This window comes from Orbicella faveolata, unplaced genomic scaffold (assembly GCF_042242905.1).
Source record: "Orbicella faveolata isolate gen_17 unplaced genomic scaffold, um_ofav_v1 contig_46, whole genome shotgun sequence".
Taxonomy (NCBI): Eukaryota; Metazoa; Cnidaria; class Anthozoa; order Scleractinia; family Merulinidae; genus Orbicella; species Orbicella faveolata.
Window position 1 is genome coordinate 7447 of NW_028301576.1, and position 243793 is coordinate 251239.

Consider the following 243793-nt stretch of genomic DNA (forward strand, 5'->3'; position numbering starts at 1 on the left):
ATTCACACGCAGACTTGGACACCAACATGGAGAAAAAATGCCTCGGGGAGGATATAGGCTGGATGTCAGACCGCAGTAAGGACAAATATGGACCATCCTAGAGCCCAGAGAGAAAGAGAGAGACAGAGAATAAGAATTTATTGATTAAATATCCTAGCTCATTAAAAAATACACACAGTCATTCCACCCAAGTAAAACAATGTTTCAACCAGGCTGACTCTATGTACCTGTCGACATTGGCGTCCGTTTCGTATAAAATGCATCCTCAAATTCTCCTCAAACCAAAGCTCAACAAAAAAACTATTTCTCCAAGCCCACTACCAGTTTTCTATCAACATTCAAATCAAGTAATATTCACTTTTTCAGTGATTTGAAAATTAAAGCTTCAAACCCGGATGGCATGTACAATAAAAGGCATGTCTGGAGGTTTGATCATGCACCCCGGGCCCTATTAATTTTAAGAGGCATCCCAGATTCACTTCTCAACTTTCTATGAAGAGTTCAAATGAGAATAAATTCACTGAGAATAAACTAAGATCCTATTAAGAGGGATCCAAGAGTCACTTCTCAACTTTCTTAAGAGTTCAAATGAGAATAAATTCACTCCTTAATAAGCTGTCTGACTGCATTTGGCATGAAATAAGCTCTGATTAACTAAGAAATTCTCAAGACATCTATCACACGCGCTGACTTGAAAATTAAGGCTTCAAACCCGGATGGCATGTACAATAAAAGGCATGTCTGGAGGTTTGATCATGCACCCCGGGCCCTATTAATTTTAAGAGGCATCCCAGATTCACTTCTCAACTTTCTATGAAGAGTTCAAATGAGAATAAATTCACTGAGAATAAACTAAGATCCTATTAAGAGGGATCCAAGAGTCACTTCTCAACTTTCTTAAGAGTTCAAATGAGAATAAATTCACTCCTTAATAAGCTGTCTGACTGCATTTGGCATGAAATAAGCTCTGATTAACTAAGAAATTCTCAAGACATCTAGTCTGATTAATAATAATAATAATTAAAATAATAAAAAGGTTCTCATTGCACATTGATAATGCTCAATGCTCTTGGAATTGCATATGATTAAAAAGAATAAAAAACCTAGTTTAAAGATGGAAATATGAAAATCTATGAGTAGGTTAAAAACTATTACTACTACTATTGTTGATTAACTAAGAAATTCTCTGGACATACATTGCACGTGCCTTCTCATGGTTAGAATTGATGGACATGACTTTTTCAGTGACTTGGAAATTAATGGTTCAGTCTCTGAGCTGCTTGTTAGAGTGGAATTCGTTTTCCGAGATTAAGTTTTATTTTGATCAATACTACAAGCTCATGTAGTTTAGTCAATCTGTGGAAGAGCCACGAGTGGAACCTAGAGTTGTGACTTGGAGTGTGTATAGTGTTGTAACTAAGTTAACAACTGCAGATTTATAGACAATTAATCAGTCAATCAGCCTTTATTATAAAACAATAGTTTTTAAAGGTACAAAGCTAGTGGGTCATTTACGAAAGTAAGGAAGGAACTTTATTTTACCAGGGTAGCCCATTCAGCAATGAGGCTGGCATCCATAAGGACCCTGGGGAATAAAGATACGTACAGTGATCAGCTCTCATTATGGATGAAAGGATGAAAGGATCTGTTAGGATTTTGTTTGAAACCTAAAATATATACAATAAGTATATTAATTATTTGATAAGAATTACCAGCTTGAAAAGTTCATGCTTAGTATAATTTTTAACACCCACAAATCAGTATGAAAGTGACAAAGGTATGTGGGTATGAAAGACAAGTGACAAAGTTACCTTTCGGTCGGTAAGAATCTTTAGTTTGCTATGAAATAATACTGAATAAAAACTGGTATAAACTGCACATCAGAGTAATTTCGAAGATTTCAGTTGACCAAGAATGTTTTGATGTGCTACACTACACCATCACTCAGTGTTCACAGAAAAAAAAGCAATAGACCAAAATTATACTTAAAATTCGGGAAATAATAATATGGGGGCATAATGAATAATTCGAAACATCGCTATGCTAAAAGATATGTTTCTATACTTAATAAATGTTACGATCTCACCCGCAAATGTCAATATCGCTAAGATAAAAACTCGCTCTTTATATAAACGAAGATCTAGCTCGAATTTGACAATTGTATTAAAGCACAATGCCTAGAAATCGAGGTCCAGTACCACTCAACTTCCTTGGAGACGCCTGGACATGCCCTATGCATAACTAATGAGCAAATGAATCGCGTACGCGATTCATTTGGGATTAATGTTTCTCAATAATTTTCATTGAAGTGTTGTGGTGTAATCTATAAATCTGTCTTTGGTGAGAAACACCAAAATAAAGTCCATCCATTGACCTAACAGCTTTGTTTGTTTTACGGTCAATTCTTACTGATGTGACGATAGCATTACCAAGTCAAAAAGTCGGATGAAAATTAAAAAACGTAACTGAAATAGCAATTATTACAAGGCTATTAAGAATACCTTTCTCATTGCGTGATTCAACGTAGATCGACCGTCCACTTCTCTGCGACTCAAGTCATTTCTCTTTGATAGCAAAAAGGGAAACTTAGCGTACTTAGGACACTCAAATATACTAGCCAGCTTCCGTACCGCACTTCAAAGAGCGAAAAACTTTTCGCAAATCTTCGTTACGTTCCGCCATGTTGCACGACTGTTGACCCCATGTGGTTTGATCACGTGATATGAAAGGACCATACGAATACATGCGAGTAACATACGAGAACATACGAGAACATACGAGTACATACGAGTAACGTACGAATACATACGAGTAACATATAGGTACATACGAGTAACATTCAAGAAATAGAAAACATGTACCGTGTTTCTGTCGAGTTATAGAAACACCAGAGGAAGTTTGGGAGAACGAGAAATGCTGTGGGAAGGCGAGCCGCAAGCGAGTGTTTCCACAGCTTTTTTGTCCCCTGGGTGTTGTGCTAGAATCATGAGTGGACAACTTCCGGAACTGAAACGGGGGTACTGGAACAAAGGTGTTCAAGACCGCGTTACCCCATTTCACAGGTTAAATGTAATTACTGTCCTGAAAAGTTTACAAAAATTGCTAATACAAATTGTCCTTTCAACACAATTTAATTCCTTGAACTCAGTAACCTTTACATTGCAGACAACAAAGATAAGATAACAATGCTAAAGCTATCTAATACTACGTCTTCTCTAAGTAAAAAACGTAGTGACCCTATGATCAACAGATGAATTCTTGTCGCTATCTAAAACCCATTTGCTTTAATAACAACGATAACAGATTTCCTGTGGCGCGTAGTTCAGAACGCGACAATTGTTAACAAAAGATAAGCGTTAAAATGACAACAAAAACCGAAATGGACCGTCTTAAAAAGACAGTCTCAGCCGACTCAATAATGAAAACCTTTTTGATTAATCTCCAGGCCGTGTTGAAAAACAAAATGTTGATCATTGGGCACATTTCTATAATTATGATGAGAACAAGAAAAGTTTAAAGAGCGATTTCTGTATGGCCTGGAAAAACACTGGCGGTTTTCCCGAGTTTTCGCAATCTGTTTCATTATAGACGGAGAGAACTATATTTGATTAACCAATAAGAAAGACCTCGCGCCGTTAACTCCGTTCACGAAACAAATCAAATTGCTTCGTTTTAGTTTATCTAGATCATACAGAAATCGTTCGAGCATCTCCGTCATCAGACTATAAGCACATATCAAACTCAAACGCACTTGATTATAATAGCTATATAATGGATATACATGCCAGAAAATCTATTAATAACAAAACTACGAAACGTTTAAAAGGACTCAGTACTAAAGTATTTAAACTTATATAAAGAAGCTAAGTTGCTTGATAATATATTGGAAAATATTCTAAAAAGTGTAAAAAAGAGTTGACAATTTAAAGCTTTTCATAATGAGCTCCTTATCTTCTCCACATTCTTCGATAGTCTGACCAACCAGGTGGAGGTACTAGGTTAGGCAAGAAATCCCATAATTCATCTGCTATTTGAGCAGGTGACTTAGCAACGAACGTTTCAAATTCTAACCGAAATAAGAAAACTCCCTCCGGAATGCACGAAGGTTCGAGTTCGCCCTTATTAATGGGATAAATTTCCTGTCTACAATGGGGGCATTTTCTTTTACTGGTACTCGCATGCTGAAAACATTTTAGCAAACAGCTCTCGTGCATAAAAACCTTGCAACAAGGAAGTCTACGAGAAGCCAGTGGCCCCGGAGTGTAACAAATCAAACACTTTGTTTGCAGAAAAGTTTGCAAACGTTGTTGATCTCTTTGGACATTTTTGCGCTTTTTACCCATTGCGGGTCTGAATTTTGTAGATTCACCTAAAAAACTCTAACTCAATATTTCTCTGCTCAGTGGCAGTAATGGCTTCTCAAAGAAACCAAAAGGTGTCAGAATTAATATTCCGACAGGGTACCCTCTATAAATTGCCTATTGCAATGTACGTCCTCGGGTCTCTATCAGAAATTACCAATTATTAATTGCCTCTGAATCACAAACAAAACAAAGAAAATTTTGGACAGCAGAACTGTTTTCTGTATACATTCAGACGAGAATCAACAGAGTTTTCTAATTAAACGCCAACTGAGTTTAATTCCCTATTTCCTTAATTAGGTGCCCTAATAACAACCGCCTCTAAAATGTTAGTCGACTTAACGTTCAATGCCTTGGGCGATGTCAAGATCCAGTCGAAAAGGCGAAATTTGAAATTAATGTTCAGGACGCTAGTTTAAGGAAACGCAGTATTATAACTTAGAAAATCTCTTGGTTTCTCCCGACGATCCCAGGCAACCCTCGATTTGACACGACATTTCGTGGGTAAATGGAACATGCATGTTTTGACTTGGATTTTCAGAACAGCGAGAAATCCGTACACGGCTTATTTGACGCGAATGGCGTTCAATTCAGCGCCATATGCCAGTTTTTGACTTAAGTTTTTAGTGCAGCGAGCAATCCGTAAAGCTCATTTGACACGAATGGAGTTCCATTCAGTGCAAATGCAAGTTATTTCTGTTTTCATTAACGAGGTTTGAAAAAAAATTTAGGCAGCTAAATTTGAAAAAAAAGCATCACACAAATATAGCTATTGCTCGTTTTTATAACTTCAGATGTAACGGATAGAGTCAACGGAATCATGCTGTTATGTGTCAACATTGCTATAACGACTCTAAAAATGATTTGAAAACGTTTTTTTTAAATCATTTTTCTCTGAAAATGACTAGAAAATGATTTTCGATGCGATGTTAGACAGAAACAGCTGACTTCAGTTGTTGATAAATCTCTTTCTTGGCACTCCGAAGCTCATAACTGCCTTCGTCTCGCTTATAAGTGACATCCAGTGGGTAGATGAGACTCGAAACCTTCTCCTCCCAGACCGAATGGCCAACCTGAAACTTGTAGTGGTTTGGCTTGCCTTCTATTTGCTTTAGCCACGCCAAGCGCACGCTCTGACCATCTGCGCTGTACTTTAAAACCTTAGCCAAGAATATCTCGGGCGATTTAGCTCGTGCATCAGCCGGTATAAGAGCGCATATTTCTCCAGGAGCGGGTAGATCACGTTCTTCCCCTGATGAATCATCCTCGACTTCGTCGTCAACATTGCAAGATGTACCTGGAACGTCGTCCACTATGGCGTTAACTGCTGATTGATTAAGGTAGTGCAATGCGCGTTTCGTTCTTTCCTGTTGACTTCTTTTGTCGTAGACCTGCATTTGAGTGCGCAAACTGTGCTTACAGACACGAGCTAAGCTTTCTGCCAGCTGTACATCGGAACTTTCTTTGCTAGACCTAAAGTTTTCCACCAATGCGTGTCGCATTTCGTTCATTGTGCAGTGAAAGCCGAGATTCTCCCGAAAGATTTTCGCCAAGTAACTGGAGAAAGATCCCGGTGATTTAAAAAATGAGCCTCGGTTGTTGACAAAAAAAAAGTCATGACTACAGCCCCGGGGTATGAGCTTTAGTCGCGACCGTTCGACGTAACGCTTAACATGAAAATCCACGAAATGAAATTCGCTCATTTCTATGACATTCGGTCCGTATCTTTTCACCGTTTTGTAACCTTTCTCGACGAGACGGGTGACTCCGTTTTTCGCAAACACCATAAAGTTCTCTCCGTTCGGTAGCTTCCCGACGATTTCATCAACTTCGTTCTCTGGGATATCTGTAACGATGCGAAGGGTTCTGAACTCTTTAGCACGGCCTGGATTTATCGCAAAAAGTAGCAATAGTGTGAAATTCATGTGCAGACGTGCTTTCTGTCGCACATCGAGTTCGTCTTCGAATTGTTGATGAAGGGAACGGGTTAATTCTTGAAATTGCGGCCAAAACAGCCTTCTCTTCTCAGGTTCTTTGGTGGATTCCAAAACAGCATGCTCTCTGAGGAGTTGGTTCTGAAGGGCGCGAAGATCACTAATGCTATCCACTGCGTCATAATTTCCGCGACTCTCGTTTGCATGCAGGAATTTCGCAACCTTTATGAAGGACATTACATAAAGGGCAGCAGTGTTGTTCTTAACTCGCCGGCTATGCTTTATGTGCTTGATAAAGGATTCCACGATATTCATATTTTCCACCAATTCCAATCGAATGTCTAGCTTCAACGTGCGCGAACAATAAGCCAAAAAGATCACTAACCGTTCCAAAGTTTTCGCCCACGTGACATCCGACAGTTTGGACTGTCTGCGCTTAAAATTCAAGTCTGATTGAAAGAATTCCTTCATTTCACTCACACGTTTAACGACGTCGGGGAAGCAATCTATATCTATATCTTTTTTATGAAACAGCTCGACAATGCCATAATCTTGTTCGCCAGCGCTTTCTTCGTCCGGTGAGGACTCGAAATTGGTATCGCTGTCCGAGGAATAACTTGACTCGGGTTCCGAGTCTGTCGAAATCTGCTCATCGACTATTTGTTCCTGTGATTCTGAAAACCCAGTCATTGGCTTTTCTACGGCTAAACTTCCCGGAGAAGAATTCAAGAGATTTTCTACTAAGAAATTGGTACTTAACCCATGTTTTTTGGGAGGCATAGTGGACTCTACATTATCCCTTAAAAAAATGTCCCCTACGTTCTGATTTTGTCCTCCCCCGTGTGTGTAGTTAGTATCGCTACTATCACTAAGATTACTTAAGAAAGGTCCATACAGTTTTTTAGAGTTTTCCTTTCTTTCTTCGCGTGAATCGTGATAAGCTTCAAGAATGACAACGTCTCGTTTGGAAATCAGCGAGAGGAATTTGTAACAGGCCAAGTAAGGTCTAGCAGTTCTCAACTTGTTCTGAATTTCTTGAGGCGCCTTCAACAGCTTAAGACCAAGATTTCTCATGCGACTTTTAATCGTACTTTTAGGAATGTTAGGAAATAGTTTATCGCAGACCTCAACGAAGACGAAGTGAAGACTTCCATAGCATGATACTGGTTCGATTTTCCGCTGTTGGATTGGGATTATTTCTTCGGAAACAGAGTACTGACTTTGGAAAGTTACCTGTGGGGGGAAAGAGAGGTCTGTTAGTTTTTGGAAACCAAAATCCTACTTCATTCATCTGTGCGCCACAGAGTTGTGTACGCTATGCTCCACTCGCGCAAATGTGATATATTTCGGAGTTTTCACTAGCCCACAAGAAGGAAACTCAATGGTACATTTTATCCTGTCCACTTTTGAGAAAATTTATCGTCTCATTTGCAGGAAAAATTGATGCTGAGGACGGTTTCAAAGGCTGAAAGCACTGTCAGATATTAGGAATAGCTAGGAAAAAGCATTTTCATTTTTTTGCGCTTTCTGTTTTTCAACTTTTGGTGACATGTGTTTATCTTAGGATGAGAATTACTTATCCTCAAGAACGAGTTAAAGAGGTAAGTCACCAAACAAAATATAGCTACACATTGAAAAGTATCTGGTATGAAATGCAAATTACATAGAAACTTCAATTTAGTACGTCTTCTTTGATTTTTAGGAACAGTGAGTCTATAAACTGTATACGGCTGAATAAAAATAATGTAAACAGAATTTGCGTCACCACTATTTGCATATGCACTGTTGTTATTTGAAACGAACAGCACTGGATGTTTAGCAGCATTATCGCTCCCTCACTCCATATACTCTATAAGCTTGGAGCCTCCTTTACTGACAAACTTAAAAAATGGGTTAGAATATTTTTTGGCAATGTGCTACTTTTAAGAAGTTACTCCGTTTGATAACTGACAGCCGTGAAGAAATGAATTCAAGTAGAGAGCTAGTTATTTACGCTTAACCCACGAAACAAAACATAATTACACACTGAGAATGGCTTGTAAACAATTTTAAAGAAAACAGAAAATTATTGTTAAACTTAATATTTGTCACCAGTCTGCCAAATTTTAAGGAATTTCACAGCAGGAAACGCAAAAAATTCACTGTCAGTCTTTAATTCTGATGTAGTGCTCAAATTTCATCATACTTACCCCCGCAGGTTGGCGGCAGATGAAAATTTGACAATACCCTCAAGATCAAGCTACCGACCTTCATCAAAAATAAAAATATCTCTAGACATTAACTAGTATCTGGCACGAAATAAAATTTGAATAGAACTTCCATTTGGTAAATCTTTAAATTTTAACAACAGCGAGTCTATCAACTAAATACGGCTGACTTTAAATAATGTAAACAGAATTCGCGTCTCGCCTATCTGTAGATGCATTGTCGTTATTCGACACGAGCAGCACTGGATGTTTATCAGCATTATACTCCCTCCTTTGCTCCATATACTATATAAGCTAGGAGCATAGTTTAGTAAAGAACTAAAAAGTGGGTTAAAATATTTTCTGACAATGTGCTATTTTCATTAGCGACGTTGGCTAGTTCGATTTCTGACAGCCGCGAAAAAATTAATTCAAGTAACGAGCAAGTTATTTCCGCTTAACCCACGAAACAAACCATAATTATGCGTTGGGTAATGGCTTGTAAACAATTTTAACAACAAAAAATTTATATATAAGGATTTGTCTTCGTTTTCAACAAACAGATGGTCTGCAAACAAAAGCCAAAAGATTTTGCTTTGTAAACATTAAAGTTTGGGTAGCAGTTGTTGGGTGTCAAATAACGCAAGCAGAAGGTTTTTGATGTTATCAACTCGTTACATTACATGAAAGGCAAATAACACAAGCAGAGTTCTCCATTCGAGAATCGCATGTCATAACATCGACTTAAAAATATTTCATGACATTGCGTACCCCAATAGAAGTTTCTCGAAACGACCAATTCGAAACTTTCGTCCCATCGAGAATTTCATGCAAGATATGACAAGCGAAATTATCCATTCCACAATTGCATATAATTACTACGACTCAGATATTTCACAACATCATGTTACCATTATCTAAGTTTGTCGATACGACAGATTCCTTTCATTCGTGGAAAGGAAAATTTTCTGCACGAACCTACAAGCACACTCCTCCATTAGACAATTTGATGTAAATACAAGCCCTTGTAGGGCTTACTTTATTTTACACAACGATACAAAACGAAAGAAACAAATCTATACCGAAATAAACGTATCAAGTATCAAAACAGTAAAATTCCTCTGTACGAAAACCTAAAAAGGAATAAAACAGCGGAACTCCGAAATTTGTAAATTCGAAGATCTGTATTTCGAGAACCGAGTCCTTCCAAGACTGTACTATATAACACTTATTGCTTCAGATTATTTAACACTTCGTACATACAACTGGATGCAGTGATATTTTTTAACAGCGAGTTATAGCCGAAAGATCACAAGTGCTCCATTTCGCAAATTACAAATACGTATTTTAAGAAACGGGTGCTTCAGTACCTTACTTCCTTCGTTACCATAGTGATAAAGCGAACATTAACTCGTGAAAGGTGAGTCAAGTAGTAGGCACTCCTTTCACCGAGCACAAATCTGTAAGCTCGAAACCGAGCGTGCAATAATTTTTCCCCTGACGATTTCCCTGCAAACCAAGGCCATCACGTGCCAGTTTAGAGTCCCGGGTACTGGGAAATATGATCCAAGTTCTGGATATCAACCCATAGTTGCTCAACCGAGCGTTCAATTGTTTTTCCTTGTCCATTTCACTGCAACCCAAGGCCATCAGAAGTTAGTATAGAGTCCCTGGGACTGGACAATATCCCCCAAGTTCCGGGAAATCGAGCCAAAGTTGGTCAAAATCACGATGCGTGTAAGTCGGTCTTCGCTACCTTTTTCACTCTTAAAATTAAGTGGGGCTATTTTGGCGCTAGAAATTAGCTCCAAAGCGAGCGTGCGATAGTTTTACCTCCATCCATGTCACTGAAAACCAAAGCTATCACGATGAAGTTTAGAGTCCCCGGGACTGGAAAATATCATCAAAGTTCCGGCATATCGAGCCAAAATTGGTCAAAATCACGATGCGCGTAAGGCGGTCTCGGCTATTCTTTCAGTCTTAAAATGAAGTGGGGCTATAATTCGGCCTAGAAGCTCAAAACCAAACGTTCAAATATTTTTCCTCTGTCCATTTCACTGAAAATCAAGGCCATCACAAGTTAGTTTGAAGTCCCTGGGACTGGAAAATAATCGAGCCAAAGGTGATCAAAATCACAATGCACGTAAGGCGGTCTCGGCTACTCTATCAGTCTTAAAATAAAGTGTGGCTATATTTTGGCCTAGAAGCTCGAAACCGAGCGTTCAAATATTTTTCTCTGTCCATTTCACTAAAAACCCAGGCCATCACGAATTAGTTTAGAGTCCCTGGGACTGGAAAATATCCGCAAAGCTCCAGGAAATCGAGCCAAAATTGGTCAAAATCACGATGCTCATAAGGCGGTCTCGGCTACTCAATCAGTCCTTAAATGAAGTGACGTGGAGCTATCTTGCGGCCTAGAACCTCGAAACCGAGCGTTCAAATATTTTTCCTCTGTCCATTTCACTAAAACCCAGGCCATCACAAGTTAAGTTTAGAGTCCATGTGACTAGAAAATATCCCCCAAGTTCCGGTAAATCGATTCAAAGTTGGTCAACATCCCTATGCCCGTAAGGCGGTCTCGGCTACTCAATCAGGATTAAAATAAAGTGACCTGGGGCTAAATTTCAACCTAGAAGCTCGAGATCGAGCGTTCAAATATTTTTCCTCTGTCCATTCTACTGAAAACCAAGGCCATCACCAGCTACTTTAGAGTCCCTGGGACTGGAAAATATCCCCGAAGTTCCGCAAAATCGAGTCAAAGTTGGTCAAAATCAAGATGCGCGCAAGGCAGTCTCGGCTACTCTATCAGTCTTAAAATGAAGTGAGGCTATATCTCGCCCTAGAAGCTCGAAACAGAGCGTTCAAATATTTTTTCTCTGGCCATTTCACTGAAAACCAAGGCCATCACCAGCTCGTTTACAGTCCCTGGGACGGGAAAATATCCCTGACGTTCCGACAAATTTAGCCAAAGTTGGTCAAAATTACCGTCGATGCGCGTAAGGCGGTCTCGGCTACTTTTTTAGTCTTAAAATGAAGTGGGGCTATATTTCGGCGTAGAAGCTGGAAACCGAGCGTTCAAATATTTCTCCTCTGTCCATTTCACTTAAAACCAAGGCCATCACGAATTAGTTTAGAGTCCCTCCCACTGGAAAATATCCCCTAAGTTCTGGCAAATCGAGCCAAAGTTAGCCAAAATTACGATGCGCGTAGGGCGAGCTATATTTCGGCCTAGAAGCTAGAAACCGAGCGTTCAAACATTTTTCCTCTGCCAATTTAACCTAAAACCAAGGTTATCACGAGTTAGTTTAGAGTCCCCGAGACTGGAAAATATCCCCCAAGTTCCTGGAAATCTACACAAAGTTGTTCAAAATTACGCTGCGCGTAAGGCGGTTTCGGCTATATTTCGGGGCTATATTTCGGCCTAGAAGCTCGAAAAAGAGCGTTCAAATATTTTCCTCCGCTTATTTCACACAAAACCAAGGCCATTATGAGTTAGTTTAGAGTCCCCGGGACTGGAAAATCTCCTCCAAGCTCCTGGAAATCGACCCGCAGTTGTTCAAAATTACGCTGCGCATAACGCGGTCTCGGCTACCCTTTTAGTCTTAAAATAAGTGAAGCTATATTTCGGCCTAAAAGCTCGAAATCGAGCGCTCAAATATTTTTCCTCTGCCCATTTCACTGAAAACCAAGGCCATCAGTATTTAGTTCAGTCCCCGAAACTGGAAAATATCCTCCAAATTCCTGGAAATCGGCCCAAAGTTGGTCAAAAGTACGCTGCGAGTAAGGCGGTCTCGGTTACCTTTTTGCTCATGGATGTTAGACATCCATGAGCTTATAAGGCAGTCGGATGGCGTTCACTCACTCACTCAGTCCATTGTGATTAATTTATTCATTAAAACTGGATTAAATAGTTTTCACCTATCCCTCCCCTGCTAAGTATAATTTTTGTCCCAGACACTTCGTACTGTTTGTTTGGCTTGTTTTAGGGGGGACAAGAAAGGCGAAATTTTGTCCTATAACACGGAGTTTATACAGGGCAGTTTATACATGGCGGTTAAGACGGCACGAAGATGGGTTTTGGTTCAATCCGTGGAGTTTTAAAATGGAAAGTTCTTAAGCTAATCAGCAGTAGCTGCGACAAATACACATGGAAAGACTAGAAGGACATACTATACCATTTTTGTGCGGCATTTTGAGGAGACCTTCGTGGAGTGGTAAAATGGAAAATTATCAAGCTAAGGAACACTAGCTTCGGCAACGGACATTGAAATCCTGAAAGCTACGATGCTCGTTTCGAAATCTTTAAAGTTACGATGTTAAAAAGCGACGATGTCATGTCACGACCGAGGACAAAAAGTCTTTTAAAATGTCACCCGGAGGAGGAAACAATCCAATGGGCCATGAATTCTGTATCATCTGGAACCTAAGGTGAGCCGCCTTGTTGTGTCGGAATTTTTTTACTACGCCTTTTATACGAGGGGGATTATTTCGTTCGGAAAGTAGCTCTGGTGCAGGGTCGACCGCTCTTTGAATGAAAAACAAAGACAGTTTTTTATCATGTCTTATCAGATTTCTAAATAGTATCACTGGAGAAAATCCAGATGATGTGAAAAATGTCAAGACTGCCCCAACTAGTAAAGCAGCATTCAGCATTAAAGGCAATACACTACATGCTGCTTTTAAGATACCTGCCAATAGAGGTTTTGAGCATTTTGCACTGGAAAGTGATAGACTGAATACCATTAGAGCAAAACTAAACAAACAGGGTGATTTTCATTGATAAGATTTCTATGGTTGAAAGTGGCATGTTCAACTTTTTGACTTAAAGATTACAACAAATTATTGGAACTAGTGAACCATTTGGTGGAATAAGCTTGGTAACTGCTGGAGATCTTTTCCAGCTTAAGCAAGTTTTTGATAAGTGGATCTTTGAAAATTCCCAATCTGGCTGTAATGAATTTGCAACAAAAATTTGGACAGAGTACTTCACCCTCGTTGAATTGACAGAGATAATGAGACAAAGAGATGACAAAGAATTTGCTCAGCTACTCGATCGTTTGAGAGAGTGAAAGCACTCTGAAGATGATATAACCATTTTGAAACAAAGACTTCTGAATGTAAGGCCTGGACAAGATAATTACAATATGAACATGGCACATTTATTTACTAAAAATGCATCCGTACATGCTCACAACAATGCATTGTATGCCCTCTCTAAAGCTGATAAAGCTCAGACTAAGGCTTTGGACATTGTAATCGGGGACATCTCTGATGATCTCAAGAAACAAATGAAAAACAAAATCCCAGATGATCCAACAAAGACAATGGGTTTATATTTGCTCATGTCAGTAGTAACTGCAACAAAATATGACTGACAACTACATTGATGTGACTGACGGACTCACCAATGGTGCAGAGTGTGTCACAGAACACAGAGACTACAGAGTTGAAATTATACCAGACCAATTATTATTTGGGTGTCATTTCCACATCCTGACATAGGCAGAAACCAGCTTAGAGAAAATGCACATTTATACAAGGCAACTATAAATAGAAATTGGACACCAGTATTGGAAGTAACAAGACAATTTTGAGCCAACAAAAAAGTGAGGTCAAATTCTCCGGCGCCAATTTCCACTTAGACCTGCTGCTTCCAAGACTATTCACCGTTGTCAAGGCGACACATTAAATGAGGTAGTTGTTGATTTTCCAGTATCCAGAAGAGGGCACATACATTATGTTGGCTTGAGCCATGTACGAAACAGCTCTGCAATGCATATTTTTAATTTGAATGAAAACAAACTAAAGGTTAGTGAGAAAGTTAAAAGTGACATGAGCAGACTAAGAACACAAGTAAGCCTTGTGCCTTAAGCAGTGTTACGGACTGACGATTCACCCCAAACAAAAACAGTCTTGTTTCAGAATGTTAGATCTCTCCACCTCCACCTAGATGATGTACAAAGTGATTACAACATTCAAGAAGCTGATGACAACATTTTTGTTGGATCAAAACTTTGCTTGTTAGATAGAGATGATACATATCAGCTTAGTAAATTAACTCTTTACAGAAATGACTTTAATCAGTTTAACATAAGAACTTGCTATGGAACTGCTTTGTACATTAAGAATGATTTGAATTGTACTAAAATTCCATACAGATATAACTTTTAATTAATAATTTGGAAATCACTGTAATGGTGTTGAGCCAACCAATTCCAAATATTAATGTCATTGGTATCTATCGATCGAAAACTAGTTACAATTTCACAGTTGATTGATCCTCTTACTCATCTTCATGACTTAGCATTCACAGAATCTAACACTCCGAATGTACTGCTTGGGGATTTCAATACTGATCTAATGCAGGCAAATTCAGAACAAATGGCTCTGAAAAATATCTTATAACAGACAAAGGATACACTCAGTTGATTAACCAGTTTACTACTGACTACAGTACACAGATAGATCATGTATATACCAATGTATTACAATGTGTACAATTAGCAGGTACCCTGGAGTCTTACTACAGTGATCATAAACCTATTTACATTTTCATGAAAGCTGTTTGAATATTTCCCTGTATTTATCATATGAGATCATTATTAATATATAATTTAGCTGAATTTGGAAACTTTACATACCAAAGAAATACATGTGTCTAAATGTATCAAGCAACTATTTAAATCACACAGCAAAACAGTCAGAAAATTTATTTGCAGAAACAAAGAATGGTTTGAATTTACTGTGCTAATAATGTCCCTAAATTCCTAGTCTTCATAGAGATTCAAAATTACATGTAACTCTACCAAAATTTACAGATGCTGTACACGACAATACCTTTTTTCTAGGTTAAAAGAATTATTTTAACTCCAGTGTTTCTTTAGAGAGAGCACGGCATTATAGCTAGCATTTTCTTTCTTAGCCCTTTCCAGAAAAGAAAGAAATATCACTTGGACACCTTAGTTAGGTAGGTAGCTTATTTTTATTGGGGCAGCAGGGGGGGAGAGAATAGAACGGAGAGCAAATTAAAGAAATATAATATTTTTTCTGCATATAATCATTTATACCCTTTTAAAATGTGTCACTATTACATTCATTGTGTATTGCAGGTTAGGCAAGTTGTACTATTGTACATGTGCATATAACCCAGATGAACACTGCAATAACAACTACAGTATGATATGCAAGTGACAGTAAGCAGAGTTACTATTAACACAACATTACTGATGCTATACAGATTTATTCAAAAATAATATCAAAAGACTTAGTAGAAACTCGCCTTAACAACACAAATCACCATTTAAACTTCATGGAATTAATCTGAGAATTACAGATGGATGTGGAATTCTCCTGCTTACAAAAAGAATAAGATGTTTTCAAGACTTAAGTCAGCTGACACTTGAACTTTTGAAACTCACTCTTTGCAAAATACATTGGGTGCAAGCATATAAAATGGCTCTCCAGGCTGCATGTATAATTACAGAGTTGGAAACACTTTAGAAATTTATCCATATATGTTTCTTAAAGTCAAGAATGTTGACAATTGAAATCCATCTGAACTTGCTATGCGTGTCAAAACTTAACTCGAGAAATGAACTTATAGCTTTACACTGAAATACAGAAATTATATAACAGAAGCTTAAAATTAGCAGTTCTATACCATGTTCATATACATGAACATATACGTGTAGAGTATCGCAATCAGTCTTAATATTAGGACTACAATTAAATGAAACTCCTAGAACCCATCATTAAGGAACACAAAAGTTGAATGTTTTAATCTGTCTCTATTCATAAAATACAAATCTTGCAATGTTTATTCGAAGTATAAGCTGTCCTAACTGTTCCAGCTTATACCTTTTGAATTTCCATTCAGTTCTTAAAATGGTGGTTATCATGCTGTACTTCTACTACGTGTATGTCCTGCTGCTTTAAAGATTGTTATTTATAACTCAGCAAAAATTGTAAAATCTGTATAAGTAGGAGACTGCTGGCTAGAATGTCTCCTCTTACCTTTTATGTGCTACATTATGGTAGTCAGTATTTCAGTGGACTTAATAAGAAAGAAAATGCTCCTAATAAAAGCAGTGTTCCTCTTGATTTTTGTTGTTGCACTCTGTTGAAAACTATTTTCAATTATGTAATAAATAATTATTTATAATTTATAAAGTAATTTTAACGGAGAGCAAATTCAGCCACCTAAAGGGTGGGAGGCGTGGTAGCCTCATGGTTAGTGCACTCGTCTCTGGATCAAGTGGTCCAGGTTCAGGCCCTGACCGTGGACATTGCGTTGTGTTCTTGGGCAAGACACTTTATTCTCACAGTGCCTCTCTCTACTCCGTGTATAAAAGGGTACCGGCGAACCTAATGCTGGGGAAAACCCTGCAATGGACTGCATCCCATCCAGGGGGGAGTAGAAATACCCCTAGTTGCTTCAAACTACAAAAACCAGGATAAGCTCCAGCCTGGTGGGCCACTTGGCCTGTATGCAGACTTTATTTATTACAATTTAGTGGCAGATTTACATAACAATGAAAAAAAATCTATCTAAAAAATCTATCCATTAAGTGGCTTGACCCTTACCTATCGATCGCCTTGGTTTCCATTGAAATGGACAGAGCAAAACATTTTAAACGCTCACCTTCAAGCTTCTGAGCCGAATATAGCCCCACTTCACTTTAAGCCTGAAAGAGTAGCCGAGACCGTCTCACGCGCATCGTGATTTTCAGCAACTTTGGCTTGATTTTCCGGAACTTGGGGGATATTTTCCAGTCCCGGGACTCTAAACTAACTCCTGATGGCCTTGCTTTGCAGTGAAATGGACACAGCAAAACCTTTTGAACGCTCACTTTGGACCATCTGGGCCGAAATATAACCCCAGTTCACTTTAAGACTTAAAGAGTTGCCGAGACCGCTTAACGCGCATCGTGATTTTGACCATCTTCGGTTTGATTTCCCGGGACTTGGGGAATATTTTCTAGTGCCGGGGACTTTAAACTAAGTCCTGATGACCTTGTTTTGCAGTGAAATTGAAACAGCAAAAGTTTTTGAAAGCAGAGTTTCGAGCTTCTGGGCCGAAATATAGCCCCACTTCACTTGAGGAGTGAAAGATGAGCCGAGTCCGCCTTACGCGCATCGTGATTTTGACCAACTTCGGCTCGATTGGCCGGAACTTAGAGAATATTTTCCAGTTCTGTGGACTCTAAACTAATTCCTGATGGCCTTGGTTTGCAATGAAATGGACACAGCAAAACTTTTTGAACGCTCATCTTCGAGCTTCTGCGCCAAAATATAGCCCCACTTCACTTGAAGACTGAAAGAATAGCCGAGACCGCCTTACAGACATCGTGATTTTGACCAAGTTCAGCTCGATTTCCCGGAACTTGGGGGATATTTCCCAGTCCGGGGGCCTTTCGAATAACTCCTGATGGCCTTTTTTTGCAGTTAAATGCACGAAGCGTAACTTTGTAAACGGTCACTTTCGAGCTTCTGGGCTGAAATATAGCCCCACCTCACTTTAAGACTGAAACAATAGCCGACCCGCGTTTCGCGAATCGTGATTTTGACCAACTTCGGATCGATATCCCGGAACTTGGGGGATATTTTCCAGTCCTGGGGACCCTAAACTAACTCCTGATCACCTTGGTTTGAAGTGAACTTGACAAGGGAAAACTTTTTGAACGCTCACTTTCGAGCTTCTGGGGCGAAATATAGCCCCACTTCACTTTAAGACTGAAAGATTAGCCGAGACCGCCTTACGCCCATGGTGATTTTGACAAACTTAGGCTAAATTTCCCGGAATTTGGGGGATATTTTCCACTCCCTGGGTCTCTATACTAACTGCTGATGGCCTTGGTTTGCAGTGAAATTGACACAGCAAAACTTTTTAAACACTCAGTTTCGAGCTTCTGGAGCGAAATATCGCCCCACTTCACTTTAAGAGTGAAAGAGTAGCCGAGACCGCGTACGCGCGTCGTGATTTTGACGAACTTCGGCATAATTTCCCGGAACTTGGGGGATATTTTCCATTCCCGGGGACTCTAAACTGATCCCCGACGCCCTTGGTCTCCAGTAAACCGGACACAGCAAGGGTTTTGGAACGCTCACTTTCGAGCTTCTGGGACGAGATATAGCCCCACTTTACTTTAAGGCTAAAAGAATAGCCGAGCCCGCCTTACGCGCATCGTAATTTTGACCAACTTCGGCTCCGTTTCCCGGAACTTGAGGAATATTTTTTAGTCCCGGGGACTCTAAACTTACTCCTGATGGCCTTGGTTTGCAATGAAAGGGACATAGTAAAACATTTTGAACGCTCACCTTCGAGCTTCTGGGCCCAAATATAGCCCCACTTCACTTAAAGACTGAAAGAGTAGCCGAGACCGCCTTACGCGCATCGTGATTTTGACCAGCTTAGGCTCGATTTCCCGGAACTTGGGGGATATTTTCAAATACCGCGGGCTCTGAACTAACACCTAATTACCTTGCTTTGCAGTGAATTGCACACAGCATAACTTTTTCAACGCTCACTTTCCACCTTCTTTGCCGAAATATAGCCACACTTCACTTTAAGACTTAGCCGCGACCGCCTTACGCGCATCGTTATTTTGACCAACTTCGGCTCGATTTCTAGGAACTTGGGGGGTATTTTCCAGACCCGAAGACTCTAAACTAACCCCTGATGGCCTCGGTTTGTATTGAAATGGACAGAGGAAAACATTTTGAACGCTCACCTTCGAATTTGTGGCCCGAAATATAGCCCCACTCTACTTTAAGATTGAAAGAGTAGCCGAGTCCGTCTTACGCGTATCGTGAGTTTGACAAACTTTGGCTCGATTTCCCGGAACTTAGGGGATATATTCAAGTCTCGGGGACTCTAAACTATCTCCTGATTGCCTTGGTTTGCAATGAAATGGACACAGCAATTTTTTTTGAACGCTCACTGTGGACCTTCTGGGCCGAAGTAGAGCCTCACTTCACTTTAAGACTGAAGGAATAGCCGACACCGCCTTACGCGTATCTTCATTTTGCCAACCTTTGTCTCCATTTTCCCGCACTTACAGGATATTTTCCAGTCCCTGGGACTCTAACCTAACTTCTTCTCGCCTTTGTTTGCAGTGAAATTGACACAGGAAGACCTTTTGAACGGTCACTTTCGAGCTTCTGGGCAGAAATATAGCCCCACTTCACTTTAAGACTAAAAGATTAGCCGAGACCGCCTTACGCACATGGTGATTTTGACCAACTTCGGCTACATTTCCCGGAATTTGGGGGATATTTTCCACTCCCTGGGTCTCTAAACTAATTCCTGATGGCTTTGGTTTGCAGTGAAATTGACACAGCAAAACCTTTTTAAACACTCACTTTAGAGCTTCTGGGCCGAAATATTGCCCCACTTCACTTTAAGACTGAAAGGGTAGGCGAGACCGCCTCACGGGCATGTTGATTTTAACCAACCTCGGCTCGATTGCCAGGAAGTTGGGGGATATTTTCTACTCCCGGAAACTCTAAATTAACTCCTGATGGCCTTCGTTTGCAGTGAAATAGACAGAGCAAAACTTTTTAAACGCTCACTTTCAAGCTCTTGGCCAGCAATGTAGCCCCACTTCACTTCAAGACTGAAAGAGTAGCCGAGACCGCCTTACGCGCATCGTGATTTTGATCAACTTCGGCTCGATTTTCCGGAAATTGGGGGATATTTTCCAGTGCCGGAATCTCTAAACTAAACCCTGATGTCTTTATTTTTTGCTGAAATGGACACAGGTTAAAGAAGCGCAAGCTAGGTGTCGAGCTTCTAGGCCGAAATATAGCCCCACTTCATTTTAAGACTAAAAGAGTAGCCGAGACCGCCTTACGCGAATGGTGATTTTTGAGCATCTTTGGCTGGATTTGCGGGGACTAGGGGGATATTTTTCAGTCCCGGGGACTCTAAGCTAACTCCTGATTGCCGTATTATTAAGTGAAAAGGACAGAGGTAAACGAAGCAGACGCTAGGTGTGGAGCTTCTAGGCCGAAATATAGCCCCACTTTAATTTAAAACGGTAAGAGTACCATAAACTCTTAGGCACATCGTGATTTTCAGCAACTTTGCTTGATTCGCCGGATTTTGGTTGATATTTTACAGTCCTGGGGACTCTAAACTAACTTCTGATGGCCTTAATTTTTACTAAAATGGACACAGATAAAAGGAGCGCTCGCTCGGTGTCGAGCTTCTAAGCCGAAGTATAGCCCCACTTCACTTTAAGACGGAAAGAGTAGCAAAGAGCGCCTTCCGCGCATCGTGATTTTCACCAACTTCGGCTCGATTTCTCGCAACTTCGAGGATATTTTCCAGTCCCGGGATTTCTAAACTAACTCCTCATTGTCGTGGTTTGCTGTGAAGTGGACTTAGCAGAACTTTTTAAACGCTCACTTGTAAGTTTCTGGAACAAAATATAGCCCAACTTTACTTTAAGACTGATAGAGTAGCGGAGACCGGCATACGCGCATGGTGATTTTGACCAAATTTGGCTCCATTTCCCGTAACTTGGGGGATATATTCCAGTCCCGGGGACTCTAAACTAACTCCTGATTGCCTGGGTTTGCAGTGAAATGGACACAGGAAAACTTTTTGCACGCTTCCTTTCGAGCTTCTGGGCCGAAACATAGCCCCACTTCACTTTAAGACTTAAAGAGTAGCCGACACCGCCTTACGCGCATCGTGATTTTGACCATCTTCGGCTTGATTTCGCGGGACTTGGGGGATATTTTCTATTCCCGGGCATTTGAAAATATTCCCCAAGTTCCTAGAAATCGATCCGAAGTTGGTCAAAATCACGATGCGCGTAAGGCGGTCTCGGCTACTCTTAAAGTCTTAAAGTGAAGTGGGGCTATATTTGGGCCCAGAAGCTCGAAGGTGAGCGTTCAAAATGTTTTCCTACGTCCATTTCAATGCAAACCAAGGCCATCAGGAGTTAGTTTAGAGTCCCAGGGACTAAAAGAATATGCCTCAAGTTGCGGGAAATCGAGCCGAAGTTGGTCAAAATCACGATGCGCGTAAGGCGCTCTCGCTTACTCTTTCAGTCTTTAAGTGAAGTGGGGCTATATTTGGGCCAAGAAGCTCGAAAGTGAACGTTCAAAAAGTTTTGCTGTGTCCATTTCAATGCGAACCAAGGCCATCAGGAGTTACTTTAGAGTCTCCGAGACTGGAAAATATCCCCCAAGTTCCGGGAAATCAACCCGAAGTTTGTCAAAATCACCATGCGCGTAAGGCGGTCTCGGCTACCCTTTTAGTGTTAAAGTAAAGTCTGGCTATATTTTGTCCCAGAAGTTCGAAATTGAGCGTTCAAAAAGTTTTGCTGTGTGCATTTTACTGCAAACCAAGGCATTCAGGAATTAGTTTAGAGTCCTCAGAACTGGAATATATCCCCTAAGTTCCGCCAAATCGAGCCGAAGTTGCTCAAAATCAGGATCCGCGTAAGTCGGTCTCGGCTACTCTTTCAGTCTTCAAGTGAAGTGGGGCTCTATTTCGGTCCAAAAACTCGAAAGTGTGCGTTCAAAAACTTGTGCTGTGTAAATTTCACCGCAAACCATGGCCATCAGGAGTTAGTTTAGAGTCCCCGGGACTGGAAAATATTCCCCAAGTTCCGGGAAATCGAGCAGAAGTTAATAAAAATCACGGTGCGCGTAACGCGGTCTCGCCTACTGTTTCAGTCTTAAAGTGAAGTGTGGCTGTATTTCGGCCGAGAAGCTCGACACCGAGCGTGCCCTCCTTTTGCCTTTGTACATATCACTGAAAACTAAGTTCATCATGAGTTAGCACAGAGTCCTCGGGACTGGAAAATATTCCCCGAATTCCGGCAAATCGAGCCAAAGATGCTCAAAATCAAGATGCGAGTAAGGCGGTCTCGGCTACTCTTTCACTCTGAAAATGAAGTGGGGCCATATTTCGGTTCTACAAGCTTGACACCGAGCGTGCGCTCCTTTTGCTTGTGTCCTTTTCACTAAGAACTAAGTCCATCAGGAGATAGTTTAGAGTCCTCGAGACTGGAAACTATCCTCCAAGTTTCGGCAAATTGAGCCATAGTTTCTTAAAATTACGATAAGCGTACGGCAGTTTCGTTTACTCTTTCAGTCTTAAAATGAAGTGGGGCTTTATTTCGACCTAGAAGCTCGACAGGGAGCGTGCGCTCCTGTTACCTGTGACCATTTTACTGAAAACTAAGGTTATCAGGAGTTAGCTTAGAGTCCCCGGGACTGGAAAATATCCCCCAAGTTTTGGCAGATCGAGCCATAGTGGCTAAAAATTTCGATGCGCTTAAGGCGGTTTCGTCTACCCTTTCAGTCTTAAAATAAAGTGGGGCTAGATTTCGGCCTACAACCTGGAAACCTAGCGTGCGCTCCTTTTACCTGTGTCCATTTCAATGAAAACCAAGGCAATCAGGAGTTAGTTTAGAGATTCCGGGACTGGAAAATATCCCCCAAACCCCGAGAAATCAAGCCGAAGTTGGACAAATTTACCATGCGCGTAGGGCGGTCTCGGCTACTCTTTCAGTCTTAAAGTGACGTGGGGCTATATCTCGGCCCAGAAGCTCGAAAGTGAAGGTTCAAAAAGTTTGGCTGTGTCCATTTCACTGAATACCAAGGCCATCAGGAATTAGTTTAGAGTGCCCGGGACTGGGAATTATTTCCGAAGTTCCGGGAAATCGAGCCGAAGTAACCCAAAATCACGATGCGCGTAAGGCAATCTCAGCTACTCTTTCAGTCTTAAAGTGAAGTAGGGCTATGCTTCGGCCCAGAAGCTCGAAAGTGAGCGTTCAAAAAGTTATCCTGTGTCCATTTCACTGCAAACCAAGGCCATCGTGAGTTAGTTTAGAGTCCCCGGGACTTAAAAATATCCCTTAAGTTCCGGAAACTCGAGCCGAAGTTGGTCAAAGTCACGATGCGCCTAAGGCGGTCTCGGCTACTCTCTCAGTTTTAAAGTGAAGTGGGGCTATATTTCTCCCCAGAATTTCGACAGTATGCGTTCAAAAAAATTGGCTGTGTCCATTGCACTGCAAACCAAGGCCATCAGGAATTACTTTAGAGTCCTTGGGACTGGAATATATCCCCGAAGTTTCGGGAAATCTAGCCGAAGTTGGTCGAAACCACAACGCGCGTAAGACGGTCTCGGCTACTCTTTCCATCTTAAAGTGAAGTGGGGCTATATTTCGGCTCAGAAGCTCGAAGGGGAGCGTTCAAAAAGTTTTGCTCTCTCGATTTCAATGCAAACCAAGGCAATCAGGAGTTACTTTAGAGTCCTCGGTACCGGAAAATATCCCCCATTTCTCGGGAAATCGAGCCAAAGTTGGTCACAATCACGATAAGCGTAAGGCGGTCTCGGCTACTCTTTCATTCTTAAAGTGAACTGGGGCAATATTTTCGCCCAGAAGCTTGAAAGTGAGCGTTCAGAAAGTTTTGCTGTGTCCATTTCACTCCAACGCAAGGCCATCAGGAGTTACTTTAGAGTCCGCGGGACTCTAAAATATCCCAAAAGTTCCGGGAAACCGAGCCGAAGTTGTTCCAAATCACGATGCGCGTAAGGCGGGCTCGGCTACTCTTTTAGTCTTAAAGTAAAGTGGGGCTATATCTCGTCCCAGAAGCTCGAAAGTGAGCCTTCAAAAAGCCTTGCTGTGTCCAGTTTACTGCAGACCAAGGACGTCGGGGGTCAGTTTAGAGTCCCCGGGAATGGAAAATATCCCCCAAGTTCCGGGAAATTTAGCCGAAGTTCGTCAAAATCACGACGCGCGTACAGCGGTCTCCGCTACTCTTTCAGTCTTAAAGTGAAGTGGGGCAATATTTCGGTCCAGAAGCTCGAAACTGAGCGTTTAAAAAGTTTTGCTGTGTCAATTTCACTGCAAACCAAGGCCATCAGGAGTAAGTATAGAGACGCAGGGAGTGGAAAATCTTCCCCTAAATTCCGGGAAATTTAGCCTAAGTTTGTCAAAAACCATGGGCGTAAGACCGTCTTGGCTAATCTTTCAGTTTTAAAGTGAAGTGGGGCTATATTTCGCCCCAGAAGCTCGAAAGTGAGCGTTCAAAAAGTTTTCCCTTGTCATGTTCAGTTCGAACCAAAGCCATCAAGAGTTAGTTTAGAGTCCCAGGGACTGGAATATATCCCCCAGGTTCCGGGAAATCGAGCCGAAGTTAGTCAAAATCACGATTTGCGTAAGACAGACTCGGCTACTCTTACTCTTAAAAAGAAGTGGGGCTATATTTCGGCCCAGAAGCTCGAAGGTGAGTCTTCACAACGTTTTGCTCTGCCAGTTTCAATGCAAAGCAAGGCGATCAGGAGTTAGTTTAGAGTCCCCGGGACTGGAAAATATCCGCCAAGTTCCGGGATATCGATCCGAAGTTGGTCAAAATCACGATGCGCGAAACGCAATCTCGGATATTGTTTCAGTCTTAAAGTGATGTGGGGCTATATTTCGGCCCAGAAGCTCGAAAGTGATCGTTAAAAAACTTACGCTTCGTGCATTTAACTGCAAACAAAGGCCATCAGGAGTTAGTTTAAAGTCCCCCGGACTGCAAAATATCCGCCAAGTTCCGGGAAATCGAGCTGAAGTTTGTCAAAATCACGATGCCTGTAAGGCGGTCTCCGCTACTCTTTCAGTCTTAAAGTGAAGTGGGGCTATATTTCGGCCCAGAAGCTGCAAAGTGATCGTTAAAAAAGTTATGCTCTGTGCATTTCACTGCAAACCAAGGCCATCAGGTGTTAGTTTAGAGTCCCCCGCACTGGAAAATATTCCCCAAGTTCCGGGAAATCCAGCTGAACTTGGTCAAAATCACGATGCGCGTAAGGCGGTCTCGGCTACTATTTCAGGGTTAAAGTGAAGTGGGCTTCTATTTAAGCCCACAAGCTAGAAGGTGAGTGTTAAAAAGGTTCCGCTCTGTCCATTTCTCCGAAAACCAAGGCCATAAGGAGTTAATTTAGAGCTCGCGGGACTCGAATATATCCGCCCAGCTCCGGGAAATCGACCCGAAGTTGGTCAAAATCACGATTCGCGCAAGACGGTTTCGGCTACTCTTTCAGTCTTAAAGTAAAGTGGACTATATTTCGGGCCAGAAGCTCGAAAGTGAGCGTTCAAAAAGTTTCGCTGTGTCTATTTCAATGCAAACGAAGACGATCAGGAGTTAGTTTAGAGTCTCCGGGACTGGAAAATATCCCCCAAATTCCGGGAAATCGAGCCGAAGTTGGTCAAAATCACGATGCGCGCAAGGCGGTCTCAGCTATTCTTTCAGCCTTAAAGTGAAGTTGGGCTATATTTTAGGCCAGAAGCTCGAAGATAAGCGTTCAAAAAGTTTTGCTGTGTCCATTTCACTGCAAACCAAGGCAATCAGGAATAAGTTTAGAGTCCACAGAACTGGAAAATATTCCCTAATTTCCGGCAAATCGAGCCGAAGTTGGTCAAAATCACGATGCGCGGAAGGCGGACTCGGCTCATCTTTCACTCTTCAAGTGAAGTAGGGCTATTTTTCGGCCTAAAAGCTCGACACCGAGCGAGCGCTCCTTTTATCTGTGTCCATTTTAGTAAAAATTAAGGCCATCAGAAGTTAGTTTAGAGTCCCCAGGACTGTAAAATATCAACCAAAATCCGGCAAATCAACCAAAGTTGCTGAAAATCACGATGTGCGTAAGAGTTTATGCTACTCTTACCGTTTTAAATTAAAGTGGGGCTATATTTCGGTCTAGAAGCTCCACACCTAGCGTCCGCTTCGTTTACCTCTGTCCTTTTCACTTAATAATACGGCATTCAGGAGTTAGTATAGAGTCCCCGGGACTGAAAAATATCCCCCTAGTCCCCGCAAATCCAGCCAAAGATGCTCAAAAATCACCATTCGCGTAAGGCGGTCTCGGCTACTCTTTTAGTCTTAAAATGAAGTGGGGCTATATTTCGGCCTAGAAGCTCGACACCTAGCTTGCGCTTCTTTAACCTGTGTCCATTTCAGCAAAAAATAAAGACATCAGGGTTTAGTTTAGAGATTCCGGCACTGGAAAATATCCCCCAATTTCCGGAAAATCGAGCCGAAGTTGATCAAAATCACGATGCGCGTAAGGCGGTCTCGGCTACTCTTTCAGTCTTGAAGTGAAGTGGGGCTACATTGCTGGCCAAGAGCTTGAAAGTGAGCGTTTAAAAAGTTTTGCTCTGTCTATTTCACTGCAAACGAAGGCCATCAGGAGTTAATTTAGAGTTTCCGGGAGTAGAAAATATCCCCCAACTTCCTGGCAATCGAGCCGAGGTTGGTTAAAATCAACATGCCCGTAAGGCGGTGTCGGCTACTCTTTCAGTCTTAAAGTGAAGTGGGGCAATATTTCGGCCCAGAAGCTCTAAAGTGAGTGTTTAAAAAGGTTTTGCTGTGTCAATTTCACTGCAAACCAAAGCCATCAGGAATTAGTTTAGAGACCCAGGGAGTGGAAAATATCCCGCAAAATTCCGGGAAATGTAGCCGAAGTTGGTCAAAATCACCATGTGCGTATGGCGGTCTCGGCTAATCTTTCAGTCTTAAAGTGAAGTGGGGCTATATTTCTGCCCAGAAGCTCGAAAGTGACCGTTCAAAAGGTCTTCCTGTATCAATTTCACTGCAATCAAAGGCGAGAAGAAGTTAGGTTAGAGTCCCAGGGACTGGAAAATATCCTGTAAGTGCGGGAAAATGGGGACAAAGGTTGTCAAAATGAAGATACGCGTAAGGCCGTCTCGGCTATTCGTTCAGTCTTAAAGTGAAGTGAGGCTCTACTTCGGCCCAGAAGGTCCAAAGTGAGCGTTCAAAAAAAATTGCTGTGTCCATTTCATTGCAAACCAAGGCAATCAGGAGATAGTTTAGAATCCCCGAGACTTGAATATATCCCTTAAGTTCCGGGAAATCGAGCCAAAGTTTGTCAAACTCACGATGCGCGTAAGACGGACTCGGCTACTCTTTCAATCTTAAAGTAGAGTGGGGCTATATTTCGGCCCAGAAGCTCGAAGGTGAGCGTTCAAAATCCTTTACTCAGTCCATTTCAATACAAACCAAGACGATCAGGGGTTAGTTTAGAGTCTTCGGGACTGGAAAATACCCCCCAAGTTCCTAGAAATCGATCTGAAGTTGGTCAAAATCACGATGCGCGTAAGGCGGTCTCGGCTACTCTTTCAGTCTTAAAGTGAAGTGTGGCTATATTTCGGCAAAGAAGGTGGAAAGTGAGCGTTGAAAAAGTTTTGCTGTGCCCAATTCACTGAAAAGCAAGGATATCAGGTGTTAGTTTAGAGTCCGCGGGATTTGAAAATATCCCCCAAGTTTCGGGAAATCGAGCCTAAGCTGGTCAAAATCACGATGCGCGTAAGGCGGTCTCGGCTACTCTTAAAGTCTCAAAGTGAAGTGGGGCTATATTTGGGCCCAGAAGCTCGAAGGTGAGCGTTCAAAATGTTTTCCTATGTCCATTTCAATGCAAACCAAGGCCATCAGGAGTTAGTTTAGAGTCCCCGGGACTAAAAAAATATCCCCCAAGTTGCGGGAAATCGAGCCGAAGTTGGTCAAAATCACGATGCGCGTAAGGCGCTCTCGCTTACTCTTTCAGTCTTTAAGTGAAGTTGGGCTATATTAGGGCCAAGAAGCTCAAAAGTGAACGTTCAAAAAGTTTTGCTGTGTCCATTTCAATGCGAACCAAGGCCATCAGGAGTTACTTTAGAGTCCGCCGGACTGAAAAATATTCCCCAAGTTCCGGGAAACCGAGCCGAAGTTTGTCAAAATCACGATGCGCGTAAGGCGGGCTCGGCTACCCTTTTAGTCTTAAAGTAAGGTGGGGCTATATCTCGTCCCAGAAGCTCGAAAATGAGCGTTCAAAAAGCCTTGCTGTGTCCAGTTTACTGTAGACCAAGGACGTCGGAGGTCAGTTTAGAGTCCCCGGGAATGGAAAATATCCCCCAAGTTCCGGGAAATTTAGCCGAAGTTGGTCAAAATCACGACGCGCGTACGCGGTCTCGGCTACTCTTTCACTCTTAAAGTGAAGTGGGGCAATATTTCCCTCCAGAAGCTCGAAACTGAGTGTTTAAAAAGTTTTGCTGTGTTAATTTCACTGCAAACCAAGGCCATCAGGAGTTAGTATAGAGACCCAGGGAGTGGAAAATATCCCCCAAATTCCGGGAAATTTAGCCTAAGTTTGTCAAAATCACCATGGGCGTAAGACGGTCTTGGCTAATCTTTCAGTCTTAAAGTGAAGTGGGGCTATATTTCGCCCCAGAAGCTCGAAAGTGAGCGTTCAAAAAGTTTTCCCTTGTCAAGTTCACTTCAAACCAAGGTGATCAGGAGTTAGTTTAGGGACCCCAGGACTGAAAAATATCCCCCAAGTTCCGGGATATCGATCCGAAGTTGGTCAAAATCACGATTCGCGAAACGCGGGTCGGCTATTGTTGCAGTCTTAAAGTGAAGTGGGGCTATATTTCAGCCCAGAAGCTCGAAAGTGACCGTTTAAAAAGTTAGGCTTCGTGCATTTAACTGCAAAAAAAGGCCATCAGGAGTTATTTTAAAGTCCCCCGGGCTGGAAAATATCCCCCAAGTTCCGGGAAATCGAGCTGAACTTGGTCAAAATCACGATGTCTGTAAGGCGGTCTCCACTATTCTTTCAGTCTTCAAGTTAAGTGGGGCTATATTTTGTTGCAGAAGCTCGAAGATGAGCGTTCAAAAAGTTTTGCTGTGTCCATTTCATTGCAAACCAAGGCCATTAGGAACTAGTTTAGAGTCCACAGAACTGGAAAATATTCCCTAAGTTTTAGCCAATCGAGCCGAAGTTGGTCAAAATCACGATGCGCGTGTGGCGGACTCGGCTCATCTTTCACTCCTCAAGTGAAGTGGGGCTATATTTCGGCCCAGAAGCTCGAAACTCTGCTTTCAAAAACTTTTGCTGTTTCAATTTCACTGCAAAACAAGGTCATCAGGACTTAGTTTATAGTCCCCGGGACTAGAAAATATCCCCCAAGTCTCGGGAAATCAAGCCGAAGATCGTCCAAATCACGATGCGCGTAAAGCGGTCTCGGCAACTCTTTAAGTCTTAAAGTGAAGTGGGGTTATATTTCGGCCCAGAACGTCCAAAGTGAGCGCTCAAAAAGTTTTGCTGTGTCCATTTCACTGCAAAGCAAGGCCATCAGGAGTTAGTTTAGAGTCCCCGGGACTGGAAAATGTCCCCCAAGTTCCGGAAAATCAAGCCAAAGTTGCTCAAAATCACGATGCGCGTAAGACGGTCTCGGCTACTCTTTCAGGCTTAAAGTGAAGTGGGGCTATATTCGGCTCAAAAGCTTGAAGGTGAGCGTTTAAAATGTTTTGCTCTGTCCATTTCAATGCAAACCAAGGCGATGGGGAGTTAGTTTACAGTCCCTGGGACTGAAAAATATCTCACAAGTTCCGGCAAATTAAGGCAAAGTTGCTCAAAATCACGATGCGCGTAAGGCCGTTTCGTCTATTTTTTAAGTCTTAAAATGAAGTGGGGCTATATTTCGACCTAGAAGCTCGGCACTAAGCGTGCGCTAATTTAATCTGTGTCGATTTCACTGAAAACTAAGGCAATCAGGAGTTAGTTTAGAGCTCCCAAAGCTGGAAAATACCCCCCAAGTTCCGGGAAATCGAGCCATAGAGGCTCAAAATCACGATGCGCGTAAGGCGGTCTCGTCTACTCTTTCAGCCTTAAAATGAAATGGGCTATATTTCGGCCCAAAGGCTCGAAAGTGAGCGTTCAAAAAGTTTTCCTGTGTCCATTTCACTGCAAACCAAGGCTAAGAGGCAATACGTTAGAGTCCTCGGAACTGTAAAATATCCCCCAAGTTCCGGGAAATCAAGCGGAAGTTGGTCAAAATCACGTTGCGCGCAAGGCGGTCTCGGCTACTCTTTCAGTTTTAAAGTGAAGTGGGGCTATGTGTTGGCCCAGAAGCTTTAAAGTGAACGTTGAAAAAGTTTTGCCGTTTCCATTTTACTGCAAACCAAGGCAATCAGGCGTTACTTTAAATTTGCCGGGTCTGGAAAATATCCCCCAAGTTCCGGGAAATCGAGGCGTAGTTTGTCAAAATCACGATTCGCAAAAGGCGGTCTCGGCTACACTTTCAGTCTTAAAGTGAAGTGGGGTTATATTTCGGCCCAGAGGGTCCAAAGTGAGCGTGCAAAAAGTTTTGCTGTTTCCATTTCACTCCAAACCAAGACAAGCAGGAGTTAGTTTGGAGTCCCCGGGACTGGAAAATATCCCCCAAGTTCCGGGAGATGGAGCCGAAGTTTGTCAAAATCACGATGCGCGTAAGCCGGTCTCGGCTACTCTTTCAATCTTAAAGTAAAGTGGAGCTATATTTCGGCCCAAAGGCTCGAAAGTGAGCGTTCAAAAAGTTTTGCTGTGTCCATTTCACTGCAAACCAAGGCAGAGAGGAAATACGTTAGAGTCCCCGGAACTCTAAAATATCCCCCAAGTTCCGGGAAATCAAGTGGAAGTTGGTCAAAATCACGTTGCGCGCAAGGCGGTCTCCGCTACTCTTTCAGTTTTAAAGTGAAGTGGGGCTATATTTCGACCCAGCAGCTCGAAAGTGAGCGTTCAAAAAGCTTTCCTGTGTCCATTGCTCGGCCAACCAAGGCAATCAGGAGTTAGTTTAGAGTCCCCGGCACTGGAAAATATCGCCCCAGTTCCGGGAAATGGAGGCGAACTTGGTCAAAATCACGATACGCTTAAGACGGTCTCGGCTACTCTTTAAGTCTTAAAGTGAAGTGGGGCTATGTGTTGGCCCAGAAGCTTTAAAGTGAGCGTTGAAAAAGTTTTGCCGTTTCCATTTTACTGCAAACCAAGGCAATCAGGGGTTAGTTTAAAGTTACCGAGTCTGGAAAATATCCCCCAAGTTCCGGGAAATCGAGGCGTAGTTTGTCAAAATCACGATTCGCATAAGGCGGTCTCGGCTACTTTTTCAGTCTTAAAGGGAAGTGGGGCTAAACTTTTGGGCCCAGAAGCTGTAAAGTCAGCGTTCAAAAAGTTTTGCTGTTTCCATTTCACTCCAAACCAAGACAAGCAGGAGTTAGTTTGCAGTCCCCGGGCCTGGAAAATATCCCCCAAGTTTCGGAAAATCGAGCTTAAGTTAGTCAAAATTACGATGCGCGTAAGGCGACCTCGGCTACTCTTTCAATCTTAAAATGAAGTGGGGCTAAACTTTTGGGCCCAGAAGCTGGGAAGTCAGCGTTCAAAAAGTTTTGCTGTGTCCATTTCACTCCAAGCCAAGACAAGCAGGAGTTAGTTTAGAGTCCCCGGGACTGGAAAATATCCCCCAAGTTCCGGGAAATGGAGCCGAAGTTTGTCAAAATCACGATGCGCGTAAGCCGGTCTCGGCTACTCTTTCAATCTTAAAGTGGAGCTATATTTCGGCCCAGAAGCTCGAAAGTGAGCGTTCAAAAAGTTTTGCTGTGTCCATTTTACTGCAGACCAAGGACGTCGGGGGCCAGTTTAGAGTCCCCGGGACTGGAAAATATCCCCCAAGTTCCGAAAAATCAAGCCAAAGTTGCTCAAAATCACGATGCGCGTAAGACGGTCTCGGCTACTCTTTCAGGCTTAAAGTGAAGTTGGGCTATATTCAGCTCAGAAGCTTGAAGGTGAGCGTTTAAAATGTTTTGCTCTGTCCATTTCAATGCAAACCAAGGCGATGGGGAGTTAGTTTACAGTCCCTGGGACTGAAAAATATCCCACAAGTTCCGGCAAATTGAGCCAAAGTTGCTCAAAATCACGATGAGCGTAAGGCCGTTTCGTCTATTTTTTCAGTCTTAAAATGAAGTGGGGCTATATTTCGACCTAGAAGCTCGGTACTGAGCGTGCACTAATTTAATCTGTGTCGATTTCACTGAAACCTAAGGCAATCAGGAGTTAGTTGAGAGCTCCCAAAGCTGGAAACTATCCCCCAAGTTCCGGGAAATCGAGCCATAGAGGCTCAAAATCACGATGCGCGTAAGGCGGTCTCGTCTACTCTTTCAGCCTTAAAATGAAATGGGCTATATTTCGGCCCAAAGGCTCGAAAGTGAGCGTTCAAAAAGTTTTCCTGTGTCCATTTCACTGCAAACCAAGGCCAAGAGGAAATACGTTAGAGTCCCCGGAACTGTAAAATATCCCCCAAGTTCCGGGAAATCAAGCGGAAGTTGGTCAAAATCACGTTGCGCGCAAGGCGGTCTCGGCTACTCTTTCAGTTTTAAAGTGAAGTGGGGCTATATTTCGACCCAGCAGCTCGAAAGTGAGCGTTGAAAAAGTTTTCCTGTGTCCATTGCTCGGCCAACCAAGGCAATCAGGAGTTAGTTTAGAGTCCCCGGCACTGGAAAATATCGCCCCAGTTCCGGGAAATGGAGGCGAACTTGGTCAAAATCACGATACGCTTAAGACGGTCTCGGCTACTCTTTAAGTCTTAAAGTGAAGTGGGGCTATGTGTTGGCCCAGAAGCTTTAAAGTGAGCGTGAAAAAGTTTTGCCGTTTCCATTTTACTGCAAACCAAGGCATTCAGGAGTTAGTTTAAAGTTACCGAGTCTGGAAAATATCCCCCAAGTTCCGGGAAATCGAGGCGTAGTTTGTCAAAATCACGATTCGCATAAGGCGGTCTCGGCTACTCTTTCAGTCTTAAAGGGAAGTGGGGCTAAACTTTTGGGCCCAGAAGCTGGAAAGTCAGCGTTCAAAAAGTTTTGCTGTTTCCATTTCACTCCAAACCAAGACAAGCAGGAGTTAGTTTGCAGTCCCCGGGCCTGGAAAATATCCCCCAAGTTTCGGAAAATCGAGCTTAAGTTAGTCAAAATTACGATGCGCGTAAGGCGGCCTCGGCTACTCTTTCAATCTTAAAATGAAGTGGGGCTAAACTTTTGGAACCAGAAGCTCGGAAGTCAGCGTTCAAAAAGTTTTGCTGTGTCCATTTCACTCCAAACCAAGACAAGCAGGAGTTAGTTTAGAGTCCCCGGGACTGGAAAATATCCCCCAAATTCCGGAAAATCAAGCCAAAGTTGCTCAAAATCACGATGCGCGTAAGACGGTCTCGGCTACTCTTTCAGGCTTAAAGTGAAGTGGGGCTATATTCGGCTCAAAAGCTTGAAGGTGAGCGTTTAAAATGTTTTGCTCTGTCCATTTCAATGCAAACCAAGGCAATCGGGAGTTAGTTTACAGTCCCTGGGACTGAAATATATGCCACAAGTTCCGGCAAATTGAGCCAAAGTTGCTCAAAATCACGATGCGCGTAAGGCCGTTTCGTCTATTTTTTCAGTCTTAAAATGAAGTGGGGCTATATTTCGACCTAGAAGCTCGGCACCGAGCGTGCGCTAATTTAATCTGTGTCGATTTCAGTGGAAACTAAGGCAATCAGGAGTTAGTTTAGAGCTCCCAAAGCTGGAAACTATCCCCCAAGTTCTGGGAAATCGAGATATAGAGGCTCAAAATCACGATGCGCGTAAGGCGGTCTCGTCTACTCTTTCAGCCTTAAAATGAAATGGGCTATATTTCGGCCCAAAGGCTCGAAAGTGAGCGTTCAAAAAGTTTTCCTGTGTCCATTTCACTGCAAACCAAGGCCAAGAGGAAATACGTTAGAGTCCCCGGGACTGTAAAATATCCCCCAAGTTCCGGGAAATCAAGCGGAAGTTGGTCAAAATCACGTTGCGCGCAAGGCGGTCTCGGCTACTCTTTCAGTTTTAAAGTGAAGTGGGGCTATATTTCGACCCAGCAGCTCGAAAGTGAGCGTTGAAAAAGTTTTCCTGTGTCCATTGCTCGGCCAACCAAGGCAATCAGGAGTTAGTTTAGAGTCCCCGGCACTGGAAAATATCCACCCAGTTCCGGGAAATGGAGGCGAACTTTGTCAAAATCACGATACGCTTAAGACGGTCTCGGCTACTCTTTAAGTCTTAAAGTGAAGTGGGGCTATGTGTTGGCCCAGAAGCTTTAAAGTGAGCGTTGAAAAAGTTTTGCCGTTTCCATTTTACTGCAAACCAAGGCATTCAGGAGTTAGTTTAAAGTTCCCAGGTCTGGAAAATATCCCCCAAGTTCGGAGAAATCGAGGCGTAGTTTGTCAAAATCACGATTCGAATAAGGCGGTCTCGGCTACTTTTTCAGTCTTAAAGTGAAGAGGGGCTATATTTTGGCCCAGAAGCTCGAAATTGAGCGTTCAAAAAGTTTTGCTGTGTCCATTTTACTGCAAACCAAGGCCATCAGGAATTAGTTTAGAGTCCTCAGAACTGGAATATATCCCCTAAGTTTCGCCAAATCGAGCCGAAGTTGCTCAAAATCAGGATGCGCGTAAGTCGGTCTCGGCTATTCTTTCAGTCTTCAAGTGAAGTGGGGCTCTATTTCGGTCAAGAACCTCGAAAGTGTGCGTTCAAAAACTTGTGCTGTGTAAATTTCACTGCAAACCATGGCCATCAGGAGTTAGTTTAGAGTCCCCGGGACTGGAAAATATTCCCCAAGTTCCGGGAAATCGAGCAGAAGTTCATCAAAATCACGATGCGCGTAACGCGGTCTCGGCTACTGTTTCAGTCTTAAAGTGAAGTTGCGCTACATTTCGACCCAGAGGCTCGAAAGTGCGCATTCGGAACGTTTTCCTGTGTCCATTTCACTGCAAAGCAAGGCCATCAGGAGTTAGTTTAGAGCCCTTGGGACTAGAAAATATTTCCCAAGTTCCGCCAGCTCGAGCCGAAGTTGGTCAAAGTCACGATGCGCGTAAGGCGCTCTCGGTTAGTCTTTCAGTCTTAAAGTGAAGTTGGGCTATAGTTCGGCCAAGAAGCTCGAAAGTGCGCGTTCAAAAAGTTTTGCTCTGTCCCTTTCACTGGAAACCAAGGCCGTCAGGAGTTAGTTTAGAGTTCCCGGGAGTGGAAAATATTCTCCAAGTTCCAGGAAATCGCGCCCAAGTTGATCAAAATCACCATGCGCGTAACGGGCTCTCGGCTGTTCTTTCAGTCTTAAATTTAAGTAGGGCTATATTTCGGCCCTGAAGCTCGAAGGTGAGCGTTCAGAATGTTTTGCTTTGTTCATTAAATTGGAAACCAAGGTCATCGGGAGTTAGTTTAGCGTCCCCGGGACTTTAAATTATTCGCCAACTTGCGGGAAACCGAGCAAAAGTGGCCCAAAATCACGATGCGGGTAAGGCGGTCTCGGCTACTCTTTCAGTCTTAAAATTAAGGGGGGCTATATTTCGACCTAGAAGCTCGAGACCGGGCGTGCGCTAATTTTACCTGTGTCCATTTCACTGACATCTTAGGCGATCAGGTCTTAGTTTAGAGTCCTTGGGACTGGAAACTATTCCCCAAATTCTGGCAGATCGAGCCAAAGTTGCTCAAAATCACGATGCGCGTGAGGCGGTCTCGGCTACTCTTTCAGTCTTAAAATGAAGTGGGGCTATATTTCGGCCGAGAAGCTCGAGACCGAGCGTGCGCTCCTTTTGCCTGTGTACATATCACTGAAAACTAAGTTCATCATGAGTTAGCATAGAGTCCTCGGGACTGGAAAATATTCCCCGAAGTCCGGCAAATCGAGCCAAGGATGCTCAAAATCAAGATGCGAGTAAGGCGGTCTCGGCTACTCTTTCACTCTGAAAATGAAGTGGGGCCATATTTCGGTTCTACAAGCTTGACACCGAGCGTGCGCTCCTTTTGCCTGTGTCCTTTTCACTAAGAACTAAGTCCATCAGGAGATAGTTTAGAGTCCTGGAGACTGGAAACTATGCTCCAAGTTTCGGCAAATTGAGCCATAGCTTCTTAAAATTACGATAAGCGTACGGCAGTTTCGTTTACTCCTTCAGTCTTAAAATGAAGTGGGGCTTTATTTCGACCTAGAAGCTCGACAGGGAGCGTGCGCTCCTGTTACCTGTGACCATTTTACTGAAAACTAAGGTTATCAGGAGTTAGCTTAGAGTCCCCGGGACTGGAAAATATCCCCCAAGTTTTGGCAGATCGAGCCATAGTGGCTAAAAATTTCGATGCGCTTAAGGCGGTTTCGTCTACCCTTTCAGTCTTAAAATAATGTGGGGCTAGATTTCGGCCTACAACCTGGAAACCTAGCGTGCGCTCCTTTTACCTGTGTCCATTTCACTGAAAACCAAGGCAATCAGGAGTTAGTTTAGAGCTTGCGGGACTGGAAAATATCCCCCAAACCCCGAGAAATCAAGCCCAAGTTGGACAAATTTACCATGCGCGTAAGGCGGTCTCGGCTACTCTTTCAGTCTTAAAGTGAAGTGGGGCTATATTTCGGCCCAGAAGCTCGAAAGTGAAGGTTCAAAAAGTTTGGCTGTGTCCATTTCACTGAAAACCAAGGCCATCAGGAATTAGTTTAGAGTGCCCGGGACTGGGAATTATTTCCCAAGTTCCGGGAAATGGAGCCGAAGTAACCCAAAATCACGATGCGCGTAAGGCAATCTCAGCTACTCTTTCAGTCTTAAAGTGAAGTAGGGCTATGCTTCGGCCCAGAAGCTCGAAAGTGAGCGTTAAAAAAGTTATCCTATGTCCATTTCACTGCAAACCAAAGCCATCAGGAGTTAGTTTAGAGTCCCCGGAACTGGAAAATATCCCCCAAGTTCCGCGAAATTCAGACGAAGTTGGTCAAAATCACGATGCGCGTAAGGCGGTCTCGGCTACTCTTTCAGTCTTAAAGTGAAGTAGGGCTATATTTTGGTCCAGAAGCTCGAAAGTGAGCGTTCAAAAAGTTTTGCTCTCTCAATTTAACTGAAAACCAAGGCCATCGTGAGTTAGTTTAGAGTCCCCGGGACTTAAAAATATCCCTTAAGTTCCGGAAACTCGAGCCGAAGTTAGTCAAAATCACGATGCGCCTAAGGCGGTCTCGGCTACTCTCTCAGCTTTAAAGTGAAGTGGGGCTATATTTCTCCCCAGAATTTCGAAAGTATGCGTTCAAAAAAATTGGCTGTGTCCATTTTACTGCAAACCAAGGCTCTCAGGAATTACTTTAGAGTCCTTGGGACTGGAATATATCTCCGAAGTTTCGGGAAATCTAGCCGAAGTTGGTCAAAACCACGATGCGCGTAAGACGGTCTCGGCTACTCTTTCAGTCTTAAAGTGAAGTAGGGCTATATTTCGGCTCAGAAGCTCGAAGGGGAGCGTTCAAAAAGTTTTGCTCTCTCCTTTTCAATGCGAACCAAGGTAATCAGGAGTTACTTTAGAGTCCCCGGTACCGGAAAATATCCCCCATTTCGCGGGAAATCGAGCCAAAGTTGGTCACGATCACGATAAGCGTAAGGCGGTCTCGGCTACTCTTTCATTCTTAAAGTTAACTGGGGCAATATTTCCGCCCAGAAGCTTGCAAGTGAGCGTTGAGAAAGTTTTGCTGTGTGCATTTCACTCCAAAGCAAGGCCATCAGGAGTTACTTTAGAATCCGCGGGACTGTAAAATATCCCCCAAGTTCCGGGAAATCGAGCCGAAGTTGGTCAAAATTACGATGCGCGTAAGCCGGTCTCGGCTACTCTTTCAATCTTAAAGTAAAGTGGAGCTATATTTCGGCCCAGAAGCTCGAAAGTGAGCGTTCAAAAAGTTTTGCTGTGTCCATTTTACTGCAGACCAAGGACGTCGGGGGTCAGTTTAGAGTCCCCGCGAATGGAAAATATCCCCCATGTTCCGGGAAATTTAGCCAAAGTTGGTCAAAATCACGACGCGTGTACGGCGGTCTCGGCTACTCTTTCAGTCTTAAAGTGAAGTGGGGCAATATTTCGGCCCAGAAGCTCGAAACTGAGGGTTTAAAAAGTTTTGCTGTGTTAATTTCACTGCAAACCAAAGCCATCAGGAGTTAGTTTAAAGACCCAGGGAGTGGAAAATATCCCCCAAAATTCCGGGAAATTTAGCAGAAGCTGGTCAAAATCACCATGTGCGTGAGGCGGTCTCGGCTAATCTTTCAGTCTTAAAGTGAAGTGGGGCTATATTTCTGCCCAGAAGCTCGAAAGTGACCGTTCAAAAAGTCTTCCTGTGTCAATTTCACTGCAAACAAAGGCGAGCAGGAGTTAGGTTAGAGTCGCAGGGACTGGAAAATATCCTGTAAGTGCGGGAAAATGGGGACAAAGGTTGTCAAAATGAAGATACGCGTAAGGCCGTCTCGGCTATTCCTTCAGTCTTAAAGTGAAGTGAGGCTCTACTTCGGCCCAGAAGGTCCAAAGTGAGCGTTCAAAAAAAATTGCTGTGTCCATTTCACTGCAAACCAAGGCAATCAGGAGATAGTTTAGAGTCCCCGACACTTGAATATATCCCCTAAGTTCCGGGAAATCGAGCCAAAGTTTGTCAAACTCACGATGCGCGTAAGACGGACTCGGCTACTCTTTCAATCTTAAAGTAGAGTGGGGCTATATTTCGGCCCAGAAGCTCGAAGGTGAGCGTTCAAAATGTTTTCCTCTGTCCATTTCAATACAAACCAAGACGATCAGGGGTTAGTTTAGAGTCTTCGGGACTGGAAAATACCCCCAAGTTCCTAGAAATCGATCCGAAGTTGGTCAAAATCACGATGCGCGTAAGGCGGTCTCGGCTACTCTTTCAGTCTTAAAGTGAAGTGTGGCTATATTTTGGCAAAGAAGGTGGAAAGTGAGCGTTGAAAAAGTTATGCTGTGCCCAATTCACTGCAAAGCAAGGATATCAGGTGTTAATTTAGAGTCCGCCGGATTTGAAAATATCCCCCAAGTTTCGGGAAATCGAGCCTAAGCTGGTCAAAATCACGATACGCGTAAGGCGGTCTCGGCTACTCTGAAAGTCTCAAAGTGAAGTGGGGCTATATTTGGGCCCAGAAGCTCGAAGGTGAGCGTTCATAATGTTTTCCTATGTCCATTTCAATACAAACCAAGGAAATAAGGAGTTAGTTTAGAGTCCCCGGGACTAAAAATATTTCCCACAAGTTGCGGGAAATCGAGGCGAAGTTGGTCAAAATCACGATGCGCGTCAGGCACTCTCGCTTACTCTTTCAGTCTGTAAGTGAAGTGGGGCTATATTTGGGCCAAGAAGCTCAAAAGTGAACGTTCAAAAAGTTTTGCTGTGTCCATTTCAATGCGAACCAAGGCCATCAGGAGTTACTTTAGAGTCCGCCGGACTGAAAAATATTCCCCAAGTTCCGGGAAACCGAGGCGAAGTTGGTCAAAATCACGATGCGCGTAAGGCGGGCTCGGCTACTCTTTTAGTCTTAAAGTAAAGTGGGGCTATATCTCGTCGCAGAAGCTCGAAAATGAGCGTTCAAAAAGCCTCGCTGTGTCCAGTTTACTGTAGACCAAGGACGTCGGGGGTCAGTTTAGAGTCCCCGGGAATGGAAAATATCCCCCAAGTTCCGGGAAATTTAGCCGAAGTTGGTCAAAATCACGACGCGCGTACGCGGTCTCGGCTACTCTTTCACTCTTAAAGTGAAGTGAGGCAATATTTCGCTCCAGAAGCTCGAAACTGAGTGTTTAAAAAGTTTTGCTGTGTCAATTTCACTGCAAACCAAGGCCATCAGGAGTTAGTATAGAGACCCAGGGAGTGAAAAATATCCCTCAAATTCCGGGAAATTTAGCCTAGGTTTGTCAAAATCACCATGGGCGTAAGACGGTCTTGGCTAATCTTTCAGTCTTAAAGTAAAGTGGGGCTATATTTCGCCCCAGAAGCTCGAAAGTGAGCGTTCAAAAAGTTTTCCCTTGTGAAGTTCACTTCAAACCAAGGTGATCAGGAGTTAGTTTAGGGTCCCCAGGACTGAAAAATATCCCCCAAGTTCCGGGATATCGATCCGAAGTTGGTCAAAATCACGATTCGCGAAACGCGGGTCGGCTACTGTTGCAGTTTTAAAGTAAAGTGGGGCTATATTTAAGCCCAGAAGCTTAGAAAGTGACCGTTTAAAAAGTTAGGCTTCGTGCATTTAACTGCAAAAAAAGGCCATCAGGAGTTATTTTAAAGTCCCCCGGGCTGGAAAATATCCCCCAAGTTCCGGGAAATCGAGCTGAACTTGGTCAAAATCACGATGTCTGTAAGGCGGTCTCGGCTATTCTTTCAGTCTTCAAGTGAAGTGGGGCTATATTTTGGCGCAGAAGCTCGAAGATGAGCGTTCAAAAAGTTTTGCTGTGTCCATTTCATTGCAAACCAAGGCCATCAGGAACTAGTTTAGAGTCCACAGAACTGGAAAATATTCCCTAAGTTCCAGCCAATCGAGCCGAAGTTGGTCAAAATCACGATGCGCGTAAGGCGGACTCGGCTCATCTTTCACTCCTCAAGTGAAGTGGGGCTATATTTCGGCCCAGAAGCTCGAAACTCTGCTTTCAAAAACTTTTGCTGTTTCAATTTCACTGCAAAACAAGGTCATCAGGACTTAGTTTAAAGTCCCCGGGACTAGAAAATATCCCCCAAGTCTCGGGAAATCAAGCCGAAGATCGTCCAAATCACGATGCGCGTAAAGCGGTCTCGGCAACTCTTTAAGTCTTAAAGTGAAGTGGGGTTATATTTCGGCCCAGATGGTCCAAAGTGAGCGCTCAAAAAGTTTTGCTGTGTCCATTTCACTGCAAAGCAAGGTAATCAGGAGTTAGTTTAGAGTCCCCGAGACTGGAAAATATCCCCCAAGTTCCGTAGAATCGAGCCAAAGTTGCTCAAAATCACGATGCGCGTAAGACGGTCTCGGCTATTCTTTCAGGCTTAAAGTGAAGTGGGGCTATATTCGGCTCAAAAGCTTGAAGGTGAGCGTTTAAAATGTTTTGCTCTGTCCCTTTCAATGCAAACCAAGGCAATCGGGAGTTAGTTTACAGTCCCTGGGACTGAAAAATATCCCACAAGTTCCGGCAAATTGAGCCAAAGTTGCTCAAAATCACGATGCGCGTAAGGCCGTTTCGTCTATTTTTTAAGTCTTAAAATGAAGTGGGGCTATATTTCGACCTAGAAGCTCGGCACCGAGCGTGCGCTAATTTAATCTGTGTCGATTTCACTGAAAACTAAGGCAATCAGGAGTTAGTTTAGAGCTCCCAAAGCTGGAAAATACCCCCGAAGTTCAGGGAAATCGAGCCATAGAGGCTCAAAATCACGATGCGCGTAAGGCGGTCTCGTCTACTCTTTCAGCCTTAAAATGAAATGGGCTATATTTCGGCCCAAAGGCTCGAAAGTGAGCGTTCAAAAAGTTTTCCTGTGTCCATTTCACTGCAAACCAAGGCCAAAAGGAAATACGTTAGAGTCCCCGGAACTGTAAATTATCCCCCAAGTTCCGGGAAATCAAGCGGAAGTTGGTCAAAATCACGTTGCGCGCAAGGCGGTCTCGGCTACTCTTTCAGTTTTAAAGTGAAGTGGGGCTATGTGTTGGCCCAGAAGCTTTAAAGTGAGCGTTGAAAAAGTTTTGCCGTTCCCATTTTACTGCAAACCAAGGCAATCAGGCGTTACTTTAAAGTTGCCGGGTCTGGAAAATATCCCCCAAGTTCCGGGAAATCGAGGCGTAGTTTGTCAAAATCACGATTCGCATAAGGCGGTCTCGGCTACACTTTCAGTCTTAAAGTGAAGTGGGGCTATATTTTGGCCGAGAAGCTCGCACAAGAGCGTTAAAAAAGTTTTCCTGTGTCCATTTCACTGCAAAGCTAGGCCATCAGGAGTTAGTTTAGTGTCCCCGGGAGTGGAAAATATCCCCCAAGTTTCCGAAAATCGAGCTTAAGTCAGTCAAAATTACGATGCGCGTAAGGCGGCCTCGGCTACTCTTTCAATCTTAAAATGAAGTGGGGCTAAACTTTTGGGCCCAGAAGCTGGAAAGTCAGCGTTCAAAAAGTTTTGCTGTTTCCATTTCACTCCAAACCAAGACAAGCAGGAGTTAGTTTAGAGTCCCCGGGACTGGAAAATATCCCCCAAGTCCCTGGAAATCAACCCGAAGTTTGTCAAAATCACCATGCGCGTAAGGCGGTCTCGGCTACCCTTTTAGTGTTAAAGTAAAGTGGGGCTATATTTTGGCCCAGAAGCTCGAAAGTGAGCGTTCAAAAAGTTTTGCTGTGTCCATTTTACTGCAAACCAAGGCCATCAGGAATTAGTTTAGAGTCGTCAGAACTGGGATATATCCCGTAAGTTCCGGCAAATCGAGCCGAAGTTGCTCAAAATCAGGATGCGCGTAAGTCGGTCTCGGCTACTCTTTCAGTCTTCAAGTGAAGTGGGGCTCTATTTCGGTCAAGAACCTCGAAAGTGTGCGTTCAAAAACTTGTGCTGTGTAAATTTCACTGCAAACCATGGCCATCAGGAGTTAGTTTAGAGTCCCCGGGACTGGAAAATATTCCCCAAGTTCCGGGAAATCGACCAGAGGTTCATCAAAATCACGATGCCCGTAACGCGGTCTCGGCTACTGTTTCAGTCTTAAGGTGAAGTGTGGCTGTATTTCGGCCCACAAGCTCGAAAGTGAGCGTTCAAAAAGTTTTGCAGTGTCCATTTCACTGCAAACCAAGGCCATGAAGCTTTAGAGTACGCGGAAGTAGACAATATCCCCCCAGTTCCGGGAAATCGAGCCCAAGTTGGTCAAAATCACGATGCGCGCAAGGCGGTCCCGGCTACTCTTTCAGTCTTAAAGTGAAGTTGCGCTATATTTCGGCCCAGAGGCTCGAAAGTGCGCATTCGAAAAGTTTTGCTGTGTCCATTTCACTGCAAAGCGGGGCCATCAGGAGTTAGTTTAGAGCCCTTGGGACTAGAAAATATTTCCCAAGTTCCGCCAGATCGAGGCGAAGTTGGTCAAAGTCACGATGCGCGTAAGGCGCTCTCCACTGGAAAAGTTGAAAATTTACATGGACATGTCAATTTTAATTTACAGTATGTAAATCTTGATTTACATTCTTTGTAAATTATAATTTACATGTTAGGGTTTTGTAAAATAAAATTACAGGAAATTTACAGCTTTTAGTACAGCATGTAAATGTTCTGTAAATAGTGATTTACAATGTCTTTGTCGACAATGATCATTTGAAGAACATGTAAAAACCTGTAAAATATTTTACGCACTTTTACAGTATCTGCCTTTGTAAAAAACATGTAAATTGCTTTGCTAAACCATGTGAGGAACGTGTAAATAATTCAAGCGAATGCTGTAAAAAGTCTGGAAATGTTATGTTTGTAACCCTGTAAAAACCATGTAAATGAAAAAAGGGGGCCTGTAAGAAACATGTAAAAACCATGTAAATGAAAAAAGGGGGGCTGTAAGAAACATGTAAAAACCATGTAAATGAAAAAAGGGGGGCTGTAAGAAACATGTAAAAACCATGTAAATGAAAAAAGGGGGCCTGTAAGAAACATGTAAAAAGCATGTAAATGAAAAAGGGGGCCCTGTAAGAAACATGTGAAAAGCATGTAACTGAAAAAAGGGGGCCTGTAAGAAACATGTAAAAAGCATGTAAATGAAAAAAGGGGGCCTGTAAGAAACATATAAAAACCATGTAAATGAAAAAAGGGGGCCTGTAAGAAACATGTAAAAACAATGTAAATGAAAGAAAGGGAGCCTGTAAGAAACATGTAAAAACCATGTAAATGGAAAACCTAGAAGTTGCACGGGTGCGACACCGCACTAATTAAGCTGTCTTCTTGTGAACTTTCCGCGCATCCAAAACGACAAAATAAAACTAGAATTGTTACTGCACATGCAGGCGTCCCAAGCTTACGTCTCTAGAAAAGAGAAAAATTAATTCTCGGACACGTACGTATTTATTCATGAAGGACCATGAAAGCGTCACGTGTTGTGTGAGTTCAAGACGGAAAGAGCCCTGGTGACCGAGTTTGAACTGACGCGGAGTTAGGTTAGGCAGGGAACCATAAGGGACACCCAACGACCGTTTCTTCTCGAATACTTTTAAACGCTGTTTTAGGCTATCTGGTGTCCTTTCAAAGCTCTGTAGGTTAATTTTAGGTTGCGCAAAAAAAAATTTATCTGTTCGGTTATTCTAGAGGAGCTTGAGTATTCTCGAACTTATTAGGGCTTTTTTGTCCATTTCCCGAAAACGTTAGGGCTTGTCGCCTTTCCGAAAATGATAGCCGACTTTTTTTCGGTACTGAAAATGACATTTTTAACAATCCGAAAACAACAAACATTAAATTTCTCATATCGCGAAAGTTCGAGGTCACAGTTGTGCCCCTGAACCGCTGAGAATGAACGAAATATCATGATCTAGAGCGTTAAATATTCCGAAACATGAACATTCTACAAGTAAGATTAATACAACTAAGTCTGCCCTTGCATGTTCACTGTTTGTTTGTTTGTTTGTTTGTTTTTTGGTTTTTGGTGATTTCTACCGTTTTGTGCTTTCATTGCCATCACTGTTATCCCAGTCCCTTTATAAGAGCATACCAGCCTTGTGAGTGCCCGATCTCCAACAAGCAGGAATCAGCGGTCGTCATGTTAGGTACCAGGTTCTCTCGGTTCTCTCGCCATGTTTGGCAGTTCGTTGGAACTTGCATCGAACTCGAGCTCTGTTTTAGCGGGCCAAAATCCACTCTACCTTCGCTTCGTCACCGTGCACGGTTTCAAGGCAAAGTTTACCGTTACCCACAAGCTGAAGATAGCGATTACAGGCAACAACAACAACAGGTAAGCAAGTTTTGCATAAATTGAACGAGTAGAGTAAAGTAACGTCAAGATACGTATGCATTTCGTTTCGCCTTTGGTTGTGAATGTGTCATTATCAAGGAGAAGTTACATTGCTTGTGGAATCGACTTTGGTGATGTTTACGTGCCGTGCATGAAGAGCTTTATTATCTGTTATTATCTGTTCTCGATAACTGAGTAAGAACATGCGACATTTGTTATTGGCTTATATGCACCTCATGATTCTTTCTGATGCATGCTCTTGTAAGGTTATGTTGCCCTCTGATGTGAATGCTGGTAAGCTAAAATGTAATGTGCCATCTTCAGCAGAGAAATTTCTCTTATGCTAGAGTAACTATTCTGAAGTTACTCATGTGTCTACAGTTGTACCTACATGCAAGTTACAATATGCTGTTATACACAACTGTACATGGACATTGCACCCACTGGTGCTGATACTGTAGTAAGTTAAATGTTGTGATATTTTCTTTCACAAAAAAAACACTACAATACTTTATATAGAGTTATACATGTACCTCAAACTGTCGTGAAAACTACAGAGGACTTGAAAAAAGGGAAGAGTAATTTGCCCAGGCAGGAAAATGTACTTGTCTTGGATGACACAGTATAGTCAATCGATTATTTCACAACAATCAATAGAAATTAGTCAATGATATCAGAAATCAATAAAAGGATTCGTCATGAGTAATCGATTGTGATCAAATTTTCAATAAGCATTATCAATTTTTGCTGATACTAGCTTATCTTTTAAGCAACATTTAATAAGAAAGAAATGAACAAAAGGTTTAAAGTGAAATATGAGATCATGAATACAATTGCATAAAAACATAGCATTGTATCTCGTAAACAGAATATTTTGCTGGCATACATGTATCAGGGACTATGTTTTGGGGGTTTTTGGTAGTGCCTTTGAAATCTACATAAAAAAAGTTACAATCAAACATTGTGTTGAGGGACATAATTTTTCTACAATTTAGGTGAACTAACAAAGAGAGACCAACTTTCAATTGATTCTGTAATGACTGATAAATTTGGTAAAATCAAATTGATAACTTGAAACTTTTTAGCATGTGAGTATGAATTTCTTTCAATTGATCGATAGCACTGATAACACTTACATTAATTTCAATTTATTGATTTATATCAATTTATGGATCGATTTCAATCGGTTGCCTTACCCTGGGATGACCAGACAGCACTTTAGAGCCCTGTCACAGGCATGTGTCACTGATGTTTTTACCACATTTTAATGTCTTCTGTGATCTATTACTGAACAGATGCATGACAACATAGAATCTATCTGCTTCGTAATACATAACAAAGAAACAAAAACAAACTTTTATGACATCATCTGTACCTTTGTCCACCAATAGAGCATAAGTGCGCATAAGAAACAATCAAATTGTGCCTGCAAATAACTTGACTTATTATTAAAACATTGTTTGATAGGAGTTTGATTTATTGTGCATGAATATTACAATGTAGGAGATAGTGAACATTGAATACTTACTGCCACAGATTTTGAGTTTAGTTCTTCTACATCCTCTGACATTCAGTGCCTTCCAATCAGAGAGGTAAATTTTTTGTCACACAGTAGCTACAGATGTAGATGTAAGATCTGTTTGATTGATGAATATTCAGGGCTCAAAATAATGGCCAGTCAACAGGCAATGTCTGGCCAGAATGGTGACTTGACCGGCCCAAAAACTTCACTCCCCAGTCATGTTGACCAGTCATGTCATGTTGAGACGGTCACATTGTTCATTCTTGAATAAACAATCAAATCCCCAACTATAAATCTGAGAGTTTTTATCTCTTTTTTATTATGACCTCTAACAAAAACATACACCAATGCATACATGTATCTGTTCGAACGGCTAAAGACCATTCGCTTACTGTTTGTCATGCGTTCAAGATCGATAGGAATGCCATTCGAGTGACTGGGGTTAAATCTGTTCAGAAAAATATGAAGCCAATCTTTAAATGGTCTAGCAGTGACTGGAACAAACAAACTATATTTGTGGGTTAATTTGGCTCACATTACGTGTACTTGATTTTTTTGTAAATATCTTGACCAGTCAGAAATGAGACGTGACCGAGCTAAAATTACTTTGGCCGGTCAACATGAACGGCTACAGTCTGATTTCAAATGTCACAGTATAAATTGGAATGATAAGAAACAAAATAATGACTCCAGTGTAAAATTCACTGGTTGATATCATACACAGAATTTGTTGATTCATACTCAGACATAACTTATCTTATTTAACGAAATGTTTTATGTTACTTGTAGGATGAAGTAAAATTGAGAGTGGTCAATACATGCATACTCCTTGGCATTGATGCTTGATCAGGAAAAAATCAGCCACTGAGAAGTCTACAGTACCTATGACTCTATAAGGGGTCCAAGGTCCATTTCTTGAAGGCCCTGGAAACTTTTCGGGCCCACAAAGCCATCTTTAATTGAGCTGTGTCTAAAAACTAAGAGCTGTGTATGCCTGAAACTTCTTGTGTGAAGGAAACCTCTGTTCATATTGAGAATAAGCGAATAAAACAGCTCTGTAAGCATAAGATTTCAGATTTTGGTATGGCTTTCTGGGTGCGAAAACTTTTTGGGACCTTCGAGAAATGGGCCCCTGGTGCATTACAGTCTAACATGGTGACCTTCAACACTTTCTGGCATAAATTCAACCACTTTAAACATTATTTTTAATGCTTTGAAGTATCACCTACACTGTACCTGTGTTAGTGAATTAGCATTAAATTTGAATATCTTAGATTGCTAGGTTGATACTTATTGTTCAATACAGCAGCTATAAGATTTCATCATAAAAAGCAAAGGCTATGTTTACATACATGTAGTACCAGAACAATAATTTATTAACTTATGATGTGTTATGGGAACTATGGTACTAGATAGGCCTTTCAATTTCAACAGGTCCCTATGAATTTTTTTTTTCTTACAGTACAGTTTTTTTATCACAAAAAGAAAAAGTAAAATTTTGAATATTGTTTACAGTGAATGTTTTGTCAGGGGTCCAAAATGTTTGTCCTGTTTGGATTCCGTACAGTTTTGGAAAAAGAAGGAAACTGTGACTTTGTAAACATAGCCTAAAATATGTCAGAAGCCTTGTTTTATGTTATGCAATGTAGTATTCCTTTGGCATGAATGTTTTTATGATGAATTTAAAATGTCAATCTTTATCTTGTGGTACATGTTTTTTCTCCCTATTTTCTGTTATTTCAAAAGAACAATTCACTCTATGAAAAAAGTTGATCAATATTTCACACTTACATTGCAGTAATTTTCATAATAAGGTAAAGGTAAAGTCTGCATATGAGCCACGTGGCCCAACAGACTGGAGCTTATCCCGCTTTCTGAAGCAGGAAGCGACTAGGACTATTTCTACTCCCCCTGGATGAGATGCCAGTCCATTGCAGGGTTACCCCACCATTAAATTCGCTGGTACCCACTTATACACCTGGGTGGAGAGGCACTGAGAGTAAAGCGTGTTGCCCAACAACACAACAGAATGTACCCGCCTAGGGCTTGAACCGGGACCGCTCGATCAGGAGTTGAGCACACTACATGTAACTATGAGGCCATCGTGCCTCCCACATTTTTCATAATAATTATTAAGGCTAATTTAATCCTACATTAATTACTTAGTAAGAAAAAAACAGTTAATTCATTCATTTTATGACAAAGGGATTATCATTATGTTACATTTGACTTTGTGAATTTAGTATATATTTAAGACAGGTATCCATTTGCAAAGAATTTTAATTTAGTAATATGCCTAAATTGCAAAATTTTCACTAGTCAAATCAGACTTTGTGTTTAATTTTTGGACAATGGCACACCGTTTATGGGCATTTTTTATTGTTTGCAGCTTGAAAGGCGCTATTGTTTCTAGAACAAAGAACCGACTCTCAGCCAATTTCCGAGCGCGGGATTCAAAATCTTCGCTGACGACCAGATGCTGACAATATCACCCTTCTCGTGGTGGGGTAGGGGAAATGTCGCTCAGTACAGCGACATTTTTCCGGGGTACGGAAGGGAAAATTTGTTACATGAAGCGCGGGCTGTAGAAGTTATTTCTTTCTTGTTGCAAACCGGCGAACGCCAACGTTCAGAAACGCACGCTTAAATTGCCAGGGTGTGTATTTTAAAATACAAATGAAAAAGCGAAAAATAAACTGCAAGTAAAACCCAGTCATCGGCAAAGAAAAGTGAAGCGAAGAAATAAGCCTTTTTTTCTGGTCTGTTTAATGCTCTGCAATAGGCCAGCCGCTAGTAAGCCAAACACGCTGCGTGGAAAGTAGCCTACTTGCAGCGACGAACTGCCGTAGTTTCCGCCACTATCAATTATGTTCGAAATATCAGTAAACTCTTGGGAGGGTTAAATTGTCATGATAAAATTATTGAATGTCTTTAAGTATAAGAAAACAAAAGCGCCTTTCGTGTTATTTAAAAACACAATTGCGCTATTAGTGCTGTTACTCCCCCAATTCAAACTAATCGATTTTTACTCTTTCCAAACATATTAAAGTTTATAATTAGTCAATCTAAGAAATGGTGACAGGATTCTTGGGGAATTTAGTTACCAAACACTTTCATTGCATTAGTTCCACTAAAGTATTCATAACTTGAACGCTTTCGTGGCTAGTTGTGTATTGTTTTATCGTCTTTGTCTCTTAATCGTCAACAAACCATTAATTGACAAAAACTTTACTTTCCATGTAGAAGCGCGTGCCGCTAACCATTGTCAGGTCTTGTGCACAACATGAATAAAGTTCTAATGAAGACCTCTATTCAGCTTGTTCTCCGAATTGGTTATTTAAAAAAGTTACCGGCGTATAACATGTTTTGAGTGCAGCTGAGCGTCTTTGAAATTCGCGCTTAGTTGACACCATTGTTTTCTTGTTGTCATGAATGGTCATTGAGTTCTAGTTATTCTAATGAGGTAAATGGTTATAGAGACGCGTGCTTGACAACAATCATTTCGCTATTGTCACTTGACAACAACCATTTCGCTCGTGTTTAGATCGTCGAAAAAAAAGTTTTCTAGGCAATGTTTTCCAAGTTTAAGATAGAGAAGGCGCCAAACGTCCTCTACAAACGCGGACCGAGGCATTTTGAGGTAGAGCAGTCTGCTATCTCTTTGCCACTCCTTGAGGCGTACGACCAGCATATTCGCCAACTGCAGGCTGAGGTTCAGCAGCTACGAGCCGAAAATAATGGCCAGGCGGTGGAATTGGCAGGGAGAAGAGCGGAGAATTTCCAGCTTCGCCAGGAACTTCAGCTTCTAAGACAGGAAGTTGACCAAAGTCGCCTTGCAGTTGACCCTGTAAAGAACACAGTAAAATTTAACGTCAGCCGCAAAAGCTATTGGGACGTGGACAGGGCTGCGCGGTCTTTGAAGAGAAAAAAAATCGGAGCCTTCCTCCGAAATGCTGTAGAGATTTTACCAGCAGAATTTAAACCAATCGAGGTACGTATCATTTCGAAAATTTATTGGTAATTACTCAGTGTTACATTCACCTGTCGCTGTTTATTCCTTTCACGCTATAACCAAAGATTCTTAGTGAGCGCGTCTGAAATAAAACTTTTTATGCAGGCGATACCACGTGAAGACAAAACAGCTTGGTTACTATTTTTTGCCAGAGTTTACTGCAATTATTTACCTCTGATTTAAAACTCAAATATATTTTCTTTGCTTTTAATTCGCTTTGCGGCAAATTGTTCTTATGAAGAAGCTACGTAGCCATATGATGAGATATGATGCCATCGCTGTACAAGCTGAAAGGGTGACGTATGTAGTGTGCCCACGGTATATCGATAACTTTCAGCGGGCTTTGAGCTGAAACCGCTGAAAAAAAGATGGCTGACAACATGGCGGCTAATTACACGCAGTTGCTGTTTCGTTGCTGTTGTTTACACGTTTATATTCCTAACATTTAATCCTCATTGCCGCATCTGTTTCCTTCTTGCCGACCTCAGAGTCATTTATTTTGCGATTTTTTGTTGATTAACGTAGTTTACCTGATTTTACTCGTGCAGACGAACGTAAGCGTAGTTATTAAGATGCTCTGTTTATTTTTTCACACAGGTTAAATTTTATGTTAGCGGCCGTGAACTTGTAATCCCACTATCTGACAACCAACATGACGGCGATGACGACGAGGGCTACGCTCACGAAGTCGTACAAAGGATCTTGGCGGCGAAGGATGAAGGACTTGTAAGTGACAAAGCCTTCCACGAACTCAGGATGGCGCTCCCTGAAAAAGTTAGAAGTCACGTCCCGCCACTGTCCGCAGTCAAACAGGAAAGGAAGTCCCAAAACAAGGAGATCCAAGTAATTCAAATCCCGGAGGTAAATTAATTATTAGAGAACACGACCATTCATATCCCATTTATATTTGGCATTTGCTGATGAGCAACCTTATCATCAAAAGTCTTTAATAATCATCTTTGATAATCATAATTATTATGACCATCCATGGCTCTTGTTGGCCTTTCTATGTTTGTTTTTAGTGTTTTTACCGTTTTAAGCTGTCAATTTGATATTTCTGTTTATTTAATGACAATTTGGTCAGTGCTGAAATTGCCTTAAATTGTGTGATCTGGTCCCTTGAACTAATATATTAGAGTAAGTTTATTTTGATTTGTAGTGTTCAATACGTGTGCGACTGTGGCAAGCATAATAATTTGCAATTTATTTTTTTTTGGTCATAAATAATTGCAGGCCAAACAAGCTGATGGTGCCCGGAGGAGTATTCGTGATGTTTTGCAGTATTTAGTCGCAATACCGGAAGTTAAGGATGCCATCAAAAAAGATGGTTCCAAAATTAAACTCCGATTCGCAGCTGATGGGAGGAGGACAAGCAAAAGGATTGGCACAGTTATGGCTGTGTTCAACATTCTGTGTGAAAATAAAGCTACTTACGAATACCAGTATACTCTGGCACTCTACAATGGTAAGTGCAGAGATTTTAATATCTTAACATTTTAATTCCTGTCACATAGATGCCAAGCTTCAATACCAGGTTTCTCTTTAAGGGGTGGTAAATGGTCTCTGAAACAAATATGTCTCACAAGAGTTTAGTCAAATCTTAGTCTCCCATAGAAAAACACCTTGTCTTGCTCTCTAGTTAAGTCTGCATTTACCATTTGCAAACCCTTTGCCTTCATATGCAAAGCCTTCAAACACATTTAACCAAGAGTCATTATATTAATTAAAAAAAAACAGTTCCCAATCTTTCTTGTTAATTTTGCTTTGGTGCTCAAAATATGTCACAGTCAGTGAATCATGCCTATTACCATTCCATAGGTAAAGAAGACTATGAAGAATTGAAAGCTTGCCTTGGGCAGACCTTTCAAGAAATCGATGATTTGAAAGCAGAAGGAATATCAATTGATGGCGAACACTTTGATGTTGAGTGGTGAGTGTTGTTTATGGACTAAATGGAGCTAGCTCCAAATACTTTTGTATTTGGTGTTATTGCTGCAAGGATCAAATCAACAACCTTGATAGTAAGTAGGGAGAATTTCTTTTTGACATTTTGTATTTTAATTTCATATGCATCATCACAGAGCCAACAACAAGCAAGGCGATAATAGAAATATAGAAGTACTAGTAGACTGACTAAATATTCTCTAACAACATACAAAAAATGCACATCTACATTCAGACAGTCTATATCAGAATCTAATTATATTATGTGAATCTTTTTCCAGTTGATGAGTGGCCAATTGAGAGAAAGCTGTCAGAGTGCACTGGGTTGTGCCAGCGCTCCACCACTGCTGCAAGGAAAGGATGCAAAATGCCTCCTCTTCTTAACATCCCTTTTGAGTTTGTTGTGGTGGACACATTACATTTATTTTTAAGAATAATGGGACTGCTATTCCATCAGGTGAGCCTACAAGTATCATATAGTATATAGAGAAATGCCATTTTCTTATGCGCATTTTGAATTTTGGAGTTACGGCGGTGCGTGACATGAAGCCAAGATCGCTTTAGCCATTTTAGGAGTTAAAGTATTAGGAAAAGTGTTTTTGTAAATATTTTTTGGTTCGGTTCTGATAATCAGTCGTCCGAGAGCCAAAGTAAGTTCCAGATGTTAACACTATTTTCCGGCCGCCATATTGGAGGAGTAAGGAGGTCCTCCAACATGGCGGCTCCATACTAGGCTCTATAATTTTGCGCAGAACATTTCGACGAATAGCTCAACTTTGGGACAGCGCACACCCCTTAAACTTGGTGAACTGCCTTCTTTATTTATCGTCTATAATATTACAATTTCTTGACTTTATCCACTGAATGGTTTTCGATTTTATTTTTTATTACACGACAATGCACACACTCCATTACCTCTACATAAAACATATATCAAATGAATGAGAAAACAGACACTTATTAATTTTGTGTTGTTTATTGTCTCAATATAGGTTGTTGAGGTTGTTATCAACAACGATTGCCCAGACATTCTTACACAAGAAATGGAGAGAATTCAAGTGGAATTCAAATTTTTTGAAGAATATAACCAACTCGCAGAAAAAGTAGAAACAAAGTGGACAAGTCTAAATGGTAATAAGTTAACAATATATCTACATGATGTAATGTATATGAAATGATATATCTACATTTGTTAATAACATAGTTGGCATGGCTACACAATCAAATTCAGTATGCATTTATAACCTATGATTTCCTGAGCAAGTCTTATGCGCTCCAAACTTATCACTAGCCACAAGACTAAGAAGTTAAAAATTTAAACCCTGTTTTTTATTCATAATTCTAAATATTTATATTTTCTTTGAACATCAGGAAAAGAATTGCAAAACGTTTTGGAGAAACTGAACATTAAGAATGTTATGGAAGCTGTGGGTACCGAAGATGCAGAGGGCATAGATGATTTGTGGAATGTAAGTTGCTTGCAAGCACAAGCTCTATCCACCTTTTGCTATTGACTTCTTTGGAATTAAGCTGCAAATATCAGGCATCAGTTTTATTGAACAATTCCCCAACTATCCAAACACACTTTGGAGAAAAGGCAGAAAATTTTTATTTTTCTGTCAAGTGGCAGCCCTTTTTTAGTACAGACAATTAATAATGATGTTTAATTGTTATCTGCATTTGCTTTTTGTTGTAGGGTTTTAAGACTTTGATGCGGGCACTGCAGGTTCAAGAAAATGATCCTGACTACCTTCAGCCTCAGAGCTTTAAGAAACATGTGCGGGAGTGGGGAAAGCTCTTTCTTGAAATTTACTATGATGACGACATCACCCCCTACATTCACAGTACGTCAACAAAAATTATTCCCTTAACAAATGTCTTTCTGGATGGAAGTAATGATGATGAAATTAAATAATAATTTCACAATGCATCTAGTTTTTATTATTAGCAGATAGATAGGCCTGAAAGTGATTGTACTTATATAAGTAGGTAGCTTCTAAGTGAAACTTTGTGGTATAAAAATAAATTTAGTTTTTTTTTTTTCAGCATTTGTATATCATGTACCACAGTTTCTGGAGATGCATGGTACTTTGATGCAGTTTAATTGCCAGCCTGTGGAAAAAAAGAACCATTGGCAATCCCAGGCATTCCATCGTGGATCACAAAAAGGAGGAAAAAACTCAAAATACACAGTTCAGGTAGGCAAAGCATTTAACGTTATCTACCTGTAACAAAATTCTTGGTTTGTAAATATAAATTTCGACATTTTTTCCATAAAAGAGTCTCTTGATGTCCTCCTACTCTAAAAAAATTGCTATCTATTGATACTATAAATGTTTGCGATAGGATTAATCGTTGTAGAATTCATCTTGTAATTTCAAAATACTTGCATGATTACTCCCTGAATTTTACTTGACTCAGTATTATAACCATCACAAATTACAAGGGATAAATAACTTATAAGCTGCTACATTTTTAAATCAAAACAATAAGTGTTGTCTTTTCTTAAAGGTCATGGAACAAGAAAACAGGATGATGTTTGCCCGATGCCACAACCTCAAAAGAAAACGGAGAAGTTACGTGAAGTCGAAAGTGCCTGCCAGTCCAGACAGCTCAGATGAAGAAGAAGCCCCTGACAGCCAGATAGGGAGCATGCATGTTTACAACCACCACGAAGAACAAGAGGGCTGAAGTTCACATTACAGAACTTGTCCAAAAAACAAAAACGGCTCCTTTAGGAGCCACCAAATTTGCAAAAGCAATGACCACACAAAGTTTATTTAATCCCTGTTATATTATTTTCTTAGTAATAAAAAATAAATAATATTTACAAAGAAAAATTATAGTAATAACATATACTAATTACATTAAAATTAACTGTCACTAAAAAAAATTTTTAACCACAAGTTTGATTTTTTTCCGGCACACAGGGCATCTTTTTCTTTCATTTTTTAATTTTGTTGCACATTCAAAGCAACAAACTTGATGCCCTGTGTCGCCATGAATAAAACTTGCATTCCGTGGTCTGGTTACACAGACCACGCAAAGGTCGGTCAGGACACCTCCTCCCAGTTCCTCCTCGTCTTCTTCCTCCTCCTCTTCCTCCTCCTCCTCATCGTCAGCGTCTTCGTCTTCTTCCTCCTCATTATCGTCATCATCCTCCTCATCTTCCTCATTCTCTTCATTTTCTTCCCACTGCTCCCACTGCTCCCACTCCTCTTCGCTCCAAACGGCCTCTCCCTCTTCCTCCTCATCCACCTCCTCTGCTCTCTCGTCATTTTCTCAGGGCAACACTTCTGAAAATGTAAAAATATGTTTGTCACCTATCAACAGTATAAAAATTTTGTTGGTTAATTGCCTTGACCCTGAACTTTGTTATTAAATATGATTTAGATACAATGACAAGTGGTTGCTAACTCACCATCTAAAAAGAAGAGGTCATCTTCGGAATCCGAGATGACCTCGGTAACAGCTGAATGGTAATTGCGGTCAGGGTCTTCAGAGTCAGGGTCTTCCGAGTCAGGGTTTTCCTCTGTGGTGATGGGGCCACCAATGAACCCACAGCCCCATTTTAATTGTTCTAAATAAAATAATTAAAAAAAGTAGTATGTTAAATGGAATACTCAAATTTCTTCTTTTTTTAAACTGTTCAAACTCCACCTTGAAAAGTAATATTTACCATGTGAATCCCTTTTTCTCTTAACTCCTGTGAATTTAGAAATAATTTGATAAATTATAAAATCTTATCAATTACCATGTCAAATTTTCAACATTATTATATGCCATTTACTTAGGGCATAGAGTAGTAGTTTACCTTGACCCACTCCACCTAGTCCAGAGCTTCCTGGAACTGGAAATATCTCACTAATAAAATAAGATAAAAAGAAATGTCAGTGATGAGTTTGGACAATTCCAGAAACTAAATTGGAGAGGAATGGAAGGGCTTGACTTGACTTTTTTTTCTTTTTCTTCTGACAATGTGAGAATCATTTCACCAGGTCTGAGAGCAAGAAGCAGTCCATTTAATAAATTGTTGTCAGCGCGAGTGTAACACGAGTAGAGTATTTTGATATCCTGAATTTGGTCATATATATTTTTGGCATTAGATTTCCATAGCATGCTAAACCGATGAGATTTATAGTGCAGCATTCTTATCCATCAGTGTGATATCTATTTGAGGTGTATTTTGTGGTCCGTCGCTCAACAGGCACTTCAAAATCTACACTAATACTTTCTGTTGTTGTGTGTAATCCGTCAAGTTGGAAACGGCAGCTATTTCATCGAGAATAAATTTAGCTCATTTCACTGAACCACCGGCGGATTTACGAGCTTTTACTGTGAGCTTTGATGTGCTGTTTGACTAAGAAATACTTTCGCGTTTGCAAACGGAGATAGGTCGCAGGCAGAAGTACTTAATACGGATGCATTAACTTCTCACTTACCAAGCCTCGTGCCCTGCTTCCTCCATGATTGATGAATAGACCACGCTTTTGACAGTGCCAACTGGCATCGGTGTCAAATTACCAGGCTAGTTCAAAAGGGCGACTGGGTTAAAGGGCACTGAATAAAGCCCATTTTAGTATGATTATTTCAGTGATACCAACCCCGGGGATGCACGCGACTAGCGCGATCTAAAAAGTGAGACGTATGGAGCTTTCCGTTCAAATCGAGGTGGATTGAATGCTGAGCTTTTTTTTAAGGCAAATAATTTAATGAATACAAAAAAGGACCAGAAAAGAGAAATAGAAAAGTATCACACACTCGAGTTGGTCAATGCTTTCTTATATTTGGTGGCTCCTAAAGGAGCCGTTTGTTTAAGTGACTACCCAGCGGTAGGTCACTGTTGTTCACTTGGCGACTGATCTTGGCTTCGCCCAGGTTAGTCTCGTGCGCTCCTTGGGCTTCCGCTCGGCTTGCTTGTTCCGCTCACGGTAGAATGAGACCTTTAAAAGAGTTGAACCGAACACTACTTTCCGTACCACGTCTTTGCAAGCGACGGGGGCTCCATTCCCGCCTTGACAGCGCAAACACCCCGAATGATCAAAAAACACTTTTTTACGCTCTAAGAGAGCAATCTCGACAGGCTTGCCGGGCTGCAACCGACAAGTCGTAGAGGTTTTAAAAGTGTTTAGTGACCATCCGGCAGGCATTATGGCGTCAAGCTCGTGAATGGGCACAGAAAACTTCGTCGCTCGCAAGAGATTTGGCGCGGAAGGAAGTCCACCGAACAACTCTTTAAAGGTCTCGGCATCCATCGGCATGGTAACGGACGCACGTCTCACGATGCTGGTTGTTGGTGGTTTCTTCATGTTCAGCTTCTCTGCAACTAACACAGCCAAGGTCTGCAGCAAGCCTGGAGTTCCTTGGTGGCGTGTCCTAAAGACTTGTTTTAGGCGCTCGTTTGTATCGGCTTCATCCACCCAGCTATCGTTCTTCTTTCCATAGCCACGCCAGCGAACAAGATACTGAACACGACCGTGAGCGTCCGTGCGCTTATCGAGCACTTTCGACACTTCATAAAACTTACTCATTTTCCTTAGCTCTTCTCTCAATCAGGGATTGTCTAAAGTGATTATGGCTTGCGTTTACGAGGCTATTTATGCAAGTATCATTGATAAAATTTATGAGCTTTTCAACTGCAGAACAATACCCCAAATTAGTGAATGGCCCGCCTTCGTTTATATTTGAGCGGCGTCGCGTGGGCAGAAACAAATCGGCGACAAACATGAGCGCGCGCGAGGTAGGGAGTCGTCACGAAAAAAGGAATAAGGAATAAAAAAACAACGGTTTGCCCAAGCAATTCCAAACAAGTCACACTATTTTTTTTTCGCTCACCTAATGCGACAATAAAGATTTTTGTTTGAGAATTTTTGGCTAACCGGAGAATAAAATTACTGAAACGGAAAAAGGTGCGAAAATCGCACCTTTTGTCTTGTCTTCAACAACGATATTTACTTGCTTCAATAGGCCAAAAAACAAAAATCGAGCGTTGTGTCTTCACTGTATTTTTTTTCTTTTCTCTTCTGAGTTTTGAGTTTCTGAGTTTTCTGAGACCAAAAAAGAAAAATCGAGCGGTGATGATAAAGATTTTTGTTTCAGAATTTTTGGCCAACCGGAGAAAAAAATCACTGAAACGGAAAAAGGTGCGAAATCGCACGTTTTGTTTTGCCTTCAACAACGATGTTTACTTGCTTCAATAGACCAGAAAACAAAAATCAAGCGGTGTGTCTTCACTGTATTGTTTTTTTCTTTTCTGAGTTTTTTTTAGCAGTCGAGCAATCAATGAGCGAACAGCGAAATCATTTAAACGTGGAAAGGTGCAAAAGGTAAACTTTTCTTCTTGCCGATCGACAACAGTTCTGTTTTCGTTTATGGTTTTCGTAGATCCATGCGCAATTGGTTAAATAACTATTAAGCCATGCACGAAGTAAATTTAAAGAGAAACCGTTCTCATCGCTTCCAGCTACTGACCGCCGCTTGCTTGCTAAAACACGGATAATACAAGCTATATTCTAAGTATCAATTAATTTAATTAACGACTTAAATAAAAGTAAAGTTCAGTTAGGCTGAGCTAGTAAGGCCGAAACATGTGCGCGCGGTATTACAAAAGTTTAGTCAAAGCTGTTGACGTGCTCTTGAAATTTACTGACCCACCCCCGAATGGTTTGTCTTTGTTTTCCCAAGTAGGTTACCCTTAGGGAAAATATGTCATCAGTGACAATTTGCCGACTAAATCCGATATGACCCGAGTATAATTTCGTGAAACCGGACGAAAAATCCCTAAGGAACAGACAACAAAAGGCTCATTGTCTTAAAAAAATTAAACATAAACAATAGGCAAAGCTTGATATGTGTAGCTGACAACAGTATAGTTCTTAATCATTTTATTATTTATGAATTAAATAGAGCTGAATATGACATGGTTTTGCACAATCTTGAAAAGGTCTTGAATTTTAGTAGTCTTCTTGAAAAGTGCTTGAATTCGGTTAAAGGAGCTCAGTCATGGTATTTTAAAATATTTTGGCCATGCACAAAATTACATTTAAGTCGTCTTGTTATGGATAGAAAGAAAAGAAAACATGTTTTATTTGTTGCAATGTGTACATTGTAAACCTTATTCATGGCATATAAAAACTATTTGAATTTTACTGAGTTTGTTCTGATTGCAATAAATTTCTGATTCTGTATAAATTTGCATGTTTTCTACTATTATAATTAAGGTCAACAGATTTGATTACAATAAAACAGTACATTCCGTGCATTTTTCTTCAAGTTATTATTTACAAGTTATTTATCGTACAGGGTTTCTGCCTCCCTTTTTCGATTTACATGTTATTTACAGGCTCTCTTTTTCCATTTACATGCTATTTCCAGGCTCCCTTTTTCGATTTGCAAGTTATGTACAGGCTCCCTTTTTCGATTTACATGTTATTTACAGGCTCCCTTTTTCGATTTCCATGTTATTTACAGGCTCTCTTTTTCCATTTACATGCTATTTACAGGCCCCCTTTTTCGATTTGCAAGTTATGTACAGACTCCCTTTTTCGATTTACATGTTATTTACAGGCTCCCTTTTTCGATTTCCATGTTATTTACAGGCTCTCTTTTTTCCATTTACATGTTATTTACAGGCTCCCTTTTTCGATTTACATGTTATTTACAGGCTCCCTTTTTCGAGTAACATGTTATTTACAGGCTCCCTTTTTCGATTTACATGTTCTTTATGGGCTCCTTTTTTGATTTCCATGTTATTTACAGACTCCCTTTTTCGATTTACACGTTATTTACAGGCTCCCTTTTTCGATTTACATGTTATTTACAGGCTCCCTTTTTTGATTTACACGTTATTTACAGGCTCCTGTTTTCATTTTCCATGTTATTTACAGCCTCCCTTTTTTTTTACATGGCGTTTACAGCCTCCCCTTTTTATTTACATGTTATTTGCAGTATTATGGCAGCCTCCCTGTATTAAATTTACATGTTATTTACGGGTTTCCAGGTTGAATCACAAGAAATTTACAGGCTATTTACAGTATTTGCAGGAACAGTTTACATGTTAGTTACATGATCTTAGCCCTTTGCTTTGAAACATTTACAGTGTTTTCTTCATCATTTACATGTTTCACTTGAAATATTTACATGTTTTTTTACATGAAACCTTCAAAACATGTAAAAGGGGAAAAATCATGTAAATTAATCTTTACAGTCTCTTTTTGATTATTTACATGTTAAGAGCAGCTTCGCCTAAATATCAACTAGACTTGGAAATAGCGAAAAAATCGAATTTCTTCAAACTCGCCCAGAATGAAGCCCTACGGGCACTAGTTACAAAAATATCGTTTTAAGTTCGATAAATCAAAAATTATTTTTTTCCGCAATTTTTCCGTTTCGATGCCCCAAATCGGCCAAAATCCATCAAAAATGAGCGGCATATTCAGAGGCTCGTAAACTCAAAAGCAAAAATCTTCATTACAAACTGATTGCACGTCGTATTTGTACTTCCTTTCTTGTCTATTTAAACCTAAATAGATCGTGATTTGATTTGCACTTAAATATTTGACGAATTTTTTAAGTTAACGACCCAAGACAGCTTTACAAGAGGTCTACATTTAGCCTATTTTCAAATGCTAAAAAGGCGTTCTGGTACACGGCTTTTCCCAAAACGACTAGTTTGGTCTGAAAGAGCATTGTTTCTTCTTCAAATTAGTGAAATAAAATTTTTGGGTAAATAAAATCGCGAGCGCTGAGATAGCGAACTAAATGCAGCACCTCGTCCTGAAAACGTGACCTTTGACCCGAGGGTAACGAAACCGATTACTGCAAGAAAACCCGGAAGAAAAGCAAACGCTTCGTTATTTTGAAACCATTTCTAGCGATATCCCTCCGAAACCATGATTGCAAGAAACTATTTCCAGATATGAAATCTTGCAGGGTCAAAGACGGGGCTAAAGGGCGCATTTTGACACAATAACTTTGTTTGCTGATAATTGAATTGCAGTCAATTCCAGTGAAATTTGCAAACTTGACGCATGTTAGCCGATACTTACCTGAATATTTATATTTATATTTATAGAAGAGTCGTCTTCTTGGATTAACCTTCAAAAGAAGCTGGACCCCGATTGGGAAACCTCTAAGAGAAGAAATGTGTAATATTCCGTGACGTAGCCGATGCTATAGATTCCATGCACATGCCAACCGCATGTTTGTCGTAAAATCAACTGAACTCCACTGACAGTTTCCATGGGCAATCCCAAAATAAACAATCCCCAAAAATGTAAAGTGAAATTGGCTGTCTTGATGAACAGTTAGAAGCTAGAGTCAAGTTCCATTACCTTTAAAAAGTGCTTGATTTTATTTGTTTGCGTCGACTTTGTTCACTACTCTCACGTTCGAATGCCGCGAATCGGTCACGCCAAAACGGTGCAGACCGTGCAGACTGCAGACACTTGTTTGGGCTTTTCATTGTGACTCCTTTTTTTGGGTCTAGTTACAAAATAGTGTTAAATATATCTGAAAGTTTGTCATTTACCCACAGGCTGCACAAGCGCAGTATTTGACTTTTGATTCAATAGACAAACGCGTACAAGACTTTGTATCGGAAACTTACTCAGTCTGTACGGTCTGCAGTGTTTTGGCATGACCGATACTAAGCGGTATTCGAACGTGACAGTAACTACTGAGTGAACAAAGTAGAATCAAGCACTTTTAAAGGGTAATGGAACTTGACTCTAGCTTTCAACTGTTCATGAAGACAGCCAATTTCACTTTACATTTTTGGGGATTGTTTATTTTGGGGTTACCCATGGAAACTGTCAGTGGAGTTAAGTGAGTTTTACGACAAACATGCGGTCGGCATGTGCATGGAATTTAAGCTAATTTATAGCAGCGGGCAGGTCACGGAACATTAAACATTTCTTCTTTTAGATGTTTCCAAATCTGGATCCAGCTTCTTTTGAAGGTTAATCCAAGAAGACGACTCTTCTATTAATATAAATATTCAGGTAAGTATCGGCTAACATGCGTCAAGTTTGCAAATTTCACTGGAATTGACTGCAATTCAATTCTCAGCAAACAAAGTTATTGTGTCAAAATGCGCCCTGTAGCCCCGTCTTTGACCCTGCAAGATTTCATATCTGGAAATAGTTTCTTGCAATCATGGTTTCGGAGGGATATCGCTAGAAATGGTTTCAAAATAACGAAGCGTTTGCTTTTCTTCCGGGTTTTCTTGCAGTAATCGGTTTCGTTACCCTCGGGTCAAAGGTCACGTTTTCAGGACGAGGTGCTGCATTTAGTTCGCTATCTCAGCGCTCGCGATTTTATTTACCCAAAAATTTTATTTCACTAATTTGAAGAAGAAACAATGCTCTTTCAGACCAAACTAGTCGTTTTGGGAAAAGCCGTGTACCAGAACGCCTTTTTAGCATTTGAAAATAGGCTAAATGTAGACCTCTTGTAAAGCTGTCTTGGGTCGTTAACTTAAAAAATTCGTCAAATATTTAAGTGCAAATCAAATCACGATCTATTTAGGTTTAAATAGACAAGAAAGGAAGTACAAATACGACGTGCAATCAGTTTGTAATGAAGATTTTTGCTTTTGAGTTTACGAGCCTCTGAATATGCCGCTCATTTTTGATGGATTTTGGCCGATTTGGGGCATCGAAACGGAAAAATTGCGGAAAAAAATAATTTTTGATTTATCGAACTTAAAACGATATTTTTGTAACTAGTGCCCGTAGGGCTTCATTCTGGGCGAGTTTGAAGAAATTCGATTTTTTCGCTATTTCCAAGTCTAGTTGATATTTAGGCGAAGCTGCTCTTAATTACATGTTATTTACATACTCTGTAAATTTTCAACTTTTCCAGCGCTCGGTTAGTCTTTCAGTCTTAAAGTGAAGTTGGGCTATAGTTCGGCCAAGAAGCTCGAAAGTGCGCGTTCAAAAAGTTTTGCTCTGTCCCTTTCACTGGAAACCAAGGCCGTCAGGAGGTAGTTAAGAGTCCCCGGGAGTGGAAAATATTCTCCAAGTTCCAGGAAATCGCGCCGAAGTTGATCAAAATCACCATGCGCGTAACGGGCTCTCGGCTATTCTTTCAGTCTTAAATTTAAGTAGGGCTATATTTCGGCCCTGAAGCTCGAAGGTGAGCGTTTAGAATGTTTTGCTGTGTTCATTAAATTGGAAACCAAGGCCATCGGGAGTTAGTTTAGCGTCCCCGGGACTTTAAATTATTCGCCAACTTGCGGGAAATCGAGCAAAAGTGGCCCAAAATCACGATGCGCGTAAGGCGGTCTCGGCTATTCTTTCAGTCTTAAAATTAAGGGGGGCTATATTTCCACCTAGAAGCTCGAGACCGGGCGTGCGCTAATTTTACCTGTGTCCATTTCACTGACATCTTAGGCGATCAGGTCTTAGTTTAGAGTCCTTGGGACTGGAAACTATTCCCCAAACTCTGGCAGATCGAGCCAAAGTTGCTCAAAATCACGATGCGCGTAAGGCGGTCTCGGCTACTCTTTCAGTCTTAAAATGAAGTGGGGCTATATTTCGGCCGAGAAGCTCGACACCGAGCGTGCGCTCCTTTTGCCTGTGTACATATCACTGAAAACTAAGTTCATCATGAGTTAGCATAGAGTCCTCGGGACTGGAAAATATTCCCCGAAGTCCGGCAAATCGAGCCAAAGATGCTCAAAATCAAGATGCGAGTAAGGCGGTCTCGGCTACTCTTTCACTCTGAAAATGAAGTGGGGCCATATTTCGGTTCTACAAGCTTGACACCGAGCGTGCGCTCCTTTTGCCTGTGTCCTTTTCACTAAGAACTAAGTCCATCAGGAGATAGTTTAGAGTCCTCGAGACTGGAAACTATCCTCCAAGTTTCGGCAAATTGAGCCATAGTTTCTTAAAATTACGATAAGCGTAAGGCAGTTTCGTTTACTCTTTCAGTCTTAAAATGAAGTGGGGCTTTATTTCGACCTAGAAGCTCGACAGGGAGCGTGCGCTCCTGTTACCTGTGACCATTTTACTGAAAACTAAGGTTATTGTGTCAGGAACTTTTATGTTTATCTTGCTGTATTTCCGGACGGTAATTAATTCGCTGCGATTCAAAGTTGTTGAACCTTCAGTACTGTTTTGAGCCAGCGGTTTTCGCTATTCACACCCATCGTCCCTTGCGCGGATGAAAGGACCATGTGCTTTTGTAAGATGGCGTCGTGTTTTGGCGCCTGTGTTTTCGTCCGAGATTTTCGTTCAGGTTTATCTTAGTTTACAAAGGACGGTGTCGATGTTCAGAACGGCAGAGAACGAACAACAACGTATGAACAATGTAAAGTTTAATTTCTCTTGCTACCTGTATTTTCAATGTTGTTCACTTCGTATCATTACAAGACACATTTTGTAATTTTGTCACCCAGGTTTTACCTACTAGTTCTCTACGAATAAAATGGAGTTGAAACGTCTGTTGTGTGTGGATCGATGCCGTTACAGTAAAACGTTGTTGTAGTAAGTCTTCGAGTTGCCAGCCAACCAGGAGATTGAAAGTGTGTTTTCAAATTGTCTTCGAATTTTGTTCGCTCCGAGTTGCCAGCCAACCAGGGGATTGAAAGTGTGTTTTCAAGTTGTCTTCGAATCTTGTTCGCTTCAAGTTGCCAGCCAACCGGGAGATTGAACGTGTGTTTTCAAGTTGTCTTCGAACTCAGTAACCTCGAATTTTGTTCGCGCCAAGTTGTCAGCCATCGGTGAGTGTGGACTTCTTTGTTTTAAGTTATCAGCTAAGATTGAATGTAATTTTCAATCATGAGTGTTGTAGAGGAGAAGAAACAAGAAAGAACTAAAGCCAAAGTACAAGTGACCAAAGCTTCGCGAAGATTAACTGGTGCAATTGAAAGAAAGGCAGATGTTGATGTTTTGGCTGCCTTAATGGTTGAACTAGAGAAAGTATATGATGATTTTTGCGTGATAGATGAGGAATATGAAACCCTGGTTTCAGAAGAAGAACATGCTGATCATCGAGTTGTTAATGGGTTAGACATTATTGCGTACCGGGCAAATGTCAAAGAAGCATACACGGTGGCCAGAAATGCTTTTATGCAGGCAAAGGCCACCAAGACGTCAAATGTGGTTCAGCCGGGTTCAGTTCCCACACCTGCTGACCCCCCTACGCATCCATCAGAACAAAGTGTTACATTACCAGTACAAGGAACTTCTCAGTCAGGAAACAATGTTAACCCAGATCAATCAGTCACTAGTGTGGTCACTGCATCCTCACAGACACAGAATGTAACATTATCAGCAAGTAGTGCCCAAGCCAACAATTTTCATTTTGGCACTGGATCTATTACCCCTGCAGGTTACAGTGTGACACCAACACCTCAGCACCCATTACCAGTGTTGTCTACTCAACAGCCCACAGTGACACATGTATACACTGGACATTTGTCAAGTGTTTTATCACAACAGTCAGTCAGTTATGCTATGCCAGCTCAGAGCTATGGTAGCCAAGCAAATGATTTGATGGGGTTTGATCCCATTAGTTCCGCTAGTTTCAGTATTCCCCCGGCCCAGCAGTATTGGTTGCCACACTCATTTGTTCAACAGTCAGCAGGAGGACATGGTTATCCTGGACAGTTAATGAATGTGTCTCCGTATCAGCTTAGTAGTCATGGTATGCCAGCTCAAAGCAGTGGAAACAGCTCTGCAGACACACCAGGTGTTCACCTCAAGAAAATGTCACTTCCCACCTTTTCTGGCCAGAGAAAAGCTTGGCCAGAGTTTAAAACAGTCTGGAAGCAGTTGGCAGAAGGTGCAATCAAAAACAAAACAGCCTTAGCTCACGAACTCAAGAGGTCAGTGAAAGGTGAAGCTAGTCAAAGGATCAAGTCAGTGTATGTCACCAAACCAGAGGCTTATGATATAATGTGGAAGAAGTTGGAAGATTACTATGATGATACCAGTGCCACTGTTCAAGCAGCACTAGAGGATTTACATAAGCTCAAGCCAGTCTCAGAAACCGATTACAGAGGTCTTGTTGAATTTGTTGACGTTGTGGAGTCATCCTACAGCCAGCTTGAAGAGTTGAATCAGTTGAACTCACTCACTATGAAGGACGTTGATTTTGTCAATGGACTTTTGCCTAACCATCTGAGATTGGAGTGGATTCGCAAATATCATGATATGAGCCAAACAGAGAGAATTCAGCCTTTCAAATCCTTTATGAAGTTCTTGGAAAGGGAAAGAGAAGCAGTAGCTCGGTTAGCTGAATACCAACCAAGGCGGAGAAGAACACTTGAAGTACCGAAGAATGGTGATCGTGGTAAAGGGCTGACACATCATGGAACAGGAACTGGTCAGGGCCAAAAACAGTTTTACCAGTGCGTTTTCCACAAGAGAAATACGGTTAAGCACAAAACAAGTGATTGTAAAGAATTTCAGAAGTTCCCCATCAGTGGAGAGGGTGGCAAGTTTGAACTCCTCAAACAAGTGAATGCCTGTTTTGTCTGCTTTGGAGATCACCCACAGCAGAAGTGTCCCAGCAAAAAACCATGTTCATTGTGTGGAAGTGAGAAGCACCACTTTCTCCTGTGCAAGTCAGGAAAAAAGAAAGAAGGTTCAAACACTACTGGTCAAGATCAGACTCTATCAGCACCTCGAAAGGAAGAAGATCGACAAACTGACCATTGTGCTCACGCTGAATCAGCAAGTCATGCTACAAGAGGAGCTGGCCTTGCTCTCTATCCCATCCAGCAGGCAAAGGTGTGTGAGAGTGGGAAGAATGTTACCATATTCTGTGATGGTGGCTCAAACACAACCTACATAACCCACCAAGCAGCAGATAGAATCAAGGCCAAAAAACTGAACAGATTCACGCTTGACGTAACCACGATGGGAAATGTTGAGAAGACTTACAACACCCGACAGTATCAGTTCACTTTGCGAACGGACACTGGCAAGAAAGTCAGTATCACTGCATTTGGTATGGATAGAATTACTGGTCCTGTCAGCAAGTTGGAACTAAAGTCTTAGCCAATTTGTTCCCTGGCTATGATGTTGACTCTCTACAGAGGAAGACTGACAAAGTAGACATTCTCCTGGGCTGCGACTACTTTGGGTTGTTCCCCAAGTGTGAGGAGGCGAAGTGTGGAGATAATTTAAGCATCATGAAAGGAGACTTTGGAGTCTGTCTTCAAGGTACCCATCCTGATCTAAGAGAAGGAACTGAGCACGATTCAAATCTTGTGAAAACGATTCACAACTCGGTGATCAAGCATGAGGCTTACCATGTATGCCATGTCACTCACCCCGAGTTTCAGCCAAATTGTTCCAACCCTGGAGAGCTGGTCAAAGTCAGCAAAAAGTACGCTAGTCTCAGACAGACGAATGTTGCAGAATCCCTCGCGGGTAAAAATCAGGGACGCCTTATAGAAAACTTCATTTGTGGTGAAGAAATTGGAACTGAAATAACTCCACGCTGTGGTAGTTGTCGTTGTGGCAAGTGCCCAACTGTTGGCCACACCTATTCGTTCAAAGAGGAACAGGAGTTAAAATTGATTCAAGAGAACCTTGAGTATGACGGTGTTAAACAGTGTTGGGTAACTAGCTATCCTTGGCTTGTGGATCCAGGAACTTTACCCAATAACTACAGTAGCGCCTTGGCTACTCTCAAGAGTACCGAGCGAACACTCAGCAAGGACGAGCGGTGGGCTGAAACTTACCAGAAGCAGATGGAGGACATGGTGGAACGAGGTGTTGCACGAAAGTTGTCTCAGAAAGAACTGCAAGAATGGAGTGGCCCTAAGTTTTACATCTCCCACCTGGCAGTGGTCAACACACGGTCACACTCCACACCTGTGCGAATCGTATTTAATTCCAGTCAAGTGTGCCAAGGAATGTCTCTTAATTCCTGTTTAGCTAAGGGACCGGACTGTTACATGAACAATCTAATTGGCATATTGTTGCGCTGGAGGGAGGAGCAGGTTGCTCTTGTGGGAGACATTCGTAAAATGTTCCACTCTATCCACTTGAAGCCCTTGGAGCAACATTGTCATCGGTTCCTGTGGCGTGATTTGAAAATTGACCAAGAACCCGATGTGTATATGATGACACGAGTCAATATGGGCGACACTCCAGCCCCGGCTATTAGCACTGAAGCTGTGTACAAGACTGCAGATATGTTTGAAACTGACAGTCCAAAGGCTGCCAACCTCCTGAAGAGATCCAGCTATGTAGATGATTTAATTGACTCTCAACCAAGTACACCTGAAGCATTGAAAATTGCTCGTGAAACAGAAGACATGCTTGCGAAGGGAGGCTTTGCAGTCAAGTGTTGGCAGTTTACTAGAGAATCAAGTCCTCGCACCGGCGAAATGTTGTCTGACAACGTTGACACACTTGTTGCACCTGATGGTACTGTACGCACGCACCCAAACATGTTGAAAGGAACTGATAGCAACCTGAGGGTATTGGGCCTTAGCTGGAATCCAGTGGAAGATACCGTGGTGTTCGAAGTCACTCTCAACTTCAGCAAGAAGAAGAAAGGAACACACACAGGCCCAAACCTCAAGAAAGCTGATTTGCCAAAAGGCCTACCACTTGTGTTGACAAGAAGAATTGTTCTGTCGCAGGTTATGATGATCTTTGATCCTCTTGGATTTGTGTGCCCCTACACTCTGCTGGGAAAGATTTACCTGCGCGAAACGTGGTCCCTAAAGCTTGGATGGGACGATCCGCTGCCAACCCACCTACGGTCCAAGTGGGTTCACTTCTTCTGTTCCCTGTTCCAGGTCGAGCAGCTTAGTTTGAATCGTTGTTTACGACCACCCGACTCTGTTGGCCGACCATGGCTTATCATCTTCAGTGATGGTAGTGACCTCGCCTATGGTTTTGCAGCCTACATCAGATGGCGCCTAAACAGCGGGGACTATTGGTGTCGACTTATCATGGCAAAGTGTCGTATCGCCCCAGTGAATAAGTTGTCTACTCCTCAGATGGAGCTAAATGCTGCTGTATTGTCCAAGCGAGGTAGAAAGGTCATAGAAAAGGAGATGAGGCTCGAATTTGAAGAGGTGTGGCAAATTGTGGACTCTGAAACTGTTTTGAGTATGATCAACAAGACCAGTACTCGCTTCAAGGTGTATGAAGGAGTTAGAATTGGAGAAATTCAAGCCGCAACGAATGTTGGACAAATTTACCATGCGCGTAAGGCGGTCTCGGCTACTCTTTCAGTCTTAAAGTGAAGTGGGGCTATATTTCGGCCCAGAAGCTCGAAAGTGAACGTTCAAAAAGTTTGGCTGTGTCCATTTCACTGAAAACCAAGGCCGTCACGAATTAGTTTAGAGTGCCCGGGACTGGGAATTATTTCCGAAGTTCCGGGAAATCGAGCCGAAGTAACCCAAAATCACGATGCGCGTAAGGCAATCTCAGCTACTCTTTCAGTCTTAAAGTGAAGTAGGGCTATGCTTCGGCCCAGAAGCTCGAAAGTGAGCGTTCAAAAAGTTATCCTGTGTCCATTTCACTGCAAACCAAAGCCATCAGGATTTAGTTTAGAGTCCGCGAAAGTGGAAAATATCCCCCAAGTTCCGCGAAATCGAGACGAAGTTGGTCAAAATCACGATGCGCGTAAGGCGGGCACGGCTACTCTTTTAGTCTTAAAGTAAAATGGGGCTATATCTCGTCCCAGAAGCTCGAAAGTGACCGTTCAAAAGGTCTTCCTGTGTCAATTTCACTGCAAACAAAGGCGAGCAGAAGTTAGGTTAGAGTCCCAGGGACTGGAAAATATCCTGTAAGTGCGGGAAAATGGGGACAAAGGTTGTCAAAATGAAGATACGCATAAGGCCGTCTCGGCTATTCGTTCAGTCTTAAAGTGAAGTGAGGCTCTACTTCGGCCCAGAAGGTCCAAAGTGAGCGTTCAAAAAAAATTGCTGTGTCCATTTCACTGCAAACCAAGGCAATCAGGAGATAGTTTAGAGTCCCCGAGACTTGAATATATCCCCTAAGTTCCGGGAAATCGCGCCAAAGTTTGTCAAACTCACGATGCGCGTAAGACGGACTCGGCTACTCTTTCAATCTTAAAGTAGAGTGGGGCTATATTTCGGCCCAGAAGCTCGAAGGTGAGCGTTCAAAATGTTTCCCTCTGTCCATTTCAATACAAACCAAGGCGATCAGGGGTTAGTTTAGAGTCCCCGGGACTAAAAAAATATCCCCCAAGTTGCGGGAAATCGAGCCGAAGTTGGTCAAAATGACGATGCGCGTAAGGCGCTCTCGCTTACTCTTTCAGTCTTTAAGTGAAGTAGGGCTATATTTGGGCCAAGAAGCTCGAAAGTGAACGTTCAAAAAGTTTTGCTGTGTCCATTTCAATGCGAACCAAGGCCATCAGGAGTTACTTTAGAGTCTGCGGGACTAAGAAATATTCCCCAAGTTCCGGGAAACCGAGCCGAAGTTTGTCAAAATCACGATGCGCGTAAGGCGGGCTCGGCTACTCTTTTAGTCTTAAAGTAAAGTGGGGCTATATCTCGTCCCAGAAGCTCGAAAATGAGCGTTCAAAAAGCCTTGCTGTGTCCAGTTTACTGCAGACCAAGGACGTCGGGGGCCAGTTTAGAGTCCCCGGGAATGGAAAAGATCCCTCAAGTTTCGGGAAATTTAGCCGAAGTTGGTCAAAATCACGACGCGCGTACGCGGTCTCGGCTACTCTTTCAGTCTTAATGTGAGGTGGGGCAATATTTCGCTCCAAAAGCTCGAAACTGAGTGTTTAAAAAGTTTTGTTGTGTCAATTTCACTGCTAACCAAGGCCATCACGAGTTAGTATAGAGATCCAGGGAGTGGAAAATATCCCCCAAATTCCGGGAAATTTAGCCCAAGTTTGTCAAAAACCGTGGGCGTAAGACGGTCTTGGCTAATCTTTCAGTCTTAAAGTGAAGTGGGGCTATATTTCAGCCCAGAAGCTCGAAAGTGAGCGTTTAAACAGCTACGCTTCGTGCATTTAACTGCAAAAAAAGGCCATCAGGAGTTATTTTCAAGTCCCCTGGACTGGAAAATATCCCCCAAATTCCGGGAAATCGAGCTGAACTTGGTCAAAATCACGATGTTTGTAACGCGGTCTCGGCTATTCTTTCAGTCTTCAAGTGAAGTGGGGCTATATTTTGGCGCAGAAGCTCGAAGATGAGCGTTCAAAAAGTTTTGCTGTGTCCATTTCATTGCAAACCAAGGCCATCAGGAATAAGTTTAGAGTCCACAGAACTGGACAATATTCCCTAAGTTCCAGCCAATCGAGCCGAAGTTGGTCAAAATCACGATGCGCGTAAGGCGGACTCGGCTCATCTTTCACTCCTCAAGTGAAGTGGGGCTATATTTGGGCCTAGAAGCTCGAAACTTTGCTTTCAAAAACTTTTGCTGTTTCCATTTCACTGCGAAACAAGGTCATCAGGACTTAGTTTAAAGTCCCCGGGACTAGAAAATATCCCCCAAGTCCCGGGAAATCAAGCCGAAGAAGGTCAAAATCACGATGCGCGTAAAGCGGTGTCGGCAACTCTTTAAGTCTTAAAGTGAAGTGGGGTTATATTTCGGCCCAGAAGGTCCAAAGTGAGCGTTCAAAAAGTTTTGCTGTGTCCATTTCACTGCAAAGCAAGGCCATCAGGAGTTAGTTTAGAGTCCCCGAGACTGGAAAATATCCCCCAAGTTCCGGAAAATCAAGCCAAAGTTGGTCAAAATCACGATGCGCGTAGGACGGTCTCAGATACTCTTTCAGGCTTAAAGTGAAGTGGGGCTATATTCGGCTCAAAAGCTTGAAGGTGAGCGTTTAAAATGTTTTGCTCTGTCCATTTCAATGCAAACCAAGGCGATCGGGAGTTAGTTTACAGTCCCTGGGACTGAAAAATATCCCACAAGTTCCGGCAAATTGAGCCAAAGTTGCTCAAAATCACGATGCGCGTAAGGCCATTTTGTCTATTTCAAATAGCTGGAAACTATACCCCAAGTTCCGGGAAATCGAGCCATAGAGGCTCAAAATCACGATGCACGTAAGGCGGTCTCGTCTACTCTTTCAGCCTTAAAATGAAATGGGCTATATTTCGGCCCAAAGGCTCGAAAGTGAGCGTTCAAAAAGTTTTCCTGTGTCCATTTTACTGCAAACCAAGGCCAAGAGGAAATACGTTAGAGTCCCCGGGACTGTAAAATATCCCCCAAGTTCCGGGAAATCAAGCGGAAGTTGGTCAAAATCACGTTGCGCGCAAGGCGGTCTCGGCTACTCTTTCAGTTTTAAAGTGAAGTGGGGCTATATTTCGACCCAGCAGCTCGAAAGTGAGCGTTGAAAAAGTTTTCCTGTGTCCATTGCTCGGCCAACCAAGGAAATCAGGAGTTAGTTTAGAGTCCCCGGCACTGGAAAATATCCCCCCAGTTCCGGGAAATGGAGCCGAACTTGGTCAAAATCACGATACGCTTAAGACGGTCTCGGCTACTCTTTAAGTCTTAAAGTGAAGTGGGGCTATGTGTTGGCCCAGAAGCTTTAAAGTGAGCGTTGAAAAAGTTTTGCCGTTTCCATTTTACTGCAAACCAAGGCAATCAGGAGTTAGTTTAAAGCTACCGGGTCTGGAAAATATCCCCCAAGTTCCGGGAAATCGAGGCGTAGTTTGTCAAAATCACGACTCGCATAAGGCGGTCTCGGCTACTCTTTCAGTCTTAAAGGGAAGTGGGGCTATATTTTGGCCCAGAAGCTCGCACAAGAGCGTTAAAAAAGTTTTCCTGTGTCCATTTCACTGCAAAGCAAGGGAATCAGGAGTTAGTTTAGAGTCCCCGGGACTGGAAAAGATCCCCCAAGTTTCGGAAAATCGAGCTTAAGTTAGTCAAAATTACGATGCGCGTAAGGCGGCCTCGGCTACTCTTTCAATCTTAAAATGAAGTGGGGCTAAACTTTTGGGCCCAGAAACTGGAAAGTCAGCGTTCAAAAAGTTTTGCTGTTTCCATTTCACTCCAAACCAAGACAAGCAGGAGTTAGTTTAGAGTCCCCGGGTCTGGAAAATATCCCCCAAGCTCCGGGAAATCAACCCGAAGTTTGTCAAAATCACCATGCGCGTAAGGCGGTCTCGGCTACCCTTTTAGTGTTAAAGTAAAGTGGGGCTATATTTTGGCCCAGAAGCTCGAAATGGAGCGTTCAAAAAGTTTTGCTGTGTCCATTTTACTGCAAACCAAGGCCATCAGGAATTAGTTTAGAGTCCTCAGAACTGGAATATATCCCCTAAGTTCCGCCAAATCGAGCCGAAGTTGCTCAAAATCAGGATGCGCGTAAGTCGGTCTCGGCTACTCTTTCAGTCTTCAAGTGAAGTGGGGCTCTATTTCGGTCCAGAAGCTCGAAAGTGTGCGTTCAAAAACTTGTGCTGTGTAAATTTTACTGCAAACCATGGCCATCAGGAGTTAGTTTAGAGTCCCCAGGACTGGAAAATATTCCCCAAGTTCCGGGAAATCGAGCAGAAGTTCATCAAAATCACGATGCGCGTAACGCGGTCTCGGCTACTGTTTCAGTCTTAAGGTGAAGTGTGGCTGTATTTCGGCCCACAAGCTCGAAAGTGAGCGTTCAAAAAGTTTTGCGGTGTCCATTTCACTGCAAACCAAGGCCATCAGGCGTTAGTTTAGAGTACGCGGAAGTAGAAAATATCCCCCCAGTTCCGGGAAATCGAGCCCAAGTTGGTCAAAATCACGATACGCGCAAGGCGCTCCCGGCTACTCTTTCAGTCTTAAAGTGAAGTTGCGCTATATTTCGGCCCAGAGGCTCGAAAGTCCGCATTCGAAAGGTTTTGGTGTGTCCATTTCACTGGAAAGCAAGGCCATCAGGAGTTAGTCTAGAGCCGTTGGGACTAGAAAATATTTCCCAAGTTCCGCCAGATCGAGCCGAAGTTGGTCAAAGTCACGATGCGCGTAAGGCGCTCTCGATTAGTCTTTCAGTGTTAAAGTGAAGTTGGGCTATAGTTCAGCCAAGAAGCTCGAAAGTGCGCGTTCAAAAAGTTTTGCTCTGTCCCTTTCACTGGAAACCAAGGCCGTCAGGAGTTACTTTAGAGTCCCCGGGAGTGGAAAATATTCTCCAAGTTCCAGGAAATCGCGCCGAAGTTGATCAAAATCACCATGCGCGTAACGGGCTCTCGGCTATTCTTTCAGTCTTAAATTTAAGTAGGGCTATATTTCGGCCCTAAAGCTCGAAGGTGAACGTTCAGAATGTTTTGCTGTGTTCATTAAATTGGAAACCAAGGTCATCGGGAGTTAGTTTAGCGTCCCCGGGACTTTAAATTATTCGCCAACCTGCGGGAAATCGAGCAAACGTGGCCCAAAATCACGATGCGCGTAAGGCGGTCTCGGCTACTCTTTCAGTCTTAAAATTAAGGGGGGCTATATTTCCACCTAGAAGCTCGAGACCGGGCGTGCGCTAATTTTACCTGTGTCCATTTCACTGACATCTTAGGCGATAAGGTGTTAGTTTAGAGTCCCTGGGACTGGAAAATATTTCCCAAACTCTGGCAGATCGAGCTAAAGTTGCTCAAAATCACGATGCGCGTAAGGCGGTCTCGGCTACTCTTTCACTCTGAAAATGAAGTGGGGCCATATTTCGGTTCTACAAGCTTGACACCGAGCGTGCGCGCCTTTTGCCTGTGTACATATCACTGAAAACTAAGTTCATCATGAGTTAGCATAGAGTCCTCGGGACTGGAAAATAATCCCCGAAGTCCGGCAAATCGAGCCAAAGATGCTCAAAATCAAGATGCGAGTAAGGCGGTCTCGGCTACTCTTTCACTCTGAAAATGAAGTGGGGCCATATTTCGGTTCTACAAGCTTGACACCGAGCGTGCGCTCCTTTTGCTTGTGTCCTTTTCACTAAGAACTAAGTCTATCAGGAGATAGTTTAGAGTCCTCGAGACTGGAAACTATCCTCCAAGTTTCGGCAAATTGAGCCATAGTTTCTTAAAATTACGATAAGCGTACGGCAGTTTCGTTTACTCTTTCAGTCTTAAAATGAAGTGGGGCTTTATTTCGACCTAGAAGCTCGACAGGGAGCGTGCGCTCCTGTTACCTGTGACCATTTTACTGAAAACTAAGGTTATCAGGAGTTAGCTTAGAGTCCCCGGGACTTGAAAATATCCCCCAAGTTTTGGCAGATCGAGCCATAGCGGCAAAAAATTTCGATGCGCTTAAGGCGGTTTCGTCTACCCTTTCAGTCTTAAAATAATGTGGGGCTAGATTTCGGCCTACAACCTGGAAACCTAGCGTGCGCTCCTTTTACCTGTGTCCATTTCACTCAAAACCAAGGCAATCAGGAGTTAGTTTAGAGCTTCCGGGACTGGAAAATATCCCCCAAACCCCGAGAAATCAAGCCGAAGTTGGAAAAATATACCATGCGCGTAAGGCGGTCTCGGCTACTCTTTCAGTCTTAAAGTGAAGTGGGGTTATATTTCGGCCCAGAAGCTCGAAAGTGAAGGTTCAAAAAGTTTGGCTGTGTCCATTTCACTGAAAACCAAAGCCATCAGGAATTAGTTTAGAGTGCCCGGGACTGGGAATTATTTCCTAAGTTCCGGGAAATCGAGCCGAAGTAACCCAAAATCACGATGCGCGTAAGGCAATCTCAGCTACTCTTTCAGTCTTAAAGTGAAGTAGGGCTATGCTTCGGCCCAGAAGCTCGAAAGTGAGCGTTCAAAAAGTTATCCTGTGTCCATTTCACTGCAAACCAAAGCCATCAGGAGTTAGTTTAGAGTCCCCGGAACTGGAAAATATCCCCCAAGTTCCGCGAAATCGAGACGAAGTTGGTCAAAATCACGATGCGCGTAAGGCGGTCTCGGCTACTCTTTCAGTCCTAAAGTGAAGTAGGGCTATATTTCTGTCCAGAAGCTCGAAAGTGAGCGTTCAAAAAGTTTTGCTCTCTCAATTTAACTGAAAACCAAGGCTATCGTGAGTTAGTTTAGAGTCCCCGGGACTGAAAAATGTCTCTTAAGTTCCGGAAACTCGAGCCGAAGTTGGTCAAAATCACGATGCTTCTAAGGCGGTCTCGGCTACTCTTTCAGTTTTAAAGTGAAGTGGAGCTATATTTCTCCCCAGAATTTCGAAAGTATGCGTTCAAAAAAATTGGCTGTGTCCATTTCACTGGAAACCAAGGCAATCAGGAATTACTTTAGAGTCCTTGGGACTGAAATATATCCCCGAAGTTTCGGAAAAGCTAGCCGAAGTTGGTTAAAACCACGGTGCGCGTAAGACGGTCTCGGCTACTCTTTGAGTCTTAAAGTGAAGTGGGGCTATATTTCGGCTCAGAAGCCTCGAAGGGGAGCGTTCAAAAAGTTTTGCTCTCTCCATTTCAATGCAAACCAAGGCAATCAGGAGTTACTTTAGAGTCACCGGTACCGGAAAATATCCCCCATTTCCCGGGAAATCGAGCCAAAGTTGGTCACAATAACGATAAGCGTAAGGCGGTCTCGGCTACTCTTTCATTCTTAAAGTGAACTGCGGCAATATTTCCGCCCAGAAGCTTGAAAGTGAGCGTTCAGAAATTATTGCTGTGTCCATTTCACTCCAAAGCAAGCCCATCAGGAGTTACTTTAGAGTCCGCGGGACTGTAAAATATCCCCCAAGTTCCCGGAAATCGAGCCGAAGTTGGTCAAAATCACGATGCGCGTAAGCCGGTCTCGGGTACTCTTTCAATCTTAAAGTAAAGTGGAGCTATATTTCGGCCCAGAAGCTCGAAAGTGAGCGTTCAAAAAGTTTTGCTGTCTCCATTTTACTGGAGACCAAGGACGTCGGGGGCCAGTTTAGAGTCCCCGGTAATGGAAAATATCCCCCAAGTTCCGGGAAATTTAGCCAAAGTTGGTCAAAATCACGACGCGTGTACGGCGGTCTCGGCTACTCTTTCAGTCCTAAAGTGAAGTGGGGCAATATTTCGGCCCAGAAGCTCGAAACTGAGTGTTTAAAAAGTTTTGCTGTGTCAATTTCACTGCAAACCAAGGCCATCAGGAGTTAGTATAGAGACCCAGGGAGTGGAAAATATCCCCCAAATTCCGGGAAATTTAGCCGAAGTTTGTCAAAATCACCAGGGCGTAAGGCGGTCTTGGCTAATCTTTCAGTCTTAAAGTAAAGTGGGGCTATATTTCGCCCCAGAAGCTCGAAAGTGAGCATTCAAAGAGTTTTCCTGTGTCAATTTCACTTCGAAGCAAAGCCATCAAGAGTTAGTTTAGAGTGCCAGGGACTGGAAAATATCCCGTAAGTGCCGAAAAATCGAGACAAAGTTTGGCAAAATAAATAAGCGCGTAAGGCCGTCTCGGCTACTCTTTTAGTGTTAAAATAAAGTGGGGCTCTATTTCGGCCCAGAAGCTCCAAAGTAAGGGTTCAAAAAAAATTGCTGTGTCCATTTCACTGGAAACCAAGGCCGTCAGGAGTTAGTTTAGTGTTCCCGGGACTGGAATATATCCCCCAGGTTCCGGGAAATCGAGCCGAAGTTAGTCAAAGTCACGATTTGCGTACGACAGACTCGGCTACCCTTACTCTTAAAAAGAAGTGGGGCTATATTTCGGCCCAGAAGCTCGAAGGTGAGTCTTCACAACGTTTTGCTCTGTCAGTTTCAATCCAAAGCAAGGCGATCAGGAGTTAGTTTAGAGTCCCCGGGACTGGAAAATATCCCCCAAGTTCCGAGATATCGATCCAAAGTTGGTCAAAATCACGATGCGCGAAACGCGATCTCGGCTATTGTTTCAGTCTTAAAGTGAAGTGGGGCTATATTTCGGCGCAGAAGCTCCAAAGTGACCGTTTAAAAAGTTACGCTTTGTGCATTTAACTGCAAACAAAGGCCATCAGGAGTTAGTTTGAAGTCCCCCGGACTGGAAAATATCCGCCAAGTTCCGGGAAATCGAGCTGAAGTTTGTCAAAATCACGATGCCTGTAAGGCGGTCTCCGCTACTCTTTCAGTCTTAAAGTGAAGTGGGGCTATATTTCGGCCCAGAAGCTGCAAAGTGATCGTTAAAAAAGCTATGCTCTGTGCATTTCACTGCAAACCAAGGCCATCGGGAGTTAGTTTAGAGTCCCCCGGACTGGAAAATATCGCCCAAGTTCCGGCAAATCGAGCTGAACTTTGTCAAAATCACGATGCGCGTAAGGCGGTCTTGGCTACTATTTCAGGGTTAAAGTGAAGTGGGCTTCTATTTAAGCCCACAAGCTAGAAGGTGAGTGTTAAAAAAGTTCTGCTCTGTCCATTCCTCCGAAAACCAAGACCATAAGGAGTTAATTTAGAGCTCGCGGGACTCGAATATATCCGCCCAGCTCCGGGAAATCGACCCGAAGTTGGTCAAAATCACGATTCGCGCAAGACGGTTTCGGCTACTCTTTCAGTCTTAAAGTAAAATGGGCTATGTTTCGGGCCAGAAGCTCGAAAGTGAGCGTTCAAAAAGTTTGGCTGTGTCCATTTCAATGCAAACCAAGACGATCAGGAGTTAGTTTAGAGTCTCCGGGACTGGAAAATATCCCCCAAATTCCGGGAAATCGAGCCGAAGTTGGTCAAAATCACGATGCGCGCAAGGCGGCCTCAGCTATTCTTTCAGTCTTAAAGGGAAGTTGGGCTATATTTTAGGCCCGAAGCTCGAAGATAAGCGTTCAAAAAGTTTTGCTGTGTCCATTTCACTGCAAACCAAGGCCATCAGGAATAAGTTTAGAGTCCACAGAACTGGAAAATACTCCCTAATATCCGGCAAATCGAGCCGAAGTTGGTCAAAATCACAATGCATGTAAGGCGGACTCGGCTCATCTTTCACTCTTCAAGTGAAGTGGGGCTATAGATCGGCCTAGAAGCTCGAAACTTTTCTTTCAAAAAGTTTGGCTGTTTCAATTTCACTGCAAAACAAGGCCATCCGGACTTAGTTTAGACTCCCCGGGACTAGAAAATATCCCCCAAGTCCCGCGAAATCAAGGCGAAGATGGTCAAAATCACGATGCGCGTAAGGCGGTGTCGGCTACTCTTTAAGTCTTAAAGTGAAGTGGGGCTATGTTTCGGCCCAGAAGCTCGAATGGAAGCGTTCAAAAAGTTTTCCTGTGTCCATTTCACTGCAAACCCAGGCCATCAGCAGTTAGTTTAGAGTCCCCGGGACTGGAATATATCCCCCAAGTTCCGGGAAATCGAGCCAAATTTGGTCAAAATCACCATGCGCATAAGCCGGTCTCGGCTACTCTATCAGTCTTAAAGTAAAGTTGGGCTATATTTTGTTCCAGAAACTCACAAGTGAGCGTTTAAAAAGTTCTGCTAAGTCCACTTCACTGCAAACCACGACAATGAGGAGTTGGTTTAGAAATCCCGGGACTGGAAAATATCCTCGAAGCTGCGGGAAATCGAGCCGAAGTTGGTGAAAATCACGATGCGCGGAAGGCGTTCTTTGCTACTCTTTCCGTCTTAAAGTGAAGTGGGGCTATATTTCGGCCTAGAAGCTCGACACCGAGCGAGCGCTCCTTTTATCTGTGTCCATTTTAGTAAACATTAAGGCCATCAGAAGTTAGTTTAGAGTCCCCGGGACTGTAAAATATCAACCAAAATCCGGCAAATCAACCAAAGTTGCTGAAAATCACGATGTGCGTAAGAGTTTATGCTACTCTTACCGTTTTAAATTAAAGTGGGGCTATATTTCGGTCTAGAAGCTCCACACCTAGCGTCCGCTTCGTTTACCTCTGTCCTTTTCACTTAATAATACGGCATTCAGGAGTTAGTATAGAGTCCCCGGGACTGAAGAATATCCCCCTAGTCCCCGCAAATCCAGCCAAAGATGCTCAAAAATCACCATTCGCGTAAGGCGGTCTCGGCTACTCTTTTAGTCTTAAAATGAAGTGGGGCTATATTTCGGCCTAGAAGCTCGACACCTAGCTTGCGCTTCTTTAACCTGTGTCCATTTCAGCAAAAAATAAAGACATCAGGGTTTAGTTTAGAGATTCCGGCACTGGAAAATATCCCCCAAATTCCGGAAAATCGAGCCGAAGTTGATCAAAATCACGATGCGCGTAAGGCGGTCTCGGCTACTCTTTCAGTCTTGAAGTGAAGTGAAGTGGGGCTACATTGCTGCCCAAGAGCTTGAAAGTGAACATTTAAAAAGTTTTGTCCTGTCTATTTCACGTCAAACGAAGGCCATCAGGAGTTAATTTAGAGTTTCCGGGAGTAGAAAATATCGCCCAACTTCCTGGCAATCGAGCCGAGGTTGGTTAAAATCACCATGCCCGTGAGGCGGTCTCGGCTACTCTTTCAGTCTTAAAGTGAAGTGGGGCAATATTTCGGCCCAGAAGCTCTAAAGTGAGTGTTTAAAAAGGTTTTGCTGTGTCAATTTCACTGCAAACCAAAGCCATCAGGAATTAGTTTAGAGACCCAGGGAGTGGAAAATATCCCCCAAATTCCGGCAAATTTAGCCGAAGTTGGTCAAAATCACCATGTGCGTAAGGCGGTCTTGGCTAATCTTTCAGTCTTAAAGGGAAGTGGGGCTATATTTCTGCAGAGAAGCGCGAGAGTGACCGTTCAAAAGGTCTTCCTGTGTCAATTTCACTGCAAACAAAGGCGAGCAGAAGTTAGGTTAGAGTCCCAGGGACTGGAAAATATCCTGTAAGTGCGGGAAAATGGGGACAAAGGTTGTCAAAATGAAGATACGCGTAAGGCCGTCTCGGCTATTCGTTCAGTCTTAAAGTGAAGTGAGGCTCTACTTCGGCCCAGAAGGTCCAAAGTGAGCGTTCAAAAAAAATTGCTGTGTCCATTTTACCGCAAACCAAGGCAATCAGGAGATAGTTTAGAGTCCCCGAGACTTGAATATATCCCCTAAGTTCCGGGAAATCGAGCCAAAGTTTGTCAAACTCCCGATGCGCGTAAGACGGACTCGGCTACTCTTTCAATCTTAAAGTAGAGTGGGCCTATATTTCGGCCCCGAAGCTCGAAGGTGAGCGTTCAAAATGTTTTCCTCTGTCCATTTCAATACAAACCAAGGCGATCAGGGGTTAGTTTAGAGTCCTCGGGACTGGAAACTACCCCGCAAGTTCCTAGAAATCGATACGAAGTTGGTCAAAATCACGATGCGCGTAAGGCGGTCTCGGCTACTCTTTCAGTCTTAAAGTGAAGTGTGGCTATATTTCGGCAAAGAAGGTCGAAAGTGAGCGTTGAAAAAGTTATGCTGTGCCCAATTCACTGCAAAGCAAGGCAATCAGGTGTTAGTTTAGCGTCCAGCGGATTTGAAAATATCCCCCAAGTTCCGGGAAATCGAGCCTAAGCTAGTCAAAATCACGATGCGCGTAAGGCGGTCTGGGCTACTCTTAAAGTCTTAAAGTGAAGTGGGGCTATATTTGGGCGCAGAAGCTCGAAGGTGAGCGTTCAAAATGTTTTCCTATGTCCATTTCAATGCAAACCAAGGCCATCAGGAGTTAGTTTAGAGTCCCCGGGACTAAAAAAATATCCCCCAAGTTGCGGGAAATCGAGCCGAAGTTGTTCAAAATCACGATGCGCGTAAGGCGCTCTCGCTTACTCTTTGAGTCTTTAAGAATGGCTGACTGTTAGGATCGAGAAACGCCGGTCAACGTCCCATTTGACAAATCGCTCATATTTTGCCCAAAGATACCCTTAGGTGACCTAATTCTAAAAATCATATTTAAAGGTTCCACCGAATTTTTATTTTTCAGAAATTCGCGAAAATTTGAAAGCGCGGTCAAAGTGCGGTTTTTCGTGTAATAAAATGACCGAAATAAGGTGCGAGGACGAAGCGCTGCTAAAGTCTTAAAATAAACTCAATTGACTTCAAACTTCACATAAATGTGGAACAACCACTCTAATTTATTCCTCGCTTTAAACTAATCTCAGATATGTTGATATAGTGGTTTTCCGAACCATTTTAAAAACAGCTATGAAGCGTGTGAAAAATAACGGCAAAATATAGGTCATGTTTAACAGCATAAAAATGCATCTGGTACCTCACTTTCCGATTATTTTACTTCGCAGCCTTAAAATATCATTGTTAAAGATATACCATGCCAAGTTTCATGCTCGAACTCGCAGTATTTCCCTTTGTGAAGAACGAAAATCTATGTCAATGTGTCGGGCGCAAATAACACAATAATTATGCACGAACCAGAGACAAATCAATTTCAATGGCGAAAGTAAAAGGCTATCATTAATTAGAATCCCCTCAATTCACTGCTATCAGTAGAAACATAATGTCCACTGCATAAAAACTGTTTTTAGACGTTTTCGAACCATTGCGCGTTAACTTTGTATAATTTCGTGTCCGCCGTCATGTCTGGTTTGTCATCGCGTGTATTTCCTTAATGTCAACAACACTTGAATGGTTGTCATAACAAACGCAAGAGATTTCCTGGAACCTTAATGTTTTCGATTCACCAAAACGCTTTAAGTTCGTTAAGACACAATAATGGGTCAACTTGGAATGCTTTTTAGCATCAAGGACGTTAAAGGACTGTAAATTAATCGAGTTGAAATATCTTGAAGCAAATCAAAATCGCGCCCTTATTCTAAGTTGATAAACAGCCGATCTCCGTTCAAGTTCAAGAAGTCGAGAGGTTAATCCGGCAATGTATTACCGGTACAACAACAAAATCAAACCGAGCTCATCAAAAGTGTAAGTTTAAAAGTGTAGTGGCAAGTTCCAAATAAATTTCGCCTATATAAATTGGAAGCAAGATGTGAAACGGTCTGACGCGAAACAAACAAACAAAATATTAATACGACTAATTTAACCTCGAAAATGTTACAGAAAACATACCTAAAAGCCGTCGATTCCCCTCGATACCACTCCGCATTGCCTTAAAGAGCCCAAGCTTTCTGCTGTAAGAATCAGGGGCCTCATGAATCTGTATTTATTATATCGGCAACCATGCTGCGTGGCTGATATTCGAGACTCAGTAAAAGTTGTCACACAACCGTACGAGCAGCCCAGTCACGCTTTCACTGCTCTTGCGCAAATGTTCAACATTTCGCAATTTACATAAACCGACTACAAGTTTAAAGTAGTGACAGTAGATTGAAATGCGCTTTTTAAAGCTGTCCTATCGAGGAACAATTATTTCTTGTTTTTGAATGGCTCTTAGTTGTAGCTACAGTCGGGGAGGGTGGGAGAGGGTTTCCTGGAAATTTCGGATATCTGTATGCCGTGGGAGATTAAGTGGTCTCCAGCTCTTAACGCCAACACTGAAACACTAGATGATTCTCGAAGTATCACAGGGGTCACTAAGCTAAATAATTTTGAGTGTAGCTCCGCTGAGTCAATTAACCGTTGGCGTGCATATTGCATTGACCGTGAACAGGTGGGAAAACAGTTAAACCGGAAAAGCCTGTTGCACATTGTAATTTAGCGTTGTCCAACACGCAGTCGGTCTGGTTGAAATGTTAATCGTATTTGAGAGAATCTCAAGTTTTCTTTCGACACATAGTGGGGTGACATACTACTAGATGGGCGTGGCCGGGAGCCACGGAGCTACACTCAATTATTTAGCTTAGTGACCCGTGTGATACTTCGAGAATCATCTAGTGTTTCAGTGTTGGCGTAAAGAGCTGGAGACCACTTAATCTTCCACGGCATACAGATATCCGAAATTTCCAGGAAACCCTCTCCCACCCTCCCCGACTGTAGCTACAACTAAGAGCCATTCAAAAACAAGAAATAATTGTTCCTCGATAGGACAGCTTTAAAAAGCGCATTTCAATCTACTGTCACTACTTTAAACTTGTAGTCGGTTTATGTAAATTGCGAAATGTTGAACATTTGCGCAAGAGCAGTGAAAGCGTGACTGGGCTGCTCGTACGGTTGTGTGACAACTTTTACTGAGTCTCGAATATCAGCCACGCAGCATGGTTGCCGATATAATAAATACAGATTCATGAGGCCCCTGATTCTTACAGCAGAAAGCTTGGGCTCTTTAAGGCAATGCGGAGTGGTATCGAGGGGAATCGACGGCTTTTAGGTATGTTTTCTGTAACATTTTCGAGGTTAAATTAGTCGTATTAATATTTTGTTTGTTTGTTTCGCGTCAGACCGTTTCACATCTTGCTTCCAATTTATATAGGCGAAATTTATTTGGAACTTGCCACTACACTTTTAAACTTACACTTTTGATGAGCTCGGTTTGATTTTGTTGTTGTACCGGTAATACATTGCCGGATTAACCTCTCGACTTCTTGAACTTGAACGGAGATCGGCTGTTTATCAACTTAGAATAAGGGCGCGATTTTGATTTGCTTCAAGATATTTCAACTCGATTAATTTACAGTCCTTTAACGTCCTTGATGCTAAAAAGCATTCCAAGTTGACCCATTATTGTGTCTTAACGAACTTAAAGCGTTTTGGTGAATCGAAAACATTAAGGTTCCAGGAAATCTCTTGCGTTTGTTATGACAACCATTCAAGTGTTGTTGACATTAAGGAAATACACGCGATGACAAACCAGACATGACGGCGGACACGAAATTATACAAAGTTAACGCGCAATGGTTCGAAAACGTCTAAAAACAGTTTTTATGCAGTGGACATTATGTTTCTACTGATAGCAGTGAATTGAGGGGATTCTAATTAATGATAGCCTTTTACTTTCGCCATTGAAATTGATTTGTCTCTGGTTCGTGCATAATTATTGTGTTATTTGCGCCCGACACATTGACATAGATTTTCGTTCTTCACAAAGGGAAATACTGCGAGTTCGAGCATGAAACTTGGCATGGTATATCTTTAACAATGATATTTTAAGGCTGCGAAGTAAAATAATCGGAAAGTGAGGTACCAGATGCATTTTTATGCTGTTAAACATGACCTATATTTTGCCGTTATTTTTCACACGCTTCATAGCTGTTTTTAAAATGGTTCGGAAAACCACTATATCAACATATCTGAGATTAGTTTAAAGCGAGGAATAAATTAGAGTGGTTGTTCCACATTTATGTGAAGTTTGAAGTCAATTGAGTTTATTTTAAGACTTTAGCAGCGCTTCGTCCTCGCACCTTATTTCGGTCATTTTATTACACGAAAAACCGCACTTTGACCGCGCTTTCAAATTTTCGCGAATTTCTGAAAAATAAAAATTCGGTGGAACCTTTAAATATGATTTTTAGAATTAGGTCACCTAAGGGTATCTTTGGGCAAAATATGAGCGATTTGTCAAATGGGACGTTGACCGGCGTTTCTCGATCCTAACAGTCAGCCATTCTTAAGTGAAGTGAGGCTATATTTGGGCCAAGAAGCTCGAAAGTGAACGTTCAAAAAGTTTTGCTGTGTCCATTTCAATGCGAACCAAGGCCATCAGGAGTTACTTTAGAGTCCGCGGGACTAAAAAATATTCCCCAAGTTCCGGGAAATCGAGCCGAAGTTGGTCAAAATCACGATGCGCGTAAGGCGGGCTCGGCTACTCTTTTAGTCTTAAAGTAAAGTGGGGCTATATCTCGTCCCAGAAGCTCGAAAATGAGCGTTCAAAAAGCCTTGCTCTGTCCAGTTTACTGCAGACCAAGGACGTCGGGGGTCAGTTTAGAGTCCCCGGGAATGGAAAATATCCCCCAAGTTCCGGGAAATTTAGCCGAAGTTGGTCAAAATCACGACGCGCTTACGCGGTCTCGGCTACTCTTTCAGTCTTAAAGTGAAGTGGGGCAATATTTCGGCCCAGAAGCTCGAAACTGAGTGTTTAAAAAGTTTTGCTGTGTCAACTTCACTGCAAACCAAGGCCATCAGGAGTTAGTAGAGAGACCCAGGGAGTGGAAAATATCCCCCAAATTCCGAGAAATTTAGCCTAAGTTTGTGAAAATCACCATGGGCGTAAGACGGTCTTGGCTAATCTTTCAGTCTTAAAGTGAAGTGGGGCTATATTTCGCCCCAGAAGCTCGAAAGTGAGCGTTCAAAAAGTTTTCCCTTGTCAAGTTCACTTCAAACCAAGGTGATCAGGAGTTAGTTTAGGGTTCCCAGGACTGGAAAATATCCCCCAAGTTCCGGGATATCGGTCCGAAGTTGGTCAAAATCACGATTCGCGAAACGCGGGTCGGCTATTGTTGCAGTCTTAAAGTGAAGTGGGGCTATATTTCAGCCCAGAAGCTCGAAAGTGACCGTTTTAAAGGTTACGCTTCGTGCATTTACCTGCAAAAAAAGGCCATCAGGAGAGTTTAAAGTCCCCCGGACTGGAAAATATCCCCCAAGTTCCAGGAAATCGAACAAGCAAAACAAGGTCATCAGGACTTAGTTTATAGTCCCCGGGACAAGAAAATATCCCCCAAGTCCCGGGAAATCAAGCCGAAGATGGTCAAAATCACGATTCGCATAAAGCGGTCTCGGCAACTCTTTAAGTCTTAAAGTAAAGTGGGGTTATATTTCGGCCCAGAAGGTCCAAAGTGAGCGTTCAAAAAGTTTTGCTGTGTCCATGTCACTGCAAAGCAAGGCCATCAGGAGTTAGTTTAGAGTGCCCGGGACTGGAAAATATTCCCCAAGTTACGGAAAATCAAGCCAAAGTTGGTCAAAATCACGATGCGGGTAAGACGGTCTCGGCTACTCTTTCAGGCTTAAAGTGAAGTGGGGCTATATTCGGCTCAGAAGCTTGAAGGTGAGCGTTTAAAATGTTTTGCTCTGTCCATTTCAATGCAAACCAAGGCAATCGGGAGTTAGCTTACAGTCCCTGGGACTGAAAAATATCCCACAAGTTCCGGCAAATTGAGCCAAACTTGCTCAAAATCACGATACGCGTAAGGCCGTTTCGTCTATTTTTTCAGTCTTAAAATGAAGTGGGGCTATATTTCGACCTAGAAGCTCGGCACCGAGCGTGCGCAAATTTAATCTGTGTCGATTTCACTGAAAACTAAGGCAATCAGGAGTTAGTTTAGAGCTCCCAAAGCTGGAAACTATCCCCCAAGCTCCGGGAAATCGAGCCATAGAGGCTCAAAATCACGATGCGCGTAAGGCGGTCTCGTCTACTCTTTCAGCCTTAAAATGAAATGGGCTATATTTCGGCCCAAAGGCTCGAAAGTGAGCGTTCAAAAAGTTTTCCTGTGTCCATTTCACTACAAACCAAGGCCAGGAGGAAATACGTTAGAGTCCCCGGGACTGTAAAATATCCCCCAAGTTCCGGGAAATCAAGCGGAAGTTGGTCAAAATCACGTTGCGCGCAAGGCGGTCTCGGCTACTCTTTCAGTTTTAAAGTGAAGTGGGGCTATATTTCGACCCAGCAGCTCGAAAGTGAGCGTTGAAAAAGTTTTCCTGTGTCCATTGCTCGGCCAACCAAGGCAATCACAAGTTAGTTTAGAGTCCCTGGGACTGGAAAATATCCCCCCAGTTCCGGGAAATGGAGGCGAACTTGGTCAAAATCACGATGCGCTTAAGACGGTCTCGGCTACTCTTTAAGTCTTAAAGTGAAGTGGGGCTATGTGTTGGCCCAGAAGCTTTAAAGTGAGCGTTGAAAAAGTTTTGCCGTTTCCATTTTACTGCAAACCAAGGCAATCAGGAGTTAGTTTAAAGTTCCCAGGTCTGGAAAATATCCCCCAAGTTCCGGGAAATCGAGGCGTAGTTTGTCAAAATCACGACTCGCATAAGGCGGTCTCGGCTACTCTTTCAGTCTTAAAGTGAAGTGTGGCTATATTTTGGCCCAGAAGCTCGCACAAGAGCGTTAAAAAAGTTTTCCTGTGTCCATTTCACTGCAAAGCAAGGCCATCAGGAGTTAGTTTAGAGTCCCCGGGACTGGAAAATATCCCCCAAGTTCCGGGAAATCAACCCGAAGTTTGTCAAAATCACGATGCGCGTAAGGCGGTCTCGGCTACCCTTTTAGTGTTAAAGTAAAGTGGGGCTATATTTTGGTCCAGAAGCTCCAAATTGAGCGTTCAAAAAGTTTTGCTGTGTCCATTTTACTGCAAACCAAGGCCATCAGGAATTAGTTTAGAGTCCTCAGAACTGGAATATATCCCCTAAGTTCCGGCAAATCGAGCCGAAGTTGCTCAAAATCAGGATGCGCGTAAGTCGGTCTCGGCTACTCTTTCAGTCTTCAAGTGAAGTGGGGCTCTATTTCGGTCCAGAACCTCGAAAGTGTGCGTTCAAAAACTTGTGCTGTGTAAATTTCACTGCAAACCATGGCCATCAGGAGTTAGTTTAGAGTCCTCGGGACTGGAAAATATTCCCCAAGTTCCGGGAAATCGAGCCCAAGTTGATCAAAATCACGATGCGCGTAGCGCTGTCTCGACTACTGTTTCAGTCTTAAAGTGAAGTGTGGCTGTATTTCGGCCCACAAGCTCGAAAGTGAGCGTTCAAAAAGTTTTGCTGTGTCAATTTCACTGCAAACCAAGGCCATCAGGGGTTAGTTTAGAGTACGCGGAAGTAGAAAATATCCCCCCAGTTCCGGGAAATCGAGCCCAAGTTGGTCAAAATCACGATGCGTGCAAGGCGGTCTCGGCCACTCTTTCAGTCTTAAAGTGAGGTTGCGCTATATTTCGGCCCAGAGGCTCGAAAGTGCGCACTCGAAAAGTTTTGCTGTGTCCCCTTCACTGCAAAGCAAGGCCATCAGGAGTTAGTTTAGAGCCCTTGGGACTAGAAAATATTTGCCAAGTTCCGCCAGATCGAGCCGAATTTGGTCAAAGTCACGATGCGCTTAAGGCGCTCTCGGTTAGTCTTTCAGTGTTAAAGTGAAGTTGGGCTATAGTTCGGCCAAGAAGCTCGAAAGTGCGCGTTCAAAAGTTTTGCTCTGTCCCTTTCACTGGAAACCAAGGCCGTCAGGAGTTAGTTAAGAGTCCCTGGGAGTGGGAAATATTCTGCAAGTTCCAGGAAATCGCGCCGAAGTTGATCAAAATCACCATGCGCGTAACGGGCTCTCGGCTATTCTTTTAGTCTTAAATTTAAGTAGGGCTATATTTCGGCCCTAAAGCTCGAAGGTGAGCGTTCAGAATGTTTTGCTGTGTTCATTAAACTGGAAACCAAGGTCATCGGGAGTTAGTTTAGCGTCCCCGGGACTTTAAATTATTCGCCAACTTGCGGGAAATCAAGCAAAAGTGGCCCAAAATCACAATGCGCGTAAGGCGGTCTCGGCTACTCTTTCAGTCTTAAAATGAAGTGGGGCTATATTTCGGCCGAGAAGCTCGACACCGAGCGTGCGCTCCTTTTGCCTGTGTACATATCACTGAAAACTAAGTTCATCATGAGTTAGCATAGAGTCCTCGGGACTGGAAAATATTCCCCGAAGTCCGGCAAATCGAGCCAAAGATGCTCAAAATCAAGATGCGAGTAAGGCGGTCTCGGCTACTCTTTCACTCTGAAAATGAAGTGGGGCCATATTTCGGTTCTACAAGCTTGACACCGAGCGTGCGCTCCTTTTGCCTGTGTTTTTTTTTACTAAGAACTAAGTCCATCAGGAGATAGTTTAGAGTTCTCGAGACTGGAAACTATCCTCCAAGTTTCGGCAAATTGAGCCATAGTTTCTTAAAATTACGATAAGCGTACGGCAGTTTCGTTTACTCTTTCAGTCTCAAAATGAAGTGGGGCTTTATTTCGACCTAGAAGCTCGACAGGGAGCGTGCGCTCCTGTTACCTGTGACCATTTTACTGAAAACTAAGGTTATCAGGAGTTAGCTTAGAGTCCCCGGGACTGGAAAATATCCCCCAAGTTTTGGCAGATCGAGCCATAGTGGCTAAAAATTTCGATGCGCTTAAGGCGGTTTCGTCTACCCTTTCAGTCTAAAAATAAAGTGGGGCTAGATTTCGGCCTACAACCTGGAAACCTAGCGTGCGCTCCTTTTACCTGTGTCCATTTCACTCAAAACCAAGGCAATCAGGAGTTAGTTTAGAGCTTCCGGGACTGGAAAATATCCCCCAAACCCCGAGAAATCAAGCCTAAGTTGGACAAATTTACCATGCGCGTAAGGCGGTCTCGGCTACTCTTTCAGTCTTAAAGTGAAGTGGAGCTATATTTCGGCCCAGAAGCTCGAAAATGAACGTTCAAAAAGTTTGGCTGTTGCCATTTCACTGAAAACCAAGGCCATCAGGAATTAGTTTAGAGTGCCCGGGACTGGGAATTATTTCCCAAGTTCCGGGAAATCGAGCCGAAGTAACCCAAAATCACGATGCGCGTAAGGCAATCTCAGCTACTCTTTCAGTCTTAAAGTGAAGTAGGGCTATGCTTCGGCCCAGAAGCTCGAAAGTGAGCCTTCAAAAAGTTATCCTGTGTCCATTTCACTGCAAACCAAAGCCATCAGGAGTTAGTTTACAGTCCCCGGAACTGGAAAATATCCCCCAAGTTCTGCGAAATCGAGCCGAAGTTGGTCAAAATCACGATGCGTGTAAGGCGGTCTCGGCTACTCTTTCACTCTGAAAATGAAGTGGGGCCATGTTTCGGTCCAGAAGCTCGAAAGTGAGCGTTCAAAAAGTTTTCCTCTCTCAATTTAACTGAAAACCAAGGCTATCGTGAGTTATTTTAGAGTCCCCTGGACTGAAAAATATCTCTTAAGTTCCGGAAACTCGAGCCGAAGGTTGTCAAAATCACGATGCGCCTAAGGCGGTCTCGGCTACTCTATCAGTTTTAAAGTGAAGTGGGGCTATATTTCTCCCCCGAATTTCGAACGTATGCGTTCAAAAAAATTGGCTGTGTCCATTTCACTGCAAACCAAAGCCATCAGGAATTACTTTAGAGTCCTTGGGACTTGAATATATCCCCGAAGTTTTGGGAAATCTGGCCGAAGTTGGTCAAAACCACGATGCGCGTAAGGCGGTCTCGGCTACTCTTTCAGTCTTAAAATTAAGAGGGGCTTCTATTTAAGCCCACAAGCTAGAAGGTGAGTGTTAAAAGAGTTCCGCTCTGTCCATATCTGCGAAAACCAAGACCATAAGGAGTTAATTTAGAGCTCGCGGGCCTCGAATATATCCGTCAAGCTCCGGGAAATCGACCCGAAGTTGGTCAAAATCACGATTCGCGCAAGACGGTTTCGGCTACTCTTTCAGTCTTAAAGTAAAGTGGGCTATATTTCGGGCCAGAAGCTCGAAAGTGAGCGTTCAAAAAGTTTGGCTGTGTCGATTTCAATGCAAACCAAGACGATCAGGAGTTAGTTTAGAGTCTCCGGGACTGGAAAATATCCCCCAAATTCCGGGAAATCGAGCCGAAGTTGGTCAAAATCACGATGCGCGCAAGGCGGTCTCAGCTATTCTTTCAGTCTTAAAGGGAAGTTGGGCTATATTTTAGGCCAGAAGCTCGAAGATAAGCGTTGAAAAAGGTTTTGCTGTGTCCATTTCACTGCAAACCAAGGCCATCAGGCATAAGTTTAGAGTCCACAGAACTGGAAAATAGTCCCTAATTTCCGGCAAATCGAGCCGAAGTTGGTCAAAATCACGATGCGCGTAAGGCGGACTCGGCTCATCTTTCACTCTTCAAGTGAAGTGGGGCTATAGATCGGCCTAGAAGCTCGAAACTTTGCTTTTAAAAAGTTTGGCTGTTTCAATTTCACAGCAAAACAAGGCCATCCGGACTTAGTTTAGAGTCCCCGGGACTAGAAAATATCCCCCAAGTCCCGCGAAATCAAGGCGAAGATGGTCAAAATCACGATGCGCGTAAGGCGGTGTCGGCTACTCTTTAAGTCTTAAAGTGAAGTGGGGCTATGTTTCCGCCCAGAAGCTCGAATGGAAGCCTTCAAAAAGTTTCCCTCTGTGCATTTCACTGCAAAGCAAGGCCATCAGGACTTAGTTTAGAGTCCCTGGGACTGGAATATATCCCCCAAGTTCCGGGAAATCGAGCCAAATTTGGTCAAAATCACCATGCGCGTAAGCCGGTCTCGGCGACTCTATCAGTCTTAAAGTAAAGTTGGGCCATATTTTGTTCCAGAAACTCACAAGTGAGCGTTTAAAAAGTTCTGCTAAGTCCACTTCACTGCAAACCACGACAATGAGGAGTTAGTTTAGAAATCCCGGGAATGGAAAATATCCTGGAAGCTGCGGGAAATCGAGCCGAAGTTGGTGAAAATCACGATGCGCGGAAGGCGTTCTTTGCTACTCTTTCCGTCTTAAAGTGAAGTGGGGCTATATTTCGGCCTAGAAGCTCGACACCGAGCGAGCGCTCCTTTTATCTGTGTCCATGTTAGTAAACATTAAGGCCATCAGAAGTTAGTTTAGAGTCCCCGGGACTGTAAAATATCAACCAAAATCCGGCAAATCAACCAAAGTTGCTGAAAATCACGATGTGCGTAAGAGTTTATGCTACTCTTACCGTTTTAAATTAAAGTGGCGCTATATTTCGGCCTAGAAGCTCCACAGCTAGCGTCCGCTTCGTTTACCTCTGTCCTTTTCACTTAATAATACGGCATTCAGGAGTTAGTATAGAGTCCCCGGGACTGAAGAATATCCCCCTAGTCCCCGCAAATCCAGCCAAAGATGCTCAAAAATCACCATTCGCGTAAGGCGGTCTCGGCTACTCTTTTAGTCTTAAAATGAAGTGGGGCTATATTTCGGCCTAGAAGCTCGACACCTAGCTTGCGCTTCTTTAACCTGTGTCCATTTCAGCAAAAAATAAAGACATCAAGGTTTAGTGTAGAGATTCCGGCACTGGAAAATATCCCCCAATTTCCGCAAAATCGAGCCGAAGTTGATCAAAATCACGATGTGCGTAAGGCGGTCTCGGCTACTCTTTCAGTTTTGAAGTGAAGTGGGGCCACATTGCTGCCCAAGAGCTTGAAAGTGAGCGTTTAAAAAGTTTTGCTCTGTCTATTTCACTGGAAACGAAGGCCATTAGGAATTAATTTAGAGTTTCCGGGAGTAGAAAATATCGCCCAACTTCCTGGCAATCGAGCCGAGGTTGGTTAAAATCACCATGCCCGTGAGGCGGTCTCGGCTACTCTTTCAGTCTTAAAGTGAAGTGGGGCAATATTTCGGCCCAGAAGCTCTAAAGTGAGTGTTTAAAAAGGTTTTGCTGTGTCAATTTCACTGCAAACCAAGGCCATCAGGAATTAGTTTAGAGACCCAGGGAGTGGAAAATATCCCCCAAATTCCGGGAAATGTAGCCGAAGTTGGTCAAAATCGCCATGTGCGTAAGGCGGTCTCGACTACTCTTTCAGTCTTAAAGTGAAGTGGGGCTATATTTCTGACCAGAAGCTCGAAAGTGACCGTTCAAAAGGTCTTCCTGTGTCAATTTCACTGCAAACAAACGCAAGCAGAAGTTAGGTTCGAGTCCCAGGGACTGGAAAATATCCTGTAAGTGCGGGAAAATGGGGACAAAGGTTGTCAAAATGAAGATACGCGTAAGGCGGTGTCGGCTATTCCTTCAGTCTTAAAGTGAAGTGAGGCTCTACTTCGGCCCAGAAGGTCCAAAGTGAGCGTTCAAAAAAAATTGCTGTGTCCATTTTACCGCAAACCAAGGCAATCAGGAGATAGTTTAGAGTCCCCGAGACTTGAATATATCCCCTAAGTTCCGGGAAATCGAGCCAAAGTTTGTCAAACTCCCGATGCGCGTAAGACGGACTCGGCTACTCTTTCAATCTTAAAGTAGAGTGGGCCTATATTTCGGCCCAGAAGCTCGAAGGTGAGCGTTCAACATGTTTTCCTCTGTCCATTTCAATACAAACCAAGGCGATCAGGGGTTAGTTTAGAGTCCTCGAGACTGGAAAATACCCCCCAAGTTCCTAGAAATCGATCCGAAGTTGGTCAAAATCACGATGCGCGTAAGGCGGTCTCGGCTACTCTTTCAGTCTTAAAGTGAAGTGTGGCTATATTTCGGCAAAGAAGGTCGAAAGTGAGCGTTGAAAAAGTTATGCTGTGCCCAATTCACTGCAAAGCAAGGCAATCAGGTGTTAGTTTAGAGTCCGGCGAATTTGAAAATATCCCCCAAGTTCCGGGAAATCGAGCCTAAGCTGGTCAAAATCACGATGCGCGTAAGGCCGTCTGGGCTACTCTTAAAGTCTTAAAGTGAAGTGGGGCTATATTTGGGCGCAGAAGCTCGAAGGTGAGCGTTCAAAATGTTTTCCTATGTCCATTTCAATGCAAACCAAGGCCATCAGGAGTTAGTTTAGAGTCCCCGGGACTAAAAAAATATCCCCCAAGTTGCGGGAAATCGAGCCGAAGTTGTTCAAAATCACGATGCGCGTAAGGCGCTCTCGCTTACTCTTTCAGTCTTTAAGTGAAGTGGTGCTATATTTGGGCCAAGAAGCTCGAAAGTGAACGTTCAAAAAGTTTTGCTGTGTCCATTTCAATGCGAACCAAGGCCATCAGGAGTTACTTTAGAGTTCGCGGGACTAAAAAATATTCCCCAAGTTCCGGGAAACCGAGCCGAAGTTGGTCAAAATCACGATGCGCGTAAGGCGGGCTCGGCTACTCTTTTAGTCTTAAAGTAAAGTGGGGCTATATCTCGTCCCAGAAGCTCGAAAGTGAGCGTTCAAAAAGCCTTGCTGTGTCCAGTTTACTGCAGACGAAGGACGTCGCGGGTCAGTTTAGAGTCCCCGAGAATGGAAAATATCCCCCAAGTTCCGGGAAATTTAGCCGAAGTTGTTCAAAATCACGACGCGCGTACGGCGGTGTCGGCTACTCTTTCAGTCTTAAAGTGAAGTGGGGCAATATTTCGGCCCAGAAGCTCGAAACTGAGTGTTTAAAAAGTTTTGCTGTGTCAATTTCACTGCAAACCAAGGCCATCAGGAGTTAGTATAGAGACCCAGGGAGTGGAAAATATCCCCCAAATTCCGGGAAATTTAGCCTAAGTTTGTGAAAATCACCATGGGCGTAAGACGGTCTTGGCTAATCTTTCAGTCTTAAAGTGAAGTGGGGCTATATTTCGTTCCAGAAGCTCGAAAGTGAGCGTTCAAAAAGTTTTCCCTTGTCAAGTTCACTTCAAACCAAGGTGATCAGGAGTTAGTTTAGGGTCCCCAGGACTGGAAAATATCCCCCAAGTTCCGGGATATCGATCCCAAGTTCGTCAAAATCACGATTCGCGAAACGCGGGTCGGCTATTGTTGCAGTCTTAAATTGAAGTGGGGCTATATTTCAGCCCAGAAGCTCGAAAGTGACCGTTTAAAAAGTTACCCTTCGTGCACTTAACTGCAAAGAAAAGGCCATCAGGAGTTATTTTAAAGTCCCCCGGACTGGAAAATATCCCCCAAGTTCCGGGAAATCGAGCTGAACTTGGTCAAAATCACGATCTCTTTAAGGCGGTCTCGCCTATTCTTTTAGTCTTCAAGTGAAGTAGGGCTATATTTTGGCGCAGAAGCTCGAAGATGAGCGTTCAAAAAGTTTAGCTGTGTCCATTTCATTGCTAATCAAGACCATCAGGAATAAGTTTAGAGTACACAGAACTGGAAAATATTCCCTAAGTTCTGGCCAATCGAGCCGAAGTTGGTCAAAATCACGATGCGCGTCACGCGGACTCGGCTCATCTTTCACCCCTCAAGTGAAGTGGGGCTTTATTTCGGCCAAGAAGCTCGAAACTCTCCTTTCAAAAACTTTTGCTGTCTCAATTTCACTGCAAAACAAGGTCATCAGGACTTAGTTTATAGTCCCCGGGACAAGAACATATCCCCCAAGTCCCGGGAAATCAAGCCGAAGATGGTCAAAATCACGATGCGCGTAAGACGGTCTCGGCTACTCTTTCAGGCTTAAAGTGAAGTCGGGCCATATTCGGCTCAGAAGCTTGAAGGTGAGCGTTTAAAATGTTTTGCTCTGTCCATTTCAATGCAAACCAAGGCGATCGGGAGTTAGTTTACAGTCTCTGGGACTGAAAAATATCCCACAAGTGCCGGCAAATTGAGCCAAAGTTGCTCAAAATCCCGATGCGCGTAAGGCCGTTTCGTCTATTTTTTCAGTCTTAAAATGAAGTGGGGCTATATTTCGACCTAGAAGCTCGGCACCGAGCGTGCGCTAATTTAATCTGTGTCGATTTCACTGAAAACTAAGGCAATCAGGAGTTAGTTTAGAGCTCCCAAAGCTGGAAACTATCCCCCAAGCTCCGGGAAATCGAGCCATAGAGGCTCAAAATAACGATGGGCGTAAGGCGGTCTCGTCTACTCTTTCAGCCTTAAAATGAAATGGGCTATATTTCAGCCCAAAGGCTCGAAAGTGAGCGTTCAAAAAGTTTTCCTGTGTCCATTTCACTGCAAACCAAGGCCAAGAGGAAATACGTTAGAGTCCCCGGAACTGTAAAATATCCCCCAAGTTCCGGGAAATCAAGCGGAAGTTGGTCAAAATCACGTTGCGCGCAAGGCGGTCTCGGCTACTCTTTCAGTTTTAAAGTGAAGTGGGGCTATATTTCGACCCAGCAGCTCGAAAGTGAGCGTTGAAAAAGTTTTCCTGTGTCCATTGCTCGGCCAACCAAGGCAATCACAAGTTAGTTTAGAGTCCCCGATACTGGAAAATATCCCCCCAAATCTGGGAAATGGAGGCGAACTTGGTCAAAATCACGATGCGCTTAAGACGGTCTCGGCTACTCTTTAAGTCTTAAAGTGAAGTGGGGCTATGTGTTGGCCCAGAAGCTTTAAAGTGAGCGTTGAAAAAGTTTTGCCGTTTCCATTTTACTGCAAACCAAGGCAATCAGGAGTTAGTTTAAAGTTCCCAGGTCTGGAAAATATCCCCCAAGTTCCGGGAAATCGAGGCGTAGTTTGTCAAAATCACGACTCGCATAAGGCGGTCTCGGCTACTCTTTCAGTCTTAAAGTGAAGTGTGGCTATATTTTGGCCCAGAAGCTCGCACAAGAGGGTTCAAAAAGTTTTCCTGTGTCCATTTCACTGCAAAGCAAGGCCATCAGGAGTTAGTTTAGAGTCCCCGGGACTGGAAAATATCCCCCAAGTCCCTGGAAATCAACCCGAAGTTTGTCAAAATCACGATGCGCGTAAGGCGGTCTCGGCTACTCTTTCAGTGTTAAAGTAAAGTGGGGCTATATTTTGGTCCAGAAGCTCGAAATGGAGCGTTCAAAAAGTTTTGCTGTGTCCATTTTACTGCAAACCAAGGCCATCAGGAATTAGTTTAGAGTCCTCAGAACTGGAATATATCCCCTAAGTTCCGGCAAATCCAGCCGAAGTTGTTCAAAATCAGGATTCGCGTAGGTCGGTCTCGGCTACTCTTTCAGTCTTCAAGTGAAGTGGGGCTCTATTTCGGTCCAGAACCTCGAAAGTGTGCGTTCAAAAACTTGTGCTGTGTAAATTTCACTGCAAACCATGGCCATCAGGAGTTAGTTTAGAGTCCCCGGGACTGGAAAATATTCCCCAAGTTCCGGGAAATCTAGCAGAAGTTGATCAAAATCACGATGCGCGTGACGCGGTCTCGGCTACTGTTTCAGTCTTAAAGTGAAGTGTGGCTGTATTTCGGCCCAGAAGCTCGAAAGTGAACGTTCAAAAAGTTTGGCTGTGTCCATTTCACTGCAAACCAAGGCCATCAGGCGTTAGTTTAGAGTACGCGGAAGTAGAAAATATCCCCCAAGTTCCGGGAAATCGAGCCTAAGCTTGTCAAAATCACGATGCGCGTAAGGCGGTCTCGGCTACTCTTAAAGTCTTAAAGTGAAGCGGGGCTATATTTGGGCCCAGAAGCTCGAAGGTGAGCGTTCAAAAACTTTTCCTGTGTCCATTTCACTGCAAACCAAGGCCATCAGGAATTAGTTTAGAGTCCACAGAACTGGAAAATATTCCCTGAGTTCCGACCATTCGAGCCGAAGTTGGTCAAAATCACGATGCGCGTAAGGCGGACTCGGCTCATCTTTCACTCCTCAAGTGACGTGGGGCTATATTGCGGCCCAGAAGCTCGAAACTCTGCTTTCAAACACTTTTGCTGTTTCAATTTCACTGCAAAATAAGGTCATCAGGACTTAGTTTATAGTCCCCGGGACGAGAAAATATCCCCCAAGTCCGCGAAATCAAGCCGAAGATGGTCAAAATCACGATGCGCGTAAAGCGGTCTCGGCAACTCTTTAAGTCTTAAAGTGAACTGGGGTTATATTTCGGCCCAGAAGGTCCAAAGTGAGCGTTCAAAAAGTTTTGCTGTGTCCATTTCACTGCAAAGCAAGGCCATCAGGACTTAGTTTAGAGTCCCCGGGACAAGAAAATATCCCCCAAGTTCCGGAAAATCAAGCCAAAGTTGTTCAAAATCACGATGCGCGTGAGACGGTCTCGGCTACTCTTTCAGGGTTAAAGTGAAGTGGGGCTATATTCGGCTCAGAAGCTTGAAGGTGAGCGTTTAAAATGTTTTGCTCTGTCCATTTCAATGCAAACCAAGGCGATCGGGAGTTAGTTTACAGTCCCTGGGACTGAAAAATATCCCACAAGTTCCGGCAAATTGAGCCAAAGTTTCTTAAACTCACGATGCGCGTAAGGCCGTTTCGTCTATTTTTTCAGTCTTAAAATGAAGTGGGGCTATATTTCGACCTAGAAGCTCGGCACCGAGCGTGCGCAAATTTAATCTGTGTCGATTTCACTGAAAACTAAGGCAATCAGGAGTTAGTTTAGAGCTCCCAAAGCTGGAAACTATCCCCCAAGCTCCGGGAAATCGAGCCATAGAGGCTCAAAATCACGATGCGCGTAAGGCGGTCTCGTCTACTCTTTCAGCCTTAAAATGAAATGGGCTATATTTCGGCCCAAAGGCTCGAAAGTGAGCGTTCAAAACGTTTTCCTGTGTCCATTTCACTGCAAACCAAGGCCAAGAGGAAATACGATAGAGTCAACGGGACTGTAAAATATCCCCCAAGTTCCGGAAAATCGAGCAGAAGTTGATCAAAATCACGATGCGAGTAACGCGGCCTCCGCTACTGTTTCAGTCTTAAAGTGAAGTGTGGCTGTATTTCGGCCCACAAGCTCGAAAGTGAGCGTTCAAAAAGTTTTGCTCTGTAAATTTCACTGCAAACCAAGGCCATCAGCCGTTAGTTTAGAGTACGCGGAAGTAGAAAATATCCCCCCAGTTCCGGGAAATCGAGCCCAAGTTGCTCAAAATCACGATGCGCGCAAGGCGGTCCCGGCTACTCTTTCAGTCTTAAAGTGAAGTTGCGCTATATTTCGGCCCAGAAGCTCGAAAGTGCGCATTCGAAAAGTTTTGCTGTGTCCCCTTCACTGCAAAGCAAGGCCATCAGGAGTTAGTTTAGAGCCGTTAGGACTAGAAAGTATTTCCCAAGTTCCGCCAGATCGAGCCGAAGGATGTCAAAGTCACGATGCGCGTAAGGCGCTCTCGGTTAGTCTTTCAGTCTTAAAGTGAAGTTGGGCTATAGTTCGGCCAAGAAGCTCGAAAGTGCGCGTTCAAAAAGTTTTGCTCTGTCCCTTTCACTGGAAACCAAGGTCGTCAGGAGTTAGTTTAGAGTCCCCGGGAGTGGAAAATATTCTCCAAGTTCCAGGAAATCGCGCCGAAGTTGATCAAAATCACCATGCGCGTAACGGGCTCTCGGCTATTCTTTCAGTCTTAAATTTAAGTAGGGCTATATTTCGGCCCTGAAGCTCGAAGGTGAGCGTTCAGAATGTTTTGCTGTGTTCATTAAACTGGAAACCAAGGTCATCGGGAGTTAGTTTAGCGTCCCCGGGACTTTAAATTATTCGCCAACTTGCGGGAAATCGAGCAAAAGTGGCCCAAAATCACGATGCGCGTAAGGCGGTCTCGGCTACTCTTTAAGTCTTAAAATTAAGGGGGACTATATTTCGACCTAGAAGCTCGACACCGAGCGTGCGCTCCTTTTGCTTCTGGGACTGGAAAATATCCCCCAAACCCCGAGAAATCAAGCCTAAGTTGGACAAATTTACCATGCGCGTAAGGCGGTCTCGGCTACTCTTTCAGTCTTAAAGTGAAGTGGGGCTATATTTCGGCCCAGAAGCTCGAAAGTGAACGTTCAAAAAGTTTGGCTGTGTTCATTTCACTGAAAACCAAGGCCATCAGGAATTAGTTTAGAGTGCCCGGGACTGGGAATTATTTCCCAAGTTCCGGGAAATCGAGCCGAAGTAACCCAAAATCACGATGCGCGTAAGGCAATCTCAGCTACTCTTTCAGTCTTAAAGTGTAGTAGGGCTATGCTTCGGCCCAGAAGCTCGAAAGTGAGCGTTCAAAAAGTTATCCTGTGTCCATTTCACTGCAAACCAAAGCCATCAGGAGTTAGTTTAGAGTCCCCGGAACTGGAAAATATCCCCCAAGTTCCGCGAAATCGAGACGAAGTTGGTCAAAATCACGATGCGCGTAAGGCGGTCTCGGCTACTCTTTCAGTCTTAAAGTGAAGTAGGGCTATATTTCGGTCCAGAAGCTCGAAAGTGAGCGTTCAAAAAGTTTTGCTCTCTCAATTTAACTCAAAACCAAGACCATCGTGAGTTAGTTTAGAGTCCCCGGGACTGAAAAATGTCCCTTAAGTTCCGAAAACTCGAGGCGAAGTTGGTCAAAACCAAGATGCGCGTAAGACGGTCTCGGCTACTCTTTCAGTCTTAAAGTGAAGTGGGGCTATATTTTGGCTCAGAAGCTCGAAGGGGAGCGTTCAAAAAGTTTTGCTCACTCTATTTCAATGCAAACCAAGGCAATCAGGAGTTACTTTAGAGTCCCCGGTACCGGAAAATACCCCCCATTTGTCGGGAAATCGAGCCAAAGTTGGTCACAATCACGATAAGCGTAACGCGGTCTCGGCTACTCTTTCATTCTTAAAGTGAACTGGGGCAATATTTCCGCCCAGAAACTTGAAAGGGAGCGTTCAGAAAGTTTTGCTGTGTCCATTTCACTCCAAAGCAAGGTCATCAGGAGTTACTTTAGAGTCCGCGGGACTGTAAAATATCCCCCAAGTTCCGGGAAATCGAGCCGAAGTTGGTCAAAATTACGATGCGCGTAAGCCGGTCTCGGCTACTCTTTCAATCTTAAAGTAAAGTGGAGCTATATTTCGGCCCAGAAGCTCGAAAGTTAGCGTTCAAAAAGTTTTCCTGTGTCAATTTCACTTCGAACCAAAGCCATCAAGAGTTAGTTTAGAGTCCCAGGGACTGGAAAATATCCCGTCAGTGCCGAAAAATCGAGACAAAGTTTGGCAAAATAAATAACGCGTAAGGCCGTCTCGGCTACTCTTTTAGTGTTAAAATAAAGTGGGGCTCTATTTCGGCCCAGAAGCTCCAAAGTAAGGGTTCAAAAAAATTTGCTGTGTCCATTTCACTGCAAACCAAGCCCATCAGGAGTTAGTTTAGTGTTCCCGGGACTGGAATATATCCCCCAGGTTCCGGGAAATCGAGCCGAATTTAGTCAAAATCACGATTTGCGTAAGACAGACTCGGCTACTCTTACTCTTAAAAAGAAGTGGGGCTATTTTTCGGCCCAGAAGCTCGAAGGTGAGTCTTCACAACGTTTTGCTCTGTCAGTTTCCATGCAAAGCAACGCAATCAGGAGTTAGTTTAGAGTCCCCGGGACTGGAAAATATCCCCCAAGTTCCGGGATATCGATCCGAAGTTGGTCAAAATCACGATGCGCGAAACGCGATCTCGGCTATTGTTTCAGTCTTAAAGTGAAGTGGGGCTATATTTCGGCCCAGAAGCTCGAAAGTGACCGTTTAAAAAGTTACGCTTTGTGCATTTAACTGCAAACAAAGGCCATCAGGAGTTAGTTTCAAGTCCCCCGCACTGGAAAATATCCGCCAAGTTCCGGGAAATCGAGCTGAAGTTTGTCAAAATCACGATGCCTGTAAGGCGGTCTCCGCTACTCTTTCAGTCTTAAAGTGAAGTGGGGCTATTTTTCGGCCCAGAAGCTGCAAAGTGATTCTTAAAAAAGTTACGCTCTGTGCATTTCACTGCAAACCAAGGCCATCAGGAGTTAGTTTAGAGTACCCCGGACTGGAAAATATCCCCCAAGTTCCGGGAAATCGAGCTGAACCTTGTCAAAATCACCATGCGCGTAAGGCGGTCTCGGCTACTATTTCAGGGTTAAAGTGAAGTGGGCTTCTATTTAAGCCCACAAGCTAGAAGGTGAGTGTTAAAAAAGTTCTGCTCTGTCCATTTCTCCGAAAACCAAGGCCATAAGGAGTTAATTTAGAGCTCGCGGGCCTCGAATATATCCGCCAAGCTCCGGGAAATCGACCCGAAGTTGGTCAAAATCACGATTCCCGCAACACGGTCTCGGCTACTCTTTCAGTCTTAAAGTAAAGTGGGCTATATTTCGGGCCAGAAGCTCGAAAGTGAGCGATCAAAAAGATTCGCTGTGTCGATTTCAATGCAAACCAAGACGATCAGGAGTTAGTTTAGAGTCTCCGGGACTGGAAAATATCCCCCAAATTCCGGGAAATCGAGCCGAAGTTGGTCAAAATCACGATGCGCGCAAGGCGGTCTCAGCTATTCTTTCAGTCTTAAAGGGAAGTTGGGCTATATTTTAGGCCAGAAGCTCGAAGATAAGCGTTCAAAAAGTTCGGCTGTGTCCATTTCACTGCAAACCAAGGCCATCAGGAATAAGTTTAGAGTCCACAGAACTGGAAAATAGTCCCTAATTTCCGGCAAATCGAGCCGAAGTTGGTCAAAATCACGATGCGCGTAAGGCGGACTCGGCTCATCTTTCACTCTTCAAGTGAAGTGGGGCTATATATCGGCCTAGAAGCTCGAAACTTTGCTTTCAAAAATTTCGGCTGTTTCAATTTCACTCCAAAACAAGGCCATCCGGACTTAGTTTAGAGTCCCCGGGACTAGAAAATATCCCCCAAGTCCCGCGAAATCAAGGCGAAGATGGTCAAAATCACGATGCGCGTAAGGCGGTGTCGGCTACTCTTTAAGTCTTAAAGTGAAGTGGGGCTATGTTTCGGCCCAGAAGCTCGAAAGGAAGCGTTCAAAAAGGTTTCCTGTGTCCATTTCACTGCAAACCCAGGCCATCAGCAGTTAGTTTAAAGTCCCCGGGACTGGAATATATCCCCCAAGTTCCGGGAAATCGAGCCAAATTTGGTCAAAATCACGATGCGCGTAAGCCGGTCTCGGCTCCTCTATCAGTCTTAAAGTAAAGTTGGGCTATATTTTGTTCCAGAAACTCACAAGTGAGCGTTTAAAAAGTTCTGCTAAGTCCACTTCACTGCAAACCACGACAATGAGGAGTTAGTTTAGAAATCCCGGGACTGGAAAATATCCTGGAAGCTGCGGGAAATCGAGCCGAAGTTGGTGAAAATCACGATGCGCGGAAGGCGTTCTTTGCTACTCTTTCCGTCTTAAAGTGAAGTGGGGCTATATTTCGGCCTAGAAGCTCGACACCGAGCGAGCGCTCCTTTTATCTGTGTCCATTTTAGTAAAAATTAAGGCCATCAGAAGTTAGTTTAGAGTCCCCGGGACTGTAAAATATCAACCGCTGAAAATCACGATGTGCGTAAGAGTTTATGGTACTTTTACCGTTTTAAATCAAAGTGGGGCTATATTTCAGCCTAGAAGCTCCACACCTAGCGTCCGCTTCGTTTACCTCTGTCCTTTTCACTTAATAATAGGGCAATCAGAAGTTAGTTTAGAGTCCCCGGGACTGAAAAATATCCCCCTAGTCCCCGCAAATCCAGCCAAAGATGCTCAAAAATCACCATTCGCGTAAGGCGGTCTCGCCTACTCTTTCAGTCTTAAAGTAAAATGGAGCTATATTTCGGCCCAGAAGCTCGAGAGTGAGCGTTCAAAAACTTTCGCTGTGTCCATTTCACTGCAAACCAAGACAAGCAGGAGTTAGTTGAGAATCCCCGGGACTGGAAAATATCCCCCAATTTCCGGGAAATCAACCCGAAGTTTGTCAAAATCACGATGTGCGTAAGGTGGTCTCGGCTACTCTCTCAGTGTTAAAGTAATGGGGGCTATATTTTGGCCCAGAAGCTCGAAATTGAGGGTTCAAAAAGTTTTGCTGCGTCCATTTTACTGCAAACCAAGGCCATCAGGAATTAGTTTAGAGTCATCAGAACTGGAATATATCTCCTTAGTTCCGGCAAATCGAGCCGAAGTTGCTCAAAATCAGGATGCGCGGAAGTCGGTCTCGGCTACTCTTTCAGTCTTCAAGTGAAGTGGGGTTCTATTTCGGTCCAGAAGCTCGAAAGATTGCGTTCAAAAACTTTTTCTGATTCCGTTTCACTGCAAACCAAGACCAGCACGAGTTAGCCATCAGGAGTTAGTTTAGAGTGCCCGGGACTAGAAAATATTTCGCAAGTTCCGGGAAATCGAGCCGAAGTTGATCAAAATCACGATGCGCGAAACGTGGTCTCGGCTACTGTTTCAGTCTTAAAGTGAAGTATGGCTATATTTCGGCCCACAACCTCGAAAGTGAGCGTTCAAAAAGCTTTGCTCTGTCCATTTCACTGCAAAACAAGGCCATCGGCACCTAGTTTAGCGTCCAAGGGACTGGAAAAAATCCCCCAAGTTCCGGGAAATCCACGCGAAGTTTGTCAAAATCACGATGCGCGTAAGGCGGTCTCGGCTACTTTTTCAGTATTAAAGTAAAGTGTGCTATATTTCGGCCCAGAAGCTTGAAGGTGAGCGTTCAAAAAGTTTTGCTGTCTCCATTTCACTACAAACCAAGGCCATCAAGAGTTAGTTTAGAGTCCCTGGGACTGGAAAATATTCGGCTCAGAAGCTGGAAGGTGAGCGTTTAAAATGTTTTGCTCTGTCCATTTCAATGCAAACCAAGGCGATCAGGGGTTAGTTTAGAGTCCTCGAGACTGGAAAATACCCCCCAAGTTCCTAGAAATCGATCCGAAGTTGGTCAAAATCACGATGCGCGTAAGGCGGTCTCGGCTACTCTTTCAGTCTTAAAGTGAAGTGTGGCTATATTTCGGCAAAGAAGGTCGAAAGTGAGCGTTGAAAAAGTTATGCTGTGTCCAATTCACTGCAAAGCAAGGCAATCAGGTGTTAGTTTAGAGTCCGCCGGATTTGAAAATATCACCCAAGTTCCGGGAAATCGAGCCTAAGCTTGTCAAAATCACGATGCGCGTAAGGCGGTCTCGGCTACTCTTAAAGTCTTAAAGTGAAGTGGGGCTATATTTGGGCCCAGAAGCTCGAAGGTGAGCGTTCAAAATGTTTTCCTATGTCCATTTCAATGCAAACCAAGGCCATCAGGAGTTAGTTTAGAGTCCCCGGGACTAAAAAAATATCCCCCAAGTTGCGGGAAATCGAGCCGAAGTTGTTCAAAATCACGATGCGCGTAAGGCGCTCTCGCTTACTCTTTCAGTCTTTAAGTGAAGTGGTGCTATATTTGGGCCAAGAAGCTCGAAAGTGAACGTTCAAAAAGTTTTGCTGTGTCCATTTCAATGCGAACCAAGGCCATCAGGAGTTACTTTAGAGTCTGCGGGACTAAAATATACTCCCCAAGTTCCGGGAAACCGAGCCAAAGTTTGTCAAACTCACGATGCGCGTAAGACGAACACGGCTACTCTTTCAATCTTAAAGTAGAGTGGGGCTATATTTCGGCCCAGAAGCTCGCAGGTGAGCGTTCAAAATGTTTTCCTCTGTCCATTTCAATACAAACCAAGGCGATCAGGGGTTAGTTTAGCGTCCTCGGGACTGGAAAATATCTGGTCAAAATCACGATGCCCGTGAAGCGGTCTCGGCAACTCTTTAAGTCTTAAAGTGAAGTGGGGCTATATTCGGCTCAGAAGCTTAAAGGTGAGCGTTTAAAATGTTTTGCTCTGTCCATTTCAATGCAAACCAAGGCGATCGGGAGTTAGCTTACAGTCCCTGGGACTGAAAAATATCCCACAAGTTCCGGCAAATTGAGCCAAAGCTGTTCAAAATCCCGATGCGCGTAAGGCCGTTTCGTCTATTTTTTCAGTCTTAAAATGAAGTGGGGCTATATTTCGACCTAGAAGCTCGGCACCGAGCGGGCGCTAATTTAATCTGTGTCGATTTCACTGAAAACTAAGGCAATCAGGAGTTAGTTTAGGGCTCCCAAAGCTGGAAGCTATCCCCCAAGCTCCGGGAAATCGATCCATAGAGGCTCAAAATCACGGCGGTCTCGTCTACTCTTTCAGCCTTAAAATGAAATGGGCTATATTTCGGCCAGAAAGGCTCGAAAGTGAGCGTTCAAAACGTTTTCCTGTGTCCATTTCACTGCAAACCAAGGCCAAGAGGAGATACGTTAGAGTGTCCGGGACTGTGAAATATCCGCCAAGTTCCGGGAAATCAAGCGGAAGTTGGTCAAAATCACGTTGCGCGCAAGGCGGTCTCGGCTACTCTTTCAGTGTTAAAGTAAAGTGGGGCTATATTTTGGCCCAGAAGTTCGAAAGTGAGCGTTCAGAAAGTTTTGCTGTGTCCATTTTACTGCAAACCAAGGCCATCAGGAATTAGTTTAGAGTCCTCAGAACTGGAATATATCCCCTAAGTTCCGGCAAATCGAGCCGAAGTTGCTCAAGGTCAGGATGCGCGTAAGTCGGTCTCGGCTACTCTTTCAGTCTTCAAGTGAAGTGGGGCTCTATTTCGGTCCAGAACCTCGAAAGTGTGCGTTCAAAAACTTATACTGTGTAAATTTCACTCCAAACCATGGCCATCAGGAGTTAGTTTAGAGTTCCCGCGACTGGCAAATATTCCCCAAGTTCCGGGAAATCGAGCAGAAGTTGATCAAAATCACGATGCGCGTAACGCGGTCTCGGCTACTGTTTCAGTCTTAAAGTGAAGTGTGGCTGTATTTCGGCCCACAAGCTCGAAAGTGAGCGTTCAAAAAGTTTGGCTGTGTCAATTCCACTGCAAACCAAGGCCATCAGCCGTTAGTTTAGAGTACGCGGAAGTAGAAAATATCCCCCCAGTTCCGGGAAATCGAGCCCAAGTTGCTCAAAATCACGATGCGCGCAAGGCGGTCCCGGCTACTCTTTCAGTCTTAAAGTGAGGTTGCGCTATATTTCGGCCCAGAAGCTCCACAGTGCGCATTCGAAAAGTTTTGCTGTGTCCCCTTCACTGCAAAGCAAGGCCATCAGGAGTTAGTTTAGAGCCGTTAGGACTAGAAAATATTTCCCAAGTTCCGCCAGATCGAGCCGAAGGATGTCAAAGTCACGATGCGCGTAAGGCGCTCTCAGTTAGTCTTTCAGTGTTAAAGTGAAGTTGGGCTATAGTTCGGCCAAGAAGCTCGAAAGTGCGCGTTCAAAAAGTATTGCTCTGTCCCTTTCACTGGAAACCAAGGCCGTCAGGAGTTAGTTTAGAGTCCCCGGGAGTGGAAAATATTCTCCAAGTTCCAGGAAATCGCGCCGAAGTTGATCAAAATCACCATGCGCGTAACGGGCTCTCGGCTATTCTTTCAGTCTTAAATTTAAGTAGGGCTATATTTCGGCCCTCAAGCTCGAAGGTGAGCGTTGAGAATGTTTTGCTGTGTTCATTAAATTGGAAACCAAGGTCATCGGGAGTTAGTTTAGCGTCCCCGGGACTTTAAATTATTCGCCAACTTGCGGGAAATCGAGCAAAAGTGGTCCAAAATCACGATGCGCGTAAGGCGGTCTCGGCTACTCTTTCAGTCTTAAAATTAAGGGGGGCTATATTTCGACCTAGAAGCTCGAGACCGGGCGTGCGCTAATTTTACCTGTGTCCATTTCACTGACATCTTAGGCGATCAGGTGTTAGTTTAGAGTCCTTGGGACTGGAAAATATTTCCCAAATTCTGGCAGATTGAGCCAAAATTTCTCAAAATCACGATGCGCGTAAGGCGGTCTCGGCTACTCTTTCAGTCTTAAAATGAAGTGGGGCTATATTTCGGCCGAGAAGCTCGACACCGAGCGTGCGCTCCTTTTGCCTGTGTACATATCACTGAAAACTAAGTTCATCATGAGTTAGCATAGAGTCCTCGGGACTGGAAAATATTCCCCGAAGTCCGGCAAATCGAGCCAAAGATGCTCAAAATCACGATGCGAGTAAGGCGGTGTCGGCTACACTTTCACTCTGAAAATGAAGTGGGGCCATATTTCGGTTCTACAAGCTTGACACCGAGCGTGCGCTCCTTTTGCCTGTGTCCTTTTCATTAAGAACTAAGTCTATCAGGAGATAGTTTAGAGTCCTCGAGACTGGAAACTATCCTCCAAGTTTCGGCAAATTGAGCCATAGTTTCTTAAAATTACGATAAGCGTACGGCAGTTTCGTTTACTCTTTCAGTCTTAAAATGAAGTGGGGCTTTATTTCGACCTAGAAGCTCGACAGGGAGCGTGCGCTCCTGTTACCTGTGACCATTTTACTGAAAACTAAGGTTATCAGGAGTTACCTTAGAGTCCCCGGGACTTGAAAATATCCCCCAAGTTTTGGCAGATCGAGCCATAGTGGCTAAAAATTTCGATGCGCTTAAGGCGGTTTCGTCTACCTTTCAGTCTTAAAATAAAGTGGGGCTAGATTTCGGCCTACAACCTGGAAACCTAGCGTGCGCTCCTTTTACCTGTGTCCATTTCACTGAAAACCAAGGCAATCAGGAGTTAGTTTAGAGCTTCCGGGACTGGAAAATATCCCCCAAACCCCGAGAAATCAAGCCCAAGTTGGACAAATTTACCATGCGCGTAAGGCGGTCTCGGCTACTCTTTCAGTCTTAAAGTGAAGTGGGGCTATATTTCGGCCCAGAAGCTCGAAAGTGAACGTTCAAAAAGTTTGGCTGTGTCCATTTCACTGAAAACCAAGGCCATCAGGAATTAGTTTAGAGTGCCCGGGACTGGGAATTATTTCCGAAGTTCCGGGAAATCGAGCCGAAGTAACCCAAAATCACGATGCGCGTAAGGCAATCTCAGCTACTCTTTCAGTCTTAAAGTGAAGTAGGGCTATGCTTCGGCCCAGAAGCTCGAAAGTGAGCCTTCAAAAAGTTATCCTGTGTCCATTTCACTGCAAACCAAAGCCATCAGGAGTTAGTTTAGAGTCCCCGGAACTGGAAAATATCCCCCAAGTTCCGCGAAATCGAGACGAAGTTGGTCAAAATCACGATCCGCGTAAGGCGGTCTCGGCTACTCTTTCAGTCTTAAAGTGAAGTAGGGCTATATTTCTGTCCAGAAGCTCGAAAGTGAGCGTTCAAAAAGTTTTGCTTTCTCAATTTAACTGAAAACCAAGGCCATCGTGAGTTAGTTTAGAGTCCCAGGGACTGAAAAATATCCCTTAAGTTCCGGAAACTGGAGCCGAAGTTGGTCAAAATCACGATGCGCCTAAGGCGGTCTCGGCTACTCTTGCAGTTTTAAAGTGAAGTGGAACTATATTTCTCCCCAGAATTTCGAACGTATGCGTTCAAAAAAATTGCCTGTGTCCATTTCACTGCAAACCAAGGCCATCAGGAATTACATTAGAGTCCTTGGGACTGGAATATATCCCCGAAGTTTCGGGAAATCTAGCCGAAGTTGGTCAAAATCACGATGCGCGTAAGACGGTCTGGGCTACTCTTTCAATCTTAAAGTGAAGTGGGGCTATATTTCCGCCCAGAAGCTCGAAGGGGAGCGTTCAAAAAGTTTTGCTCTCTCCATTTCAATGCAAACCAAGGTAATCAGGAGTTACTTTAGAGTCCTCGGTACCGGAAAATATCCCCCATTTCCCGGGAAATCGAGCCAAAGTTCGTCACAATCACGATAAGCGTAACGCGGTCTCGGCTACTCTTTCATTCTTAAACTGAACGGGGGCAATATTTCCGCCCAGAAGCTTGAAAGTGAGCGTTCAGAAAGTTTTGCTGTGTCCATTTCACTCCAAAGCAAGGCCCTCAGGAGTTACTTTAGGTTCCGCGGGACTGTAAAATATCCCCCAAGTTCCGGGAAATCGAGCCGAAGTTGGTCAAAATTACGATGCGCGTAAGCCGGTCTCGGCTACTCTTTCAATCTTAAAGTAAAGTGGAGCTATATTTCTGTGTCCATTTTACTGCAGACCAAGGACGTCTGGGGCCAGTTTAGAGTCCCCGGGAATGGAAAATATCCCCCAAGTTCCGGGAAATTTAGCCAACGTTGGTCAAAATCACGACGCGCGTACGGCGGTCTTGGCTACTCTTTCAGTCTTGAAGTGAAGTGGGGCAATATTTCGGCCCAGAAGCTCGAAACTGAGTGTTTAAAAACTTTTGCTGTCTCAATTTCACTGCAAACCAAGGCAATCAGGAGTTAGTATAGAGACCCAGGGAGTGGAAAATATCCCCCAAGTTCCGGGAAATTTAGCCGAAGTTAGTCAAAATCACCAGGGCGTAAGGCGGTCTTGGCTAATCTTTCAGTCTTAAAGTGAAGTGGGGCTATATTTCGCCCCAGAAGCTCGAAAGTGAGCGTTCAAAAAGTTTTCCTGTGTCAGTTTCACTTCGAACCAAAGCCATCAAGAGTTAGTTTAGAGTCCCAGGGACTGGAAAATATCCCGTAAGTGCCGAAAAATCGAGACAAAGTTTGGCAAAATAAATAAGCGCGTAAGGCCGTCTCGGCTACTCTTTTAGTGTTAAAATAAAGTGGGGCTTTATTTCGGCCCAGAAGCTCCAAAGTAAGGGTTCAAAAAAATTTGCTGTGTCCATTTCACTGCAAACCAAGCCCATCGGGAGTTAGTTTAGTGTTCCCGGGACTGGAATATATCCCCCAGGTTCCGGGAAATCGAGCCGAATTTAGTCAAAATCACGATTTGCGTAAGACAGACTCGGCGACTCTTACTCTTAGAAAGAAGTGGGGCTATTTTTCGGCCCAGAAGCTCGAAGGTGAGTCTTCACAACGTTTTGCTCTGTCAGTTTCCATGCAAAGCAACGCAATCAGGAGTTAGTTTAGAGTCCCCGGGACTGGAAAATATCCCCCAAGTTCCGGGATATCGATCCGAAGTTGGTCAAAATCACGATGCGCGAAACGCGATCTCGGCTATTGTTTCAGTCTTAAAGTGAAGTGGGGCTATATTTCGGCCCAGAAGCTCGAAAGTGACCGTTTAAAAAGTTACGCTTTGTGCATTTAACTGCAAACAAAGGCCATCAGGAGTTAGTTTAAAGTCCCCCGGACTGCAAAATATCCGCCAAGTTCCGGGGAATCGAGCTGAAGTTGGTCAAAATCAGGATGCCTGTAAGGCGGTCTCCGCTACTCTTTCAGGCTTAAAGTGAAGTGGGGCTATATTTCGGCCCAGAAGCTGCAAAGTGATCGTTAAGAAAGTTATGCTCTGTGCATTTCACTGCAAACCAAGGCCATCAGGAGTTACTTTAGAGTCCCCCGGACCGGAAAATATCCCCCAAGTTCCGGGAAATCGAGCTGAACCTTGTCAAAATCACCATGCGCGTAAGGCGGTCTCGGCTACTATTTCAGGGTTAAAGTGAAGTGGGCTTCTATTTAAGCCCACAAGCTAGAAGGTGAGTGTTAAAAAAGTTCTGCTCTGTCCATTTCTCCGAAAACCAAGGCCATAAGGAGTTAATTTAGAGCTCGCGGGACTCGAATATATCCGTCAAGCTCCGGGAAATCGACCCGAAGTTGGTCAAAATCACGATTCGCGCAAGACGGTCTCGGCTACTCTTTCAGTCTTAAAGTAAAGTGGGCTATATTTCGGGCCAGAAGCTCGAAAGTGAGCGTTCAAAAAGTTTGGCTGTGTCCATTTCAATGCAAACCAAGACGATCAGGAGTTAGTTTAGAGTCTCCGGGACTGGAAAATATCCCCCAAATTCCGGGAAATCGAGCCGAAGTTGGTCAAAATCACGATGCGCGCAAGGCGGTGTCAGCTATTCTTTCAGTCTTAAAGGGAAGTTGGGCTATATTTTAGGCCAGAAGCTCGAAGATAAGAGTTCAAAAAGTTCTGCTGTGTCCATTTCACTGCAAACCAAGGCCATCAGGAATAAGTTTAGAGTCCACAGAACTGGAAAATAGTCCCTAATTTCCGGCAAATCGAGCCGAAGTTGGTCAAAATCACGATGCGCGTAAGGCGGACTCGGCTCATCTTTCACTCTTCAAGTGAAGTGGGGCTATATATCGGCCTAGAAGCTCGAAAGTTTTCTTTCAAAAAGTTTGGCTGTTTCAATTTCACTGCAAAACAAGGGAATCCGGACTTAGTTTAGAGTCCCCGGGACTAGAAAATATCCCCCAAGTCCCGCGAAATCAAGGCGAAGATGGTCAAAATCACGATGCGCGTAAGGCGGCCTCGGCTACTCTTTAAGTCTTAAAGTGAAGTGGGGCTATGTTTCGGCCCAGAAGCTCGAAAGGAAGCGTTCAAAAAGGTTTCCTGTGTCCATTTCACTGCAAACCCAGGCAATCAGGAGTTAGTTTAGAGTCCCCGGGACTGGAATATATCCCCCAAGTTCCGGGAAATCGAGCCAAATTTGGTCAAAATCACCATGCGCGTAAGCCGGTCTCGGCGACTCTATCAGTCTTAAAGTAAAGTTGGGCTATATTTTGTTCCAGAAACTCACAAGTGAGCGTTTAAAAAGTTCTGCTAAGTCCACTTCACTGCAAACCACGACAATGAGGAGTTAGTTTAGAAATCCCGGGACTGGAAAATATCCTGGAAGCTGCGGGAAATCGAGCCGAAGTTGGTGAAAATCACGATGCGCGGAAGGCGTTCTTTGCTACTCTTTCCGTCTTAAAGTGAAGTGGGGCTATATTTCGGCCTAGAAGCTCGACACCGAGCGAGCGCTCCTTTTATCTGTGTCCATTTTAGTAAAAATTAAGGCCATCAGAAGTTAGTTTAGAGTCCCCGGGACTGTAAAATATCAACCAAAATCCGGCAAATCAACCAAAGTTGCTGAAAATCACGATGTGCGTAAGAGTTTATGCTACTCTTACCGTTTTAAATTAAAGTGGGGCTATATTTCGGCCTAGAAGCTCCAGACCTACCGTCCGCTTCGTTTACCTCTGTCCTTTTCACTTAATAATACGGCATTCAGGAGTTAGTTTAGAGTCCCCGGGACTGAAAAATATCCCCCTAGTCCCCGCAAATCCAGCCAAAGATGCTCAAAAATCACCATTCGCGTAAGGCTGTCTCGGCTACTCTTTTAGTCTTAAAATGAAGTGGGGCTATATTTCGGCCTAGAATTCGAAGCTCGACACCTAGCTTGCGCTTCTTTAACCTGTGTCCATTTCAGCAAAAAATAAAGACATCAGGGTTTAGTTTAGAGATTCCGGCACTGGAAAATATCCCCCAAATTCCGGAAAATCGAGCCGAAGATGATCAAAATCACGATGCGCGTAAGGCGGTCTCGGCTACTCTTTCAGTCTTGAAGTGAAGTGAAGTGGGGCTACATTGCTGCCCAAGAGCTTGAAAGTGAGTGTTTAAAAAGTTTTGCTCTGTCTATTTCACTGCAAACGAAGGCCATCAGGAGTTAATTTAGAGTTTCCGGGAGTAGAAAATATCGCCCAACTTCCTGGCAATCGAGCCGAGGTTGGTTAAAATCACCATGCCCGTGAGGCGGTCTCGGCTACTCTTTCAGTCTTAAAGTGAAGTGGGGCAATATTTCGGCCCAGAAGCTCTAAAGTGAGTGTTTAAAAAGGTTTTGCTGTGTCAATTTCACTGCAAACCAAAGCCATCAGGAATTAGTTTAGAGACCCAGGGAGTGGAAAATATCCCCCAAATTCCGGGAAATTTAGCCGAAGTTGGTCAAAATCACCATGTGCGTAAGGCGGTCTCGGCTAATCTTTCAGTCTTAAAGTGAAGTGGGGCTATATTTCTGCCCAGAAGCTCGAAAGTGACCGTTTAAAAGGTCTTCCTGTGTCAATTTCACTGCAAACAAAGGCGAGCAGAAGTTAGGTTAGAGTCCCAGGGACTGGAAAATATCCTGTAAGTGCTGAAAAATGGGGACAAAGGTTGTCAAAATGAAGATACGCGTACGGCCGTCTCGGCTATTCGTTCAGTCTTAAAGTGAAGTGAGGCTCTACTTCGGCCCAGAAGGTCCAAAGTGAGCGTTTCAAAAAAACTGCTGTGTCCATTTCACTACAAACCAAGGCAATCAGGAGATAGTTTAGAGTCCCCGAGACTTGAATATATCCCCTAAGTTCCGGGAAATCGAGCCAAAGTTTGTAAAACTGACGATGCGCGTAAGACGGACTCGGCTACTCTTTCAATCTTAAAGTAGAGTGGGGCTATATTTCGGCCCAGAAGCTCGAAGGTGAGCGTTCAAAATGTTTTCCTCTGTCCATTTCAATACAAACCAAGGCGATCAGGGGTTAGTTTAGAGTCCTCGAGGGTGGAAAATACCCCCCAAGTTCCTAGAAATCGATCCGAAGTTGGTCAAAATCACGATGCGCGTAAGGCAGTCTCGGCTACTCTTTCAGTCTTAAAGTGAAGTGTGGCTATATTTCGGCAAAGAAGGTCGAAAGTGAGCGTTGAAAAAGTTATGCTGTGTCCAATTCACTGCAAAGCAAGGCAATCAGGTGTTAGTTTAGAGTCCGCCGGATTTGAAAATATCCCCCAAGTTCCGGGAAATTTAGCCTAAGTTTGTCAAAATCACCATGGGCGTAAGACGGTCTTGGCTAATCTTTCAGTCTTAAAGTGAAGTGGGGCTATATTTCGCCCCAGAAGCTCGAAAGTGAGCGTTCAAAAAGTTTTCCCTTGTCAAGTTCACTTCATACCAAGGTGATCAGGTGTTATTTTAAAGTCCCCCGGACTGGAAAATATCCCCCAAGTTCCGGGAAATCGAGCTGAACTTAGTCAAAATCACGATGTCTGTAAGGCGGTCTCGGCTATTCTTTCAATCTTCAAGTGAAGTGGGGCAATATTTTGGCGCAGAAGCTCGAAGATGAGCGTTCAAAAAGCTTAGCTGTGTCCATTTCATTGCAAACCAAGGCCATCAGGAATTAGTTTAGAGTCCACAGAACTGGAAAATATTCCCTAAGCTCCGGCCAATCGAGCCGAAGTTAGTCAAAATCACGATGCGTGTAAGGCGGACTCGGCTCATCTTTACTCCTCAAGTGAAGTGGGGCTATATTTCGGCCCAGAAGCTCGAAACTCTGCTTTCAAACACTTTTGCTGTTTCAATTTCACTGCAAAATAAGGTCATCAGGACTTAGTTTAGAATCCCCGGGACTAGAAAATATCCCCCAAGTCCCGCGAAATCAAGCCGAAGATGGTCAAAATCACGATGCGCGTAAAGCGGTCTCGGCAACTCTTTAAGTCTTAAAGTGAAGTGGGGTTATATTTCGACCCAGAAGGTCCAAAGTGAGCGTTCAAAAAGTTTTGCTGTGTCCATTTCACTGCAAATTAAAGCAAGGCCATCAGGAGTTAGTTTAGAGTCCCCGGGACTGGAATATATCCCCCAAGTTCCGAAAAATCAAGCCAAAGTTGGTCAAAATCACGATGCGCGTAAGACGGTCTCGGCTACTCTTTAAGGCTTAAAGTGAAGTGGGGCTATATTCGGCTCAGAAGCTTGAAGGTGAGCGTTTAAAATGTTTTGCTCTGTCCATTTCAATGCAAACCTAGGCGATCGGGAGTTAGTTTACAGTCTCTGGGACTGAAAAATATCCCACAAGTTCCGGCAAATTGAGCCAAAGTTGCTCAAAATCACGATGCGCGTAAGGCCGTTTCGTCTATTTTTTCAGTCTTAAAATGAAGTGGGGCTATATTTCGACCTAGAAGCTCGGCACCGAGCGTGCGCTAATTTAATCTGTGTCGATTTCACTGAAAACTAAGGCAATCAGGAGTTAGTTTAGAGCTCCCAAAGCTGGAAACTATCCTCCAAGCTCCGGGAAATCGAGCCATAGAGGCTCAAAATCACGATGCGCTTAAGACGGTCTCGGCTACTCTTTAAGTCTTAAAGTGAAGTGGGGCTATGTGTTGGCCCAGAAGCTTTAAAGTGAGCGTTGAAAAGGTTTTGCCGTTTCCATTTTACTGCAAACCAAGGCAATCAGGAGTTAGTGTAAAGTTCCCGGGTCTGGAAAATATCCCCCAAGTTCCGGGAAATCGAGGCGTAGTTTGTCAAAATCACGATTCGCATAAGGCGGTCTCCGCTACTCTTTCAGTCTTAAAGTGAAGTGTGGCTATGTTTTGGCCCAGAAGCTCGCACAAGAGCGTTAAAAAAGTTTTCCTGTGTCCATTTCACTGCAAAGCAAGGCAATCAGGAGTTAGTTAAGAGTCCCTGGGACTGGAAAATATCCCCCAAGTTTCCGACAATCGAGCTTAACTTAGTCAAAATTACGATGCGCGTAAGGCGGCCTCGGCTACTCTTTCAGTCTTAAAATGAAGTGCGGCTAAACTTTTGGGCCCAGAAGCTGGAAAGTCAGCGTTCAAAAAGTTTTGCTGTTTCCATTTCACTCCAAACCAAGACAAGCAGGAGTTAGTTTAGAGTCCCCGGGACTGGAAAATATCCCCCAAGTTCCGGGAAATCAACCCGAAGTTTGTCAAAATCACCATGCGCGTAAAGCGGTCTCGGTTACCCTTTTAGTGTTAAAGTAAAGTGGGGCTATATTTTGGTCCAGAAGCTCGAAAGTGAGCGTTCAAAAAGTTTTGCTGTGTCCATTTTACTGCAAACCAAGGCCATCAGGAATTAGTTTAGAGTCCTCAGAACTGGAATATATCCCCTAAGTTCCGCCAAATCGAGCCGAAGTTGCTCAAAATCAGGATCCGCGTAAGTCGGTCTCGGCTACTCTTTCAGTCATCAAGTGAAGTGGGGCTCTATTTCGGTCCAGAACCTCGAAAGTGTGCGTTCAAAAACTTGTGCTGTGTAGATTTCACTGCAAACCATGGCCATCAGGAGTTAGTTTAGAGTCCCCGGGACTGGAAAATATTCCCCAAGTTCCGGGAAATCGAGCAGAAGTTTATCAAAATCACGATGCGCGTAACGCGGTCTCGGCTACTCTTTCAGTCTTAAAGTGAAGTGTGGCTGTATTTCGGCCCACAAGCTCGAAAGTGAGCGTTCAAAAAGTTTTCCTGTGTCAATTTCACTGCAAACCAAGGCCATCAGGCGTTAGTTTAGAGTACGCGGAAGTAGAAAATATCCCCTCAGTTCCGGGAAATCGAGCCCAAGTTGGTCAAAATCACGATGCGTGCAAGGCGGTCCCGGCTACTCTTTCAGTCTTAAAGTGAGGTTGCGCTATATTTCGGCCAAGAGGCTCGAAAGTGCGCATTCGAAAAGTTTTGCTGTGTCCATTTCACTGCAAAGCAAGGCCATCAGGAGTTAGTTTAGAGCCCTTGGGACTAGAAAATATTTCCCAAGTTCCGCCAGATCGAGCCGAAGGATGTCAAAGTCACGATGCGCGTAAGGCGCTCTCGGTTAGTCTTTCAGTCTTAAAGTGAAGTTGGGCTATAGTTCGGCCAAGAAGCTCGAAAGTGCGCGTTCAAAAAGTTTTGCTCTGTCCCTTTCACTGGAAACCAAGGCCGTCAGGAGTTAGTTAAGAGTCCCCGGGAGTGGGAAATATTCTCCAAGTTCCAGGAAATCGCGCCGAAGTTGATCAAAATCACCATGCGCGTAACGGGCTCTCGGCTATTCTTTCAGTCTTAAATTTAAGTAGGGCTATATTTCGGCCCTCAAGCTCGAAGGTGAGCGTTGAGAATGTTTTGCTGTGTTCATTAAATTGGAAACCAAGGTCATCGGGAGTTAGTTTAGCGTCCCCGGGACTTTAAATTATTCGCCAACTTGCGGGAAATCGAGCAAAAGTGGTCCAAAATCACGATGCGCGTAAGGCGGTCTCGGCTACTCTTTCAGTCTTAAAATTAAGGGGGGCTATATTTCGACCTAGAAGCTCGAGACCGGGCGTGCGCTAATTTTACCTGTGTCCATTTCACTGACATCTTAGGCGATAAGGTGTTAGTTTAGAGTCCTTGGGACTGGAAAATATTTCCCAAACTCTGGCAGATCGAGCCAAAGTTGCTAAAAATCACGATGCGCGTAAGGCGGTCTCGGCTACTCTTTCAGTCTTAAAATGAAGTGGGGCTATACTTCGGCCGAGAAGCTCGAGACCGAGCGTGCGCTCCTTTTGCCTGTGTACATATCACTGAAAACTAAGTTCATCATGAGTTAGCATAGAGTCCTCGGGACTGGAAAATATTCCCCGAAGTCCGGCAAATCGAGCCAAAGATGCTCAAAATCAAGTGCGAGTAAGGCGGTGTCGGCTACTCTTTCACTCTGAAAATGAAGTGGGGCCATATTTCGCTTCTCCAAGCTTGACACCGAGGGTGCGCTCCTTTTGCCCGTTGTCCTTTTTACTAAGAACTAAGTCCATCAGGAGATAGTTTAGAGTCCTGGTGTGGGGCTTTATTTCGACCTAGAAGCTCGACAGGGAGTGTGCGCTCCTGTTACCTGTGACCATTTTACTGAAAACTAAGGTTATCAGAAGTTAGCTTAGAGTCCCCGGGACTGGAAAATATCCCCCATGTTTTGGCAGATCGAGCCATAGTGGCTAAAAATTTCGATGCGCTTAAGGCGGTTTCGTCTACCCTTTCAGTCTTAAAATAAAGTGGTGCTACATTTCGGCCTACAACCTGGAAACCTACCCTGCGCTCTTTTTACGTGTGTCCATTTCACTGAAAACCAAGGCAATCAGGAGTTAGTTTAGAGCTTCCGGGACTGAAAAATATCCCCCAAACCCCGAGAAATCAAGCCCAAGTTGGACAAATTTACCATGCGCGTAAGGCGGTCTCGGCTACTCTTTCAGTCTTAAAGTGAAGTGGGGCTATATTTCGGCCCAGAAGCTCGAAAGTGAACGTTCAAAAAGTTTGGCTGTGTTCATTTCACTGAAAACCAAGGCCATCAGGAATTAGTTTAGAGTGCCCGGGACTGGGAATTATTTCCGAAGTTCCGGGAAATCGAGCCGAAGTAACCCAAAATCACGATGCGCGTAAGGCAATCTCAGCTACTCTGTCAGTCTTAAAGTGAAGTAGGGCTATGCTTCGGCCAGGAAGCTCGAAAGTGAGCGTTCAAAAAGTTATCCTGTGTCCATTTCACTGCAAACCAAGGCCATCAGGAGTTAGTTTAGAGTCCCCGGAAGTGGAAAATATCCCCCAAGTTCCGCGAAATCGAGACGAAGTTGGTCAAAATCACGATGCGCCTAAGGCGGTCTCGGCTACTCTTTCAGTTTTAAAGTCAAGTGGGGCTATATTTCTCCCCAGAATTTCGAACGTATGCGTTCAAAAAAATTGCCTGTGTCCATTTCACTGCAAACCAAGGCCATCAGGAATTACTTTAGAGTCCTTGGGACTGGAATATATCCCCGAAGTTTCGGGAAATCCAGCCGAAGTTGGTCAAAACCACGATGCGCGTAAGACGGTCTCGGCTACTCTTTCAGTCTTAAAGTGAAGTGGGGTTATATTTCGGCTCAGAAGCTCGAAGGGGAGCGTTCAAAAAGTTTTGCTCTCTCCATTTCAATGCAAACCAAGGTAATCAGGAGTTACTTTAGAGTCCCCGGTACCGGAAAATATCCCCCATTTCCCGGGAAATCGAGCCAAAGTTGGTCACAATCACGATAAGCGTAAGGCGGTCTCGGCTATTCTTTCATTCTTAAAGTGAACTGGGGCAATATTTCCGCCCAGAAGCTTGAAAGTGAGCGTTCAGAAAGTTTTGCTGTGTCCATTTCACTCCAAAGCAAGGCCATCAGGAGTTCCTTTAGAGTCCACGTGACTGTAAAATATCCCCCAAGTTCCGGGAAATCGAGCCGAAGTCGGTCAAAATTACGATGCGCGTAAGCCGGTCTCGGCTACTCTTTCAATCTTAAAGTAAAGTGGAGCTATATTTCGGCCCAGAAGCTCGAAAGTCAGCGTTCAAAAAGTTTTGCTGTGTCCATTTTACTGCAAACCAAGGACGCGGGGGCCAGTTTAGAGTCCCCGGGAATGGAAAATATCCCCCAAGTTCCGGGAAATTTAGCCAAAGTTGGTCAAAATCACCAGGGCGTAAGGCGGTCTCGGCTACTCTTTCAGTCTTAAGTGAAGTGGGGCAATATTTCGGCCCAGAAGCTCGAAACTGAGTGTTCAAAGAGTTTTCCTGTGTCAGTTTCACTTCGAACCAAAGCCATCAAGAGTTAGTTTAGAGTCCCAGGGACTGGAAAATATCCCGTAAGTGCCGAAAAATCGAGACAAAGTTTGGCAAAATAAATAAGCGCGTAAGGCCGTCTCGGCTACTCTTTTAGTGTTAAAATAAAGTGGGGCTCTATTTCGGTCCAGAAGCTCCAAAGTAAGGGTTCAAAAAAATTTGCTGTGTCCATTTCACTGCAAACCAAGGCCATCAGGAGTTAGTTTAGTGTTCCCGGGACTGGAATATATCCCCCAGGTTCCGGGAAATCGAGCCGAATTTAGTCAAAATCACGATTTGCGTAAGACAGACTCGGCTACTCTTACTCTTAAAAAGAAGTGGGCCTATATTTCGGCCCAGAAGCTCGAAGGTGAGTCTTCACAACGTTTTGCTCTGTCAGTTTCAATGCAAAGCAAGGCGATCAGGCGTTAGTTTAGAGTACCCGGGCCTGGAAAATATTCGCGAAGTTCCGGGATATCGATCCGAAGTTGGTCAAAATCACGATGCGCGAAACGCGATCTCGGCTATTGTTTCAGTCTTAAAGTGAAGTGGGGCTATATTTCGGCCCAGAAGCTCGAAAGTGACCGTTTAAAAAGTTACGCTTTGTGCATTTAACTGCAAACAAAGGCCATCAGGAGTTAGTTTAAAGTCCCCCGGACTGCAAAATATCCGCCAAATTCCGGGAAATGGAGCTGAAGTTTGTCAAAATCAGGATGCCTGTAAGGCGGTCTCCGCTACTCTTTCAGTCTTAAAGTGAAGTGGGGCTATATTTCGGCCCAGAAGCTGCAAAGTAATCGTTAAAAAAGTTATGCTCTGTGCATTTCACTGCAAACCAAGGCCATCAGGAGTTAGTTTAGAGTCCCCCGGACCGGAAAATATCCCCCAAGTTCCGGGAAATCGAGCTGAACTTGGTCAAAATCACCATGCGCGTAAGGCGGTCTCGGCTACTATTTCAGGGTTAAAGTGAAGTGGGCTTCTATTTAAGCCCACAAGCTAGAAGGTGAGTGTTAAAAAAGTTCTGCTCTGTCCATTTCTCCGAAAACCAAGGCCATAAGGAGTTAATTTAGAGCTCGCGGGACTCGAATATATCCGCCAAGCTCCGGGAAATCGACCCGAAGTTGGTCAAAATCACGATTCGTGCAAGACGGTTTCGGCTATTCTTTCAGTCTTAAAGTAAAGTGGGCTATATTTCGGGCCAGAAGCTCGAAAGTGAGCGTTCAAAAAGTTTGGCTGTGTCTATTTCAATGCAAACCAAGACGATCAGGAGTTAGTTTAGAGTCTCCAGGACTGGAAAATATCCCCCAAATTCCGGGAAATCAAGCCGAAGTTGGTCAAAATCACGATGCGCGCAACGCGGTCTCAGCTATTCTTTGAGTCTTAAAGTGAAATTGGGCTATATTTTAGGCCAGAAGCTCGAAGATAAGCGTTCAAAAACTTTTGCTGTCTCCATTTCAAAGCAAACCAAGGCCATCAGGAGTTAGTTTAGAGTCTCCGGGACTAAAAAATATTCCCCAAGTTCCGGGAAACCGAGGCGAAGTTGGTCAAAATCACTATGCGCGTAAGGGGGGCTTGGCTACTCTTTTAGTCTTAAAGTAAAGTGGGGCTATATCTCGTCCCAGAAGCTCGAAAATGAGCGTTCAAAAAGCCTTGCTGTGTCCAGTTTACTGCAGACCAAGGACGTCGGGGGTCAGTTTAGAGTCCCCGGGAATGGAAAATATCCCCCAAGTTCCGGGAAATTTAGCCGAATGGGTCAAAATCACGACGCGCGTACGCGGTCTCGGCTTCTCTTTCAGTCTTAATCTGAAGTGGGGCAATATTTCGCCCCAGAAGCTCGAAACTGAGTCTTTAAAAAGTTTTGCTGTGCCAATTTCACTGCAAACCAAGGCCATCAGGAGTTAGTATAGAGACCCAGGGAGTGGAAAATATCCCCCAAATTCCGGGAAATTTAGCCTAAGTTTGTCAAAATCACCATGGGCGTAAGACGGTCTTGGCTAATCTTTCAGTCTTAAAGTGAAGTGGGGCTATATTTCGCCCCAGAAGCTCGAAAGTGAGCGTTCAAAAAGTTTTCCCTTGTCAAGTTCACTTCAAACCAAGGTGATCAGGAGTTAGTTTAGGGTCCCCAGGACTGGAAAATATCCCCCAAGTTCCGGGATATCGATCCGAAGTTGACCAAAATCCCGATTCGCGAAACGCGGGTCGGCTATTGTTGCAGTCTTAAAGTGAAGTGGGGCTATATTTCAGCCCAGAAGCTCGAAAGTGATCGTTTAAAAAGTTACGCTTCGTGCATTTAACTGCAAAAAAAGGCCATCAGGAGTTATTTTAAAGTCCCCCGGACTGGAAAATATCCCCCAAGTTCCGGGAAATCGACCTGAACTTGGTGAAAATCACGATGTCCGTAAGGCGGTCTCGCCTATTCTTTCAGTCTTCAAGTGAGGTGGGGCTATATTTTGGCGCAGAAGCTCGAAGATGAGCGTTCAAAAAGTTTAGCTGTGTCCATTTCATTGCAAACCAAGGCCATCAGGAATTAGTTTAGAGTCCACAGAACTGGAAAATATTCCCTAAGTTCCGGCCAATCGAGCCGAAGTTAGTCAAAATCACGATGCGCGTAAGGCGGACGCAGCTCATCTTTCACTCCTGAAGTGAAGTGGGGCTATATTTCGGCCCAGAAGCTCGAAACTCTGCTTTCAAAAACTTTTGCTGTTTCAATTTCACTGCAAAACAAGGTCATCAGGACTTAGTTTATAGTCCCCGGGACTAGAAAATATCCCCCAAGTCCCGGGAAATCAAGCCGAAGATGGTCAAAATCACGGTGCGCGTAAAGCGGTCTCGGCAACTCTTTAAGTCTTAAAGTGAAGTGGGGTTATATTTCGGCCCAGAAGGTCCAAAGTGAGCGTTCAAAAAGTTTTGCTGTGTCCATTTCACTGCAAATTAAAGCAAGGCCATCAGGACTTAGTTTAGAGTCCCCGGGACTGGAAAATATCCACCCAGTTCCGGGAAATGGAGCCCAACTTGGTCAAAATCACGATGCGCTTAAGACGGTCTCGGCTACTCTTTAAGTCTTAAAGTGAAGTGGGGCTATGTGTTGGCCCAGAAGCTTTAAAGTGAGCGTTGAAAAAGTTTTGCCGTTTCCATTTTACTGCAAACCAAGGCAATCAGGAGTTAGTGTAAAGTTCCCGGGTCTGGAAAATATCCCCCAAGTTCCGGGAAATCGAGGCGTAGTTTGTCAAAATCACGATTCGCATAAGGCGGTCTCCGCTACTCTTTCAGTCTTAAAGTGAAGTGGGGCTAAACTTTTGGGCCCAAAAGCTGGAAAGTCAGCGTTCAAAAAGTTTTGCTGTTTCCATTTCACTCGAAACCAAGACAAGCAGGAGTTAGTTTAGAGTCCCCGGGACTGGAAAATATCCCCCAAGTTTCCGACAATCGAGCTTAAGTTAGTCAAAATTACGATGCGCGTAAGGCGGCCTCCGCTACTCTTTCAATCTTAAAATGAAGTGCGGCTAAACGTTTGGGCCCAGAAGCTGGAAAGTCAGCGTTCAAAAAGTTTTGCTGTTTCCATTTCACTCCAAACCAAGACAAGCAGGAGTTAGTTTAGAGTCCCCGGGACTGGAAAATATCCCCCAAGTTCCGGGAAATCAACCCGAAGTTTGTCAAAATCACCATGCGCGTAAGGCGGTCTCGGCTACCCTTTTAGTGTTAAAGTAAAGTGGGGCTATATTTTGGCCCAGAAGCTCGAAATTGAACGTTCAAAAAGTTTTGCTGTGTCCATTTTACTGCAAACCAAGGCCATCAGGAATTAGTTTAGAGTCCTCAGAACTGGAATATATCCCCTAAGTTCCGCCAAATCGAGCCGAAGTTGCTCAAAATCAGGATCCGCGTAAGTCGGTCTCGGCTACTCTTTCAGTCATCAAGTGAAGTGGGGCTCTATTTCGGTCCAGAACCTCGAAAGTGTGCGTTCAAAAACTTGTGCTGTGTAGATTTCACTGCAAACCATGGCCATCAGGAGTTAGTTTAGAGTCCCCGGGACTGGAAAATATTCCCCAAGTTCCGGGAAATCGAGCAGAAGTTTATCAAAATCACGATGCGCGTAACGCGGTCTCGGCTACTCTTTCAGTCTTAAAGTGAAGTGTGGCTGTATTTCGGCCCACAAGCTCGAAAGTGAGCGTTCAAAAAGTTTTCCTGTGTCAATTTCACTGCAAACCAAGGCCATCAGGCGTTAGTTTAGAGTACGCGGAAGTAGAAAATATCCCCCCAGTTCCGGGAAATCGAGCCCACGTTGGTCAAAATCACGATGCGCGGAAGGCGGTCCCGGCTACTCTTTCAGTCTTAAAGTGAGGTTGCGCTATATTTCGGCCCAGAGGCTCGAAAGTGCGCATTCGAAAAGTTTTGCTGTGTCCATTTCACTGCAAAGCAAGGCCATCAGGAGTTAGTTTAGAGCCCTTGGGACTAGAAAATATTTCCCAAGTTCCGCCAGATCGAGCCGAAGGATGTCAAAGTCACGATGCGCGTAAGGCGCTCTCGGTTAGTCTTTCAGTCTTAAAGTGAAGTTGGGCTATAGTTCGGCCAAGAAGCTCGAAAGTGCGCGTTCAAAAAGTTTTGCTCTGTCCCTTTCACTGGAAACCAAGGCCGTCAGGAGTTAGTTAAGAGTCCCCGGGAGTGGGAAATATTCTCCAAGTTCCAGGAAATCGCGCCGAAGTTGATCAAAATCACCATGCGCGTAACGGGCTCTCGGCTATTCTTTCAGTCTTAAATTTAAGTAGGGCTATATTTCGGCCCTCAAGCTCGAAGGTGAGCGTTCAGAATGTTTTGCTGTGTTCATTAAATTGGAAACCAAGGTCATTGTAACGGCATCGATCCACACACAACAGACGTTTCAAGTCCATTTTATTCGTAGAGAACTAGTAGTTAAAACCTGGGTGACAAAATTACAAAATGTGTCTTGTAATGATACGAAGTGAACAACATTGAAAATACAGGTAGCAAGAGAAATTAAACTTCACATTGTTCATACATACGTTGTTGTTCGTTCTCTGCCGTTCTGAACATCGACACCGTCCTTTGTAAACTAAGATAAACCTGAACGAAAATCTCGGACGAAAACACAGGCGCCAAAACACGACGCCATCTTACAAAAGCACATGCTCCTTTCATCCGCACAAGGGACGATGGGTGTGAATAGCGAAAACCGCTGGCTCAAAACAGTACTGAAGGTTCAACAACTTTGAATCGCAGCGAATTAATTACCGTCCGGAAATACAGCAAGATAAACATAAAAGTTCCTGACACAGTCATCGAGAGTTAGTTTAGCGTCCCCGGGACTTTAAATTATTCGCCAACTTCCGGGAAATCGAGCAAAAGTGGCCCAAAATCACGATGCGCGTAAGGCGGTCTCGGCTACTCTTTCAGTCTTAAAATTAAGGGGGGCTATATTTCGACCTAGAAGCTCGAGACCGGGCGTGCGCTAATTTTACCTGTGTCCATTTCACTGACATCTTAGGCGATAAGGTGTTAGTTTAGAGTCCTTGGGACTGGAAAATATTTCCCAAACTCTGGCAGATCGAGCCAAAGTTGCTAAAAATCACGATGCGCGTAAGGCGGTCTCGGCTACTCTTTCAGTCTTAAAATGAAGTGGGGCTATACTTCGGCCGAGAAGCTCGAGACCGAGCGTGCGCTCCTTTTGCCTGTGTACATATCACTGAAAACTAAGTTCATCATGAGTTAGCATAGAGTCCTCGGGACTGGAAAATATTCCCCGAAGTCCGGCAAATCGAGCCAAAGATGCTCAAAATCAAGATGCGAGTAAGGCGGTCTCGGCTACTCTTTCACTCTGAAAATGAAGTGGGGCCATATTTCGGTTCTACAAGCTTGACACCGAGGGTGCGCTCCTTTTGCCTGTGTCCTTTTCACTAAGAACTAAGTCCATCAGAAGATAGTTTAGAGTCCTCGAGACTGGAAACTATCCTCCAAGTTTCGGCAAATCGAGCCATAGTTTCTTAAAATTACGATAAGCATACGGCAGTTTCGTTTACTCTTTCAGTCTTAAAATGAAGTGGGGCTTTATTTCGACCTAGAAGCTCGACAGGGAGCGTGCGCTCCTGTTACCTGTGACCATTTTGCTGAAAACTAAGGTTATCAGGAGTTAGCTTAGAGTCCCCGGGACTGGAAAATATCCCCCATGTTTTGGCAGATCGAGCCATAGTGGCTAAAAATTTCGATGCGCTTAAGGCGGTTTCGTCTACCCTTTCAGTCTTAAAATATAGTGGGGCTAGATTTCGGCCTACAACCTGGAAACCTAGCGTGCGCTCCTTTTACCTGTGTCCATTTCACTAAAAAACCAAGGCAATCAGGAGTTAGTTTAGAGCTTCCGGGACTGAAAAATATCCCCCAAACCCCGAGAAATCAAGCCCAAGTTGGACAAATTTACCATGCGCGTAAGGCGGTCTCGGCTACTCTTTCAGTCTTAAAGTGAAGTGGGGCTATATTTCGGCCCAGAAGCTCGAAAGTGAACGTTCAAAAAGTTTGGCTGTGTCCATTTCACTGAAAACCAAGGCCATCAGGAATTAGTTTAGAGTGCCCGGGACTGGGAATTATTTCCGAAATTCCGGGAAATCGAGCCGAAGTAACCCAAAATCACGATGCGCGTAAGGCAATCTCAGCTACTCTTTCAGTCTTAAAGTGAAGTAGGGCTATGCTTCGGCCCAGAAGCTCGAAAGTGAGCCTTCAAAAAGTTATCCTGTGTCCATTTCACTGCAAACCAAGGCCATCAGGAGTTAGTTTAGAGTCCCCGGAACTGGAAACTATCCCCCAAGTTCCGCGAAATCGAGACGAAGTTGGTCAAAATCACGATGCGCGTAAGGCGGTCTCGGCTACTCTTTCAGTCTTAAAGTGAAGTAGGGCTATATTTCGGTCCAGAAGCTCGAAAGTGAGCGTTCAAAAAGTTTTGCTCTCTCAATTTAACTGAAAACCAAGGCAATCGTGAGTTAGTTTAGAGTCCCCGGGACTAAAAAATATCCCTTAAGTTCCGGAAACTCGAGCCGAAGTTGGTCAAAATCACGATGCGCCTAAGGCGGTCTCGGCTACTCTTTCAGTTTTAAAGTCAAGTGGGGCTATATTTCTCCCCAGAAGTTCGAACGTATTCGTTCAAAAAAATTGGCTGTGTCCATTTCACTGCAAACCAAGGCCATCAGGAATTACTTTAGAGTCCTTGGGACTGGAATATATCCCCGAAGTTTCGGGAAATCTAGCCGAAGTTGGTCAAAACCACGATGCGCGTAAGACGGTCTCGGCTACTCTTTCAGTCTTAAAGTGAAGTGGGGTTATATTTCGGCTCAGAAGCTCGAAGGGGAGCGTTCAAAAAGTTTTGCTCTCTCCATTTCAATGCAAACCAAGGTAATCAGGAGTTACTTTAGAGTCCCCGGTACCGGAAAATATCCCCCATTTCCCGGGAAATCGAGCCAAAGTTGGTCACAATCACGATAAGCGTAAGGCGGTCTCGGCTACTCTTTCATTCTTAAAGGGAACTGGGGCAATATTTTCGCCCAGAAGCTTGAAAGTGAGCGTTCAGAAAGTTTTGCTGTGTCCATTTCACTCCAAAGCAAGGCAATCAGGAGTTTCTTTAGAGTCCGCGGGACTGTAAAATATCCCCCAAGTTCCGGGAAATCGAGCCGAAGTTGGTCAAAATTACGATGCGCGTAAGCCGGTCTCGGCTACTCTTTCAATCTTAAAGTAAAGTGGAGCTATATTTCGGCCCAGAAGCTCGAAAGTGAGCGTTCAAAAAGTTTTGCTGTGTCCATTTTACTGCAGACCAAGGACGTCGGAGGCTTAGTTTATAGTCCCCGGACTAGAAAATATCCCCCAAGTCCCGCGAAATCAAGCCGAAGTTGGTCAAAATCACGATGCGCGTAAAGCGGTCTCGGCAACTCTTTAAGTCTTAAAGTGAAGTGGGGTTATATTTCGGCCCAGAAGGTCCAAAGTGAGCGTTCAAAAAGTTTTGCTGTGTCCATTTCACTGCAAAGCAAGGCCATCAGGAGTTAGTTTAGAGTCCCCGGGACTGGAAAATATCCCCCAAGTTCCGGAGAATCAAGCCAAAGTTGGTCAAAATCAAGATGCGCGTAAGACGGTCTCGGCTACTCTTCCAGGCTTAAAGTGAAGTGGGGCTATATTCGGCTCAGAAGCTTGAAGGTGAGCGTTTAAAATGTTTTGCTCTGTCCATTTCAATGCAAACCAAGGCGATCGGGAGTTAGTTTACAGTCCCTGGGACTGAAAAATATCCCACAAGTTCCGGCAAATTGAGCCAAAGTTGCTCAAAATCACGATGCGTGTAAGGCCGTTTCGTCTATTTTTTCAGTCTTAAAATGAAGTGGGGCTATATTTCGACCGAGAAGCTCGGCACCGAGCGTGCGCTAATTTAATCTGTGTCGATTTCACTGAAAACGAAGGCAATCAGGGGTTAGTTTAGAGCTCCCAAAGCTGGAAACTATCCCCCAAGCTCCGGGAAATCGAGCCATAGAGGCTCAAAATCACGATGCGCGTAAGGCGGTCTCGGCTACTCTTTCACTCTTAAAATGAAGTAGGCCTGTATTTCGGCCTACAAGCTCCACACCGAGCGTGCGCTCCTTTTACCTGTGTCCATATCACTGAAAACTAAGGCCATCAGGAGTTAGTTTAGAGTCCCCGGGACTGGATAATATCCCCCTAATTCCGCCAAATCGAGCCAGAGTAGCTCCGAATGAAGATGCGCGTAAGGCGGTCTCGGCTACTCATTCAGTCTTAAAACGAAGTGGGGCTATATTTTGGCCTAGAAGCTCGACACCGAGCGTGCGCTCCTTCTACCTGTGTCCATTTCATCGAAAACTTAGACCATCAGGAGTGAGTTTAGAGTCCCCGGGACTGGAAAATATCACCCAAGTTCGGTTAAATCGAGCCAAAGTTGCTCAAAATCACGATGCGGGTAAGGCGGTCTCGGCTGCTCTTTCAATCTTAAAATGAAGTGGGGCTATATTTCGGCCTAGAAGCTCGACACCGAGCGTGCGCTCCTTTTACCTGTGTCCATTTCACTGACAACTAAAGCAATCACGAGTTAGTTTAGAGTTCCCAGGACTGTAAAATATCCCCCAAGTTCCGGCAAATCGAGCCAAAGTTGCTCAAAATCACGATGCGCGTAAGGCGGTCTCGAATACTCTCTCAGTCTGAAAATGAAGTAGTTCCATATTTCGCCCTAGAAGCTCCACACCGAGAGTGCGCTCCTTTTACCTGTGTCCATTTCATTGAAAACTAAGGCCATCAGGAATTAGTTTAGAGAGCCTGGGACTGGAAAATATCCCACAAGTTCTGGCAAATGGAGCCATAGTCGCTCAAAATCACCTTGCGGGTAAGGCGGTCTTCGCCACTCTTTTAACTTAAAATAAAGCGGGGCTATATTTCGCCCTAGAAGCTCGAAACCGAGCGTGCGCTCCTTTTACCTGTGTCCATTTCACTGAAAACTACGGCCATCAGGAGTTAGTTTAGTGTCCCCAGGAAAGGGAAATATCCCCCAAGTTCCGGCATATCGAGCCAAAGTTGCTCAAAATCACGATGCGTGTAATACGGTCTTGGCTACTCTCTCAGTCTTAAAATGAAGTGGGGCTCTATTTCGGCCTAGAAACTTAATACCGAGCGTACGCTCCTTTTACCTGTGTCCATTTCACTAAAAACGAAGGCCATCAGAAGTTAGCATAGAGTGCCCGGGACTGGAAAATATCCCCCAAGTTCCGGCAAATCAAGCCAACTTTGCTCAAAATCACGATGCGCGTAAAGCGCTCTCGGCTACTCTTTCAGTCTTAAAATGAAATGGCGCGATATTTCGGCCTAAAAGCTCAACGTCGAGCGTGCGCTTCTTTTGACTTTTCCATTCCACTGAAAACTAAGGCCATAAGGAGTTAATTTAGAGTCCCGGGGACTGGAAAATATCCCCCAAGTTCCAACAAATCGAGCCAAAGTTGTTCAAAATCACGGTGCGCGTAAGGCGGTCTCGGCCACTCTTTCAGTCTTAAAGTGAAGTGTGGCTATATTTCGACCCAGAAGCTCCAAAAAGAGGGTTCAAAAAGTTTTGCTGTGTCCATTTCACTACAAACCAAATCTATCAGGAGTTAGTTTAGAGTAACCGCGACTGGAAAATATCCCCCAAGTTGCGGGAAATAGAGCCGAAGTTGTTCAAAATCACCATGCGCGAAAGGCTGTCTCCGCTACTCTTTCAGTCTTAAAGTGAAGTGGGGCTATAATTCGGCCCAGAAACATGAAAGTGAGCGTTCAAAAAGTTTTGCTGTGTCCATTTCACTGCAAACCAAGGCCATCAGGAGTTAGTTTAGAGTCCCCGAAACTGGAAAATATACCCCAAGTTCCGGAAAATCGAGCCGAAGTCGGTCAAAATCACGATGCGCGTAAGGCGGTCTCGGCTACTCTTTCAGTCTTAAAGTGAAGTGGGGCTATATTTCGGTCCAGAAACTCGAAACTCGGCGTTCAAGAAGTTTTGCTGTGTCCATTTCACTGCAAACCAAGACAATCAGGAGTTAGTTTAGAGTCCCTGGGACTGGAAAATATCCCCCAAGTTCCGGAATATCGACCCGAAGTTGGTCAAAATCACCATGCGCGAAGGGCTGTCTCGGCTACTCTTTCAGTCTTAAAGTGAAGTGGAGCTATATTTCGTCCCAAAAGCTCGAAAGTGAGCGTTGAAAAAGTTTTGCTGCGCCCATTTCACTGCACACCAAGGCCATCAAAAGTTAGTTTAGAGGCCCTGGGACTGGAAATTATCCCCCAAGTTCCTGGAAATCGAGCCGAAGTGGGTCAAAATCACGATGCGCCTAATGCGGTCTCGGCTACTCTTTCAGTCTTAAAGTAAAGTGGGGCTCCATTTCGGCCCAGAAGCTCGAAAGTGAGTATTCAAAAAGTTTTGCTGTGTCCATTTAACTGCAAACCAAGCAAAACCAGGAGTTAGTTTAGAGTCCCCGCGACTGGAAAATATCCCCCAAGTTCCGGAAAATCGAGCCGAAGTTGGTCAAAATCACGATGCGCGTAAGGCAGTCTCGGCTACTCTTTCGGTCTTAAAGTTAAGTGGGGCTATATTTCGGCCCAGAGGCTCGAAAGTCAACGTTCAAAAAGTTTTGCTATGTCCATTTCACTGCAAACCAAGGCTATCAGAAGTTAGTTTAGAGTCCCAGGGACTGGAAAATATACCCCAAGTTCCGGGAAATCGAGCCGAAGTGGGTCAAAATCACGATGCGCGTAAGGCGGTCTCAGCTACTCTTTTAGTCTTAAAGTGAAGTGGGCTATATTTCGGCTCAGAAGCTCGAAACTCAGCGTTCAAAAAGTTTTGCTGTGTCCATTTCACTGCAAACCAAGGCAGTCAGGAGTTAGTTTAGAGTCCCCGGGACTGGAAAATATCCCCCAAGTTCAGGAAAATCGAGCCAAAGTTGGTCAAACTCACGATAGCGCAAGATTGTCTCGGCTACTCTTTTAGTCTTAAAGTGAAGTGGGACTATATTTCGGCCCAGAAGCTCAAAAGCGAGCTTTCAAAAAGTTTTGTTGTGTCCATTTCACTGCAAACCAAGGCCGTCAGGAGTAAGTTTAGAGTCCCCGGGACTGGAAAATATCCCTCAAGTTCCGGGAAATCGAGCCGAGGTTGGTCAAAATCACGATGCGCATAAGGTCGTCTTGGCTACTCTTTCAGTCTTAAAGTGAAGTAGGGCTATATTTTAGCCCAGAAGCTCAAAAGTGAGCGTTCAAAAAGTTTCCTGTGTCCATTTCACTGCAAACCAAGGCAATCAGTAGTTAGTTTAGAGTCCCCAGGACTGGAGAATATACCTTAAGTTCCGGGAAGTCGAGCCAAAATTGGTGAAAATCGCGATGCGCGTAAGGCGGTCTCGGCTACTAAATTAGTCTTAAAGTAAAGTGGGGCTATATTTCGGTCCAGAGGCTCGAAAGTCAACGTTCAAAAAGTTTTGCTGTGTCCATTTCACTGCAAACCAAGGCTATCAGAAGTTAGTTTAGGGTCCCAGGGACTGGAAAATATCCCCAAGTTCCGGGAAATCGAGCCGAAGTGGGTTAAAATCATGATGCTCTAAAGAAAAAGCTAAACAGAGAAATGATTAAGAAAAGACGATTCAACAAGAATACGAGGAAGCTACCAGGCGTTTCGAAAATGATCCAAATTATTTCAACAGATCTCGTTTAAGGTGGCCGAACACAGTTTTCGCGTGCGGTTTTTCTGATGCAATTCAGCGCGCGCACAAGGGTTGGAAAAAACAAATATGCCGTCAATAGAGCGATCCAGCGATCATTTTATTTACTCAACACCCGCACTATCTGTACTCTTTTTCTCTATATTTGAACGCAGTTTATTGATGGCTTTAGTCTTCTATTACAAAGATATATTAGAAAAGGTAACGATGCAAAGAACCCAGCAATTCTCAGCTTTTTCTTTGTTACCGAAACAATCTTGTTCTTAGAGCCCACGTGTCTTTTGGTCAGCGTCAACCAAAAGACACGTGGGCTCTAGGAACGAGATTGCCATGTTGTAGACCAAGGCACGCATGCGCCGTGAAACCGTAACTCCTAAAATCTTGGAGTCTGGAAATTGATTGTTCCACTGAGAGCTCCGTGTCTTGGCTCTGACCAAAAGACACGTGGGCTCTGGGAACGAGATTGTTACCGAAAGAGCCCAGTTAAACGCAGGGCATGCGCAGTTGCTCAAAAAATTGAGACCGATTGCTTTTGCAGAAACGTGCCGATTTCTAACGATCCAGTCGCTAGAATTTCAAGAAATTTGGCAGTTCAGAAACCGCGTGAATGATCTATCACGAAAAATCTTGGCATAGGGAATTTTTAATAATACAAAACATGCAGTGAAAACGATTTCCGGCGAATTACGAAAATCGTCAATGTCAAAATTTTATTAGAACAGTGTTGACAGAAGGGATTTAATGTCAGTTAGTAGTGGGCAAATGATGAAAAAAATCTAACGACTGATTTTTTTAAATAAACAAAAACCTTTTAAGCCTTGTTTTTAACCAGCCCCGTTGCCATGGCAACAGCACACACCTTAGCCAAAATGCGAGAATAAATCCTTCTGTGGTTAACCTTGACTCTCGCAAAAAATGTGTGCCAAAACAAACAGTTTAAAAGTAATGGTGAATTAGGCATAGGCACTTGAAAACTGTGTTCGGCCACCTTAAACGAAATCAAAGAAAATGAAATTATTTTATGAAAAAAAAACAAATCGAATTATTGTACGTGCAAGAGCTTGCTAGCATAAGCACGGAGAAAGAAGCACTAAGTACTTTTTGGACTTAGAAAGAGAAATAATGTTAAAAACATATCATTACAACTTGTACAAAAAGAAAGCGGCAGACGCGGATTCTATCAAGTCCCTTCTAAACGATTTAAAATGTACCGTAATTATGTGAAGACGAGTGAAGGCCAAATTACCATGGGAGAATGCAAAAAGATTTTAGAAACTTTTCAACACAACAAGTTTCCAGGAAATGATAGAATTCCAGTTGTGGTCTACAAAAACTGTTGGGACCTTATCTGTGAACTGTTCATTAAATGCGTAGATGAGGCCTTCGTAAAGGAAGGAATGTCCAACTCCCAAAAGCAAACTGTCATTACTTTAAACCCTGACCTTGTTCAATCAAGAACCAAATGATAATTGATACCCTATTTAAGGCCAACACCCGAAAAATGACACCCTATTCAAGGGAAAAACAAAAACTAATAAAGATGGCGTGAACTGGTCAACTTTATTTCGTTTGTGTAAAAATGATACCCTATCCCTATCCCGCGGCACATATATAACCCACATACGCCAGCAAAATCCCGGGATTTTCACAGCGACAAGAAGTAAAACACATGTTTGGGATTCGGAGCGACTCCACCGAGAAAACCGTACGCAAGATTTACAATCCGCGTGAGTGAGTTTGTCCTAGTGCAATGAAATATCAATATGGTGCAAGGCAAGAATTTGTGATTTTTATGAAATCATACATAATTAGAATAATTAATTATTGTTATTTGACTGAGGAAATTACTTTACTATGATTGACTGGGAGTGGACCTATTTATTGTTAAATTTCATTCCACCGCAGTGCAAATTAACGCTCGCGCGTTCGTAATTCTCTCAGTCATATAATTAACGAGTAATCGTATGAAAGCTCGAGCAATTAAGGATTTACACCAATGATATTGTAAACTTCTTTCAAGTTGCACTCGCTTATCGCCTGTTTATATATACTAATAACTAGCTTCTAAAAGAAACTAATAAAAACCTGATATTTATACCATGTCGCTGCATCCAGATAGCAGTAAGCAATTTGAAGAAGAAAGTTTGAGTGGCGAAAAAGGCAATGCTTAAAACAGGCAGTGACAAAAGCGTTTTGATGATTCTCTTAAGTTTGCGTACATCATCTTCTCCTTGGCAGAACCCTCCACAGAACAAGCAACGCGACCTCTAGTACTGAGCCGTATGATTAATGGTCCTGCAGCCCTCCTCTGCAAGGCAAGCATAACAACTCTGCCATTGTGGAGAATGCAAACCGAAACAGGCAATTTGTGATGGTGAACGTTCCTTTTACGTATTCAGCAAGAGTACAAACGCAGACAAACTGAATGGATCTCTGACATAAGTATACAAAAATGACCATCCTCAATAACATTCCATACCAACAACTGTACCGTGCCTCCTGAAACCCAGAGCAAATAAACACCACGGTTCTGTTGACAGAGTTGTAATCGTGACTGAATAAACAATCAATCCAGGTCGATTCTCCGGGGTATGGGAGGTGGCACGGGCTTTTTGGCTTTTGCTTTTGAAGGCTCCACTTCGGAGCCCTTGATTTCTTTCTGGCCAGTTTCAATGTCCCGTGCATTTAAAGTGATATCTTCAACGGCCGCATCAGTCACCGCAACTGATTCGTTAACAGAAAACGAGGGAGAAACTCGCTGTTCTCCTGGATGTTCATTACGAACTGGTCTAGGCTTCGGTTTTACAGGCAGCGGAAGATTCATGTCCATTCTATTAGGGGCGTCTCGTTTAGGAGCTTTAGTGGTATGGTCCTTTTGAGACCCGGCCTCAATATCCCCTTTCGAAGATTTGAATTTTGACCGTGGAGGTGCAACTGGCCTCTCTGCTGTTCCTGGAACCTTAGCCTCTTTGTTAGAGTCCATTTCCACTACTAATGAACGAGGTCTAGGTTTGGGAGTTGGTTTAGAGACGGATGCAACTCTGGGGAGCGGTGCTTCATGGTCATCGGAATTTGTAGCGTTCCCGTTAGAGCCACAAAGAACTGGAGCCGAACATTCGTCTGATCCACGTGACGTCTCCTTCAAGTCTTTTAATGACGTTCCTTTGACGCCTTATCGCCAAAAAGAAACAAATGAATTAAAATTAGCACTATAGACCAAAATGAATTCAAGCTACTTTTGCTGAATCCATGCAGGTTACAGAGCTTAGAGCTCCTTCAACGAAGTTGCGCAAGAACAGAAGGGCTTGCAACAATACACTTTGACAATACATTGTTGTTGTATGAAGTTACGGACTCAAAGGTCACTTATCAACTCGCCTGCTTTCGTGTCGTCTATTTCCACTGACTTCTTTCTGTCCCCTTTTTCATCGCCAAGGCCCTCGGGAAGCAAAAACGACGGCAACAATTTTGGATCATCTTTCGCAGCAAGCAGCAGAGCCTCTACGTTATCAGCGCCAATGTGCGCTACATGCTGGACATTGAATGGAACACCTATCCCAGGGCCCTGCAAAAACATTTATTAACAGCGTTAGTTATCAGCTGCGAGGCCCGTTTTGAGCCAAGAGAGATCACACACAATATGAATTGAGGGTGGGAGAGAGAGTCCACGCTACAGCAATAACAGTAACGTGCGCTGTATCACTGAATTAGTAGCCTTTGGGGCTCGCTACTCTCGGGGCCGTTACTTTTGGGGAGTAAAAAACATTATATGAAGTTTCGACTGAGCTCTTCTATGAAATAAATGATGGAAATTCGTAAAAACAGTTCTTATAACGCGTGATGAATTTCTTGGTTCTAATTTAAATTTACATGGCTGCCATATGGCTGTGCTCTTCATATCTAGACCGTGTTGTCAGTGGCTACTAGTCAGGTTTGTTTCTAGAAATACCGCTAATTGACACCTTAGGAGCACGACATTGGGTGTACAAACAACATGGCGGCGGAAGAACAGCGATTTAAGCCTTTTTTTGCGTTCGACTGGCTGGCTGGCTGGCTGACACAAATGCCCTCGATCGTGGCACAAATGGCCTCGATCTCATGTGAAATTTTTTTGGCCGCCAGGAACTGGTAGGTAATATAATAATGGCGCGTTGCGGGCCAAATCTGCAAACTTCAAAGGTCTTGTTTTCATTCCTAACATCGTGAAATTACTGCTTTGAGATTTAAAATAGAAAGGAAAAATACAAATCAATGTCTAGGTTGCCCAAGAATGGAAGATCAACGAGTACAGAGTCCTCAAACCATGACGATCGGTTGAACGCTTTCAAGTAAGTTTTGAATATCGATCGCGGATTTGAAGCAGTTTCCCGCACCTAGGAAACAAAAATAGTAACGTACGGTATTACCTCGAAGTTGAATTCAACTTTTTGGAACGATTGGTAACGCTACGGCCGATTGCAAACGTCGGAGAAGTCGTCGGCAAAAACTCAAGCTTTCGCTTTAGCGTGAAGGATTAATTTGAACATGCTGATATGCAGCGAAGCACGTTTGCGAAAATTTTGAACATTGCTTTGCTTTTACATAGGTTTCTTCGCCTCCGCGTAAATAAAAATTTACTGTTATTGAACTTCCTTTTGCATTTCTTTTCATTTGGTTCCGTGTATTTAGGAATTTAGGTTTTAAAAGTGAACGGAAACTTCCACGCTGGATTTCTGCATATTTAATTTACGGCGACCTCCACGCGGCTTGTTTGTTTAGTTTATTCGGTTTCGTTCAAATACATTTTTTGGAGGCTTATTCCGCTACGACAGAACTGCTGAGAAAAGAACTAAGTGACCACTAATTTAACACAGTTGAAATACGATTGATCTCAAAATAATTGGCTTGTTTTTGTTGTATTTTTGATTTACAACTTTCATCTTTCTTTAGCTACGCTGTAATATTTCGTCGCGCGGCGAAGAAATTATTTGGTGAATTTTAAGCTCGGTAATGAAATGTGAAGGTGAATTAATCAACATGACACGAGCGTGGGACAAAGAAAAATTCTGAATCCCCGACAGGAATCGAACCCATGACCTCCCGAACACCGGGCGGCCGCTCTATCCACTGAGCTAGAGGACTCATGGAGAGCAAGGTCATTTAACTGAGTTCATATATGATAGGTGTCCTGCATACTGTTAGGATCAACGTTATCGAATTCATCGTGAGTAGTGATAAGTTAACAAAGAAGGTGAATTTTAAACTCGGTAATGTTGATTAATTCACCTTCATATTTCATTTCTTGTTTTCAAATTGGTCTTACTTGTGTCTTTCGCTTTTATTTTCCGTTGTTTTCTCAAATGTTGGCCATTATAGATATATATATAATGTATGTATTGGCATTATCGGAAGAATGGAAATTGTTCAATTTTGTCCTCCGAAGTCAATAATTCATTCATTTCCCCTATTCAATTTTCTCGGCTTCTGTTGGGCATTTTGTCGCGTGGCAAGGAAGTAATATAATTTCTTGTTTTCTTATCAGTTTTACGCATCAGGTTGAGTTCTTTTTGTTGATATTTTTTCAATATTTTCACTTTTCCTTTATTCAACTTTAAATAAGCGATGTCGACTTGAAACCTTATCTTGTGTGTGTGCTAATTTAGGATACCAGTTTATGAACAGCGTGCCAAACAACTCATTTATCATGAATTTGTGTAAGAATTACAATAAAGTGCCCTTTCGGTATAGAAGTGAACACTATTATTCAAAATATGTGTTCCTCGTGAAAATCAACAAAAATAAATTGGGCTTCAAGTGTAATATTTATTCCGGAAATCTATGTAGCTCAGTGATAGATTCCAAGCAAATATTAGATGTATTCTAGTAATTATTGCAATAACTGTTTAAAAGGAGGTTTGTTTCCTGGAAATGTCAGTGGAGCGTGGGGTTGCCTAAGTGAAAGAGTGAAAGATGTTGGTGGCACCGGCAGTAGTGATTGCTTTTTTTAAGCCTGTTTCACATCAGCTCTATAAAACGGCAGATTTGCACTTCCAAATTCGCATGGCTGGAATTGAGTCCAAAACATCATGTTCAGAGTATGGTGGATGATACTTGCCAAAATTACACAAAGCAAATGTCAAACCAGGAACGTGGTGTGACAATAAAATTATCCAGGCAGTATCCCATGCTTTTTGCTACATTGACTCGAACGCACTCAGCTAATCTATGATTATTACTAGTTCGAGAAATTCTTTTGTTCAGAGAGGCGATGCACGTCCAACATCTAAAAATGTATAGATTACTGAAAATAACATGGTTGTAGCCGTGAATGCCAGTGGGGATATCTATATTTAACAATTATTCCCTGCATTGGAGGTGGCTAATAGTGGATATTTACAAATAATATTATATAGATATAGCAATTGAATTTCTCAACATTTTGGGCCCATTCGAGAAGCCCACTGTCCTAGGCCATTATTCCGGTAACCGTTACCGTTAACATTTTAGTCCATTTCATGTTTTTGTTTTCGATGGAGTTTTTTGAGCCACTGGGTGTGTGCTGTGTTCTTGAAGCCCATTTCTCGTTCGGACTCTCGGTCCCAGAATTACTGTGTTAAGCAACATGATGCAGCTCGTTGACCATTCGCGACAGTCACGTGTTATTCCGACTGACCACCAACTTTCCCGCATAATAAGCGCCTGGGTAACATTACTCTTAGCAGATACTTAAAATTTTAAAACTTTTTTCTAGTCAATCCTTAGAGAGCCAGAACTCTGGTGTTTTACATATATAAGTTAAGCACTATCCTTATGTGACGTAAAGTATTTTCAAACCCAAGACCGTTGCTAAAGATAAACATAACCATTTCTTAACTGCATCATTCCTTCCGATTCGAGGAGTACTGTCCCACCAGATAAAGTCTTTGTATAAGCCATTTTTCGGAATTTCACGATAGTGATGCGTTTATACTTGAAATAGAAAACTCACTGTCGAGCACTTAAATAAAGTAACCATATTGGCACCAAGTCCTTCAATACCTGTTTTCCTTTCTTGGTTGCAACATGAATCACCTCTACTTTAGGTTTGGGCTTATGTCCCTCCTGAGGTGGGACCGCAGAAGAAGGCGCCTTTGGTCCGTCAACTGGCCTTTTGGGAGGGGCTGGGCGTTTAGGTGGAGCGGGTCTACGGGGTTTTGCAGAATGCTTTGAAGTTTCCTTCACCAATGGATCAAAGTCACACAGGTCGCCAAGTGCAACAGATGGGCCATCCCCAACTGGTGCAGAAGCAATAGTGACCTGTTCAACCGTTTTGACTTGTGGAGGAGCCTTAGTTGTAGCTTTAGATCTCGCAGGTGCTGGTCTTGGAGGTGGTGGTCGTTTTGGGAGAAGCATTCGGTTGTCATCTTGTTTAGAACTTTCATCTGGTTATCAGGAGTGAGAAAATGACTACTTTAAAGTCATTAGGATCAACCAAACATCTAATACATAGTTAAAAGATTGAAAACGAGCCCTTTTTTTAATCCATCGATCAGCTACAACGCTGGAAGGAAATTCTAATTTTTTTTCTCTGCTTGTCACTCACCAGAGGTTGGACTGTATTGCAAACTGGATATAAAGTTCTCAAACTCATTAATAATTCATCACGTTTAAACAAAGGAAATCACGACCGTGACGGTGTTTGGATATCTGATCTTAATTAGCATAGATTTTACGAATTTCTTTCTCCATTTTTTCCTTAATTTAAGTTTTGATTGAAATTTGGTCAAACACTCAAGACAGGGTTTGACCTCATTTCCGAACACCTCGAAGTTCGTCAAAAATACTTCGCTACGCGTCGTATTTTTAACTCTCTTCTCGGTGTTTGGAAATGTGGTCAAACACGGTCTTTCGTGTTTGATTCATAACTTAGCTCTTATTAACCGAGCAGGTCTGTATGGGAGAATCTTGACCGAGGTCGTGAGTACAGACCGAACGCAGTGAGGTCTGTACACACGACCGAGGTCAAGATTCTCCCATACAGATCGACTTACCTCGGTTAATAGGATGTTTATTATATGGCAAAGACGAAAACTTTAATGCGTTTAATGTAACTGGTTTGCTGACATTTTGCTTGCAAACGGAGATGAGCTTAACTTAAATCTGCCGAAATATGCTCGTCCGCTTTACCTTTTTTTCTGTCACCAGGCTTTTTGGCACTTCCATAAATGATTGAGAAGAAAATAAAAGAAAACGGTGAACATTTTTGTATTTTAGTTTACTTTTTCAACGCAAAATGAAACCGGTGTAGATGGCGGTCTAGATGGGAAAATCTAGACCGCGGTCAATATCGATTTCAGCCAATCAAATTCGTGAATTCGGTATTTCCCAGTCCTTGTGAGACACAGCCATATAATAATTATAAAAAATGCAAAAATATGGGAGGCTGACCGGTCGGTTGCTTAAGTAGCCGAGAATTTGCATTCGGAAGTGTTATGTACAAAATTCTAGGTAACTTCAGCCCAGCGCTCCAACAACTTGGCCAAGTTGTCTGCATATAACCTTTGCAGTTACTATCAAACCAAATTGAAATTAACTTTATTTCAGTTTCTGGTATGATTCATGCACCTACCTCCATCTTTGACCCTAATTTTATTAATCTCGCGGTCTGCCTCTGGTTCGCTATCATCGTCGCTATCATAAGCCAGCTCAAAATTCCCTTTGTCTTCCGATTCACTATCCGAACTGCCATCTTCGGCAGACTGAATTTCGGTTGACTGAATCTTGATCGGCTCCAAAACGGGCAGCTTGGTAGAGTGATGGCCTGTTGAAGAGGACAACAAATCCGAGAGCACCCGACCCCTTACTGGAGTCAACGAATTGTTTTTACATTCCTCAGAGTCAAACGAGGACTCGTGCGAGACAAGGCTTTGAACTGTAAGGTCAGTTTTAGACAAAAGTGATTCAGATTTCAGGTGAACTTGAACCTTTTTACCCGATACCTGCAAGAATTAAAAAACGTTTGTTAGCTAACAAGCCAATTGTAATTTGAATCTGATTGGCCTGAAAGACTACATCATTTTTTTTCTGATTGCTTAGAACGAACAACACATGATTTATAAACTAGTTATAACATACAGACACATATACAAGCTTTGTCTGAAAAGTAAGGTATTAAAAGAATGACAACCAGGTCCAACTGATGTGGACCTACTACACGTAAAATTAACTTACACCACTATACAATTACTTAATAAGGTAAAATCAGAGTATATACATATTAAAAATAAATAACAGTTTGATTTATAGTTTAGTTACAACTATGTTTTATATTTAACACAATAATTACCTCTTTTCCGTCCAGCTCCAGGACCTTTAGCGCGCTACGACCATCATCCATAGTCAAAAGAATTTCTTCATCGACCACCCTGCAAGAAGACAAACTGTTGTAGCAGCATTGATATTTCATAGATAACACTTAAAATAACTTTGAACAATCGCTCTTGGAAACATGTATTCACTGTTTCAAGAAGTCTCAATGTAGTAATGTTCCTTACCTTACTAATACAACAGTCCCATAAGGCTCCACGGCACCAAGGAGGTCTGATACATCAATCCCGGCATCCCCATCTTCCACATCATCACTTGTCACTACAACTGTGGGATCAGCGGGTCCCATAGCTTTCATAACATCGTCATGTACCTGACTCTGTTTATCCCGGTCCACCTTCTGTATTTCTATTTCTATCAGGGCTACAACTGGCCTACATTGTATAAAGGGAGATAAAAGTTCACTTGTCAAACAAACAAATACTTTTCGTGAAAAAGGAAAATTAGTAATTAATCACACCTGCTGTGGTAACTAATAGTTTGAGTTTGGAACTGAAATGGTTAAACATGTTTGTGTTATGGCTTTCCAAGGCGATGGAGATGTGTTCACCTTCTGGTAACTAGACTTGTTTGGGCGGTCACAAGAGTTACATGATGATCCAACAATATAATGGTCGAGAGGGAGACCACAATAACACTTGAGATTGCCTGAGGAGCCGACTGCTTTGTGCAGTGTTTGTTTGTAAGTAAACGTTTTTCAGTTTCTATAGCAATACCTGTGATCTGAGGTTTTTAGCTCTGCTCGCCCGTAATACAAAATTTTTCCAGGTGTGAAATGAATTCCTCCACCCTGCGCATTAGCAGCCTTGTCGTCTAAATTAACAAAACTTTAGTTAAGTTCGAATAATAATGATAATGATAGTGATAACGATAATGATAATGATAACGATAATGTAATGATAATGATAATGATAATAACCCTTAAACCCTTTGCATTCCTACGTTTTATACTGCATATAATAACATAACACTAATAAAACTTCATTTATACAAGGTTAAGACTACTTTGACTCCTTTTAAAATAATTCAGAAAACAACTTTCATCACTTACATGCAGTGAAATGGCGGCAACTGCCCCCTGATTTTTCAAGCACGAGTTAACTTACCTTCCTTTTCAATTTGGTCATCGTCCTCATCGTCGTCGTCTTCTTCTTCCTCATCATCATCACCATCGCCATCATCATTATCATCCCCGTCTCCCTCTCCGATGAGTAAAGGTTTATCTCCTTGTTCCACTTGGTTGTGCTGTGTAGACACGTGCTTACGGACGAGGGTGGTTGCCTTGTACCGAGGCTTTCTCCGTCTCCAGAGGACACGGTCAGTCCAGGCCGGGATACGCATCTTCTCACTTGTATCATAATCGTCAGAGAACAAGTCATATTTGTAGGTTGGAGGAAACATTATTTTACCCTCGATAAAGCCACGGAAAACCTTGTTGAAAGAAAAGAGCTACCACTCGTTACAAACAAAGAGAGATGTTCGCTCTAAGAAATACTGGGCCAACAATTCCGACAAGTCCTAGACTTACACTTTCCGTCTCCTGTACCTTGTATTTGTAACATAACAAATATTCCCACTGTACATTGTGTTTACAACATAACAAATCTTCCCACTGTACCTCGTAACATAGCAAATCTTCCCACTGTACCTTGTGTTTGTAATATATCAAATCTTCCAACTGTACCTTGTGTTTGTAACATAACGAATCATCCCGCTGTACCTTGTGTTCGTTCCTTTCTTTTATCAACTGATCTTCTTTCAAGAGTTCCTCCCATTGTTTGTTCTTTATCAGTTCTTTCACTTCCTCTATGGGTAGATCAACTCGGTAGTTGAAATCTCCACACCAGAATACATAGTCGTGTGAAATTAGCCTGCGGCCCTGAAAGGTGCAATGAGTTCAAGAAAACTATAAATAATGTCATAGAAATCCTGTTCGGTTCCCTGCCGCAGATAATTAAGGACGGTGCCTACTTTTGTTTGTGCGCACACGTTCTGCGCATCACGGAAGGCATGGTTTAAGTGGCACGCGCGCGCTGGGGTAGACATGGACGCAATCAACTACGCTACCAGGTACACGACTAAAATGAAAGCAAAACTTTTCTACTGTGACCAAATCAAGTTTAAAGAACCTGCACTTAAAACAGAATTGCAGCATATCGCTAACCACTAACTGTTAACGTCTTCCAGCTGAAAAACTAGCTGTTATTTGTGGAAAATTATACTGAAATCCAACTGTCAACATGTACCTGCAGATGGCCTAGTGCGCGCGCAAAATAAGTGCGAGATACGCAAATGCTTTACTAACTGGGGAGGTGACAGGAAAAAATTGTAACGGGCACCGTAAAAGTTTACAAAAAAAGATCAATAACTCATCAAAACGTGTGGTTACCCCTACATTTTATGTTATGAAATGGAAGTGGCAAGCCTATTCAACACGTGATTAGTTTCTGGTTGTGAGCAAAAGGTATTTAGACTGTTTTAGTTGAACCAGAGGAAGGCTGTCGGAGACGCAAAAAGCGCTGTTGCAACGACTTTGCTATTAAAAATAAACCAAAAATGGTTTTTATGTTACCATTTACAATGTAGTTTTAAGATCTTTATAAATGTGTTTGCTTTTCTGTATGAAAAGGTGAATTCTAAGAAAATCTGTGAAGAAATGTCCTTTCCTTCTTTTTTCAGAAAAATGCTGATGTCAGCATTTTTGGGAGATTCAGGAATTATCCCGAAAAAATGCGTGGCTACCCCAATTTTTCCTTGTAGATTCCAATAGCCCTTGTAGAGATCTACTTTTTCCGCGTGGTTCTACCCTGGCGTAAAAACGTTTGTATTTCGTAAACACCGTCCTTAAACCGAAACACCTGCGAAAGGTTGCATTAAATGGTTTACAAAATTGCTGCTCGAAGGTCTTCTCCTAATAGATCGTTTGCAACTGATGTCATCACCGCCATGTTAGATGACCATGAACAAAGTAATTATAATTAGCTTTATTGTTCTTGTCATCCAACATGGCCGACAGGGTCATGGTCATTTGAATCTCTCGGGAATAGCTGCAAACCACCTATTACAAACTTTTGGAAAATTTAAGCACCTCAAATATTGAGTATAAAAAGTTGACATTCGTAGATACTTGCTAAGCTAAAACTGTTGACCACTAATAGCTACAGCATGGACAAGTTTTAGAGTGGTTTTACTTAACCCGTGAATTACATAGTGGAATTGTACACGCCACGACTTTGTATTAGTTGCGACTATCCCCCTGTAGTTAGTAATTCTTTTGTTTTCTAGTCTTTGTTTTTCTATACCATGCACTAATACTAATTAGTAAAATTCTACTAGCATACTAATGTAAATGCTGCAATCTGATTGGCTGAGCTACTCGTATACTATCAGCCATTAGAGTGCGACGTTTTTATCGTTTTTCCGAATTTTTGGCAGAAAGTTTAGATGTAAATGGATAATTAAATTCCTGAGAAGACTAAAAGAAGGATAATTACGGTTTCTTGAGCTTAATTATTGAGTTAACGGGTGCGGGTGCGTAAACACCTGAAAAATTACCAAGGACAATTCAATACGTGCGATTTTGTTAAAGCGTAAAGTTCAATAATGCGTACAAAAATAATTGGAAACCGTTATTTGCGTTAATTTCAGTTAGAATTCTACTAAAACAATTAGATTATTCGCCCTCGATTTCGATGAGGCGATAGTTGATTCGGCCTACGGCCTCATCAACTATCACCGCATAGAAATCTCGAGCTCATAATCTAATTGTTAATTAGCAGACAATGTTACACACTAACAAGTACTTTCTGTTTCACGGGTTAGGTAAAACCAACCTATTGAGCGGTTAAAAATACTTCCAGCAGTTACCGATTGAACGTGACATGCGAAATTGACAACTGTCAAGCACCCCGAACCGTAAAGCCAACCTTGTATTACTTCGCTTTCCAAGCAGCGTGCATTGAGTGCGCATGTTGACAAATAGCTAACATCCCCATAAATTAATACGCTACTAACATATAACATATAGTCATATATAGTTCATCTCCACAATGTTTAAAATTATACCATTGGAAAGGCTATCCTTGACGAGATATCGTGATAATCACTATTTCTGTCCGCTACACCTGACTGACCAGCAGCAAAATGCGAGCAAACAAAGCAGATGGAGGTGGCGTGTAGAAGAAGACGTATAGCCACACCTCCTTTGTTCCCAGCGCTACCACCAAGACCGGTTTTGACGGATTGGACAGCCACGTCCCTGAAAGAAACCACAAAAGAAAGCCATAATTTTCTCTTTTGTCGACACCTGTCTACGCAAAAAGCCTTGACACTGTAAGGATAAATATTTAGTTACCTTATGTACGGAACAAGATGAGAACGGATAAACACAAACAGACAAACACCAACAAGCTGTTCGCACGTCACTAGCACATAGGCATGATCACGTGATATGATGCGTCGCAGCTCTTCGCCCCATTCCTTTCGTTGATTTGAACTAGAATTTTGAGGAAGCAAGTAGATATTAGTGTCAATGAGATCGCAAAAACTTCCACCTAACGCAGATCTCTACACACAATGTTTCAATAACTTAATATACTTAGAGCAACAGTACACTTAAAGCAAAGTAGAGACCATTGTGGTAAATGGACTATTGCACAGCAAAATAAATAATAAGATCGTATAAAAATGTCCCCGTTGGCTCCAATGCCTAGCCGTCTCCAATTTTGTCGAGTCCCTGGGTAAATAAATATTTTTCGACGCGCCTATAGCTATATCGATAAGATTATTTTCTCTACAGTCGAAAAACGGCCACCCTCGGGGAAATGGCAGGTGGCCGCTTTACGGGAGTCGGTGTACTTTGATTTCTTAGTGGAATCACGTCAAGACAATCATGATAAACGTGTGTTTGAGCCGGGAACTTAAACTTGTACTGTACTGTACTAAACGTATACTGTTGCTCTAAGTATAATATTATGTATTATTATTATTATTTATTAACGTTTTGAGGAACGTAAGCGGTCTGCGATCGGGAAACACGTCAGAGAGAAACATGGGAGAGACCCAAGTGACGGAGATCTTAGACTTAAGATCTTACGGGAGTGCCAAAACAAATTTGACTGCTTAGTTTATAAGATGTTTTTTATAAAAAGAACTTAAGTCAAAGCGAAATTATGTGTATTAAATTTTGGGTGGCCGTTTCATAGGGGTAAAGACAATAGGAAAATCCTCATCGGAACAACCAAAAGATGAAACGTATCCACACTTCTGCCACAGAAAAAAAATTAGAGCCTTTATATTTTTTAAGCAAATCTCTTCATGGTGACCCATGGAGATTAGAAAGAACGAGCGCGAAGGGGGAAACCATAGCTACTTTGCACATTTGGCCGTAACAACACCTGGAAGGGGTACATGGTTGAAGAAGTTGTAAATAACTGTCTTACAAACAAACAAAGTCAAGTTGTGGCATCAAATGAACCCAAAGATGCATTAACTTTCTATTTCAAGCTCCCATACATAGCCGTCACAAAAAAATCGCATAACGGGTTTAGTTAAACGATATTGCAAAAATATAAACATCAACTTAGTTTTCTCCTCCTTTAAAATTGGGTCCCTATCAAGTGTGGAACATCCTATCCCTTGTGGGCTTCGTTCAGGCGTCGTGCATAAATTTTCTTTTTACAATAACTGTCTAATTTCTCGCGCGCTGATTGATTCATTTTTATCATCAATAAGAGTACAGACGGATAAAATTTTAATTTATGCAAGACTTTCAAGTTCAACTTTCAAACTGTCAACTTTTTAAGTAGCCAATCAAAAAGCGAGAAAAGCTATTGACAACGTTCGTGTCATTTTGAATAAAATTCACTTATCTTTGTTTACGGCAAGTTTACGGCGTCTTTTCCCCTCATTTAATCCCGGCATTTGACCATTTTGGGGTCTTGTTATTGTAAAAAACAAATTAACGTCAGTTTTTTATGCGTCTGTCCTCTTATTGATGATAAATTTCGTCATAACATTGTCAAAGTTTACTGCGGAACCACTCGCCTGCGGCTCGTGGTTCCACAGCCACATTAGGGAGCTTAAGCAAACCACGACGACGACGGCAACGAGAACGTCACTAAACAAAAGGTTTAATGAGAAAAACAATAGCTGTGCATGTGCGTTATAAATCTTTGTACATTTCTTTGCCGTCCTCTGTAAAACAACAACGTTAAATGACCAAGTTCTGCGTCGTCTACTTAACGTTTACGACGACGACTAATATTTCGTATTTCCATTTGGAACTGAACGATGTCATTGCATATTTAGCCCAAGCACGTTTTTAGAACCATTGGCGCACCTAACAGATCTACACAATCGCGAATTTGGTTGGTAAAATATAAATTCATTTTCTACTAGGCGTAGTCCTCGGCGTCGTCGTCGTCGTTGCTTAAGCTCCCTTTTAACAATGTTATGACGCAATTTATCATGAATAAGAGGACAGACGCACAAAAAACTGACGCTAATTTGTTAATTTGCAGGCTGTAACGCTTGCTATGAAACTACCCAACATGTAGGATAAACACTCATACATTGGTATACACCTGGGGAATAGCAGATTTGCACGTTGTCGTCATTTGACTACAACTACCAGAACTCCTTTCGTTTTTTCCTTATTATTTAAATTTTGAATTCCCAGTGGGGTTTCAATAACAATTGCCTTAATTAGCACAAGACACAGAAAAAGTGAGGGATTCTGGTAGTTGTAGTCAAATGACGCCATCATGCAAATCGCCTATTCTGCTCCAGCTCGGGCCTCCAGCTCAAGATCAAAGAAAGTCTGCACATGCAGTGGGAAAACCCTTCTCTCAATCATCAAATCAACCATGTTAATTTAAACTTGTTATGGTAATTCTCACGCTTTTCTTTATTGTAAAAATGTTTTTCTCTTCTTCCCGCTACTGCAGTTATTAACATTTTTCAGTATTTATATTCTATGCTCTACGCACATATTGTAACACAGCTATGAAGGCAGATGTTTCTGCCGAAACATGTCTGTTAATTTTTGAAATTGTTGTCATTCATTTCAAATTAAAAAATGTTAACCGTAAAAAAAAATTGGCTGTAAATATTGCTTACAAGCCACATGACAAGACACAAAAAATCTTGACAACAGATCTGGAAACTTTTACTTTCGTGGCTAACTGTTTTTTCATAAGATTAAATTTGGAAATACTATAAAAATTATCCCATTGAACAGACATATCTTTCATTATGGCTTTCTAACACCTCACTGGATTTACACCAAACAATTATATTTTTCTAGTCTTAATCTATTCTATTTCGCACCTTTACTTGTAGTATAAATTATCTTTTCCGTTGCATTTTTCACTTGATATTGGCACCAAGATGACATCGAAACGTTGTTCTCTTTTTTCGCTTATTTTAGAGTTAGGGTTAGTCTACAATTCTTCTAATAATACCTCTTTCCATCCCTGAATGGTCCCGAGACTTAACTATATTTTACGCGAGGCAAAATAAATTTTAACTTTTTTTGAAACAGTAGAGGCCAATTGTTAACGTTTTAAAACAACAATAATAAATTTCAATGACTTCTGTTAACCAGGAAAATAAATTAACTGTTGGCCATAAAAGAAAATATTAACCTTTAGCAGTAAAAGGCACAACCCCATTAAGACCCTCCAACATGACCGCCGTTTCGTCGTTTCGGGACACCAACACGGTTGCCGTGACGTCATGTGAATACACTACAGACCTTACGCTTCTACTTTGACTTTGAGCCCCAACATTTAGGTATAACATTTCACGACACGAAGTTGCACCAATAAGGATACTGAACAGATCAATACTCACCTTGTTGACATAATATTGGATGCATTTAAGTCTACTAACTCCTCAAAGCCGATAGCAAATACATCTGTTGGTAACCGGAAGTCCACCTCATTGTTCTCCGAATAGCCGCTGTCCGAAAGTGTCTTGTGAAAGTCCAGAAGCCAATCATGCATTGTTTGGTGCTTGTGAGCGATACTCCGGAAGTGTTTGCCGCCATTTACATTCCACGTACCAACACAAATGCGTATATTGGACCATGTGGTGTATTCAAGATGGCGGTCACACAACTCCCTTAAAATAATAGGAGAGGCTACGGAAATGAAAACAAATTTATACGGCTTAGTAACACCATACAGGTTCCAGCTATAAAACACATCTTGTTTCTTCTGAAAAGCCTTCCAAACATCGAGATAGCCTGCCGACAGAATTTTTGCAATTGTTAATATCGTCTTCATAAGCAAGTCAGTTCTATAACTGACATTAATATATGGTTATCTGGTTTTATTTTGACAGTTGATACAGAGTTGAAAGACTTACAGTGTAGAAAAGAAGCATACAGCAGTGCACGCGCTCTTTCACCAAGCTCCCCCACAAATGTGTTGCCTAGCAACAGCATATCAATGGCTTCTTGCTTACTTCCATCTAGGAAATTGTTGACAATGGTTCTGTGAACCGAGCGTGCGCCATCACGAAGTTTATTCATCACCTGAGAACATCAACATTTCTTATTAGAAAATAGCTCAAAGAAAATACGCGCGCTGATAGGTTAAGAATCGTGTTTCTATTTAACAATTAGATTATGAGCTCGAAATTTCTATCACGCGATGGTTGAAGTCCCGTTTGACATTCTCTAAGTATTTTCATTGGCGCTTTCGTCTTTCGAAGCCGTAACAGTAACATCTCAGCTCAATCGGTATCTCGTGGCCGTTTCATTCACGTTGTTCACGAGTGCGCTCTTTCGTTGTCTACAGAATCTATAAGCTAAGGCGCTTTAAAAACCAAACGAAAAAAAAAAGAAGCGAAAATTATTTTCTTACTAACCTGGGCGCACGAGAGTTGGAATTCAGATCTTGCAAATGATATTTCCCGCGGAAGGTAACATTTGCGAGCTCTATTGTTAAGTAAAACGAGCCTTCGCTTTATCGATCAACGCATCATTATTTTCACACGTTCTGTGTAATTATCTCATTACAATGGAAGAACGCCCCAAAGTATATTTTCCTTCCTATCTCGAAACGAAAATTTCAGCGAGTGAAGCGCAAATTTTGAGTTCGCTTCCGGCGAGTTTTCAATGTTTTTCGCTGAAATTTGGAGAGAACGTTACCCGACAATCACGCTAAGAAAGCATGTCGGAAAATTTTTATTTTTGGCTTCTTTGAAAAGTTATGACTATTTTAGTGAAGAGAATGCACGTTTTATCAACTCCCAAAGTTTAACTACATGCCAAAAACAAACCAAACAAGTAAGAGAAAGGTGTCAAGAAGACATAGCAATGTTGATCGCGTCCTCCCGCTCAACTCTGACCGGAAATGAACTTGATTCTTAAACCTCTGTACTTCAGGAAATAGGGCGCTAAATTCAGAAAACCTTAATTTTTTTATTATTTTAATGAATATACCTTCGTAATCTACAATTCTTAAGCTTTCAGAAAATATATACTTTACTGGGGTTTGCGAGAAAAGTCGGACAGTAAAACGGCGCCAACGAATGATGGTCATTTGGGGTATACTGGTGTACCACAAAACGTTGTGCGATAGCCACTAAACTAGTGGATGTAAAATCAGAATGAAGAAAAGTGCCGTTGTATTAAAATGCCTATTGTAAAGACTGACTCGCCCGGCTTTCATTATAACAAGGCCCTTCAGCGACATATACACACAGCAGGTGGGTACAAATAAACTAGTGTAACTAGCCTTGTACATCTACTAACTTTGTATAGGAAAGCAATAATTTCTAGGACTTACAAGATTCCACCAGTTGCTTAGCAACATCTCTGCAACATCCACTACAATGTCCACCTCTATACAGTGGCCAAATTTTTTGGTCCAGGCGAACAGTCCATACATTCACTCTTATTTTAATCTCTCTACAACAGCCACCTCTCCTAATTAATGGTAAACGGTTACTAAAACTCGTCACAGCTGCTAAAATAACCTCTGGGCAACGGCCAGTCAATTAACGAATGACGAATGGTATATACAAAAACCCCATTTTTATTGTCAAAGGTCACCAAACTTGATGTGTACCGTGCGACGTTGGTGTCTGTTTCTGTTTCGCTTCTGTTGTATGGATCCTTTTTAATTTACGTATGCTAAAATAAGCATTTTTTTGACAAAAATTGTTGCATCCCCGAAAAAAAACAGGTGTCATATTACACCCCTACCTCCCTATAACGGCCACCTCTCTACAAAGGCCACTTTCATCTGTCCCCAGGGTGGACACTGTGGAGAGGTTCCCTTGTTTTTAATTCTCGGTATTCTGACTCATTTGACGCTGAGTGGATAGACAAAAAGGTTGGAACAGTACCTTGGCCCTTCCATCTAGAGCTCCAGTACCTAGGTACATACGGCTGATATGGTCGCCATTTTGTGTCCACATGGTACGGAAAGCTTCCTGAAATCTGGACAGCAATCCTTGTTTGCTGGACAAACCGAGACATTCAACTTGCTGCGACAGCATCTGTATAGAAACACATTAAGGTCACCACTTCACTGCAGGTAATGAGCTACAATAACATGAAAAACTCTTTACTACCTGCATTAAACAGGGAAACAAGCAGCCGGCAATTTTCAAATATTGGATGAGGTTGAGCAGTGGCGAGCAAATATCGTGATTTGTCAGCGGTTTCGGCAAATAATTGATCTGCAAGACACTGACAAATCACGATATTTTGCGATAACCGAGTTCAATAATTGTTTTATCATTCTAATCACTGAGTGTTTTTTCCTTGCAATCTGTCAGTTTTCACATAAGTGCATCCAAACACATTTAGACGGTATTACGCATGAGCGACCATTATTTGTAGGCGGTTATTTGCAGGTCACGTGGTATACCCTCGGCCAAAGAAAATGAAGAAATGCATCCCATGATAACACTTCATATATGCGCTGATGCCTCACATCCATCCTCTAGACTATTTCTGTGTTTTATCAGTACACAATCTGCATCCAACGAGAAGAATTTATAATTGTAGCTATAAAAGTGAAGTATGATCATCGCAGTAAATTTTCCAATTTAAGCAACTGGAAAGAAGAAGCCTGAAAAAAATCAGGGCTTCAACGGGATTCGAACCCGTGACCTCCGCGAAATACCGGTGCGATGCTCTACCAACTGAGCTATGAAGCCACACATTGGGAGCGAGGTCAATTAATTGAGTTCATATCTTCCCGTGAGTGAAATGATGTGAAGTATATATGAAATAATTCATATTTGAACTGCGGTAGTAGATGAAAGTGAAGTATGATCATGGCAGTAAATTTTCCAATTTAAGCAACTGGAAAGAAGAAGCCTGAAAAAAATCAGGGCTTCAACGGGATTCGAACCCGTGACCTCCGCGAAATACCGGTGCGATGCTCTACCAACTGAGCTTCATATATACTTCACATCATTTCACGCTCGAAACGTCATTACTATTGACACATGTACCACGGTTGTTTATTCACAGTAATCGAATGGCCAGTTGCTTCACTTGTTGGACTTAGATTCCTTGCGGCCAGGTGATTTTCACTTCATGTAGGGCTTGAAAGTCTTAGCAATTAATAAATTATTACCTTAAATTGACCTTATCAAAAATATGGAAATATGTAAGTATTAGTTAATTGGATAAATTAATTTAAAGCAAATGATGGAATTGCCAAAGGGCAAAAGATTTCGAATACTTAGTCGCTGCAGGTACGAATGGTTTGGACGTTTCAGCTTGCAACGGGACATGAAGTTTATCGTACTCATGTCCAAGTTTTTGCTTTTCCCCTCAGTGGACCTGTTCGAATTCATTGTAATATAATAGGACGTCCTTTCTGATAAAAGATGAAATGCTTTCTTTGCATTTCACAGCAGGTTTGATACTCATGGCCGGTTTGTTTTAGTTGCGCCTTCACTTGATCTGACAAGCAGAGCAAGATAAAGTTCATTTCACTACTAATTAGTAGTCGCCCCTAGTTGCCCGAGACAACCAAAAAGTTCTCCGAGATACCATTCTTTGTTTTTGAGAAAAATGAGAAAATCCAGCCAAAAGTAGAGCATTCATTAATCCAAAACACCAGCTGACTTGCGTGGCAACTCAGAGCAATTCATCATAGTCACACGTTTTCCTGGGTTTTGGATATTTCGAAATTTTTATACTTTTTTGCCACTTTGCGATCCAAAAAAGTTGAGGAGACAAACAAGTCCTTTTGTCTGGAAATTAAATCTGACAGTCAAATCTGTATAATTGCTACAGAGGAAATACAATTCAACACAGATCACCCACAGCGTGGTCAGCTCTCAGCTGGCTTGATAGCTCACTTGACACCGATATTCGCAGACGTCATGGGTTCGAATCCCGTTCAAGCCTGGAGTTTTTTTTCAGGCTCTATTTTCACAGCTACTTAATTAGTGGATGATCGATACATCTTTCTCCGCAGCTATTCACTCGGTGTCTTTAAAATTGACAGGTCGAGAAAATGACTTCCGTGCAATTTCCAGACTATTACTTTAACGAAAGAACGCCTTTAAATATTATTTTACTGTTTTTGAATTCTTTAGTTCACAGTTTTGCTTGAAAGACTCTTGTAAGCGGTTTTTTTTTCACGAGACAAATTCATTAATTTGCGTACAAGGCTTGAATTTTCGATCTTTCGATGCGTGTTTTAGCACAAAGATTTTGTACGTAACACTCGATAAGAGGCATTTTTTCAGTCTTCAAAAATATAACATTGAACAAAACTAAGTAAACAAGAACTTCTTTCGGTCAGTTGGTTTTTCATTCACTGCGCATGCACCAGTTCTCCCAGTCGCTAGATGAAACATTCAGTTTTAATAGTTTGGGAATTTCTCGACGTTCTGGACATTCGCCCTCTTTATGCATAACTCTTTGTTTTTTAAGGACGACAATAAAACAGCGAACAATAGTATAAAGGGAACGATCCGGTGCATGGCAACAACTGCTTCCTTGCCATGTCCTGTTAAGCAAGCCGTCGAATATTTTCCTCTAGGAATCCTATAATATTCTTTAAATTAACACTTCAATACGACCACCGTACGGGTAAAAAGGACTAACATCTTCACCATCAGCATACCTCAAGCCCTAAGTAACTCTGAACGCTGTTAGTGCGATCTATACAGTCAATACAGTTTGTACGAACAGCTCCTTTTTGATTTCTGTTAAAAAAAATAATCAAACAAACCTGTTTAATAGAGGGCTCTCCCAATGACTGCTCTACACAGGTCGGCAAAACTGGCTCACAAAAATTACTCACAGAAAAATAGCAACCTACTTTACAATCTGGTCTCCTTTGGCAAAGAACAATCCAAACTCATTTAAAGACGGTCGAGCCTTATCCTTGAGCACTGTCAGCTTATCCAACTTTCCTCCTCGACAATTTTGATGATAATCAAAACAAATCATGCGAGTCTCACTTCCATGAATTGAGTCTTTCAGCTGATCCTGAAAATATCCAACATCGACTGACGTATCAACCATCAAGGTATCAAGGTAGCACAAGCTATAAACTACATCTAACGAATCCTCTTGATTATAAACTGACATCTCACAAAAACAATCATGGGCGAGTTAAGAGTTATCAGCAGAGAACATTTACCAAGACCTTATTTAAATAAATTTAAGTTCATCGTTATCATTATTCTTGCTATCTTTTTAAGCACCGCTTAAAAACGGCTGTTTCGTCAGGTGCTCACTAAGTTTTTGAAAAGTTCTAACAATTTTCACATACTCTAGTTCTGCACTGCCAAAGTGCTCCTTTTCTGTTGTAATGTCACTCATCCAATATTAGCATTTTGGACGGTTGACATCAGTTGTCCGATAATACAGGACTTAGTACAACGAATGATGTACCTCTTCCAACTTTATGAAGCATTTATGAAACAGAGGGATTAGGGCAATCAGGAACGGAGAAACATTTTGGAGGAGCAATAACTATTATCATCAAGCCTCAAGTTGATGTCAAGCCATGACTTCTACTAATTTAGATCAAGTTGTAACTTAAAGATCATCATCTTGTTTAAGATTTCTTAGTTTTACATATAGATACGATTTTTATAAGTTAGAGTGTTTGTAAAACGCATTATATTATATATTTTAATGAATTTTGCGTTATACAAGTAATAAAAGTATTATTATTATTATTATTATTATTATTATTATTATTATTATTATTAAGATCATCTAAACTAGCAGATTAAATGCATCTCACCTGAAATGCAATACTTAGAGTGTTTTCACCTTCCTTTGTACCAAGCAAGTTAACAAGTAACTGTTGTCCATACAGATTCCTCAGGCTGGCGAAATGTCTAAAAACATAACAAAGAAACGAACAGCCCCTTATTACAAAGGAAGAGAGTGGATGTAACACTGACACCGGCAATGGTAGTATAAGCTCTAATGGTAGCAGTAGTGGTAGCAGTAGTGGTAGTAGTCGTGGTGGTGGTGAGGTGGAAGTCGCAGTGGCAGGGGCAAGGACATGGGCAAGGACAGGGGTTGGGGTAGGGTCAGGGGAGAGGGCAGTGGCAGTGGCAGTGAGAGTGTCAGAGACATTTAGGAATTAGAAATAATTGTAATAGCGGTTTATCAGCAGAGTTTCCCCGTAAGATTGCTAAGATGATGTCACAAACTCACTATAAATTTTCTTTCAAAAATTCAATCACAGAAGTAGCATCGAAGTTAAGGTTTACATTCATACCAGTGGGGCACATTAAGCTGATTATAACTAACTCAATGCAAACTTCATTGGTTATGTTGCTGTCTCATTATTTAATACATGCTCAAAAAATCGTTAATAGCGTTAATACGAAAAGAAACTAATGTTTCCTAAAGTTAAGTATGCCAGGAAATGGAATATTCAAGTAATTGACTACAATCTTAAATTAATCAGCGCATGAGACCTGTAGACAACAACTGAGAAAGTTCTTTTTGCACATGAACACCCTTTTGTAAGACAGGTTATGACTTTCCTTGTAATGATGACTCATTTACCTGTCAAATGCGGGTGATGAGGCTTCAAACCCTCTGGAGAGTTTGACCTTGTGAGACCCAACCTGTTTTAAGGCAGCAATTGTAAATTTTTTAGAGCCGGTATGATGGAAGATGAATGTGAGTTGCACTAGCCTAATAGAGACAACAAATACACTGTTTCATTTCAAACAAAAGATTGTCACTTCTCAGAGCCATATTTGACCAAGCAAGTACAAATTCAGAGCTCGATTTGGATAATTAAAAAGTTCTGAAGTCTCTTAGGAGGTCTACATGTGTGGCCTATTGTGTGAAATCCTCCCCCGGAATAACGAATAGTCACTTTCAACTCTTTGAACTTCTTGGGGGTCTTTGTTGCTTTGGACTTCAAGTGGTTTCTCATCTCTTTGATCTTCAATGGCATTTAGTGGAAGGCACTTATCATAGAAAACTTTCTTTCTGTACTCTGCTAATGAGTAAACAGACAGTTTTCCTTTCTTGGGCTGTCCATGTAATTGTAGCAACTAAAGAACATGAATTCCCCCATTCCCTCCATGAACCATGGAGGGAATGGGGGAATATCATAAAAAGAGATTACTGTAATGAGCACTTGAAAAGACTCCCCGCATTAGCCTCAGCTGTAAGCTAGTTCCAGTCCAATACAGAGAATATGAATATGCACTCCTTGGTGAATATATTTCTGTTTGGGTGAAAGGTGGGAAGGGAGGGTTAATTGGTTACTTGTTAAATTTATGTGACTGTATTTTATCACAATAATTATGGTTCACCTTGTTGAATTGAATTGGTTTGGGGTTTTGTTACAATTCAATTAAATACAAGGTTTGTATGAGAATGTCTTGACTATAAAATGGTTTAAAAAGTGCTACATGTAGAAATGAAAACCTTATAGTTTTAATGGCATTCTGTTTGCTAAAGAGATAAATGACTATATTTAGAGAGGACCTACATGTATTTATGCAGGACCTCTATCATGGTCAAACTGGAATTTGGAGATGTTAGTTTTTGTGGAGGAAGAAAACTAGAGAAAAACCCTCGGAGCAAGGTGAGAACCAACAGCAAACTCAATCCACACATGACACCAGACAGGAACCAAACCCGGCCTACATTGGAGGGAGGCGAGGGCTGCACTATCCCTGCTCCCCATAAAGTGGCTGTGAAAGTTTCAATTTGGTAATTGTCGCCTAACAAGAGTTGTTAAGTTGCAAGAAGGACATGTTCCTCGATTATTTTCATCGCAATTTCTGAGACAAAAACAAGTTGACAAACTTAACAACTGTTACCAACTAGCTTACTTGACATACACACTGAACAACAACAAAAACTGACTTCAACACAAAAATGCCACAGAACATTGAGTCCAGCCTTAAAAGTCTGGCCATGAAATATTTCAAAATGTACACATCAAGACAACATTTTTCAATTTATGCTGAATTGTTGGCTCCAAGAAGGAATATTTATTCTTACTACTGTAGGGCTGTCATTAAGGGCTGAAACCTGAAACACCTTACAGCTGAGTATGGTTGATCAGCCCTTGCTGTTATGTGTGATAATATACCTGTTGTTGCTGTAATTCAACTGTAAACAACAAGTTTGTTAAGTGTGTAACAAGGCAACATGTCACTCAAATGTAATGACAACACTGCTACTGTGCTATGTTGTACACTTCATGAATGTTATAATGGTACCTGAACACCAGGCTGCTCCCAGAATACTGGAACTGATCCACGCATTTGGACATAAGAGGTTGTCATGTCATCAAGCACGATAAACTGAAGATACAGAAAATGTTAAAATGAGTATGAATGTGCATGACTGTACAATTAATTAACCATGCTATTCAAGAACAACTTTTCACCTTTCAAGCATCTTAAGGCAACTGATAGACAGACAACATTACATTTATTGCAGCTCATGAAAACTGGGAAATAAAGTCACAGGACGGAAGCATAAAACCCTCTCATTGTTCTGGGTCTTGTCCAACTTTCAAAACCACTTTATCTTTCACTTATAACAGTGCCTGATGATGGTACATGCCACTATGATATATGTCTAGTTCTTTACATTTTTAAGCTAAATAAAAATCTAAAAAAAAAGCTTACAAGAAAATCTCTAAGTTGATCTAGCAATGAATATTACACCTGTTCTGTTTCCACAAAATTTGCCACATGTCCATCGTCATTTGTCCCTCTTACATAAAACCTTGTTCCCGCCCTTTCAGAGCTCAATCGTGAAATAAGGCAGGCTTTGGCTTGAGTTTTCCCAGCATATACAGTTCTTATTTCCACTGCTCCACACATCATTCGAAGTAGCCATTGCGAACAGTCAATTCCAAACCTCTGCAGGTGAATATGCAGGCTGCGATTCCTGATCATTAATAGTTAAAGCTCAGTTAGTACCATAAAATCTGCACAGTGTGTGCACAGTGCACAAACGGTCTGTCTGGGCCCCCTGTGGAATACATCTTTTAACTTCTTATTCACAAAGGGACTTCCTGGGCTTTCGCCTGTGGGCCAAACCCCTGTAAGTGCAGAGAGATCAAGTTGTAAGGGAGTGTTAACCATAAATGCCCAGTGCTCTGGGTGGTTGATAAATTCCATTGATAGCCATGGCCCATCTGCCAGCCGTTATCTCTAGTGTAATTGCCTCAATGCATTTGTATGGTCTGTTAAGCTTAATCAGCCTTTTGCAGGGGATTGCAGTAGATACATGTAAGTGCGCCAGAATTCCACCTCCACCTTTCACCTGGTCATCACAGGACAGTGAGTATCCTGGTATAGCAAACTGACTATTCAGGTACATGTAATTTGAATTAATTTTCGTTCACCAATAAAAAAATCTGCACTTTTAGTATGTGAATAAGGTCGACCAGCTCTTTTTATTACTTCTAGATACTGTTGTTGAAATGACACAAAAGCAATTCCTTGTCAGAATTTGTTAGTTTAGCTTAAAGGTCTTTGTTGTTAGGTGACATAAAATAGTCACATATTCCTTTGTCTGCTTGGTGTACACAAACGCTGCTAAATACAGTTTTATCCATGGCTGACTCAAAACAAGACTTGTAGAAGTAAAAAGGGGTTTCACAATTCCAACAGCTCCATTAATTTCTTAATTCAGAGTTTGTCACTGTGCAGTTCCAGAAAATATCCATACTCCCCCCACAGAAGGGATTGGAATTCCCTGGGGGTTGGGGGGTTCTATAAGACCAAAACATTTAAAGAAATGTATCAAGCTTAATTAGAATTTCTAGAGGGGTAGGTCGGTCTTGGGAAAAAACCCTTCCATGGAAGATGTATGAATATTTTCTGGAGCAACACATTGCTTTAGGACCCCTAACTTTGAGCATGTTTGGCCATCAGTAAAAAGTTGTCTCTGAAGCAATACCTTTTAAGTACTATAAATTCCTGTTAAGTCCCCCAGAGTTCATTCATTTCAAGCATGTTTAACAGGAGAGATTATCACTAAAAGAATTTGAATAAATCTTAAAATGAATGCTCACTCACCAGAAGAACCGGTTGTCGGGTTCACAGCCCTCATATCTTCGCTGTGAACAAAGGGTCAAATCTATAGGCTGCTGATCTCCAGGACAAACAGAAAAATAGAATGTTCCTGAGTTCAATAGCTTGCACACTTCAGCAATAATTTCTTCATCCTGGCCATCTTGTAAAGGGACTAACTGAGTAGCATTAATACGGAATATTTCGCTGTCATTGATTTTTCCAACTGATGTGCAACCAGTTACAAGAACAAGAAAGAAGCTAATCTCCTCTTCACCTGTAAAAAGATTACATGTAAACATAAACACTGAAGCCTATAATTTATTGATTCAATTATTTTTGTATCAATGGCAGTTTCATCAATAAGGTATGTTGTTTCATTCTTTTGAGTATCAGCACCAGTAATATTAAGGTGTAACATGATAATATCTATTTCAAGGGAACAAGAGATTTTTGTTGAGAGACTTTTAACCCACTGATGCCTGTACTCGACATAACAATTCATAAAATTTTGGTACTAGAATCAACCAAAGCTCGTAAGCACCTTAACAGATTCCAAGCTTTCATAACAAAACCAATCCTTCTGAAAGGACTACTACCTCTCTGCCTTACTGCATATGCTTCAAAGGACCATTTTCAACATCCTTTAACTTTTGCTCAACAATTTGATAATACCTTCCTCAAACTTATTAGTCTAATGTTCCAGGTTGCAATTTGCAAATACACAGCTGTTACTTCAAGTGTCTAAAAACTACCTAGTTAGTGTGTATGTGTTGTACTTAAGGTATGTTTTACATAATGTAAATAATGTAATGTATTGTACCGTACGATGCTGTTCCTGATAGTGTTCATTTTAGAGAAAATTCACTGGATGGCATAATTGTGCCACACTGAAAGTTTACAGTTTACAGTTTACTGTTTGTTATTGATTTCCATTACAAATTGTGAAATATAATTTACATTACCCGCATATAGCATACACCAATTGAGGGGCACATTGTAACAAATATATAAATAAGTAATTTATTGCTTACATGTAGTATGCACTGTACTCCTGAATAAGATTTTAGTGAGATTACTTTACCAAGATTGATTTTGAGAGCTCCCAGGCAACCGTAAGCATCTACAACTTTAGAATATCCTTTCTTTATACTTTCAGTTTCCCATTGCGCTGGAAAAAAAGGAAAAAGTCAACATCAAAATATCTACAGTACACAAACAGATTTACCAATTTCTTTCCATGTTGCCCTGCGTCTGTTCAGTATTAGTATAAATCTACCAGCGTTCTATAATGAATACTGCTCTCTGATTGGCTATACTAATCACTATCTATTCTGTGATAGATCGTGAGTAGTGTAGCAGTGTGCGCTTGTTAACAAAATGATGGCTGCTTCTTGGCATTTTCAAGGTGTCTGTGAAGAGGATTTAGATGAAGTTTTGAACGGCTGGTAGATTTATACTAAAACAATTAGATTATTTGCTCTCGATTTCTATGCGTGATAGTTGACAAGGGCACAGCCCAAGTCAGCTATCACGCATAGAAATCAAGAGCAAATAATCTAATTGCTTAGTAGATCACAGACGACATCAAAATGTGGTAAGAACAAAAAAGTAGCACACAAGGTGATAGCTAAGTGAGTCGCTGATGTTCCTACCACACTTTGACATCTTCTGTGATCTATTACTGAACAGATCCACAACAACATGGAATATATTTGCTTTATACAATAAAGAAATCACAAACCACAAAAACAAAAAACAAAAAAGGTTGTTTTTTTTTTTTTTCAAAAGCTTTCAACATAACTGGAAAGCAAGGCCCCTGCCCTGTTTGATAAACACAAAAATAGCAATTGGATGTAATCTATTGTCTACACAAAATGAAGCAAACTCCTTGGTTGTTATGCATAACAAAGAATAATTTGTGATTGGTTCAGGCAAATCACACCACTGCCAAACTTAAATCAAGCGCTGCTTGTTATGGAATAAAAACTGACAGTGAAGCAGAATCGAACTGCGAAATCCACAATTGAAATATTAACTTGGGGTTTGCAGTCAACATCAACACGTTGGAGTCCATTTGATTTGGGCTTTGAATAAAAGGAGCATTGATGAGTGGAAATTTGTGTCCTCTGTAGCTGGTGATGCTCAAGTGCATCTAGCTGTGATACAGACTGCCATGAGCTGTTATGAGCTATACTTTGCTCACTACTGTCCTGAAACGAACTGAAGCATTTGTATCAGAAGACAAGGTTACGTGTTCATTTTAAGAAGAGTTATGTGATGTTTCTATTCCTACTGTAGCACCAATCTGTGTGAACAATTATTTTGAAACTGAGAAAAGTTAAATTTTGTAAACAGGTTAATCTCATAAAAATTTTGCTTATTGGGTTTGTTAAATTCAAAGCAAAGCTGCAATGGTTTCTTACCTTGAAATAATTTCAAGACCCATTTTGTGTTTCATTTAGTCTTGCTCAACTGAGACTGCTCAAGTATTTTTCTGACTCATTTTCTTCAAAGAAACATGTCTTCCTTTCATCTCCCTGCTTCTGTACCTGTTCACAGCCTCAACAAGACTTTTTTGGACATTTTCCTTCATCAAGTCGAACCTCCCATAAGCAACCACTCAAAATATCAAGCCTATGTGGTCACTTACAGGAGGTCGTCGCTTACAAGAACTTAGACCATAATGGGTCGAAACTTTTCCTCATTTGAATATGGTAACTGCAAAAAAGTTACCCAGTGCACCAATGCCAATGCAATGTTTTATTGATGTAAAAGTGAATTTTGAGAAAAAATTTGGTTCTTCTCATTAAGAAATTTCCGTTTATTGTACTAGCCAGAAATACGATAATGTTACAACACAATGTTCACTCTATTATCTGTCAAGCAGTCACTTATAATGGGAGGTTAAAAACAAATAAAAATTTCAAACTTTTAGCTCTAAAAGTGGTTGAAGTTGCTTACAAGAGGTGGTCGCTTACAAGAGGTTCCAAATGTAGTGATTTGACTTGGAAGCTTTTGCTATTTTGGAAAACTGGTTGCTGAGGAGAGGTGGTCACTTACAAGAGCTGGTCGCAACCGGAGGTTTGACTGCATTATCTAAATTCTCAAAACTCTCTGCCATATTTTGAAAAAAACAGAACGAAAATGTTTGTAATTATGACATCATCTATGCGTCTGTCCCCCAATTATAGATCATAGGTGAGACCAAACCAAAATGCAAGAATAATTTGACTTATTACATATTTATTAATCAGCTATGTTTGGTATGTAATAGAGTGATCAAAATTTAAGTATTATCATGCAAAACCACTAGCTTAAATGAATAATGAGAAAGGCCGTGCGAATATGAATGTAGAGAAGCAAATCCTACACGAAACAAAATCCCTAAGCTTACAACATAGCTAGCAATGCAGCACTATAATTCAATTATTCACTCTCGAGGAGTGAGCAAGGTTAACCTAGCTAACTTTGTCGAAGAATGTTTTTCTCGCGCGAAAGGTCGTCAAGTAGAATAGAAACTATTTGAGCCGAGTGGTCGTCGTCGTACATTGATTTTCTTTAAAACACAATTGATCTATGCTTTACGCGGTGCATCATTCGGTTACATGTATGATCCACTTGAGGAGTTTGGAGAGCAACTAATTTACGCTTCATTCGTCCTCTCCAAACTTCCTACGTGCATCATAACTCGCTGGTGCATGATAAAGCAAACTTGTATGTTAAAAGGAAGAGCAGTACAAGTGGCCTTCCGTCATGCAGAAGATTCAGGGAGATTCAGTAGTAAGCTTAAATTTTACTTACACAACTCAGCAATCGCGCCACTCTCGAAAAGCAAAGTGTTAGGTCTTCCTTTGGCTTCCAGAAGAACAGAAACAGGATCTCTGTCTATTTTACTGTAGCAAACAAAATACTTTCCAATAAGCATCACTGCTCAGCGTCAGGGAGAAACGAGGCCGGAAAAATATTCAATTCGACAACTCCGCCATTTTGTTTACAAAATACCGCAAACCATAATGATTGCAGACTAGACAAGCATATCGGCATATCTCGTATCGCGCAACACGATATCATTTGCTTCCGTTTTTCCTTTTTCTATTATTTTGGTATTCCTCATTTTCTCATCAATACATTTGGCTGCCAAGGAATAATATTTAACATGCGAGGAGGGCTAGAGAAACCTTTGCTGGCTTTTACATTGTGTTCCCCTTTATCCTATATAATATTAACGAATTATGGTTCGTATTACGTATCACTAAGACAAAGCTGAGATAACAAATAGATGTTACAAAGTTAATAAAATATACAGATTGCGACCAGGTAGTTACTAAATGTATAAAAAGAAGTGGATAACAGGCAAATTTAATCGAATAAAGATATATTTCTGTGTTAGTAGACTTTTTTTTTTTTTTTTTTTTCATTTTTCTTTTTGAAAAGTTCAGACCATTTGTGAAAGCAGAATGCTTCACATCAACTAGAATTCTTGAATTCCCGTACGCAAAAAAAACCTTGCAACAATAATGCGGTGCGGAATAAGCAGACACAAGTCTTGGCCCATTTATTCAAAACAACTTTCAGTAGAACGAAAACTAGATAAGAAACTACACTGCGGCAAACAGCGCCCAGGAAACGATCTGAACCGGTCAGTGTAAAACATGAACTGCGGACTGCGGACTGCGGACTACGGACTGGGTATAGGCTTTGGTAGATTGTGCTAGCATAATTTTTAGCATAATTTAGAAAAACGAGCATAATTTAAAGCTTTTATTTCAGTTTAGCACTGCTAGCATAATCCGAGCTTTTACGCCTTGAAAACAAAAAAAAACCCATCATAGTTCTAGAATAATTCAGTTTGTACTTTACTTCTGTATTGTTATTGGAAAATATCGAGGTCTGGAAGACTCTAGCTAGGTCACCCCGTACATATCTGAGAGGCTGAGACTCTCCTCAGGCCACCACGCTTATGGCTCGGCGGCTCGGCCCCTCAGGCCTTAGATCAAAGATGGCGTCGTCCTCGAGTACATCCACTGATTCCACTCCCAGCACTTCCAGCACTCCCAGTGCCGTACCGAGAGCTTCAATCTCTAGACTCTGCAGCCGCTGAACGAGTATTCTCTATTCTTAACTCATCGTTCAATGATTCACAAGAGCATGCTCTCGTGGACTATTTACAGGCTTGTGTAATGCTTCAGTACAATAACCGATAACAGAGAGATTAACAACATGCATAGTTGTCTTTATACTAAACTGAAGGCTTTGCCTGGATGGCGTCTAAAACAAGTATATACAAGTAACTTTCTGACCCGGATTCAGAACCCAGAAATGGTTGATTTGGATATCATTTGGCTTTTCGAGGTGCGCACATGCGTATTTGCCATGCTGAAGACTGTAAGACTGGAAGGTGGACTGTCTGGATGTTCATTAAAGTCAAAATTGATAGAGTTAAGCTACTGGCGATCTTTATTTTCCTTAAAATCCAAGTAGCATAACTTCGGTGACAGAGAGCATAATTTTCAGAAAGTAGCATAATTTTGGCATAATTTCTAAAAAATATGAGCACTGCTAAAAGCATAATAAGCTTTTTTTTCGAGCACAATCTACCAAAGCCTAACTGGGTATAAACGGACTGAGGTATAAAACGCGGACTAAGCATTATGGACTGGGTATAAAACACAGACTCAGGTAGGTAAAACGAGGACTGCGGATTGGATTTTCCTGCCAAGTGACCACGGTAAATATCGATTATCATTGATTACGATTGATTATCATTGATTATTATTGATTGTCATTGATTACTATTGATTGTCATTGATTACTATTGATTATCATTGCAATCCTAATTTTCAGCGAATTTTCAGTGAAACACATAATGTATGAAAAGTTAATCATATTAATATATAAGTAAAAACCTTATTTGCACTTGCTATCCGCGCACATTTACATCCGTTACAACAATATACTGCTTTGTCAAAATGTGTGTTAAACTAAACGTAAATTACTTTTTCGTTTTCAGTAAGTATTACTGCCTTGACTTCGACACTTCGTTTCCCAAGGATATTCAAAGCGTCAAATGATATTGCAATAAAGTTTATTTGCTCCACCGCAGATGATCCCCAAATTGGAACGCAAATGATCCCGAACGGCAAATAATGATCCCGCCGGAAAACGAGGAATGGCATGGGGTTTCGTTACTTGTTTTTATTTCTTTATTTTACTTTCATCAACCAAACGATAACTTAGAATAAATGTAAAGCAAAGATACTTACAACGTTAACTACAATGTAAATATGATTCTCATGATAAATAATTCCATCTCATTTTCTCTTAACAATTCTTCTGAAAAATCATGGAAACAATCACAAGCTCGTAAACAGTGAATAATAGCTCAATGCTACCATACGAAGACATAAATAACTTGTATACATTTGTGTTAATACCACCAGTAAGAGCGATCATGACATATTCATGGCCTTTTAATCCTGAGGATGATATTCTGTGAGCTAAAAGTCCACATCTCAAGTCCAGGCCGGTTTGGCTTTCGCATCTTCAATTTACAGCCAGAAATTCCATACTGATGATGTAAACGTGTACTGAATCTGGACAGGATCACTGATTGGTCAACTTGCATAGTTTAGCGATCTAACACTTATGTACCCGTGAGAGACATATGTGGGAAACCGAGAAACAGGATATCATTACGAACTAAAGTGACTAATAGTAGAATGGCAGCCGGAAGCCGTGAGGGATTTCCAGACCAAAGGAGTCTTTTTTTTTTTTTTTTTCATGAACAACCTTAACATGATACATAGGTTACAGCACTACAACCCAATATCCGTTAGAATTTCTTGCGACTGACTTTCAAAATCGATAACAAGAGTACCCTGGGCACCCGGGGGGGTGCTCCCAGAAAAATTGGGTGAGGGAGTGTAGCCCGCTTCCCAAAATCCTTACCCTATTTTATGACCAAAATCTGCGATATTCCCTACCCTATTTATGACCTGACCAAAAATTCGAAACCCTATTTATGACCTGACCCTTAAATCAAACCCCTGTTTCTGACCTGCGTTATAATAAGTTCCCTAGTTTAGAACAATGTTAAATTACCGCAAACATAATTTGTGAAGGGCTTTTGTTGATTTTCTTTAATTTTCGATAATGATGAAAAAGTGGCTTCTTCTTAAAAACATACTCATATGAGTGTATCTAATTGTCGAGGGTCGAGAGTCGAGGGTAACATAAAAAATATATACAAATAAATTTAAAAAAAAAAAAATAAAAATAAAAATATATTACATATGAAATAAATTGCTGAAGAAATCAAGACAGAATTATTTTTCCTCAGCTTTTCCTTTTTTCTGTAAAGCGTTGCGTGACACGGCCAAATGACTTCCCGCTCCTTATAGTCCTTGGACTTTGGGGGGTGATACCAACAACCCTATTTCAATCCACTGCGTTTACGTTAATTTTATTTGCTTGGCGAGTATTAGAAGAAGGCACGAAAACAACGAAAACAAAGATAGTTAATGGTTATAATAATGTTCTACAGTCCTAAAAGGAGATAATAAGTGTGAAAATCGAGAAATGAAAGTTAGCTTGCATGTTTCCTCTGATGAGAGTTTACGTTTGCGTGACAGTAAAGACAGCGCTGTTGGTATCACCTCCCAAAATCCCAAGACTATAAGGAGCGGGAAGTCATTTGGCCGTGTCACGCAGCGCTTTTCTGAAAAAAAAGAAAAGCTGGCGAAAGAACATTCTGTCTTGATCTCTTCTTGATCTCTTCTTGATCTGTCTTGATCTCTTCGGAAACCGCACTTGAAAAGTCTCTAGCACCCAGCTTATGACCAAACGCGCAAGCGAGAAAATTAGACACCAATTACCGTAAACTTCCGATAGTAACGAGCCTCGTTACTTTCGAAATTAGCAGCCTTTGGGTCTCGCTACTTTAGGGGGTTGCTACATTTGGGGAGTCGTTACTTTCAGAGACCAAAAAAGTTATACAAATTTGATGCAACTGAGCTTTTTTAACGAAACATAAGATGGCAATTCATCTCAAAACGAAGTAAAATTCGTCATGTTCCAGTTTCATGTTACTAGCATGGGGTGGCCTCTACATGTCTACAACGTACATGTTGTCTGTTGTAGGCACAAGTTTCTCCCGCGGAGTTCTTTTTTTTTTTGAGCCCTTTAATCACGTTCCTTTTTTCACAGTGACATCATAGAAACAAGGAATCTCTATTCCTCCTCCTTAAACTCCTTGCGCCCACACATCCTCAGGCGCACTCCTGCTTTGACCGGACTACCGCATGGGAGAATCAGCCGATTTTTAAATTTTTGAACCGTTTCCGTTATTAACTACGTTACGGTTGAAAATGACATGAAGGGTTTTAAATTTTAATGCGAAGAAAAGTTCTTTTTCCAGTTCACTTGACAATTGATTGGAGGAATAACATACCGTTGTACTAAACCTTGGTCTGATTATTTTTGGCGAGAAGGTGGGGTTGGCGTGCTTCTTTCGGTAGGGTCGCTACTTTCGCGAGGTCGCTGCTTTCGGAATTTCCAAGAGGCAACGATTTTTTACGTTACTTCGGCGAGCTGTAAACAGATTTCATTACATCCCTGCACTTAACAGTCATACAGATGGGCCATAAACAGTCTAATCTGTAAGATAAGCCATCAACAGATATGTCTAGGTTTGAACGCTAATGAGATTCAAATTTATTATGATAAGCATCACAAAGTGTCCTCATTGGTAATATGTCACTAAAACACACACAATTCTGTCAAATATGAAGTAATATGAAAATGTCAAATAACCCTGCCAAACATGAAGTACCAATTAAACAATAATTGCGTTCAATCCTGAAAAATTAGTGGTAAGATGGGCCATCAATGGACTAATCTGTAAGATAGGCCATCAACAGACAAATCTGTAAGATGATCCATCAAAAGACTAACCCGTAAAATGGACCATCAACAAACTAATATGTAAGGTGGACCACCAACAGACTAATCTGTAAGATGGGCCATCAACAATCTAATCTGTAATATAGGCCATCAACAAACTAATATGTAAGATAGGCCATCAACGGTCACCGAGTGTATCTAATTGTCGAGGGTCGAGAGTCGAGGGTAACATGTCGAGGGTTGGTTAGTTAAAAATAAAAAATAACTAAAAATAAAGGGAAAAATAAAATAAAAATAAAAATATATTATATATGAAATAACTTACTGAAGAGATCAAGACAGAATGCTCTTTCGCCAGCTTTTCTTTTTTTTTTTTCAGAAAAGCGCTGCGTGACACGGCCAAATGACCTCCCGGATCCCGCTCCTTATAGTTTTGGGATTTTGGGAAGTGATACCAACAGCGCTGTCTTTACTGTCACACAAACGTAAACTCTCATCAGAGGAATGCAAGCTAACTTTCATTTCTCGATTTTCACACTTATTATCTCCTTTTAGGACTGTAGAACATTATTATAAACCATTAACTATCTTTGTTTTCATTGTTTTCGTGCCTTCTTCTAATACTCGCCAAGCAAATAAAATTAACGTAAACGCAGTGGATTGAAATAGGGTTGTTGGTATCACCCCCCAAAGTCCAAGGACTATAAGGAGCGGGAAGTCATTTGGCCGTGTCACGCAACGCTTTAATTCTGTCTTGATTTCTTCAGTAATTTATTTCATATATACTATATTTTTATTTTCATTTTTTTATTTTTCAATTTATTTGTGTATATTTTTTATGTTACCCTCGACTCTCGACCCTCGACAATTAGATACACTCCTGTATGATGGGCCCTCAACAGACAAATCTGTAGATGAGCCATCAGCAGACTAATCTCTGGGATGTGCCATCAACAGTCTAATCTATAAGATAAGCCTTCAGCCCGGACTAATCTGTAAGATGGGCCATCAACAGTCCAATCTGTAAGATGAGCCGTCAGCAGCCTAATCTGTAAGATGGTCTTATCTGTAAGATGGTCTTATCTGTAAGATGAGCCATCAGCAGACTAATCTGTAAGACGGCCATCAACAGTCTAATCTGTAAGATGAGCAATCATCAGACTAATCTGTAAGATAGACCATCAACAGACTAATCTGTAAGACGATCCACCAACAGACTAATCTGAAAGTGAAGAATGATCATCGCAGTAAATTTCCCAATTTAAGTAATTGGAAAGAAGCCTGAAAAAAAATCAGGGCTTCAACGGGATTCGAACCGGTGACCTCCGCGATACCGGTGCGATGCTCTATCAACTGAGCTATGAAGCCACACATTGGGAGCGAGGCCACTTAATTGAGTTCATATCTTCCCGTGAGGAGTGAAATGATGTGAAGTTTATATGAAATAATTCATATATGAACTGCGGTTGTAGATGAAAGTGAAGAATGATCATCGCAGTAAATTTCCCAATTTAAGCAATCGGAAAGAAGCCTGAAAAAAAAAATCAGGGCTTCCCGTTGCAGTTCATATATGAATTATTTCATATAAACTTCACAACAGACTAATCTGTAAGATGGACCACCAACAGACTAATCTGTAAGATGGGCCATAAACAGACTAATCTCTAATATGGGCCACCAACAGACTAATCTCTAATATGGGCCACCAACAGACTAATCTGTAATATGGGCCATCAACAGTTTAAAATCTGTAATATGGGCCATCCAGACTAATATGTAAGATGGGCCATCAATAGTGTAATCTGTAAGATGAGCCATCAATAGACTAATATGTAAGAGACTAATCTGTAAGATGGGCCATCAGCAGACTAATCTGTTAGATGGGCCATAAACAGTCTAATCTGTAAGATGGGCCATCAACAGTCTAATCTGTAAGATGGGCCACCAACAGACTACTCTGTACGATGGGTCATCAAGAGGCTAATCTGTTAGATGGGCCATAAACAGACTAATCTGTAAGATGGGCCATCAACAGTCTAATCTGCAATATGGGCCATCAACAGTCTAATATGTAAGATGGGCCATCAACAGTCTAATATGTAGGATGGGCCATCAACAGTCTAATATGTAAGATGGGCCATCAACAGTCTAATATGTAAGATGGGCCATCAACAGTCTAATCTGCAATATGGGCCATCAACAGTCTAATCTGCCTGACGACTATATCAAAATCGGCACAATGCACTTTTTGCTTCATTGATCGTCATGTTTGCCAGATTCTCGAGAATTTTTTTCAATGTCCCTGGCATTGCTTTTTTTGTTTGCTTTTATTATGTCTTGGTTTAGTTGAGCTTTATCCCGTGACCTTTATTCCTGACTATAACGAGTTTTTTAAAAAATGATAAAAACATGACGTTGTTTAATAAACGCCAGGCCCTGGATTGAAGAAAATGTTTGGTAAGGAGGCTAAGTTTGAAATGAATGCTTCCAGCGCTTATGGTGAAAATACGTTATTAAATAAAGGAAAGCAATGAGCGCGGAATGTGAGACCTCGGAGACTCAAATGGAGACCAATTTTCGCCTTACTGCGGCCTCAGACCAGATTTGGATTATCGCTCACTAAACCATGATAATATTTTATCGATATATAAATTTAGATGGTCATGACAAAAAGTAAGATACCTTAAGGGGCCATTGCATTTGATTATCAAACAAAAAAACATGGCTCATTTTAAGACTACATATACGTTCACCAGCGCTCGGGCTTACACAGTATGGCTACATCAAAAGAATCCAGGATACGGGGGGTTACTGTTTTATTTATGAATAAAAAATATCTACAATTAAAAGGACCTAGTCACAACTACATTTCACATTACAAATATCTTTTGTGGATTAAAAGCAATTTACAACGGTTGCAATAAGACACTTGATGACCTCGTTTTAAAAACATATGTTTTGATCTACTAACAAATCTACGTCCACTCTATATTCAGCAGAAAGAAAACAATACCTTGCATTTATTATTATTCTACATCTCAATTTTTCTACATACACAACTAAGAAAATATTTTCCGTTACTGGTTCTACGTATACGTGACAGTAAATATGAATTGCTTACCATAAAAAATACTTTTCACGCAGTAATTTGGGCTAAAATCACTTCTAGGGTATTGCGAGTAAATGAGTCCGTGAAAGACAAAACCCGTCATAAGATTCTGAAAAAAACTTATAACTTTTGAAGATGTCATTTATTGTCAGCAAGAGAGAACAATCATTTCGCACCCGTTACTTAGCAACGCGCTGACTTGGACGTTAAAATTTCAGACTCGATTGATTGTCTGATACAAAACAAGACCAGAAATGTAATTACGCAAATTCCTACCCAACTACAGATGCATCCACCGAATCTCTTTCTTGTCTACCTCCATTTTTATCACTAAAAGGAGCTCCATAAGTGACTATTTACAAAAACATGGAGGGAACAACAGTCTCAATAGACTGCATGGACACCATGTTGTCGATTCCTTTTTCCGTTCCCAAGGGAGGATTCTGTGGAAGGCTCTCTCCGCAGCACCCACAAAAAACCCGCCTTACCCCTTTCCTAAAATCTTTCACGCGCAAAGCATAGACGATAGGATTCACGATTGAGTTAAAGTAGTGAAGAAGCTTGGTGGCATATACTACATGGTAGAGGCAAGCAAAATCATTTTCTGCGCACGAAAGGGTTGCAGCAGGATCCAAATGAAAGATATAATTGATAACTTTGAATGGCAACCAAGTAACTATGAAAATCACGGTCAATATCAGGAGTGTGACTGCCATTCTTTTCTCAAAATCATCGCTCTTACTGCGCGAATTTAGCAAACTGATCGATATTATACCATAAGCGATCACAAGAGTGATCATAGAAAGAGCAAGCAAAACCATAATAAAAAAAAATACTCCCCCATTGTCGGCGGCGCCAACGTGACTCTCACGAAGAAAGGATAAAATGCCCAGGAGCAGTGCTAGAGCCCAAATTGAGGCGATGACAGTGTAATAAACCCAAGCTTTCGTGTTACCATGATTAAGTGGTGACAATGCAGCGTAAAGCCTTTCTAAGGCGATGGCAACGAGGAAGAAAATCGAGGCGTACGAACAGAAGATCTCTATAGCAGTGTGCGTGTGTGGCAGGTGACTATCCAATTCCCACCATCTGGTGACTGAACCGCCGATCACACGGATGAACATCGGAACTGCTACTGCACCTACCAGGAGATCAGCTACAGCTAAGCTAATAATAAGAAGGTAGGTTTTCTTGTGAAGGGACTTGGTGGCAGCAAAAGCAGCTATGACGAGGAGATTACCAAGGATGATCGCAGCTGACTCAATGCCATAGACGATGCACCAGGCTCGGTTCTCATCCTCCGTGATATCTATTCTCGATGGCTGGGACATTTTCTTAATTTCACTGGTATGGCGTGTCAGTTACCTGAAAGGAATATGAAGATTAACTGACATGCAGACGGACTGACTGACTGATTGACTGACTGGCTGGCTGGCTGGATGACTGACTGACTAAATGACTGACTGGCAGACTGACTCACTGACTGACTGGACTGATTGACTGACGAACTGACTGACTGACTGACTGACTGACTGACTGACTGAGTGACTGGACTGATTGACTGACTGGCGGACTGACTGACTGACTGACTGAGTGACTGGACTGATTGACTGACTGGCGGACTGACTGACTGACTGACTGGACTGACGGACTGACTGACTGACTGACTGACTGACTGACTGGACTGACTGACTGACGCCTGACTGACTGAATGTTTAATTCTATGAACCGTATGGTTTTTATTTCAAACCACTTGAAAACGTAAAAGCCACGAAATACACGGGCTCTGCTCAATGCTCAGCCTAGAGTTCAACAGTTTTCAATGACTGGCTGTGGAATGGTGAAAGAAGATACACTGACTTTAACAAATACCATACAACGGATAGCCTGACCAATCAGTTTCGGCGAAATAGACTGATAACGCCATCAATAAGCGCCCTCATAGGTTAAAACAGCTTGTAGCTTACAGTTCTTGTTAACGCTACGTCCAGAGATTTCGAACTCACGCTCTCTTGAAGAGACTCGAGGAGCCCGTTGGGTATTGAAAGATCGAGCGAGGTTCGACTAGAAAAATAAATAAAAACACATGTGAAGAAGAGCCGAGCGATAAGAAAAATACAGGACAGAATGTAAAGACTTACAAATGTTTCCTGACTGTAGCGATGACGGTGAAGCTAGGTAGAGTATAGAGTCCGCAACAATATTAACTTGAAGCTAGATGAGAAAACGTTGAAAAGATTGGCGCGCTAGGAAACCGTAGCGTTTAAATAGTCCTAATTTGCATACATAAATGGCAAGCTACAATAAAAATTCGCACGTGGAATCCTACACAGCCTTCATTATCATTATCATCTTTATTTGAAAACAACATCGTTACCGATCGGCCTGGGACACAGATGGCTAGAGCTAGTCTAGGCGGGTCAGTCTATCATAATCTGAAAACAAATTTGTTGATTATTTATGAGAGCTTACGAATCATTACAAATGCATAGACTAACATCATCATCAGCAATTTTGGTTTTGTGTGCGTGCAGTTTCAGATCGTTAGAGAAAATTCTTTTCTCGAGAAACGTAAGGGAAATTTCTCTACTACAACAGTTCCAACACAAAATTAGCTAGAATATCTTACGTGTAAAACAAAAAACTGCTGATGCAGTCGCACACGATCCATACAGTGCACACAGCTGAGGCTAAAACGTGATTGAATCCAATTTTTCTGCAGATGTAAAGCTTTATCATAAAGCAAATAAAAAACGTTGAACCTTGATTTTCACGAAAGTGACGGGAGATCTCGATTAGGCAGAAACACTCGCTTCTCGCAGTTCATTCACACCCTACCTCGCATGTTTTATAACAGAAAAAGGCAGGGTGGAGCTTTTCTGTATTAAATAATGTACTGTCGCGTTTACTAATTAGTTTTATGGTGCAGCTTTGCTAACTATGTTGAACAGTTTTTTCGCAACTTTCCTCACACGTGACGAACTACTGATACTCCTCGGTTCCAAAAAATGTACTATGTTTAGCAGTGATTGGCAGCTGGTAAGAGGTTTTATCAAAACCACGCTATGACGAAAGACACGAAAGCAAATGCAATAATCACGGAAAAGTTTATAGCCTGCTCATTCGCAAAAGGTCATCCTTCTTTCTACGATTGACCGAAATTATCACTGTTTCGAAAGTTATCCCCTTGTAGCAAGCTAAAGCTTCAGTCAGATACGTATGTATTAGTTTGCAGAATAGTTTTTCGAGACTCCTTATTTACCTGTGGGGAGAAGCTGGCTCAAATTAGCCGAGTAATGTATTATGTATTATGATATGCTTCTGGTATTATTTATTTTGTCTCTTGAACACCTGGCTTAGGTTGTGCAAAGGGCGGATTAACGCAAGACATCAGCGAGATCTTTTCTAAATCAAAAAGTCAAAGCCGAGTTTTGATCCGCGAACACCGTGATGCCTTGTAACCCTCCTGCATAATCAGTAGTTAAAGGTTACTTATTCTCTGTGAGTAAATTAAGTTCCTGATTGATTTGTGTTAAGACATTGCTTCATTAAAAACGAACTGTCAATCATTCTAATAAAAGCCACGATGAATGGCCTGTTGTCTAAAGTTTATAAACACAAGTCATAAGTACAAGGAGATTATGCTAATTCAGACCCGCGGCTTGCTTGTCACTGATAGAAAAGCAGCTTTTCACGGACGCGTTGTGTAAACTGTCGGCGAGTGGACACAACTGAGGCTAAGCACTTTCACTTTGAACTTGCTCTCCTCCAATGAAGCAAAAGTTCTTTTATAAACATGCCAGTATAGAGTATAGAGGCTCCTTTCTGCTGGCATAATGAATTCATAGCGTGCAAACGATTGATATTTGGCAATAATTGGTCTCAGTACATGCGCTTATTGCGTGTTTCGATCGTGTACTAACTTCGCAGGTTGCATATACTAATAACGAAGCTACACATCCTTTAAAGTCATTTTCGAATCAGCTCGTCTTAAGACTCCGACAAATCCGATTTTCTCAAGTTCGTCCATGCTTCAAGCCCAATTGAAACAGATTTCTGCCTCTCAGTACAGCTGTTGTTCAAGTGATTTAAATAAAAAGATTAAAGTAAATGTGACTATCAAATAGCAATCGGGAAATTCTCTTGTTCATAAGTAAGACTAAGGTATTAGTGTTCAGCGAAACTCATATTCCCATAAGTGGAGTACAAAGCCAATGGGTCAGGTACTGAACCACTTAACTGCACTTAATCGGCGTCAACTGTGTAAATACTTAACATTCTTTTTGGAATTATGCAGAATTCATGATCTGTTTAAACCGAGTTAAAACCGTCCGAATGTTAATAGAACGAACAAGAAGTCTTAACCAAGCTTTGCGCGGAGCTTTGAGGATGTTTCTTTCGTAATTTCAAGACTGTTAAAAACTATGTGTTCGTCTACATTCTGCTCAACTGGTTTTGTTTTTGGGTCGTGAGAACAAAGTTGTTTACACACACTTTTTGATGCTGCAGATAAGTCACAAGGTTCCTGAGAGATCTTTCTTTAAATCTTACAAGCTTTTTTCTAGCCCGCTGGAAGTCTATTTAAGAAGACGGACTGCGTTAAAAGTTAAGTCAAATAACTTTCAATTGCTTTAGTGGAATGAGCCCATTTCATGTCTAGAAACTGAAACTTTCCTGGTCAAAACTGATACCAGCAGAGACTCGAAATTTCAGCACTGTATGAAGGGAAAGGTTTGGTTTATATTATTTCGTTAAGTTCCCTTGAAATTATTATTTGAAAGCTACAGCTTAATGAGTCCAGCTACCAATATCAAGCTTGAGCTAAGCTGTCAACATCGTCTAGAATATAATGAGAGGTATGAAAATAGAAGAGTTTAAATAGTGCATCAAAATTTCTGAAAATCCATCAAATGACGGTCGTCAACATTAAGAACAAGATTGTTAAACAGACAGCAGTACTGTTCAGATGACTTTCATTGGAAGGCGTTAATAATTTACCAGTCCTGTTAATCACAGTCAGTTAACTCTCCACGCTAGTGCTGGCAAGAAGTATTGTTAAAACTTACAATGTTGATGCGGAGAAAGAAGGTTTCCACCAGCTAGCCGTCAACTTCCTTTTGTTGGACGTTCTAATAGCTGCTGTAAAGACAAATTAAAAGGTTTGCGATGACGAGTAAATCACATACTACCTGAGTAAGGCACCTCGGAGCCGCTGAACACTGTTTAGCTCAACGATATAGGCAAAGCATGCTGGCACACTCTAAAAATCGCACACCTTTGTATAAAATCTTTGATTTTTCTTTTTCAGCGAGGTTCTTGAGTTAAAAGTCCACGAGATTCTTGTTTCAGCGTAGAGTTCTGCCTAAACAGTTAAAGTATCATTGGCACGCAAAATCTTACTTGCAGATTTGTGCTCAAATGTCTTAGTCATTATACACGAGTCACTGCGCAAGCGACGCTCGTCATGAATATACTTACAATGCAGCCAATAAGTTGGCAGTGTACCAAGCCCTCAAGCTATATTTAATCCTTTGTTGGATGAAAGAGTTTAGAATAAAATAGACTGGAATATAACGTAAACTGTGCTTATTCGTCATCGGTAGGCGCTTTGTATCTAAGTGAAGGAATTCTGCTTCTGCGAAATGTTATGCTCCGAATACATAATCATTTGAAATTTATGCAAAAAAAAAACCCTGCGGTCTTCAAATGAACATCTGCAAACAAAAAAAATTGGTAAAAAAGGAAAGGAATTAAATGGTTGTCACTGGCTAAAAATATGGTTATCGGACGTTTCGGCCACTACTGTTGCCTTCTTCAGCAAAAGATGGAAAATGCAAATGTTAAACGGCGTCCTGCTAGAATATGTAATAGATGTGTGATAAAACTAAATGAGCAATAGTCTCTAGAGTATTCTTAATGAGTGTAAAAATTCTTAATGCCATTGTACACGTTCGGTAGCGCTATGTGTTCGTTTATAGCGTTCCTGTCTCGCACGGAATGCTAAGCTTCAAGAATTAGTTTGGCCGAAACGTCCGATAACCATATTTTTAGCCGGTGACAACCATTTAATTCCTTTCCTTTTTTACCAATTTTTAACATGCCTGGCTACACACTGAACATTTTTATCTGCAAACAAACTATGACTGAAAAAAGAAAAAGGTAAAAATCATGTTCTGTTGGGGTTTATAATAAAATAAAGTAATAGTTACACGTACCTAAATACATCGGAATAAAATGCCGTTTACATACGGTTGTACTGAGGTTAAGCAACGTTCAAAGTAAAGGGATTTCAAAAGACGGTTCTATTTTTAAGTAAAAAAATACGCGGCAGTATGAATACTGAAGAGACCTACCTCGCTTCAGATGTGTGTTACCATGTTTATTCTGATGTTTCTTGGCAGATTTGTGGCCATTAAGGTGGTTTTTCGTTTCACTTCTTTTTGAAAACTGTCCTTTAGAACATTTCCGTGGGAAGCTACCATGCAAGGATACAAGCGTTTATCTCACTTATTCTTTCGAATAAGTTGTCAGGTACCATAGATTTACTTGGTAATACTGACAGACTTCTTAGAAACAAGGCTTTCCTCCAGGTATCTCATGGATTGTTTAAAAAGTTAACTTTACAGGGAATATACAATTGTCCCGTTACATTGTGCCTTTTCAGGTTGCTCTGAAACCATGCATGTTGAGTAGTTTTATATCAGTTGGGTAAGGATTTCACGCAGGCTCGACCCTGATATAATTTATCGGATTTCTCAACTAATAAGAATGATGTTGTCGATGACATCAACTGTCAATGTTACGTACCTCTTAGAACACAGCAAATTTCTCTGTTTCCATTGCCGGGCTTCGTTCATTGAGCATCTTGACTATACAACAACTACTGAAGAGGTGTTTGAAAAGGCATAATAATCTGTTGTGAGACGTCCACTCACCAGGGTGATAGACCTTTGTAGTCAAAATACAACAGATATTACTGACATAGAGCAGGTGCCGCCCATTAGCAGGCCTTTTTCTTTGTAAATATCGACTCATTTTTGTTCGACTAGGTATGTCATAATGCATCGGCACTCTTCGAGAGACTGAGGTTATAACACTTTACAACGCGTCAACCTGATAAAACTCGGTCATGTAATTTTTTTCACTACACGCTTTATTTTTTACAAGAATATTGTTTTTCCGACTGTGACGAAACCGCGCCACAAAGGTGGGCTCTCTCTAACAAAAAAAAAAAAAACTAAGCATAAACGAACCCGAGAAAACACGCAACAACTACCTAAGTCTACAAGCATTTATTATAACAATTACACTAAAATAACATTATACTTTAAATAGGGTAACTAACAATAATACAATAAGCTAAATAATTAACCTTAATTTATTTACAAGAATATAATAAACAAGCTAAATACTTCAGTACACTTAATCTATTTACAAGAATATTCCTTAAAAAAAATAGGCGTTTCCGTAGTTCAGTTCAGTTCAGTTCAGTTCACCTTGCGTCTGAAGTCCTTGTCCATGAACTTGACCCCAACAACGTTCCACCAACACATGACACACACAACGAACCAATTCAAACTCCCGTTTATTACTCCCACCTTTCAACTTACTTCTTCCGATTACGTCTTCACTCAGTCCGGTATATTTCAACTTGACTTCTCCGATTTACTCCAGCTGCCCGATTTACAACGGCCGACTTCGACAGAACTTTACGCTTGTCCTTCGATTGCTTCGACCAGCTATTTACGCTTGTCCTTCGATGGCTTCGACAGAACTTTACGCTTGTCCTTCGATTGCTTCGACCAGCTATTTAGCACTCACGTTCCCCGGCAAATGGCTCTTTGTCGTGAATTTAGGAATGGTTTACTGATGGCTTCTCAGTAATGAAAATGTGCTTCCGGACGTGTTCCTGCCACTTTCTAGCCTCGCTCGTAACTACACTTCAACCTGCTTCTTCTACACACAGAAAAACCTCTCCACACGTATCACCCCAAAAACCCTAAATATGTAAACGCAAGGTGTTACAATCAAAGAAAGGAAAAGAAAACTATTGGTCAAGGACCAACCACAAAATCACCGAACAGAACTGGTTACACAATGAAAGAATACAAATCACATAACCGAGTGCCACGGAATTTTAAACACGATTCCAAACAAGCCGTTCCCATGGGATGTAATTAAGCATTCCATGACACCTACACCAAAACTATTGTTACGGAATAAATATGATTCTAAACATGCTGTTCCTATGGGATGTAATTAAGCATTCCATGACACCGACCGAGGCTGAATATTCTTTTTTTTCTGCCGATATTTAGGCTGAATATATTGTTGTGAATATTCTTATATTACAGCGTATAAAATCTCTGTTTTCGAAGATATTAAGTGTCTGGATGGTATTAGACCTGGGTATTAGCGTAATTTTGGACCCAGCCTGCAGGCATCATGATCAAAGCATCAAACATACGGCTATTGCTGTTCTTGTTGCTTTTTGGCTACTTTTACCGTATAGAGAATGAGGGATTTTATACCTTTTAGTTAAAAACATATAATTGTACTGTATTTACAAATTTTCAACGCAAAAAATTTATTCTTCTCAAAATCTCAGCCTCGGGTTTATTCTTAAAATATCCTTAAAATTTCGCAAATTTCAGACTCGATATTCTTATAAAACATATTCTTATAAAAAGAAAGAGTGAATTATCATTGCTATTTCACAGGGACCGAGACATTTTGAACTGGACGGTCGGCGTTATTTTTAATTGACATTTGTTTCCCTCGACGTACCACGGTTTTCAGGCTGGCCTTAGAAATGCTATTTTTACACATACTTAAGTGAGTAAAATTTCGTTTGTGGTTTCCATTTAGTTTATATTCAAACCATTAATGCTTAAACGTCAGTATCTATTAACAATTATGCAACTGTATGATCAGAGCCAAAGACGCGAATTCGTATGGGCTGATGGAGTTCTCATATTTTTAATAATAATAATAATAATAATAATAATAAAATATTTATATAGCGCCAATCCACTATTTGTCCATGGCGTTTTACATTAAATAAAAAAATATTTAAAAAGCTAAAAAAGGGGAGGGGAAAAAAAAAATTAAAAAATCATCTAAAAATTAAAAGAGTTAAAAAGCTTGTTTAAAAAGATATGTTTTTAAATGCCGTTTAAAAATGTCAATCGAACTACTGGATCTTAGTTCAAGAGGGATCGAGTTCCATAGTCTCGGTGCCGCCACAGCAAATGCTCTCTCTCCATATGTTTTCAGTCTAGCTTTCGGGGTCGCCAGAAGGTGTTGAGAGGACGATCTTAATTTCCGTTGAGAGGTGTTGTACTTAAGTAATTCACTGATGTAGTAAGGCGCTGTTCCATTGAGAGCTTTGTAGACCAGTAGGAGAATTTTAAAAATTATACGGTAGCAAACAGGTAACCAGTGGAGCTGTTTTAGGACAGGGATGATATGATCAAATTTCCTAGTACGTATAACAACTCGAGCTGCTGTATTTTGAATAGATTGTAATCTTGAAAGTAGATGTTTTGGAAGACCATATAGCAGTGAATTGCAGCTATCTAATTTCGCAGTAACAAAGGCATGAACAACAATTTTAGCACTCTCCTCGTCAATGTACCTTCTGATTTTGGCGATATTTCTTATGTGATAATGAGAAGACTTGCAAATTGATTTTATGTGTTCCTCAAAGTTAAAACACTTATCAAAAATAACGCCAAGATTACGAGCTGAGGATGATGGTACAACTGGATTTCTTTTTTTTCCTCTAAATTGCAGTAACAAATCAAATCCTCCATCATGCTACGCTTTATTTTCGGCATTCTATTAAGCTGTTCGGTTCTCATCGATAAGATTTCTAGCTGGAAACGTGTTGATATTACTGAATTCAGGAAAACTACGAACACTTAACGTTGATATCACCCTGAACACACCTTGCAACAGAATTTGGTCGTAATGCTACAAAAAGAATTCCATGTAAAAATTGAACTAACTTCCGGAATAACCCATTTAGTGTCGTCATTAGCGTGGCGATCCAAATGAAATTCAGTGATGGATCAATTTAAGCACATGACAATTCCTTAATTCAAGGCAAAAATGAACAATTGACGCTAGATTGCAGAGAAAAAACAATACTGATTTACGAAATGAAGGAAATGAGTTTCGGGATTCTCAATGGTTCTTTTGTCATTACTCCTTGGCTTTCAAGCAAACAGATCCATTGATAGCCAATCAAATTGTAAACATTTCTGTAATTGCTTTCAAATGTATTTATTCTCAAGCAAATGTTCTTAGCTTATACCAGAAGAGCAGATGGTGAAAATAGCAACTATAGTCCTCTGTTATATTGCTTTGATGCGTAATCGACATAAGTAGCTTGGAAAATCGACCATGAAATTGATGTTGGTTGATTGAGGTGAGGTGAACGTTGAGCGAAGCAATTTTTTAAAACCTTTGCCATTTTTATCAGTTCTGTGAATCGTACGTTATCAATAGGAAATTGTCTAAGTTTTCAAATTGAAATCTATGATTGAAGACTCTTGGCATTGTCATTTTTTTTCTTTCATCTCAATCTATTTATCTTTAATTTCAGTCAAAGAATTTACTTTATAACCTTCAACTATTGGTTATTCAGGACTCGAAATTGAAGAACGTCTTTGTCTAACGAGTTTTAATTGTTTTCATTTTTCCTTGCTTCCAAGCTTGTTAAAATCACCTTGGACTCCTGCGGCTATCACAACATTAATTTGCATTTTTGAGATAACACTCACATAATGTTTATGTCTCCCTTTGCTTCACCAATGATGTTTTGAACGTGTCTGGCAGAATTCATCTGACGGGATCAAGAAAAATCTTGGTAAGCGAAACTCGAGATGTGAGAAAAACTTATTTCCTCGCAATAACGTGTAACATCAAGATACAAAAAAGGGATCGCGTCATATTCGCACCTGGTACCTTTTTTCTCTTGCCAAAGAGTATTTTCATGTCTGGAATACAAATGAAATCTTACCAGATAAGTGAAAATGGTAAGGATGCAAAATCTCTAGCAGTTTCTTTCGAATATTCTATAATTCAAATTTTGGTCAACCAAAGTTCATGAATCTAACCCGAAATTAATATTGATACTATATTAACTTTTTACTGTTATCTATACTGTACCAAACATAAAATCACTCTTTAAATGCTCACAATAAGTTTGTAGATCTCGCATTACGAGAGTAACTTCGGTTGATGAATGAGAAGGTGATTTATTTTTTTCTACTTATAGCTATGCTATATGTGTTTCTTTCGCCCGGGAAAGAAGACCACAGAAGTATCTTTAATTCGTTGGAAATATTCCCCACAGTTTTTAAATTAAAATCTCTTTGCCATCGCTAAAATTTCAATCGTTTCTCGACAAAAGACAAATATCTCTCACTGCGAAACTAAATTAGTAGCATAACTTTATTTTCATCACAACATGGCATTGTTTTCTTCAAGCTGAGGTATAGAAGAATTCACTGTTAACTGTCCTCAACTTTGCACAATAACCCTTCCAGACGTGAGTTATAAGCGCCTTATGTAAATCTCCAACGTAGTCAGCGATCAATTTCGTTCTCGTGCAAGAAATTGCAGTCCTGGTGTATCATAGGAAGTATTTGGCTGACCCAGGGGTAAAGATATCTGTGTCGAGTGACAGCGGTATGGGCAATCCAGTTGTCCAGCAACGAAATGCTTACCAAGAAAAATTCATGTAATTCATGGATTTGAAATGTCCAAGATAAGGGCGTACATACTACAGCTATAGATATAGTTGGTATGGTGTGATCGTCCGGGCGACAGCAGTCCTGAAAAGAACCGTTGAATCGTTACAGAAGGAAGTTTTCGCAACCGAGGCTGTAATCATCTTCGTAGTCCAGTGACAAAGTTTTTTGCCTTCCAGTTTTTACACTATCATCGCAATATGTTTACGTTGAACATTTTTATATAATTATAAAAAGAATTTTTTATTTTATTCTAACTATGTTATCGGTTGAGAAAAATGATCTGACTATGCAATCTAAAAACGACTTATGGCAGGTTGTTAAAACGTCAGCCACCAACACAGTTCTCGCCAGAACTACCCTCACCTAGAAAATGAAATGAGACGAACAACAAAGGACCACACCATTCACTGTGGGAACGCAACAGTCTTTTTTACACACATTTATTTAATTACAAATTACTTAGAAAATGGAATGGTTTTGTGACACCTGAGTTTTTGTTTTACTTATAGTTTTAAAGGATAAGTTTCGCCCGGAATGTTAGTTCCGTGGGGAACATTGCGTTCAATGACAATAACATAAGCGATACCTTCCCTTGATGTAGAACGCCTTAAACTTTTTTCATCAGTTTACCGTACTTAATTTTCACTTCATAATTGATTGTTTATAAATATACTATAAAACCTTGTCACGCTATTTTCGGTGAGGGAGCTGGAGCTTTCTGGGGGAGGGGGGATGTCCCTGCTTTCAGGACTTATTAACGGCCACAACGTTTTGACATTACTTTCGGATGTCGCCACTTTCGGGGGTCGTTACTTTCGTAATGTTACGGCAATGTATTTGTTTTTTTTTGTGGGTAATTGGTAATTATGTACGACGCATTCATTTTCGGCTTAGAATGATAATAATAATTACATAATTTAACTGCAAAGTAAGGACTTGTTATGTACTTTTATCCAATCATATGAGATTGCTGAATAATTATCATTCTAATCTAACTTTAACCATCACTCTTGAAATGAAACTAGGATCTGCACCTCGTTGGAAACATTCTCTTTTTAATTCGCAAAAACTGGAATTTACACATAGACACTTAAATAAAGGTTTTTCTTACTTACTTACTTACTTACTTATAGCATTTTGAAAAATTAGTATTTACACCGTCAAGTGTTTTTGACTTAAAGAACACAAAGAAAATATTAGAGTCGTTTCCCGCCTCTGCCCCGCTCTGATGCCAATATTGAATGATTTACACTGAGGTTACGGAGTGACTCTGCTACAGGAATAAATGTTGGTCTTCAAGCAGTTTTCTTTCACCAATGAAGAGGAATTCACATATTTTTTCTTTGTTTTGTTTTGTTTTTTCAGGATAGGAACCCCAGTGTTGCTGTCTAATTAAAATTAAGAGCATGCTATCAAAAAGTGAAGCAATAGTCTGGTCCGTGCTCTTCTCAACCGAAGCTCTTGCGATCGTCGCTGGTAACCTTTTCTCGATATTAAAATTTGCTGACACTGGCCAGCTACACAGGCGCAGTTCCTATCTACTGATAAACCTGGCAGCCGCGGATATGCTAGTTGGGGCATGCGCCATCCCTATTTTCGTGTACCTTATTGGTGGATTGGGTCAGCTGTGGCCCGTAAATTTTGGGACTCCTGCGTCTGCCTACAAAGCATTAGATGTTATTTCAGGGCTTGCGTCGATTCTGTCGCTTACCTTAGTATCATTAGAAAGGTTATGCGCTACCCTGTGGCCTCTGCGTCACAGAGTAATAAAAACACGATTCTACGCGTCAGGAATTCTGTTGGTGTGGTTCATAGCTATCGCGGCAACAGCAGCTGGACTTCTTACAAGTCACACTTCACCTTCCCTGAGATTCCTCTTTTACAGTTCTGTTGTTATTCTCTCTGTGTGCTGTGTAACAGTTTTATCTACAAATTTGGTCATCTGGATTCACGTGAGCAATCGCCACGTATCATCTCACTTCCGTAACGCAGCTTTACAAGAGCGACGACTAACTATTACATTACTGATTGTCACGCTAATTTCCCTATCCTCGTGGCTTCCGTTTACGATTATAAATATCGTGAACCAAGTTCATCCGTTTTCAGTGAACCTGACACTAATTTATTTCACGAAACTGCTACACTATGGAAACTCTTGTGCAAATGTTTTCGTTTACTCCTTGAGGATCACGGAGTTCAGAAAAGCTTTTGAAAAATTATTCTGCTGTCCTCAGTCTGCAATCAGTGAGAAAGCTGTTTTGCTTCAGGCTCAAATAGCACGTTTATCAAAAGATATCCCAGCAATGGAAATGGGGATTTTGACATCTAACTTTTTGAACAACTACAGAGCGAGACATTCACAAGGCAGACTCTTGACGTGATCGTGGGATCTGGACACAAAGGTAGCTACTTTACACTGCCGCTGACCTTGAGGTCTGAGATATGAAGCTTAAACAAGACAATAAAGGCATATGACTCTCCAGTCGCACGTGCCTCTCTATTAGTTCCCTAATCTGATTCCGAGAACAGCTAAAATGGTCGGCGGTCTGAACTGTTGATCCATAAATTCCGCATCTGTTGCAAGAGAATTGCTTGATGATTTCTGCCGTGTGGCTACTGAGATGTGGATGCAATCGGGAGTTAAGAAAGCACTCGGCCAGCTACGGATCGAACAACTCGTACGCGTCTTTGGTGTTCTCCAGACTAAAGCTGCATCCAAAGCTGAATGGACGCACGCTAAGCACGCTTCAATGTTTGCTTTGTATGCAGTACAAGTCCGGCTAAAAGTTTATCGAAAATTTGAACTTCAGAAAAGTTGTTCAAACTATCAATAGCGCTTTCCAATCTACCAAAATTCCGGTTTGAACTTAGGAAATTGCCAGTGCGAAATGGATTAGGATTTTTGATTAGCTTTTTCTTATCCTATTAAGTAAGTTTGTTCAACCTTTGTATTAAACATTTAAGCAAGAAAATTAACGGATGTTAAAAAAATTGTCAAATGAATAAATTTAAACTAGATTTAATCTTTTTTACCAAACAGAAGATGGAGTTCCATGCTCTAATCTAATATATAGCCTAGCCAAGCCTAAAAGTGGAGCTACCATAAAATACTAACATTTTACTCAACACAATTACCTTTAACGAAATTAACAAAAAAGACATTTCCCCAAACCGAAAGAATTATACAAGCAAAACGAGGAAATCTCTATAAACACAATGTGCAAATCACCACACGCGAGTGTCAAATAGCAAATCCTGTTCCCTGTTAAAGTATAAAATTCTCAACGAAAGATGACTGACAAGACAATGCAGAGAAATGCACTTGCTTCAACGACGTGCGGTTTTATATTTAGCCTGTTCAAGTGAAACTTTTTTAAGTATAAAAAAATACAGATCAGTAAGCTTGTACACCAAACCAATAAATAGTGCTTTTTCTTGCAACTCGCGAAATCGTGAGCAAATGGTTTCTTGGTTCGACCACGTAGCACCCCCACTACACAAAAGGTTTGACCCCTGCTTATGATAGCTGATACCTATAAAACATTGGTAGGTCAGTCAAACCCACAAATTGTGGGTTCAGTGGCTTGCTACACGTCAATTTTCTAGGTGGGGGGGGGGGGGGTGCTTTTCGTTCCACTGAAATAAACATGCTCAGAAACGTTCCCAGCGATATCTCCGGAACTATCAAACCAAATTATACTGAAATTTGCAGGAAAAATGTAACTTCGGGAGAAACATCGTTTGCATTTATCTTTGTTGTAGAAACCGTTACCATGGCAACGGTTGCTAAGGGATAATAGAAAAACACCTGCATTTTCTTAAATAGTCACAAAATTGATAAATACAAAAGTTTTAAGTCTAAAATTGTAATTAAGCAGAAGGGACATGTTAGGTTTAGGTAAGCTTTTGACGTTTTATCTTAAAAATACAAAATAGACGCAAAGAATGATAAATGATGGCTGATTTGATGGCAAGAAACTAAGAGATCTGTCCTTGATGGGCCATGCAGAGTGACCTATTATTTTTCCCCATAGTTTGAAACATTACATTAAATTCTCTCTCACTCTCACACACTAAGACATCAGTGGTATTATAGTTCCGTAAATTGTGGAACTCAGAGCGACTTGCAGCCTACAATTCGTCGGGGGAGGTGTGGGTATGGTATACTTATGGTAAACAAACGACTTGATCTAAAACCGTTATATGTATTTGTGTAATTAGCCTCGGGCATCGTACAAAAGGTTCCCAATTTACACAACGTCAACAACATGAAATAAGCATCATTTGACAAGCCCAATGGTATTGGTTGCCACGACAACAGTTGATTTGGAAACTGGAATTAGGAAGTTTTAGAATTACTTTAAATAATGACACAAAGAGCTGTAATGTAATCATTTGTAATCATTATTATCATTATATTTCTGACATTTTGCCAAGAGGAGGTCATGGCCTCAGTTTCTTACAAAATGATATTTGCTTAGATTACAAAAACCAAAAGATTCAATATACATGCTTTCCAAAATGTGCCTATAGAAGTTCCTCATTCATCATTGTCACTAACGTCATCTATAACAGTTTGTATTGTATGTGGGTTCTCGCATACATCGGCCATGCACCCACAAGCTTCTGTGTACGGCAAGTTGCTCTTTCTACATACACAGGAAGCAGTCTTACATGCCGACTTCTGACATTTGCAAACTGTTAGCTCCCTAACCCTTCAGGAGCTGCATCTTGTGACATCAAAACAGGCTTTAGACAGCCATCTTCCAATTCCCATCCATTGCCATTGGGTGGTGATAGGTCTGGGAATGCCTTCAAGGATCGCTTCCATACCATCACCTGGTAATTGGCACGTGTGATGTGTGGTCGAATACTATCCGATGTAGGGGGAAGACCTTCATCGCGCTGAAACACCCAGTACCTATTTTACAATTTAATTTTTCGTTAATATCACGTTATGAATCTTACTTGCGAAACAATATAAAACAGTCTGTCGTGTGTGTTGAGTGGCATATTTACTGGGGTTAGACGCAATTGTAGATTGGAATATATAAATGACAAAAGATGAGGATAAATACATTATCTAATGATGTCATCTTACCTTACGTCATCTGCTGTTGTTCTGCTCTTGATGAGGGAGCGTACAATGAACTTATAAAGGCTTCTGCACATCTTGCAGCCTCTGGTTTTGGTGGCACCTGCTCTCCTAAGCCTGATATATGAGAGTAAGAACTCTTGTTCTTCACGAGAGAACTCCTTGCTTTCCGTCTACCAATCTGATAGAGACCACTAGTGGTATTACAGCCTGTAAGGGCATGCAATTCGACTTTGACAATGCTGAAGTAATTGTGCGAAAAACTCTCGAGTCATCTCTTTTCATTATCCAAATTCCCGTATGTTGTTACCACTTTATTATGCATTTATTCTGTTATTTTTTCACACTTTTTACTGTGTATGTATTCATTCATTTGCGTCTTTTTGATCATTCGTCAAAGGCTAGAAAACGTTTTAATTATTTTAGTATGTTTAACTCTAGTTGCTCGTCTATTTTTAATCGTTATTATTATTGTTTACTACTAGTTTTAAATGCATTGTAAATAAGCCATTTCAACCATAAATGGTTTAAAAAGTAAAAAAATTTTCAATGGTTTAAAACTCAACCGTTTCAACGAGTTTTGATGTCAGTTGCTAAACTTGATAAAAACGATTTTTTTTTCTGATAGCGCACAAAATAAAGCTACAACCAACCGAGAAAGTTTGAATCTGAACTGGAATATGACACTGTCATAAGCAGTCGGAAGCAGCACTGAAACCCACTTGGAATGAAAGCATGTTAGATTTTTGGTTTGACCTCCTGGCCTGGTCCTTCTTTTCAAATACGTCGTGTTATATTTGCTTACAGCCGAATTCCCAAGCTTGGAAAATTTTTCATGGTAGATCTAATTGGTTCGTTGTTCCACTTGTGTGATTGGTCATCCAGTGTTACTATTATTATTATTATTATTATTATTATTATTATTATTATTAGTGTATTATTATTATTACTATCGTTTCATTGCGGAATCAAACACAGAATAGGTTATTTTCGAGTTTCTTTTTGCCTTATTTTCAAAGCCTTATACATTTTTTCAAATGAAAAAAGTTTAAAACTCGCAAGCTCATTTTCATGAAAATTAGAGTTTTCTTTATGCGGGTTCACAAGGACTTGCTTTGAACAAAGGCGGTTGAAATTAGATCAGGGTTCGCATAGTTAACTTATTTGGCCTGTGAAAGTACAGTTGTGAAGGACTATTTTCCAAGTTGCAGCTTCATTTGTCTTACTTCTTGATTAAAGCTGTTAAGTTTCAAATACCTACTAATTTAGAGATGAAATAAATTGATATGCAAATATAGCTAACCGCCAAAAGTGTTTTACGGTATTCACATTTCGACCACATGACTGCTAACACAGGAAGACAATCTCCAGCAATCCAGCAGGAATCCTTGACATTCTTAGCGGGAATACCAAGATCGACTTTGATTTGTTCCCTTAATACAAAGAACGAAATTACGGCTTTTAGAGCAGTACCAAAATCGCGCTGTTCGTGGAAACGTAAAACCAAAGGGATGACACGAAACTGTTGGCAAGAATTCAGATCTAATTAATCAGTCGTAAAATTTGTAGATTGCAAGTCAAGCCTGACCAATATCTCTGCTTCCCTTTAGTCAGTCACATAATAATCCCAGTGAGTATTTCGATGTAAAGGCCTCCACACCATCTTTAGTTCAAGGGATTAATTTTTGGAATTAAGGATTTTCAATACAATGGAGAGATCTCACCTGATGTTGATGAATATTTAAGGTTGTTAACTTTGAAAGTTCCCGCTGAGTTTGGATATTTTCAAGGGAATGTTCCAAGAAATAATTAGTAACTAAAGAAAGACCATTGGTAAATATCTAAACATCTGGTTTTTATCCCTGTTGCACAGCGCCGAAAAAAGAAGCGGGTAACAAGAGCGTCCAGTTTTACTTATAGCTTTAGTTGCATTCGGTTTGTTTTATATGTCGTAATTTAAAATCCAACAGACCCCTGGAAAAAAAGATTAAAATTCACTCATCAGTTCAAGGTATGGTTTGTAATTTGAGTTACTGTGAAGAAACTTGACATCCGTTAGAAAATAATGATAATTTTGTTGTTCGGTCGATGATTAGTGTTACTCTGAAAAGATTGTCTGGCACTAAAAGGTTTATGTAACAAAATATACATTATTCAGTTACGAAAGCATTCATTTCAAAGCGTACATACTGAAGCCGTTAAAAGCAACCGACCTACGTAATTACAGTCACTTAAGGCAACATTCGTTTTCTTTGTAGTTCAAATTAAGGCACAACTTCTCCATTTTATGTAGGAACTGAACATGAAATAAGAGTATAAAGGGAAGGTCCAAGTCTTTCCATCAGCTAAAATAATGATCGCAATGGTCGCGGAAGAAATGTTTACCTTTCAGCTGATTAGGGTATTCGAAAATTGATCATGGCTGAATGCAATGCTGTTGACGATTTGAATAGATCTCAATATTGCATCGTATAACCTCGCATGATAGCGACAATATAATGCTTTCGTACAATGATTTAGTTTTCTTACAGATTTTATATTGGTTGTATTTTCGTGTGCATTTTTATCTTTTGGTTTGAGGCACTAAGAATGTTTGCAGTACAGAGGTTTCCTCCCCTAATCTTTTTTTTTCTTTATTTCACTAATCTTCATTTCTACAAAAAAAAATGAGGTAAAGACCTCAGCCAAAGAGAACAAATCGCTTCCTCTTAGAATCTAGACCGGAACTCGAGGTTTTTCTATCGGTTGATAATGTTATCCAAATTAATAGAAGCCGGTAAAAAATAACGCTTGAACTGACTTATGTTATGGTTTTGTTCGGCAACACTGTATGCAATCTGACGAGCCTTCCAGGGTCTTCTTAATCATCCAATGGCATTGGTTTGGTTTAAATGAAATAAAATCATTAAATTGGTTTTCCAATTATAACCAGAGAATTTCAGAATCAGAAAAGAAACGTATCCAAACATATCTTTAACCATGAAAGGCAATCAATATTTTCATTGTTTTTAAGACGCCTTGGTTCTAAGGTAACTGTTAACTTTTTTTTTTTTTTTTTTTTTTACCATACACAGACATAAATGGAAAATAGTTGTTTCAGTTACGTTGGTGTAATACACCTCGTCAGGGAGGGCATGGAGATCACTCTTCAAGAATTCACGACAAAGAAATTCTATTTTGAGTAAAAAACGTTCTCTGGTTAAGAATTTTAAAACATAAGCTTTCGGCTTTCAGTCTAAAGCCTTGGTTTATCATGTGTCCTACAATGCAGCTGCCGTCCATACTGGTAATAGGGTTATTAGTGTTAATGGCGGTCGAATTTGTTTCTTTTCTAGAGCAAATGCAAGCGTTTTTGTTTCACCTCTCACTGGGAACGCCTGCCATCCAAATGAAAAACCAATATTACGTAAATCAATCCTGAGAGTTGTGGTCAACTGATTCCACGTTGTTCATGAAGGAAAAGCATAATATGTGCAAAGCATAATAAGACAAGTGGTGACAAAACTAATAGTTTAGTTTTTTTTACCCATAGTTCATATTGACTGAACGTTATTAACAAGTTCTTGCGTTAAGGCTGTCCCTAAGATGATCGGCAGCTTTTGGGCAACTTTTTCGATTTCGATCAACTTTTCAATTTGAGGAAACTTTTTTTAATTTAGGGCAACTTCTTATGTTCTAAGACAGTACTGTAAAATTATAACTGACCAAACTGGCCTATATAAAGCACTTATGAAGCACTTTTCACCGTCACATACAGTATAGTTTTCTAAACAGTTTTACACATTGTGGGGCTCTGTCCGCACTGGTTTGCCTGTGAATTGAAAAGGCGATTCAAGGGGTGAGCGGTGGGTTGATAAATTCAAAATGGGGGAGTACGACTTCTCGAGTGTCACCGAAGAGAAAAAATCATAATATTGATTGCTGGGTTAAATAATCAAAGAAGATTAGTAAAAACATTTAAAAGAAAAATAAACGCTACAACATGACATTTTGACGTCATCTTGTCACCACTATCAAATGCAAATTTAAAACGTTCAGTTCAGATATACACTAGCTTAGGTGTTAAGGAGTCAAGAAATTTAACACTTTTACAGCTAATTTAACACTTTTGCCCGAATAGAGTCCGCTTATGTCTTTAATTTTGGTCTGTTTTCTTTGATTAGCAGCATGTCATAAATAGAGGATATTACACGGTGGCGAGAAGATATGAATTTTATGTTCGAGTGGCAAGAACATAAAATTCGTATCTTCGAGCCAACGTGTACTGTTCTTTTTATTATATGGAGAAACCAATTCAACAAAAGCAAAAGGCGGGAATCGTGACTTCATTGAACGATACGACACTCACAAAGGTGACATACGGAAAATACGCCACTCGGGTCCCGGATGAAGTGGCGTATGGAATCTACGAGTGGTTTAGTTCCCAGTAAAACACTCTTCTCCATATAATAAATCAGATAAATCAGACATTCCAGCTTCCCGCTGCACCTCTTTAAGATGTTGAACTGTTCATGCACATTTGGTTGATCTTTCTCGAAGTTGTTTTCCAACAGCTGAGTATTGTGTTCATTAATGCGTTAAAACAAGTCGGTGTGTGTATAACATGAATGGAAAAGCTGGCTATTAAATGCTCAGGAGTCAAGGAACAGTGAAAAAAGGTTCTTTGGTAGGGTAATTAATAACTTCTTGTAGAAAATATTAAAAGCAGCTAACGTGAAGATTTTGGAGCAATTTTTGAGCAACTTTTTGAGAAATTTTGAGCATCATTTTTTTTACAAATTTGGAACATCCTAGGGATAGTCCAACCTTACGTTAACTTGTTTCCTAAATCCTGGTAACCGTGGTATCATCGTTAACAGAGGGGAATAGTTATGAAGCCCGACAAACTTCAAAGTAGCAAACAAAGATGCCAAGATTGATGCTGGAAGGTCCTTGACCGTGCACAATCTTTTGTTTTCCGTTCATACTTTCTGCAGGAATGACGTAAGCAAAGCGTTCCTTTTGGCTAGTTCCTCAGTGCGAAGTAAACAACTATTGTGTTTTGCACACGGTGAAGGCCAAAGAAAAACAGAACAAAAACATACAACAAAGAATTCTATAGGTTTCAAAACCATTCCTCCTTATTAACGATGGTGGTACATATGACAAATAATGAACATTTCATCGATATCTCGCATTATAAGACTTATTTAAGAGCAAACAAATCGTCCTGAGAAAAAAATTTTCTTTATCGAGAATTAAAGCCAGGGCTTGTCTAGTTTGGAATGCAAAGCCTTGCTAGTGGCTTATGCGCAAGCGCAAGAAGGAAGCTTGCCCAGATATGATGTGTACTTCGGTCCGGTTGTTCACGGAACTTATATTGAGTCTTCTGCTTATAAAATCTGTTTAATTGTGTTTTCGTGTTCGTGTAATGCATGTTTTCAACATGTTTTATTATAGACCGTCGCCGGTTAAACTCTCATTGTTGCTAAAAACAAAAGGATGAAGCATGATTAAAAATGCCATTGCTTTTGGTTTTCCTTAGGGAATTTAGAAAATTAAATAACGCAGCTAAATGTTAATTATAGGTTTGATCGCTTAAAGCGATACCATTGTGTGCACACCGAGTTTGCATGGTAAGGTTAAGCAGTGCTAACAAACTGCAAACTGCAAATCAGTTTGCAGCCAAGTAATTTAAATTTCTTAGGGAATGTTTTATTGTAGTTCCACTGTATTTAGTGTCTATATTAAAATTGGCAATTTAATTTCCGCAGGTTTGGTAGTCCAGCGGGTCGTTCTCTCGGTATCAAGCGCCGTTTTCAATGTTTGAGATGGTAAGATGCATTTGTTACTTGAACAGTTTAGTCAACGCGAATCACCAAGTAGCATTTGTGCGCCAGTAATTCGCCTATGATGTTATAAACAGAAGTCATCTCTCATAATTACATCCTTTTCTCGGGATACATTGTTAGAAAGAACTAAAATTAAATCAAAAGCCTCCCTGAGGGAAATAGCACAGATTTGCTAATTAAAAGCATTTTTTCTCTGTCTTCTATAGTTAAACATGGATTCTTCACGCTTTCTCTGTGAATAAATTATGAAATAGATGTATATATATATCCGCAGGGCTGTTATCAGTAAATTAAGGCATACACGAAAATGCAATTACAGAACAATTTTACGGGAAGTACACAATATTGGCTCTGAAGTTATCCGCAAAATACTGGATGTCTTAAAGAGGTAAAGAAAACATCATGACAAAGGAATAAATCGTTTCGGTAAAACAATATACTTTCAAGTACATTGTGTATATACCATTTTTTTCTTAAGGTAAGTATTTCCACTGTTTTTCTTTTCACTAACTTTTTCCTGCCGGCTTTACAGCAAAATCTTAATTATGGAAAAAGGATGTCACTGACAATGCCTCGTGCTTTTATTTCTAAAAATCCGGCGAGCGTTTTAACACATATGCCGCCAATATAAAATCTCCCCGCAGTGGTTTAGTGATTGTCATCTCCAAGAAATGATGACAAATTTCAGCTGTCGGCCAAACAGGTTTTTAAATTTCTTATTGACTCAATTTATTGGGCTTTTTTTTCTTGCGTTCTTAATATTCCGCTAAAAATCTACTGTTCATGAATAGAAATAAATTAAATGAAGCCAAAGGCTTCCGTAATTTTAAATTTGTTCGCAACTTGTGTTTTATAACAAATAGTTCCTATTGATGTACAAAGGGAGGCTCATAGCTTTCGTGGCTGTGTTTTATGCAATTAAATTATTAATTTGAAAAAGCAATTGCCAATAGAAGTTAGATTTTTTCCCATTCAAAGTAAAAAGATCACCATATTTTTAATATTCGTTGCGCCCTAATATTAGTAAATTCATATATTGAATAGAGAGAAAAAAGCTCAAAAATAACCAGCTAGAAAGCCCTGCATTTTCCGCGGAAGTGGCTCATTTCGTATCAAACTAGGACCGCGCACATTTTGCAATTAATTCGCTACATATCAACGCTGTGTTTGAAAGACAACAAAAAAATATCACTAATTATCCATCATTTCAGGGGATCTTTTACAAATTCAAGGAAAATGAATTGTAGCCTGAATAGCTCAACTTCTTCGCCCGGAGCAGCAAATGTTTCTCTGGGCTCATGGTTCGTGGCCTTTGGTGCTGAAGCTGTGATCATCGTGGTTGCTAATCTCATAACAATTTTAGCGTTCGTTTCAAGAAAGACCTCAAAGAAAGGGAAATTTCTTCTCCTCATTAACCTGTCCATCGCAGATCTTTTAGTCGGCGCCATTCCTCTTCCTTTATACTTGGCTTATCTAGGAAGCTTGTTGACATTTTGGCAGATTCAGTGGGGAAATGCTTTGAAAATAACATTATTTGGTGTGGATGTCCTTCTTGGATTTGCATCTGTTATGACGTTGACTGTGATTTCTCTGGAGCGTGTTTACGCCACTGTAGTCCCGGTTGGATATCGTGGTCTTAAGCGCCGAAATTACTGTTATTCCGTGGCAATGATTTGGTTTGTGGCTATTAGCATAGCCACTGTTTGCCTTGTAAGCAATTTTGTGCTAAAGTCCTTAGAAATCGCCACGTACGTGTCGATGTCTCTACTGAGCGTGCTCTGTTCTGTGATAAGTGTTTCATACGTTACCATATGGTACAGAATCAAGTCCAAAAGAAGAAACATGCGACAAAAGACAAACGAGTATGAAAACAAGTTGGCCTTAACCCTGTTTATCGTCACCATCACATCCCTCGCCGCCTGGCTTCCTTTTGTTATTGTCAACGTCTTGTTTGTGTTCTCGTCGGTTCAGTTAAGTTTTAATTTTGTTTATTTTTCTAAAGTTCTCCACTATGGAAACTCTCTCGTCAATCCTATTGTCTACAGTTTAAGAATGCCAGAGTTTCGAAAGTCGGTGGTAAGAATGTTCAGCCTGCGTTCCAGTCAAAAGCGACTAGCCGGTCATCAGCTTTCTAATCCCTGCAGTGTCACTGAAATTGGTCAAGATACTTTCCGATCAAATCGGGCAACACAGCTGTGTACAAATAGCAAGAAAACTACGGTAACATGGAGGAAACTCAGTAAAATTCAAGAGGTCTCCGTTCGTCTTGTCAATGAAGGAGAAGTACGGTGAAGAATCTCAGGCTGGAAATAAAACATTTTCTTCACGTTGAAGCAGATTAAGCATCAGATAAAACGGAACACCGGTTAAACTGTCAGCAGTGACGGATGTTATAATATCTTCATTTGACGTGTACCGGAAAACTGGTTCGTTTTTGTGTGTGTTTTTCTTTTCATTCCTAGTTCACGTTTATATTATTTACGTGCAGTACGTTCGTGAAATGATTCTTCTCAGTTCGTGTTTCGACATCATTTTAAATAGTAGATTGATAATCAGGGAGCGAGGCTGAATGTATTCAGATCACCTCGTCTTTGTATATAGCCAAGAACAGCAGTCAGACTCAAATTGGTTGAGCATGCTTGTATTTGCCTTGATAAGCCACTAAACAGTGCCACATGGACAGGTTATTGTAAAACTTGTTATGTCGTGGCAACTGCTGTTTTTACAAACTAATCATAAAAATAGACCAATTTCGATATATTAATATTCAGCCTAAAACAACAGACCTCAGCACGAGGCTCCGGGGAATAAACCCCACAAACTCTGTATTTATTCCCCGAAGCCTCGTGCTGAGGTTTATTGTTTTAGGCTGAATTTTGATATATCAAAATTGGTCTATTACAATTTCCTCGATTGTGATTGGTTTAAAAAACTCCTATTTTCCACTAATTCACTTCCCAAGTTGTTATCGGACAGTTCGATAAGCCAATCACATTCAAAATTGTAGTTTAAATCAGCCAATCACATTCAAAGTTGTAGTTACGTGCGTGCGTGCGTGCGCTTTTGTGTTCTTGGCGCCTAATTGCCGGTAGGAGGCGCGATGGCCTTAGAATGTTTACATCTCCTTTCTAGGTATTTTAATGCAAATTTTCCCTTTCTTTCATAACTTGGCTATTCTTCTTTTCTCGGAAATTGCAATTTTTATGATTAATTGGTAATAAGACTTCGTGTCGTCCAATTCGGTCTGTAATCATACTCGTGATAAACAAATCGGACTCCCGTTGCGCGGTCGTCCGATTTTGTTATAACTCTTATGATAACCGACCGAATTGGGCTCCACTCAGTCCTATTACCATTACTTATATCACGCAAGAACAAGGGAAAAAGTTCATTTCTTCACGGTTCCTGTTTTATTCCAGTTTCCCGCATGACCTGATCCGTGGAATAATCGCTTTGTGTTTGAACTTCAAATAACAGTTGTTGTATCTTATAAGTTTGTTTAAATTTCGCCCTGTATACATGTATCTGCATTTAGCACTCCTGCAACTGAGCAAAGAAAATGTCTATCTTTCTATCGATCTATTCGATTCACTGTCACTAAAATTTAATCTGTAAAACACGAGCCTAGGCAGGAATGAAATCGCATTTGCGCTCTAAGGGGTTTCCATGACAACAACCTTAATGTACTTGATTCCAACCCTCTCTCCACTGTCTCCTTTATACACTTCGAGAGAAAGTCCCTCGCTGAACATAAGTCGGTGACTATACCCAATGGCCTTGGTAAAACCTCCGTCGTGCGCGGTCTGGCAGAAGCCCTGTCGCTCATCCAACTTAAGAGTGAAAGCAATCTGACCAGGGTACCGGGAGTCATTTGTCCCGGGAGATTTATATTCAATATGCCTTATGGATGACAGGTAAGATACCCTTGGGATACCCTCCACCCCATAACAAGGTGAGTGATCGAGATAGTTCCCCTTATCACACACTTCAAAGCCAACAAATCGACTACCATCTGAAATACCATATCTTACATCGCTGTCAAATGTGTTTCCGATGGTGACGTCATGGACAACGGTAATCTCCATTGTTATCCTCGTGGAGTCTTGCAGGACTCCAGGAGCGATCAAAGGAATTTTGAGGAGAGCTGCTTCCATTACTGAGCCAGCGTTGAACGTGAGCTGATCGACGGATGCTGTATGCTGACAGTTGATGAAGGACGCATGTGTTTCAAACCATAAGGGCGTCATGTGGTAGATCTTGAAAAGTCCCTGAAAAGGTTGCGTTGAGAAAAACTTCAGTTTCCTTGCGGGAAAAATGGAACGATACAGATGTACATACCTATCACAGTTTGCCTCTCAATTAACATCGTAAATGACGTCCTTCATGGTTGATGTAAGTCATTAAGAAGAACCGTTCTCAAAATAACTCTCAATTAAGCTCATATCAAAATTCTGCCGGGCGGTACTCTCAGGTACAGAATTCAAATTCTATAACTTCCATGTGCGTTTATTGAAGCACATTTTACTAGACGAGAAACTGGTCACTCTTAAATCAAACTTTACCGAATGGTAAGTGTACTTTTTACAGTTTTCCCCCCAAAAAATATACTAATAGAAAAGGCAAAATTATTGCTCTGCTTATTTGCATTTTGTCCTAAATTATGATCATTTTGTTTGCTGATAACAGCATTTTTACTCTTTTTTTAAGTAGGTATCTTTAAGGTAGTTCTTTACATAAGCCTTCCTTGATTATTTTGTAAATATATTTATAAATGACCAAAGAATAAAACAAAGAAACAAAACCGTCTTAAAACAGTTTACCTCGCTTCCAAATTGTTCTGGTTGGAAAAATGGAACACAGAAAGATCCATTTGAAAGTTGCCGTACCTGTATTAGAAGGTAAAAGAATTGTTACTTTAGCTATATTCAGGAAATGGAGCGCGCTTGAGGAAAAGTAGAGCACAAAGAAATCTGATATTATCACAAGCGAAAGCGAAGGAATGAGTTCTTTATAACTAAAAGTCATTGCCTCCCTCTTACAAAGGAACGAATTTACTCTCATGGATAGGGGTACAATGAATTATTTTAAAATACACTGGACAGTCGCTGGGGATGTGAACTTCCAAGCCATCAAAATTCACGTGGAAAACAATTGGCATACTCCTTCAGTTCAGTTGGAATCAATCTTGCAATCGGTCCATGTGCGACCCTGTCGCTTAACAAAATACAAAATAACAAGGTTCCTGATTTGAAAAGGTTTTCGATAATGTTTCTCTTAAATATCTGAAAGGAGAAATCATTTAGTGAGAGAGAACCTCCCGATAAACTTAAGAGCGCTTGAATTTTGTGACGTCTTATTTACATGATACTTTTATATATAACTATTATTTTCATAATGTTTGTAATTATTCCCTGAACAGTTTTTTTCGGAATAATTTAGCATTTAGACTAACTTGAACAGGTTACGAGTGTCATGATATTATTCGGATATTTCTTGAAAATAGTGTGAATTAGAAGTTGCTTACTGAATTAATAATACGAAGAAGTACACTTGCTCCCAACACGTATCGAATGACAGAATTGAACCCAAACATCCTTCGACTGTAGCAGATTCCTTTGTGAAAGTTTCAGATTTAAACCTTTTTACTTTTATTCAAAGCCGCTTAAGCTTTGAGGTTGATATGTCGGTAGTGACTGGTCAGACGCAATAATTTTCTCTTTGTTCCGTGACACCAAAATACAAAATTTGTATACAGGTTCCGATGATTGCACTAATTCGGAAAATTTGATCATACGTCATTTCCCATTGATGATCAAATTGTTAATTCTCAGGAGCTGCATGTTCGCCTGTGTATTAACATTTTCAAGAGAAGCGAGTAGCTGATCATACAAAGTCCAGCCCAGTGTTTGTATTTAAAAATTGGACTTGACTTAAAATGTCAATTCAGCTGCTCAATTTCCATGGCAAAAGCTGTTCGATTCACACCGTGCATAAATACAAAAGAAACACCTCTATATATATTACACTTTGAATTGGCAATTGGTATTTGTAAATTGTAAAAAATGTGCGTAACAATTGATCAAAAAATGATAATAAAAGGTATTTGGTAGTATATTTAAGTCGTCATTAATAAAATAGTGAAACACTAAGGTATTGAATCACTATTTAGAGCTATTTATGTACAAAGACAGTAAAACTAAGCCTCACATTGTAGAAATCAATCCTGGCATCTCTAGAAGTAGATGACTGCTCGTGTCTGTTCCTGCGCGAGGGAGTGAGATCACAGGACTTTGGTTCTGCCGATCATCGCATCACCGCAAAAACTTTGGCAAATACCGCAATACCGCGAAAATTTATCAAAACCCTAACGTCATGGGTGACCTACACAGATGGTGGCTTCGTTGTCACGAAGGCAAAAAACGAGACAAAAAGCGGCAATCGGCAGGCCGCGACAACAAGTCCTAGATTCAGATTTTTATTGTTTTGCACTATTTACAAAAATTATAACTTTAACAGTATTTACAGAAATTACATTAATTAAAAAGAGAAAAGAAATATAACAGTAAATAGCCAAAATGAAATGAGCTCAGTGACCAAAGTAGCATAGGCGTTCGTGATGGTCATTGACACGTACAAGCAATTGACACGACATATCAAGTATATTAATTATCAAAAAAGTACAAGAGGAAAAAATATAAATATGAGCAATAAAACGCGTAAGAGGATGGCAGAACGTAGATAAGCTATATGCAGAATATAAGCAGGCTATACAGAAGAGTAGGATTGATTGTTTAAAAGGTATAGTTTATATTGGTTGTAAAAGGAAGTGTAAGGCAGTTTTTTAAAGTTCGTTGGAATAATTTCCCAAAGTTTAGATAAACAAAAGCGAAATTAGAGGTCCCATAGTTATTATTTGCTTTTGGCCTATGAAAATTTAATTTAGAAGCAAATGTGGTATTGTGGGTATGTATCTCAGAGGCTCGAGTAAGGGTTCTATGGAATGTTGTTGGAATGTTTGTTGAGCCATTTAGAATTTTATACAGCACATGCAGATGCTGGCCAAAAAGCTGACCGATAAGACACATGATGCACTCACTCAATAATATACAATCTAATCTCTTGTATCTCCAACCGGCGGGCAAAGCTTGCAAGCTAGGCCTCCACGATACCTGGCGGTGAAATGTTTGCCGATAGTGGCAAGTTTCAGGTGAATGTCCGGTTTCAAGTGAAAGTCCGGTTCAATCTTTCAAATGAACGGCAGAAAGGCCAAGCTCAGTGAATTTATACTCACTGACTTGGACGATGCTGTTGAGCGGCGAAATCACTAACTCGCTCGCAGTCTGGTTTGAGGCGGAAAGCTTTGCCAAACAAAATACAAAATACTGGATAAATTTAAATCTTTCCAAAGCCTATTGGTAGATTCGCAAGAACACAACGCCTCCTCGCCCCCAGGATTTCGCGCGGCTATTTTTTCTCGCGGTTTTCTTTCGCGTCACGCACGACGGACTAAGCGAAAAAGGGACTACTCGTAGTCTAACGGTACACTAGCTCGTGAGCATTTAATTTCGCGCGGCCGAGCTCAGCTTGAAGGAAATCTTTTAATGTTGTGTACGGTACACTAGCTCGTGAGCTCGCGCTAATGACGCGAAAATCGTGCGCAGTAGGGACGCGCAGTGAAATTCTGGGGAATCAAGGTTTTTCGTTTCACGGACCAACAACAACTAGCTTTATTTGTATGACCATAAATACATACAGTGTTGTAAAAGCTTTTATAAACTAAATCTAAAACAGTAACGATAATCGTGATCATATAATAATGTTATGATATAGCAGTCAAGTTACATTGGTTTGATTTGAAAGTAGAATATTGCGTTACTCAAAGCAAGATGACCTAAATGTTGCTAATTGAATATTAAAATATTGGGGGTGTACCTAATTGAATATTAATATAAGGGGGTTCCACAAGGAAGTAATAGATCAAAAACGAGTGCGAGTTTTTCATCAGGGGTTCCAAACACCGAGAAACAGATGAAAGCACGACGCCGAAGGCGGAGTGCTTTCATTGTTTCGAGGTGTTTGGAACCCCTGATGAAAAACGAAGCACGAGTTTTTGAGCTGGCTTCTCAAAGTAGCATGAGAATTTTTTTCGAAGAATAGGTAATTAGTAGGCGTGCTCAATAGGCTATTGTCTGTTTTTTATTCATATGGTAAATGAAATGAATCTTTTATATGCGGCCATGTGGGCAAGTTTTAAAGGTTGAATTTTTAATAAATTAACATTATGCCGCGTGATGGAGATCGAGTGGAGATCAGAACGTTTTCGAGTTCCAAAAACCTCTTCTCAAGAAAATGTTTTGGTGAATGATGCTGTTCCAGTTTCAACTAAGTATAAAAACAAGTGGGCTGTGAACATTTTTGCCGAATGGCAGAGGTTGAGAGAGGTTAAAGTTCCGGTATTAGATTGTGGCGGTCTCTTCAAGGACTACGATTTACACAATGTTACCGCTGTGAGTGTAGATGTTGCTGGAATGGACGCTCTGTCGCTGAACTATTGGTTGTCAAAATTTGTGATGGAGGTAGCTAAAAAGTCCGGTGAAAGATACCCTCCGAAGTCTGTTTATGGTATCATTTGTGCCCTCAAGCGTTATTTGGAAGAGAAAAATGGATCAGAAGCTTTGAATCCTCTGGACGCTAGTGACAAAAGGTACTTGACAACTTTTAGACCGAATTGGTTAGTAATTTAAAATGCACTGTTTAAGAACTTTAATTTTGTGTGTTATTTTTTGAAGGTTTGTCCTTTTCCGACGTTGCTTAGATGCCGAGATGAAGAATGGCGTTCGAGAAGGGCTTCACATTAAGTGTAAGAAAGAGGAAAAGGAGTTTGTGAGCGAGCAAGAAGAAGCAGTATTCTGGCAAAAGAAATTGCTGGGAACTACATCAGCTAAGTCGTTATTGAACACGATCTATTTCTACAACGGAAAAGTTTTTGGGTTGCGGGGGGGAGATCACAGAAATATTGTTGTAAACAACTTTGAAATTGGTCCAAATTTTATTAAGTTTGAAGAAAATGCCTCTAAAACTTATCATGGAGGTCTTTGTGATCTAAAGTATGTGCCGCGAGTGGTCAAGCACGTTTGTCATTCTATTGAGGAAAAGCACGAGCCGTGCCTTGTTGAGATATTCAGATTGTATATAGGGTTAGTTGAGACTCATGCAAAGGAAGTTACTGCATTTTACTTTAAGCCATCAAAAACTAGGTTCGCATTCGATAAAGCGCCCGTAGGCATCAACAGCTTGAACAAGATTTTGCCTGACATGTGCGACGCGGCAGGCTTTAAACGCAAAACCGCTCACAGTTTGCGCGTTACTTGTGTTTCCTCCCTGTTCAATTCTGGGGTTGAAGAAAAATTGATTCGCGAAAGGTCGGGGCATCGTTCTAATGCATTGTTGCAGTACGAAAAGCCTACAGAAGAAAATGTGTCTAAAGTTTCAAAGATCCTAGGTCCAAGTGTTGTTAGTACAACTACATGTTTTACCACAGAGAAACAGGATCAATCTTTAACGGATGTTGTTTTCCAGAAAGGAAAATTCAAAAACTGTACAATTAATGTAACGATGTCTAAGAAGGAATAATATGTTGCTGTATTGTTGTTGTAAGCAATGATTTAAGCGGGAAAAATGCTGTATTTAGAATTATAATTAAGACTGATTAAAATTCAAGTTTCTTGATCAGTGTCTTGATCAGTTTTTGAACTAATCTACCGTGTGTTGATCGGTATGTTCATTGGGTATCAACATACATGCACCTGACCCAATTGATGCGAGCTGATTGGGTCATCAGCTCATCAATAATTAATGAGTTTGAGAAGCATTCTTCAATCATCGAGAATCATCACGTATGCCGACGACACGGTAATCTTTACTTCTTCAAGCAATTTTGATGTTATCGAAAGGAATCTAAATGATGACATCAACAATCTGGCAACTTGGTTTCGCAAGAATGAACTGATCATAAATCTCAAAAAAGGGAAGTCAGAGGCGATGATCTTCGGAACTGCACAAAGATTGAGTCGTCTCCAAGGTAAACAGCTCAATCTGACGGTAAATGGATTACCTATAAACAGCACAACAACCTACAAGTACTTGGGTGTCCATTTAGATCCTACATTGAGTTTTGAAACCCATTTCAACAAAACCTACAAGAAAGCGGCCGGGAGAGTCACTCTACTGCGGAAAATTCGTTCTTCCATTACTTGTGCAGCTGCAGAAAGTATTTACAGGGCTATGATTATGCCTGTTTTTACCTATTGTAGTCTAATCACACTAAGCTATTCAAATACGCGCAGGCAACTAATTCGCAACCTCGAACATCGTGGACTAAGCTGCATTTCCTCAGGACTGCAAAACAAGACTGACATTCGTATTCCATCAGTTGACAGTTATTTGAAAAGAAAAGTCTGCCTGTATGTTTTTGATTGTCTAATTGGAAATGTATGTACGCCTTTTAAGAACTATTTTACAAGGGTAAGTCACAATGTCAACACAAGAAATAGATTTTCCTCGATCGAACTGCCGAAAATGAACTTGGAGTTTGGCCGTCGGAGTTTTTCGTTTTTAGGGGCTTCAATTTTTAACAGTTTACCGGCGGACATAAGAACTCTGAACTCTAGGCTTTTATTTAGGCAAAAGGCCAACGAACATTCTTACTTGTAATTTTTAATCGTGAGTTTTTGTATGTTTTCCAATGTACGTAGTTTATTATTATTATTATTATTATTATTATTATTATTATTATTATTATTATTATTATCGTCCTCACGTAATGTTTGCTTAGAGTCCTTAGGGCCGAGACCAAACCATGGTCCTGGGGCACTAGGGGATAGCCAGTTTATTATTATTATCATTATCATTATTATTAAGTTCTCCGATGGCTTGCAACGAAGATCATTGTTTAAAAAGTCGGAATGATCTGTTCTATTTTTTATAAAATTTATTTCCTAGAATAGAGTATTTATTGCAATATATAGGAATGTGAGATTCGTCTTCAATTTGATTAGATACACAAATAGGGCAGAGTCTGTTAACACTTGGAATTTGATCATATTAACCAGTCTCAATCCTTAGTTTGTGATTTGTATCCTAAATTTCACTAGTTCTTTTCTTTCGCTTAGTTGGCTTGTTAGGCCCAAATAAGAGGAGAGTGCATAATCGTTCTTAAAAGTGTTGAAAAATTCTTGTTTAGTAGAGTTTTGCATGGTATGTTACTAATATAAAGCATATTTTTGCTGCATTAGGCCAACATAATGTTTGATTTTAGCGTTAGTTAGGTACGTAAGATCAAAAACCAGGGAAATTGTAATAGAATAATAGAGAGTCCCTTCTACTGCAATTTTCTCGTCATTAGCACACACACACACACATCAAAGTTCATGCTAATCATTTTAAGAACACCAAATTTCCAAGAGGTAACTATCAGACCAAACTGGACAGCTTTTCTAGTTTTAAGACCATGGTGAGCAAATTGAGTGATTTCCAGCAGAATAACAACTGCCCTTCTGCCGCCTTTCTGCCGTTCGTGATTTTTTATCATTAACATTATTTTTTTCCTCGATTTGGGTTCATTTCAATTAAAAGCATCATGCTGTTTGTCAGATTTGAGAGGAAGTTGCCGAGATTCTTGTCGCAAGTAAAGGAGACAAACCGAGTTAATTTCTGTCTTGAGTTCCTGTTTCAGGGTAGTCCTGATTGGAGTTCTCTTTTCCGCCACGGCGTTTAATTTACGTTTACAAACTTCAAGTTGATAAACAGCTTCGCTTGCAGGCCAACGCAGCCTAACAGTTTTTTTCGAACTGAAGTAATACCTTTGTTCAGATATCTTGTTCTTTCTTTAAATTCATGCAGGATTTCTTTAGGAACTTTAGTACATACATATATACATACAAACTTTATTTAAGCTCCCTAAGTGGGTTTTTCAGCTACAATAGAAACGAAAAATGCAAATTGAAAAACTTTAAGAATACAAATTGAAATTCTATAGTAGCAACTTCGCTTAAATCTCGAGACCAACTGATAGCTACCGCTACAAACGAAGCCTGCAGTAAAACTTCGGCTATAAGTAACAGAAGACAGGAAAGGAGGCTGAGGGTCTTTAGAGAGAAGATGAAACTGCTACATTGCGGATGTTAGATGAAGATCTCGCAGTCGCTGCGCCTTGCGGTAGTTGACGTCTCTTCTTCTGATAGAACACTAACGTGCACGCTGCATCCTTGAAATGAGGAATCCGGAACCAGTAGACCAAGATACTGCACAGGGAATTGAAATAATGTAACATCTTGACGGTATTGACGCGGCGCAGATCTTGATTGATGGGGGTGACCAGGTTGATGGCACTCATAATAATGAATGGAAGCCAAGCTGTCAAGGACGCTACGCTTACGATAAGCGCCGTGACCGTAAAGCGGTGATTACGTTGGCAATCGCTTTCTTGGCGAAGATCTCGAGATACCACTTTCACTCTGCACAGCAGGATTAAATAAGATGTTGCAATAACCAGCAGTAACACGAAAAGGAAAGGCATCCAAACAAAGAAAGCAAACATCTTGGAGCTGAGAACATGGAATCCCATCATTGTTAAAGCAGGGATGACGAGTGCGCAAGTCCATACCACCGTTATGAACTGTGCGGTTATTTTCTTTTTGCGACTTCGGTATTTAAAGGGCATTACAGTGGCTATGAGTCGTTCTACAGCGATGCAACCATGATTTGTCACCGAGGCAAATGCCCCGCCAATGTCTAAGCTTGAATATAAGATCTGCACCGTCACGTTTGTCCAAGTGTTCTTCCATAGATTAGCCCCGGCCCCAATGACGTATACCCAGCCTGGCATAGCTAGTAAACTGACCAGAAGGTCAGCTACAGCCAGATTTAACAGCAGGATCGACGTTCGCTTACGAAGCCAAGTATTTTGGAGAAAAACAATTATTGCGACCACGTTAGTTGTAACAGCAACCAGAGCTTCCAAACTGAAAATAACGCACCATGTTATGGCTTCACTGGGGGCCATCAGAGGTTTATTGTCTGTAGCGTTTTCCGCTGTTTCCATTTTCACTGTTAAGAAGAAAAACAGAATGGAGTGAACACGTTTAATCAATCCATAAGGGAAATAAAGTGTCCCTGAATGTCTTAAGATTTTTGTGGATATTCTCCCAAACAGGATGAGAGAATGATCACTGCAAAATAAAAAAAAAAAACAAAAACAATTTGATGGCGATTTTTTAATGATTTGGAATTTTCGACTTTTTGTTTAATTCCCAGCCACAGTAAACAATCTAACAAATGGGACACAATAGAAGTGCGAGAGTAGTAAATACGTCAAAACAGGGCTAAAATATCGGACGCATGAAAAAAAATACGGAAAAGCGTGTGTTTACAAATTGTACCAAGTTTCAACTCTAGCCAGGTGATGGACTCAAAAAATGACAGTTGCTTTGTTGCTATTGTTTTTGTTTTTCAATGTTTCATTTTTTTTGCCTAAATTCCAAACATGCTTTGGAAATAGTATCCACTACGTGGCGTTTTTCAACTGTGGTAAGTAATAATAATAATAAATTAATACTTTAAGAGGAGGCCTCCAATCACCTAGAGGTAGTTTTTAGGAGGGTCCTCTAAAAAATAAAAGTCTAAAATATACATTAAATGTCTAAAATTCAGAAGTAATAAAAGCTAAAAATTTGAGACTAAAACTAAGGTTTGAAAATAGAACTAGGATTAAAAATCACCTCACAAATAGTGCCTTTGAAACTGAGTCAGATTTTCAGTTTTTCTTTCGTCTCGCTTTAGCAAAGAAAAGATACCCTAACATCGTTGCAGTGGGTCCCAGCACATGCGAGGCGTTTTGGTCATCGGTGTTGTCTTGTGCAAGACGCAATGAAAGGAGTGATCCTCGTATATTTCGATGTGTTCAGATCTACCACGAGCCAACAACACGGTTACAATACCCAAAATGGTTGCATGTTCAAAATTAGCAAGCTAAGAACGGAATGGGGCAGAAACAAAACGCATCATAAAGCAATAACCGATTGGGCCTCACTGCTAAGTGAGCTAAAGAAATTTATGCCAAAAAAGATTTGTAAACACAAACTGAAACAGTTTTTACTTAACCACTTTTAACCTAGTTAGTAATACCATTGTCATGAGCTTTTACTGATGGAAGACGGGTTAGACTTGCTCTTTTGATACCAGGTTTTCAGTGCACAAAAACAAATGGCTCTTCGGTAACACAGACACACAAAAAACGCAAACGAACAGTCTAACAACTCCGAATAAATGTTCAATCTTAACTGGGAATCTTGGGCCAAATGATGAGCAATGAGACCAAGTGGTTGAATTCCTAAGGGTGCAGCCTTTGTAATAAGCAAAAGAAGAAAGGCTTTTGGAATAGTTTACACAGCTATGTTCACGGCTTGTTACTTCTGAGTCTGATCACCTTAGTAGCGATCAAATCCGGCATAAAGGGTGCTGATCAATGCACTGGGCGAGGCTTAATTGACAAGAAAATGGTACCGCTTTACTTACCTCGTGTGATTTCAGCAGCTCGTAATACACTTCACTGGCACTTTACTTGTAAGGTTGTTATTTCATGTATGAACAAGAGACAAACGTTAAAAACATTAAAAACAACATGCCGGCTGCAGGGCACAGCTGTTACACTGGCAACAGCTGAGCAGGACGGAAACATCTTTTAATTTTCACAGAGAAACGACTAGATATTTGTCGGCCCTGTTGTCGATGAGGTAAACAAAAGGAAGATAGCCCAGCAGTGTTAGCAGCAAAGACAACAAGCTTTATTTCGGCATGGCCATAATTCGTTACCGCATTGGAAAAACATAGGGTATTAATAAAAGATCATGATCGTAAACATACAAACAATTTACGAAATAAACATCCAGCCTGTACCGGCGTACAGAAACCGCAAAACTAGCGAGAGAAACAGAGCCCTAAACCTCAGCTAAAGCGTCCGAAACTGACTTGGAGATCGAAGTTAAAAAACCTGGAGATTGATCGACTGGCGGACAAAAGAAACTAAGACCAGGCTCACATCAAGAGAAAGTGTCTGTTTCCTGTTTATAAATTATTCAAAATACGATGTGACCTTAGGCACGGTTCGATCTGACAGTTGATTCGCACGTCGAACTCAATCAATCAATCAATCAATCAATCAATCAATCAATTTATTAAAGTCATTGCGTGGGATTGAGGTTGCCCTCAGTATCCGAGCCAGAGGCTCATGTATAAAACGGATGACTAGCTAATTGTGAATTCGATTCAAAACATTTGAGATCAGCGGTTCTTGTTCGAAGATTTGGTGGTTTCAATATGGCGGGTAAGGAGCACTCTGGAAACTCGGAGCTTGTTATGCTCGCTAACAACATCCTTGAAAATACTGTACGTATAAATAATTTGCGGGCCGGGAGGTCCGTATTGGGAAAATCTGTGCCCGAGGTCTAGTGTGCGTGTTTCTTTCATTCTTACCTTTTTTTTTCTTTTTCTTTTTTTTTATGCGGTATTGCTTTGAAAGCAACTTTGGTGCTGAATTTCAACAAGAGACCATGATCCTACCATATTTTCTCTTGATTTTAATTAATGCCGTTCAGTTCAAATCTGGTGCACACGTGCGTTTGACAGGTTGGGCACAAAGGCGATACTATTTGCAGATATTTTTATCGGAATCCAAATATTAACATTCTACGTTGTTTTACGGTGTAACAAAAAGCTTGGAAAGCTGCCAAAGTTGGAAACTTAGGAGTGGTCCGTACCCGGGGTCCTGGTGGGAAAATCCGGAACATCTGAGAGTGCGTGATAAGCCAATCAGATTCGAGGATTTAGGATTCAAGACCGCTGAGAAGCAGGAGAAAAAAATAAAAGGCGCCTGCACTATACCACCGCGTTGCACGTAGAAGACTAGTTTATTTTTTTTCAGTTTCTTTTATTTATTACTAATTTCATCCCGACGAGATAACATTACAACTCCTCCTCGGCCCCGTAGTCGTTACAAAATAGTGAAGCATGAAGAACAAGGTCTCTCTTTTCACGTCGTGTTTTAGAGCAGGCCTTTTGCACATGGCACTTTGTTTGAATGTGTAGAATTGCGGGTATAATATATTTTATTTAGAAAACACCCTGTAAGAAAACTAGCGCAATTATTGACGGCCGGGTTTAAACTGAGTACGCAACATGATAGTGTTCATCGACGGAGAGACACTATCTACCCAAAGTGCCCGTCAGAGGAAAATACTCGGATTGATAGAACAAGTTGTCCGTGAAAATTTTTCTGTAAACAAGCGGGCTTATTAAAACAAATGATTGATTGATCTGCATTTAGTGGATTTTTGTAAGTTTTCTTTTTTAAATTTTACACATGGCTTTCACGCTTTTCTACTAAAAAAAGTTGAAAATAATTCAATATGATTTATGGGCAATATAGACAATGGAGTGTTTATGTCTCGGAACTATCGGCTGATAGTTGCCCCTTAGAAATTTGATGTTCTAAAAACTAGCATGTTTGCCCTCGAAGCTTCGCTTCTCGAGCAAATATTTGTTTGAAGATCGTCAAATCTCCGCAGGGCAATTATCAGCCGATAGTTACTTGAGAGAAATACTCTACTGTTTAAGTAGTAATCTTTCTATAACGAATTCCGTTCTCTGATTGGATACGCTACTCACTATCTATTCTGTTGTAGCAAGAGATTATCAAGGTAAGTACCTTGATAATCTCTTGGTTGTAGATAGTAAGTAACCTAGCAGTGTGCGGTTGTTAACAAACTGGCCGTCGAACCCGAGCCACATTGGTGGGAGGCGAGCGCTCTCACCTCTGCGCCAACCCTGCTGCTCTTTCCTTAAATATTGTATCTGTAATGTATGCATTACTAGTTTGGCACACGTAGCGTCAAGTGTAGCCTACATATCGTCGTACCCACCCCCTGAGCAAAAACATTTTTCATTGGGGGTGGGTACGGCTACACGCAGGTTAGCACATGTGAAGTTTGACGTCTGAATCGAAGTCGAATTTCTGCCTTTCTATTCGACTAGCGCAGTCGACTAGAGCGGCAAGGCAGACCCAAATACAAATGTGCTGATTCAGACGTCGAACTTTACGCGTATACCTAGGCATGGACCTTTACATGTTCGAGAGACTGGTAATGATAACGCCGTCATTCGGCATGGATTGTGGATTGAGTATCTAGCAAGCCAGTCAATAAAGTAAGAAATAAAATACACCCTATCTTATTATTATTATTATTATTATTATTATTATTATTATTATTATTATTACTGTTGTTGTTGTTGTTATTGTTAATATTAACATTATTATTATTGTTATTATTATTATTATTATTATTATTATTATTATTATTATTATTATTATTATTATTACAAGTACGGATTTGTGCAGAATTGCTGGCACCAGACAATCATCTAAGGTCAGGTAGGTAGTCTGCGTTAAGGCGGACATTTATCTCCAGCAACGACCAGGAGTATTTCTCCTCCCTGCCTGGATTTTTTGCTAGCTGTCGTCGCAGGGTTACCCCAAGGATCAAGTTCGCCGGTACCCATTTATACACCTGGATGAAGAGAGGCATTGTGAGAGTAAAGTGTCTTGCCTAAGAACACAACACAGTGACCCAGGCGAGGCCTCGATCCGGAGTCCACCGCGCTAACCATAAGCCCACCGTGCCATCACAGCAATCACCTTGGCAAGCCAAAAATAAAAATAAAGACGTAAATTCTATCCTATCGCCTTGTGAATCTGTTCACCGTTAGTTTTTTTTTTGTATCTCATCGCGAGACTGAAAATTGCAATGAAAACCGCGAGTCTCACGTCAACAAGATTGTTTAAATATTACACAAACAGGGTGATATTGTACTCCAACGCATTTTATTACTGAACTTGTTTCCAAAAAGCCTTTCCAATGATCCAGGCCAACCCCAGGAGAAGGTAATAAGCATGTGTCATAACTTCTTTGTGAGGGGACAAAGCTGCTGGCATTACATGAATTTATTTTTCTTTATGTCACGGCCTCGTGTTCTTGGGCAAGACACTCTCACAAATGGATCAAATGGGTACCAATGCTGGGGGTGCAGTGCGCCCTCCAAGTGTTAATTAGTGGATCACGCACTGCACACGCACTGCACACGCACTGCACATGCACTGTTCAAAAACTTCTCGTTGGTATTGGTAAACTACACGTTCCTAAATCATATCGATTTACCTAGATAAATTTTACCGAGGTAATTTGGTTACATGCATGAAACGATGTCTCTTGCAAAACTAAGCCACCCTGCGGGGTTCTTGTAACCTTACTCACATAACTTGCAACAAATTTCGGACGTTTAATTTTCGTACACTTTTTATCTCGTTTAGGACAAATTTCGGACACTTCAATTCACTGAAACATAACTTAAGTATTTATGCCTACACGAAGTTTTATAATTAGATGCGATCGACGAGAAAATAAGAAATTCTATCAAGCCGTTGCGTATTTCAAGTAGCGTCTCAGCTAGAATTTGCTCCATGAAGGAAAACTAAGAGCTTTGGAGTTACTTAAACGTTTTCTACTCTACTGTAAACATTTCAGACGCTTAAAAAGTTTCGGACGGTTTCATTTTCGAACACTATTTTTTGTCCGAAATATTTCGCAATGTACGTAGAGAAATTCAAACCCTTGCTAATTTTGTCAAGGAACATTTTGCTAAGGAAGACGTGTCTACCTAGAGTGGTGCAACCACGCCCAATATTGTTATTTCTGTTCATGATTTCATCACCAGAACACAGCCCTCCGGATATCATCCGTTACTTTTTAATAAAAAAAAATGACACCGCACTCGTTTTTGACTAAACAGCCCTTTCAAATTAAGGGTGTTTTTAACTGGTTGTACTGTTGTTATGGTAAGATATCATGCCTTGCATGAGGATGACCGCAGCTTGTTCATTTGAGCGTTTGTGTAATAACAATATCTGATTAGAGACTGGTATCGAGTGGTCGTACCGTCAAACCGTAACTGCGGGAAAGTGCTGGAAGACCCTGGAAGACGTGGCCAACCACCTTGACATGGGCGTTCAGTCTCGTGCATCTGACTAACACGGGAGGGGGGTACGACTAGAACTTGGGTGAACTCGATTTCTTTGTCCATTCTGTAATCTTCTTGTGCACGTGCCATTACATTAACAATCCCACCAGCACAAAAATACAACACGAGCACGACTTAAAGATCAGACAATTAGGATTTGCAACGACTGACAGACAGGTAAATAACATGTTTATAAGGCTATATACATCATTGCGTTATTTTAATGTCCATTCATTTCTCTAGATAGCTTTTTCAACACCACACACATTACTTCTGAGTTCATTTCAGTCAAGTTATTTTTCATCGTCTTTGTCAGCGACATTCCCTAATAGCTCGGTTCGAGCATTTTCTGGAAGGTGTAGAAACAGCGGGCTTCGCAGAACTTGCAAATTTCCTTCAATTTTGCTGATGGCATCTTTGATTTCGTTGTATCTTTTGATATCAAAAATCTTCCTCTTGGAAAGTTTGTGGAAAAACAGAAGAAACTGCCTATCTCGGGCATCTGGATATAAGAATTCCTGAAAAATAAAAGATTTTTCTTTGAGATCACGCTGAACAAGAAAGACAAGACCCCCCCCCCCCCCCCCCCAGCAAATGCTGCGTCATAAACATATACACACAAGACACGTATAGACAAAAACATTTAACGTGTGAACATTTTATTTGTCTTCCTTAAAGTTGAGGAAATCTCAAAATATGTACGGGCGGTGAAGAAAGCCATTCCACCAGGTTTCCACAACTCAAACAAAAACGGGAAGTGCTTTCTATTTTTAAGTTATAATGCTATTTATCATATCTCTGTTACTAGATAACTGCTTACTAGAGAGCAAGGCTTCATTTCAAACTAAACTTGGCGGAATGATCGGACCAAACTCACCTGCCTGGTCAACACAAAGTACGCATAGCAAGCCATAGCTGTTCCATATCCCACAAAATACGTGACCGGTTCCATGATATCCCATGAGTACTCCCACCAAGTAAGACGAGCCAGCAAACCAAACTGCAACGCCATATACCCCAGCCCACCCCACACTACAAAATTGGTTCTCTGCGCTGACTTTCGATCAATTTCTGCTTTAAGATCTTCCAGTGGCTTGAGTTCCAATTGTAACTTTTCCCACTCTTGCATAAGATAACGTTCTTTTTCCAGCTTAAAGTAAGAACATCAAGTTAAGTTTGAGGACAGCTGGATGTTAAAGCAACCCTACACGTCTTATCTAGATTAATGCGACCGTTAGGCAGGCAGCCGGTCGTGTCGCCTACAAGTCGTTTCGCCTACACGATCTGAGTCGATTCGCCTACATTGGAAGTAAATTCGCCTACACTAGACACCTATTACTAAATACTAATTAAGCAATAGAGCACTATCTCCGTGTTTACACAGCCTCATCTAAACACGAGGAGGGTTGGGAAATTCGGGACAGTTGTGCAAACCTGAGACGTAGTCGAGGGTTTGCATAACTTTCTAGAAAAACTGCTCTATTGCTTTTATAAAATAATTCTCAAAAATACACGCGAATCTAAAACGTCACAACCGTGTTTACATACTCTCATCTAAACACACCTATCGACCAATGAGAGCGCGCGTAGTAGCTCAGTTATTTTATCAATACTTATCTAAAACTTGACAAATAAACTTACAATAATTATAGTAATGTTTTTGGAAGAGTATTTCACAGCGACGGCGCGGCTATGCTGAACGCTATGTCTCAACAAACGAGCTAATAAACTTGAATATCCCCAACAGGAACTCGACAGGTACCAAAAGAACAGAGAATTAAACTACACCTTCAACTTGAAATGATATGTGTGTGTGCCTACTTAACTAAACTGTATAAAATTCTTCCCTTTTTGATTTTTCGAACCAATTTTCGTTTCCCTTGAGGTCGGCGCACACTAGCCGATTTTTTATCGGCCGACGAAAAATCTTCACTTGTCGGTTAGTGTGCGGTGAATTCAGACAAGTCTGCGGCAAGATCGAGGTTTGACGGGCGATATCTGACAGTGCTAAATCTCAAAACGTCTTGTCGGGCCTTGTCGGCTGATGTGCGGTGGACCAAGACAATTTGTCGGGGCTCACGCGCGCCTCGACCAATAGGAAATGTCACAAGAGTCACGTCAGTGAAATAGGCGCCAAGCCTCAACGCGGTTAGTCGCCACAAAAAATCGGCTAGTGTGCGGCAAGCTGATGGCCGGACAAAGTTTAACCCGATTTGATCCCGACAAAAAATCTGCAGTTCTACGACAAAGAATCGACATGCATCGTGTTACGCGTCTGTTGAAATCTTTTAAATCACCAACAAATCGATTCGCACCACAATTTTACGGCGAATTTAACTGGAAATACGGTCAAATACGACTCCTCTGCCCCTTGGGGGCAGTGATGTTAATCTATCTTCGCAAAATATAATATATACATTTAGCTTCTGAACAACCTGGCCAACAAGTTAACCTGACATGAGCCCGCGGACCAATCAAAAACCAGCACTTGGTCAGCGGTCAACTTTAAAAAAAAACATGTGACCTCGATAAACTCTAAACTTGAGCCCACGATATGGTCACATGATACTGGTCAGTGGATACCTTGTTTTGACAGGTCTCATTGGACCATAACATGGGTGTCCAATGTCAAAGAGGGACGCGTGCATGTCTCTGTCAACCTATTAGCTGGAGTATGGCCACCATCTTGCGCAACTCTGTCATCGTTGTCGTGTTGTGCGTATGTGCCCATGAGCAATACTGCTAGCCATGATAACCATGAGAAAATCAACACATGGGTTTTGTTTTCTTTCCTACATGGGTATGGAACTCTGCTTGATGGCCCTTCAGACACTGGTGCTCGGCTTTTGACGTAGGCGAATTGACTCGGATTGTGGGTGAAATGACTTTGGTTGTGCAGGCGAAACAACTTTGATGTAGGCGAATCAACTTGTAGGTGAAATGACTGACATCTGTTCAGAAGGTTGACCAGGATCCCGGAGGGAGGGTACTCCCTTATATGGGCTATATAGGTATGTGCAGCCCCAAAGGGTATGGTTTTTCAGCCATTTTGGTCATAAATAGGGTATCGATTTTAGCTGATTTTGGCCATTTTGGTCATAAATAGGGTATGGTTTTTGCACTCTAGCCTTGATATGGGTATGTGTTTAAGGAGAAGCCACTTTTTCATCATTATCAAAAAGAAAATCAACAAAAACCCTTCACAAATTATGTTTACGGTAATTTAACATTGGTCTGAACTAGGGAACTAATTATAACGCAGGTCTGAAATAGGGTTTTGATTTAAGGGTCAGGTCATAAATAGGGTTTTGAAGTTTTGGTCACTCAGGTCATAAATAGGGTAGGAAATATCGCAGGTTTTGGTCATAAATAGGGTAAGGATTTTGGGAAGCGGGCCGCACCCCACCACCCAACTTTTCCGGGAGTACCCCCCCACCCTCCAGGACCGGGATTAACGGTATATTAGTTTCACTGAAGAGAAAGTTAGTCTGTGTTGGCAGCAGGTGAAACACTTTGCTGTTTATAAACTTGAACTGAGTTGATAAAGGTAAATTTATGGCAGTTAATTCACCTTTGTCAACTTCCCGTTGATAAATAGCTAAGTGTTTTATTAAGAGTACGTAGTCTCTTTCTTGTACTAATATGAACATAGAAACAAAACTACGAGGCAAATGGAGCTGCCACAAGCTGCAAGAATCATGGTACGTAAGGCAAAAGAATATTTTTCTCATACCTGATGTTGCTCTATGTTCATGGCACTATACATTTGATGAACTAAGGTTTTCACATGCGCAACTGTCCTGAAGTCATCAATGGGAGGCTTACCTGAAACAACAATTAACAAACATAATTTAACAACTCCATGCCAGCTGAATCATTGGATGCAGATTTGAGAGGACTAGGGAAGACTGGGGTCGACTTCACTTGAAAACACTAGGAAGCAGGCCAGTGAGGTGGGGCATCTGAATTAGCTGTAATCATTCATTCATATATTGACTTTGATTTGACTTTCAAGCAGAATCCCCTGGAGGTAATGGGCTGGATAATCATATATTAATATTATAAGATTACTTTTTTCAACCAAAGTAAAACCCCATCTGGGGTGGAACAACTCTTCACAAACATCCACTAAATACAGACTCTTAAGCTACAGTTAACGCACTGAACATTGTTCCATTACTTTTAAATAGTATGTTTTAGCCCTTACATTGCTAAAGCATGTGTCTGATGTGCCTGTAATTCTAGCTGTTGTGGGAGTTGTGTGGGACTCAAACACACAAATTGGCTGGTAACTGAGCCTACATGTAGCTTTCCTGTCACAGACTCCGAACTCTACAGCACCAATTGAAAATGAATATATTTATGGTGTACAGAGGGCTTTCCAAGAGCAGTTTGAAGAATTAAACTACAGTGAAGAGGAAGTTAATAGAAGTTGAGGTACCACCAGGCTGTCTAGGTATCTATAATGATCAAGTTGTCTGTTTGTAATAAAAAATTCCAGTACTGTTGTAGTTTTCAACAACACTTACTCTCATCAGGCACTAAGACAAGATATGAGTCTTCATTTAACACAAGCTTAAAATTTGACTGCAGTAACACATCAACCCCAGTGCTGCCAGAAATCCTCGACCCATCTTCATTGTAAACCATGGCTCTTTCAATCCCCTTATCTTCCTCTTGTATATCTTTAAGGAAATCTTTCACAGTGTGACTTAATGGACGCAAAGTAAATTCGCATCTTTCTCTCCTTGATGGCAATGGCACAGAAATGACTGGGAAACCACTTTTAAATGTCACGGCAACATTGTCTGTTGATGTCAAACATTTTTAGTTGAGTTTAATAATATTTTAACTGATTGATTGCTGACTGAAAATCAAGAATAAATTAAACTACCAAAATATCTTGCAGAAAATTCCCAAAATCACAATAACACAAACCTTCCCATGTCTCTCCCCTCATTGATCAAGAGCACATATTTGTTATGTAACTAGTTATCACTAAGGTTGACACACACAGGCAATATCAAATGACATAGAAAATATGAGGCAGACGAGAGATTAATAAATTGCTACTGAACATTTCAGTATCACATAGTAAATTATCCTTTAAAAATTAAAAGAAAAATCCCTAGTGGGAAGGTGGTGTCCACTCCTTCCTTCTTGTTTACCCAGGGGTTAATCAACCCTCGTCCCACTCAGTCTAGTCTCTTGCACTTCCTACTGCATATATATGCACCTTAGGACTGAAAATTGAAGGTCTACAAATAGATGTACGCCAGCCTGCCCCTGTCAATAAGTATTTTATCATACCAACTTTATTGATTTAGCTGTAAGTTGAGACAGTATGTGTCACAGTGAATTTGAATTGTGTGCATTAAATGATTGTTGATTGACCCGTGTAGGGCTGGAGAACCTCCCTTCACATATTGTTTGATTAATAGGACTGCGTCAGTCAGACAATATGATGGTAATATGAGTGGATACTCAAATTAATGTAAAGTAGAAAGGTATATCACTTGTTTGAATACGAGTGAAAAACGTACGGCAAATTGTCAAGTCAAATACATGAATTGCATTTAAGCTTACATAAGCCTGGTTATAAACTGAAGCTAATAAGCTCGACTGTATGTAACATGCACTAGATCATTGTAATTTAAATTATATTTTAAGAGGAAGCATAGATTTTAAATGCAGAAATAAACGAGCGCAAGAATAGTTTGTGTTAATTTTCTTTCCAGAAAGGCAACTTGTTCAGCATTTATCACAAACAGCTACAAATATCTGAAATGTTATAAGCTTAACTTCGAAAGTTCTATAAGCTACAGAGCGCCCGTGGCAAATGGCGAACGGAAGTCATTCAACCCTTACCTTTTCTACATCGCGAAGAGACAAAGATCCAGTGCTTTGATATCCTATTCAAAATTATATTTCCTTGACGCGCTCCCTGAAAATAATATAAACAGGTGTTCAAAATAATGTGAAAAGTAGAACACACTGGCGTTTATAAATAATTTGTTGTTCATAAAGCGAGCTCAAGTTACATTTATTTCTCCAAATCTGTCCGCTAAAAAATAAATTGCAACGAAAGATAGCTGGACGAAATACTCACAGCAGTAACATGAACTGATTTAAACATTACCTTAAAACCAAAGAAAGCGATCGAAGATTGACAAACCCTTGGGATGCCCGCCATGTTAGACGCTCGCTCTCTAAACAACATGCACAGAGTTATGGGAGGGGTAGGCTGGGACCTTTCTCCCCAAAGAAAAAGACCCAAAACATTGTTGTTTTTTTTCTCTTGTAGGTAGTCTCTCCTCACGTATGATGATCCTTTAATCCCTCCAAGATTTCGAATTTGTATCTCAAATCAAAAGGAAGGGGCGTGCTTCGGTGTGATGCAAAATTTACAAAATCGCAAAGAGTTCCTCGACCCCTCTCCCGTGGGGATTTAAAGTGTCTTAAATTTTGTTATGAACTTTAGCTCCTGGGATCATAGTTAGTAGTTACTAACTATGCTGGGATGAAGCTACAACGAGAGCGAAAGCACTCTTAAATTGTTAAAAAAACATAGCAAAAATGAACTTTTTGCAACAAAAAAATTAACTTTTGACAATTTCACATTTATTCCGGCCAGCGGTCTTATGTAAAAGCCGCCATTTTGATTCCTCCTGGATTCCGTTCTTGTTCCGTTCTGTTTGGCGGTCGAAGGAAAGCAGCATAGATCTGCAGATGAAGTTGTATTCGTCAGTCAACAAAGAGTGAAAGAATTCAACTTATCTATCACTTAAATGGCAAGGCTTATAGTTTTTCGGGGTGTCTTTAACAAACTGGCAACAGCAAACAGGCCTTACACTATGAATTATTTTGGTAGTGGGCGTTTGTTACGGAATTTCAAATCTGCAAGATTCTCAAGCTCAACTGCGGGAAATGAAAGAACGAAACAAGAACAGAGTAGAGAAGAACGCATTCGTAGAGAAAAGCGTCTCGTAGGTCTAGTCATCGGATCATCTGTGGGACTCATTGGTTCACTTTATTTCCTGTTCAGAAGACTTACTCATGCAAAGGCAGACAGTAAAACTCCTTCCATTGATTTGATGAGTGAAAACAACATGGTTGAAAATCAGGAAGAGGGCAACGAAGAAACAGACGGGAAAAGAAAAAACCATAAACAGGGATTCAGGGAAAGAAGGGTGAGAAAATATTTAAAAAAGACTGGAATTTTAACTTGTTCTAGATATAAGCTCACTTGAAACGGTGGCCAAAATCTTGAGTGATGGCTGTATTTTTATTTATTTTTTTTTTTTTTTCCAAAAAATAGATTCACCACTCCCAGTTTTTTCATTAATCTGAAATGTGGAAGTATAACCATTTTTGTTATTTTTGTCTGGATGTGAAGGCCATATTTAACACAGTGTTCCAGATAAGTGAGGGGTCTCGGGTCAAAAACTCGACAAGATCAGCTACTCGACCCGACAAATTACTAATAAAATTATTATGATTTGGCGGGAGCAGTGGAAATTGACCTGTTGGTATTCCCTATTAGCACCCTACCTTTAAAACTTATCTGGAACCCTGCATCACAGCTGGTTTTCATGTGGGCAAATCCCCGACAATTGGTGATTTCACTGTTATACTGACCGTCCCAGATTTCCCACCTTGCTCAAAGTAGGTGTTGTTTTAATAAAGATTGCAAGCCACCTCAAGTGTTCATATTTCGGCTTTAATGGAATGTCATCTCTACCAGAACCACTTTTTCCAACTGCTTACTTGATGTACCTCAAAAAAAGTTGTCCCTATGCCTTCTTATTTTTGCTTACACTTGGATTCTTCCAGATCAAGGAACTCTGAAATCGTCTACCACACATTGGCCTTTATATTCTGATCTTTGAATAGGGATTTGCCAGCCGTTTGTAGATACAGGGACACTCTTCTACCGTGTCCATGAATGAGTTACCATTTCCCCAGACATAGTCAATCGATAAACCAATAATCAATATCAATCGGCAGCAATCAATTAAAATCTATGAAGAAAAAAAGTTGTGAGTTTGATTGTTATCTTTTTACAATTGTCAACAAAATAACAAGAACAAAAACAACTAACAGAAACATTTTGGGCTTTACCTCGTTCTTTGCTAGTTCCTTTCTTCACCAGAAGAAGCTCAGGCTGGAGTAGCAGTGTGCAACTCTCCAGTCTCATTTATAATATTGTATATTGAATAATTTGCTTCTTTCATTGGCAAATCAATGCACCTTTTACACATGCATGTACTGGGGTTAAAATTGCTTGCTCAAATTATGAATATTACTCTGTGACCAAGGGTGCGACAAAAGATTTTTGTAAATGAGATGAAAACAAATTTAATGAATTGTATTCATTTGAAACCAGGAATACTGGAACAGAGCACTCTTGCAAAAAACTAAAACCTAACCACATATCACTTACCACTAACTGCTAACCACCACTCAAAAAACAAAAGTCTAACTGCCAACTACAGATGCGCGTGTAAAGAATTCATTATTATGGTTTATTTTCAGATTATGGCAAAACCATAACATGTCAATCTCAATCAGAGTTATGTTTGATTGCTATTGTTTTGTTCTTCAGATAATTGAATATGAGAATCGAATCAGACAGTACAGTACTCCAGACAAGGTGTTCAGATACTTTGCAACTCTAAAAGTTGTGCATGTTGGGGAAGACAATGAAGTGTTTATGACGCCAGAAGATTTTGTGAGATCATTAACCCCAGGGAAAATGCAACCAGCTGGTAAAGAAAGACTGGTCTGCTTGTATCTAGTACAGTCCACTTATTGATGGTGGAGTAACATGACATTATTTTTCAATGAGTAAAATGCTTGTGAACTGTTTGACAGTGAGCTCTGACAGTAGAATCCCACCTCCCAAACTATTAATAACTCATCAAGTTTAAACAAAGGAAATCATAACTGTGACACTGTTTGGGTTGTCCTACCTGCACATGTCAGACTCGTGAGAGGGACCACAACTTTATTCTTTATTTAATTGCCCTCTTGATTTTAAACCCTTCCCTAATTTCTACTTAGATTTTATCACATGGTATTTATTTTACCTCTCTTTCTATAACGCCTTTTCATTGTAAATTCAAACAGATGTTTTGAATTTTAGTTTTTGTTAATAATGGTCATTATTATCTTATCTTAAATAACATAAATTTTTACTATTCTCTTGAACTTTCTCCGTACGTTTTATTTCAATTGAGACCTCATGATAGATAGAACTCAAGACAGTGTTTTACTACATTTCCAGACACCTACAAGTTCATCAAAAATACTGTGCTAACATCCTAAATTACAATGAAAAAAATTCCAGGAAAGCGAGTTTTCATTTGAGATATTGGGAGTTTGAAGAAATCTGCTCAGAGTTTAAAAGAATTGGTATTCTACTGGAAAGCATTGGTAATACTACAAATTATTTGCCAAATTCAGTTGTATACACAGGCAAAAACTAACGATAGATAAATCCGACGTTTCGGCGACATCTTGGCGCCATTGTCAAGGGAAACTAATTAAATATGCGATTTCAAGGGTAACTAAGAGGTCAGAGTTTCTAATTTGCATAAGTTAGACAAAGACTTTAGCGCGAACTGAGTCTGATTGTACATTTAAACATGGTCGTAATTGTTTAATGAGTAACATCTCATTAATGAGACAATCAAACTTGTTGTGGCATTTTTTCAACACGCTAAAACAATTGCGAAGGTCATCCGGAATCCTGCCTGCGTGTCTACTATCATAGTGATTGCGTACTGACGAGGTCTTGCTTCTATGTCCATCAACGCGTACGAACAGTATGTCGTCTATTGATTAGAAATTAGATGTTGACGGCAAACTGCCACCTTACTATCGTCGATATGTTGACGACACATTCACTGTGATGCCCGATTTGTCTACAGCTAGGGACTTTCTTAACACCCTCAACCACGCTCACCCCGCCATCAACTTTACTATGGAGGTCGAAAATGATGGAATGCTTCCCTTTCTCGGTACTCAACTCCTAAACAGAGCGCCTCGTATTGAAACTAAAGTGTTTGTGAAGCCAACAAACAGTGGTCTGCTTCTCCATTACCACAGTCATGTCGATAATAGGTACAAGCGCGGACTATTGACAACTATGCTCGATCGCGCACATCGCCTGTCTTCGTCATGGTCCTACTTCACTGAGGAGTGCGAACGACTGAAGTCTGTTTTCTCTAAACTGAAATATCCCAAGCACCTTGTTGACTCCACTGTCAAAACCTTCCTAAATTTAAAGGTCGCTGACCAGCCCTCATTACGGTCCAGATCTACGACAGAAAACACTACTCGGGTTGTCATACCCTTTAAAGACCAGGAGTCTGCTAATATCGTGAAGACACAGTTGAAAGATCTCAGTGTGAAGCTGCAGACCAGTGTTCAACCGGTGTTTACGAGCCGCAAGATTGCCCAGGAGTTCCCGACAAGCGAACCTAAGCCTCAGCTCATTGATCAACAATGCGTTGTGTATAACTTCAAGTGTGACCAGTGCGATGCTGGTTATGTCGGTTACACCCGTGGCCATCTGTTCGTACGCGTTGATGGACATAGAAGCAAGACCTCGTCAGTACGCAATCACTATGATAGTAGACACGCAGGCAGGATTCCGGATGACCTTCGCAATTGTTTTAGCGTGTTGAAAAAATGCCACAACAAGTTTGATTGTCTCATTAATGAGATGTTACTCATTAAACAATTACGACCATGTTTAAATGTACAATCAGACTCAGTTCGCGCTAAAGTCTTTGTCTAACTTATGCAAATTAGAAACTCTGACCTCTTAGTTACCCTTGAAATCGCATATTTAATTAGTTTCCCTTGACAATGGCGCCAAGATGTCGCCGAAACGTCGGATTTATCTATCGTTAGTTTTTGCCTGTGTATGTTTATCTAAATCATTGTTGATTAAAATTCAGTTGTGCCGTTTAATTGGTCAGGATCAGGTCATACTTGAAACTTTGTTGCTCTGTATGGATGATCAAGTAACACTTGATGTTTGTTTTATATTTTATTTGATTTAATTGTGTTTTTCAGGGTTAGGACTTGATGAACATGAGAGATTCAACCCAGAGGTAACATGTGACACAATTTATATTAAGTTTTTTAATCTGAAAATGACCTTAATTTGTGGGTCGTAAAGCCGGTTTTATTTTTTAGGCCTCACTCAAAAGAACACTAGATTTTCATAACGATGCACGCCACAAACGTTCTCATCAGAAAGCCAAAATCAAGCACCTGTAATCATTTTTACCAGTCTTAGATCTGACACCTTTGTATATATAAAATTGTGAAAAACTTTTACTTTGTAATATAATTTCTTTAATTGTGAAAGGTGAATTGATCAACATGACATGAGCATGGGAAGAAGAGAAAATCTGAGTCCCAGACAGAAATCGAACCCATGACCTCCGGTGCATCGGTGTCCTGCGTACTGCTAGGATCAGCACTGTCAACTCAATGGATAGAGCACCCGCCCAGTGTCCCGCAGGTCATGAGTTCAATTTCTGTCAGGGACTCAGATTTTCTCTTTACCCCATGTTCGTGTCAAGTTGATTAATTCACATTTCACATTCCATTACCGCGCTTAAAATTCACCATCTATTCACTTATCAATTTCTTTAATTTTAGCATCAAAGTAGCCTTGACTCAAGATTTTGTATATAAGAATAAATTATGATTTTATGTTTTATTTTAACTATAGATCTCCTTACACCACCCCACAAGCTTTCAGCTTGTAAGCTCATTGTGTTTAATTAAAGGTTGTCCATCTATCTGTCTCTTTCAGAAACACAAGTACAAAGGCCATTTTTCTGAACACTTGGGACAAGACAGTGTTTTCTTGAAGATGGGAGAATTTGGGCTCATTTCATTTTCTGACTATACCTTTCTTCTCACAGTTTTATCACGTAAGGTGCACTCATATCCTACATTTGTATGATTGTTGTGTTGTTGTTTGCCAATTGATAGTCCTTAGATTCATAGTGAGTGCCTAGTGAGCAGATACTGGTTGTGGTTCTATTTTTAGTCCCACCAAGAATGTTTGAAATTGCATTTCAAATGTTTGATTTGAATGGAGATGGTGAAGTGTCACCTGATGAGTTTGAAAAGGTGAGTGAAAACTATTCTTTAATTACTGTAACTTAAGTTAAGTCCAATTCATAAGACGTGCAGTTTAGGAAATTCTGATTTGCTCAGAACATTTAAAACCAAGAGCTAGTTATGTATGAGTTGGCACTGAGATCCGAGGCTAATATAGTCACTTGTAAGTCCATTTTATAATAAATCCCAAAGTTGCTAAGCTCATCTGATGACTCTGGTGTTGATAAAATAAACAAACATTTTTTAGTTTCAAGTGCTTACCACTGGTCTTCTTCTATCCTGGCCTTTTTATAAGCCTAAGCCTTTAGAAGGGTTCTGCAAAGTACTACAAGTTGAGAGCTGACTGCAAGGATAGGTCCCATTCAGTTAAAAGTCAAGTCAAGACCATGTGGGACCATTTTTTACTCAGACTGCATAACCTTCTGATAGAAAAAGTTAAATTATGGAGGTTTCCAGTGTACAGTTTTCTCTGCAAATTAGAAAGGTTTTTAATGCCTAAGTATGTTTTATAATTTTCAGGTTCAGAATATCCTTTTTAGCATGACACCAACTGGACTGCGGCATCGTGATCATGCTGTGACTGGCAGTGTCCTTTCTGCTCATGTGAACAGCGGCATCAAGGAATACTTCTTTGGAAAATATTTAGAGAAGAGGCTCACTGTGCAAAGGTTCATTCAGTTCCAAAAAAATCTGCAACAAGAAGTAATGTACCTGGAGGTAGGTATAGTCGATAACAACATGTGCAGCAGTGTGGTTTTAAATAAGTTAGTAGTCAATGGTATTTTTTAAATTAATGCAGTTAAATGCAATTTAACAGAGTTAACAACAAGGAGCACATCTAGTCTTGCCTTTGCTTTCAGCAGCGTTTAGATATGTGCATGCACCAGATTCCGAATGCTGTGCCAAAGGGTGTTGTAACGATTTGCAATTAGTCAGCGTGTTCTTGAGCATTACAATTCTCTTGAGCATTGGGGCTCTTCTCATAGGCTGCCCCTCCTCCCTCCCTCTCTCTTTCCCACCATTTTATCAGTGTGACAGGGCCCACTGGGTTGCCGGGATTTACCAGTCATGGGAGAGGTCTCCATCTTAGAGCAGTAATAGTGGAAGCGATGTCTTAAGCAACCAATCTCCACTTTGTGAGGCAGTTTTTAACTTAGCTATTTTTGTTATAATTATAAGGTACTGATTTATTTTTATATGGGGTCAGTGTATGCTTATCTACTAATCATCCTTTTGGCTTTAATTAATTAAATTACTATTATTATTATTTGTCATTGTTAGTTACTTGGCATAAAATTGTAATAAATTTAATATGACTCTCCCAGAATGACATGGTATGCAACAGTTTACAGTAGACATTAACTTGTTTTGTTAATTTTCAGTTCAATTCTTATGACCCTAAAGATGGTCAGATTACAGAACGGGACTTTGCAGACATGCTTCTAACTTACTCTAGTTTTCATGAGAAGAAGAAGCAGAAAATTCTGAGAAAAGTAAAGAAACATTTTAAAGAAAATTCTCAGGTAAGGCCTGTCCAGAAAGAAGAAACAAACAAGTCAGTTACTTGTTGTGATTATTTCCCATTTGACCAGAATTGGCCAGAAAAAACAGGCTGATTGGGTTTTGGCAAATGTTTTTAAGTCACTTTTTAAGTAACTCTTTTTACATGTAAGTAACTCTACAATTATCGAAAGTGGTAAACGTTCAAGTGAGGCCTTACACTACTGTAAAATGATGTTAAAATCTTTTAAAAATTCAAGCTTTCGCCGATCTACGGCATCATGATGCCGTAGATCGGCCAAAGCTTGGATTTTTTAAAAGATTTTAACATCATTTTACAGTAGAGTAAGGCCTCACTTGAACTTTTACCACTTTCATTCAAAATGCTACTGAAGGACAACATCCAACGATTATCTACAATTATCATTTAAGAAATATCCAAAAAAATTATTGATTTTATGTTTAATTTGTACCGAAATTCAGGTTACTCTTGAGACTGGATGAAAGATAATTCTTTAAATTAAAATGGCTTTCAAATTATTTTTATGTAGTCATAAACAGCGTCATTCCATGTTCATTGTTTTCTTAATTACTGCTTGCTAGGGAATAACATTCAAAGACTATTTGGATTTCTTTCGTTTTATGAGGAACATTTCTGAAGCTGAGTTGGCTTTAAGTTTCCACAATGCTGCAGGCAAGCCCATTGATCCAGGTATATCATTACTTTTACTGTCCATTTCTGGGGAGTAACACCCAACTGTTGCCTTGTGATTACAAGCTCCAAAGACAGGGCTGTCACTGGTGCTGAGGGGAGGGAGTATTTTCTGCTACAGGGAGTTAGAGCTCTGACTACTTTGATAGAAATCACAATTTTGGCGGCTGGAAAAAGAATTAGAGCATCCCTGGCTTGTACAGTTATGATAAACTTTATTAATAATAATAATGATATTTGTATAGGGCCAAATCCACTAATTGTCCAATGTGCTTTACATTAAAAGTTTTTAAAAAGCTAAAAGAAGGGGAAAAAACGATGATGATAATGATAATGATAATGATGATAGTAATAATGATAATAATAACGATAATGATAATAATAATATTAGTAATAATAATAGGAATAACTTAGTTAAGATACTTAAACATATGTATCACCTAAGAATTAAGAGAGTTAAAAAGCTTGTTTTAAATGTGTTTTAAAACTGTTAATTGAAGAACTAGATCTTAGTTAGAGCGGGATTGAGTTCCATGGTCTTGGTGCTGCCACAGCAAACGTTCTCTCACCACGTCTTAAGTCTTGCTTTCGGGGCAGCCAGAAGGTGTTTAGAAGACGATCTTAGTGTCTGTTGAGAGGTGTGATAATTAAGTAAGTCACTGATGTTGCAAGGCTCTGCTCCATTGAGAGCTTTGCAGACCAGTAAAATAATTTTATAAACTGTACCGTTACGGACAGGTAGTCAGTGGAGCTTTTGTAGGATAGGGGTCATATGATCAAATTTCCTAGTACATGTAACAATTCAAGATGCTGTATTTTGGACAGATTGTAATCTTGAAAGTAGATACTGAGCAAGGCCATATACACATAGCAGTGAGTTCCAGTTACCTAATTTCGAAGTAATAAAGGCATGAACACCAATTTTGGCACTCTCTTCATCATTGTACCTTCTAATTTTGATGATATTTCTTATGAGATAATGGGAGGACTTGCAAATTGATTTTATGTGTTCCTCAAGGTTTAAACAATTGTTAAAAATAACACCAAGATTACCTGCCAAGGATGATGGTACAACCGTTACATTGCCAATTTGAACAGACTCTAAAGTGGGCTTAGGATGATATCTGAAGCTGATAAGAACAACTTCAGTCTTGTCTTGATTTAATTTGACCTTGTTAATCAATTACCATCCAGTTGTCTTTTTCACAGACACATTGCTCAATAGTGGTCTTGTCCAACAAATATATTGAGTACTTTTATCCAACAAATATACTGATTATTTCTTTTTTGTTTTGAAATCATAGTCATAGCTATTTTAACAACTTCAAGAGGTTTCCAATTGATTGTCGTAAAACCAAAACCAAACCAATAACTTACCAATTAGACTACTCAGCCAATCTCAAACCATAATAAAACCAAAATCAAAACCTAAGTAATTACACACATACATTACTGTATTTACATGTATCTGTGTAATTGAAGAGGATGAAGACCAACATTACATATGTATGTTACTGTATGTATGTACATGTACATGTACATGTATGCCTGATTACTTTTGACACTCAACTGAACACCTCTCTAGATCTATAACTCTTGCTATTACAAAAAGCTCAAGGTGTTTTGCTTGAGCAATGGAAAACTATATTAAAACAATGTAAAAGAAGTACAAAAGTTTTTGTTGGCATCAGAAAAATATGAGAAATTTGTTTGAAGAGCATACAAGCACACTATCATGTCTTTAACGTAAAGGACACCTTTCTTGAGAACATGAAAATCAATCCTACACTATCAGCTTAAGTTTGAATTTCTTCACACTTCATCTGTTGTGATTCAGCAGGAATGCATAGCAGTGATTGTCACATTATTCATCTCAAAACATAAATGTATCTCATGAAAGCATACTTGAAATGTCCTGAAGCTATGAGCATGTAAGCAAAGAAATAAAGAATTTTGATGTAAAATTATTTGTTTTTATTCAATTAGAAGTGATTATTTTCATCTTCTAAATTCAGGGCAATGCCTTCCCAATACTTGAGTTAATTTTTTTCTTTCACCACTTGATTTGCATGTTGTCCTGTAGGGTTGAGGTCAGTGATGCACAGGCTCACTGCTTTGTTGTTGTTGTTTCCCCTGCTTGCAGCTACATTCAAGCAAGTTGCTAAGACTGTGACTGATGTAAACTTACGCGATAATGTGGTTGATGTTGTATACAAGATGTTTGATGAAAATGGTAAGCCTACAAATTTAACTTGCATATTGATAAGAATCGTTGCATGGATAAAATGGATGTCAGGATAAGCAAACTCTTAGAAAAATCTTATTACAACAGACAACAGAGCATTCCTATGTACAATGGAACCTATTAAGATAAGTTTTTAGACTCGGGCAAAAGGGACCTCTGCTCACAGGGTAGGGCAGAAGTTACTAAGCATAGAAAAGAGGAAGTTTTCATTGTAGGTTTGTTAATAATCAGTGCACAGTCTAGCTAAAATATCATGGTGTCAATGGTGGTTGCAAAAAGAAAGCTGTCAGTAATGTTTCAACTGTATTTTCTCACTTCATCAAGGTTTTCATTACATTCTATTTTTTTAATTATTTTGGGTCTTTTTCTTAATCAACAAGTAAAAGTTCTAAAAGCTATTATGTACACATCTAGACATTTTAAGTTTTCTTTAATTATTTCTTTGTCACTTGTTACCCATGCAGCAAGCTAGCTTTTATTATTATCTCCAATGATATATGGCACAAATGGCTACTGTGGAAGGTTAAAGATTATAATTTAAATTACTTAAAAGTCAAGTCATCATTAGGCTGAATGATGATGACTTTATTTTAAAGGAGCTCAGTCACAATATTTTAAGTTATTGTGGCCACGTACAAAATAACCTCTGAAATTAGTAGTTTACTAAGACAGAAGAACACCAGAGATAAAAATAAACCGTAAAGGTTAAGGATGGAGAAGACTGATGGGGATCACAAACGACAAACTTGAAAAATTTAGGCTAATCTTTTCAAGATGCACAAACCAAGACTTAGCCCTGTAAATAGTATTTTCATCCGAATGAAGCAAATATAATGGGTACGTGATACATAATTTTCAAGCACTCATTGTTAATAAAAGTGGTTTTCTACTTTTCTATCCATTCAGATGATGGAGTTCTAAGTCACAGAGAATTTATTGTTGTCATGAAGAATCAGCTTGTCAGAGGATTAGAAAATGTAATAGAGAAAGGTTTTCTAAGAAAAGTTAACAGTACTGTTGTATTGGTCAAATGTTATCTAACATTTTAATATGACTTGTGTTTGTAGCCAATATAACATGCACCCTGGTTGGCTTATACTAAGGCATTATCATTCCAAAATGCTCACAGGCTGTTTACAGGCCTGTGAAAACCAAACAAAAAGCCATATAATAAACTAATTATTAACCTCAAACATTCAGTCTTTATGGGACAATCTAAAACCTCAGCCTTAACCTATTGACCTTGTTATCACTCAGTCAATATGGCAAGGTCTCGGTTTGAGATTTTTCCGTAAAGACCTTGTTCTCGGTTAGTTAGTACTGTTGTATTGGTCTAATGTTATCTAACAGTACTGCTGTATTGGTCAAGAAGAAAGAAAAGCCGACAGGGCAAGCAACGCCCCCCCTCCCCCTCCCCCCTTAGCTCAAGGTCTGGATCCACCTCCCTTGGTAGGTTCTTGCCCAAGAACAGAACATAGTGACCCCGGCCAGGGTCTAAAACATGGAGTCCAGTGCACTGCACCTCCTATTAGGAATCAATCTTATGCTAGTAAGTGTAGAATATGAGGGATCATTTTTCTCCTGGACTGGCCATGGTGACCAGCAAGATGGTCAAGGGGTAAAAATGGCAATTTAAAGGCACTCCGTGAATCAATGTCTCTGCTTTCAATTCTCACAGTTTTGGTTATTTGTTGTTCTTCAGTTCATGAGATAACAGATATGCTTGTATGATGGTCACAATCATGTATTGCAAGTTACTACAGTCTATATTTTTCACTTTTTGCTTTGTGTAAGGTTTAAGTAACAAACTCTGTTTCTTAATTTTTAGCCTAAGGACACAGGATTCAGCAGACTCCTGCAAGCCATTTGGCACTGTGGAAAACATTTCACTTACACAACACTGCATCCTAAAGGAATAGCAGCATCTAATGAATGAACAATGATACCATACAATGATAACCATGTTTGCCAATTTTAAATTATTAATATATGATTAGCTCTTGAGAGAGAGGTCCCAGTGTCCAGCTGTCAGCCATAACGTCCCTATTCAATGCATTGTTCCGGAAATTCTTCGTATCCCTCCCTAGAAAGGCATTTTGGGTTGAGCCCCATCCCTCGAATTCCTGCTCAGGATTGAAAATTTTTTTATTCCCGCTTCGTAAATCTGGAATAAAGCTGCGATGTAGACCTTTTTCATAAATGGCTGCCAATTAAAAATTCTTTTGTATGCATTAAAATTAGTTCAACTAACCTCGTTTGAGTAAAAATTCTTTTGAATTATCAACTCTAATTTTAACGCAAACGAATTTTTAATTGGCAGCCATTTATGAATAGGGTCTATAAGAAACTTTAATCAAGAAGTGTTAGTAAGCGTAGACCTGGTGTAAAACTCGTCTGTAAAAAAAAGGAAAACATTAAGGCAACATCGTGCTGCTTAAATCAGAAATTAACGACAAATTTGGGCAAGTACAGTTATGTTTTCAGACTGTACAGTTTCAGTGAAACAGCATCTAAGATAGCCTCCTGGGTAGATGCTCTTACTGACTGCAAAGAACATCTGCCTGAGATGTCTGATGAGATTCTTTTCTGCACAATCCTTAATAAAATTTCTTTTGGAAGTCGGAACGTTATTTAAAGTTGAAAACTTCCTAGGACTAAATTGGTATACACCTTGCATTTATAGGTAGGTAAGGTAGATTAAGTCTGCATATGAGCCAAGTGGCTCATCAGGCTAGAGTTTATCCCGGTTTCAGTAGCATGAAGAAAGTAGGAGTATTTCTGTTCTCCCTTGGATGGGATGCTAGTCCATCGAAGGGTTACCTCCAGCATTAAATTCGTTGGAACCCATTTATACACCTGGGTGGAGAGAAGCACTATGAGACTTAAGTGTCTTGACCAAGAACACAACGTAATGTCCCTGGCCAGGGCTCAAACTTGGACCGCTCACTCCAGAGTCAAGCGCACTATTAAACCATGAGGCCATCACGCCTCCGCCCACCTCCCTTATCAGGCATTGTAAATAAACCAAAATAATAAATACTATAAAAATATTTAGAAAGGAGCCACATTAGCCCTGTCCTTGGAGGTGGTAATTTTTTGTTAATAAAGTATAATCGTTTGTCCCACGATGTGCTCGCTTATGATGTAGATCATGTTGTTTCAATTGCATACTGCCAGTTTTTAAAGTCCGAAATTGTTGTCAGCAAAATACTTCAATTAAAACCACTAATAACCAGCTGCCGCAGGCACCTTTTGCATGTCCTGATGAGGTCATCTAGCGGGCACCTTTTGGTTGTCCCTTGGATTGTCCCGTATTTTTATTCAATGGTTGAATGCACGAATAGAATCGTAAGAGAACTGAACACCATCCCAAAACGGGAGACTAGACAGGGCAGGGAGTGGGTAACTCTGAGTCGTTTGATGAGGGTATCTTCAGCTCCCAGGAAGCCTAGCCATTTTCCTTTAACAGCTGTCCTGGAGTAGAGTTAATTTTTCCCCTTAATTTAACTGCAGTTCCTCAATATCTATGATGACTACAGCTCAATCAGCATGTCTTGTTAGCCAATTAGTTAGGTTCCCTGCAGTGGTACCCAAGTTTGCCTTTCAAACAGCTAAGGTGACAGGCTGTACGAAAACAGAGAAATCTAAACAATTCTTAAAGTGGCTGGAAAGCTGCTTTAATTTGTAAATTAAAAGGAACAGTGTGCAAAATGAACCATGGTAGATATAGCAATGAAGGTCTACAATAGCACATACATTACTTCTTGAATACATACAGTTGAAGCCATAAAAAAAGTAAACTTTTATAAAAACTGTGATGTTATTCCATATAGTTATATCTTGCATTCCTCCAGCAACCAGAAAGCCTCTCTCATCAGTTTAAAGACGGGTCAGATTTTAGGGTTTTCAATATAGAAACTTCAAGTGTATTATTTCTAAAAACACCATATTCCAGGTGAGACAATTTTGATAGACTAGGAACTGGCAGCTGCAGGGGCTGGTGGATGGGGACCTCCTTCCCCACCCTTTCCTGCACCCAATCTATGAGGATCCTGAGAGGGGTAGTGTATTGGTGGAGGACCAGGTGGAGGGCGAGGCATGACATGCCTTGAAGGTGGAGGCATACGGGGAGGAGGTGGTGCCCCATAAAAAGGCATTGGCGGTGGTCTGAATGGTGGATGTCCAAAAGGGGGAGGGAATCCTCCTGGTGGTGGAGGTAATGGATGCCCCATGGGTGGAGGGGGCATACCTGGAACCTGTCCAGGGGGAGGTGGTAAAGTAAGTGGAACAGGAGGGGCACCAGATGATGCTGCATTGGATGGTGGAGCAAGGTTGAAGAAATTTGTTGGGCTTTTTTCTTCTGTGGGAGGCAGCGGGAGCGCTGAAAGAGGAACACAGAAAACAGATTTAATATAACAGGATGTCTTAAATTTCTTAATAAGTTATGTGTCAGATGGCAACCAAAACTAATACAAATGAAAGCCATCCAATTCCACCTTTATTTAAGTCTCAGGCTAAAGTAGCATTCTTATCATTGGATGTGGCTAATAGGAGAATCATTTATGAAGAGTAACTAATGTTATCAGTTAATGCACTTTTTCTCTTTTGTTGCCCAAGAATCCACCATGTGACCTGCAAATAACTGCCTACAAATAATGGTCTGCTCATCTGTAATACCTTCTAAATGTGTTTAACTGTGAATATTCTGCTTGTGTGTAATTGCAACCACATTATGTGAAAAATGGCAGTTCGATTCCTTTGCTGTCAGAGAGTGATTTAAGGTGGCTAAATCGGATTTTTGAGTACAATACTGTTCAACTTTGAGTGACCAAAGCACTGCCATTATCAATCCAACAGAAAATTGAACATTACTGGTGTGCGAGAGAAAGATGAAAATTTCAAATAACATTATGTTTACCAAGATCTGAGCTACCATAGCAACATTCAGTTTACATTTAAATCGGTCATTTTAGTTCATAGAGTATGTGTAGATTGAAAAAACTCACCTCCTGGTAATCCTGGTACTGGAGCCAGTGAAGTGCCTCCTTGTTTTCCTGGGGCTGGTTGCTGCCCTTGAGACTTGCCCCACATAATTTTCATTCTCCGTCCTTTCAGTATCAGTTTGCCAAAGGAGCGCTCTGCTGCTGTTTCTGCTGCTGCTCTTGAGGTAAAGCAGACAAATGCACAGTTCTGTCGTGGAACCATTGATATAGATCGAAGCTCACCAAACTGATAGAAATAATCCCTGGAAGAAGAAATAAAGCTCATATGTGACTTGCAACTATACCACTGATTTTAGTGGCATAGTGTTTTAGTTATGGGCTCTATCAGCTGTCTTTGTCATGTATTCATAATAAACGTAAATGTTTTGCACCTGCTAAGAATGGTCTCATTTGCTCACCTTAAATCACTTTCTTCCACTTTTCCCTCTAATCCTCCAACATACAGTGTAGTGATGGACTTGTCAGAGGGAGGCTCCAGGGTCGGCATGGTAGAAGCCTGTTTAAGTAGACGTGCTGCTACTGGATCACTCATTCCATAATATCTATCTTTAATGTTCTGGTCTGCCAGAGGGTCATTAGGATCAGTAGGCATGTCATGTCTGGAAAAGAACTTCACAATGAACAAGAACTCTGACAGCTGAGCTACCTAAATAAGTTTTCATTCATCTATATAAACTATCTAGTATTTCTGTTGAAGGCCTATGAGCTGATAATAATAATAATAATAATAATAATAATAATAATAATAATAATAATAAGAGAACGGAAACGATACCAGTTATCATAGGAGCACTTGGAGCTATCAAAAAGGGACTAGAAACTTATCTTGGAAGAATTCCCGGCCAATTAAGCATCAGTGAACTACAAAAGATAACCTTGCTAGGTACAGCACACATTTTGAGGAGGGTGCTATCAAGCTAAAAACTGGCTATCCCCTAGTGCCCCAGGACCATGGTTTGGTCTCGGCCCTAAGGACTCTAAGCAAACATTACGTGAGGACGATAATAATAATAATAATAATAATAATAATAATAATAATAATAATAATAATATAATAATAATAATAAAATAATAATAATAATAATAATAAAGGGCATGGAGTAGGCCAGCAAACCGGCCTGCTCAATATTGTAAAGACATTCAGCAATGATATCAAGATGGAATTCGGGCTGGACAAATGCGCTAAAGCCACATTCAAAAGAGGAAAGTTGACAGAAACTTCCGATCTACAACTTGACATTGACACTTGTATCAAGGAACTAGACCAAGAGAACACATATAAATACCTTGGCATGGATGAAGGTGATGGTATACAGCATGCAAAGATGAAAGAAAAAGTGAGGAAGGAATACTACCGCAGAGTAAGGATGGTCCTAAAAACGGAGCTCAATGCTGCCAATAGATTTGAGGCAATCAACACCTTAGCTATCCCAGACATGATAAAGCAGCAGCATATATACATTGGAAAGTCTGTCACAACTATAATATAAAGACATCAGAAAAGTGGTATGACCATGAGCCAGAAACAGTTACAGAAAACGAGGATGTCATGATATTATGGGACATGCCAATACACACAGACAGGAAAATAACAGCCAACAGACCCGATATAGTGATTAAAGACCACAAAACGAAAACCTGTAAATTTATTGACATGACAGTACCATCAGACAGAAACACATCCGTGAAAGTCACTGAAAAACTATCCAAGTATAAGGACTTGGAAATTGAAACAAGCCAAATGTGGGACATGAGAACGGAAACGATACCAGCTATCATTGGGGCACTTGGAGCTATCAAAAAGGGACTAGAAACTTATCTTGGAAGAATTCCTGGCCAATTAAGCATCAGTGAACTACAAAAGATAACCTTGCTAGGTACAGCACACATTTTGAGGAGGGTGCTATCAAGCTAAAAACTGGCTATCCCCTAGTGCCCCAGGACCATGGTTTGGTCTCGGCCCTAAGGACTCTAAGCAAACATTATGTGAGGATGATAATAATAATGATAATGATAATGATAATGATAATGATAATAATAATAATAATAATGAATTAATATTTTAAGAGGAGGCCTCCAATCACCTAGAGGGGGTCTTCAGGAGGGTCCTCCAAAAAAGAAAAGTCTAAAATATACATTACATGTCTAAAATACAGACGTAGTAAAAGCTAAAAACGTGAGACTAAAACTAAGGTATAAAACTAGAACTAGGATTGCCCACGGAAATTCCCCTTTTAAAAAAATAACTAATATGAATCAATAAGATGGAACACTCACAAATTAGTGTCAGCAAATGCTTTTTCAATTGAACAAATATAATTTAAGTTTAATAAAATATATAGCATGGTTTAAAAACAAAAAGAATAGACTGAAAGCATTAATTTGAAGGAAATTTGGCCCTCTCTCTCTCTCATCAGCTTTCACACTATAGAAATCTGGAATCATAATCTTATTGTTAATGTTTAGTAGACACTGGGAATCTTTTATTGAATTTCTGCAAATCACTGCCTACTGTATTTACTCAAAAGAGTGCTGCAGCACTTGTTCAATTTTTCCACTTGTCAATGTTAACCCTAAACCCTAAAACTTTGCAGTGTTTATTCAAGGGGGAGCCATATATTCAGGGACTGGACTTATTTCAAATTTGATAATTTCCAAAACAAAATTATAGTGCTACTGAATAGTCTCTATTTCCTTGTTTTGTAAAAAAAAATGATAACAATAGCATAGGAAGTCTAAGAACAAAATAACAACTTTGAGGTCCAAATCAATCCACTCCTGGAAAAACTTTTCAACTTAGCAATGCTCTGGAACTAAATAATTCCAAATAAGCACCACATTCCAGGTACAGCCCTTATTCACAGGTGGCAAGTAATCAGGGTGGGGGGCTCTTTAGACTAAACACAGTATTTACTGACAGAACACAATTGCATGGATGTTGTCCTTGAAAGGGAAAATTAATCTTGATTTTTGGTTTAAAAATACCTAGAATTGTAGGTTTTGCTGTTGCCCTTTACAGTATATACTAAAACAAGTTGACAACTTACATATTCCTACATTTTCATAGTAGGTGGTAGTCAACTTGACTACCCTTTGTCAACCATTCATTCATACTGTATCTTTGATATACTGTCAGTGGGAGAATTTAGCATGTGGCATGCTGTTTCCCTGTAGACAAAAAGTGACCCCTCAAATAATCCAATTAGTCTAACTGACAATGTTTAACACAGACCTGTAAGGGCATTCATCACCACGCTTGCACTCGCCCTTTACCCAGAATGAGCAGATGTGAGGTCTGTTCCTCTTGTAGTAGGGTGTGGTCCTGGCTAGTTTCAGCAACAAATCACTGGGTGCATTGGCTTTACCAAGTGTTCCACCAGGGGTCGTGCCATCTGAATTAGCCAACTGCAACAAACACAACATCATGCACAAGTTAAAGTGAAGTACAGGAAATTATACAGAGAGGAACTGAACTTGGAGGCTTTTATTTGAGACTTCACCCACTCACAGCTCAATATGCATCTCTGAAAAAACTATAACATTTCAGATAGTCTCATATGAACAGTTCAAAGCTTTTTGAATACAGGTCTTGAATTGCTATAGTATGGTTCTTCTGTGACTTAGTCTCATTAATTAAGAGTCTTTTGTGTCCAGATTTTGGATGTTTGACACAAGCCAATGAAGGCTTTTCTTTGTCAGACCCTCTCCTTTCTTTCTTCCTCTCCTCTCCTCGCCCTTCCCTCCAGGAATACTTAAGGAATACAGGAATACACCGTACTATTTTGTCAGTGAAGGACAATGCTATTCTCCAGCAGGATCTGACAAGTTTAAACACCTGGAGCCACGAATCAAATATGAAGTTCAATGCCTCCAAATGCAAAGTGCTAACAATTACACGAAAGAAAACACCTGTAAATCATGAATATCACCTTGGCGAGGTAAACATACAACGTGTTCAGGAAGAAAAAGACCTCGGTGTAACTATTACTAAAAATCTAACGTGGGACTCGCATGTAACGCGTATTGTATTCAAGGCTAATAGAATGCTGGGACTCTTAAAGAGAACTTGCTCACTTATGACCGACATCAAAGTAAGGCGGACACTTTATCTATCTCTTGTGAAGTCACAGCTTACTTATGCCACGGAAGTTTGGTCTCCTGCTAGTGTCAATTTGAGAACAATCTTAGAAAGAGTCCAGAGGCGCACCACTCGCTGGATACTAAGAACTAGAATCGGCGAGATGTCCTACAAACAACGATTGCTGACTCTTCGCTTGTTACCACTAACATATGACAGGGAACTGAGAGATCTTTTATTTCTCTATAACTGTATTTCTGGATATACCGACCTAAAAATTGAACGATATGTTACTTTTACCACACATGGCTGGTCCCGCTCTAAGAACCCCACCCTCGTACTAAAACCTGCTTACTGTAAAACCGTAACTTTTCAAGCTTCTTTTTTCAATAGAATTGTAAAACCCTGGAACACTATCTGTAATCTCGCCCCTCAAGACAAATTTTCTAGCCCAAGTTTATTCAAATATTTTGTGCACGCCACTTATTTTACTTTACTGGACACTACCTATGATATTGACATGCCCTGCTCCTGGTTCCTCTTCCGTAACTGCCCTTGCCACCGCTCTTAATTTTCTGTGACTAATATTATCTGCATCTTGTTTTAAACTATTGTAATTAATTAGATTTAATTATAATTTTTAACTATAAGTAATTATTAGATTTTATTGTAATTTTTATCAAATTTAAGATTTTCTATCACCATTCTTACTAGCTTCTAGGGTTGCGCCTCGCATGGGTAACTTTATTTTCCCGTTCGCGCAATTCCTATTGGTCCTTTTCTTCTTTTAATTATATTGTAATTTTGTGACCAATAAAGTTGATAGACAATTGCATTCCTGACCTCTTTCTCCACATTCTGAGTGTAAAATTCTTTGTTAACATCAGATTTTGGTACATCATCTTTCATTCCAAGGGCATGGTCCCTGACTTGTACTGGCAAACCTGGAGACAACATAAATTACAGCAACAACAATCTTTATTTGTCCTCTCTCTTGCCTTAAAACAGATTACAGAAAATATAGATAATATATAAGTATTGATAATATAAATCAGAATGTAACAAACTATTATAATACTGCATATTTTAAAATGATCTGCCACTCTTCTAGCTCTGTATATACAAGAATAGAATACTTTGGGATCATTTTGATATCAGCCTTCAAAAAGCACGAAATAAAAAAGGTTTAACCCTAATAAAGAACATTCTGAGTAGAAATACATTACTCTCTATTACTTGTCAGGATGATCGCATTTTCTGCCTTTATATTAAAATTAACAATTTTTTGTTTCAAATAAGAGATTGGGAATGTAATCATAACTAAAGTACAGTTGACATCTAATTAGAATAAGATATTAAATAACTTTACATTAAACTGTGACATAGTTGTTGTTGTTATTTGTTGTTATTTTTTGGGAGAAACTCTTAATTCTGCCTTAAAATACCAAGAAGGAAACATCATATTGATACTTACCATAATCAAGATCAAGTAGGCATGTTTGACAAACATTCTTTAACTTTGAACATGTCTGACAGACTTCTGTCTTCTTAAACCTCATACGAGCACCAGGACACCAACGAAACACTGTGAATGGCCGTGCGCAAATCTGTAGCATTTTTAAAAACAATGTAGTTTTTTTTCACCAACAAATATCACTATTAAGGTCATTTTACATGACTGAAGCTGGATATTACTTTTTAAATGTCATTCCTCATTAAAATGTTCACTTTGTGGAATTGTAGGCTCGATTACCTGATGCTGTTCAAGAAGAGCCTATGCTCCTCCCCCGAACTCACCGCTGGACACGTGGACTTGGCATTGTTAATTTTGCATGCTTGCTTAATCTCACAACAGTGGTTGGTTACCAATTTACGGCAATAACTCACCTTACATTCTCTACCATATGTTTCCCTTGTCTGTGGGAGAATGCATAATTGATATAAAATTAATAACAAATTACAATGAGGTTTAAACATCTGAAGACAAGTAGAAATAGTAGTTTATAGTGTCATAACTTGAAAATGCACTCCTCAAAGAGCTTGAAGCTGCTGTGAAAATTATTCCTGAGTTGTGAGGCTCTACACACACAATGTACCTCAACCCTAACCCATATCAGTGATCAGACTATTAACTTCTTTCTACCTTGAGACAACAAATCACATACATAAAAAAATAAAGAACTCGGCCATCTCCAGAAAAGTGGCATTACTTATGAGAGTCTAATTAATCTATTATTTCTACAGATGTAAACAAACTACAAATACTTAATGAGGAGCAAACAACCAAATAATACATTACCATTCTAACATAAGGATTATCTCCAAGGCATGTCTGACAAAGAATGGGGAATTCCTGAAATGGTACAACATCCGTCAGTATGGATCCTGTGTAGTGTTATTATTTTTTCCAATAACAGAAAAGAAGTTACATTGTGCCTAAAGGTAACCATGATGATCCGTATATAAAAGCTATATTTACATACATGTACTATGATAAGGATAACAATAATGACAGATCTGATAAACTTAAGATTCTCTGTTTGTTTGTTTGTTTGTGCGTGCGTGTGTTATGGTTGGCCAAATTATAGCTACTGACTTGTACCAGTTAAAGTCATCAAAAAGCTTGATAATTTGACAAAAAAGAATATTTTCAAGAGTTTCAGTTATACTTTAAGTTACTACTGTAAACTGAAGTACTTTATTTTATTACTTTACACATAGATCCCAAGCAAACGATCACCTGAAGGTGATTCCTCAGAGTTCTGTTGCACATCCCTAGTGGGCACGATTTTCGTGTCACTAGCGCACGCTCACTAGCGCGTGCACATACACAGCATATACAAATGGTGGCTTTTTCTAAACAGCTTGGCTTGTGAGAGACAACTCATCGTTTTTTTCCTCAGAACCGAGTACCAGGACCTAACATTTTTTTAGTTTGAATGCAGAGATCACCTTCTTTGTACACAGAGAATATACACCAATTTCTTTTGCAGAGTAAAAAATAATCACTGAAAATGAGAGCATAGCTAACACTCCTAAAAGTAACATGGGGCCTCAAGAACACTGCATGCTTGGAACATATTGAATCCCTGTCGACTAAATATGAGTGACTTTATCAACCTCAAACTGCTCCTTAACATTGATGCAATACATCCATTGCTGTAATTCTCGTTTAACTTTCTCCCTATTTTTCTGCTCTCACAAAGCGCAAAGTGAAAGAATGCATAAGGCTTAAGCTCAAACGAAATCTTCCAACAAAGAGCACGACACGAAGCACAGGCCACCAAAGGCACAACAAAGTGTTTAAGCTCAAAAGTGACAATATTAATTATCTAAGAACTTTCTCCGAGGTTATAAAGTGTAGCCAGCCAATTTGCTTACCGCATTTTCCCAATTTTGTCGATTATAAGTGTTCGCACTCTTTGAGGTCGCCATGTTGAATATGTTCCAGCCTCGCTTCAATGCTGTACTCGAGTATTGCGGACTCAAAACGAAAAGACCGTGGGGAACTGGTCAGAGCGTCGTCCACGGTCCTAGTCGGCTTATTTTTTACTCCCTTTCCATAAAGTCAAGCATAATTCTGAAAACTCGAGAAGAAATATTGACTTACTTTCTAACAATGATATTTCCAGATGCTATGGGGATAGGGGGCAGGAGGAAGGCGGATATAATGTAAAGAAGGGGAAACCTGATAGTACAGTCGGCGCACGTGTAAAAAAAAGAAAAAAAAACCTTCCAACTTCTTCCAAAGTTTCGTGAAAGAGGAAAGGAAGTTATATAATTAACAATTGACGTCAGTTTTTTATGTGTCTGTCTTCTTATTGATGATAAATTGCGTCATAACATTGTCAAAGTGGCTGTGGTTTCGTAGTAAACTTTGACAATGTTATGAGGACAGACGCATAAAAAAACTGACGTCAATTTGTTTTTTACAATAACAAGACCCCCAAATCGTCAAATGCCGGGAGGGTTAAGCCGCTGTCTGTACTCTTATTGATGATAAAAATGAGCCAATCAGCGCGCGAGAAATTAGACAGTTATTGTAAAAATAAAGTATGGACTTTAAGGTACGCCTCCCGTACTGAATTAAGACCTCGCGAGGAGGCAAAGACGGAATGTCTCGGTCAAAAACTATTTGAGAAGGCTGTTA

The 243793-nt window shown here is 41.2% G+C and overlaps 12 protein-coding genes, 3 long non-coding RNA genes and 2 pseudogenes across 19 annotated transcripts in view; 7 read left to right on the forward strand and 10 right to left on the reverse strand.

Annotated features, from left to right (window-relative positions):
• LOC149097813 (uncharacterized) overlaps positions 1-115 on the reverse strand; it is a 1432-nt gene extending 1317 nt beyond the window's left edge. The window contains exon 1 of the long non-coding RNA XR_016203788.1: positions 1-115. This exon is cut by the window's left edge and continues 48 nt beyond it. This is a non-coding gene — a long non-coding RNA (uncharacterized LOC149097813).
• A 1335-nt stretch (positions 116-1450) lies between these two features.
• Positions 1451-2777, reverse strand: LOC149097814 (uncharacterized). The gene is made up of 2 exons (XR_016203884.1): positions 2502-2777; positions 1451-1585 (listed from the first exon to the last, which is right to left on the reverse strand). It is a non-coding gene; the product is annotated as an uncharacterized LOC149097814 (long non-coding RNA).
• A 1591-nt stretch (positions 2778-4368) lies between these two features.
• On the reverse strand, positions 4369-10311 carry LOC149097815 (uncharacterized). The gene is made up of 2 exons (XM_089278177.1): positions 9852-10311; positions 4369-7528 (listed from the first exon to the last, which is right to left on the reverse strand). Exon 2 carries the CDS (start codon positions 7367-7369, stop codon positions 5291-5293), a length of 2079 nt encoding a protein of 692 aa, XP_089134303.1. The 5' UTR covers positions 7370-7528; positions 9852-10311; the 3' UTR covers positions 4369-5290.
• Positions 10312-44651: 34340 nt separating this feature from the next.
• LOC149097816 (uncharacterized) lies at positions 44652-49790 on the forward strand. 2 transcript variants are annotated; one of them, XR_016203632.1, is made up of 2 exons: positions 44652-44957; positions 47269-49790. It is a non-coding gene; the product is annotated as an uncharacterized LOC149097816 (long non-coding RNA). The 2 variants fall into 2 exon arrangements; XR_016203633.1 differs by lacking the exon at positions 44652-44957 and adding an exon at positions 45164-45305.
• A 716-nt stretch (positions 49791-50506) lies between these two features.
• LOC149097817 (uncharacterized) lies at positions 50507-55275 on the forward strand (annotated as a pseudogene). Its single transcript, XR_016203631.1, has 9 exons — positions 50507-51352; positions 51725-51956; positions 52310-52512; positions 52717-52892; positions 53428-53566; positions 53807-53904; positions 54132-54279; positions 54482-54633; positions 54947-55275. The product of XR_016203631.1 is annotated as an uncharacterized LOC149097817 (transcript).
• LOC149097818 (uncharacterized) lies at positions 55263-56945 on the reverse strand (annotated as a pseudogene).
• Positions 56946-67577: 10632 nt separating this feature from the next.
• LOC149097819 (uncharacterized) lies at positions 67578-133734 on the forward strand. Its single transcript, XM_089277967.1, has 2 exons — positions 67578-69615; positions 133643-133734. Exons 1-2 carry the CDS (start codon positions 67578-67580, stop codon positions 133732-133734), a joined length of 2130 nt encoding a protein of 709 aa, XP_089134093.1.
• A 75-nt stretch (positions 133735-133809) lies between these two features.
• LOC110051720 (polyphosphatidylinositol phosphatase SYNJ1-like) lies at positions 133810-164133 on the reverse strand. Of its 2 annotated transcripts, none has more exons than XM_020757781.2 (23): positions 163931-164133; positions 161211-161297; positions 160133-160403; positions 158771-158996; positions 158318-158401; positions 156636-156697; positions 155857-155953; positions 154921-155090; positions 154723-154804; positions 151973-152125; positions 149984-150152; positions 149468-149756; positions 145968-146108; positions 145679-145871; positions 143334-143492; positions 142720-143044; positions 142330-142426; positions 141781-141987; positions 141573-141651; positions 140856-141225; positions 139286-139668; positions 135647-135833; positions 133810-135439 (listed from the first exon to the last, which is right to left on the reverse strand). In XM_020757781.2, exons 1-23 carry the CDS (start codon positions 164052-164054, stop codon positions 134835-134837), a joined length of 4560 nt encoding a protein of 1519 aa, XP_020613440.2. In that variant the 5' UTR covers positions 164055-164133; the 3' UTR covers positions 133810-134834. The 2 variants fall into 2 exon arrangements, with proteins under 2 accessions (XP_020613440.2, XP_089133644.1); XM_089277518.1 differs by having other exon boundaries at positions 143298-143492.
• Positions 164134-171829: 7696 nt separating this feature from the next.
• On the reverse strand, positions 171830-177840 carry LOC110051736 (adenosine receptor A2b-like). Of its 2 annotated transcripts, none has more exons than XM_020757801.2 (3): positions 177415-177840; positions 177206-177275; positions 171830-173504 (listed from the first exon to the last, which is right to left on the reverse strand). In XM_020757801.2, exon 3 carries the CDS (start codon positions 173468-173470, stop codon positions 172496-172498), a length of 975 nt encoding a protein of 324 aa, XP_020613460.2. In that variant the 5' UTR covers positions 173471-173504; positions 177206-177275; positions 177415-177840; the 3' UTR covers positions 171830-172495. The 2 variants fall into 2 exon arrangements, with proteins under 2 accessions (XP_020613460.2, XP_020613459.2); XM_020757800.2 differs by having other exon boundaries at positions 177206-177278.
• A 7210-nt stretch (positions 177841-185050) lies between these two features.
• On the forward strand, positions 185051-187309 carry LOC110051641 (histamine H2 receptor-like). Its single transcript, XM_020757691.2, has one exon. The coding sequence runs from the start codon at positions 185308-185310 to the stop codon at positions 186280-186282; it is 975 nt and encodes a 324-aa protein (XP_020613350.2). The 5' UTR covers positions 185051-185307; the 3' UTR covers positions 186283-187309.
• An 8468-nt stretch (positions 187310-195777) lies between these two features.
• Positions 195778-197593, forward strand: LOC110051652 (somatostatin receptor type 5-like). Its single transcript, XM_020757700.2, has one exon. It carries the CDS (start codon positions 196064-196066, stop codon positions 197117-197119), a length of 1056 nt encoding a protein of 351 aa, XP_020613359.1. The 5' UTR covers positions 195778-196063; the 3' UTR covers positions 197120-197593.
• A 621-nt stretch (positions 197594-198214) lies between these two features.
• On the reverse strand, positions 198215-200508 carry LOC110051651 (uncharacterized). Its single transcript, XM_020757699.2, has 3 exons — positions 200352-200508; positions 199648-199713; positions 198215-199095 (listed from the first exon to the last, which is right to left on the reverse strand). Exons 1-3 carry the CDS (start codon positions 200418-200420, stop codon positions 198481-198483), a joined length of 750 nt encoding a protein of 249 aa, XP_020613358.2. The 5' UTR covers positions 200421-200508; the 3' UTR covers positions 198215-198480.
• A 2292-nt stretch (positions 200509-202800) lies between these two features.
• On the forward strand, positions 202801-204559 carry LOC149097820 (zinc finger MYM-type protein 2-like). Its single transcript, XM_089278132.1, has 2 exons — positions 202801-203531; positions 203617-204559. Exons 1-2 carry the CDS (start codon positions 203119-203121, stop codon positions 204458-204460), a joined length of 1257 nt encoding a protein of 418 aa, XP_089134258.1. The 5' UTR covers positions 202801-203118; the 3' UTR covers positions 204461-204559.
• A 1879-nt stretch (positions 204560-206438) lies between these two features.
• LOC110051690 (somatostatin receptor type 4-like) lies at positions 206439-208485 on the reverse strand. The gene has a single exon (XM_020757749.2). The coding sequence runs from the start codon at positions 207927-207929 to the stop codon at positions 206976-206978; it is 954 nt and encodes a 317-aa protein (XP_020613408.1). The 5' UTR covers positions 207930-208485; the 3' UTR covers positions 206439-206975.
• Positions 208486-214158: 5673 nt separating this feature from the next.
• Positions 214159-220219, reverse strand: LOC110051710 (calcium uniporter protein, mitochondrial-like). Its single transcript, XM_020757769.2, has 6 exons — positions 220095-220219; positions 219824-219899; positions 218485-218763; positions 217689-217780; positions 214833-215105; positions 214159-214473 (listed from the first exon to the last, which is right to left on the reverse strand). Exons 1-6 carry the CDS (start codon positions 220173-220175, stop codon positions 214249-214251), a joined length of 1026 nt encoding a protein of 341 aa, XP_020613428.1. The 5' UTR covers positions 220176-220219; the 3' UTR covers positions 214159-214248.
• Positions 220220-220271: 52 nt separating this feature from the next.
• LOC110051709 (calcium uptake protein 1, mitochondrial-like) lies at positions 220272-233690 on the forward strand. Its single transcript, XM_020757768.2, has 11 exons — positions 220272-221145; positions 222561-222723; positions 225041-225078; positions 225792-225912; positions 226032-226114; positions 226625-226822; positions 227488-227628; positions 228209-228317; positions 230461-230550; positions 231469-231539; positions 232391-233690. The coding sequence occupies exons 1-11, from the start codon at positions 220744-220746 to the stop codon at positions 232496-232498; spliced, it is 1524 nt and encodes a 507-aa protein (XP_020613427.2). The 5' UTR covers positions 220272-220743; the 3' UTR covers positions 232499-233690.
• A 524-nt stretch (positions 233691-234214) lies between these two features.
• LOC110051749 (pre-mRNA-splicing factor RBM22-like) lies at positions 234215-243248 on the reverse strand. Its single transcript, XM_020757823.2, has 9 exons — positions 243025-243248; positions 241943-241996; positions 241531-241560; positions 241118-241250; positions 240487-240587; positions 238798-238970; positions 235964-236164; positions 235569-235807; positions 234215-234943 (listed from the first exon to the last, which is right to left on the reverse strand). The coding sequence occupies exons 1-9, from the start codon at positions 243076-243078 to the stop codon at positions 234537-234539; spliced, it is 1392 nt and encodes a 463-aa protein (XP_020613482.2). The 5' UTR covers positions 243079-243248; the 3' UTR covers positions 234215-234536.
• Positions 243249-243793: the final 545 nt, after the last annotated feature.

Coding starts and splice junctions, on each gene's coding strand:
- LOC110051709 (XM_020757768.2), top strand. CDS start 220,744: ATGGCAAGGCTTATAGTTTTTCGGGGTGTCTTTAACAAACTGGCAACA. Junction 225,079..225,791: donor ATGAGAGATTCAACCCAGAG/GTAACATGTGAC, acceptor TGTCTCTTTCAG/AAACACAAGTACAAAGGCCA. Junction 225,913..226,031: donor TCTTCTCACAGTTTTATCAC/GTAAGGTGCACT, acceptor TTCTATTTTTAG/TCCCACCAAGAATGTTTGAA.
- LOC110051641 (XM_020757691.2), top strand. CDS start 185,308: ATGCTATCAAAAAGTGAAGCAATAGTCTGGTCCGTGCTCTTCTCAACC.
- LOC110051690 (XM_020757749.2), bottom strand. CDS start 207,929: ATGGAAACAGCGGAAAACGCTACAGACAATAAACCTCTGATGGCCCCC.
- LOC110051736 (XM_020757801.2), bottom strand. CDS start 173,470: ATGTCCCAGCCATCGAGAATAGATATCACGGAGGATGAGAACCGAGCC.
- LOC110051651 (XM_020757699.2), bottom strand. CDS start 200,420: ATGTTTGGGTTCAATTCTGTCATTCGATACGTGTTGGGAGCAAGTGTA. Junction 199,714..200,351: donor TTCTTCGTATTATTAATTCA/GTAAGCAACTTC, acceptor CTTCTAATACAG/GTACGGCAACTTTCAAATGG. Junction 199,096..199,647: donor CAGAACAATTTGGAAGCGAG/GTAAACTGTTTT, acceptor CAACCTTTTCAG/GGACTTTTCAAGATCTACCA.
- LOC149097819 (XM_089277967.1), top strand. CDS start 67,578: ATGAAAGGAGACTTTGGAGTCTGTCTTCAAGGTACCCATCCTGATCTA. Junction 69,616..133,642: donor TGGACAAATTTACCATGCGC/GTAAGGCGGTCT, acceptor TTAAATGCGTAG/ATGAGGCCTTCGTAAAGGAA.
- LOC110051710 (XM_020757769.2), bottom strand. CDS start 220,175: ATGTTGTTTAGAGAGCGAGCGTCTAACATGGCGGGCATCCCAAGGGTT. Junction 219,900..220,094: donor TCGCTTTCTTTGGTTTTAAG/GTAATGTTTAAA, acceptor TATTATTTTCAG/GGAGCGCGTCAAGGAAATAT. Junction 218,764..219,823: donor CTCTTCGCGATGTAGAAAAG/GTAAGGGTTGAA, acceptor TGACATCAACAG/ACAATGTTGCCGTGACATTT.
- LOC110051749 (XM_020757823.2), bottom strand. CDS start 243,078: ATGGCGACCTCAAAGAGTGCGAACACTTATAATCGACAAAATTGGGAA. Junction 241,251..241,530: donor CATATGGTAGAGAATGTAAG/GTGAGTTATTGC, acceptor AAAATGCTACAG/ATTTGCGCACGGCCATTCAC. Junction 240,588..241,117: donor CCTACTTGATCTTGATTATG/GTAAGTATCAAT, acceptor TGTTGTCTCCAG/GTTTGCCAGTACAAGTCAGG.
- LOC110051720 (XM_089277518.1), bottom strand. CDS start 164,054: ATGCTTATTGGAAAGTATTTTGTTTGCTACAGTAAAATAGACAGAGAT. Junction 156,698..158,317: donor GGGAGCAGCCTGGTGTTCAG/GTACCATTATAA, acceptor GCCTTAAAACAG/GTTGGGTCTCACAAGGTCAA. Junction 135,440..135,646: donor AATAGACGACACGAAAGCAG/GCGAGTTGATAA, acceptor TTTGGCGATAAG/GCGTCAAAGGAACGTCATTA.
- LOC110051652 (XM_020757700.2), top strand. CDS start 196,064: ATGAATTGTAGCCTGAATAGCTCAACTTCTTCGCCCGGAGCAGCAAAT.
- LOC149097820 (XM_089278132.1), top strand. CDS start 203,119: ATGGAGATCGAGTGGAGATCAGAACGTTTTCGAGTTCCAAAAACCTCT. Junction 203,532..203,616: donor CTGGACGCTAGTGACAAAAG/GTACTTGACAAC, acceptor TATTTTTTGAAG/GTTTGTCCTTTTCCGACGTT.
- LOC149097815 (XM_089278177.1), bottom strand. CDS start 7,369: ATGAGAAATCTTGGTCTTAAGCTGTTGAAGGCGCCTCAAGAAATTCAG.